The sequence below is a fragment of the Hypanus sabinus genome, chromosome 23 (assembly GCF_030144855.1).
Source record: "Hypanus sabinus isolate sHypSab1 chromosome 23, sHypSab1.hap1, whole genome shotgun sequence".
Classification (NCBI taxonomy): Eukaryota; Metazoa; Chordata; class Chondrichthyes; order Myliobatiformes; family Dasyatidae; genus Hypanus; species Hypanus sabinus.
In genome coordinates, this window is record NC_082728.1 from 20,540,816 (window position 1) to 20,802,022 (window position 261,207).

At 41.3% G+C, this 261,207-nt stretch overlaps 3 protein-coding genes across 4 annotated transcripts; 2 read left to right on the forward strand and 1 right to left on the reverse strand.

The window, feature by feature from the left end:
• Positions 1-9,550: 9,550 nt before the first annotated feature.
• On the reverse strand, positions 9,551-96,773 carry LOC132380018 (transcription factor MafG). Of its 2 annotated transcripts, none has more exons than XM_059948477.1 (3): positions 96,654-96,773; positions 41,169-41,232; positions 9,551-16,155 (listed from the first exon to the last, which is right to left on the reverse strand). In XM_059948477.1, exons 2-3 carry the CDS (start codon positions 41,202-41,204, stop codon positions 15,703-15,705), a joined length of 489 nt encoding a protein of 162 aa, XP_059804460.1. In that variant the 5' UTR covers positions 41,205-41,232; positions 96,654-96,773; the 3' UTR covers positions 9,551-15,702. The 2 variants fall into 2 exon arrangements, with proteins under 2 accessions (XP_059804460.1, XP_059804459.1); XM_059948476.1 differs by lacking the exon at positions 96,654-96,773 and adding an exon at positions 75,771-75,904.
• Positions 96,774-97,020: 247 nt separating this feature from the next.
• sirt7 (sirtuin 7) lies at positions 97,021-134,446 on the forward strand. Its single transcript, XM_059948478.1, has 10 exons — positions 97,021-97,178; positions 104,331-104,468; positions 107,560-107,664; positions 110,184-110,254; positions 111,058-111,130; positions 115,089-115,187; positions 118,019-118,255; positions 119,458-119,538; positions 121,251-121,357; positions 131,349-134,446. The coding sequence occupies exons 1-10, from the start codon at positions 97,089-97,091 to the stop codon at positions 131,515-131,517; spliced, it is 1,170 nt and encodes a 389-aa protein (XP_059804461.1). The 5' UTR covers positions 97,021-97,088; the 3' UTR covers positions 131,518-134,446.
• An 88,282-nt stretch (positions 134,447-222,728) lies between these two features.
• Positions 222,729-228,269, forward strand: pde6gb (phosphodiesterase 6G, cGMP-specific, rod, gamma, paralog b). Its single transcript, XM_059949062.1, has 3 exons — positions 222,729-224,219; positions 225,368-225,408; positions 227,588-228,269. The coding sequence occupies exons 1-3, from the start codon at positions 224,014-224,016 to the stop codon at positions 227,662-227,664; spliced, it is 324 nt and encodes a 107-aa protein (XP_059805045.1). The 5' UTR covers positions 222,729-224,013; the 3' UTR covers positions 227,665-228,269.
• Positions 228,270-261,207: the final 32,938 nt, after the last annotated feature.

The window sequence follows — 261,207 nt, forward strand, 5'->3', positions numbered from 1 at the left end:
ACTGCCTTTTACAGTTTAAGATTGTTCATAGAGTCCATATGTCTAAATCTAAACTATCTCGATTCTACCCTAGCGTTAGTCCGCTCTGTGATAAATGCAAGAGGGGTGTGGCCTCTCTCATCCATATGTACTGGTTCTGTCCTAGCTTGGAGAAATTCTGGAAAGATGTCTTCACTACGTTATCGTGTATTCTGAATCAGCACCTAGAACCAAACCCCTTAATTGCTCTGTTCGGTTTTTGGGACGAGACAGATTTATGTCTGGGTCCGACCAAATGCCGAATATTATCCTTTGCCTCTCTTCTGGCTAAACGCTTGATCCTCCTCAGATGGAGAGATGCTGCCCCTCCCACTCATGCTCAATGGCTTAACGACATCATGGCCTGTTTGGACCTCGAAAAAATTCATTATCCAGTTCTCAATTTGGATCTAAAGTTCCCTAAGGTCTGGGGACCTTTTATCGAGTACTTTCATAACCTTCCTCTTGACTAGGGTTTTTTTTTCTTTTTGGTCCCGTGCTTTCAGCTCCTTTTTTTTTCTGGTAGAAGACATTATTATCCTCTGTTGCTGAGTGTATTCACAGTCTGGGAGCTTGGCTGTCCTGACCTATACTCTCTATATTGTGTTGTGGTTGGTCTGGAGTTGTTGTTGTTTTTTCTTGTGTTGTGGGGCTTGGGGAGGACACTAAGCTTACTTGTCTTTAATTTAGGTGCTTTTTCTTTTGCTAAATTCTCTTCCTTTGTAATATATTGTTACTGTATGCTTAATTTTGCCCTGTTTTAATGTTCCTCATTGGGATTTGGGGTTTTTAATTTGTAAAATGTTTTGAAAAACTGATTTAAAAAAATTTTAAAAAAATCTACTCCTACAAACCTTGAGGCTATGTCCCCTAGTTCTAGTCTCTCCTGTCAGTGGAAACAACTTTCCTGCTTCTACCTTATCTACCCCTTTCGTAATTTTATATGTTTCTATAAATCACCTCTCATTCTTCTGAATTCCAGCAAATACAGTCCCAGGCAACTCAATCTCTCCTCATAGTCTAACCCCCTCATCTCTGGAATCAACCTGGTGAACCTCCTCTGCACTGCCTCCAAAGCCAGTATATCCTTCTGCAAGTAAGGAGACCAGAACTGCACACAGTACTCCAGGTGTGACCTCACCAGTACCCGGTACAGTTGCAGCATGACCTCGCTGCTCTTAAATTCAATCCTTCTAACAATGAAGGCCAACACTCCATTTGTTTTCTAGATAGCCTGTTGCACCTGCAAGCCACCCTTTTGTGATTCATGCACAAGCACTCCCAAGTCCCTCTGCACAGCAGCATGCTGTAATGTTTTACCATCTAAATAATAATCTGCTCTTCCATTTTTCCTTCCAAAGCAGATGACCTTGGATTTACCAACATTGTACTCCATCTGGCAGATCTTCGCCCAGTCACTTAACCTATCTATATCTCTCTGCAAACTCTCCGTATCTTCTGCACAGTTTGCTTTTCCACTCAATTTAGTATCATCAGCAAACTTAGATACAATTACACTCAGTCCCCTCTTCCAGATTGTTAATGTATATTGTGAACAGTTGCAGGCCCAGCAACAACCCCTGTGGCATATTGCTCACCGACTGTCAACCAGAGTAACACCCTTATATCCCAACTCTCTGCTATTAGTTAACCAATCCTCCACCCATGCTAATACATCACCCCCAATTCTATGCAACCCATCTTATGGATAAGTCTTTTATGTGGCACCTTATCGAACGCCTTTCTGGAAATCCAAGTAAATAACAACCATCTGTTCACCTCTATCCCCTGCACTCATTATATCCTCAAAGAACTCCAGTAAGTTTGTCAAACAGGACCTGACTTTGCTGAATTCATGCTGCCTCTGCCTGAAGGATCTATTTATTTCCAGATGCCTCGTTATTTCTTCTTTAATGACAGCTTCAAGCATTTTCACAACTACAGATCTTAACTAACTAGCCTATTGTTATCTGCTTTTTCCCTACATCCTTTTTTGAACAGTGGTGTGACATTCACCATCTTCCGATCTGCCCGGACCTGCCCAGAGTCCAGAGAATTTTGGTAAATTATCACCAAAAAGTTAAGTTAAAGTCTGTCCCGAGCCTTATAGGCTCATCAGGCTGGTGCTTATGCTGGTTTCCATGGCGTGAAGCGACTGAGAGTGCAAGACTACCCCCCCCCCCCACAAGATAGGACGCCAATCTATCACGAGGTTAACCCCTGGCATTTTGCCAGAACCCATTTTCAGCTGGGTGAACCGGAGCAATGTGTGGTTAAATGCCTTGCTCAAGGACACAACACGCTGCCTCAGCTGGGGCTTGAACTCATGACCTTCAGATCGCTAGTCCAATGCATTAACCACTTGGCCACACACCACACCAAATTATCACCAAAGCCTCTACAATAACTTTTGCCATTTCTTCCAGTACCCTGGGATGCATTCCATCAGGACCAGGGGACTTATCCATCTTCAGGCCCACAAGTCTGCTCAGCGCTACCCTTTTGGTGATAGATATTGTTTCAAGGTCCTCACCTCCCATCGCATCCATAACGTCTCTCTTTGGTATGTTGGACGTGTCCTTCACCATGAAGACCAACACATAATAGTCATTCAAAGCCTCTGTCATGTCCTCATTACCCAATATCAATTCCCCCTTCTCATCCCCTAAGGTACCTACATTCACTTTAGCCACCCTTTTACACTTTATATAATCATAAAAAACTTTTACTATCCAATTTTATACTTTGTGCTAGATTTTTTTTTTATTGCTCACTTAGTGGTTCTTTGTTGCTTTTTAAAATTGTACCAATCTTCCAGTTTCCCACTACAACTGGTGACTTTGTATGCATGAGCTTTTAATTTGACGCCTTTTATTTCCTTAGTTTTCCAAGGTTGGCTCTCCCCATCCTGACTATCTTTGCTTTTAACTGGAATATACTTTTGTTGAGCACCATGAACAATCCCTTTGCAGGTCTTCCACAGTTCTGCCACGTAGCCTGTGTTTCCAGTCTACAGTAGCCATTGCCCTCATCCCATTGCCGTCTCCATTGCTTAGGCATAATACACTGGTTTAGATTGAACTATTGCACCCTCCATTTATATGAGAAACTCAATCATACTGTGATCACTCTTTCCAAGAGGATCACTAACTACAAGATCACTAATTTTATCTTGTTTCATTGCACAGGACCATATCTAAGATGGCACGTTCCCTTGTAGGTTCAGTAATATGCTGTACAAAAAAGCCATCACGGATGCATTCTGTGAAGTGATCAAGACTGTCTCAACCAACTTGATTCACCCAATCTATGTGCGTTAAAGTTCCCCATGATGACTACGGTTCCATTCTTACATGCCTCAAATATGTCTGTTTATTGCCTGTGTCACTGTACTACTTGGTGGCCAATAGACAACTCCCACCAGTGATTTTTTTTCCCTTATCTTTCCTAATCTCTACCCAGATGGATTCAACATCCTGCTCCTTAGATCTTATATCATCTCTCACTATTACCCTGATCTCATCTTTAATTAAGAGCATTACCTTACCTTCCTGCCTAGCCTTCCATATTACTTGATATCCTTAGATATTTAATTCCCAGTCCTCTCCACCCTGCAACCACGTCTCTGCAATGGCCACTAAATCATACCCCTTTGCAGTGATTTGTGCCGCAAGTTCATTGACCTTGCCATTGGAATTAGAATCTCCTTGGAAATCATCATAAATGCATGCCCTCTGGTATTAAGACATCTCACCCCTGGGCTAATGATACCGTCTGCCTACTGTATCTATGACTCTCAATCTCCTCTCAGCCTTTGCTGCAGCAGAGAAAACATCCCAAGTTTGTCCAACCTCTTGTTTTAGAACATGCCCTCTAACTCAGGCAGTATCCTATTAAACCTCTCCCACACCCTCTCCAAAACCTCAACATCCTTCCTATAATGAGGCTGACCAAACTGTTTGCAGTACTCTAGAAGCAGTCGTGTTTTTTTTAAAACTACAACACAACTTCCTGACTTTTGAAGTCAATGCCTTGACTAATAAAGGCAAAAAGGCATATAGCATGTTCAACCACCCCACCAACCTGTGCAGCCACTTTCAGGGAACTATCAACTTGGACCCCAAGATCCCTCAGCTCGTTGCATAAGGATTTAACCAAAGGTTAAGTTTTAGAAGAATTTTCCAACAAAGTAAATTTAGTAAAAAAAAATCACAAAATTCTAATAAGTCCTAGCTACTAAATAAAATTCTAACAATTTTTAGTAGTATCCACCATCTTTAAACTGTGGTTTTGAATGTTAAAAAAAACTACAAAGCCAGTTGAAGCTTTTGAAACTCGTGGCTATAAATGTGGTTTCACTTCCCTGAAAGTGAGTCCACACCCTGCCCTGGAGGGGTTAAACCTGACTCAAGTTAAGCAAGGCTTAATTTGAGCCTGAAGATGTAGGCAAATGCTGAAAAAAAGAGAGAGAAAAAATATCAGCCTTTGTGAATCCACAAAGAGAAGTCAGGATGCAAGAGCAACTGACTGGAACCATGTCGTTAGTCGTCAGTGAGGGCTGTTAACAGGGCACCCAGTGTCATGTCAGTATTTTGCCACTGATAAACTCCTACCAAGATGCACTCCAGATATTTTACCTACATGAAATAGCATACTCATTTTGTTTCTGATTAATTTTATCTGAAACCTATTCCAAGATGCAATGGAGCATTTTAAACAAAGGGCATCTTGTTCTGTGAATACTGATGTTAACTGAACTGCCTGTCAGCATTGTAATTCACTAGTTAATCATTAGTCAATAAACCCTTCACTAACGAGAAACCCATTTAATGCTTGTGATGAAGTCAAATGTAATTGATTACATGTATAATCAAGGTTAGCTCCCCAACCTTAAAAAGGACGTGTGGAGTAAAAAGGACATCATGGAGTTCTCTGTTTATAAGAGTCAATTTAAGCTGACATTTTAGTCTGCACTTCCAATGTTTTATTAATTCTACCAGATCACGCAGTTCCCTTCTTAAATTGTTCTGGTGTTAACTCCCATGAGATCTATCCCACATCAGTGGCACCGTACACTCAGAGGCCACTTTGTTAGTTGCACCTGCACATTAATGCAAGTACCTAATCAGCCAATCATGTGGCAGCAATTCAATGCACAAAAGCATGCAGACATGGTCAAGAAGTTCAGTTGTTGTTCAGACCAAATATCAGAATGGGGAAGAAATGTGATCTAAGTGACCTTGACCTCTGGGTGATTGTTGGTGCCAGACAGGATAGTTTTAGCACTTGAGAAACTGCTGAATTCTCACCCTCAAGTGTCTGGAGTTTACAGACAATGGTGTGGGGAGAAGTAAAGCACCCAGTGAGCAGCAGTTCTGTGGGTGAAGATGCCTCATTAAATGGGAGGTCAGCGGAGAATGGTGAGACTGGTTCAAACTGAGGACAGTAACTCCAATAACCACATGTTACAACAGTGACCTGCAGAAGATTCTCTGAACGCTCAACACATCGAACCTCGAAGTGGATTGGCTACAGCAGCGGAAAACCACGAACATACACTCAGTGAGTATTATTCGGTGCTGGAGGTACCTAATAAAGTGGCCACTGAAAATACTTCAGACACAAAGACCGCTGTGCCTCTTATGTCACAAGGAAATAACTTAAATTTCAAGTTTAACATGTTGGCTTTGCCTATGGCCTCCAGATGGCCCTGCTGAGCAGAGAAGACACGGCTGTTCACTCAGTCCTCCAGCTAAAATGGCAAATCCAGCCCCGATAACACTTCATCAGCATGTGCTGAAGGGGATTCTGCCAGCCAAGAGGTTCTTCCTTCCTACAATATAAAATTGGTGTTGGGCAGAGAAACAAGGGGGAGAAAATGGCAGTGACGACAATCAGACCCCATTTCAAAAAAATAAATCTATGAATTTAATGAAAAATATACACTAGGAACATGTGCAAGATGTTAGCTAAAAATTGTATTTAGCAAAAATTACACTTCAAAAAAAATGGATAACTTAGAAATCAAGTAAAGGGCAGCCAAATCAGCAGATCTATTACTGGATCCAAATGTGTCAAAGTGCCATACTTGAAATTCTGTAGTTTTGGATGATAATGAAAAGGGGCATTTGACCCGCCACAACATTACTGAATGACTCTAAAGACTGAAAGGCACACTTCCAGAGGTTAGCATCTTCTGGACGATGTTGATTTTGGGGAGAATCCACTGTCAAATCAAATTTAATTTCCTTGGGATGTCTGGCATCTCATCATAAACACTGATGCTAAAGAAGTAATTCCACTTATTTCCTTACTTCAACTGCAAGATTGCAGTCTGGATTTCCAAGACCTCCATGTAACACCAACCCATTTCTTTTGGAAGTGATGGTGATTTTATTATCTTGTTTTACAGTCGCTTTGGACAACTGTTTGTGACTGGTGATCTCTTGCTAGGACCTTCTTAAGCTTCACCCTCCTCTATTGTTGGGGCTTTTAAGTATGTTGCGCCTTATAAACTGATCCCTTGAAGAACTCCCAATAATCCATTTTTTATTATTGCTCATTAATGGATTACCGATTTCACCATTGACAAAATGTCTCAACGTAGAAACCAGGCCTTCCCAAATTTTGATTCTAGTATCTCTTCATTTCCCCCTCATTAACAATATTATTTAACATGGAAATATGATTGATACCATTTTCAAGGGCTTTAGGTTGACAGTTACATGTGGTTCATTATCCTCTGGTAAATCCAATATGGGCATTGCATGAAAATCTAAAAGAAATCTGTTTATCCCAAATCATAAGAAAATTAACTGTTTCATTGAAACCTTTACACTATAGTTGAACCACAGTACACACACATTCCACCATTTCCTGTTTGCCACTGCAGTGCCCAAATACAACTCATACCAGTCTTAAATTCTTGTTTCTTAAATCTGTCTAGTCTTTAATTCTTGCTTTGAGGGAGGCCCTCAGAATTTTCCACTTTACTTCCGAGGTCAGAGGCCAATGAGTGATGAGACTCCTCTTTCCACTGTTTTTCACTTCATCATGGAAGCAATCTCATCAAAGTAACACCTCTCCTCCTTACTATTTTCCCCAATTTACTTCATCCCAGATTTGTCACAGTAATAGCTTCTATTGCCATCACTTCCAAGTTGAATGTATGCCTTCAAGTCATTAAAATGTTATTCTTTTACTTTGTACAACGTATATTTATTTGACACAAACACTTCAGTATTTCTTGCCACAATGTTGTATTGTTCCCACAACAAATTTCCAGCAGATCTGAAGCTAATCTTCAAAACTGAAGAGAGAGTGCATGCCAAAACCAAGGCCGACTAGCCCCTGTAGTTGAGCTGTAGAACGCAAGCCTGTTGACAAAGGGCAAGTACCAGTTGATCATCAGAACCTTCAGTAAAGCATACCTTGCGCTGAACATCTGGCAACACGACACCCGCTAGCAAACCACCCCTGCTGCACAACATTGCCCTCCAAATAATTGGTGGAACAGCCCCAGAAAATGCAGACCATTTTCCATACCTCAGGAGCTGCCTTTCAGTGATGACAAATATGGATGATAAAATTCACTCACCTTCAAAGCACCAGGGACTTTTAAGGAAAATCTTACTTAAATAAAAGATCCCTTCCCTCCAGTTGACTTCTGAGATCTTTAGTGACACACTGTTTGAGTAAGCATTGTTTGTTTAAATTCATTATGAGTTATATGTAAAAGTACGTGAATGGCATACGTCATCACACCACCACGTCGTATTTGCACACCTCTCTAAAGTAAAACTAAACATACATGAGTTATCCTGGGATCCTGTGTTTTCCTTTCATTTAGTCTTATGTTTTTGAGTTAAAAACGTAAGATATGAACTACCTAGAGCAGGAAACGCAAAGCTCTTGAAAGAAAATGTCACTGCTTTCACAAAAAGCTCCAAATTCCCTGGGAGAATAAATAAATTCATGTCAGTATCTTCTCCGAGAGCAACATTCCCAGTATTGAAGTCCTAGTATCAGTTGGCTCTATTGGACAGGCCACTTTCTTCATCTGTACAACACCGGCCCCCTGAATAATTTTGTCTCAGGGTTATATACATTTCTGAATAGCCATTCCTTTTTACTTGGGTTTCCAACACTCTTCAGTGTCAGTTGACTTGAAAATAAAAGCATTACTTACATTTTGCATTAACAGCTTACATGTATGTTGATTTTGATCGCCAAAGTTTGGGATTTTAGCTTCTACCGCAAAAAAAAAATCATCTGGTGGAACAGGTAACCAGCTGATCCTCAAAATTCAAGGAGAAAACTGCTTGACAGTGCATGACTACTGAAAAAAGGTTTAACACTCGATTTTGCTAACCGTGCTATGATTTTATAGCATCAATATAGTTTTATGGCAGAGAAAGTGTTCGCCATACCCCCTGGAGTTTGATGGCAAAACTGGATGGAGAGCCAAGGAGGAATCAGAATGGGAAATGTAAAGATTCAGAAAGCATTCAAAGAAATAGCACAAATTGTTGTCATGAATCCCATAACCACTGGTGTACCGACTGGATTGTCTAACGGAGAGAAGACTTCACAAAAAAAATGGATTATTTGGGGATAGGAAGGTGCACCTTTGGGCAAAACTATTTACTATCTAGACCAATAACTTGCATCAGGAAATTGAGTGAAAAATCAGTTTGGTGATTATTCAAAAGTGGTAAGGTAAGCATTAAAGTCAATCTAGAGGAAACCAAACATATAGACTATTTAAACGATTGGGCAAAATGAGCATGGAGTAAATATTCACCCATAGGAAGGGCATTTTCTTTAACGATAAATGATAGATACAATTAGTGAGTTGGGATGTAATCAAGACCATAAAAGACCAATGTGCAGGTTCAGCAAACACATGCTATGTTAGCAATTATCACAAGTGTACACAATGATTCCTCTAGTTATATGGGCCAGTGGCAGGGTCACATCCACAGTATAAATTGAGTCCCTGCAGCATGGCAAACTTCAAAATTCACAAGATAGGCTCTGCCATAAGGAGAGAAAGGGCTACATTTTCTGAGTTCAGAACAACTCTAACATTCTGAGGTACAGTTGACATGAAAGATGCTTTGAAGCAATTTGCCCTAACAAGAGTCTCCAGAGCCTATGATTTGGCCATTTTGTGTTGAAATAGAGAGATTTCTTTACTCGGGGGATCGCGCAATAATGGATGTTAAGTTGTGAAGTGACTTCAAGACTGAGATCCATAGATATTTTAGAGATGAGGTAATCAAAGGACACGACAAGGTGCCAGGAAAGCAAAGTTGATGTACAGTTCAACCATGATCTTATTAAAGCTAAATCGGCTTAAGGGAACTGTGGCCTTCTCTTGGTCCCAATGTTCTTCAGCTCACCAACTGGCTTCACTTGTTAATGCATTTAATAAGGACATTAAACTGCTCTGTGTTGACATCTTCACATATTTCTACTCCAGTAAAGTCTACATAGATGAAAGACAGAACTTCCATTAGACTAGATTGGATCACTTTAAAAGGTGTTTATTGGTCATATACAAAATAAAGTAAGCTGTATCTCAACAAACATACAGTATATACAGAAATAAATTAATGATGCATCCAATGGAAACTGATACAGTTAATTTTCATGGCAGTTATGAATACATACTTATCTACAGATCATAAAGTACAATAATTTAGGTAATAAATACTTATTAAATGGACTCTTTATACAAAGTACGACAACAGAGTGATTCATTACACCCTTTGGGCCAGAATTTGATACAGGCAGCAAAGTCATCAGAAGAGCTATAACCTAGTTTACCTGATACTGCACAATCTCCCGTCACTCCATGTGGTTGCATGTAAATCTCCTCACAACATTCAATCTTCAGTGTGACTACAATCCCTCTGGGAAGTAAAAACCACTCTTTCCCCCCCCCCCCCCCCTTTACATGGATCCTTTAACAAATTTGATCAGCTAGGTACTTTTGCTAACAACCCATTCTTTGATACTGATGTGCATGTTCTATAGCTAACACATTTACACTTCTGAAATTTGAGATATGTAGGCTCCAAAAGATTGAGATGGATCTTGTGGAGGGGCAGTAAATTTGAAGCAGCTTTAAAATCAATCCAGGAGCCAGCATTAAGTATGAACGTTTCAAAGATTCAGAGATGAGTAGAACGGGCAGCCACAAAGAAATTTGTCCAAAAAAAAACTATAATATTACAGCTAGACTAGCCCCACGTAAAAGCAAAATCTACAGCAGCATTTTCTTCTCAAATATGTCCAGAGAAAGGGCTTCATTTCAAATAATCAAAGGAGCAAAACTTCGAGGTTCCACATTCCTGATTCTTACAGTATCTCCTTATGTTTAACTTCCCAGTGACATGCAATCACCAAATATTGTGCCCACAATGGCTGGTAATGCATTCTAAAGTTTTCCAGCATCTGGTCAAAGGGCTGTAACAAATATAAAGCTGAATGCAGCACTCTGCCAATGAGTACAATAGCAAAACAAAATACCTGCCCAACCAAATCCAAAACGTGAGCACTTCTCTGCAAGGTGTTGGATATGCATCCCGGAGTGCCGATCATCAAATAAGGAAAATGAGGATATTTTACCTCTTGTCCAGTCGCATTGTTGCATTAACCAACAAGACATTTAGCAAGCAAAGAGGAGAACCGCTTGCAAAGTTGGGAAGCACACCCAAATAATTGAGTAATTGTGTGGAAATTATCAGGTAATCACCCAAAGATTCATAGCTTGATTTTTTTTGCTTTCATAATTTATGATCAAGTCTAATATCATCATAAGGTTACGCTTTTGCAAGAAATAAAACATTCCTCATTAGCATGTGCGAAATATAACATTTCACATGGGATCCAAACCAAAGGGTTTAAATGCAATAGTCATGTCTCTTCGTAATCTGTGCTAATATATTAACAAAACTGACCTTTAGCCTGTTTTATTCCAGTCTATAACTTTGAAAACTATAAAACACAGACACACATACACACACACACACACACACACACATACACTCACACTCCTGTAATACAAATTCTTTAGCCCTTATATCGATACATTATTTGTACAATGAGTAGTCACCTAGCTATCTGTAGGGCACTATTCCAGCACTGTTGTGCTAGAAACAAATTGCTGATTGCATATTTGAAGAGCCTCACTTTAACTACAATCACCAAGCCGTACGCACGTACGTCACACACCTCACGTACAAAAGCACTTGCTAAAACAAGCACTTACACTATTCACAGAATAAACGTCACAGACCAAGAGCATTAACAATGAAAAACAAATCACTTCAGCATCTGAATGGGAATCAGAACAAGGCTTCAGTTACATTTGTGTCCCTTCAGGGAAGTGTCAGGGAGAAGTGATTCTTTTACCTACCGGTGTCACACTGATTAGCTCGTTTACAAAATGTCTTTAAAAATATATTTCTTTTAAACAATGTAATACTCCACATCTATTAACTCCCATAGCGTTGGACGCATCATCATGAACGCCTGGTTCTCCTGATAATCAACAGTTTCTCTTTCAAAATGTCGAACTGATGCATTCTAAAAGCCCTTTGAGAAAGTAATCTTCAGCCCATACAGTAATTCTAGTGCAATTTCCTCTTTTCTGGTATAAGACCTCTGCTTCAAATATAGATAAATGTTGCTTTAGGATTATCGTTCATGTCCCTAAAAAAATATTCCCCAACTTGTAATTCCCTCTTGTGGGGAACTACATAATTCTTAGTTAATCCTTGCTGGTTAGGCACAGTCAAATATTACAATTTACGTCATAATTCTACTTCCCAAAATGGCCTTGAAATAGGTTTGCCCAATTGAAAATTAAACAGGTAGTCTACATATTTAGATAAAACTTCCATTTTAATCTCTGGAGGCGGTGGGGGGGGGGGGGGTGTAATGTTGGAAGCTTGGAAGATATACAAATGTACCATTTGTTTCAAATTCAACTTTCAAAACTGCTCTGTGATTGAATAGCATCCATTTTAAGAATGGTAGCTTCGCTTAAGTTTAAAAGGCTTCTAGAATCAGATAGTTTTGATCAATTTCAGAGTTAGTGTTAAAAGAAACTCAAACCAAATGCATTTATGCATTTGTTGTCACTTAACACCTGTCCGTATGATTCCACACTCAACGGCATGCTCAGGAGATGCGACTCAAATTTAAATTCTAGCAGTAAGTTGCTGTGTAGTCGGGTGATGAAGTAATTACAACACAGCTGATGCATTTTTCCAAAACATTTACACATGGCACTAAAAGCTGGCCGAAGGCAGGCATGATCTCAGCACCAGCCACTCAACATCTCAAATGGACATCCATAGAGCATGGGCTAAATGTGGATGCAATGTTTTAGAACTACTGTGTGGAGATTTGGAGCTATTTTAATCAACATTGTCATGAACTATAAAAATTTAAAAATAAGATGCATATGTATTATTGCATTCCAAAAATTCTCATTTCAACAAAATTAACAGATGTATTCAGTACAAGCTATATGATTTAATTGTGATACTAACCAAAAGCCGGCCGGTGGAATAGCGGTATCCGCACTGGACTTCAAGGTGAGTGGTCCTAGCTCCTTGCACGCTTTTCACCAGCGCTGGGTTGAGTGCCGAGCTAGCAACTTGGCTCCGTAAAAATCAGACAAATGCTAAAGAAACTTTAAGGTTGCCGCCCATTGCGCTCACGGTCAACTATTATGATCAGGGATTCAGTCCTTCAAAGATTAGTCAGAGTTGAGATGAGATGCTGAGAATACTTTGCACAGTCCTTCATGGCACAGGTACAAATTGTTTTTGACAATTAAAAAATAATTCTTTCATACTTAAACTATTGCGATAAGAACAGCGATTTTACAATTACAATATCACAAATAGATTGTGGTGTGTGAGAAACCGAAGTCATATGTAGTTTAGCCAAATAGATTTGTATTTCCAATCAAACATTAGGCTAGCCATTCAACAACAAACACTGAGCAACTCCAATAACAACTCAACAACTGAACAGCACCTTTGATTTCACAATCAACATAAAATTACATGAGACACTGAATACATTTTGCATTTCCAAATCTTTGTAATATACATTCTACTTCACTACAACCAAAGAAGAAATCCTTTAGTCTGTGTTGGTAGTAAGTATGCACAAATTAATGCAAAGTTCAGAAAATACAAAGGGAGTACCTTTTGCAGACCACTGCAGTGTACAAGCCAACAAAAAACAAACTCTCAAAGAATTCAAGATTAATCACAAATTAACCCTCACATTTTAAAGAAAACTGCAGAATGAATTCAGGTTTTAAATGTTTAACAATAGATGCTGTGCCAAGTTTGATATTTCTGGTAGGGTTAAAATGGGGCAAAGAATATTTCAGAAGCCAAGACTGCTGACTGAACCAGACTCGAGGTTCGCGTACGCCCTTAAAGTCGGTCGAATTCTTTTGTAAATTCACACGTGCAGCAGGTGAAGTGGAGGAAATACAGAAAGAAAACACACACAACACAAACCCCATTGTGCTCACACACAAATAAATACAGAACTAAACTGTAAAATAACACTAACCTGCATATTAACACATCACAGATACATCACCCCGAATTCACTTAACACGCTGCTTCACTAGAAAGCTATTGATTTCAATAAGCCACTCTAGAAACATCTGTAAAAGCTATTAAACAATTTTTTTTGAATTTTTTGTATATAAATATCGTATGATAATCTGTGTACTTATAAAAATTAAACTCGAATACCCTTACATGTTGACAAAGATACTTTGTATACATACACTAAAGAGGAACTTTTACTATCAAAGATTCTCTGAATATATTTTCATTCATATGGTTAATCAGTCCCTTCTACTCACACTTGCTCTTTAAAAGCAGTTTCAGCAAAAAGGTTCGACACAGCGGTCATTTTCAAGGGTTGAAAGGCCGAACAGCAACTGATTGTAGTCAGCAGAATAAACAATGAGTCACATTTCAGAGGACAAAACCCTCTTAAGTGCTAAAGAACAGGTAATAGTGTTTTCCTTTCTGGTGCTTGGACTACTGCTTTTCTATTACCACTTCAGCTAAAGTTTTTGGAGGCAACATAAAACACTTTGGTACTATGACAATGGGACTGGGTCAAGCAAATGAGGTCACTTCAAGTTAGTGGTAATCCGTTCATCCACTTGCTATGTATATGCATTCGTTAGACAACTAAACATCTCCTTGTTGAGATCAGCAATGCATTAAAATTACAAACTTCAGCTGACGTTCAATTTCTGCCTCCAAGGTGGTCATCAACTGTACATTGTGATTTAACAGCTTACAAATGTTAAGGTTAAAGTTACCAGAAGCTGTCTGTTTGAAATATCCAAAGCAAGAGCTCCTAATGAAACTGTACTTTCGAAATGATTGAGAAACTCATCGTACAGATGACCATTTCACCTTCTTGGATTGTGGCAGACAGATGCAAGGCTGCTGGAGCAGCTCAGTTACAAAAGGACATAACTCTGCCTTCTCCCACTTGAAGATTTTAAATACTGTGCATATTAAATTGTTTTTAAAAATATAAATTAAAATCCAAAATTTCTAATTTATGCTCTAAATTAGTCAAGATAAAAATGGTAACATATGAATAGAAAGGAATACTTAACCATATGAACAGGTCATTTGAACTACCTTACTCCATGGTGATACGGTACACCGTGTTCAGATGTGCATGAATATGAGAAGCTGTTGACTGGTCAATGCACAAAAATTAGCCACAAGGTTTCGATGTGAAATAACAACACCAATAAATATGCACCCCTCTGGATTAACAGACTGTCACAAACCTAATTGGTCGACTATTACTGATACTACACAACTTTGGGGTTTATTTAAACATTTAATGAGGTCACTTTTAAAATGCACCAATAAAAAAAGGGTTTCTGTTTTGCCAACTTTATTCAAATTAGTGATGAAAAGCATTAATGAATCTGTGGGGTTGATCTATATGATGGTATGGTGGCGTAGTGTTAAGCGTAACACTATTACAGCGCTAGCAACCCAGGTTCAATTCTGCTGGTGCTGCAAGGAGTTTGTACATTCACCCCCATGACCGCATAGGCTTCCTCCGACATTCCAAAGACACACAGGTTCGTAGGTTAATTGGTCACATGGCTGTAATTGGGTGATGCAGCCTTGTTAGGCTGGAAGGGCCTTTTGCTGTGGTACATTTCTATATAAATCAAGAAAAATAAACTTGTGTCAAGTGGCAAGACATTCGAAGTAAACGAAGCTCTCTCCACTTACTCACACAAAAAGGTAGAGCACTCATTTGGGTACCACAACACACTTCAATTATTTGTCCTCATGATGTTCAGTTAGAATTGGAGGCCTGTGCAGATATGTGTGCATAATAAAGACCTCAACTTTATGCTGCCAAGCCAAAGGTTTAGGTTGCTATGACGATCTGGGTTGGCTATTTTAACTAACACTTTGCTTGTACACTTGTCACCAACCTGTGTACTCTTGTAGAATAATACAATTCAAATGATTGTTTTGGTAGGTGGTGGAGAAAGCATTAAAACCTTGTGTTTAATTCCATGAATTAACCAGTTTTACTACAGACTAGTTTGGCTCTGGATAATGTCTAGAGCAGTATATACTAAGATCTTGCATCAGTTTTGGATTTGACTATTGTGATGACACTTGTGGTAGCCACTTTGCCTGGCATAATGGGGCCAATGGCAGAGGTGATGGGACCTCTAACTGGCATGACGGGTCCTCTGGCCACGGTCCTGGCGAAACTCTGCAAGGCCTCATACTTGGATCGCAGGGCGTCTAGCTCCAATTTCATGCTGGCATTCTCGGATGCCAGCTTCTCCACCTCTTGCTGAAGTTCGGCTTTCTGCTTCTCCAATTCCTCTTTCTGAGTCACCCGCTTGACCCGGCAGCTGGCTGCGTAGCCGCGGTTTTTGAGTGTTCTGCGACGTTGCTTCAGCCGGATGATCTCCTCTTTGGTTAGGCCCCTCAGATGTTGGTTCAGCTCTCGAACAGACATCGAGACAAGCTCCTGATCTGTGAGACTGGCTCCATTTTCACCTGGCTCCCGCTTCACCTGCAAGGGTGGGGGAGAAAAAAAAATTATGAGAAAAGTCTGCAGAAGACTGGCACAGAATAACCAAAATACAGAACCAACCCAAAAATAAAGCATCTAGAAATAATGACTCACCAGTTGGGACTTTTTGTCCCACAAGTTAACCACATTTAAACATTTAAATGGTTCAATACACCTTTACTTAATGAGTTAGCTGTTTTTAATCAATTAGCGCAGGTATTAAATCAATTAAGAACTAGCTTACAGTCCACCATAAAAATAGCAAACAATGGAAGCATTACTGCTGATTTCACAAGTTATTTATATTATAATGATTTTCAGATCAAGGTCATCTAACACCAGAAATTGTTTTCACTCTTAAAACCCATGGAATTCATCCATTGCTGATACACTAAAGACAGGTACTCAGGGACAGTAGCCACTCACATTAAAGTACTGATACACCTTTCAATTATGTCATCTTTCAAACCACAGGAGATGAAAAAGTGAAAATATTAAAAGCAAAATGAGTTTATGGAGGGGTGTTTTAACTGGGAAATAAATCGGCTTCTTCACTCAAAAAGAAAACAGAAGCAAGATAGGGGGTGGACCTTAAAGCCTGGTTATCTCAGGGGAAGCAAGATTGACAGGATCACTGATCACAATAGTGATTACTAATGTTTCATTCAAAACGCCATTTATATATCAAGACAGAGGAGGTTCCTAATATGTCCATTATGGAAACAATTTTTTTTTGTCACACTGGCTCTGAAAAGCAGACTAGCACTTAAAAATGTTGAATATTTGCCATGCATAGTCTGTGCCAGTGGTGTAGTGGCATCCACACCAGACTTCGGAGAGGTCCCAGGTTCGAATCCGGCTGGCTCGTTGCATAGTTCTACTCGTGTCGGGTTGAAAGTCAAGATAGCAACGTGGCCTTGTAAAACAGACAAATGCTAAACAAAAATGGCAAGGTTGCTGCCCGATCTCCACATTGGTGCAGGGCGGAACTTACTTACAATACTTAAGTTTGGAACAATTTGGGATTTAAATTTAAATGCAAAATTATTGTAGATACATGACATTAACTCTGAATATTTAATTCAGTCATGTACTATTTTATTAATTCAATGCCAAGTTTATTTTATCAAACTTGCAAACAACTGCTTATTTAAAAAACTGAGATTCTGCCGACACCGGAAATCCAGAGTAACACACAAAATGCTGGTGTAACTCAGCAGGTCAGGCAGGATCAAAGGAAAGGAATTGACAATCGATGTTTTGGGCCAACACCCTTCATCAGGACTCAGTTTTATTCATGTTCATAACACAATTGCAACACAGCTATTAGAATGTTTTAACACTTGATAATTACTTGTCAATGTAACTGTAGATTTCCTAGTGCACATTAAAGATTAGGCATCACAATCACAAAATGACTCAAACCATGGTTTTGACCAGCTCCAATAATCAAAATTTCTACTTAAAGAAGCAAAATGCTGCTTATGCATAGTAGAACTGTCTCTCTTTTTCGGGAAGCTGCAGTACTGACACAGGTAACACTAGTGAGTTCAAAACAATACAAGAGCTGCCTGCAAGATTTACTGGCCTTTGTATTAAGAACTATTTAAACTCCCTAACTAGCATAGCTATTTTTCAGTTTTTCAGAAGGAGAACATAAACGTTCGTGCACTGGGAAAATATGATTTTTCTTTTATAAGATTGAGTTCTTATTTTTATGATGAACTATTAACATTTTGGGTCTGAGAGTCTTCATTAAGTTCTTCCTCCACAGATGACGCCTGACCCACTGAATATTCTTAACTTTTTCTGTTTTTATTTAACATTAAACAGCAGCAGTTTTTTTGATCTAGATTTATTATTAAGCGATTAACAACAAAATGACACAAAACAATTACCACAGAAAGCAACAGGTGGAAAAATAACATGAACAACATGGTTAGCTTGTCTTATTTGAACCCAATGATGGAGGCAGGAGCTGTGACAACAGAAGTTAAAAAAACTTTCAAGAAAACACAGATGAGGCCCAGTCAGATGGCTCTGTAGATTGGCACAGGTGTCATAGATCAAATGACCTTTGAAATAAGGTTATTAAAAAGCAGGATGGTATTGAGTTTGCTGACTGCCAAGTTCTAATCTCAAATGATCTTAAGCCTTATCCAATATAAATAGCTATGAGTATCCTCACTAAAAGGGAGGTTATACTGTAGCCACCTACTCTTCAAAGGCCATCTATACTTTCCTGTTTATCCTTCACTGTGAGTTTAGCTGCCAATTCCCACTACTTGAGCAGTAGGTCCTCCATTCCCTACCAAAGAGGAGATACTTCCAGCTAACAAACTAGTTTAAACACAGTTCATCCATTTTTCATGATACATGTTGAAATCCAGACAAAATTCTTAACACATGTAAAACTCAGAGGCTTTCCATCTTATAAAAGATTTTCAAATTACAAATGACTTTTAAAAACTCAAAAGGATTTCCAGAACGACAGTATATTTCCTATATATACACCAAAGAATTGCAGACGAACAAGTCATCTGTCGCAGAAATTGAAGGCAGAAGAATGGATTATAGTCACCTCATCTACTGTGTTTCTGCAACTTGAGTGACATAAAACATGTGATTTTTTTTCCAGATACCTTTTCAGACAGTTTGCCTACAAGCTTCTGGTGACAAGAGTTCCCGAAGTTAATGCTGCAAATATGGATCCTTTGAGTACAGAAACCTAACTATTGATAGATCAACTATCTGATGTGCTAGGTAATTATATCAGTCTGGTCTGCAAACTTCCTTAAACTAAATAACTTAGCCAGTGTTGTCTTGTTTGATACAGGCCCAAATAACACAACCCCATTGTCTTACAATTCATCTCTTAAGCAATCGGCCTCGTGCTGTGGGCCATCGGTTTGTATTCTGTAGACAATGCTGTTTGTTTGCAAAGCTGTCCTTAACTTCAGACTGGTTATTGCTTGGTATTTACATTAGTAACTGAAGACTGGTGCCCATTTATGACAAGAAGCTGAACAAAGAATATTGGTTGGAAGTTTAACTTGCAAAAACAACTCTGATCTCTGGAAGTGTTAGCTGCTATGTCAGAAAGCTGAGCTTGGCCAATAAAAAAATCCCCCTGGACAATGAATATCCATCACAAAAGGCAAAGAAGAACAAGTTTAAATCTGCATCAAGGAACACTAGATAGCATTTTACCAGATTTGAGACAAACAGCAATAATTATGTGCTTATCAAGATGGATAATTTGATAAACAGGAAGGTAAATTTGAAAATAAAAAGCCATTAAAATTCAATGTATTACCAACACAACATGTCAAATTCAGAATTTGTATCAATAAACCAAAACAAAAATGTTTTCTTTTATTAACCATTTGTTCCTTTATGAGAAAACATCAGAGTGATGGAACAGGAATACATTTTTCAGAGGAAGATCCCAACAAAAAAATGGGGCAGCTCAATAATTAAGTTTGCTCTATTGTACAAAAATCTTTTGATACTGCCTCCAGATAGATATGGAATTGTCAGGCAAAAAGTTCATGAATGAGCCTGCACTGCCATTCAATAAGGTAATAGTTGATCTGATCTGGATGCCAGAACCATTCCCCTGCCCATTGCCCTTGACTCTCGACTCCCAGAGAGATTAAATAAAATAGTCCTTCTCAGCTTTACACAGGTTCAGTAATTCAGTCTTCACAATTCTCACTGGCAATATTGTAAAAGGCTCATCATCCTCTGATAAAAAGATGTTCTCATTTCCATCTCAGACAGGAAATCGATGCTCCCTTATTCTAGATTCCCATCAGAGGAAATTCTCTCAGCGTCTTCCTCATCAGATCTCACCTTCTCATTCTTGCAAAAGATTGCAAGCAATAAACATGAGCCCAATGTGCTAAACATTCTCTAATGAGTTGTATTGTTTCCCTCAAGAAGTAACAGTTAGCCTTCTTTGAAATTACTCCAATGTAAATATATTCCTTTAAATAATAAGGATAAAGTTGCATGTAGAAGTCCAAAAAATGGATTTGCCAAATTCCCTGGGCAGCAGGACGTGCCATAAACAAAATATTAAAAGCTTGCAACCCGAATGTGAACCAATTCCTTATCACTATCATTAATTCCTGGGGAAATAGTTCTTTCCTTATAAAATATTTATCTTCACTCTAGAGATATGCATAAAATATTAACTGCACAGAAAATGCTTTAAACCATATTTCATAACCTTTATGGAAAGATCCTGAAGGATCTTGCTGAGCAGAAAATTGTCACTCCAAGAGCAGTAAATGCTAACCAAATACTGCATAACACATTCTTGATGATAAACGGGGCTCCTGTTACCCCAGTTATTCTTTCCACAATATCGTTGTATTGGGGAGAACACAAGTAATATGATTTAACTGGCTTCCAAACTTTGCTTGATCATCTCACTTTGGAAAGGTTGGCTTTGAATAGTCCATTAATGCCCTAGGTTCTCCGAGTGGCAGAGAAAAATAAGCTTAAGTTTAGTCACTCATAACATTGCTTCGAAGAAAAGGAACGGGCATCCACAAAGTCCATGTAATTTTCCCATCTGTCAATGAACAGGCATTCTCTTCCAAAAGATCTCCATCACATTCAGCTCTTGTTGGGGTGGGGGGAAGAGAAATCAACTTCAAGGTGTTTATCACCCCTCACGTCATCTGCACTTGCAGCCTACTCCACATAACATTTTATGCAGTTTGCACACTACTTGAAATGCTCAAACCAGCCACGTCAACACTTTCATAAAATCCATCTTTGCAGATCTGACATAAAACAATAATGTTTTTTGTAGATCGTGATCAAATTCAGAGGCACCTGCCATTTATTCTCATCTCGAAACACATTTAACCCCTCTTCCACCCTATTTATATAAAAGATCTCTACCCTCCCCAGTATGTAATACACATTTTGGTACTGGACTTTTGAGCATTGTCTTTTTATTTTGGCCACTTTAATAACTGTCTGCACTGTTGATGCTGAAGATTTAATGTCAACCAAACATTCACCTTTTACCAGTTTTGTAATAAAAAGTTACAGGGTGCGATGAAGTCATTTTATAGAACACAGAACACCACAGTACAGGCCCTTCAGCCCACAATGTTGTGCTGGCCTTTTAACCTAATCTGAGATCAATTCAACCCGTCCCTCCTTCACAGTCCTCCATTTTTCTATCGTCCATGTACTTAAGAGTTACATTTTTCCTGTAAATGCCAGCAAATGAATGTTACAGTAGTATATGCTAACATACATATACATCGATTTTAACTAAGAGACACTAACAGCTTCCTAACTGCCTCTACTTTACCTGCCTCTACCACTACCCCTGGCAGGGCATTCAGAACAATAAATTCTGATGAATCCCAACAAAACACAACAAGCACTTAAAGTCAAGTGGCATAACAGAGTGCACAAAATGTATTAGGGGTACAAATCGACATACTTTCATTTACCATTACTCGACTGATTCTATGAGCTACAGACTCAATTTCAAAGACTTTATAACTTGTGTTCTCAGAATTATTTTTTTATTTGCACTGTTCATCTTCTTTTGCACATTGGTTGTTTGTCAGTCTTACTGTTTAGTTTTTTTTATAAAATTCTAACATATTTTTCCTGTACACCCCCAGCAAGTAAATGAATCTTAAAGTACTATATGGCAACATATACACACATTGATAAACAAGTTAGTTTGAACTGCCTCACTGTACCCAAAATCACCTACCCCAAGTAGTTAATATTTTTCACAAAAATTCGAAAGTTAATCATGCATAATATATAAAAAACACAAATTGCTGGCAGAACTCAGCAGGCCAGACTGCATCTATGGGAGGAGGTAATAACGACGTTTCGGGCTAAAACCCTTCATCAGGAGTGAAGTAACATGGGATGGTCGAGGGGGGATAAGAAGTAGGGGGAGGGATAAAGTAGAGAGCTGGGAAGTGATAGGCTGGAGGGAAATGGGCTGGGGGGAAGGTGGAGAATTATGGGAAATAAAAGAGAAAGAAAGGTAGGCTACTTCAGCCAAATTACTATGCAGTAATTTTGCCAATGACACAAAATTACTTTTATTTTAATATCCATTAATTTAACCTAGACTTCAAATGTCACAAGGTCCCACATACTCCTCTGACCTGCAAGGACGACATTCGCCTTGGTAACCACAGCCCATCCAAACCCTCTGGAGATAGCCATGTCATCCAACCCAATAGAAGTTTATCATTGCAGTTGAGTATTTGCCAATACCATACACCAAAAAAAAAACGCACAAAACCGCTTGGCAGCCAGAAATCTAAAAGTTAGGTATCTACAACAAATGTCTGTTTTGTCTAATCATCTATCACCCAGTGGAGATCGACATTCCAGACAAACCCCATTTCGATCATGCACATTAAAATAACCTGTAGTTGTCATTCACTGGGGGAAAAAAGACACTACATATTCTCGTGTAATACTTTTGCTAGTCAGCAAAAAGGAAAAGCAGGAACAACAAACGTGACTGTGGAATGATTTCCTTAATTTCCCAGAATAATAAACAAATAATTCATTTTGATGCTCAGTTTAGAGGATAACTTTAAGACTATAAATATTTTTGGCAACCGTTTTGTGGGTGGGTGAGGCTCATTCCATAGTGAGGTTTTATGGGTGATACAGAACTGAGGCAAGTATTAAATCTACAAAAGGAAAATTAATACTGTCCCCCCACCCCCCCATGTCACTGACTATGTGCAGCTTGCTACTTTCGTTAGTCTTCAGAGGGCTGGGCCAATTTTCGCTTACATTGTCCTCCAAACATCACCACAATGGTAAAGATTTGTATTTGTAGCTATCTACATGAATGATTATTGCAGAGAAATGGGAATGTTCCACTCCATTTCTTGGGGATATATGAAATAGCAGGTAATACATTACTTTCCCCTCACTAACTGTTGCTGTCCAAGACCTTTATCCCAACTGGTCCCTCGATATCCTCATTTCCCAATCAATTTCCCAAAGAAGCTGCAAACCCTGTGCAATCTCAAGTCATGCAGAAACAGGTTTGAGATGGCATCCTAAAATCTTGGATATTAAAGCCATTTACAGGCACAGGGCAGGAAGTATCTTTCACCCAACCAGGCTGACAGTCATATTCTGCACAACACTTCTCCAAAACTGTCGCACCAAAAATATCCTAGATACTTCCTCCTTGATTCATTGATTTTCATAATTTTTTTGTGTTAGGCCCATCCGTTGAAAGCTTCTTTTGATCAGATGTATAGTACAGGAAGTATAATCATTCCAGACAATAATGTAGATAGGCACCTAGACAATCCAACAGCTGCCTGATCAAAAGTTTAAAGTAAATTTATTATCAAAGTACATTCATGTCACCATATACTACCTTGAGATTCATTTGCTTGCAGACACTCACAGTAGATACTAAGAAATACAAAAGAATAAATGAAAACTACAAAGACTGACAGAAGACAAACTGAATAAAAATATACTGAGAATATAATTGACAACATAGGTAATGCAGGCTAATTCTCTTCCAAACGTCATTCAGACATTGAATTAGACTGTAGGAAGTGTATATCCTGATCCTATTCTCTCCCTTTGATACTCCAATCCATCAGAACTGTCATTTCCATCGTCAAATTTAGCAATACAATTATCTGGGAGAGTAGACAGAAAAGAGCTCCACATTAAAGAAACAAGAGGACATGAGCTGTGAGTTAGGGGGCAAAAGCTTAGGGGTAACAAGGGGGGAACTACTTTACTCAGAGAGTGGTAGCTGTGTGGAATGAGCTTCCAGTAGAAGTAGAAGTGGTAGAGGCAGGTTTGATATTGTCATTTTTTAAAAATTGGATAGGTATATGGACAGGAAAGGAACAGAGGGTTATAGGCTGAATGCAGGTTGCTGGGACTAGGTGAGAGTAAGCGTTCAACATGGACTAGAAGGGCCGAGATGGCTTGTTTCTTGTTATATGGTTATAAAGGGTAGTGTCCCTTTTTTTTTAAAAAAAGGATTAAATACCCTTGTTTTGGAATTTCCCCATGCAGAGGATACAGTTCTTGCCTCTCAACCCAAAAGATCCCTCGGCAATCTAAAGTAAATTAAATGAATACAAACCAAATTTTAAAGCAAACTCGAGGCCTTCCACTGGTTGGTGTCAACCATGGATGTTGTGTCGCAGTTGTCTATGTGATATGCAGGCCAGGGTAGTACGATATGCAGAGCAAGTCTTTGCCCACATAGTAGGCCTCCCTCTCCATGCAGCTGGTGAATCCATAAGGAATCACAAGACCAATACAGTTTGTCCGCAGTGACAGCGCAGGAATTGCCGGTCAGCATGGAACTCAATGTAGGGACTGCATTAGGGACTCCGGTTCCAGATTTTTCCCTCTGGGTTTACTCCTGAGGCCTTTCCCGTGAGTGGGTTTAGCCACAAAGCAGAGGAAGTTTGAGATCAGAGCTTTCCTTCTAGATGGTTGCCAACCACAGATGATGAGCTCCATCTGCTCAAAACAGTTGGTTTTAAGGTGCCAGTATTTAACACCAGTCAGTTCCTTAAGGTTGTTATATCCAGGTGTGGTAGTGGGGATAAGCTCCCCCTATTAAATGGTCCCAATAGCATGCATTTCAAACAGCCTCCGACAACTGAGTTCAGATCCCGGCCTTCACATATGGCTTAACTACCAAGCCCAACGGAACAGCCTCTACTGACAGAAGGGGCAAAAGTGGGTTACTGGTGCCTCGTTGTAATTTTATGAAGATATTGATCCATGTAAAATCATGAGCGTCAATGATTTTAATATTCGGTTTGTACTGTGTAGTTACTTTAGACTGTCAAGGGAGCATTTGGATTGAGAGGCTAGAGCTGTGACCCTCCAGTGCCAACTGACGTTTCCTTAAGTCTGGTAGTCAAAACTGAATGTAGAAAATCTAGCCTCCATATTGAGCAACTGAGCTGTCAGCCCTTACTCCTGAAATCCAATGTTCTTTTCTTTTGCATTGAGCATTGTTGATATCATTGCAATGAGTCTTCAAAATCACTTTGTTCCTCAGTAGCTCTTGGTCCCTTAAAATATATTACAGTGTCCTTCGAATGTAGATTACCTCATGTTCAAATACTGTCAATCGCACTCAACCCAAGAAATCTGTCAGTGCCAGTTATAGCAACACACACAAAATGCTGGAGGAACTCAGCAGGCCAGGCAGCATCTATGGAAAAAAGTACAGTTGACGTTTTAGGCCGAAACCTTCAGCAGGACTCAGGCCCGAAACGTCGACTGTACTTTTTTTATTTCCCCTTTGATGCTGCCTGGCCTGCTGAGTTCCTCCAGCATTTTGTGTGTGTTGCTTGGATTTCCAGCATCTGCAGATTTTCTCATTTGTAATGCCAGTTACATAAAGAATACAAATCTAACTTGCTTACATGTCTGACTACATGCAACTTCAGACTACAGTTTTGTGGCTGACACTTGCCTCTCCTTTGAAATGGCCTTGGAAGCCACCTTGTCGCATTAAAACTGCTACAGCAATGAACCTAACTACCAAGTTCATGCAAAGCAGAGATATCTCCAGTTCAGTCAGTTTGGTGAATTCCTCTAGGACTGCTTCTGAAGTAGAAGAGCTGTCCTACAAATTAAGTGAAGCAAAATAATTGAATATAATTGCACTCAGAAGTGTACGTTACTGATAACATCCATAAAATGCTGGAGGAACTCAGGAGGTCAGGCAGCATCCATGGAAATGAACAAAGAGTTGATGTTTCGGGAAGGGCCTCGGCTCGAAACATCAACTGTTTGTTCATTTCTATGGAGTCTGCCTGACCTGCCAAGTTCCTCCAGCATTTCGTGTGTGGTGCCTTGGATATCCAGCATCCGCAGAATTTCTAATGTGTTAGAGATAATACACCAGATTCCTCCAACACAAAGCCTCAGTACATCCCAGCAGAGATGGTTATACAGGTCTTCAACATAGACTCGTCAAAACTGGACAGGAAAACCTCCCATTTATCAGCTTCCATCAGCTGATCGATCAGTGGTCATCGCAGCCGAGCAACTATTGGAATAAATGCCAGAGATACCAGAGCACAAGGTGTACCCAGGGTGGAGACTTCAATACAAATAACCAGATGTGGCTTCATAATACCACCACCATTGACTGTGCTGACTGGGTCTGAAGCAAACAGTTGTTACCAGACTAGTTATGTAGTAGGTACCGAACAAACTACCATCACTAAAGGTCAAAAGCAGATGTCATTTCAGTGGCTCTTCACTCAACCTTCCAACATCCGGACAGCAAAGATGCATAACCATGAAGCTCTTGATTGATTACAGATCCGCATTCGGTACTATCATCCCCCTCAAAACTAATCTATACCCTCAATACCTCCGTGTGGAATTGGATTCTCAGTTTCTCACTTGCAGACCCCAGTCCGTTTGGGTTGGTAACATCTCCTGCACAATCTCCATCAGCACAAATGCACCACAATGCTCTATGCTTAGCCCCCTGCTGCACTTGTGACCGAGCACAGCTCCAAAGCCATATTCAAGTTTGCTGATGACACCACTCTCGTTGGCCGAATCAAAGGTGCTGATGAATCAGCATATTGGAGAGAGACTGGAAATCTGGCTAAGTGGTGCCACAACAACAGGTCAAGGAGATAATTAATGACTTCAGGCTGAGGAAACTGGAGATCCATGAGCCTGTCCTCATTAGATCAGAGTAAGAGAAGGTCAATAACTTTAAATTCCTTGGTGTTATCATTTCAAAGGAAATAATAATGGTCCAACACCATTATTATTCGGTATGTCATCCAAAACTTCGACAAACTTCTATAGATGTGTGGTGGAGAGTATACTGACTGGGTGCTTCATGGCCTGGTGTGGAATACCAATGCCCTTGAACGAAAAAGCATACAGAAGGTAGCTGATAGAGCCTCGTCCATCAGGGTAATGCCCTCCCCACTATTATGCACACCTACATGGAACGGTAGTGCAGGAAAGCAGCATCCATCTTCAAGGACAGCTCCCCCCCACCCCCAGGCCAGGCTCACTTCTCACTGCTGCAATCAGGAAGGTGGCACAGGGGCCTCAGGACCCGCTCCATCAGGTTCAGGAACAGTTATCAACCATCAGCCTCTTGATCCGGTGGAGATTACGTCACTTGCCCTATTACTGAACTGTACACACAACCTACGGACTCACTTTCAATGACTCATCTCATTTCCTGAATATTTATTGCTTATTTTGTTTATGATTATTATTTTCTTCTTTCTTTGTTGTCTGTCTTACTGGGGGCAGTTTTGCATTGATACTATTGTGTTTTCTGTGAATGCCCTCAAGCAAACGAATCTCAGGGTTGTACATGGTGAGATTTGTATTTTGATAAAATACATTTACTTTGAATTTTCACAATGTACAGGACTGGTCAGAATGACCACTACTTTATACAGACTGGAACAGTATGGCACGTTACAGGCCTTTGAGCCCACAGATTGGACTGACATGTTAACCTACTCTAAGCCTTCACTCCTACATAATCCTCTTTTTCTATCATCCACGTGCTTATCTAAGAATCTCTTCAATACCTCTAGTACATCCACCTCTACCAGCACCCCGGCAACGAGTTCCACACACGTGTCAAAAAAACACACCAATCACCCCTGACATCCCACATCTTCCAAACACCTTAACATTATGTCCCCTTGCATATGCCATTCCTGCCCTGGGAAAAGGTCTCTGGCTGTCCTCTCTATGCTTCATCATCTTGCACACCTTTATCAAGACACCCCTTATCCTCCTTTGCTGCAAAAGGGAAAACCCTAGCTCACTCAGTCTATCCTCATAAGACACGTTCATTAATCTAGGCAGCATCCTGGTAAATCTCCGTACCTCTGAAGCTTTCACATCCTTCCTATAATGAGGTGACTAGGTTTTGCCTTCTCAACAAGGACTTCCAGATTTTGTGGCATTACCATAGTGCAATTTTTATAGGTGCACCGTAGAAAGCATTCTTCTAGGGTGCATCACAACCTGGTACGGAAGTTGTCCTGTCCAAGACCGGAAGAAGCTGCAGAAGATTGTGAACATAGCCCAGCACATCACACAAACCAATCTTCTATCCTTGCACTCACTTTACACCGCACGCTGTCGGAGCAGTGCTGCCAGGATAATCAAGGACACGACCCACCCAGCCAACACACTTTTTGGCCCTCTTCCCTCTGGGAGAAGGCTCAGGAGCTTGAAGAATCATACAGCCAGATTTGGGGACAGCTCTTTCCAACTGTGATAAGACTGCTGAACGGATCCGGGCCATACCTTCCAAATATCCAGACCTGACTTGCACAACCATACTCTCCCTTTTCTAATTATGCTTTATAATTTAAATTATTATATTTAATTTGATTTGTACTTCAGGGGGCGCGAAGTGCAGAAACAAATACCACTGTGATGATTGTATGCTCTGGTATCAATTGTTTGGTGACAATAAAGTGCCAAAGAAGCTGGACACAGCAGGCTCAGCATTTCAGAACTGAAAACCAGGTATCTGTTGTAGACTAATCAACAGGGATATGTTCCTTTACAGTCTGTAATCTCATTGATGTAATATAAATTTTTTTAATCATTAGAAACAAATCAAGGGATCAACTGTGGTTTAATGAGGAGTGTGAATCACCAGGCAGGGAAATGAAGCCACAAGGAACACTAGTGGTAGTTGAGAATGGAAGATACCCACCTGAAGCAGCTCATCACCTGCTTACTTAAGAGCATGTAATGAACACAGCTCAGCAGCACCCACAACTAATGGATTAGATTGAACTCTGCAGTTTTGCAACAGCTTGTCTGTTTTCAGCAGACAAGAGACTGCAGAATTTGGGAGTGCAGAGAAAACACGAGCACTGTCGGTCAGGCAGAAGTTATGTAAGGATATGGACAGTCAAAAATTCAGGTTGAAACCCCTTTACCTGGACCGGAAAATCTTTATCTGGAGAATCATTCTTGAGATAGCCTGTATAAAAATGGGGTGGAGCAAGAGCTGGTGTGGGCAGGTGAAAAAGATGAGCTGGCTCCAAGATTATCACCACCTAAAGCCACGGCATTTAAGCACCAAGAACAAGCTGACAAACATAATTGACCAGTGGTGAGGAGTTGTGAATGCCAAGTTGGATATTCACACAGTAGGAGTCACAAGGGGCAGTGACTAAATCCCTCCTACCCCCAGACCACTGGGATCGTAGATCTGGTCAAGTCCAGAAGTCGAGGTCCAAAAATCTCCACAGTCAGAAGTCAGTGATCTGGAGGTCAGGTCGATCAAAGCCCGAAGGTCAACCTCTGACCTGGAAGTTCTGGGGTCAAAACTGCAAACATCAAATCAAGGGATTGATACCCGAAGTCCCAGGGGCAAAGCTGAAGTCCAGAGCTCAACGAGTCCCAATGTCGAAAGCCCAAAAAGGTCAAAATTAGAATCAAAGAGTTGGAAATAGAGGCCCGTAGGCTGAGCCTGCGAGGCCACGCCAGGGACTGGAGGTTGAAGGCCTGATATCTGTGAGTATCAAAGTCCCGCGGGTAAGGACCGGAAGCATCCTGTCCTGGAGTTGGATGCCTACCTGTGTGTATGAAGGGACGGGGTGGGGGGGTTGTTTTGCTGTCCCGGTGTCTGGCATCTTCCCCCTTCCTTTTCAGTCCCGAAGAAGAGCTTCAACCCAAAACAGAGTGCTTGGTCATTTCCATGGAGGCTGCCTGATCTGCTGAATGCGTCCAGCATTTTGTGCGCTTTGTTTTGCTGGTGCCCGGTTTCATTCTGTTGTTGCTCTGCTGAATACCAGGGTCATGCCATGTTGGAACCTGAATCTGTGGCGACACCTGTGGGCTACCTCCAATGCATCCTTGCTTGGTTTTTAAGAAACATTTCACTGTATGTTTTAACATATGTGATAAATAAATCCAACTTTAAGTCCTGACAACTCCACTTGACATCCCTACCACCAGAAGCCCATCCTCACTCAGTTTGAGTACAAATCCAGTTATGCTCAAATTGAAACCAGAGCTATTTGGCTCTAGACCCAAGTCAGATGCCTGAGGAGATTTGAGAATGACCATCCAGGCAGCATTCTAATGAAATACAGCATCCAAGACCCCCAGTGAGAGTGAGGTCAATGAACATCAAATGGACAAATAAAAAATACTCAGAAAACAAAAGGAAGAAATGTTTCCACTATCAATGGACTCTTCACCTCATGTTCTCAAAACTTATTGCTTATTTATTTATATTATTATTTCTTCTTTTTGTATTTGCATAGTTTGTTGTCTTCTGCACTCTGGTTGAATGCCCTAGTTGGGCAGTCTTCCACTGTTATAGTTACTATTCTATAGATTAGTTGAATATGACCACAAGAACTTAAATCTCAGGGTTGAATACGGTGACATACATGTACTTTGATAATAAAATTTACTTTGAACTTTGGTTGCGGTTGTCAGAGGTACGATATCCCAGCCTGAAGGCACCGCTGTTAACTTGCTCCCAGGTCTAAACAGCTTCAGTTGTGTTATCGATGGCATTAATTTTAAAGTTATTGAAAAACAATGATCAGAAATGGAAGCACAAGTAGATCCCTCAATCATTTGTGCCTCCTTCTGCTATTCAAAAAGATTACAACCAACCTCAGCATCACTTTCCTGCAATAATCCCTCACTTTATAACCAAAGTACTCAATGGCCAAGCCACCACCAATATTGGTTATGTAGTAGGATGAAGAATTTCAAAAGACTATTCACCCCGGGCCAAATAATTACTTCCAATTTTTCCCAAACTATTCTCACACTACAAAAGTGGGATGTAATGACCATCTCCACTTACCTATCCTTGACATTCAATGGCACTACTATCATTGAGTTGTCATGGGTGCAAGGGTGGGGGGGGAGGTGGAATTTGAGTGTCTCTGTTCACCAGAACTTGAGCTGAAACAACCATAGAGTGATACAAGAACAAGTTAAAGGTTGACTTCACTCATCCACAAGGCACCAGTTCCGAGTCTGATAAACTACTCTCCACTTGCCTGGTTGTGCACATTCTCAAGAACTCCCAAGAACTTTCAGACAATTTGGTGCTAGGTGGCCTACTTGACTCCTATCTAGTCCACTACCCTAGGTACTCAGACCATCAACCAACAGTGCAAAGTGGATGAGTAGCGATCAAAGTTTACTCTGCAGTTTTTTTTTGCCTAGGTTGTTCCAGGAATGCCTTCCCAACTCATTGCCTCTATCTAAGGCGATCAAGGGCAACAACAAGATACAAACACCTACACCTGCAGGCTCCCCTCAAGCCACACGCAACCTTGACTAGGAAAATTTGAGGGTCCTTCATCATCACCAACACCCCACCTTACCACGAACTTTGCCTAAACAAGAGCAGTGTGGGAGCATCTTCACAAATCAAGCAAGCTATGGCTTAATCTCATGCAATCTAGAATTGCTTCTTTTTGGCATAAATGGCTTTAGCTTTGTATATAACAGACAATGAAACAGTTGCCATTAATTCCCAAAATGCTTTATGGTTTATGTCAATGCACAATTTGGTTGGCTGAGTCATTTATTTTTCTGCTGAGGTGCAGGATGTACTAATTCATACCATTTGACCAAACTTTGTCAAAGGACAATGAAATTATAGCCTTGAGACAGCATGTGTACAATGGAACCGGGATGATTGGTAGATGGTTACTGGTAAATAAGGCTGGCCATCTGGATTTCATGAAGAACTACCTCGTTATGATGGGGGGGGGCACATCTTTACAATAAACCAACGTGGCATGATTCGTCACAAACAAGAGAGAATCTGCAGATGCTGGAAATCCAGGGAGCTTGCTGGTAAATGTCCGAAGTTCCACATCAAACTACTAGCATTTACCCATCCTGAGGGGCAACGTTTGAGCCTCCCACTTTAATGTAGAAATGCTGAGCCTGCCAATCACCAGGATACACTTTAACAATGTGCTTAACAAACACGCCATATTAACTTAATATTTGTACTGGGGAATCTACCCCTGTGCACACAAAGCAATTTATATCTACTATAAACACAAGAAAGTCTGCAGAGTGCTGGAAATCCAAAGCAACACATACAAAATGCTGGAGGAACTTAGCAGGTCAGGCAGCATTATGCAAATGAATAGATAGTCAACCTTTCAGGCAGAGACCCTTCTTCAGGACTGGAAAGGAATTTATATCCACTGAAGAGACAGCAACTCCATTCATTTCAGTAAAAGAGGTAAACAGGCAGGTTAAAAAAATGTAGTTTTGGGTTTTAATAAATTTGAGTTTGCATTAATTCTTCAAGTTGCTTAAACACCTTTTGCACTTTGATGTTTTTTTTAAATTTTCAATTGCATTCATTAATTTTAATCATTTCCAAAAATCACTATCAATCTAGGACTATGCTTTTCCAAGTGGTTGAGCAGCTTTCAGCCACTTAGAAGGTTATTCTAGTCTCTTCATGTTACAGGTTTGCATATCCTCACTGTTGAGGGGGGCACGGCGAGAAATGACAACAAGCAAACCTGTATTTAATACAGCAGCTAGTTCTGCCCCAATATTAGCGGGACAGAAATACTTTTTCTCAGCATAACCTAAATTGCAACATTCATTTAGCAATGAAACAATCTGCATCAATCAACATGCACAGTCATTTCACAACTGCAAGGGAACTATTGCTTGTCCACATCTGGAACTTTGCACACATCTTTACAAGAAAAATTCAGCTACCAAAACCTACATTCAAAAAAGCACCCACCCAGGAAAACCCTCAGATTTTATCTGTGAGTCAATTCCTTTTTAGTTACATCTTGCAGTCTATTCAGATTTTCTAAAGAATTGGTTCACATAGCCCACAGAAGAAAGTTAGCTACTTAAGATTCTGGAACTGGCCTATCGAGAAAGCTGGGAGAGCAGAAAGGAGTCAGGATGATGGGCAAGTACATTAAATAGCCAGATGTGACTGGCAATGCCCCTCAAAGGTCCAATGGCATTTTGACATTTTGGCAATCTGACACAAATTAGCTTTCTGTCCCATCATTTGAACAGAGGTGGGCAAAGTTGTTAATCTTTTTGTCTTGCAGTACTTACAAAATGACATAAACAAACAGAGCAAATGGGACGGGGACACACACACACACACACACACACACACACTTATTTAAAGTAGACTGCTAAAATCTGTCTGCAAGTCAAAGTTGTGGAATTCTGAAAATAATGAAAGCAAATTGATTTAAAAAAAGAACAGCAATTAAAGAACAACCCTTTAACAGAGCTCAAGGTACAAGGGACACACACTAAATGCTGGAGGAACTCAGCAGACCAGGCAAAAAAAAGTGTACAGTCGATGTTTCGGGCAGAGACCCTTCAGCAGGACTGATGACGAGTCTCATTCCGAAACGCTGACTGTATTCTTTTCCATGGATGCTGGCTGGCCTGCTGAGTCCCTCCAGCATTTTGTGTGTTGCTTGGATTACCAGTGTCTGCAGATATTCTCCTGTTTGTCGAGAAACAAGGGAACAGCAACAGAACTAGACCCTGGGAAAGACAATGATAATGGGTGGAACCTCACTTACAATTTATTACAATGTTACCCAAGCTCAAATGGTTAATTCGGCAGGAGTGACACAAACTTCGGTTTTATCCCTTGGAAATGGCTTAAAGTACAAATTAAATGAAATTTTTACAGGAAAATTCAAATGTCCAATTCTGTTTAGGCAATGACCCTTTTCAGAGACTCAATACCCAATTGTTATACACGGTTTTAAAAGGCCTAACACAAGTAAAACTAGAAAATACTTGTATATTGTAAAAGAGATGGAACTTTGTGCGATTTTCCAACCACTAGTCTGGTTTTTAAATTTTCAATACTGATGGACAGATTTCTTTTTTTGGAAATCAAATAGATCACAACAGGGTTCCATTTCTGTGAACCGTTCATTACCTGAACAGTTCACAAGTTGGAAATATGGCTGCAAATAGAGCACTCACATGGGAGAAGATGTCAGTAGCCCCACAGCAGCTAGCAAACCCATTCGCTCCAAACACTTGCTCATCTGCACAGGCTGTACTTTACAGTGCCTTGAAAAAAAAGTGTTCAACTCCCAACCCTCTGCTCGCATAAATGAGTATTACAACCAGGGGTTTTCATCAATGTAACAGAGTTTTAATTTGCTAATCACATTGCTCCCCCCCCCCCAACACAGCAGAACCCAAATAATGGGGAAATTGTAAAGCATGAAAAAAATTAAAAAATCAAAAACTGAAATGTCAACAGTTCAAAAGTATTCATCCCCCTTTGCTCAGTGCTTAGCTGAACCACCTCTCACAGCTATTACAACTAGTAGTCTTTTTGGTTAAGTCTCTATTAGCTTTGCACAACATGATGGAACAAGACTTGCTCATTCCTCCTTGCAAAAAAATCGCTCAAACTGTGCCAGGTTGGGGAGTAGTGGTGGACAGTAATCTCTAGGTCTTGCCAGAGATGTTTGATCACATTTAAGATCAGGACCCTGACTGGGCCACTCAAGGATGTCGAATTTCTTCATTTGCCACTCCATGCTTGCTCTGGCAGTGCACTTTGGGTTGTTGTCCTGCTGAAAGACGTATTTCCTCCCCAGTTTAAGCTTTCTGGCTGAGGCCAACAGGTTTTTGTCCAGGATCTCTCTGTATTCAGCAGATTCATCTTCCCATCAATCCCTGCTAGTCCCTGCTGCTGAAAAACATCCCCAGAGCATGGTGCTAACTCCACCATACTTTACAGTTGGGTTAGCATTACCTGGCTGATGCACAACATTAGATTTACACCACCCGTACTGCTCAGTGTCAAGGGCAAGAAATTCTGCTTTAGTCTCATCCGACCTCAAGACCTTCTTCTATATCTCTAAAGTATCTTCTAAGTGATGCTTTCCAAAGTCTTCTCGGGCACGGATATGCTCCTTTTTAGCACTGTGTGTGGCATTACTCTAATACTGTGCGTTAGTGTGGAAAAAAGGAGCATGTGGTTCACAAATAAAAATTCTCAGTTACATTAGTCAAAATCCCTGGTTTCTGCGAACAACAGGTTAGGGGTTGACTGCTTTTTCAAGGCACTGAAAGCTAGGTGTTTACAATATGGGTAGGTCCTGTAATGCAGAGCACAGGCATTTACGTGGAGCAAGGTCACAGATCTGTCATGAACATAGCAAATGGCAGGATCACTGGGATCCAAGTCACCCCAATCATAAACTGTTCCAGCCGCTACCCGTCCAGGATACGGTACAGCAGCACAAAATGTCTTTCTCTGATCATCTTTCAGCATTGAAATTCATAATAATTTGGGTATTATACCAAAGTTTTAGTACTCAAATGAAAATTCCAGTACATTCATTCACAAGAGTGGTGCCAGGGCAACTCCTGATTGATCAAAGTCCCAGAAATAACACAAAACCACACAGAAATGGTTATCATCACATGGAAGGTTTCAAGTGAACTACATAAAAAATAAAAACTATTATACAACTGAATTGCTCAGCAGAAGTCTGTTCAAGATGGCCTGGTGGTGACATAAAGGCACTTAATATCTGGTTCAATTGCAGAGGGTGGGGGCAATTTGCAGGTTTGTCAAGTGGTTGTCAGTTTGCAGCTGTAAGTCAGGTTGTGAACCACACTTGCCAATAGCAAACTTTTGTATGGCCAGCAACTGAAAAAAGAACACAAACGTGCTTTAACTGGGCTCAAGTTTCTACAGATCTTTACATCCCACACCTCTACCAAGTCTTCCCCCTTGGTAATTAATCAAATTTTCTTTCACGATCCAACCTGTGCAAAACCCCAACGAAACAAAACATTCCACATACTTGCTATCCTTTGTAAAAGTGTTAAAATTCACTCTCCTAGTCCACAATCATCGCAGAAACCACAGCTATGAGAATTCTATCAAGTTAGTTTCAGAAATGCAACAATTTAAAAAAAAATTAAAAACATGATTGTGATATCCCAAAATTGGGTTCTCCACGTAAAATGATGGAAGTGCTGTCAAGATTCGGGAGTGATTATTGCCTTTTATGGGTTGATCGTTGGAGCAGTTTTGAACCACTGACGATCAAGAAAAGTTTAAAAATAGTTTCCTTTAAGGTGAAAGTTTCCAGTAGTAAAGCACCATCAATAAACTTTGCACTGGGTGTGTTAGCCTGCGATACAATGGAGCTCCGTCTACACAAACCTCTAGCCCAGATTTTAATCAGACAATTCCTCCCGACTCTCTGCTGTTGCATTCCGATACTGAATCAACTTCCTCCACAGATTGCCACAAAAACCATTTTCTGTCTATTACTCAGCTCAGGCCGTAGCTGACCAATAAAGAGGATGACTAATTGCAGCAGTTCATAAAAACAGGAGCGATGAGTAATTTTTGTGAAAATGCTATGAAGTTTCACTTTATGATTAAGCCGAGCAATGTTCCACCAAATGTACTTTGTGTAAAAAAAAAGAGTGGAAATTGCCGTTGGTGTGATTAGCAAACAAATCATTGAACTTTATTTGGAGTTCTTTTGATTGATATTTAAAGCAGGTATCATTTATTTGAAATATTCCAACAAAATAACAGATGGAAAATGACGTTACTGTATTACAACATGAAAACCTGAACCAGCACCTTCAGTTATACTATAGTATTTTAGTATTGCTCAAAAATAATTGTTTCGTTGCTTGCTACACTAAACTCAAAACATCCCACAATATGCCAGCGAATGAATCAAATCAATGCTAAATAGATTATCCACAAAATCCTGGTAACTCGATGATAGATCTTAGAGCAGCGGTTCCCAACCTGGGGTCCACGAACCCCTCAGTTAATGGTAGTGGTCCATAGTATAAAGAAAGGTTGGGAACCCTCGTCTTAAGAAGAAAAAGATGGAGTGACAAAGAATTTTAAGAGAAATTCAGAGCTTATGGCCTTAACAAAGCAGTTTAAGTCACTGGTGTCATAGTGAAGTAATTAACTTTCAGAATGAGCGAGAGGCCAAAGTTAGTGCAATGGTTGCAGGGATGGATGAGATTACAAAAGGAAAGAGAAGGGCAAGGCAATTGGAGCGATTTGAAGGACAAGAATTTTTTCAGAACAGAGGAAAGCTTTATTATATATCAAAAAGCTGATTAATAAATTGACCTTGCTGGGAGTTAACAGCCTCACAGCCGAGCTCTGGGTGGCCTTTGCAAGCCTGAAATATCTGCACTTCATAATGAAACAAGTTATCCAGAAGTACACTGGAATAGTCAAGTCTGAAAGATAGCAATGGCAGGACGAGGGCCTTGCCAATGAATAAGTAGGATGGAATATGAATTAGAAATGAGGGGTTTTAGTGATGACATGATCCCACAGCTCAAAGTTCAAAGTAAATTTATTATCGAAGAACAGATATGTCACCATATACAACCCTGAGATTAATTTTCTTGTGGGCATACTTAAATCTGTAGAATGATAACAACCGTAACAGAATCAATGAAAGACCTCAACAACTTCTGTGTTCAGCCATGTGCAAAAGACAATCTGAGCAAAAAGAATAATTGATAATCAATAAATATCAAGAACATGAGGAAAAAGCCCTTGGAAGTGGCTCTATAGGTTGTGGGAACAGTTCAGTGATGAGGCAAGTGAAGTTGGTTCAGGGCCTGATGTTTGAGGAGCAATAACTTCCTGAACCTGTTGGTCTGGGTCCTGAGGCTCCAGTACCTTCTTCCTGATGACAACAGTGAGAAGAGAATATGTCCTGGGTGGTGGAGGTCCTTTATGATGGATACTACTTTCCTGTGACAGCATTTTGTGTAGATGTGCCCAGTGGTGGGGAAAGCTTTGCCAGTGATGAACTGGGCTGTAGGACTTTTCCATCGAAGGGGATTGGTGTTTCTATACCAGGCTGTGATACAGCCAGTCAATATGCTCTCCACTATTGTAGCTCAGTATTGGAGTTCAAGGTAACAAATGGCCTGACTCAGTTTCGAAGAGTCGATGGCTGGAGAAGACTTATTTAACTGAAAGATTCTGCTGATCTAGAGCTGCATGCTAGCCAAGCAACTTAGAATGGAACATTGGTTAAGGAGATCAGAAGATACTGTAGATTGAACAATAGCCAGTTTACTTACAAGTTACAGCCAAGAGCAATAACTTCAAGGATCACCATGTCCAGAGTCTTGAGATACAAAGGTGATAGTGAAACCCAAGGACAAGAACCCATTGTTGGCAATAAATTGAACTAGCTATGAATGATCCCAACCAGCTACAGGATTCCAAAATAATTCAAAAGCTCAGTATATTGTATTCTAGCACAAGATCATATTTATTACTCCTTAAATGTCATTGTTCTGTTATCACAGAACCCCCCCCCCCCCCCCAGGACAGGGAAGTCAAAATTTAGAGCACATTGGTTGAAGGAGAGAGGAGGAAGTTTTTTTTAAAAAAAAGGTGGGGGTGGGTGCTGATGAACAAATATTTTGCAGCATCAGAAACAGTGCTGGGTTATGGAATGAGCAGCCAAAGGAATGCTAGAAGTGTATAATTACATTGTGTAAAAGATATTTAGACAGGTTCTTGGATAGGAAAGTTTCAGAGAAATGTAGAGAAATGGTGGTAAATGGGACTAGTGCTAATAGGCTCTCTGGTCAGTACAGACAAGCTGAGCAAAGGAGCATGTTTCTGTACTACGTTTTATTATCCAGGGTTCCGTGGAGAGAATGTGATACAAGTTACTTTTTACGGGCATGGTTGTCACAGCCAAATGCAAGTCCCCAGGCCAACCATCCAAAGGCTACTTAGAACATAGAACAATGCAGTACAGTACAGGCCCTTCAGCCCACAATGTCATGCTGACCCTTACACCCTGCCTCCATATAACCCGCCACCTTAAATTCCTCCATATACCTTCCTTAAATCTCTGCAGTACACATAGTAGAAAGGTTCTCCTTCAGAACAGTTGGATAGGGAAATTCAGAATTGGACCTGCCGTTAATGAAGTAACAGTATATTTCCTAGCCAACTTGATACATGTCTTGCCTAACCATTAACCCTTACAGGTGGTAGAAATTGCAAGCTTGGATCCCTCTTTCTGGATTTATTGGCAACTTTGACCACATTGGTGTTAGTTTATTAAGTCAGGCATCACTACTCACCACTGGCAAAATTTAGTACTCAGATTACCTCGTAAACAAATACCTACCCACAGATTTTCAAACCACAGGGTATTCACACCAGGATACTTAAATACACTGCAGCATCAGGACGTGTGGCCACAAGAAAAAAAACTACTTCAGTTTTTAAAATGTCACTGCAATATTGTACATACGAAAAGTTAACTCTTCACAACATTTAGTTCATGAGGGAAAAGGAACTCAAGTTTCAGCTAGCAGCATAAGAAAGTGAAAACTGCTTCTATCTTGACTGTAGTATTTCCTGTAATTATATTTCATGTTAAAACTCTTGCACGAAGTTTGGCTATTTAGATGAGGAATTAACTGATAGCGGAGACCTTAAAACCACATTCTGAGAGACAAAATCCATTAAAGAGGGTGTGAACATGGGCAACTCAACTTGAAAACAAGAAGAGTAGTGTTTTTTCCCCCCTTCCCAAAGCCTACTCAATAAGATTATGGCTAATCTTTTGCCTCTGCTCAATCTTCCTGGATTATTTCCATATGCGGCGATTCCCCTAACATCCAAATATCGATATTGTTGTTACTGAATGACAGAGTCCCACACAACTTAGAAGAGAATTGTAAAGATTTGCTATTCTCTGCATGAAGTTTCTTCTGATCTCAGTCCTGAATGATTAAACCTTTAGTTTGATACAGTGACCCCTGGTTTCAAACATGCTCGGTGGAGAAAAGAGCACTGTTAAATCTATTCTGCCAATCCCTGAAAGAATTTGACAGTTAAATTAAAAAATCAAGAGTATATGTCTTTTACTTAACTCTTCAATAGGAGAAACCGCTTCACCCTTCCACTAATTTACACAATGTATCTAAGTATACCCTTCTTTCGATAGGGAGATCAGACCTTTACACAATATTTCAGATGCCATCTCACCTAAATGAGAGGCATAGCAGGGTAAATGCAAACAGGTTGGGTGAGACTACAACTAGACATTGTGGGTTTAAGGGAAAAAGCTGAAATATTTAAGGGAAAATTGAAGCGAACTTCTTCACTCAGAGGGTGGTGAGAGTGTGGAACAAACTGCCAGTAGAAGTGGAGGATTCAGGTTGAGTTTCAACATTTAATATGAAATTGGATAGGTCCATCGATGGGAGGGTATGGAGGGCTATGGTCCAGGCACAGGCCCATGGGTCTATGCAGATTAATAGTTCAGCATGGACCAGATGGACTGAAGGGCCTGTTTATGTGCTGCAGTGCACCATGACTATATTTTTAAAAAAAGACATTTATCTGCATTAATATACTCAAATCCTCTTGCGTGGGTTACCCTTGTAAATGTTTGCTAGACAACCATATTAACTTTTAATGCTTTGTATACAAGGACACACACGTCTCCCTAAACAACACATTTCAGTCTTTTTTTTCTACCCTTGCTCAAGAAGGCGGCAACTTTATTTTTAATGTTCTATTTCATCTGCCATGTCCTTGTCCATTCATTTAGCTTTGTCTACATCAACCAAAGCTTCACTGCATCTCCTTTCCAACACACATTACCATCCAGATTTGTACCTGGAAAAAGACATGATGAAAAGAAAAGCTTGAAGAGAAGTTGAATAGACCTTAAAACTAAAACATAGTTAAGTCATGTCATGCTTCAATATCACTTATAATTCAAGGATGAAATTTTAAAAAATCTAGAAAGCAACTATTTGATAACAGGTTACAAAAAGTGATAAATTCAATGTGGAAAAGTTGGCAAGATCAACATTCCATATTTGAAGGTTATCCATTTGTACACAGAGCCTTGCGTATAAAATATTTAAAGGGATGTCTGATGTACCTTTAAGGCCTTGTTTCCCTTGTTAGTAGTCGTCATACCACGGCACACTTTCAATCACGTAAACCTGTGGGAAAGCAAAATGTACACTTACTTTGAGAACTTTTATTTATATAGAAAGCAAAAAGAATCAAATAACTCCTTTGCTAAAACAGATTCCATTTGGCGGCAATAAATACAATTATTATTTAAAGAACATATTCATTGAGAAGGTAAAGCAGACTTAAGGCTAGACTGTTGATCTGTGCCAAGTAGTGAGGATGGTACAACTGACATGCATTCCAAACAAGGATGAAAGACAATGACACCCACGTCCTGAGAACATTAACCAAGGTCAATAGCGACGAATAAAACCACTATTTGGTCATGTAATCAAGGGTTTGACCAGATGCATCAAGCCACACATGGGAGGGGTTCTGAGGGATATGGTCACGAGAGTAGGCAGAAAAATCAGGTCAGCACGGACGAGATGGCTGATGCACCTGTTTCTGTGCCATAGTACTCCATCTATATAAAATGGATGAAAACAACTGCAGGAGAAAAGAGCTGGGGAGAAGTGCATTAGGAAGGAAAACCACTTACCTATATAAAAAAAAGATGAGAAATGGAAGCAGCACATGAACTTTTTTTTAAACTTGAAAATCATGCACTTATGGTTAGCATTGCATTTTCTTGTTACACTTGTATTGCGGTTTTCCGTAGAGTGCGTAAAGCTTAGAGATAATGGAGAGGAAATTCAGTCACTCAAACTAAACATGCAGACTATTGAAGTACTCCTCCAAAGTCAAGTGACTTTCATTAAGTGGAGCATAATGTGCAAACTACACAGTGTGTTTATTCTGAGTTCGAAGATTCAACCCCAATGACATTATACTTCCATATACATAAAAATATCCAGGATTTCACTTGGGAAATTTAATTGTCCTTAACTCCAAGACAATTCAAGAAAAAAAACATCTTACTTACAGATAGCTTAACAGAAGCAATCTCTGAGAATTTATTCAGAATATCCAACACGGCAGCCCACTCTCGACAAAACTCACAAGTAGAATTTAGCACAATACTCAAGCAGCTGGAACTTCCTGTTAGCTTGATCATCATAGCAGAATCAAATGCTGACCAGTGGCGAGCTGCAAATTCAGGATTCATGATGAGTCAGCATTTTCCGTGCACGCTGACAAGGTGACTACACCTCCCAACCACAACAGATTTACAGGGCAAGCCACTATGGCCTCATCAAGCACTCCTGGAAAAAATGACCTTCAAACAACTCCCCCAAAATGGCTGGATGCACATTTCATGCAACCACTGGAGTTTGTATTTATGTATCCCAAAATCCACAGCACCTTCATCTTTCCAACATGAAAGCATTTTGTTTTTCATTATTAACAATGATGACTCATTTAGGATCAGCTCCAATGAAGTGTCATTGTATCTTCAGAAGCACTGCCAACAGCACAAGTTATTGATTAATAAATGAGGCTGAAAGCTAGAACCTAACTATTCCTTGGACCCAATGGGAAAAGGCAAAGCTAGTGCAGTGCAAGGAAAAACAGAAGCTTTCAGTTTGGATCCTGCCCATACTGAATTAGCCCATTTCTTTCAGACAGTAATTGAGCTTCCAAAAGACACTCCAGAGCCAAAAAGATGGGAAACGATACATATTCCAATACTCCGAGGCTCTCTAGTCGAGAATCAGTGCATCATTAAACGAAGGCTCAACTCAACTCTCACTCTGCCTTATCAGCTAGCAAGCTGTCTCCCAAAGCCTCACCTCACAAAACATTAGTGGCTCTTTAGGAGAGAAACAGCTAACGTCTTGTGGACTAGATCACACTGACATTTTCCATGCATTTTTGACCAGAACCCACAGCATTTAGCCACTGAAACTAAAAATTGGTCGCGGAATCCTGGACCCAGGACTGCTCAGCCTTCATCTTTCAACTACCCTACCCAAACCCTGGACCAAACAAGGTCCAGTATTGGTCAAAATCACTTGTTACATCTAAAAATCTCTTTTGAGTTAAATGGATATTGTTGAGCATTGATTGAGGGCAAGAGAGGAAGACAGTTCTTTTGAAAAGATTTTAGAACATAGAATAGTACAGCACATTACAGGCCCTTCGGCCCACAATGTTGTGCCGACCTTCAAACCCTGCCTCCCATATAACCCCCCACCTTAAATTCCTTCATATACCTGTCTAGTAGTCTCTTAAACTTCACTAGTGTATATGCCTCCACCACTGACTCAAGCAGTGCATTCCGCACACCAACCACTCTGAGTAAAAAACCTTCCTCTAATATCCCCATTGAACTTCCCTCCCCTTACCTTAAAGCCATGTCCTCTTGTACTGAGCAGTGGTGCCCTGGGGAAGAGACGTTGGTGTCCACACTATTCCTCTTAATAACTTGTATACCTCTATCATGTCTCCTCTCATCCTCCTTCTCTCTTCTTCTAGAGAGAAGCCCTAGGTCCCTTAATCTCTGATCATAATCCATACTCTCTAAACCAGGTAAATCTCCTCTGTACCCTTTCCAATGCTTCCACATCCTTCCTATAGTGAGGTGACATTTTGTAATTCATTTTAAAACTTTCTAAAAATCTGAATGGCATACACTTATAAGATTTTTTTTTGTCTAAGTAGCAATACATGTCAAAAGTCAGGCCTCTTGGCTGCACTCCCAAGGCCTAGTCTGTAGATCAAGCCACTGGGTCAGGGATTATGCAAGGCCAGAGGGAGAGAGAAGTTTATGCACCTAGCCCAAGTTATTCTAGGTGACCCCCCCCCCAAGAACTTAATCCAGTACATTTTATTTTGCTTAATCTATTTCCACATTCCAGGATGGAGCCCATTTCCCCCAAGGTGTCATTGACAATGTGGTGTAATACTCCTAGAATAATCAGGCAACCAAATGCTTGCCTGAAGCTGACTGCAAATTTAGGCCTCTATAAATTCGAGCAGTGTGCAGAATGGTCACGCAAGGTTAAGGACCACAACATTTACCATTAACCACATTCCAATGCATGTGCCCTTGAGGTGGGAGTCCCTTTGACTCAAGTGCCAGAATTCCAGCACTGAAGATTCAGCACAACTGCTGGGACAATAGAAGAAATCATCACTGGTCGCTTTGGGCTTTGAATGGAATTAAACAGCAAGACAGCAATTTGACAGACACATTTTAAGAATAATATAATCATCACAGAATAATCCATACATTTAAGCAATAGAAATATTTTTACTTGAAAAAAAGTTGGATGCCAGAAAACAAAACAAAAAATCAGAAAACAGTGAGCAAATGAAGCATCATCTGAGGAAGAGAAATGTTTCTCACCACACACGCTGCTGGCTAGGTCAGTCTGACACCCAAAATATTTTTCCCTGAATAAATCAAGATTTCCTGGATGCTGTTTGTCTGTTGACAGCCCTCATATCCCATCAATACTCCCCTTGAAGGCGTAGCAACTCTCGAGCTTTTCTTGTACCCTTCCTTGTTGCCAGGTTGAAAGTTTACTTTTTAAATTCCATGGACTGAATTTACCCAAGACCTTGTTTTTAAGACCAATGGCCACTTCAATCAATTAATAATACAGAATTGCTTTAGCATCAAGAACTTGAGGCAGTCGCAGCAGTGTGTACTATCGACAAGACACACTGCAACAACACACCAAAGTTCCCAAGGCAGCACCTTCCAGACTCACGACAACTACCATCCAGAAGGATACCTGGGAACACCGTCACTTGGAAATCCCCCTCCAGGTCAGTCACTAGCCTGACTTGGAAACATCTCACCGTTCCTTCACTGCTGATGGACCAAAATCATGGAATACCCTTCCTAACAGCACTGTGGGTGTACCTACACCTCAGGGACTTCAGCAGTTCAAGAAGGCAGCTCATCACCACCTTCTCAAAGGCAATAAATGCTGGCTTAGCTGGCAACACTGGTCTACTTCTGCACCTATTGTCTATAACACTCACATTCCATAAATGAATAAATTTTAAAAATATACAATCTTCAGAGCACAATATTCCTGCTCATCACAACATTAAATATAATTTCTTTATTCAAATACATAACTTTGCTGCCTGCTCACAAACCTGTTCAGAACACAAATCAGTATTGCAACAGATAAAAAATTAAGGACCTTGGAAGGAGTACTGTTGTAAAAATAATATTCCTGGTCACTCAATGGTACTTTAATATTCCAAACCTCTCATTCCCTTGGGCAAGACTGTGGTAAAATCTGCTTGTTGCAGATATTCACCATTCATCCCTACCTTTTCCATATAATCACAGACCAAGCAAGCTGATCTTTATCCACCAGGAAACTAGGCCCACCATGCATTTTGGCGTGATCCCACACCCAGAATTCCTTGCTTCTCACCATCACAATGGCTATTAATTTTTTTAACGTGTCTAACAATTGAATTATTCAATATTTCTTTGTAATTATTTTATTCTAATTTAAAATACAATGAAGGTTGAAATAACTCAAAACTTAGATGCAGTTACCTTTCTCAGCTGTGTTAGGGACAGCCAGATGTAATATAACAAGAATGTAGAGGTTGCTGTATGTACCCCAGCCATCTTATCATAAAGATGAGGACCTGAATTCCAAACACATCAAGATCTTTCATTAAGCAAGCCACTGGTCCACCACTGGGTTCGATGGCAAATCCAGTGTCACAGCAAGAATTGTATGCTCACTCGTTTCACCACCAGCTTGTATAGAACTTCTGCATTTGGCTGGGCCTGCACTGGATCTCAAGAGCAGAGGTGGGAACAGCCAGCGAGCAGATAGTCCATCAGAACTGATGGATATTAGTAAATTCGATTCAGGCTTATATATCCCTCCCCTGGGACAGACATACCTGCAGAATTTCAGTTTTATTTAAAAAACTTAATGACATTTCAAACTTAATGACAAAGGAGTAATAACTAGCATGTCCTAGACGGACAATACATCGCTATTGAACATTAAACTCGGCCTGTGAAATTCTAGTCACTTCAGAGCCAACAATGTACAAGGCTACGTATCAGGTGCCTCAAGTAGAGGAGAGATTTCTGAACATACGACTATTTACATTGCTCGAGCCTCTGCCAAGAGTAAAGGGTGAATTTCATTTTCACCAATTGAGTTTGAATAAGAGCTTCTGGCTCTGGTTCTATGATTAGCACGAGCTGCCAGCCTCCTATTCAGTTGCCCTGTGTTACAGAGATCCTGTGATCTCTGGGCGATGGAGTCCTTCCCATGACATCAGCAGCTACCAGCTCCAAGCAGTCCTGGGACCCAGCCACAGTGCAATCATTAATTGAGTTGCACAGAATAAGTCTCACAAAGTAGAAAAGGGCATAAACGAGAACAAGTCAGATCCTTAAATATCATAATCCTGAATCAAACCACTCACAAGAATAAAATTTTGACAGAATGTTAGAAAGCAACCAGCTAGGCATTTGCTTATTTTAGTATAATTTTAATCCCATAAAGCTTTGCTAATTGCTTTGACTGGCTTTTAAAACCTCATGCAATAAAGTATACCTTTTTTGAATCATGAATAATTTAAAATACCCAAAATCCTTGTTACTTGGCTGATTTGTGGAGGTTATTGTGGAGCACATCCTGGAAGCAATGATTCATTCGGAGCAACTTTGGGATTTCACCAATAACAGCAGAACCACACTCTAGATGACATCACACATGAAATATGGGCATTCCTCAAGGCAGCTCCCATCCAGGAAAACATTAAGCATGTTACCCATTAGTTTCAATGTAATGGGTCTAGTTGCTTGCTCAGACTCAAGAATTCACGTTCAAATCCCTTGTAAACCTAAAAAAGCTTCAATGCAAATGCCTGAATTGAAATGTCACTTTAGTGACAAATTAAATCCTAAAGTTGTACCGTAAACATTATTTATCCTTTCACCAAGTAAAACATACAAGACAGAGGGTCTTGACATTCCAGAATCTTGTCTTGTGGGACAACCTGAAACTTCATTGCCAGAGGGCATGGCTGCTTGAGTAGGTGATAAAGTGATGACTTCTCTCAGAAGGGTCATGTCTTTGAAATTTCTTTAAAACTGATGGAGGCATTCTCCCCACTTTATATCCTTGCCAATTCATTCTGCACTCCTCAAAGCCATGAAACCTCTGTACCTAGCTCATAGTAAAGCCTCGATATATTACACTTGATCGCCTCATCCAAACTACTGAAACTGATTGTGAACAACTGGGACATTGGTCCCTACTGCATCTCATTCTTCACAGCCTCCCGAAAATGATTTGCACCAGATCCAACCCCAGCATATTGCTGGTCTTTTTGATTCCACATTGATTTGAGAACTTCAGGAAGGGGATGCTGAGGGTAGACTCCACCAGCCCTCATCGAGTGATCAGCATTGGAAAGGGTGTGCAGTTTCAAATTCCCGGGCATTAACAGCTCTGAAGCTTTATGCTGGGCCCAACATAATGATACAACCACATGAAGCATGACAGAGGCTGTATCAAACTCCTCAATACCCAGATTGACACCAACTTACTGCCCTCTACTATGCCTATTGTCCTGTTTATTATTTATTGTAATGCCTGCACTGCTTTGTGCACTTTATGCACTCCTAGGTAGGTCAGTAGTCTAATGTAGCTTCTTGTGTTCTTTTACATAGTTCAGTGTAGTTTTTGTATTGTTTCATGTAATACCATGGTTCTGAAAAATGTCTCGTTTTTACCATGCACTGTACCAGCAGTTATGGTTGAAATGACTATAAAAAGTGACTTGAATTTGGATATTTCATTAGGAGTCTGAGGACATTTGCTATGTCACCAAACACACTTGCAAACTTCTACAGATGTACTGTGGAGAGCATTCTGCATCACTGTCTGGCTTGGGGGGAGCCACTACACAGGATTGGAAAAAGCTGCAGAAGGCTACAAACACTGCCAACTCCATCATTAGCACCAGTGTCCCCAGCAGAGGTCATCTTTAAAAGGCAATACCTCAAAGAAAGGTCTTGGCCTGAAACATCAGCTGTTTATTGATTTCCATGGATGCTGCCTGACCTGCCAAATTCCTCCACTATTTTGTGTGTGAATACCTCAAAAAGGCGGAATCCACCATTAAGGACCCCCACCGCCCAGGACGGGTGGTCTTCTCAACACTACCATCTGGGAGGTACAGGGACCTGAAGACACAATGCAGGGTTAATGAGATAGCTTCCTTCCCTCCACATCAGATTTCTGAACGGACACTGAACCAACCCACAAACACTACCTCACTTTTTTGCTCTCTTTTTGCATGAGCTATTTATATTTTTTTATTTTGTAATTTATAGTCTTTAATGCATTGCGATGTACTGCTGCTGCAAAACAAATTTCTCCACATATGTCAGTGATGCTAAACCAGATTCTGATTTTGTTTGGCAACTAATTGGCGGCCTTCTGAAGATCAGTACACCACATCCACTTTCACACCGATCTGTTTGGTTGATTACAATCTCCAAACATTTTAACAGATTTGTCGAACATGATTTCCCTTTCACAAATCAGCGAGGTTCTGCCCAATTCTGTTGCTGGTTTCTTAGTGTGCCATTACTTTGAATAACAGAGTCTAGAACTTGCCCACTGTTTGCTAATTAGTAGCTGGCTCATTTTCTCCACAAGCTTCCAAGCCTCCCCCACCCCCAGAGCAGAATGCTGATAACCTGATTACTAATCCCCTCCACACTTTAATTACACACTTACAAAAATAATAGAAATAAGTCACCTGATTCTGCTATACAATAACGTTATATTTGCATAACTTATCAGCCAGCTGATTTCCACAGCGGTTCAAAACAAGAATTATGTTAAACTTGCATAAAATTTTGGACTACATTTTAACTACTAACACCTTGTCTCCAGTTAATAGACCTATACAACAAGTTACACAAATCAGCAAAGCTTGATCAGAAAAGTGTCTGGATTGAGAAATCAGATGTAAAAAGGATTTGCAAAATGCGAGAGGGCCATTTCTGCTTGTAGAACAATGCGCCACAATCACAAATACATCCATAAACTAATCAGGACGAACTCTTTACTCTAAGCACAGCAAGAATGCCAAACGTACACAGTTATCACTTTATCAGGTACCTCCTGTACCTAATAAAGTGGCCACTGAGTGTACGTTTGCAGTCTCCTGCTGCCAGAGCCCATCCACTTCAAGGTTTGACATGTCTCACTAATAGGAAGGATGTGGAAACTATAGAAAGGGTGCAGAGTAGATTTACAAGGATGTTGCCTGGATTGGGGAGCATGCCTTATGAGAATAGGTTGAGTGAACTCGACCTTTTCTCCTCGGAGCGACGGAGGACGAATGGTTACCTGATGAGGTGTACAAGATGATGAGAGGCATTGATCTTGTGGATAGTCAGAGGCTTTTTCCCAGGGCTGAAATGGCTAGCATGAGAGGGCACAGTTTTAAGGTACTTAGAAGCAGGTACAGAGGAGATGTCAGGGGTAAGTTTTTTTTATACACAGAGTGGTGAGTGCGTGGAATGGGCTGCTGGCGACGGTGGTGGAGGTGGATATGATAGGGTCTTTTAAGAGACTCCTGGACAGGTATATGGAGTTCAGAAAAATAGAGGGCTATGGGTAACCCAAGGTAATTTCTCACGTAAGGACATGTTTAGCACAGCTTTGTGGGCTGAAGGACCTGTATGGTGCCGTAGGTTTTCTGTTTCTATGGTGTGCGTGCAATGAGGTTCTTCTGCACGCCACTATTGTACCGTGATTATTTAAGTTACTGCCACCTTCCTGTTGGCTTCAAACAGTCTGACCTCTCTCATTAACGAGACGGTTTCGGCCACAGATCTGCCGCTCATTGGATGTCTTTGTTTCCCCATCACCATTCTCTGTAAGCTCTGGAGACTGTTGCGTGTGAAAATCCCAGGAGATCAGCAGTTTCTGAGATACTGCTGATGTGGCACCAACAATTAATACACGGTCAAAGCCACTTGGATCACATTTCCACCCCATTCTGATGTTTGGTTTGAACAAAAAAGTGCACCTCTTCACCATGTCTGTATGCTTTTATGTGCATTGAGTTGCTGCCACACCGTTGGCTGATTACACATTTGCGTGAACGAGCGGGTGTACCTAATAAAGTGGCCACTGTGTACTCACACTTGGTAACAGCGATAACGCGAGTGGCTTAAAGAGGGTGCAGAGTAGCAAGTCTTTGGAAGAAAGAAACAAGAGGCCAATCAGCGAGTTAAAATGTTAAACAATGACAGAAGACACACATGGAACACACACCAGAGTGAACCTAGTTCTGTTTCTGTGCAAGGGAAACCCAGTGATAAAATAGAAAATAGAACAAGCACTGGAATAGGCCCCTTGGCTCAGTGTCTGTGCTGACCAGGACACTAACTCAATTGGTCTACCCTCCATTGCCTGCATGTTCATGTGCCTGTTGAAACACATCTGAAATATTACTGTTCAATCAGTTTCCACCACTTCGCAAGGCAGCACATTCCAGACACATACCACTCTTTAAAAAAAATTCCCCACCCCTTACCTTAAAGCCTCGCCCTTAAATACTTGGCATTTCAAACCCATGAGAAAGACTATCTACCCTACCAGTGCCTCTCTGTGTCGTATACTTGTATCAGATTACCCCTCAGCTTTTGATGTTCCAGTGAAAACAATTCCAAGTTTATTCAACCTTTCCTCACAGCTAATCCTTTCTAATCCAAGCAGCATTGTGTTTAACCTCTTGAACTCTCACCAAAGCCCCTCCACCTCCCCAAATCCTGTAATGCAACAACCAGAACTGCATGCAAAACTCTGTGGCCTAACCAAAGTTTTGTACAGCTACAACATGTCTTCTCAACTTTTGTACTCAGCATTCTGATTGACAAAGGCAAGTACGCTGTCTTTTTATCACCTTATCCACATCTTCTGCCTGCTCCAGGAAGTTATGAATTTGCATTGCAAGTTCCTCTTTACAGCAATGCTCCTAAAGGTCCTGCCATTTACTAGATATTTTCCTCTTACCCCTGACCCTCCCAAAATACATCTTATACTTGCCATGATTGAACTACTTCAGCCATTTCTCTGCCCCCATTCCCAAATGGTTTATAGCCTGTGGGACCTTTTGGAAAAAAAACCCTCCCTGACAATGCACAACTCTAACAACTTTTCATGTGCCTGATGAAACACATCTGAAATATTACTGTTCAGACCACCTACCTTTTTATCCAAATCATTTATGTGCATTGACCTTTGCTGAACGCCTCTGATCACAGACACCCCCACCCACTCCGCCCCAACAGACAGAATAACAGCCTTCTATTAATACTGTCTTCTATGGCCAAGCCAACCAATGTTGAATTCAGTTTACCAAATCTCCATGGATCCCATGTGCCTTAATCTTCTGGAACACCTTTCCATAAGGAGTCAAGTGCTTTAGTAACATTTATGAATACAACATCCATTGCCCTGCCCAGAATCATCTTTATTACTTCTTAGAAAAACTCAGGTTTGTATAACAATGATCTCCTCTGCAGAAAGCCATGCTGACTATCTCCAATTCAAGTATACCCTATTCCAAAGAATCTTTTTCAATCATTTCCCTATCACTGCTGGATCACGGATGTATACACATTCCCAAACTTAAGCTGCATGTCAATTTTAAATGGTCCTGTGTATGACAAAGTACTCAATTGTGTTTGTTTATGCTAGTGCAATAAGCATCTCATTTCATGTGGAAAAAAATTTTCATTCTGTTTGCCTCTTCACACTTTAGCTCAGTCATTGGCGAAGGACACAAGTACTCACAAATGTCTGTCAAAGTTTATTCCGAACATCAAGTGCACACGGGCAAAGGGAAGGGATCCCTTTAGCCAGAAGGTGGTGCGTCTGTGGAATTTATTGCCACAGGTGGCTGCAGAGGCTGTCACTGGGTACATTCAAGCAGAGGTTAATAGGTCCTTGATCAGTAAGGACTTCAATGGTTATGGGGTGAGGGCAGGAGAACAGGATTGTGGGGGAAAATGGTCAAATGGGAGAGCAGATACGATGGACCAAATGGCCTTAATACCTTTCCTAATGGAAGAAGTTCTTGTTTCCTTGAGAACCTGGTGCACAGCTCACAAAAGGAATGTTCTGGGAGGGCCACAGGAAATTAATGCATTTTAAAAATAGCTGGCAGTAACACAGGCTCATTGTGACAGAATGGTGGTGGTGGTGGGAGGGGGTACTTTACAATGGAGCACATACATGAACAATATTCATATTGCTTCTGAGCTACATAGGTTGCTCATTTTTGAATTCTACAGAGACATAGCAACATTCCATTAACACTACATCAATAGTATTTCAGAAGTACAACTTCATAGGTCCCCCTCTTGAGGTTGCAAAATTGAACATTTTGACGCCCCCCAAAAGCCTGTCCCTTGCTTAGATTTGTAATGCAAGGCACATCTCGTCATCTATTTAAAAAAGCTTTCAGGGTATTAAAGCATTGAACCAGCTGACACATTGTTCTCCTATGTCACATTGATCAGTTGTCAGTTTCTTTCCAACTAAACAAACCCAACCATGTACTTTAAACCCAAAGTAAGAAGCCCCCTTTCGTTCAGCATCCTGCAAACTTGTACACCAGTTCTTTTTTAAAACTTTGGAAAAAAAGACAAGGGTCACTGATTTGTACAGCTTAGAAAAAGGGTCTTCCAGCCACTTGGTCTGTGCCTATCATAATGCCTGTTTATCTGTAATGATCTCACTTAACCGGAATTAATCCCATAGCTCTCCGTACTTCACTTTTTCATGTACCTGTCTAGGTGCCTTTTAAGTGTTATTCCTTCTCCTGCCTCCATGACCTCCTTTTGCAGCATTTTCCAGATACCAACTACTTTGTATGAAAAATTAACCCCTTAGATCCCCTTTAAATTGCCTCTGTCTTACTTGGGACCTGTGCCATCTAGACTTAGGCACCCCTACCATGGGATATTCACTCTGGCTCTCTACCCTATTTAGACCTCTCATAATTTTATACAGCTCTATCACGTCAGCCTCTTCAACACGTTTCATCTTGACCCGATACAAAAAAAAGGGCTGCAAAATTAATGGAACAGCCTTTGTTGCCATTCAAGCAAGAATCCCATCGTGCAGAGATTGATATTTGATTCAAGATCGGCCTGGCTCGGTTTTCCAAATGACAAGAATCATTGTTACCAAACTCAACAAAATATTGTTTACCATTGTGTTCAGTGATGAATGTTTGCCATGTATTTAAGCAGTTGCAATAAATATTGTCAATGAAACAAACAGGGAGCTTAGCATTGGCTCAGGCAAGAACTTTTAAAAAAAAACTCCCAAGGACAGTTTAAGTTCAGGGCAGTAAACTTGTATCTGTGGTTGAAAGCTGGTTGGTGGTTATGCAGATTATATAAACTGTGCACACTACCACATCACAGTATTAATCACTTTTAAACCAAGGTATCCCAGTTTAAAAGAAGTGTTCAGAATAACTGAGTTATCACCCGACTCTCCACTTGCAGGAGTCAATATTGCATCCTCATTATTCAAGGGAAAAAAATTAAGTTTTAAATGTCACATTTTCTATCAATGAAGCATATTAGATCTTTAGTTTCTGGTAAGTAGTTCAGCACTACAGCCATGAAAGTAATTAACATCAGACATCTATAAAAGTTAAATGGCTCAATTTACAGTGAAGCAAGGAAAAGATGTAGCCCTGTCACAAATTTAGCAAAGCCTTTGCAATTAATTTCTTTCTTCTTCTCATCTGCAACAACATTTTACACACAAAATGGAATCTGTGCTACAGGACTAACTGGTTTTTGCCGATTAAATACATTCTCACTAAATTATAGCACTAAACACCTCCACCCATTAACCCACCCTCCACACCACTACTTCATTTCTTGTCAGAGTCACCCTATGTACAGACACCCCTGTGCCTGGCATCACTTTGTGGACACACAATCAACGTATACAAGCCATCTTATGTATTTATATTTATCGTTTTTATTATTGTGTTCTTTGTGTGCTGCATCAGATCTGGAATAACAAATTATTTTATTCTCCTTTACACTTGTGTAATGGAAATGACATTGAACAATCTTCTTGAGTACCTTTCCTCAAAATGATTTCCTACGCTGTATCTCTACGTCTGAAACAGATTGGTTCTATCTGGGCCAAGGGAGATTTAACTAGGACAATTGCTTCCCTTTGATTCATACAAATGCATGTTGTTGAGAAACTTAGCAAAGCCTTTTCTTTTCAGTATTTACATTAGAGTTAAGCACAATTATTTTTTTTTAAAGTCTGGCAAAATACAAGGAGGAATGAAGAATTCTTAAATGCCTTCTTGCAAACATCTCCCCAAAACAAAAATGCACCCACAGCTTACAAAGGGTTCTCACATAATTTCCACCCAAAAAAACTGCCAAATGGAAACTTTAGTTTGCTCAAACTGTTTACAGCTCCTGCTGAACCAAGGACATTTTAATAAATTGCATTAAAATGTAAAAATTCTTTATAGCAAAAATCCTGTTCTTTCAAAAACTTATTCTGGGTTATGCAGCTGGTTGCTCAGTGGGGGAAAGAAAAAGAGAAGTTTGAAACTAAAAGGAAGCAGCAATGATTTTTATACTTAACGGAATCATTCAAGAAAGGTAAAATGTGGGTCTGCCAAGTGCACAGACGGATAATCTGATGAGTTCAGAGGACAACTGATGCTAAGTTCCATACACCCCTGAGAACGACCAATAGTTGCTTCAAGTTGGGTCATCAAACTTCAAAACTAAAATGAACAAGAAAGCTCAGATAAACAATTGTTTTCACTTTATTCTCAAGAGCTGAGGGAGATTTTTCTTAAAAATCTGTTTTCTTCAACAATCTAGATTGGGGGTTTCTGCTGAGCGATGTACTTTGCTCTCAGGTCACGTAGTGTGAACCTTACAGTTGTCTGCCAGAGACCACCCAGACACTCTTCAAACATATCAAAGCCAGAGCCATGGCACAAAGGGTTAATGCTGTTCTCTCTGAACAGAACATCTTTATGTAAGGATGTGTATGTACAGGATTTGTTTCAACCTCAAAAAGATTTAACTTATTTTTTTAAAGACTCATGGCTTGTGCATCTGCAATGCAGATGGTGAAATACAAAATGAATGGTTAAAGTTGTTAAATCTCAGAATGCTTGGGTGTTTAACACGTAGAGTTTAGCCCACCGTGCAGATTAGCAGCTGCTTTAAGTACGGGATGCATCATTTGTGCATATTGACTATTTTATCACCACATTATAAAACAGAATAATTATGATTGTTTAGTTAAGGGGATAGAAGAATGAATTTATGATGATTATTTATGTGGTTACCATGACCACTTATTTCCATACCTGCTTCAGTAGCCTCCAGGGGAAAATCTCTCCAACTAGGAACTGTATTTTCAAAATCCTTATTTTCCAAACTTGGGCCCTTCAGTCATTATGTTATTTCTGTATCTGCCAAATCTCTCTCCTTCGATCCAATTAAACCACTTGATCTTACCTCGGCCCTTTCCTCTGTACAACCCTCAGCTCAGTTCTCTCAAGACCAAGGCTAAGACCTGAAGAAATGGCAGCCATTTCCCCCCCCCCCCCCCCATCAGATTTGGCTGGAACACAAAGAAAGCAGTAATGGATCCTGCCCTTGTCTGCCAAGATCACTGATTTTGGATCATCCTGGAATGAAAAACTAATTCCTGGCTTCTTTCCTCTACTGAAAACCTTTAAGTCCCCATTCTCTGCCTCTTCTTCCCTCATCAACAATTACAAGGAGCTTATGGATTTCTTACACATGGAAACAAGTGGCTTAATGGCCATTATTGCTCTCCCTTACCCCACACTCTGGTAAAATTATATAGAATGATCCACTGCACTCACACCCAAGTCCCCCTGTTCCCCCTTCTCGCTTCACATCAACCTGTCCATCAGACACACTTCTTACTTCTCCTGCAACAATCGCAGTGAACCAACACCCAACATCCCCTTCTGGCGAAGCTAACCAGTATGAATATTCTTATAGAGTCACAGACTAATGATAACCTTACAGAGTTGTAGCACAGAAACAGGCCCTTTGGATCAACCGGTCTGTGTCGAATACAGCATTCGCCATTAGTCCCAGCTACCTGTGCACAGCCCCCATCCCTCCAAATGAAGTACTTATCCAAAGGCTTGTTAATAAATGTTGCTATTGTACCCACCTCAACCCTTCCTCTGGCAGCTCATTCCAGGTACCTACCTCACTGTGTAAAGTAGTTACCTCTCAGGTCTCTTCGATCTCTCCCCTGTTTTCTTACAGCTTTAGACTCCCCAACCCTGGAAGAAAGGACCATAATCATGCATCTTCTCCATACCCTGCATGATTTTATAATCTTTTGAGGCTCTCCTTTCATTCTCCTATGTTCAAAGGAATAAAGATCCAGAGTGGCCAAACCCTACCAGGCCCTCTCGTCCAGGCAGCATCCTTGTAAACCTCTTTTGCACCCTCTCCAGCTTGCCAAAATCTTTCCTATAACAGGGTTATTAAGTGCAAACTTACCAACAACTTGTATAACTGCAACAACATGTTCCGACTCCCAAACTTAATGCCGTGACTGATGAAAGCTAGCATACTAAATGCCTTCTTCAACACTGTCTACTTGCAGTGAATTCCCAAATTTACTCTAATCCACAACATTCGACAGTACCTTGCCATTCACTGTACTAGCCCTACCCAGCTTTGGATGTCCCAAATGCATCATCTCTCACTAACAAATCCAGTTGCCATTCCTCACATACTTCTCTTCAGCTGAGGATTTTGAAAAGGTCAAAGCCGTTTTCACTGGAACCTTACACAATATGTGCTCCACACCATCAGCTTCATCCCCAACCCTGGCAAATGGGAGATAGAACCATCTTCTGTACAAGTATGCACAGATCCCAAGAGAAGTCCCTACCCACATATCAGCACTAGCACTAGGGGTCAACCTTCACCTTCACAGCATTGTCTTACCATCTTGCCCTCTGCTGAGCTGCTGGTAAAACCTCCATCCAAGCTTTGACTATTCCACCATGGAAACTGAATGATACACTGTGGAAACAGACTCTTGGGCAAAAGTCCATCATGGCTGATCTTCTTCCATAAATATGAGTGCAAACAAGACAGCTTCCTGTAGCCCATATCAAATTTCCTTAAGCCAACACTCCTTTCATGATCTACAATACCTCAATTTTAAAACCTCTCCATTCCTCATTTGAACAGTTTACAGGGGCAGCGATTGGGGTTCGATTCCCAGCACTGCCCACAAGGAGTTCTCCCTGTGACCACGTGGGTTTCCATCGGGTGCTTCAGTTTTCATCCACATTCCAAAGACGGTCAGTCAGGTTAGTATGTTGTAGGCATGCCATGTCACAGTGACTCTAGCGCCAACACTTGCGGAATGCCCCCAGTAAGTACATCCTCCGACTGTGTTGGCTGTTGATGCAGATGACATTTTTCCCCCCCCATTGTTTTTCGACATACATGTGAGAAATAAAACAAATCTAACTCTTTCCAAATCCCAGGTACCTGCAATCCTTCAATTTTGATGGATTTGCAATACACATACTGTACCATTTCATACACCGTGCCTTCAACTCTCAAGGTTCTAAGATCTCGACTGGGGGTTCCCAACCTGGGGTCCATGGACTCCCCCAGTTAATGGTAAGGGTCCTGCTCTAGATTGCTCTTCCAAACACGCTTTGCCTGTGTCACTTTCTCCTGTGAACACTTAAAGCTCTTCAATACTTATTCCTGTCCTCAAATCCTGTTTTGGATGTTGGCGCCACATTTTCTGTTCGAAAGGTCCAGTTATGGACCTGGGGATGGCAGGGCAGATTGACAGATTACCCAACTCCTCAGAATGGCCAGGTCGTTGGGTGTATTTAAGGCAGCGATTGATCGGTTCTTGATTGGACACGGCATCAAAGGTTCCGGGGAGAAGACTGGGGAGTGGGGCTGGTGGGGGAAAGGATCAGCCAGAATTGAATGGCAGAGCAGATTCAATGGGCCAAATGGCCTAATTCTGCTCCTATGCCTTATGGTACAATCAGCCTATAAAGAATTATTCTGGATCAGTGTGCAAAATTTACATCCACTAAAAGAAAGCAGAGGCCAAAATGCAGCTCAAACTCAAAATCCAAATAGAACACTGGATCCACAAGGAAAAGATGGCATCAGTTACTAAGAATAGCCTAGTATACTCTACTGGGAATGTTACTAGCACCACGCTACATGATATCCACAAGTTAAAATTGCCAAAATGTGCTTAAGAATATAATACCAGCACTGACAGTATTACATGTTTAAAAACTATACAATATTGATTGAAGGCGAACTGGATGCCTAGCAGGACATCTAAGCTACTATTAAAATAGGACATTGCAGTTTTGAGAAGTGGGTCAAGGTGCTTTTAATTTTGAATTCAAAGAGCACAAGCAGATCCCAAATGAGCTTTTAAGGAAACACCAAATGAAGTGCACTTGCATGAATGCAGAGCAAAAATGTTCACATTACAGATTCTAACATTAATTTGCAGCGACTCGGGCTGTAAAATTTACATGCACACAGATCCTGTTAAATAAATGAATGAACTTCAAATTAAACCAGGACAATAATCCCCACAGGAAACACACTGAACTGGAGGATTAACAACAAAAAAAAGTGTGTGGGCATTTGCCCAGCATATCAACAAAATTTGGAAACGTAATCTAAAATGCACACCCAAGTCAAATCATTGAGAAAATTCCAACTTTATCAATACCTTCAAAATAAAAATGCAGACTTTATTTTCATGCTTTAGCAAAAAGACCAGATTTTTTTTTGAAAAAGCATTAGGTTCACTTGATCTAGAAGCAGTAGAAGACTCAAAAGATTCAAGGGGAGGAAGTAATTGGAACAGCAGGGGAAGGGGGAAAATGGGAAAAATCAACCCCCTTTCAACTGTAGGTTTCCATAAACAACATGATTAAATAAAATCACCATATTACTAGAAGCTTAGAATGGATATATCATCCATCAATGGAACATTTATGTGCCTCCACTTTGGCATCTTGTATAATAAGCCTTGAAAGATTTTAGTAGCCGAAACATTACAGCACAGAAACAGCCCAGCAGATCAACAACCCTAAGTGGGGTTGTGTTTTTGCACACGTGTCTTTTCCTACAGTACTCTTTGTCAAATGAAACTGAAACTTTGCTTCGGAGATCACTTGAGCAGCAAATCCAGGCCTCTGGTGCAAAATTGTGCCAAATTTTAAAAGAAACAATTTTAAACAGGGAAGTCCACCTGTTCATTAACTGATCTGACAAATATTATTAATGTCCACATGTCTAAATTGGCTAAGGCTACCTACACAAGCTCACTTTAAAAAGGTACTGTAGATAACACCAAGCATCTGTTTGAAAGCAACAGTCTCAATTACAAAAGCAACACAAGGTGGTGGTGGAGGTGGGGGGGGGAGGGGGGGGGGGGTTGCAGCTTGTAGCAAATCTCCGTTTAAACATAAAAGATCTGAAACAATTTCCCAGCTGCACAAATCAACCGAGGTTAATAAACTGCTCAAGGCAAAATGACCAAAAAATCTAGATCAGTGTCAACTCTTCTCAATTTCAACTGGCGAAAGAAATATTTCTTTACATAGACTTTAAAACAGTTCAAAGAATCAGGATCTTCAAATATTTGTGGGGTCCTGGGGAGCTTAAATTGTAACTTAGCTGACAGTGAGTCCTGTTTGTATTAGTTAACACTTTCAAAGAGCCATACTGTATCTTCTCAACAGCTCGTCAAACAAAACTGACCAGAAACAAGTGGCTTGTGATTATATTGATAAGTAATAGTACTGTCTTCATTATGAATCAAGCAACAATGATATTAATACAGCATTACTTATTAATGATGAATTAACAGAGGGCCTTATTTATTAAACATGCAAATACTCGAGCATTATGGCCACAGGGTGGCAGAGACAAGCACATGCCCAGTGTGGGTTACCAATACAGTGGAACAGCATTGCATATTACCGTCACCGCTTTATCTCATGCCCTCATATTCACACATACACAGGTTATCACTTTCTTTAGCCCTTTTCTCCTCCAACCGGAGACTTTCACAGCAAAAATCAAAATAATTTCATCAGTTAACCAACTTTTAATAATGATGAGAATGTGTGCAATTTTAATGAAGTAATTACAGGTCCTGCCCAGCCTACAGATGTCTAACTTGCATTCAGCCTGTTGTTCCTCTGGTGGTGGTAATGGGGTCAAGCTCCCACTACCTATTAAATGCTCCCAGTCGCATGCACCTCAAATAGCCTCCGACAAGCAAGTCCAGCTCCTGGCCTTCACATGGAGCTTAGCTACTATGCCTGGCAGTACCCTCTCCACTGACAGGAGAAAGGGCAACGGTGGGTTACTGGCGGCTTAAAACCAGTCGCTTCGGGAAGATGGGGCTTGGCAGCCATGGTCAGCAGCTCGTCTGGAAGGAAAACTCTGATCTCAAACCTCTGATGTCTTGTGGCTACATCCACTCACGGGCAATGCTTCAGGAGTAAACCCTAGCTAGGGTGCAACATGCATGGTCAACTCTGACCAATGGATGCCTTCACCTCACATTCAGCCTACGCATTGGGGAGACTGGCCGAATAGGTTTGCCAGCTGCCAAGGGTCTATAGGCATCTTCTGCCATGTGGGAATTCAGCTCGTGGTCTTGCTTCCAACTTGAGAAAGAATCAGATTTTGAATGGATCTCAGGAACAGAGCCTCGAGGAGGACTCACATCAAAGGTACTTATGTTAACCTTGGGATTTGGTAAAATGGAATAGAGATGTAGGGCACTCAGTACTTTGTGCTGAAGGGAAATGTGGCAGCCAAGTCTGACAAAAGACTCTGTTATTTGAGGGATATCTGTCGGTCCAGTTAAGTGTGTGTTACTCTGTGAACAAACCAATTAATAACACAACTCTCGTATTCTACTCATGAGTTTAACAGTCTCTGCCACTTACACCTGATCATATTCTTTTGAAAAACTAATCTAACCAATTTGCTGTGGAGAATGTGCTGAGGAGATTCACAAAGATGTTGCTGAGATTGGAGAGCGCGCCTGATGAGAGTAAGTAGAGGGAACTTTGCTTGAAGTGACGGAGGATGAGAGGTGACCTGATAGCGATGTACAAGATGATGAGAGGCATTGACTGTGTACACAGCCAGAGGCATTCTCCCCAGGGCTGAATTGGCAAAAATGAGGGAGCGTAGTTTTAAGGTGCTTGGAAGAGACTCTTAGATAGGTACATGGAGCTTAGAAAAATAGAGGGCTATGCAGCAGGAACATTCTAGGCAGCTTCTAGAGTAGGTTACATGGTCAGCACAACATTGTAGGCCAAAGGGCATGTAATGAGCAGTAGATTTTCTGTTTCTATGTTTCTAATTACTTAACCATCATCTTACTAAACCAGAATTTGATCTTATATTAGGAGAACTTCCTAAGCACAAATTTGTCTTTTATTTTACATTTAAGAATTGCAAAGTAAATTTTCCAAAAGCTCTCCATGTGACCTGAATTTCTTTTCATTTCTTGTGGGACCATTCAGAAAAGCAGAACTTATGTCCACTTGACTGAGCAGACAGAGCCTCGGTTTAACATGTCCAAACTGCCTGGGTATTGAAGGGTCAGCTCGGATTATGGCCCCAAATCCTGGCCTGTGTCTTAAACCACAATCTGCTGACTCACAGGCTTGGCTGAGCAACTGCATTTTTACTCGAAGCTGAAATTTGAATTCAGAAATAAATGCCACACAACAATTAGAACACACTTTTAAGGCTACGTTATGACAAAATGCAAACCTGCCAACCAAGGGACACTCCCTGCACCAAATCTAAGTAAATAACACAAGTAAAACCACGAGTTCAAATGCTCCACAGCAACGGCAATACCTTACCTCTTGCACACAATCATCACAAGTCATTCAATAATTTTCAAATCAAACATTTCCTTCAAGGGATTCAGAAAAAGAAGTTGTATTACATACAAAAGAGTAGGCCAGATCTGAACATCCAACCTGCTTCACCATTCAGTAATATCACAGCAGATGAACTTAACTCCACTATTGAGCATAGCTTAGTCTTAAAACCACTGAGACTGAGCAACACTTTCGCTTGAAAATAAGCGCACAAGAATCTGAGGTAAACATTTAAACTTTAACCAAATGTTTGTGGAAAAAAAAGGAGTCACGTTGCACCCAATAGTTTACATGAAAGCCAGCGACATGCATCACAGGAAGCCAATTTCCTGCAAAGCCTAAAACCACTACTTCAATATGCCTTACATGAGCTCACCCTTAAAATGAAGACTTCCTTTGCCTGCTTATTCGTCGTTCAACCTCAATCCGTATCAGCAATCTCACCCACCATTAACAAATGACAGAATGGTACTTGCCCTCAAGTCCAGAAGATTGGAAAGGAGGTTTTGTAGTCGCGTCGACAAAGAATGATGGGGCAAGATGGACCCTGCAGTGAAGCTGGGGAGGGTCAAGAGGCTCCAACAGACTCTACATAAATGAACACCATCACATTCCAAACACTGTGCAATCTTTCAGTGTAGATTGAATGGGTGGAGTGTTGGATGGCATTTGCTGAATTGTGCAATCCAAATGAATCAGCAACTCCACCTAAATATTCTATTTCGCATTTACTATTCCATTAACACACAAACATAACCTATTCTCTCCAATACACCTTAGATGCAGAGTCAAGATCAAAGGGCAAGAAGAATGTTAGAATATTCTCAAATGAAAAGATTGTCCTTTCTTCCACTTCAAGGAAGGAAGCTGATCCCTTTAACTATAATAGAAACACTAGCTCATTAACAGAAAATGATTCAGAGTCCTTCGCTATGGGGTAATATTGTATCCATGTCCCATCCTCAATTGTGCTTTGGAGGCAATCCCCGCAAATATAGTACAATGGTATGCCAACACTTGACAAGAAAATATAAAAGATAAAATACCTTGTAAATGTCTAAGATTTAGAGATAAATATTTAGAGATTATATATCTCTAAACATATATATAGTGCCCAAGACTTTTGCACAGTACAATATTTGTCAATGTGGAGCAGATAGCAAGTTCATAAATCTGGCGGGGGCAAAGGTTGCTGGAAATGGCAAGGGTGGAGCGCCACAGAAGGGGTGAGGGACAGGTGGCAGGGGCAGACGATGGTTTGGGTTACAGACTCATCTAGCCCCGAGACACCTGGCAAGGTCATTTTTTGATTCCAAACAGTTGGTTTATTGACTGTTACAGGATCTCACTCTGGCGCTTACACTCTCTCCCCTCCCCTTTTCCCATCCGTGATCCCCCTTTCCCGCTCAGTCCACAACAGAAACCCGTATCAGAATCAGGTTTATAGGTCATGAAATTTTTCTTTCGTGGCAGAAATACTGTGCAATACATTAATTACCACAGTACTGTGCAAATGTCTTGTATACCTTAGATATATGTATGTGCCCAAGACTTTTGCACAGTACTGTATTTTTGTGATGCTCCTCAAATTATTTTTGCTCAAAACAACATGATGCAGCAAAAGACAATGACATCTAAATCACTAGAATATTATTACAGACTTTTAAAATCTCTTTCATGCCCCTTCCCAGTTCCTACAACACCAATACTGGGCTTTTCCAACAGACTACATTACATTTTCTCACGATGCACCAATTACCAAATTTGATACCAGACATAGCAAAGTTCGAGCAGTGAAATGACTTAGCTGGATCAGTCATAAAATGAGAGTAGCTTCAATAAGCCAGTCAAGTGATTTCAAAAAAATCCATCAAGTGTTGCTCGAGTCAGAAAACCGCAGCCACGTCTCACTGCAAGGGGAAAGCAGTGGTAATGGGGGGAGAAAATAATAGATTTTTCACTGGCATATAAATACACAAGAAACAGGAGGCGAAGTGAAAATAGTGCACAGGTATTTCATTCTCCTGTCTCAGCCGTACAGATGAGATGAAGTTGAAATAGTACAGCAACTATGACAAGAATGTACTTTAGTTTGCATTAGCACAAGAGATTCTACAGATGCTGGAAATCTACAGCAACACGCACAGAATGCTGAAGGATCTCTGCACGTCAGGCAATAAACAAGTGAAGGGCCTTGGGTTGAAATATCAATTGTTTATTCCCATAGATGTTGCTGAGTTCCTTCAGCATTCTGTATCTGTTATTTGCGCGAGTGATTAACTTTTCAGGTTTCCCATTGAATTTTCAGAATTAAAACAAACTTGCACTAAACTTTAGATAAGTCAATATTATCTAATAAGTAAAATACACATGTTTTATAATTACGCTCTCTGGTGTGAGAACATTGAAAGCATGATATATGGATTGCACAGATATTTTTTGGAGATCCTGAACACCTCATCTACATTTCAAATAAATGCAAGATAAGCATGCCAGCATCTTATAAAAACTTGAAATAATAGGAAGCAGGACAGTAAGGGGATAAAAAAGTACTAGAATCCAGAATCTTACTACCCTCTCTGAACTCAAACTGAAAATGGGGCCCCAACGATAGCACATCTAGTTTCTGTAGCTCAATATGCAAAACCTCCAAACAGAAACTGCTATCTGTTGCTGTTCAGGAAGGAAGGAAGGACAGACAAAGGCAGTTATCAACTGCACACATGCAAAATTTAATGTTCGCTCCATGAATACCAGTGTTTTTGCAGTGAATTTACATATACCACATACTGTATAGAAACTTCAACCAATCACCTCTAACCTGCAGGAAGCAAACAAAATGCAAAAAGCGTGCAAGTCGTTGGATATGAAAGGCTGGAAACACTCTGAAGGTCAGACAGCACTACTGCAGATTTCAGGTTTCTGACACACACCGGTCCCCATTTAGAGGTCAGTGGTGGGAAGTATGAGCAGCTTCACGTTCCTGGGTGGCAACATTTCAGAGGATCCATCCTCGGCATAACACAGCGATGCAATCATGAAGAATGCACACCAGGAGCATTCGTTAGGAGTTCATGGAGATTTGGTATGTCCCCGAAGACTTAAGCAAGTTTCTAAAATGACCCATTAAGAGCTTTCTGACTGGTTGCATCACCACCTGGTAGAGACTCTAATGAGGCCACAGAGAGTTGCAGGCTCAGCCAGTTCTATCAAGGGCACAACCCCACCCCCCCAAACACATACACATTCAACTGTAACTTCAAGGAGGTGCTGCCTCAAGAAGCAAGCATCCATCATTAAGGAATCTCAACATCCAGGACCTACCCTCTTCTCAGTACTACCATCAGGGTGAAGGTACAGGAGCGTGAAAACCTTATGCTCAATATTTTAATAACAGCTTCTTACCCTCTACCACCAGATTCCTGTATGATCCATTAATAGTAATTCACTATTCCTCTTTTTGCACTACTTAGTTATTTCAGCTTGGCGATTTTTTTTTACTTGCTCTGTACTACTGCCAGAAAACAACAAATCGCACAACATATGTCAATGATAATAAACCTGATTCTGAGGTGAGACTATCTGGTTCCTTATCACCTATCTTCTGGCTTTTCTCATTAATCAAACTTCCAAAAATTGATTTTTCCTTTCACATGGATTTAAAAAAATCACAGAAAATGCACAAGCTCTGCATATGTGGCCATCAATTCTTCACTTGTAGGATATAGCACCTTCAGTCTGCAAACCTTCTCCAAATCAAAGATCTCTCCAAAACAAAACTCAGAGCAAAACCAGATCTACAAAAGCCAATTTTGTAATCTAGTTCACGGAATTTAAACTGATAAACATTTACACACCTTAGATTTTACATTCTTAAACAGAATAGTAAATTTCAACAAACTTCCATCCCTGTCTGGTGGACAGCATATTGACTGGCTGCATCACACTCAGATATGGAAACACCAATGCCTTTGAATGGTCCTACAAAAGGTAGTGGATTTAGCTCAGTCCATCAGGGATAAAGCCCTCCCAGCCACTAAGCACATCTACATGAAACACTGTCAGAGGAAAGCAGTATCTGTCATCCGAGATCCCACCACAGCCGCCACCAGGTAGAAGGTACAAGAGCCTAAGGACCCACACCACCCTGATCAAAAACAACCATCAGGCTCTTGAATAAAAGGGGATAATTACACTCACTTGCCCTATCATTGAAATGTTCCCCCAACCAATGATCTCACCTTAAGCACTCTTTATCTCATGTCCTCATTAATTATTGCAAATACAAATAAATTGCAAAGTTGATTGACTTCTGTACTCTGATCCTGTTACAGTTACTAACCTATAGATTTGCTGAGTATGCCCACAGGAAAATGAATTTCAGGGTTGCATATGGTGATATATATATGTACTTTGACCTTTACTTTCAACTTTGAAAACACTACCAAACTAGTTCATCTTCAAAGTTGCACATTCAGGATATCCTGCCGTTTTATTTAAAGCCTATATAGATTTTCAGTGCTTCTCGAATGAAGATAATTAAGTAATCTCCTTAATGAAAACTTGCTGGACGTAAAGCTGTGAATGGCAGCGATACAATCAGTGACCACTTTATTAGTTACATCCTGTTACCAAGAAAGGGCCCACTGAGTGCATGTTCGAGGTCTTTTGTTGCTGTCATCCATCCACCTCAAAGATCGACATGTTGTGCGTTCAGAGATGCTCTTCTGCACACCACTGTTGTAACGCGTGGTCAATTGAGTTATTGTCACGTTCCTGTCAGCTTGAACCAGTCTGGCCATTCTCCTCTGATCTCTCTCATTAACAAGGCATTTTGTTCACAGAACAACCACTCACTTGGTGTTTTATTGTTTTCACACACAACTCTCTGCAAATTCTAAAAACGTGCATGAAAAATTCAAGAGATCAGCAGCTTCTGAGCTACTTAAACCACCCATCCAGCACCAATCGTTCCACAGTCAAAATCACTTAGATTGCATTTCTTCTCCATTCTGATATTTATTCAAAAAAGCTACTGAACATCTTGACCATGTCTGCATGCTTTCATGCATTTGCATTAACAAGCAGCTGTACAGGTGTTGGAAAATAAAATGGAAAATAATCTAGCTTTTTAAAAACATCAGAAATTGAAGCAGCAACAACCATTCCATGCCTCAAGCCTATACCATCATTCAGCAAATCTTGGTAGATTTTCTAACTTGACACTATCTTCTTAGTATTCCCCATGTTCCTTAATTCCTCCAACAATCTAACAATGATTGAGGCTCTGCAAATCTCTGGGGTAAAGGATTAGCAACATTACCTCCTATCCCCATCCCAGTCAAGAAATTTCTTCCCGCAATCATAAATGGCCTACACACAGAGTCTTTGACCCACCTTCTCAAGAGTCAGATTTAATTGATTCTATTGTGTTTCATATATTTACTGTGATTGCCTGCAAGAAAATGAATTACAAGGTTGTAAATCAATACACGTGTACTTTGATAATAAATTTACTTTGAACTTTGATGTTCTGAGATACAATAAAACACTCGTCGTGCATATTGCTCATGCAGATCAGATCATTACACAGTACTGAGGTTGAACAAGGTAAAACAAGAACAATTCAGAATAGAGTGCAACAGCCAGAGAAAGTGCAGTGCAGGTGAACAATAAGGTAGATTGTAAGGACAAGAATCCATCTTATCGTACTAGGAAGCCATTTAATATTCTTACAACAGCATGATAGAAACCGTCCTTGAAGCTGTTGGTACATGCTTTTAAGAATGCACATGCATGCCATCGAGCCCTCCAAGAATTCAGTACATTTCAGTGAGGTCAGCTCTCCCGAAGTGAGAATTTATGGTGCAATTTAATATCAGTGAATGCATACAACCTTACTCTTTGCAGACATTCACGAAGCAGAAAAGATAATTCCAGAGAACCCGTTCTATTCCTTCTCATGTGACAGACCTGCCATCCCAGAAACCAATCCTGGACCTTCTCTGCATGCCTTCTTGTACACATCTTTCCTTAGACAATGAGACGAAGACTATACACAGTACTTCAGATACCGTCGCAATTCGGCAATGTATTGTTATAGCTTTACCCCTGCATTCAAAACTTCATGCAGTAAAGCGTCACATGACACTTGCCTTCATAAATGTTTGCTGTGTTTGCACACTAACTTTCAATGACACCTTAATCCCTTTGAACATCAACATTGACCAATCTCTTACCAATTAAGTATATTGACCATTTCCCCTTCCAAAGTGAACATCTCCTTTTTCTGCATTACACTTCATTCATCAGGCTGCTGCCCATTCATTTAGTCTGTGTGTATTCCCTTGAAGAATCTTTGTATCTTCATCGGGACTCAAATTCTCACAGTTTAATGTTATCAAAATTGTACATGCTATATTCAGTGTGAACGATTGGGATCCAAGCACCAAACCTTGCAACAGCCTATCAATATGGATAATTTTTACCAACTCTTGTCAGATCATTACCACCAGTTCCACATGTGTTAACCTTGCTCACCAATCTCCTAATCGAGGCCTTATCGAAAACCTTTCTAAATCCAAACATACCATATAGACCTGTCCCCCATTATCAACTCTACTAAATATAAAGAACATAGAACAGTACAGTGGAGGAACAAGGCTCTTCGGCCGACAATGTTGTACTGAACCAGATAAATCAGTAATCACATTGCCAACTAATCTCTTATGCTTACATGATGTCCATAACCTTCCATTTCCTCACATTCACATGCCTATCTAAAAAAAAGTCTAATGCATCTGCCCCTACCACCACCCTAGGCAACATATTCCAGGCACCCACCACTCTGTGTATAAAATTTGCTGCTCACATATCCTTTAAATATCCCCCTCCCCACCTTAAATGATGCCCTCTAGTATTAGACATTTCAACCTTTGGAAAAAGATACTAAAAGATTTTACCTATGTCTCATACTCTTATAAACCTCTGCCAGATCTCCTCTCAGTCTCTTCCACTCCACAGAAGTCAGCCCAAGTTTGTTTAAGCTCTCGTTATAACCTTCTAATCTACATAGTGTCCTGGCAAACCTCTTCTGCACCCTCCCCAAAGCCTTTGCATCCTTCTTATAATGGGGGGGGGGGGGGGAGAAGGAGGAAAGAACTGTATACTGTACTCCAGATGCACCCTAACTGCAACACTGACTTTTGTACTCAATGCCTCAACTAATAAAGGCAAGCATGCCCTCAGCCTTCTTAACCACTACTAACTTATGCAGCTTCTTCCTAGGAGCTATGAACTTAGACCCCAAGTCCCCCTGCTTATCGCCTTTAAGGGTCTTGCCCTTAATGTACCATCTTTTTACACTTGACCTACCAAAGTGCAACACTTCACATTTGGCCGGGTTAAACTCCACTTGCCATTTCTCAACTCATATCTGCAACTGATTTATATCCCACTATATTCTTTGCCAGCCATTTACACTATCCTCAACACCACCAAACTTTGTATCATCTGAAAACCTATTGTATAGGTAAGTGTATGGGTATGAAAATTGGAAGGCAGGGAAATGGTTAACAATTAGGAATTTGTGGGCCTGTTAGGTTGTTGGGCAGATTAACCCTTGATACTAGACAAGGGGAGAACAATATGTGACTCTGGTCTACCGGATAACATGCCTGAGAGAAAGCTAAAAGTGCTGATTTGTGTAAAAGTAATTAATCACCTTGTCTCTAAAGAATGGTTTTTTTACATTGTTTGGTTGTAAGATTAATAGGACGCATTGTCCCTGAGAGGGCAAAGGCCGGTTTTTAACAGATCACTCGACCAAGCGTTGGATTGGATGCCTAGCCCCTTCCAGCTGGACTGGGAGGTGACAATAGTGCTATAAAGGTGGGAAAGTTCTTTCTTGGGCAGACCACTCGCCTGGGTCCCACCTTCAGGCCGAGCAGCTGAACCGACGTCAAGGACCACCACCCTAGCCAGTCCAAGATCAATCACCTGCTTCAGGACCACACAGACATTGCTAAGTATATTCAGCGGTGTAAACTACTAAGGGTTGCTTAAGTTAGCCCTACTTATTAGTGGTGTAGGTAGTGTACAATATAAAGCATTTCTCGCAACTCTCCATCTTCTGCTCTGTATTAACAATAAAGTGTGTTTTGAAGGAACTACCGAGTCTGGGTCCATTTGTTCAAACGAAACCAAATAGACTCAGCATCCACCCGTCACGGTTATCCTTATTGGATATTAGTTTTGTGGAACACCTATCTTATCTTTTCAGCTGGTCATTTATATATATCACAAATAACAAAGGTGCCAGCACAGATCCCTGCAGGACACTATTAGTCACAGACCTCCAGCTAGAATAAGTCCGTTTGACCACCACCACCCTCTGTTGTCCATGGGAATGCCAGTCCTGAATCCAAACAGCCAATGCACCACTGATCCCAAGAATCTTAGTCTTTTAGACAAGCCTCCTACGAGGGACTTTCTCAAACACCTTACTAAAATCCACGGAGACAACATCCACAGCTCTACCTTCATCAATTATTCTCATCACATCAAAAAACCTCAATTTAGTAAGACAGGACTTGCCCCACATAAAGCCATGCTGACTCTCCCTAATTAGGCCATGATTTTCCAAATGCTCATAAATCCTACCCCCAAGAATTCTTTCCATTAACCTCCCCACCACTAACATGAGACTGGCATGTCTATTGTTTCCAGAATTATCCCTGGTTTCCGTCTTGAACAATGGAATAACATCAGCTACTCGACAGTCCTTCGGTACCTCGCCTATGGCTGGAGAGGACTCAAAGATATTGGTCAAGGCTCCAGAAATCTCATCACTTGCCTCTCTCAGTAACCTGGGGTATATCCCAACAGGCCCTGGGGACTTATCCACCTTAATGCACTTTAAGAGACCCAACAGTACCTTCACCTTAGCTTTAAATTCCCCAGGATATTTACAGTTGCAGCACTGATCTCCTTATCCTCCATGTCCTTCTTTGTAAATAATGACGTATACATTAAGGGCATCACTCACGTGCTTCGCATCAAAGCAAATGTTCGGCCCCCCCCCCTCCCCCCGCCGTTCTACTTGAGCAGTCCTACCCTCTCCCTTGTTATCCTCTTGCTTTGGATGCATGTCTTGGGATTCTCTTTAATCTTATTTGCCAAGGACTTTCAGTGGCCCCCTCCTGGCTTTCCCAATTCCATTCTTAAGTTCTTTTGTGACTTCTTTATAATCCTCCTGGACTCTGTTTGATTCTAGCTTCCTAAATTTTACATACTTTTCCTTCTTGACAAAATTCATCACCCCATTCCACATAAGGTTCTCTTAGCTTGCCGTCCTTGTCCTTCATACTGACAGGAACATACCTGTTCCGTATTCCAAGCAGCTGGCCTTTCAACACCATCCGCATCTGATGAGAATTTGCCCAAAAACAGTTATTCCCAAATAACTCTCCCTAGTTCCTGCTTAATGCTATTGTAATTTGCCCTGCTCTAGTTTAAAACTCCCCTGCAAAGTCCATGCTTATCCTTATCTATAGCTGTCTTCAGATTAGTAACACGAGATTCTGCTCATGTAAATCTCATGTTTGATTTGTTGCTCCACTCCAAAGTCTCTTCGAGGCATGCCTATCCCCCCCAAAATTTAAATCTTCTCTTCAATGGGAGTTCAGTAAGACCTCTATCACTGCTTCTCCAATGATCTCTGACTAAACATTTCTCTAACTTCTAGTAATTTCTTCTTTTTCAATTTTGGTTCCCCTCTTATCCCTCCTCAGTAGCAGCCCATCTCCTCTCTTTGGTGCCCCTCTCGTTCCTTCCTCCCATGGTCCTCTCTCCTATCAGATTCCTTCTTCCACCTATCACCTCCCAGCTTCTCACTTCTGCCCTCCCCTTCACCTGGTTTCACTCATCACCTACCAACTGGTATTCCTTCCTAGTCTGAAAAAGGATTTCTGCTCAATTTACTGCTTGTTCCTCTCCAAAGATGCTGCCTGACCTGCTGAGTTCCTCCAGTAATTTGTGTGGCAACAGATTAGTGAAATACGATTTCCTTTTCAAAAATACCCATGCTGGCTCAGCTCAATCATCTTTGACTATAATGTTATCACATCCTTTACAATAGGCTCTAACGTATGCCCAACCACATGCATCAGGCTAACACAGGGGGTTTCCAACCTTTCTTGTGTCATGGACCCCTACCATTAACCGAGTGCTCTGTGGACCCCAGGTCAGGAACCCCTGGGCCAACAGGTCAGTAGCTCCCAATTTGGCTTACCCTTCAGTGAGTTGCATTTGCTAGTGTCCAATCTACAGGAGTTACTCTACAATCTGTAGAATCTTAAATTATTTTAACCAGTGCATTTATAATCTCTATCAAAACTTTAGAACAGGGGTTGCCAACCTTTCTTATGCCATGGAGCCATACCATTAACCGAGGGGTCCTTGGACACCAGGTTGGGGACCTCTGCTCTAGATTACTGGATTCTGAAATTCAGTTTTATCGACACCATCAACAACTTTTTCAACAACTATTGACTTTTACTTCCTTATTTACACTAGATTCCCCAATTGTCCATTAATTCAAGGTCTTTGTACTTTCTGCAAAGACAAAAGGCAACTGTTTAATTTCTCTGCAACTTCCTTATTCCACTGTAGATGCTGACATTTGTCAGGGAAATGTTACCAGGGTTATTATATCCTCCAATCCTTTTGCTGAACATCAACACCCTGTTGGCTGGGATTCAGGTATTCCGACTCAACCCCAAACTTAATGGTTGCAATGAATAACTACTGTTTTAGTTCTTGCTCAGTTACCTCATCTATGTTTACATAAAGGGTGACAATTAATTGCCTTTTATTGTATTTCAGTTTCTCAATAGCTTCATTTCAATATTATCCTCCTTCACATGGGCAAAGTCCAAACTTTACATTCAGAAACACACCCTAGTCCATTAGCCAAATGGATTATGTGAGAACAACAGAGGGTTGCAAAACTCTCACCAGGCCCAAAATGAAACCCTGTCTACATCCTATTTATTCCCCCATCTTTTCTCACTAAGAATTCAAAATACAATTGTCAAATATAGTTGGGATACCACTGCTACTATTCAGCCAGTTAAGAGTTTTCCTTCACTTACTACCAACATTTCAGTCACAAGATCTTTTCCCTCCCAGTGCAATTCTGAGTGGCACTCCTGGGAATTTTCCTTCCTTGCCCATTTAACTTATTCCTCCACTTCATCATCACATAGGCTTCTTCACCAACCGCATAACCAGAATTATAGTGCATTACAGAATTACAGGCTGACCAAGATATAGGTGGACAAGAAGACCAAGTACAATGCCAAGAGGAACAAGGACAGGAGGCTCTCGGGAGCACCGTGACCTGCAGGCTGCTCTCCAAACTGAACAGCTGCCAGACTTCACCCAGTTACTGAGTCCAAATCCTGTAACTTACCAATGCCATCATCAGAATGCCATCACTCCAAGGCCAGCAACGATAGTGGTTCTTCAATGGCAGTTCAGCACATTCAAGGGCTGGACAACTACAGCTGGCCATGTCAGTGACAGCCACGCCCCAAACAGAAATTTTTAAAAAGGTATGAAGGCAAATTAAGAAGCTCCATGCTACACTTTAAATCTAAATGTGCTTGCTTCCATGTCAAAATGTAAATGCCTAATTTGGGGTACAGATCATTTCTAGTTAAAGCTATAATAATGTTAAGAACAAATTATAAATATGTTATCAATTTCATGTGCAATAAGTACAGCTAACATTAATTTTGAAAACAATTTATACAATTCTAAGATATGAAATCAGAAAGAGCGTCAATTGTCAATATGAAGCTGCACAGCATTATGGCTCTGTACAGATGATATTTGATATATTGCCGGCCATAACCAATTTTTTCCCCCTTTGCCTGAATTTACTAAGTTTTGCTATTGTTCAGACCAATCAGTTTCCTCACCATCATTTTCAAAAAGCAGATGCTTTGGAAATTTTATAAGGCTGTAATTCACTCAGTGGAAAGGATTATATCAAACTGATCAAGTGAAACACATGTAATTTACCAGTGTCAGCAAAATCTGCAGATCTAATTACAGCAATTAGCTCCCTCACCATTATAGTTCGATTTTGAAAAAATATATTATGTATACTTTTACAAATCCATAATAGAATCTCTTAAGACTTCCCAAAACTACCGATGCATACCAATGGAACACGTGCTACACAAAAAAAAGGCATCGAGTTTAATAGCTGCCAACATGTGGCACACTTAAGAATTAAAATGTTGGGAGTACCTTTTATGAAAAGGCAACTTCAAAATACACACAGAAGTGTAAAATTGTAACATGCATCAATTAAGAGAATTCATTACACACAAACGTTATTGAACTGGTACAAGCTTTACCTGTTCACTGATTACAACAAAGCTTGTGATTAAGTAAGAGTATAGTGAAAATTTAGTGAGAATCAATTCTTGTAGCTACCAAAAAGTGCATTTGAAGTATTGACACAAATAATTAATCATTTTCACTTTGGCACTATAAAATGCCAGACTGAAGTCACAATAATAATTGAACTGAGACATGCACTGGGTCACATTGTAATACCAATTACAGCATTTTATCACAAGACCCAGCAGACAAGTTACATTTCCCCATCCAATATCCACCCTCATATTTGTGTCATTGTCACAAATCTAGAACTATCTAACTGAATCCATTACTCAGTGAACTGGTGTACCTTCACTAATCAGTGCTGAGTCAGCTGGTGTATTTTGCTCACATAAAATCCCCCATTGAGACATAACCCATTGATCAGTTTTACACCAGAAAGTAGTGTGTTTTTCCCAATAAAGGAATGATTTTGTTTTCCCTAAAAGAACTCCATATTCTCAAAAATTAACTATTCCGTGCAGTTACTTCAAAAATCACCTGACAGATAAAGAATCCAGTCAGATGCACATCAGTTACCGGAATGATCATATCCCCTTTTAATCCCGAATAGGACAACAGTCTGCTGCCAGAGTCGGTACCCTGAGTCAGCAGCTCTCCTGTGAACGTTATGTATTTTCAGGCAAATGCTATCAGATTACACATTGTCTCTGCCCTACTCTCTCTCCACTGAAGATCGGGAATGGTAACTGGTTTCAGTGTGTAGGGAACTCGGGAGTCAGGCAGCAGCCTCTCGTCCAACGTGTGTGTTCCAGAGTGAGCAGAGGCATGAGAGAGAGAGAGAGAGAGAGAGAGAGAGAGGAAGGGAGAGGAAGGGAGAGACAGGAGAAGGAAGAGAGAGCGGGAAGGGGAAGAAACGAGAGAGGAGGGTACGGGGTGGTGAAGAGTAGCCCCTCTGTGTGAAGCAGTCTCAATCCCCGCTCTGCGTCCATTGCAAAACCCAGTGGCCAGGCTGCCTGACTCAGGCTGCTGTGATCCGCTGATGAGTCAGCAGCTCTCTCCCTCCCTCCCTCCCTATCATACACACACACACACTCATTGCGTTTGCACACTCAGCAAAACACCGCGCCTTTTCTGTCCCCTTAATCCCACCAAACCCCACCTTTCGCTTACTCACCGACTCCTGAGAAGCTCCTCGACCCTTCGGAGTGGGTTTGAAGCAGACCTGGACAGCCAAAAGGCCTGTTTTTCCCCCTTTTGCAATTGAAGGAATTTCCCCCCACTCGTTGTTTGCGCTTGTGCCGAGGCCAGACGTCAGATGATGTTTTGTCATGTGGCTTCATTCATGAAGCTCTACGCAACGGGCAAACTTTTAAAGGCACAGGCACTGTAACAAGCATCTGCCTTTGACACTGTATCCGCAACCCTTCAACACTCTGTGAAACTCCTGCCAGTGGACCTTCCTCCTTTCAGAAGCTTGGGAGGGGTCCATAAAGAGAAGGATTAAAGGGGAGTTCTAGGGGCGGTGGAATCTCACTGCGACTAAGGGTAATAATGGAGATAGAAAAAATCATCCTACTAAAAAATAACCCCGATGAACACATCATGGACACTAACCAACTCCCTCGTCAAAGACCTTGCACTTCATTTGTTTACCTGCCCTGCACTTTCTCCGTTACTGCAACGTCATATTGCAGCCAGTTATTGTTATTACCCTTTGAACTGCCTCGAGGTACTAAGGTTTGGAATGTTGCCCCTTCACTATATCTCGTTACATCTGACAACGAGACGCCAATTACCAATAAAAAATCTGGCAACTACAAAGTAGGTTTAGTCCGAATAGCTTTATCAGTTAATATGATGGACAGAATAGGCTCTTTGCACGTCATTAATTTCTATGATTTTATGAAATCTGCTTCTCTGAAGCTTCTCTTCTCCTGTTGAATGTCTTTATTAAAGCTCACATTAACATTTCCAGCTCCATAAAGAACAAGCTTAGCCTCTCCAGTCTCCACATAACTGAGTTCCCCATCAAAAAAAGGAAACAAAGGAGATAAAGAAAATTCCACGTCTATCTCACATAAAAATTCCTCCAGCATGCCAATAAGCACATTTCCCAGACAAACGCAATTCAATAAAAAACTACAGATTTTATAAAGATAGTTTAAATGTGCATAGTTAAGTGCATTTTTTTAAATTGCACGTGAGATTAAACTCCAGATTGCTTCCCATATATTAATTTTATGCACTATGAAACATAAATGGGAAATCTATAGTTGTTATCTATATAGGACAACGCTGAGCTGGTGATGGAGTCATTCATTCCAGCTGCCTATCATTTTCCTTACATATGTGCTTGGGTGTCCTTGGAGAGGAAGCATGTGGTGTCCATCAGCCTGTTCAAAGGCTTCTGTAACTAGTGGGCAACTGAGGGTCTGGAGCATATTGTCAAACCTCCAGGGCAACATTCTGATTCAATTTAAACTTCCCTTTTTTTCTTCGAAACAGTTGCTTTTACAAATTACAGTCCAGGGCTTAAAAAAAACAGAGGAATGGCTCAGACAAAAAGATGCAGCAGTAATCATCAAGAGGAATGCAAATGCTAACTTTTTCAGTGCAAAAGTCAAGAAACTTTTTTTTCTGTGTCTAGGAATTTAACCCTGGATTTAAAAAGGGGGAAAAAAACAAAAGGGGGAATTTACAACATGAAAATCATAAAGAGCAGACAGAAAAGGATGATGTGTTCACAGATTTCATAATTAATAATCGTGCTCGCTATCTTGGGCAAAGCAGCTTACTTAACTGACACCCCATCAACTACCCTAGTTATTAATTTGCTGCACTACAAACACACAGTGTGTACCATGTACAAAATGCACCGGCAGGCGAGTTCGACAATAATTCCCAAACCCATACTATCTCTGCCACAGACAGGCACATAAATATGCAGATAATGGAAGAATGTGGATATTGTGTAGGCAAAAAGAATTAGTTTAGATAGGTGTTCCATTAGTTCAGCACAGCATCACAGCCCAAAGGATGTGTTCCTGTGCTGTACTGTTTGATGTATGGACAGAAGCAGCAAACACATAGACATACCACTAACGCAGATTCCACTCCAAGTCACCTGCCCTTGGCCTAGTCCTAAAATTCCTGACCTAACAGCATTCTGGACCGTCTTTCACCCCTGCAGCAGTTCAAGAAGACAGCTCAACACTACTTTCTCTGGAGCATTTAGGAGTAGACAGTAAATGTCAGCAGTGCTCAAATCCTGAAAAATGAATGTGAATAAAGGAAAACCTATCGAGACCGTTCTACCACTAATAATAAATAATATGCCATAAACCTTTGAATCAAATTTTGTCGCAGGTTAATGACTTTCTTATGCATTACACTGCCAACAATGTGCTTTTTCTCAACTATTGCAATAAATTATGTCCAACAGAAAATAAAATCCCCTTTTCAGAATGGTTCAACTATAAAGGAAGTAAAATCATAAAACAGGAAACTTGGAAACGTAAATAATTTTGTTATTGCTAATATCCACAGATTCAATTTTAGCATCGTCTACCCATTCAGTGGTACAGGCAAACCCTGCTTGCTCCTTCTCCGGGGCCATCTGTACGCAAACAAGATTGCAAGAAAGAGTGGGCAGCCATCATAGGTGACCTGCATCTGGTGCGGGGTTTCTCGGTAAAACTTGGGGCCAGTGCATAATTAGTCCTCCAAGGAGATCAACCTGCTCCTCTAGGTAATTTTAGGTCAGAAACGTCAGACCAAAGTGGAAACTCAAATTATGGAGCAACTCAGTTAAATTGCAGATCAAAGTCTGTGACCCTCAAATTCTTAGCAATCCAATAACTCTCAGGGGATATCCCTATATTTATTGTAATTGAGACTTCCAGTTTTTGACAAAGAATAGTATGGGTATTCACGAGAGCATAAAATGCAACATAAAAGAGGACTAAATGTCCCCTGTAATATTCTTTTGCCAGCATTTTTATTTCATTTTATTTTACCCATTTCTAAGTGTCTTTCAGCGAGCTGTTGTATTTTGTTCCCTGATCCCTCTGGGAAATTCCAGCAGTAAACCAAACTTTAAAATGAATTCCCAGTTATGTCTGCTCAAAGGGAAGTTTATTAACTTGTATATTCCAAGTATGTAATACATAAATAAAATGCCTGTTTTGCGTTTGGTGGCTGTACTGCATGTCAGCTAATACACAGACTTCTCAATTTCATCCTGTGCATATTGCTGAAGTGAGAAACCAAACGAAAGTCAAGTTCTTCCCTCTGCGCGCCAACTGCCCTTCTCTCCCCACCTCCACTCCCCCCCAAAGCAACAGCCATGATCAAAGGAAAGAAACAGCTGAAGCCACTCAGGCATAGTTCCTGTCAGCCAGGAACAAGGTATCACTGTCAGGTCAGATATGGGTGAATGGCGTTTGGAATCTCACACGGGAATAGCAACTGCCGAAAAGAGGACAAGTAGTTTCAAAATTGTTGATGGAATATGGAAAGCATTACCACAAGTGATCACAGCTTAAGAACAGCATTTAAGGCAGAATTAGAGAAATGCTCAAAGAAGTAATAATAAATTTGGGAAAATAGAGTAATAGTTAAATTGTCTTGATGGGATCACAGAACTCATAAAAATATGATGGACTAATTGGGCTGCTCTTGAGCTAATATGTTAAGGATTCATTGCCTATCACATTGAAATCAGTTGTGAACGTACTTAGCAATCCATCCAAAATGCTGATCAGCAAATTAAAATCTAGAAATCATTTGTGAATATTGTTAACACGTAAATGGCTTTTAAGTTGCTCTAGGCACATTCGCCATAGCCTGCTTAGCATTTTCCTGGAGTTAGATGCACACCTGATAATATCTTAGGTCACTTGGCTCAAGCTTCCTCTAATGCCACCACAATTTGGAAATTTAAGGGGCAATTTACCAAATTCCTTGATCACTCATAGGAAAACTTGCTGCATATTTTGCAAAGATCACACTTCGAGTGTTGTGTTCAGTTTTGGGCTCCTTATTTTAGGGGGGATGTGCTGACATTGGAGAGGGTTCAGAGGGAATTTGCGGGGGGTGGTTTGGGAATGGGGGGGTTACCATGTGGGGAATATCTGGCAGCTCTTGGGCTGTGTTCCCTGGAGTTCGGGAGAATGAAGGGGGATCTCATAGAAACATTTCAAATATTAAAGGTCCTGAATAGATTAGATATGGCAAAGTTTCTTCCCATGGTGGGGGGGGGGGGTCTAGAAGAGGGCACAGTTTCAGGTTTGAGGGGCATGCATTTGGACTGGCGGTGCAGAGGAATTGTTTCAGTCAGGTGGTGGTGAATCTGTGGAATTTGTTGTCGCGGGCGGCTGTGGAGGCTAGGTCATTGGGTGCATTTAAGACAGAGATAGATAGGTTCTTGATTAGCCATGGCATCAAAGGGTATGGGGTGAAGGCAGAGGAGTGGAGATAACTGGAAGAATTGATAATGAATGACAAGGCAATGAAAGGGTTTGCAATGTGGTATCAATATCTTGTGAATAGCAGATACCAGTCTGCTTTCAGAAGTCAAGATTATGGAGACCATGTGGGTGGGTATCCCAGTGGTGTTTGTAATTGCATCCACACCGGACTTCGAGGTGAATGGTCCCAGGTTCACATCTGGCCGGTTCCTTGCACACTTACCATCCATGCTGGGTTGAGCATGGAGCTAGCAACTCAGTCTCATTAAAACAGACAAATGGTAAAGAGACAGCCAGGTTGCTGCCTGATACATTTCAAATCGGGTAGGGTGAGATATGAGAATGGGTGGCAGGCACCGAGCCACAGTAAATAGAAATCGATTGTCCTTCCACGTTTTCACACACACCTAAAGCAAGCGCTTCATGCTGCACTACTGTGTGCTTTACGGAGATTATCTTTAAAATCTGATTATCTTCCCAGAGATCAAGAGGTTAATAACACACCATAGCACTGTCATTAATAAGCTTTTGTCATGTTTCACAGATTTCTGCAGAGAATCCAAGTGCGCATTGGTAGATGGCAGGTGATAAGTGAAGCCAGGTGAGGAGAGAAGCTGGGGTAAAGAAGCTGAGCAGGGGTATGCGGACGAGGTAAAGGGCTGGAGAAAAAGGAGTTGATAGGAGAGGATAGTGGACCATAGAAGAAAGGGAAGAAAAGGAACTAGAGAGAGGTGATGGGTAGGTGAGGAGAAGTGAAGGGGTGAGAGGGTAACCAGAATAGGGAACTACTAACTTCTCCAACTCCCATTCAATTCCTATTGGCCAGATCATCTTGCTTACAACTTTTTCAAGACAAGTTGAGTTTATTGTCATATGCCCAAATAACGTGAGGCACAGATACAATGAAAACCTTGCTTAGAGTGGTATCACATGTATGTAGATACAGACAACACACCAAAATAAATCTTACTAGGTTCCCACCACCTACAGTTTACAGTTTACAGGAGGAAATCTGCAGATGCTGGAAATTCAAACAACACACACAAAATGCTGGTGGAACACAGCAGGCCAGGCAGCATCTGTAGGGAGAAGCACTGTCGACGTTTCAGGCCGAGACCCTTCGTCAAGAAGAGTTACTCCCCTTCAACATTCAAGCTCTTAAAAAAAGGGCGTAACTACACTCACTTGACCATCTATTGAGATATTCACTCAACTAATGAACTCACTTTAAGGCCCCTTTATCTTGTTATCTCTCATTATTTATTACTATTTACTTATATTTGCATTTGTGCAATATGTTGCCTTCTGCACCCTATTTGACCTTTCATTGATCCTGTTATAGTTACTATTCTATAGATATGCTGAGTATGCCCCCAGGAAAATGAATCTCAGGGCTGTATATGGCGATATATTTGTACAAAGTACTTTGATAATAACATTTCTACTGGCTGGTGGTGTAGTGGCATCAGTGCTGGACTTCGGGGCAAAAGGTCCCGAGTTTGAATCTGGCCGGCTCCCTTGCACGCTCTATTCGTGCCTGGGTTGAGTGTTGAGCTAGCAACTCAACCTCGTAAAAAAAAACCTGGAGAGGGATGGGCTCTGCCAGGTTTCAGATGCCCAAGACACGCCGTACAATGAGCAATCACCAAAAAGCCTGTCATGACAGCGCCCCGACGACTCCACTAGGAGTTAATGGCAGACACACACAATAACATTAACTTTGAACTATTTATTTATTGAGCTACAGCCTGGAATAGGCCCTGCTGGCCCTTCAAGCTGCACTGATTTAACTCTAGCCTAATCACAGGACAAGTTACAGTGACCAATCAACCTATATCTGGTCCATCTTTGGACTGTGGGAGGAAACCAAAGCACCTGGAGGAAACCCATGTGGTCACAGGGAGAACGGACAACTTTCTTACAGGTAGTGGCAGGAAATGAACCCAGTTCACCTGGACTGTAAAGTATTGTGCTAACCACTATGCTTCTGTGCCATAAAGATGGAGAGTCTAACCTTCCATTTTGCAGAACTCATTGGGTAAGCTTAGAGAATTCTCTGTGAACGTTTAAAAAAAATACATCTAAGTGTAAATCAATCAAGATTTATTTGTATCATTATGAGAGATATACCATATCTTTGTTAATTAATTAGCTTTTATGTTGGAATTGGTTTATTATTATGAAATGCATTGAGATACAGTGAAAAGCTTTTGATTTGCATGTTATCCAGACAGATCATACCATACATGAAGAAAGAATACAGAATGTAGGCAACACACACAAAATGCTAGTGGAACACAGCAGGCCAGGCAGCATCTATAGGAAGAAGCACTGTCGATGTTTCGGGCCGAGACCCTTCGTCAGGACAGAATGTAGAGATGTATTTGTAGTGAAACTGCAGTGCAGTTAGAGAGATTAAGTGAAGGAGCATGAAGAAATGCAAGAAGCATGACAAGGTAGACTGGGAGATCAAGAGTTCAAGATTTTATCATTTACAAAGTGAGAGGTCCATTTAAGAGTTCGGTAACAGTAGGCTCAAAGCTGGCCTTGAGTCAGGTGGTTCATTCTCTCAGGATTTTGTATCATCTACCTGATGGGAAACTTGTTGGGGGTAAAGAGAATTACTGGGGCAGGAGAGGTCATTATTATATTAGCTGATTTCCCAAGGGAGCAGGCAGTGTAGGCAGACTCAACACACAATTCACTGCATATTCTTGCAGTCTTTGTTCCTTAAGGTTGTTGCAGCCAGTGATGTTAGTAGGGATAAGCTCCCACTACCTACTAAATGCTCCCAATTGCGTGCACCTCAAAATAGCCTCTGACAACCAAGTCCAGCTCCTGGCCTTCACATGTGACCTAGCTACTAAACCCAGTGGAACTGTTCTTACTGACAGGAGAGGGGGCAAAGGCAAGTTACTAGCACCTTAAAGCCAGTTGCTGCAGGTAGATAGGGCTTGCCAGCCTTGGTTGGAAAATCAACCATCATGTGGATATCGTGTGGATAGTCAGAGGCTTTTTCCCAGGGCTGAAATGGTCGCCACAAGAGGACACAGGTTTAAGGTGCTGGGGAGTAGGTACAGCAGAGATGTCAGGGGTAAGTTTTTTACTCAGAGAGTGGTGAGTGCGTGGAATGGGCTGCCAGCAACAGTGGAGGAGGCGGATACGATAGGGTCTTTTAAGCTGCTTTTAGATAGGTACATGGAGCTTAGTAAAATAGAGGGCTATAGGTAAGCCTAGTAATTTCTAAGGTAGGGACATGTTCGGCACAACTTTGTGGGCCAAAGGGCCTGTATTGTGTGGTAGGTTTTCTATGTTTCTATGTTTCATTTAGGATAAGGAATTTGCTCTGATTTTAAACCTCTGCTGCCTTGCGGCTGTACCTACTCATGGGAGTAAACCCTGAGGGAAAAATCCGGAGCTGGAGTTCTAAGACAGTCCTATGTTGAGTTCAATGCTGACTGGCAACTCCTGTGATTTTGCTGGTGTCAAACGGTATCAGTCTCTGCCGTTCTTTTGGGTTCATCAGATGCGTGGAGGAGGGCACTTGCTGCATTCTTTCCTTATTGCACTGCCCTGGCTTGTATATCTAGCTACCTAGGATACAACATCCATGGTCAACCTGACCAAGAGAGACCTCTTGCAGCCTTGGGTTGAGCAGTTGCCATACCAAACTGTGACTGTTCCAATCAAGATCACAAAAACTTGTGAGCACAGGCCAGTTCACCACTTAAACCAACCTTCCCTTATAAATTTAGGGCATAAAATATTCTTGTAATTTTAAAATGGTTTTTAGCATCTTATTAACTGTTAATTTGGAGAGAATTTTTATAAAATACCACAAGGCTTTTTCCAAAATCATCTCGATTTTAACTTATAGGTCAATGAGTTACCTAAATGCTGATTTTCAGACTGGAAGAGGGTGGCAGAATAACAGATCCCTTATCAAAATGTTAAATGTTATCAACCAAAAGCAAGTAGAATAAAAACAGCCTCTATTTCCTGGTAATTAATTACCAGAGATAATATAAAATTAAAAGCCCTATGATGCCAAACAATGCATTCCTTATAATGTAATCTTAACCTCTAGTTTACATAAAAGATCATTTAGATCAGTCCACAGGAAAGGGTTTGTTCTCGGACGGTCTGTCCAGAGATACAACTCAGCAGTTTACTTAAAAGTCTGAATCCAACTCGAGCAACTCACATTGTTGTTTATTTAAACACAAGAAATTCTGCAGATGCTGGAAATCCAGAGCAACACACAAAAAATTCTGGATGAACTCAGCAGGGCAGGCAGCGCCCATGGAAATGAGCCAACAGTTGATGTTTCGGGCTGAGACCCTTCCTCAGGACCAGAAAGGAAGGGGGAAGATGTCAGAATAAAAAGGTGGGGATTGGGGAAGAGGTTAGATAGGGGTTAGATAGAAGGGGTTAGATAGTTGCTTGAAGGTCAAGTTCAAAGTAAATTTATTATCAAAATGCAGATATGCCACCATATAGAAATCTGAAAATCATTTCTTGTGGGCATACTCAATAAATCCATAATAGAGTAACAATCATAAGTTGAATCAGTGAAGCTTTGGTGTTCAACCGATGTGCAAAAAACAACAAACTCTGCAAATACAAAAATAAATAAATAATGGTAATAAATAAATAAGCAATAAATATTGAGAACATGAGATGAAGAATCGTTGAAAGTGAGTCCATTGGTTGTGGGAACATTTCAGTGATGGGGTGAGAGAAGTCCAGTGAAGTTATCCCCTTTAGTTTAAGAGCATGACCTGGTGGTGTGGGAACTTGATAATGGATGCTACTTCCCTGCAATAGCAGTGTGGATGTACTGAATGGTGGGTAAGGCTTTACCTGTGATGGACTGGGCCATATCCACTGCATTTTGTAGATTTTCCATTCAAAGGCATTGATGTTTCCATAGCTGTCTGTGATGCAGTCAACCACTATACTCCCCACCACACATCTCTAGAAGTTTGTCAAAGTTTTAGATGTCATGCTGAATTTTCGCAAACTTTGAAGGAAGTAGAGGCGCAGCTGTGGCCACCTTTGTAATTGCCTTTACGGACCAGGCCCAGGAGAGATCCTCTCAAACATTAACACTGACACAAAGTTGCTGACCCTCTGCACCTCTGATCCTCTGATGAGGATTGGATCATGGACCTCTGGTTCCTCCTCCTGAAGTCAATAATCATCCCCTTGGTCTCGCTCACATTGAAGGAGAGGTTGTTGTCTTGGCACCACTCAGCAGATTTTTATTCTCCCTCCTATAGGTGGCTCATCACCCTATAGGTGGCTCATCACCACCTTTGATTCAACCGACAAAGTAGTGTTGTCAGCAAACTTGAATATGGCTTTGGGGCTGTGCTCACAGTCATAAGTATAAGTTAACTGCAGCAAGGGGCCAAGCACGCAGCCTTGTGGTGTACCTGTGCTGAGGGAAGAGATGTTGTTGCCAAAATGAAACTGATTGGGGTCTGCGAGTGAGGAAGTCAAGGATCCAATTGGACAAGGAGTTCAAGATCTTGAAGCTTATTGATTAATTTTGAGGGGATGAGGTATTGAATGTCAAGTTGTAGTCAATAAAGAGTTTGCTGATGTCGTCTGCAGCTTTGCTGTCTGGATGTTCCAGGATTAAGTGAAGAGCCAATGTGATGGCATCTGCTGTGGACCTGTTGATCTGGTAGGCAAATTGGAGCAGATCGAAGTTGCTTCTCAGGCAGGAGCTGATATGTTTCATCACCAAACTCTCAAAATAGGTCATCACGGTGGATGCAATTGCAATTGGGTGAAAGACATTGAGACAGGTTACTACATTCTTCTGAGGCAGCAGGATAAGTGAAGTGTGTTTGAAGCAGTGAGTACCTCGGACTGCCAGAGTGAGAGGTTAATCATGTCAGTGAACACTCCAGCCTGTTATTCAGCACGGTCTTCAGTACTTGGCCAGGTATCCCATCAGGGCTTTATGCTTTAAGTGGGTTCACCCTCCTGAAGGCTGCTTGCACATCACCATCAGAGACTGAAATCACAGAATCATTGGGGGATCTGGGAGCTCGTGATGGATCTTCCATGTTTTCAAGTCGAATCAACTTTTATTGTCATTTCGACCATAACTGCTGGTACAGTGCATAGTAAAAATGAGGCAACGTTTTTCAGGACCATGGTTTACATTGAGTTTATCAAGAAGCGAAACCCTGTTGTTGCCTTTTGCTTGATTTAACTTTATAAGAGGCGATGGCATTCAAACCCTGCCAGAACTGTTGAACATCCTTCATTGATTCAAGTTTAGTTTGGAATTGCCACTTTGCCTGTGAGATGGCTTTGCAGAGATTGTACTGGGGCCTCTTGTAATTTTCTTGGTCACTAGACTTGAATGTTTCCAATCTGGCCCTCAGCAGATTTTGGATCTCATGGTTCATCCAGGACTTCTGGTTGGAGAAGACTCTGAATGATTTTGTGGGTTCACACTCCTCTACAACTGTTTTAATAAAGTTCATGACAACTATAGTGTATTCATTCAGATCCACAGATGAGTCCTTGAACATGGCCCCATTCAGTGACCTGAAGCAATTTTGTAGCCAGTCCTCTGTCTCTCGCAATCTCCTCTTTGATGTCCCTATCTCTAGAGTTTTACTCTTCAGCTTCTGCCAGTATGCAGGTAGAAAGACAGCAAAATGGTCAAATTTCCTGGAATGCAGTCTGGACATGGAACAATCGGCATTCTTTATCTGTTTCTTGACCAATCTCTCATTTCATCAGAGATAAATGGGAGGTCTTTGTTATTCAGGTTCAGGAAGTTTACGAGCCAAGGACGATTTGAAAACACCTAGCATTAAAGTACCAACATTTCAGTGAAAACTGCTCATTTTAAGAGCAGTCTAATGACTACCAATTGCAAACATTACTATCAGTTGGGTTTGTTCAGTCACATAAGTTTATTTAATAATATGACGCACTGGTTGCTGAAGAAATTACATTCCGAACAACCCCTTTCTATTTTGTATTATTTTCTGACTGGGAACCGGTCTGTGATCCCTCTTAGCAAGAGAGTCCACCTAATTTTCAATCATTATGCTCTGTCTTTCAGCTGTAAGAAATTATCACTGCCAAATTTGCCACCCAGCTGCAAACACCCACTGTTCTGCTAGCTGCACTTCACAAAATATCACAGTAAAACATTTGTGAATAGTAAGCTAGTCATTAACTCTGTATTTAGAATGTTTTTTTTTCTTTTTATAAGCACATGTAGTTTCTGAAGTGATGTGATAACAACAACACGATGTTCACAGGATTGCATTTATACTACAAAAGAGTTCTACAGGCCATAACAAATTAAATCAAGTGCACATAGCACAATCTACAAAGCAAATGCCCAACAGGCGAAACAAGAAAAAAAACTTTGGTACATTTATAACTTATTAAACGTCCCTCCTGCTCTTCTGCAATGTTCAGCCTCCCTTCCACTGTTCATTGTTCCCCTGATCATTTTCCCTCACATGCCAAATCTGTGGTCTCTGATGAAATATTAGAAATACACAGAGTAAGCTTGGTTTGCTGTCCTTTAACCATGAATGAGCGGTAAATCCAGCCCAAAGTGTCGGCAACTTAAAGAGACAATAAGTAACCAAACCAGAAATCACACATTTGAAAGTCTGGTTGTATGCCAGTTGCAGGAAAATGAAAATATATCATGCTAGGATAGTGGCTGGAACTCTTCTGAAATTGCTCCATCATTATCCTCTGACGTACATTCGTCCCTGCTGATAACGGACAGTTAAAGTAAAAATATGTTTCAACACCATCTCTCACCTCAATTAACTCACACTTCGCATGAAAAAAGATAGCAAATGTCACCAAACTAGATCATCAGAACATTAATATTACAATTTTGACGGCTTATCACTCAGTGGAGAACTCTTTGCAAGCGGAAGAGTTCAAAGAGGGCACTAGACAGAAAATAAGATCTGTCATTTACCATCTATTAGTTAATGCCCTACCAGAAAAGTCTTATTCCTTCTGCACCTTTTTGAGGTGAACCTGAATGAGTGCATTCAAGATTTTGTGATGTGTTATATATATTAAATTCCATACCTCAAATGCTTTTTACTAGTGTGTTGACGACAGTACCTGGTCCAACTTTGGTGAGGAATGATATTCAGTCCCTTGCGAGGGGGGACATAGAATCAGGGGATGTAGAGTCAGTATGGATAGAACTGAGAAATTCTAAGGGTAGAAAGACCCTAATGGGAGTTATCTACAGGCCCCCAAACAGCAGTCTGGATGTAGGGTGTAAGTTGAATGAAGAGTTAAAATTGGCATGTCGCAAAGGTAATGATACTGTTGTCATGGGGGATTTCAACATGCAGGTAGACTGGGAGAATCAGAATGGTACTGGACCCCAAGAAAGGGAGTTTGTGGAGTGCCTCCGAGATGGATTCTTAGAACAGCTTGTACTGGAGCCTACCAGGGAGAAGGCAATTTTAGATTTAGTTTTGTGCAATGAACCGGATTTGATCAGAGACCTCAAGGTAAAGGAACCATTAGGAGGTAGTGACCATAATATGATATGTTTTAACCTACAATTTGAGAAGGAGAAGGGAAAATCGGATGTGTCAGTATTGCAGTTGAACAAAGGGAACTATGGAGCTATGAGGGAGGAGCTGGCCAAAGTTCAATGGAACAATACCCTAGCAGGGAAGACAGTGGAACAAGAATGGCAGGTATTTCTGGGAATAATGCCCAAGGTGCAGGATCGGTTCATTCCAAAGAGGAAGAAAGATCCTAAGGGGAGTAAGGGGCGGCTGTGGCTGACGAGGGAAGTAAAGGGCAGTATAAAAATAAAAGAGAAGCAGTACAAAAATAGCAAAGATGAGCAGGAAACCGGAGGACTGGGAAGCTTTTAGAGAGCAACAGAAGATAACAAAAAAGGCAATATGCCAAGAAAAAATGAGGTACAAAGGTAAACTATCCAAGAATATAAAGGAGGATAGTAAAAGCTTCTTTAGGTATGTGAATAGCAAAAAATAAATGACCAAAATTGGGCCATTGAAGATAGAAACGGGTGAATTTATTATGGGGAACAAGGAAATGGCAGATGAGTTGAACAGATACTTTGGATCTGTCTTCACTAGGGAAGACACAAACAATCTCCCAGATGTAATAGTGGCCAAAGGAACTAGGATAAAGGATGAACTGAAGGAAATTTATATTAGGCAGGAAATGGTGTTGGATAGACTGTTGAGTCTGAAGGCTGATAAATCCCCTGGACCTGATGGTCTGCATCACAGGGTACTTAAAGAGGTGGCTCTAGAAATCGTGGACGCATTGGTAATCATTTTCCAATGTTCTTTAGATTCAGGAACAGTTCCTGCTGATTGAAGGGTGGCTAATGTTGTCCCATTTTTCAAGAAAGGAGGGAGAGAGAAAACAGAGAATTATAGACCGGTTAGTCTGATGTCAGTGGTGGGAAAGTTACTGGAGTCAATTATAAAAGAGGAAATTACAACACATTTGGATAGCAGTAGAAGGATCAGTCCGAGTCAGCATGGATTTATGAAGGGAAAATCATGCTTGACTAATCTTCTGGAGTTTTTTGAGGATGCAACTATGAAAATGGACAAGGGAGAGCCAGTGAATGTAGTGTACCTGGACTACCAGAAAGCTTTTGATAAAGTCCCACATAGGAGATTAGTGGGCAAAATTAGGGCACATGGTATTGGGGGCAGAGTACTGACATGGATTGAAAATTTGCTGGCTGACAGGAAACAAAAAGTTGTGATTAATGGGTCCTTTTCGGGATGGCAGGCTGTGACCAGTGGGATACCGCAAGGTTCAGTGCTGGGAACACAGCTGTTTACAATATACATTAATGATTTAGATGAAGAGATTAAAAGTAGCATTAGCAAATTTGATGATGACACAAAGCTGGGTGGCAGTGTGAAATGTCAGGAGGATGTTATGAGAATGCAGGGTGACTTGGACAGGTTGGGTGAGTGGGCAAATGTATGGCAGATGCAGCTTAATGTGGATAAATGTGAGGTTATCCACTTTGGTGGCAAGAACAGGAAGGCAGATTACTATCTAAATGGAGTCGTTAGGAAAAGCGGAAGTACAACGAGATCTATGTATTCTTGTACATCAGTCAATGAAAGCAAGCATGCAGGTACAGCAGGCAGTGAAGAAAGCTAATGGCATGCTGGCTTTTATAACAAGAGGAATTGAGTATAGGAGTAAAGAGGTCCTTCTGCAGCTGTACAGGGCCCTGGTGAGACCCCACCAGGAGCATTGTGTGCAGTTTTGGTCTCCAAATTTGAGGAAGGACATTCTTGCTATTGAGGGAGTGCAGTGTAGGTTCACAAGGCAGGAAGCATGTTCCCGCTGATGGGTGAGTCCAGAACTAGAGGCCACAGTTTAAGAATAAGGGGTAGGCCATTTAGAACAGAGATGCGGAAAAACTTTTTCACCCAGAGAGTGGTGGATATGTGGAATGCTCTGCCCCAGAAGGTAGTGGAGGCCAAGACTCTGGATGCATTCAAGAGAGAGTTAGATAGAGCTCTTATAGATAGCGGGTCAAGGGATATGGGGAGAGGGCAGGAACGGGGTACTGATTGTGTATGATCAGCCATGATCACAGTGAATAGTGGTGCTGGCTAGAAGGGCCGAATGGCCTACTCCTGCACCTACTGTCTATTGTCTGTTAACATGTTGCACAAGACCTATGGTCAAGATTGTGTAATTATCCCTAGTGCGAAATTGTCCACAAGAAAAAAAAGTTCTGCAGAGTGAATTATTATGTTGATTCTGTGTATTGATGTATTCTAACCAACTGACTGCTTAAAAATTGCATTCATGCACCAACTTTCTCAAAGTTTTTGTAAAAAGATGATAATTTTATTTTCTCAGATAACAAGGTACAAATAATTAAGGTAGGGCTCCCAAGACAATATGTATGATATATAAACATTAAATATTGATTTCCAATTCCATTTTAGAACATGATATAACATTTTTGATGTGAAGAAACAGAATAATGACATCCTAATATGTTCAGTAGTATTGCCAAATAGATAACATTTTAGTATCAAAGTCAGAAGCAGGTTTATTATCACTGACATGGGTCGGGAAATTTGTTGTTTTGTGACGGCCGTAAAGTGCAAGATAGAAAAAAATTACTGTGAGACAAAATAAAAAAATAGTTCGAAAAAGGAAACGTGACATAGTGTACATGGACCTTTCACAAATCTGATGGTAGAGTGGAATAAGCTATTCCAAAAACATTCAATGTGCACTTTCAGCCTCCTCCACTCCTCCTTGATGGTAGTAATGAAAAGAGGACATGTCCTGGATGGTAACGCCTCATTAAGCCCACTTGACAGTGCTGTAAGTTTTAGCTTGTCCCTAAACAGAACACTGCACCATGATGTAGTATCATATTTGGCTGACACAGCCTGCCATTAGCTGGAAATTTTCACCAGAGCCGAAATCGCAATTTTTTAGCAACCTTCTTACTACAAGGGTTGTGGTTAACTTTTTTCTTCTTTTCTCTCTTTAGGTAGTTCCTTGGGTAACCAGATGACTTTCTTCCATTCTAGATCAGTGGGCTGTAGGCCTCAAAGTGCCCGATAGTCAAGCAGGATCTGCAGATGTGGTGGGTGGTCTTTAAAGGCATATTTCTGTGCAGCCTGTTTGAAAAATTGCAGCTCCGCTCACTGCTTGTACTTGACCTTTATGTTTTCCCATCATGACTCAGCCCTTTCTGCACTTCAAATGGTCTTGGGCCTGGGGGTTACGTTATCTCAAGCAGGCTTTGAAAACACCCTTCCAACATTTTCTGTTGGAAATTGTATTTTTGGATCCAACCAGCCAAAAAGTAAACCTTTTGTGATGATTAGGTTTAAGAAACGTTAAACCACAGGATGTAATAAATTACATGCAAAATAGGACATCAGGATTGTCATCTCCTGTTCCGTTGTTCCAAACCAAGGAGTTGTGAAACACTTTTAACAAGTAATGAATTTTAATTATGCTTGCAAGGGTTTGAAAAGTTAGAGAGTCTCATTTCACGTTATTGTTTGCTCAGCTGCAATAGGCACTCCAAAACTGTGGGCCTGCAGTCACTGGAATTTAGAAGAATGAGGGGGGGATTACATTGAAACTCATCAAATGTGGAAAAGCCCAGATAGAGTGAATGTGGAGAGAATGTTTCCTATAGTGGGGGGAGTTTAGAACCAGAGAGCACAACCTTTGAATAGAAGAACATCCATTTAGAATGCCTATGAGGAGGAATTTCTTTCGCCAGAAGGTGGTGAATCTCCATAGGCTCATTGAGTGAGTTTAAGACAGAAGTTGATAGATTCTTGATATGTTAGGGTGAGAAAGATTATGGAGAGAAGGCAAGGGAATGGGGTTGAGAGGGAAATGGATCAGCAACGATCAAATGGCGAAGCAGACTCAATGGGCCGAATGGCCTAATTCTTCTCCAGTGTCTTATGGTCTTAAATTATTTTTCTGATTGTTAGTACACATAGTGGCTTGGTAATTATTGTGAAAATTATTACATGCTAACCTAATGGCAATCAAGAATGTAGCCTGATTGGAGGCTTTCTATTCAAACCTTATAGGCAATCCATTTTGAAACAAGAGAAAAAAAGCTTTAATTCATTCTGTGCCATTCACAACCTCAACAGGTTTCACTTGATTTTCAGTAAACTAAGCACCTTCAAGGAACATTTACTGTTGTAATGTGGAAATCCAGTGAAAGTGCGTGCTTAACAAGGCCCTGTAATGTGCTAACATTCAAATAATCTGTTGATTGAGGGTAAGTATTAAGCAGAACTCTCAGAAGAATTGGCCTTTTGCTCATTGAATGGCGCCATGTTTATTCTGTGTCGAATAAGTCATCAGTTCCGACAGTTTAGTACTCACTTAGTCTTGTAATGAAGCTCGAGCCCAGATCTGTACTCAAACTTCTGACAAATGCAGGGCAGCAATTAGCGTGACGCTGTTGCAGTTTGGAGTGCTCCGGAGTTCAGAGTATAATTCCGGTGCCATTCCGTACGTCCGCCACGTGGAATGCATGGGTTTTCTCCGGGTCCTTCAGTTTCCTCCCACAGTCCAAGGATGTACCGGGTAGGTTAACTGGTCATTGTAAATTGTCCTGCGGTTAGGTTAAGGTTAATCAGGTTTGTCAGGGGTTGCTGGCGCTGTATGGCTAGAAGGACCCAAGGGACCTACTCTGACTATATCGCAAAATAAATAGATACGTAAGTGACAGAAGTGTAACTAATTTGTCAATCTTAATGGTTTGTACCTACCACCGTCTAGTTACAATATGTTTTAAAACTACGTAAACTGGGAATTCTTAAGTAAGTTGCTTGTTTATTATACAATCCATTTTTTCACTGCAACTCATGCTTTCTTTATATTAGGTTGAAAAAAATCAAAATGCATCAAAGTCAAAGTAAATTTATTATTAACGTGGGCATATGTCACCATATACTACCCAGAGATTCAATTTTCTTGTGAGTATTTACAGGAAAATAAATAAATATTACAAAAATTATTAAAACTATAAATAAAGGCTGGCAACTGATCAATGTGCAAAAGAAGACAAATTGTGCAATAAATAAATAATACTGAGAACGTGTGTTGTGGAGTGAGTCTGTAGTTTGTGGAATCTGTTCAGAGTTGAGATGAGTGAAGTTTTCCCCGCTGATGATCGTAGGGTAGTAACTGTGTCTGAACCTGGTGCCCTTGGAGCTAAGGCTCCCGTATCTCCTGCCCAATGGTAGTAGGAAGAAGAGTGCATGGTCTCGATGGTGGGGGTCCTTGATAATGAGTGCTGCGTTCTTGTGGCAGTGGTGGGGAGGGTTTTGCCTCTGATACCCTGGGCAGTATCCACCATATATACATTATGTAACCATGTATGAATAATACAGCAGTTTTTTATTTTTTATGTATATAGGAGGTCAACAGACTAACTGAGCTGCAGAATGGTGTGAAGATCAAAGACTCACCTTGGCCACTAAAGAAGTACAGAGGTATATCCATAGTCGAAGCCCAACGGTTAACAGCTCCGGTTACCAGACTACAGAGGTACACTAAGGATGCAGAGGCCATGTGAATAAATGCACTCTTCTCCAAAGAACCTGGAAAAGTATTCACACAGTTCCAGAGTAACAACATACCAGTACCTGAACCAACCAAGACAGCAACTGAGGAGCACTAGGCAAGTACATGGGAGACAAGAGCATCACATAACACCAGTGCCCAGTGGCTGACAGATCTACAAGCAAGCCTCTATAATCTCCCAGAGGAAGAGCCAGTCACCATCACAGCAATAGATGCCCAGCAATGGGTAGCAAGTATGAAGATGTGCATATCACCAAGACCTGACATGATCCACGCCTATTGGTTGAAGAAACTAACAGCATTACGTACACAGCAGGAAACCCAAATGAACCAACTGCTTGAAACAGACTCCCAGCCTGACCAGCTAACTCAAGGAAGGACAGTACTCATAATGAAGGAGCAGCACCATCAAACTACCTGCCTATAACCTGCCTGTCAACAACATGGAATCTGCTGTCAGGCACCATTGCCTCCAAGCTGAAGAATGTGTGTGTAAATTCCTGAGACCTGCTCAGAAGGAGGTTGGTAATGGAACCAGAGGTTCCAAATACCAACTACTGGTAGATGAAACAGTCATGCGATACTCCAAGACCAGGCAAACCAACCCAAGCACATCCTGGATTGACCACCAGAAAACATCTGACTCTGTGCCCCACACATGGATCCTGGAGTACCTGTCTCTGTACAAGACCAACAAGACACTAAGGACCTTCATCAACAACTCAATGGGCCATTGGAGGAATCCTAGTTAACTCAAAGCCAATAACACAAGTGAGCATCAGATGTGGAATATACCAGAGTGATGCACTATCCCCACTGCTGTCCTGCATAGGCTTGAACCCCCTCAGCCAGATCATCTCAAAGTGGACATGGGTGCAGGCTCAAGAGTGGAGTGACCATCAGCCATCTCCTGCACATGAATGACATCAAGCTGATGCCAGAAATGATTCATCGATCCACCTGACAAGAGTGTACAGCAAAGACATCAAGATGTCATTTGGACTGGAAAAGTGCAGCCAATGGGAGTGAAAAGAGGCAAACTCATCAAGACTGAAGGAGTCGAGTTCCCTGAAGGCCACATCCCAGATATGCAGGACAGCTACAAATACCTGGGGATCCTGCAGGCACATGGAAGCCACAATGAGGACACAAGGAAGGCTGCAACATCCAAGTACCTCCAAAGAGCGAGACAGGTCCTAAAAAGCCAGCTGAATAGGAAGAATAAGATCAGAACCATCAACACATTCGTCCTATCAGTCATCAGATACCCAGTCGCAATAGTGTGCTGGCCAAGGAATGAACTAGAAGCTGCTGACATTTAGACCCAGAAACTCCTACCAGTACATGGAGGATTCCACCCAAAGTCCAACATTAAGTGGCTGGTTTAAAGGAGGTCGGAGATTTGGAAATGTCAAGGCCACTGTCGTGGAAGAAATGTGAAACATCCATGAGTATGTCAGGAAGATGGTCCCTAAGGAAGATCTGCGAGAATACCTCAGACTGCAGGCAGGGGATATGGAAATTAAAGTAGGTGAAGCAGAACCAGAGGACCAGAGGCCATGGCAGAACAAGCCACTGCATGGGAGGTACCATCACCAGATATTGGAGGTGACTGACATAAGAAAGTCCTACCAATGGCAGGGCTGAGGGGCAGCACAAGAACAGGCGCTGAGCACAAGAGCAATAGAAGCAGGGATCTATCACACCAGACAAGACCCACGATGTAGATAGACTGTGCAAGGAATTCACTGAAACCATTCAGCACATAGTAGCAGGGTGCAAGATGCAGGCAGGGACAGCATACATTGAACAGCACAACCAAGTTGCAGGAATTGTTTATTGGAATAACTATGCTGAATATGGATTGGACACTCCCAAGTCCAAAATGGGAAACACCCGATAAGGCAGTGAAGAATTACTGAGCTAAGATCCTGTGGGACTTCCAAATGCAGACTGATAAGCAGCCAGCCAACCAGTCATATTAATACTGGACAAGGAACAGAAGAAAGCAATAGCAATTGATGTCGCAATCCCAAATGACAATAGCTTCAGGAAGAAAGATTATGAGAAGCTGAAACAATAGCAGGGTTTGAAAGAGCAGATAGAAAGGATGTGAAAGCCTGGTGGTGATAGGAGCACTTTGAGTTGTGACACCTGGACTAGGAAAGTGGTTTTAACAAATTCCAGTAACAACATCTGAGATCTCAGTCCAGAAGAGCACATTATTAGGAACAGCAAGGATACAGTGCCAAACCCTCAAGCTCCCAGGCCTCTGGTGGAGGACCCGAGACTGAGGGAAAATTACACATACACACCACCCATAAAGGGAGAGAAAAATATCTAGAATATAGTAGATCACCCATCAGATATTTTCTTCTCCGGTCTGTTATCTTTCCAATCCATTTGAATTCACCTATCAACTTCTCGCTATACTACTTCCCCTCCCTCACCTTTTTATTTTGGCGTCTTCCGCCTTCCTTTTCAGTCCTGAAGAGGGGTCTCGGCTTGAAACGTCGACTGCTTATTAATTTCCACAGATGCTGCCTGACCTGCTGAGTTCTTCCAGCATTTTCCGTGTGCTGCTTTGGATTTCCAGCATCTGCAGACTTTATTGTGTTTACAGTAGCTTTATGTTCTTTAAAGCAGTAACCTAGCGTTAAGTGAAGAAGATTGCAAATTAATAATGTCATGAACAGTTACCGACAAATATTTCGAAGGAGCTCTGGAGCCCTGGGAGGCAGCGGGCAGGAGTTGACTCCGACCGCCAGGGGCCGCTGTGCCGCGGGAGCGCTCTCGGACACGGCCCGGCTCTTGGGGCTTCTCTGTCCGCCGCGCTCTCTCGCCGTTTAAAGGGCCCTGACTGTGCGGCCGCCCCTTGGCCGGCGATGGCCGGTGTGTCTCAGAGGGAGGTTCGGAAAGCAGCGGATCGCAGGCAGAAGCGAGCAGCGGAGGAGCAGAGGGCCCGGATCAAACTGGTTAGGTTCCGGCGTTTCCCTTTGGCCGGTGTCGGCTGTGGGTTGACTGGGGAAGGAGGGCCGCGGATCGCCGGGCCGCACCGGTTGAGTAGACCCGACCCGACCCGACCCTCTGTCCTCAGTGCCTCCCCTCCCTCAGTGTTCAGTGTCAGCAATGGGTGGGGAGGAGCTGGCCATCTAAGGCCTCCTGTCATTCAGACCGGTTCCCCGGCCTCCCAACTTCCATCGGCATCCCTGGTCACATCCCCAGGTAGTCGGGGACTGGGAGGGGGTACTGAGAGGCTGCATCAATTCTGTAGAGAAGTGGGGAGCTGATAAATTTTGTTGGCCGGGCTCTCTGCATGAATGTTTTCATTTCCTCTCTGGGGTGGAGCAACTTCGCTGTCGCCTCAACTGCCGGTTAACGCATGTGTACCCCGAAAAATTAGTCCATTGAGCTGTTGCTGCATCCATTGTGGAGGAGATTACCTCCTGTTCATTTATGAACAAAATATAAAAGGGAATTTACATTTTTATGAGGGGAAGAGAAGCAACGAATGTGGGCAATGCTCACAAACAATACCAATGTTTATTGCTCCGAGCAATATTAAATCACATTGAACTGCTGGAGTTACAGTATAAGGATATTTTCCTGATGCTGTTATTTTAGGCAGGTAAAATAGAGAAAGGGATTGCTATATATATTTCCAAGTGTGAATACTAATTGATTTGGAGGAAGCCTGCAAGTGATCCTGGGTGTTTCCATGTTACTCCTTGCCCCTATCGATGATAAAGAGACCTGTGGTAGGGGAAGTGGTGTTGATTTGGCTTTAAGTGTTAAACTGCAGTGTACTTTGTCGATTACACACCAACTGATGTGTGTGTTTGAAGGGAGTCATTGTCTAGATGTGCTGATGGTTGCTAATCAGAAATGCAGTGTGGGGATGGACTTCTTTTCCTCTTGATAGCATTGAGTTGGTGTAGTTTGTTGAATCCGCATTCGTCCAGCAGGACTGATTATTCCTGTTTGCGGGTGATACAAAAACTTTATGTTCAAGCATGAGTCTCTATCTCTGCTGGATGTCCAGCTCTGACTTAACCTTAGCTACCATATTTATGTCACCTTTCGAGTTTAGTTTCTGGTCATTGATGCCCAATGACTGTGGAGTTGCAAAGCCACTGAGCACGGAAACAGCCCTCTTGGCCACCTGGATGGACCCTGCTGACAACCAAACCCCAATTTGCACTACTCTCACCACATTCTCATTACATCAGCTCTCAAATCCTACTATCATTTATGCATGTAGGCCAATTTGCAGAGGCCAATGGATCTACCTACCAGCACATCTTTTGAGATTTGAGAGGAAACTAGAGCCCTGGTTTGGGAAGGGGAGAGGGAGAAAGAGAGGAGAGTGTAGCCAAAATACCACAGTCACTGGTAGAATATGCAGACTCCACAAGCAGGGTGGAACAGCTCTACTACTTGTACCATCTAAGCGGCACCCCTAAGGTTTCAGAAGGTGTTGCAACCCACTTTGATTTGTACTCCAGCACAGTGCTTTCAGAAGATGAGAGGGAAGTGTAAATTTTGTGTGTCTTGTTAGTAGTGGTGTACCCAAAGGGCAATGGAGAGTGAAACTTGATTTGCCACGAGATAGCATGCCGAGAAAAGATGCTGCCTGATGGCATCTTGCTGTTCTGCGAGTTGTGCCCTCTTGGTGGTGGTACTTTTAAGCAAAGATGTATGGATGGATTGGATATGGTAATGGCCTGATTTGTCAGTTTGGATTGGCAACATCTGCATGATCTCCATCAGCACAAGGCTGTGCACTCAACCCCCTGCTCTCCTTGCTTTGTATTTATAACTGTGAGGCTAAGTACAGCTCAAAAGCCATATTTACGTTTGCTGATGACACTGGTTGAATCAAAGGTGGTCAATCAGCATATTGGGGAGATTTAAAATCTGGCTGAGTGGTGCCACAGCAACCTCTCACTCACTGTCAGCTAGACCAAAGAGCTGATTATTGATTTCTGGAGGAGGAAACCAAAGCTCCATGAGCCAGTCTTCATCGGAGGATCAGAGGTGGAGAAACAATTTTAAATGCTTCAGTGTTACAATTTCGGAGGACCTGTCTTGGTCCCAGCATGTAAGTGCAAGTACAAAGAAAGCACAGCAGCACCCCTCTTCCTGAGGAGTTTGTGAAGATTTGACATGACATCTAAAACTTTGATAAAGTTCTATAGATGTGGTGGCAAATGTATTGACTGGCTGCATCATGGCCTGGTTTGGCAGTGCCAATGACCTTGAATGGAAAATCCTGCATAAAGCAGTGGATATGGCCCAGTTGACCATGGGTAAAGTCCTCCCCACCTTTGATCATATTGACATGAAACACTGTCGCAGGAAAGCAGCATCCATCATCAGGGACTCCCCTACCATTCAGGTCATGCTCTCTTCTCACTGCTTCTGTCAGGAAGGTGGTACAGGAGCTTCAGGGCTCTCGGCACCAGGTTCAAGAATGGTTATTACCCCTCAACCATCAAGCTCTTGAACCTGTGGGGATAACTTCACTCAACTTGATTGTCATTGAAATGTTCGTACAATCTATGGACTCACTTGCAAGGAGTCTTCATTTCATGTTCTCTCGCTTATTTAATTATTATTATTGCTTCTTTTATTGTATTTGCACAGTTTGTTGTCTTTTGACACTGATTGAACGCCCAAGCTTGTGGGGTCTTTCATTGACTCTTATTATTCTATAAATTTATTGAGTATGCTTGCAAGAAAACAAATCTCAGGGTTGTATATGGTGACACATTTATACTTTGATAATAAATTAATTTTGAACTTTGTTGTGAATGTTATTTGTGAGATGGTCACAGAATGATGCTAAATAGACCTCCCATCGGGTAATGCAATCATTAGTGAATGTGGAGTCACAGAATTTTCACACCAAGTCCCTACTGATAATCAGCTACTCTTTTATACTAATTCTATATGAGCTCTATTATATATACTGACATCATCAACTTCTCCACATTCTACACTCCTCTCTGCCCTAGGGCCAATTCGCATTGGACAATTAACCTTCCAATCTGTATGTCAGGATAGGGGAGGAAGCCCACGAATTCTAGGGCAATATGCAAACTGCACTGGCAGTGCCCAAAGTCAAAGTAAATTTATTAACAGAATTTGTACATGTCATCATATACTGCTTTAACCAGGCATTTACAGGAACATACAATAGAAACTATTATTACAATAGAAATACACAAGAAATTAGTGGAAAACTAACAAACAACATACAAAAGAAGAAAAAATTGCATAAATTTTTAAAAACTTGAGGACATGAGTTGAAGAGTCTGTTGGTTGTGGAGAGTAAAGTTATCCACACCAGTTCAAGAGGTTGTTGGTTGTAATGTGATAACTGTTCCTGAACCATATGGTGTGGGACCTAAGGCTTCTGTAGCTCCTGCCTGATGAGAGTAGTGAGAACAGAGTATAGTTTGGTGGGGGTTTGTAATGATGACCACTGCTTTTTTGTGGCAACATCTCTTGTAAATATGTTTAATGGTGTGGAGGGCTTTGCCTGTGATGGACTGAACTGTATCCACCACCTTCAGTTATCTTTTCAATTCCTGGGCATTGTTTTCATACCAGGCAGTGATGTAACCAGTTAGGATGCTCACCACTGTGCATTTATAAGAGTTTGTCAAAGTTTCAGATGACATGCAGGATCTACAAAAACTACAGAGGTCAGTATTGAATCTGGGTCTCTCAAGCTATAAGGCAGCATTTTGTATGATCTGTGCTGCCCAAGATGTCCCTGCACCTGACCATGTGATGCAAGGGAGTTCATTCATGAAGTGGTTCAAGATGGTACTGTCCTGAAGAAATCCATTTACAAAAGTCCATTCATCAAGTTGCATTTTACTATGTATTTCTGAATTATTTATGTACATGTAAAAGGTGATAAGTCTTTGTCATTAAACATTTATTAAAAAAGCACCAAAATTGTATGTGTAGAATATATTGTTCTTGTACACAGAAAAATTGCATTTGGTCTTTTATTTGTGGTGCACACACATGACACTCATTCCAGGTCAATTAATAATGTTTTGCTTAAAACTCGTCTGTGGCAGTGGTATTGATTACATACTACGTAAATGACTTTCTGAGTAGGCAAGTTTGAACCATCTCTGTGGGTGTAAGTAATGCAAGTAGCTTTGAACTGCATGAGAGCCAGTGACAAGGGATTCTCAGAATCACTTTTGGTCAGTTTGGGAGGACTTAAGGATAAGAATTGGTTGTGCACGTGATATTCTCTTGTATTAATGATAGGATCTTTGGCAAGGCTTTGACAGAGACATCGAAACCAGTCTGATTTGTGCTCCAGCACAATGCTTTCAAGGGATAATGAGAAAGAGTGTAAATGTAAGTGTAGTTTATTAGTGTCACATTTAAAATTTCCAAGGTAAAAATAGTTCTGGTCAAAGGGCTGTGGAGCGTGAAATGAATGCTATGAAGCCCTACGAGAATTATAAATAGTCATTGCTAGACCTCCCAATTTTGCTAAAAGTACTTATTTTGGAAACAAAATACCATTTTCTAAGTTGGTAAATTGCATTTTTTTGATATTAGCATGTGTTTTATTAATTCTTCGATCTGAAGCTTGATTATAATGTAAAATTGTTATAGTCTGCCCAGCCCAATGGGCTTGTATCTCTTAAGAGTTAAATTCAACGGAACACATTTATAATTAGGATGGAGAGAATTCTAAATGCCTGAGGGGGAAAATATTATGCATCGATGATTCAATTATATCATTGTTTATACTGGAAATATTTTTTAATCCTTCAGTGCATGATTAACACTTAAAAATAACTGTCATGTTGTCCTTTAATTAGAGACATTTCTCCCAGCTCTTTCCGAGTATTGAAACATCAAGTGCCTGGAGAACTGTCAATACCACATGGTGGCAGTGCTGTTGCACAATAAATTACTTGCTATTCTCTACTACTGACTATTTGTAATAGTGAGTTGTAAAGCAAACGGGTCTTTTAGCCCAGCTGACGCATACCAACTAACATGACAACCTGAGCTAGTCCCATTTACTTGCATTTGACCCTTATCAGTCCAAGCCTTTCCTATCCATCCACCAATCTAAATGTCTTTTAAACGTTGTGGTTGTATCCATGTCTGTCACTTCCTTTGGCAACTTGTTCCACACACTGAACCACCCTCTGTTTTACCCCTCTGGTTTCCTTAAATCTTTTCCCTTCACACCGTAAATCTATGACTTTGTTACCCTGGGAAAAAGACTGAGACCATACACCTTATCTATACCCCTTATTATTTATACACTTGTCTGTGGTCACCCTTTATCTTACTATGCTCTTGGGTGGGGTGGGGGGGGGGGAGCCTAGGCCTATCCAGTCTGTAAAGCCATCCAGACCCAGTAATAACCGGTTCAATGCCCTTTCCATCTTAATGACATCCTTCCTAGAGCTGGCTGACTAGACCTGCACACAGTATACAAATGTATCATTTCATCCCAGCTCTGGTTCTCAATCCACTGAGCAATGAAAGCAAATTTTCTGAGATGGCCTTTTTCACCACCCTGTCTGGCTGTGTCTCTACTTTCAGGGAACTATGTACTTCTATATCTTGCTCTTTTTTTTTAACAACATTCTCTCAGCCTCTAACTAATTTCACCTCCTACCCTGGTGTAGTTGTCATAAAACTGGCCAACACATTGCACTTTCATCTACTTATTTATGATTATATATGGAAGGATTCCTGACATAATCTGTAGACAGGCCAACTAGAGGAGAGGCCATACTGGGTCTAGTACCTGGCAATGAATCTTGTTAGCCTGCAGAAATCTCGGTGGGTGGGCAGCTCGGAGACAGTAATGGGTGTGTAGGATATGCTCCAAGGGGTGGTGGTAGTGGTGGGTACTTTAGAGACATTTCAGAGACACGTGGATGAAAGAAAAATGGAGGGCTTTGCAGGAGGGTAGCATTAGAGTGATCTTGTAGGTTGCACAAAATCATGGGCTGAAGTGCTGAGATGTTCTATGTTCTGTTTAGTACAGTGCAAACATCTTGGGCATATCGATAGAGACAGGGTGCCCAAGACTTTTGCACGGTAATGTATGTTAGTTAAAATAAGAATGTGGTTGGGAAACAGAAATGAGAGTACTTAGATTTGTATTAGCTCAGTAGTATTGAGTGTTACTTGATAACTGGAAAGACATAATATATAATGCTGCCCAAATGGTACCCTAGCTATATATGTGCCGAAGACACAGTACTGTGTATATTGCATAATTATATTTTCAAATTGTATTATAATCACTTGTGAAATGTAGAACTTCTTGGCTTCAATATAAAGAACCTATGTATTAAATATTACTTCATTCTACATAGGTACAGAATAACAGTGAAGATAGAAAGGATTCTAAACTGCACTGTCGTCAATAAGATTTTAATTGTGGATTATGATATTTGAAAGATGAAAAGAACTCAGCAGTCTAAATGTTTCTTGACATTCATTAGCTTTGATGGATGTGAAAGTTTGTAAACTTTCATGATTCATTGTAAAAATTGCTCAAGGGAAGACACAGTGACTTGTGATCTTGGAATTTTCCTTGAGGGTACATTAAATTGTTTAACTTGCGTAGATATAATACTTGTGGGAGAAACTTGACGTGACCTATGATGAATGGTGAACAAGAATTACAGTGACCCAGTGATAAAGTGAACTGACTCATCCAACATGCCCTTTAATAGTTCTGTATTACAAGGGTTGAGTTTTCTAGATATGTATTTGATAGAATAAAGTATTCTTCACATTAGGGATTTTCAAACTTTTCTTTGCATTTCAAATGGTATACATTTTAACCATGGCCATAAAGGACTATCGCTTGCTGCATTATTAATTTTAAATTTATGAAGGATATTCTCAGTCAATCACTCAGTAAGGAGTAATGTAATTATAGACCATACTGCACCTTTTTTCAATGGACTTGTTTATACAGCTCTTACAAATTTTTCATCATTGGGTTTTTAACTAGTGTGATTGAATCAGTGTCAACAGTAACTGGTGATTATGTGTTACTCGTTCTAATGCTCTCTTTTTAAAAACATCCCTAATTTATTCCCTTGCAGGTGTCGGCAATTCTTCAAAAACCAGAAGAGCTACGGACAAAGGATGACCTTGCCCTGCTTTCAGCCTGTGTTGACACTGTGCAGGAGTTGGAAAAGCGAAAGCAGAAGACTGAGGCACGGAAGAGGAAACTGGAAGAAGTGGGTAATTTGTACAATATTGGGGAAAGAACTAGAAATGCATTAGTGGCCATTGACTTGAAATATTAACCATACCATTGCTGCATGACTAGTCGGATATTTCCAGCTCTATCTGCTTTTATTTTCAGAGATCCTTCAATCTTTAGAGCAATACATGAAGGATAAATGTCAACAGTCTTATTTTCCTACATAAATGCTTGACCCACTGAGTTTTTGTGCGTTGCTCAGATTCCAGCATTCCCTTGTGTCTTTTATTCATCCCCTTGGTCTTTATTCATTCATTTCCCCAAACCTGCTATTGCCTGAAGTCACTGCTTTGCCTGGCAGACTTGATCTTTACCCAGAACCCATTTATATTAGAACTATTGATACACAGCTTTTGTCTGGGAAGACCAAATGAATCTGCTCTCGTGAACCTTGATATGTTGACTGTTATTAGAACGATAGTATATGTAAAGAAACAAATGTTAATTCATTTCTAACATCATAACAATGCCCAATGGTCAATTAATGATGTTCGTACCCTGTGGTAGCACTCTCTTCTGTGATTCATGTTACAAATTTGCCCTCATTCAAATGAGGAATCATTTTAGATGACATTTTGAGGTTAAACAAGATATTATAGGCCTTTTTAAAGTAGATATCAAGATCTTCCCACATTATTTGGAGAGCAAGAGGATTCTCCAAGAGTCTTAACTAATATTTATTTTTCAACCCACATTATCAAAAACGTTAGCTGATTCTTTATTTCTTGGTACTTTGTGACTATGATGTGCAGTTATCTTGTACCTCAACTTTGATTGACTGAGCCCATGAAATGTACCATAACCATTTGTAGATGCACAACCTTTCTTTGCTAGGTGTTCAAACTAAAGAATTCTAGAATGGATTATGATTGGCTCATTGAGATGATGCATTTCAATCACCAAACTCCTGTGCTGACAACAGGACCTGTAAAAGTTACAATACACAATCAATGGCCATTTTATTAGGTACAGGATTGGAACATGGTGTGGTCTTCTGCTGCTGTAGCCCATCGACTTTAAGGGTTGTTGTGTTGTGTGTTCAGAGGTGCTCTTCTGCACACCACTGTTGTAAAGCATGTTTTTTTTTGAGTTACTGTCACTTTTCTGGAAATTCTCCCCTGACTTCTGTCAAAGCATTTTCTTCCACAGAACTGCTGCGCACTGTATTTTTTACACCATTCTGTATAAACTTTGGAGACATTAAAATCCCAGAATTCTAGGAGATCAGCAATTTCTGAGATATGCAAACCACCCCATCTGGCACCAACAATCATTTCACAATAAGGTTACATAAGTCACATTTCCATTCAAGGGCATTGATGTTTCCATACCAGGTTGTGATGCAACCAGTCAATATAGTCTCCACCACATCTATAGAAGCTTGTCAAAGTTTTAGATGTTAGTCAAATCTTCATGAACTCCTAAGGAAGTAGAGGCACTGCCATGTTTACGGGTCCAAGACAGGTCCTCTGAAATGTTAACACTAAGGAAGTTATAGTTGCTGACCCTCTCCACCTCTGATCCTCATGGCTCAGAGGATCTGGCTAATGGACCTCTGGTTCCCTCCTCCTTGAAGTCGATAATCAGCTCTTGGTCTTGCTGACATTGAATGAGAGGTTGTTGTTATGGCACCCCTCAGCCAGATTTTCAATCTCTCTCCTATACACTGATTCATCACTTCATTTAATTTGCCTATGATACTGGTGTCATCAGCAAACTTGAAAATGGCATTGGAACCATGCTTAGCTACACAGTCATAAGTGTAAAGTGAAGCCTTGCGGTGCATCTGTGCTGATGCAAATCGTGGAGAAGATGTTATGGCAAATCCAAACTGAGTGGGGTCTGCACTCCAGGATCCAATTGCACAAGAAGGTATTGAGACCAAGGTCTTGAAGCTTATTGATTAGTTCTGAGGGATAATGGCATAATGGCTCAGCTGTAGTCAATAGCAACATCCTGATGTGTGCATCTTTGCTGTTGCAATGTTCTAGTGTTAAGTATAGAACTAATGAGATGGCATCTGCTGTGGGTCTGTTGCTCTGGTAGGCAAAATGGAGCAGCTGCAAATCGCTTCTCGGGCAGAAGTTGATATGTTTCTACCCTGCTGATATAAGACTTAAATAGTTCCCTAGTAAGTTGGACTCTTGTTCTCACAAGCTACTTCATTGTGATCTTGCATCTTTTGTTTACCTCCACTGCTCTTTCTCTGTAGCTGTTACATTTTATTCTGCATTGTTACTGTTTTACAGTACCTTGTTCTACTTCATTGCACTGTGTAATGATCTGATCTGTATGAACAGTATACAAGACTGTGTCTCAGTATTATTGTGACAATAATAAACGAATTTGAATTCTATTTCATAATGAAATATTAAGGCAAGCCCTCTGTGTGCCAATTGCATGAATTATTAAGCACAAGTAAGAGTTCTCTTGCTTGTAAAAATACATCCTCTATCAACACTAATAAAACTAATTATACTAATTAAACTAATCAACACTAATAAATCTAGAACAAGAGGGCGCAGCCTCAGGATAGAGGGGCGCCCTTTCAAAACAGAGATGCGGAGAAATTTCTTTAGTGGTGAATTTGTTACCAGGTGCAGTGGAGACTAGGTCATTGGGCGTATTTAAGGCAGAGATTGATAGTTTCTTGATTGGACACTGCATCAAAGGTAACGGGGAGAAGATCAAGAGTTGGGGTTGAGGAGGAGAAAAACAAAAGAGTCAGCCATGATTGAATGGTGGAACAGACTCTATGGGCCAGGTGGCCTAATTCTGCTCCTATGTCTTATGGTCTAATTAGTCATTTTTCTCATCTGATGTGTTTTCTGATTTGAAATAGTCTTGTGGGTTTACCTAAATTATTGAGTTAACTAGATTTCTGCAGTGTTTTGGTGACATTCAAAGCCATTGGAGTTGTTAATATTGGACTTTCAAGTCGTCAGAACAAGTTACTTTACGTGACTTTAAGCAATATGTGAAGTGCTATTACGTAAGATACTAGTCCAGAGAAGACATGTTAATTCATTATATGTTGAGGGATTTTCCATTATTTTTCTACTTAGGTCATTGATGAACCCGAAGAATTGAAGAGAAAAATTAACCTGCTGGCAGCAGCTATTCAGGCAGCGCAATATTTAGTGATCTATTCTGGCGCTGGAATCAGCACGGTAAGGCAGCAACATGACCAAGCCTGGGGGAGAAAAAGAACTTTTATTTGGAGCTCATGTGTATTGACTATCAAAGCAATGTAATACTGTATTAGCATGGAAAAGAAAATATCCATTCCTTGTGTGGTCCATTTGCTATCTGAAGAAACCACCAGAGGGCAGTAAAGTACACCTTTCCCCTCAGATGAATGTGACTGATTTGAAGGCTTCCATTAGTTCAAATAGTATTGAGTATCCATGTAATAACAATACTCAGAGAGGTGTATTTTTCTTTATGATTTGTATAGATATGGAATAATGAAATGTAGGAAATGAGAGCATGACATTTTGTACAAGAAAACAGTTTATTTTGTTTCGTAGTTCTTTGAACAAACTTCAAATCCCTTGACACTATTCTTATTTCTTCCACAAATTCTTTTCCAATTGCCCTTAAATGCACCATGCTGTTCAAATCAACAGTTTGTGGAAGTATGTTTTATTTAATCAGGAAGTTTTATTTAATGACTAACTTTCATGGCTTCTATTTTAGGTTTTCTCCACAGATACAGACTTTGACATATCAACTCCATCAAAGCCTTTCTTAAGTTTAATGATGGGTTACTGGATTGAAAGGTGCCAAAAGCTGCAACTTTTCCAGTTTTCTTGCAGTTGTACTTTTCAGTCATGGAGCAATGCTGCACAAAAATAGGCCCAACAGTCTGTGCCAACTATTAACGTTGTTCACCATCCATCAGATACATTAATCTTGTATCAATCCTATTTTTTTCACTCTGTCCACTTTCTTATCAACTCAATCCACTTCTATCACTTGCTTTCACACTGGAGGCAATTTACTGTGGCCAATTAGCCTACCAACTTATTTGTCTTTGGGATGTGGGAGGAAACTGGACCCGCAGGGAAAATGTGCAAACACTACACAAACAACACTGGAGCTCAGGTGACAATGTTATGTCTGTACACCAGCCTGTGATCTAGGAGATTGATCTACCAATCTTTGTCTATATTTTCCTGCTTGGGGATTGGAGGGGAAGGTGAATAGGTCTTTCCTAAGCAGCAGGTAACTGCTGGTCAAGACTTTGTGTATCTATGCATCTCATTTGTAATCCTCAGTTTTGAACAGAGAACATTATAGCACAGTACAGACCCCAGCCCATGATGTAGTGCTGACCTTGTAACTTGCTCTAAAATCCATCTAACCATTTCCTCTTACATTTCCCACTGTTTTTCTATTCAGTATGAAAGTTACTAAAGAGGGCATTAGTATTCAGAGATGAGTAAAAGGAAATTAAATTGCTTATTTAATCAATTTAATCCAGGGCATCAAAGGGTATGGGTTGAAGGCAGGGGAGTGGGGATAACTGGAAGAATTGGATCAGCCCATGATCGAATTGTGGAGCAGACTCGATGAGCCAAGTGGCCTACTTCTGGTCTTATTCTCAATCACACACTTTGATGTTTCAATGAATGCTAAAAGGCGAGGCCAGTTTACTTGTACCACTTTTCAAGCACAAGGCAGTTCTAATTGCTTTACATAAAAGAAGATAAAAAAAAATCAAATATCAAATTACAGGCAATATAAAGAATAAAATCACACATAAAAATAAAGAAATAGAAGTTACAGGGCAGGAGATTCTAATTAAAAGCTACACTGAAAAGCTTTAAGTCTCGATTTAAAAAAAGTTGGGCAGACTTTAGATCTTCTGAAAGGTTATTCTAGATACATGGAGCATGGTAACTAAAAGCTGCTTCACCAAGGTTAGTCTTGACCCTGGGGGCGGTAAGCAGACCCACCCGAGACGACCTGAGAGCTCAGGAAAGTTCATAATGCAGTAAGATATCAGAGATGTGTTTTGGCCCTAGACCATGCAGTATAAACTAGTAGAAATATTTTAAAGTCATTCCTCTGCTGGACAGAAAGCCAGTGTAGTGATCTGAGAACTGGAGTGATGTGTTCTACTTTCAAAAAATAGTTTTGTTTCTACGTGAAACTTTTGTTAATTTTTGTTTAAAAATAATCCAAGCCTAAAATGTGGTGTATATGATCTAGGTTATGCTTAGGAGTATGATTTGCATTTGACTTCCAATCTGGTCTTTTAGTTTGAGCAATAAATTTCACTGTCTAATTTCTACCTTAATGTGTTGGTGAATGTCATTCAACCCAAGTGTTAATGATTCAGACTCAATTCTTGGTCTCTCCATTTACCTTGCCATTGATCTTGCATCTCCCTGCACTTTCTCTCTAACTATATATATTTGGCACTTTTTTTCCTTTTTCCTTTTTATACTACCTCGATGTATGGAATAATCTTTCAGGTTCTATTAAGGGAGCTTCCATGCTCCATCTTCAGGAATTCCATCTCCTCCTCTGTTATCTATGCTTAAGTTCCTCCAAAGTTGTCTTTTTAAGCAAGTTTTTGACTGCACAATTTCTTGTGAAAATAATTAAGTTTTATTTAATGCTCAAGTACTTGGAAAATATTTCTTTCTTGTAATAATGATATTGCATTGTTTTTGCATAGGCTGCTTCCATCCCAGATTATAGGGGCCCCAATGGAGTATGGACTTTATTGCAGAGTGGTAGGACAGTGAGGTAAGAAATTTTTTTTTAATGCAAGTATATATTTAATGTCAAATAGCACAGATCAAGTAATAAAGTATATGATGTGTAGAATATTAGGATGAAAACCTGTATTATCTAGTGTTATTAATATTGTAATTTATTCTGTTTAATGTTAAACATGTCATATTTTGGAAGTATTGGCCAAAAGAAGAATTGGACAATAATTTAGACCATTCAAAGTAAAAATATTCTCAACCTTACGGTTTATTCAAGGCTTTGGGGTATTTCTTCCAGCATATTTGATACCAGCAGGTGTTATGGTTTAATTTGTGGTAAATTACCAAATCTAATTCCAGTTCTCTTAACAAGATCTATCTGAACTTTTTCAGATGTGACCTTTCTTTTATTGCCTCTTTAAATCAGTATAAACGTAATGTGGGTTGGCTCCAACATTGCTTGAAGTAAGACAAGTGAGAATTGAGTTTCCAAAGAGTAGTTTTTTTCCTTGTTTTGAGAAGTTGAATATCTGAAGCCACATTCCAATCTATCTGTTAGTTATAATCTGATAAAATCTTCATGATTGTTAACAGTTCGAAGCGATTGAATGCATCCCGATAATGTGTTTGTACCAATAGGTTATTTGTGTAGCCGATGCTACATCGTCATTAAGTCAGATGCTATTTGCCAATATACACTTAGTCTGAGGATTACTATAATATCTAGTGTCTACCCAGCAGCATAATCAAAATATTGTATTGGTCTAAACAAAAAGCAACAAAATGTAATTGCTTATTATTTTGTTGTTCTGAATCTTTTTTGTCTTTGTTATAAAGCACAGGAGACCTCAGTGAGGCAGAGCCCACACTGACGCACATGAGTATTGCAAAACTTTACAAAGAAAAGCTGGTAAGAGCTATAATTTTTTCTTCCATTCCAGCATCTGCTCTTTGTTCACTTCAGTGCGTTTTAATAACATTGAAGGAGAATTTTTCACCTTATAGAAGACAATTGAAATAGAAATTTCAGTATTATGGTCACATAGGTAATTTTTAAACCTCATTGGCATAACAAGGATCATAACTGAATTCTAAAAGTGATTTATTTTAAATGAAAGAGGAATACAATTTAAATTTTCATATCACGTATGGTAGATTTCAGAATCCCTGCACTGCTTTCATGCGGGATTAGAATAAGCACCAAATTCACTAAACTAGTGAAAAAACAGCTAAGGAAATGAAGCGTTAATGCATTTTAGCTAAGAGATGGTCACTACTGAAACATTGAAACCACACTGCAATAACTGCAAATCTGTAGTATTGGCGCCCTTCTGGATCTTGGACAACACAACTGCAATTTGCAATAAACTTTGCTTCTAAAAATAACCTCCATGAATCTGAGGACAGGTCCGAAGACATTCAATGTTTGACACCATCCAGGGCTAAGCAACTTTCATGATTGGTAATCTATCTGCCGCCCTAAGCATTTACCTCACCACAATGCCACAGTGACTGTGGTGTGTAGCATCTAGAAAATGCATTAGTTTTTCATGAGTAATTTAGCATATTCCCATCCTGTGACCTTTGCCATCTAGAGGGGCAACGGCAGTATACTCATCTGCAAGTTTTTTTTGAGGTTGCACAACATCTGCACTTTAACTATTTTTGAGTCCAATTATGTTATGTTTGGTGCATCAACTTGAATATTACCTACTGCACCCACTCATCCATATGTTATAACTGGAGGTAGAGGATCAATCTTATTAACCATTCATGTCATTTACCTTGAAGGTGGCTGGAACCTTGCAGTAGAAACCAAAGCAAGGAGGTGGAGCACATAATCTACTGTTAAACTCTGTAAATGTCCTCGACTGATGCAGACTTGAAAATGTGCCTGGGATTTTCACAAATCCAAGCAGAAATTAAAAATATTGAAAAATTATAATTATAAGCACATTAAGTGACATGGCAATAGTTAAACCCTGTAATTAGTCCTTTACCTCTTGATCTGTAGACCATCAATTCCCTTTGATAAGAATGGGGCTTCCAATCATTCTCCAGGTCTCCCTATTAGACTGAAGAGGTGATTTCCCCCCCCCCCACCTTTTCCTTTTTTATAATGCTGGGCAATCCTACCCAGAGACTGCTTATGGAATCCACTAAATACAGTAATAAGAACAGTGGTATCTGTCACCTAATGGGTCTTCGCTCTGTAGTGGGTTAGTGCAAGTTCAGGATTTCCAACGGAGTGACCGAATAACAGTGTTTCCCTTTGGAATTTCAGGCCATAACCAAGAAGATTCACTTGGTGTTTTTCTTTGTCATTGTGTCTTCCAAACCAGCAATACTATCAGGTTATCCTCAACACCAGTTTTGGGAAATGTATCCTAGAAATGAATTCAGACTTTTCCTCACCTCTCCATTTAACTGGGAAATTATCATTCCTGGTGCCTGTTAACTAATTTCCACTGTGTCTTCATTAGTCATTCTTGCATTATGATAACCAGAATTGGCCACACAACTTTAGATACTGCCTACCTGCTTCATAGATGTTTCATTACCTTTCAATCTTTCATTTTGCACTCTGCCACAACCAATGACTTTGTATGCCTTTTAACATTTTTTGTTATTTTACCTGTCAACTACAAAACTGTTTTTACGGATTTTTGTTTAAACACCCACATTTTAATAGTTGCATTTGTTTTGTTACTTATGAGTATTTGAGTGAAATCAAACATTGGCTTTTAGCAGTGTTAAACATTATCAACCACATATCATCCCACTTCCAACAATCTGTTCCATTATGAAATTTGTTACTATCATCCTTCGCCCTAGATGTGGCATTGAACAATTTGAAATTGTTCCCTGTGCATCCTAGTTCTGATGTCAATATGTATTTAAAATCTGTTCCTGTGTTAATTCTGGAAGGCTAGAAAATGCTTATTTAGTTTGGTTTCCTGGTGAATTCTATACCCTTGTTGTTTATTTATGTCAGATATTAATCAAGTCTGTGGGCACAATAAAGCCAAAATGCTTTAATTGTTAACTCAATCAAGTTAAGCAGACTCTGATTTTATTCAGCCTTATTTTTTCTCAGGGCAGGCTCCCAACTCTACCCAAGGTTCATATGAAACCCCAAAGCTCTGACAGTCCAGGTTTTCTGCAAGCCCTGTCAGGAAAATTCACGTTTTCTTTTATTACTTCACTCTGTTGAGAATTTTGTGGACCTAGAGCTTTGGAAAAGTGTTTAACTTTTTTGTCCCAAATTGGGGAAAAAATTAATACTGGCAAGTTGAGAATATATGCCAATTATATGCAGAAGTCCATGAAAATTGATAGCAGGGCCCAAATGCTCTACATTAAGGCCCAGTTGTTATAATAGTGACCTTCGTTCCATTAGAAGTGGGAATGTTTGGTCATGATTACTCAATGTTACTTCTGTTCTCGGCTCCTCAGAAATTGAAACAGCCCAACGTTCCAAAAGTTTTGCCTCACTCTGTTTAAAACAGCCCAGGAAATTGGGATCGCATACCTAAGCTGAGGAATGTGACTGCACACTATCGTAAATGTAATTATGGATGAGCAATTAGTGCTGGTCTTACGAGCAATATCCACATACCAAAATAATTTGTACTTATAAAAATGAGTAATTTTGGTTTTGCTTCCTATTTCATGGAAAACTGGGATACACAGAAAATTAATGTGCCTGTTATAAAATGTGACATTTTATTAACCTTGAAAGTCCTTTAACATGACAAATGATCTTAATGCAACTCTTAACAATCTGTCAAGTCAAAGGATTTTAAAAAAATAATAAAAATTTTCAGTACTTATTGAGCAACTCGCTTTAGAACTGTTTCAGTTTTGAAATCTTATCTGAGGCAAGTAGTGTCATTTGCAATTCAAATGGCTCCAGAGTTGGTGCTGAAACGACCTAAATTAACTGAATGGAAATGCAGCTGTGCTAAAATTACTCTTTAAATTATTTTTAAAATACAAAATAACGGATGAGTGTGCGCTAGCTGAGGTTAAGAACAAAAAACCTGAATAAGAAGGTTTAAGAATATAAACTGGACCCTAAAACATATGGGATAAGTCTTTTTAATTGCTGTCAAATGATTGTAACTCCCTGGTTATTGTTGACAGATGCAGTTGTTCAATGAATGAACTCTTGATGGATGCAACTGAAACTATCCATCAGAATTTAAGAATTTTAGCCCATTTTTTTGGTATAGACTTAATGCAGATATCTAGTGTCCTTGCTGACATTTCTCTTAACGTACTTTCTTTTAATTCACTGAAAACCAGCTGATTGTAAATTAATTCATTTTCAAGATGCAGTACAGCCATGTCCTGTGAACATGGTTCTCTCTTCCTCCTAGATAAGATCTTCCAATTGGCAAATTCACAAAGTAATCTGTATTGTATATTTTTGACAGTTTTTAGCTATTTTATATTTTAGTCATTTGTTGCTGGTTAATCTTTCTTGGATGAGCATTTTTGGAAAACAGTTGGAGATGCCATAAAATGTTAGATTACATTACTTAACTTGTAATTGAAGTAACGGAAATGCATTCTTAAACTAATGACCTCTTGGTTGAGAATATCCAACCAGCATCCCAGCCCTCCCCCCACCCATACTGAAAACATCCTGGGACAGTCGAGAGTGATTGTGGCTTGAGCCGGTTTCATTCACTGTAAATTGATGTTTTGGCGTCTGCCTTTAGTAAAAGTTGAACAGTTCATAAATCAATCTTTCAGAACAATATCAGGTTGACATTTGAATACCTTTTGTGTGCTTTTCCTAACCAAACCAGAATTCGTGATTGTTAACAGTTTATGTATTTCTGTTGCCTATTTCCCTTCAGGTGCAACATGTGGTGTCTCAGAATTGTGATGGGCTACATTTACGAAGCAGTTTACCTAGAAAAGCACTTTCAGAACTGCATGGAAATATGTACATAGAGGTAAGGTAATAGAGGATACAGAGAGCATATTCTTTACAATTTGTAATGTATATTAGATATAAATGATCTTTTGTTTATTCTCTTAAGATTAGTTACAATGATCAGTTTATCATTGTTCTGAGCTTTTGCCTGGCCTTTACCACAGCAAGAAATCAATTACTGCAGTTGAAAATTTAATTGATTTTTTTTTTGAAAATCCACCGTCTTCAATGTTCACCAACTTCCATTGGTATAATCTTCAGATAGTCATCTGGTTTGTGTATTCATTGTAAATCTTGAAACTGGAACCAGTTTTTATCCTGTTATTGCTTCAATTGAGATTAATTAACTTTGATTATGTGGAGGGAGAAGACGATTGGTGTTGAGGGGAAGGCTTGTTAGAGTCGTAGAGTACTGCAGTACAGTAACAGGCCCTTCATTTTGTCTATTCTGAACTATTATTCATTAACATCCCACCAACCTACACCTCAGCCTCAGCCTTCCTTACCCCTTTCATCTGTGTACATGTCCAAATTTCTCTTAAATGCTGAAATCGAATTCACATCCACCTCTTCTGTTGGAAGCAGGTTTCACAGGTCTCACCATCCTCTAAATGAAGAAGTTCCCCTTCAGGTTCCCTTAAATATTTCACCTTTAACTTTAACTTATGACCTCTAGTTCTAGTCTCTCACAAACTCAATGAGAAAAGCCTGCTTGCATTTACTCTAACTATGCCCCTCATAATTTTGTATGAATCTTTCTAAATTTTACACAGCAAGAATATAAAATATTTTATTTTTTCAGAAAGGATAAAATTGAGTAAAAATGTCAAAAGTGCAACTGAAGCAGAAATAACAATAACAATCTAATCCTTGGCGATAGAATGCGTTACTTTTGAACAATCTAGAAATTACTATTAAATTGTTTGCACTCTTGGTAGTTCTCTCACAGTTCCAGTGATCCAAGGTTGATTCTAAGCTCCTATGTTGTCTATTATTCCTATGTTGTATATTCTTCCTGTGAGCATGTATTATCCCAGGTGTATACATTTCCTCCCATGCACCAAAGATGTGCTTGTTTGGGTGGTTGGCTGATATAATTTACCTCTTAACATGTATGGGTTGTGGAAGAATTGGTCAGGGCACTGTGGGGTTGGGGGGGGGGTGGTGCATCTCATATTTTCACAAAATGATGGATTTGGTCAATTAGATGTGCAAGGTTCAGAAGTTGCCAACAATAAATAACTGAAATAACTGGGCCCAGAACACATTTACTCTTACGACTGGAGTCTTTTTAAAAAATTTATTTATTGTCCTACACCATGGAATAGGCCCTTCCGGGCCTTCGAGCCATGCAATCCCCCAATTTAATCCTAACCTAATCATAGAACAATTTACAACGACCAATTAACCGACCAGCCGGTACATATTTGGACTGTGGGAGGAGACTGGAGTACCCAGAGGAAACCCATCCAGTCACAGGGAGAACATACAAACACCTTACAGACTGTGGCGGGAATTGACCCCAAGTAGCTGGTACTGTAAAACGTTTGCTAGCCACAATGTTACCATGCCACCCACGGTATGCAAGTGGACTGGTTTTGCCCTGATCTAAACTGAAACAGCTGGAGCAACATACTCACATGTTTCATTTTACTTGTGCACAAAGAGAGGAGCATTATCCCTGTCACCCTCACTGTTCTGGTCAAAACAGAAAACTGCTATTTTTATACAGAATTGGCTTATCAATTACAGATATTGACCATTTCTATATGTTTAACTTCCTTACTTGTAAGATCAATTGCCATTCATAATAGAGGTGTTAAAAGTTAATCAAAACTTCAAGCTGACAACTGATGAAATTTTGAAGTTAGTAAAGCAATTATCTCTTAGTTGTTACATGTGTTTCACATCCTTCCATTATTCATACCTCGCCTGTCTCTGGCACACTCTATTAAGTAAAGGGAAGCAATGTTCTAGGTTGATTGCATACTGCCATTGTCATTCTCACCGTATCTGTCTGCAATAGCCAAGATTGTCTCCAGTGGTGTCACTTCAAAGGGCTCACTTGACCACAACTGCCAGAGGCTGTGCTTGCCTGGATGCTGTCTTTAACCCTTACCTTACTGCAACTTCCTCAGATCAACAGGGAGTAGCTGAAAAAATTGTTTTCCTCCCATTTGAGATTTAAAGGCATTACCTCAGGATAATTTCAGATTATCGAGCACTGAAACAGGTCCCTCAACCCAACTCATCCATGCTAACCAAGTGGCCTCCCTAAGCTTGTCTCGTTTGTCTGCGTTTGATCCATATCCTTCTAAAGCTTTCCTATCCATGCACAGTGCCTGTCAATTGAGGGGTGCTTTGCCAACACCTTGCTGTTTCTTATGTGCCCATCAGTTCCATCACCCACATAGTATTTCAAAGTTCAAAGTAAATTTGTTATTAAGGTGTGTGTGTGTGTGTGTGTGTGTGTGTGTGTGTGTGTGTATCACCATATACTACCCTGAAACTCATTTTCGTGTAGGCATTCATGGTAGAACAAAGAAATAGAATCAATGAAACACTACACACAAAGACTGACAATCAATGTGCAAAAGAAGGCAACCTGTGCTAAACAAACAAACAAATAAATAAATAAATAAATAATGCTGCAAACATGAAATCTTCCCCAGGCAATTTCCACAAAATTTAAAAAGTTGTCTTGTAAAATATTGTCTTTTTATATTTTATGTGCTTCCTGTGTTAAGGAGACTCTAAAACTTCAATGTTTATGGACTTTTTCTTTCTCTTAGCAGAGGTATTGGCAAATGTTTCAGTATGTTACTTCCTTTCATGGTGTGGTTTTTGCAGGTTTGCACATACTGCTCCCCTAACCGAGAATACATTCGTCTGTTTGATGTGACTGAACGCACATCACTACACAGGCACAATACTGGAAGAAAGTGTCACAAATGCGATAGTGAGCTGCGAGACACAATTGTGCACTTTGGTGAAAAGGGAACACTGGAGCAGCCACTGAACTGGAAGGGAGCAGCTGAGGCAGCCAAGAAAGCTGATGTCATCATTTGCCTTGGATCCAGTTTAAAGGTTAGGCATTGTTTTCCAGAAATTTCCTTTGTCATTTCAGATGCTGAATGAACTTTAATTGCTTTTGAACTTTTCATGCCACACCCCATTGTATATTTTATACAAATAATTAGTACATATCTGGTTATGAATAAGGAGCTATCCCATCAAGTCTCTACACAATTAAAATTAAATTTTAAGGATTGTAAAATTGTTTAACAAGAATATGTGCCCATATCTGCACAATCTTGAATTGAGTCAGAGGAAACTGAATCAATCGGAGCCTTCAATAGTGAATTAATTAACAGAATTTTCAGAGCTGCTCAAAAATAGACAATGGGATTATTGAAATTACTCTGTAGGAAGCCAGAGTAAATTCTATGTGGCAAATGGTCACTACTTGTGTTGTTACAATTCTAATTAACCTCTGAAAATTCTGGTTCTTTTAGCTAAAGGCTCAGAATCAGTATTCTATAATGTTGTGGTTTGCAATGCAGAGTAAAAGGAGTATTGTAAGCTTGTCTAAATGACAATCATATTGCCATTTTGATTTGGACAGGACAGTTAATCAACCATCTTGATAGTGGGTCACTTCTAATCAGATGTGATCATTTTGCATTCTTAGTAAGAGATGTTGTTACTAAAGCATACAAATTTTGCCAGTTGTACTAGTTTTGGCCACAACGATTGCTAGTTTATGGTAGCTGCAGACTGAATTTTTATTTTCTTTTGATATGAATGGCAATTCAGCCTTTCATTTTTTAGATAGATAGATACTTTATTCATCCCCAAGGGGAAATTCAACATTTTTCCAGTGTCCCATACACTTATTGTAACATAAAGCACTATGACTAAAAACAAACAAAAAAAAATTATCAAGTTCTTGGGAGCAACTAGAAAAGGCTGCCGCTCAGGTCGGCGCCAGGGATAGAACATATGTGATCTTGCGATCTGTGCTACCCTCTTGAGCTCTTGAAAGTTGCCTTTAATTCAGAAAACTTTTAGGTCTTGGTCACAAATACTTGTTGGGTTTGTTTTTCATCTGGCAATTCAAGTTTGTGAAGAACGATTATTTTGGATGTGTATTGAGTGTTTTGGCCCAAATGATCGTAATGTTTTTCCTTCAGTTAAAGATTGAACTTCCATTCTGTAAACAATTAAAATTTAAAATGAGCCAAGTGCATCAAGCTACTTTAGTTCATACTAATATTTCTTTGTTTCAGATTCTTAAAAAGTATTCATGTCTTTGGTGTATGAGCCGAGTTCCTCATAAAAGACCGAAACTTTATATAGTAAACCTGCAGGTAAGAACTAAACTTTTTGTGTGAAGTAGATGTCAGGTTACTTGGAGCCATAAAGCTGCATAAGCTAAACTGGCTAAAGATATCTGATTTCTTCTTTAAAAGATGTGTTTTGTAACATTTTACTGATAACTAGTGTTTGTATTCCATTAACAGGTTTAAGTTTAAATTTTAGTTTTATAGTTTGAGCACATAGTCTTACTGTCATAATCCAGAATTTTACACTGTCTAGCTAAACATAACAATTATAGTGCCATACTGTTATTTACTTTATTTCTTTAATTTGCTTTTGGTTAAAGTTGACCATCACATAACTTCAGTTTTCCAACAGTGTTGTCGTGGATTGTGTTTTTTTTGTGTGGAGTTGATTGTGTGTCTGAAGTGGCTAAAATTGTAAAATGCCTTGGGAATGGTATATATGTGATATATAATGAAGCCAATCTGGGGGAATCCTTGAAATGGATTCTGAGTTTTTTTTGGTCATCAGGTAACTGGAAGTGAACATTTACTTGCTGTTGGGGAAGAAGCAACCTTTGATATTGACCACCCTCTTATTATTGAACACAGTATACATTTGCATTCAATTCCAAGGCAATTTTTAAAAATAATCCCTTAATGTTGGCAACCATATTTGAATACTGATTGCCACTTGCATATTGGTGAACACAGCAGTGTTAATTTCACTGCAATTAAAAATATTCTTCAGTGTTTTATCTTTGCTGTGCTTCACCTACTGCTTGGCCTTTGGACATGCATCGCATTATCGAAAAATCACGATTCAACATCAGTAGGACTTGAAACAATATTGGGCAAGCCCAACCATGAACATAGAGTTCTTGTCCTAATTCCATCTCCAACATTCTGAGAACTCAGTCAGGTTAAATCAAATGATGTGTGAAGTGGTGATGTGCTGGACACTGAAATGAGTTTAATACCACTTTCCCTCTTACCAGTGCAGTACCATTATTACATTTGACCCTGTCATCAGCCCTCTCAATGTTCAAGGTGCATTTATTAACAAAGAATGTATGCAGTGTACAGCTCTGAGATTTGTCTTCTCCAGACAACCACAAACCAAGCACTAATGTATAGAAAGCTTTCAAAGAAAAACATCATGCCCTCATGCACAAAAAAATCACATAAACAGCAACAAGCACATCAAACCCCCCCCACCCACAAAAAAAAACAAATCATGCAAATGGCAACAAGAACATCAAACCACCCCCACCCTGAGCCTGATCTTGCATCAACATCCCTTATTTAGACGTCAAAACCTTATATCTCTTAATAAAGTGCTTATTCTCATTATCTTAACACATCACTTTAGAAAATAGCCTGAGAAAAAGTAGACAATACAGCTGTTCAAGTCTGACTGTAGAGCCAAGGCTTATCCCCTAGTTTACATCCCAGCATCCCTAAATTCTCTGACTTTCCTTAATGTTCAATATTCTCTGAATGACTTTACCTTCAAAATTCTATTACCAGCAGTGGACTTAATTTCAAAAGCTTTACATTTGCTTTAATGCAGTTTAACATACATAAGAAATAGTAGAGTGGATTGTTGACTTGGTTCATTTATCCCCAGTTAACTTAATTTACCCCTGACAGGCTCCTCCTCATTCAGGTCCAAGACATAACTGTGAAGTACCTTCTTGCTTTATATTTTAAAACACTTTGCAGGCTGTAATTTGGTACTTCTCTCTTTTTTTTTACAGTGGACACCAAAAGATGATGTAGCTACACTCAAGATTCATGCAAAATGTGATGATGTTATGCAGCTGCTGTTGGAAGAACTCTGTCTTGAAATTCCACGCTATGATAGGTATTTCTTCCTGCACTTGAACCACCTTTTGCACTTTCATTATTTCCAGACTATTTTTATGACGTTTAACTTGAATACACCATCTTTCATATCCTGTATATCCACTGACTCATTCTTAGATCAAAAAATCTCAGACCGCTTCCTGTTATTCCTTACGTTCCACAATTTATTCCACCATTTCATACGAGGAGTGATTGATAAGTTCGTGGCCTGGGGTAGAACGAGATGAATTATTAATTTAAAACTTTCTGCATTATCACTCAAAGAGTTGAACTGCATGTGCATGTAACGAGGGCGTCTTTGACCTCCAGGTGGTTCACAGCAGGGATGATTGATAAGTTCGTGGCTTAAGGTAGAAGGAGATGAGTTATACAGCTCTCGTTACATACACGTGCAGTTCAACGCCAACAAACAGATCCTGGAAACATTTAATACCCAATCTATCCCATTCTTTAAAAACTACATTGACCATAGAAGGGTTTTAAAAAAATTAAGAAAAAAGGGGCTAGAAGGAGAAAATCTCGAGAAACCGAAGTATTTTCTAAATTGTAACCAGATCCTCTAAAGTATACTTAACTACCAAATTATCAGTTAGTTTATTTAAAGATAAAGAAAGTGAGGATCCTAGAAGAGAAATAATAAAAATTTTTTTAACAGAGTTAGCTTCTAAAGAGACCCATACTGGACAGTCCTTACAATTAATGTAATATGACCAAAATGTAAGATTTTGTATATTGACTGCCCAGTAATAAAACCTAAAATTTGCTAAAGCTAAACCTCCATTGGATGGTGTGTTGCCTTCCTGGTGCTAGGATCCAGGACATCATGGACCGATTGCAGGGAATCCTCAAGGGTGAAGGTGAACAGATGGTAGTGGTAGTGCATGTCGGCACAAATGACATTGGGAGGAAGAAGAAGGACATTCTGCAGCAAGATTTCAGAGAACTCAGAAGAAGGCTGAAAAGCAGTACTTCCAGGGTGGTTATCTCTGGTTTGCTTCCAGTTCCTCGTGCTGGAGAGGGCAGGAACAGGGAGATAATGGATCTGAATGTGTGGCTGAGGAACTGGTGCAGGAAGCAAGGATTTACATTCTTGGACCACTGGGATCTGTTTTGGGGTAGGGATGAATTGTACAAAAGGGACAGGTTGCACCTTAATAGGCGGGGGACCAGCATTCTGGCAGACAGGTTTGCCACAGCAGCACGGATGTGTTTAAACTAAGTAGTGGGGGGGAGGGGAAGAACTGGAAATATAAGGATGGAATTAAAGGGAAAGTGAAAATAAGAAAAGTTAAGAAGGACAACAGAATCAATGGAGTAGAAAGCTCAAGAAGAGATCATACAGTATGGCCAAGTGAAATAGGAATTGGATATAAAAGGAGAGGGAGTAACGAATTAAAAGTATATATGAATGCACGAAGTATAAGGAATAAAGTCGATGAGCTTGAGGCTGAGTTGGAAATTGGCAAGTACGATGTTGTGGGAATAACAGAGACATGGCTTCAAGCGGACAGGGCCTGGGAAGTGAATATTCAAGGACATACATCTTGTCGAAAGGACAGACTAACTGCAGAGGGGGTGGGGTGGCTCTGTTGGTGAGGAATGATATTCAGTCCCTTGCGAGGGGGAACATAGAATCAGGGGATGCAGAGTCAGTATGGATAGAACTGAGAAATTCTAAGGGTAGAAAGACCCTAATGGGAGTTATCTACAGGCCCCCAAACAGCAGTCTAGATGTAGAGTGTAAGTTGAATGAAGAGTTAAAATTGGCATGTCGCAAAGGTAATGATACAGTTGTCATGGGGGATTTCAACATGCAGGTAGACTGGGAGAATCAGAATGGTACTGGACCCCAAGGAAGGGAGTTTGTGGAGTGCCTCCGAGATGGATTCTTAGAACAGCTTGTACTGGAGCCTACCAGGGAGAAGGCAAGTGTAGATTTAGTGTTGTGCAATGAACCAGATTTGATCAGGGACCTCGAGGTAAAGGAACCATTAGGAGGTAGTGACCGTAATATGATATGTTTTAACCTACAATTTGAGAAAGAGAAAGAAAAATTGGATGTGTCAATATTACAGTTGAGCAAAGGGAACTATGGAGCTATGAGGGATTTGCTGGCCAAAGTTCAATGGAACATTACCCTAGCAGGGAAGACAGTGGAACAAGAATGGCAGGTATTTCTGGGAATAATGCAGAAGATGCAGGATGGGTTCATTCCAAAGAGGAAGAAAGATCCTAAGGGGAGTAAGGGGCAGCTGTGGCTGACGAGGGAAGTAAAGGGCAGTATAAAAATAAAGGAGAAGTATAACATAGCAAAGATGAGCAGGAAACCGGAGGACCGGGAAGCTTTTAAAGAGCAACAGAAGATAACTAAAAAGGCAATACACCAAGAAAAAATGAGGTACAAAGGTAAACTAGCCAAGAATATAAAGGAGGATAGTAAAAGCTTCTTTAGGTATGTGAATAGCAAAAAAAAAATGACCAAAATTGGGCCATTGAAGATAGAAACGGGTGAATTTATTATGGGGAACAAGGAAATGGCAGATGAGTTGAACAGATACTTTGGATCTGTCTTCACTAGGGAAGACACAAACAATCTCCCAGATGTAATAGTGGCCAAAGGAACTAGGGTAAAGGATGAACTAAAGGAAATTTATATTAGGCAAGAAACGGTGTTGGATAGGCTGTTGAGTCTGAAGGCTGATAAGTCTCCGGGACCTTAATGTCTGCATCCCAGGGTACTTAAAGAGGTGGCTCTAGAAATCGTGGACGCATTGGTAATCATTTTCCAATGTTCTTTAGATTCAGGAACAGTTCCTGCTGATTGGAGGGCGGCTAATGTTTGTCCCATTTTTCAAGAAAGGAGGGAGAGAGAAAACAGAGAATTATAGACCGGTTAGTCTGACGTCAGTGGTGGGAAAGTTACTGGAGTCAATTATAAAAGAGGAAATTACAACACATTTGGATAGCAGTAGAAGGATCAGTCCGAGTCAGCATGGATTTATGAAGGGAAAATCATGCTTGACTAATCTTCTGGAGTTTTTTGAGGATGCAACTATGAAAATGGACAAGGGAGAGCCAGTGAATGTAGTGTACCTGGACTACCAGAAAGCTTTTGATAAAGTCCCACATAGGAGATTAGTGGGCAAAATTAGGGCACATGGTATTGGGGGCAGAGTACTGACATGGATTGAAAATTTGCTGGCTGACAGGAAACAAAGAGTTGCGATTAACGGGTCCCTTTCGGAATGGCAGGCTGTGACCAGTGGGGTACCGCAAGGTTCGGTGCTGGGAACACAGCTGTTTACAATATACATTAATGATTTAGATGTAGGGATTAAAAGTAACTAGCAAATTTGCTGATGACACAAAGCTGGGTGGCAGTGTGAAATGTCAGGAGGATGTTATGAGAATGCAGGGTGACTTGGACAGGTTGGGTGAGTGGGCAAATGTATGGCAGATGCAGTTTAATGTGGATAAATGTGAGGTTATCCACTTTGGTGGCAAGAACAGGAAGGCAGATTACTATCTAAATGGAGTCAAGTTAGGAAAAGGGGAAGTACAACGAGATCTAGGTGTTCTTGTACATGAAAGTCAATGAAAGCAAGCATACAGGTACAGCAGGCAGTGAAGAAAGCTAATGGCATGCTGGCCTTTATAACAAGAGGAATTGAATATAGGAGTAAAGAGGTCCTTCTGCAGCTGTACAGGGCCCTGGTGAGACCCCACCTGGAGTATTGTGTGCAGTTTTGGTCTCCAAATTTGAGGAAGGACATTCTTGCTATTGAGGGAGTGCAGGGTTCACAAGGTTAATTCCCGGAATGGTGGGACTGTCATATGTTAAAAGATTGGAGTGACTGGGCTTGTATACACTGGAATTTAGAAGGATGTGAGGGGATCTGATTGAAACATATAAGATTATTAAGGGATTGGACAAACTGGAGGCAGGAAGCATGTTCCCGCTGATGGGTGAGTCCAGAACTAGAGGCCACAGTTTAGGAATTATGGGTAGGCTATTTAGAACAGCGATGCGGAAAAACTTATTCACCCAGAGAGTGGTGTATATGTGGAATGCTCTGCCCCAGAAGGCAGTGGAGGCCAAGTCTCTGGATGCATTCAAGAGAGATAGAGCTCTTATAGATAGCGGGGTCAAGGGATATGGGGAGAGGGCAGGAACGGGGTACTGATTGTGTATGATCAGCCATGATCACAGTGAATGGTGGTGCTGGCTAGAAGGGCCGAATGGCCTACTCCTGCACCTACTGTCTATTGTCCATTCTTTTTAACTTTTTGAAAGTGAACCTTATTTAATCGAGAATGTTTGTTTTTCCATATATACGAAGATAGAATTGAATCAAGAGAATCAAAAAAATACTTAGAAATAAAAATGGGTAAGGCCTGAAAAAGGTATATAAATTTAGCAGGATATTAATTTTAATAGAGTTAATACGACCAATCAATGATAGAGAGAGGGGAGACCAGTTTGAAAGTGCCCTTTTCACATAATTCAATAGTGTAAGAAAATTTTCTTTAAGTAGGTGTTTGTAATTCTTAGTAATTATTACACCCAAATAGGTAAATTGATTTCTTAAAATTTTAAAAGGAAAGTTAGTATTAATTGATACCAGATTATTCAAGGGGAAAAGTTCACTCTTATGTAAATTCAATAAATATCCTGAAAACTGGCTAAAACAGGAGAGTAAAGAAAGCATAGGAGGTAACGAGGTCTCAACGTTAGAAATAAAAAGCAATAGACCATCAGCATAGAGCGAAACTTTGTGGGTAGTACCTCTCCTTAAAATACCAGTGATATCACTAGATTCTCGAAAAACAATAGCTAAGGGTTCTAAAGCCAGATCAAAGAGCAAAGGGCTCAAAGGACATCCTTGGAGGACTTCCACATTGGAGTTTAAAAGGTTTAGAGTTCTGAAAATTAGTAAGAACTCGAACAGAAGGAGATAAATAAAGTAATTTAATCCATTGAATGAAATTTGGCCCAATGTTAAATTTTTCTAAGGTTTTAAATAAATAATTCAACCCAATCAAAACCTAATCAGCGTCTAGAGGTATCACACATTCCAACGTCTCCTTAAAAGGAGAATACATAACATTCAGTAAATGACGAATATTAAAATAGGAATAGCGATTTTTAATAAATCCAGTTTGAACATCTGATATGATAGATGGTAAAATATTTTCAAGTTTACAAACCAAAACTTTATATAGAATTTTAGTATCAACATTAAGTAAAGAAATTGGTCTATATGAAGAGCATTCAGTTGGGTTCTTATTTTTTTAAGAATAAGCAAAATGGAAGCTTCATGAAAAGATTGTGGCAGTCTACCCAACTTAAAGGAATCTGAAAAGACAGAACATAAATGAGGTATAAGCAATGTGGAAGAACCCTTGTAAAATTCTCCAGAAAATCCATCAGGACCTGGGGTCTTCCCGAAGTGCAATGAACATACACCCTTGGCAATTTCCTCATAAGAAATGGGTTGATCTACTGCTTTCAATTATCAACAGAAAGTACAGGGATGTTTAATTAGTCTAAAAAATATTCATTTCAGTATTATTTTCAGGAGAGTCAGAACTATAAAGTTTAGAATAAAATTCTCTAAAGGTATCATTTATTTCTAAATGATCAGTTGTCCTATCACCATTAGCTTTACAAATTTCTTTAATTTGCCATTTAGCTATGAGGGTTTTTAATTGGTTAGCCAATAATTTACCTGTTTTGTCTCTGTGAATATAGAATTGACTTTTATCTTTTAGGAGTTAACTTTCAATTGGATATGTTAAAAGAAGGTCATATTTAGTTTTAATTTCAATACGTATTTTATATAAAGCAGGATCTGGAGCCAAAGCATATTTTTGGTCTAATTGTTTCAACTGATTAGCTAAATCAATTCTCTCTTTATTAGCTTTTTTCTTAACACTTGCAATATAAGAAATAATTTGTCCTCTAATATAGGCCTTAAAAGCATCCCATATAATAAGACTAGAAGTCTTTTCTAGCATATTCTCTTTAAAAAAAAGAATAAGTTGTTTCTCCAGAAACTTAAAAAAATCCTTATCAGATAACAAAGTTAGATTAAAATGCCAAAATCTGTTTGTTTGAGGGAGACCAGGAAGGTTTAAAGATAAAAGCACAGCAGCATGATTTGAAACAGCAATCTCTTTATATACACAGGATCAAACTAATGGAATCATTTGACTATCAATAAAAAACATAATCGATCCTGGAATACGTATGGTGAACATGGAAAAATAATGAGTACTCGCTATCTTCTGGATGTAAAAAATGCCAAATATCAACAATACTGCATTTCATTAGGAAAGATTGAATAAATAAAGCTGATTTGTTAAGGGTAGCTGGTTTGGAAGATGACCGATCTAAAACTGAATCTAACCAGCAATTAAAGTCTCCTCCCAAAACTAATGAATAAAGACTCAAATCTAGCAGGAGTGGGAAAAAAAAGTGTAAAGAATCCTGGGTCATCTGTATTCGGGGCATACAGATTAGCGAATACCATTAATTTATTATCTAATTTTCCTGATAGTATAACAAAACGCCCATTAATATCAGACACTACTTTATGTTGAACAAAAGGAACAGTATTATCTATAAAGATTGAACCCCCCCCCCCTCCAGATTTAGCTCAAAAAAAGGAATGAAAATGTAGCCCTTTCCATCTGCTAAAAAGGAATGGATTGTCACATTTATGTACATGAGTTTCTTGTAAAAAGATAATTGGGACCTTAAGTTTTTAATACAAGCAAAAATCTTATTCTGTTTCACAGGATGATTTAACCCTTTCACGTTAAAACTAAGTAAATTAATAGTTTGATCCATTTTTAATACTATTTAAAAGGAAGGTTAAGATAATGACCGTGCTGGAATGTATATTAAAACCAGACATCGAACCTTGAAATAAGGTAAACAAGCAACAGATTTGGCTGAGAACCCAATACAGCTTCCAGAAAAAAAGCCCTTCCTCCTTCCCTCCTCCCAAAGCCAGAAAGCTGACCAGAAAGTCAGCAGCTACTACTAATAACGTCACCCCCCCCAAAAAAAAAATATCCTGCTGATTTAGCTCCAATCTATATCAAGGTTAGCTGCTGTCCAGCCTAGACAAAACAACAGAGAGAAAAAACTTTAAACCTCATACCAAAAACACACAGAGATTGATTATTGCAATTAATAAATACCCATACTAAGCCTTATTAATAGAGAAAAACCTCAAAAAATATGTATAATTTAAAATATGAAAAAAATCAAAATACATGAACACTCAAAGTATTAGCTCATTAAAACCTTATTCTCTTAGTAAAACACTAAAAGGTTCAAAAAAAAAGAGAGTTAGCTGCAAAGGGTTACCAAGAGTAAGAGAGGCAGATATTCATACAGAAAGATACTAAGCAATTAATCTTCTGATTCCAAGAATTCTTGAGCATCTTGAATTCTTTCCCGTGCGGGATAATGAAAAGAAGTCTTGAAATCTTTGTTAAAAAGTTCCGACGTAACCTTTTTTAAACTTAGCACGATCATTCATGACCTCAGGTGAAAAATCCTCAATAATTCTAATCTTTTGGCCTTTATAATCAATCATTCCTCTTCAATGGGATTCACGGATTAAAAGTTCCTTAGTTTGAAATTCATGTAAACAGACCATGACCGATCTGGGCCTTTCTCCTGAAGCGGGCTAAGGAACCTACAGTCTATGCCCGCGATCAACCATAGGCAAAGACGATAAAATTTCAGGAAATAATTGTGCCAAAAAACTTACAAAGAATTTTGTAGGCTGAACACCTTCAGTTAACTTTTCAAAGCCCAGAATTCATAGATTGTTTCTTCTGCTTATTTACAAGTCAATAATCTTATGCATTTATTTTTCATTAGCCTTTGACTGCTTTTTACAAAACTTTTGTAAGTCATCAATTTTTGCGTCCAAAATCATCAGAGTTGCTTCATTATCTTCAATTCATTTATCATGTTCAACTAAGGTTTTTTGCAAAGAATCCAATTTTGCATCCACCTGTTTAATTTCTGATCTGAGCTGCTGAAATTGTTGCTGGAACTCCTCTGAGGATCCTTTTCTATGTCTTCGAAGCAAATCCATAATGGATTCCAAAAATGCAGGAGGATCCTCTTCTTTTCTAGTACCTTTGGCACTCCTTGTAGTCATAGTGAAGCAATATCAAGTTTAAGAATAAGGTTTCAAATCAGGTTAGAAACTGTAAAGTAAGTAAAATAGGAGCAGCTTCAGAAAGCTGCTACTCCATCAACGACCAGCAGGAAGTCTCCGTTCTTCCAATTTGTGTTTGGCTTCTCTGTAGCAGTGGAAAAGGCTGAAGATGGGCCGGTTGGTGTGGGAGTGGGAAGTAGAGTGAAAGTGACATGCTACCACAATTTCCAAATGCAGTCAAAATGCAGACTCTTCACAAGAAGTCCCTACATGATTTTGCCATTATACAGGAGGCCACATTGCGAGCTCAGAATGCAGTAGATCGGGTGTGCCTCAACTGGAAGAATTGTTTTCTGTCTCTTTTGTGTTCAAACTACCCTCAAGACTTTTGTCTTTACATATTAGTTCCTCTTCACCAAACCTTCTTTTCTTTGATGCTTTACCTCTAAAATCCTGAACTACCTTTTCTGTAATTGTTGAACTAAACACTCACATGAATATGCAGACTTTGATACAACCAACCACAATCCTTTCCTTTGTTATGCAGCTCGATGAAACTATCCTCAATTTGTTGCACTGTCAAATATCCAGTTACAAACCACATTATCAATGCCAATTACCTCCTCATATGCATGAGGATACATTTTTGACTTGCTTCTGGGACGTGTCACCTTAATCAGCACGTTCAACTTCTGTACTTTGGCCGGAATCTAAATGTATAACCCTCAGTTAAGCTTTAAACTTTTGATCCTCTCTATCACAGGGATAGCTCACTTCTACCATTATTGCCCATCATGCATCTTCCTACAGCTGATCTGTGACAAAAGTCCTTACTTGAATACACAGCTGACGAAGTACCAATATTTCTGCAGTCATCCTGCTGCATTGCAGCCACAAATTACTTCAACTCATGTGGAACTCTGTCTATATCCTGTTAAGTCATCGCCACAGCTTGTTACTCACATTGGCTTCCAAGGGTGGTATGACTCAATTTAAAACAATATCTCTGTGTTTAAATCCATTTATTGCATTGCCTCTCCTGACTTGTTACCCACTTCAGTTTTCCAGCAAGCTTGATTTCTTGTGTACCGTCCTCTTTTATCCCAGTAACAGCAGTGACTGCTTCTGCTTTCAAGGTTCTGACTATGGAAGTGCCTTTCTCTCTCACCCCTTTGAGCTATTGATCATACCACCTTTGGATTTGTGATCATTATTTGCACAAACTGAATTGTTCCATATTGATTTAAAATAAGAATTTAAGGGCCATTGTAGGGCAACTAAATGATTAAAGGATTTGCTATTTTTAATAGTGGCATTATATATCTCTTATCAGCTTCTTTGCCTTTATTGCCATTGAAGCCTTCCCTTCATTACTCCCCCACCCCTCACAAGTGAGGCATCTGAATCCAAATGCAGCAGATACACCTCTGGTTTCTTGTTCTAATGGCCACTCTGTTGAGAGTGACTGTTAACCCTGGGATGGAGAGAACTTTTTACAACTATTATTGTCACTAGACATGCACGCCTTCAGTAGGCAACTTGAGAACACACTCAGCAGCGGAAACCTTGGCCTGCTTTTCCTTCTGTACCCTGAGATTGTGAGCAAATGTTGTGGCATCACTGAGGCTGGCTACAGTGCAAAGAGGAGACTCACTTGGACCATTCTAATTAACTTACTAGCTGTGAAACTGATGGATTGATTTGATTTTTTGTGCATTATACTTAGAATGATTAAAACTGTGAGATGGTTGCCTATTGATATCTGTAAATGACTTTCATTCTTGATCTCTGTTTCTCCTCAAGGTCAAAAGATCCGATTTTCAGTCTAGCTACACAGCTGAGGCCTGGAGAGGAAAGCAGTCATAGTCGTAAACTACTAACCAAGGACAGCCCAGGAAGTGTGGGCTCCACTGTCTCAGGTGGCTGGTATGGCAAAGGTTGTGCAAAAGGCAGAAAAAAGAAGAGAGTCTAATCAGGGAATCATGATGATCAATGTTTACATCTTGAATCTTTTTCCCCTCTTTCCCCATATGAACATCTTTGGAAGGAACAGAATCAATAGCAGATTTCTGCAAATCCTGATGCCAGTACTGCAGTCAGGAGACTCTGCTGATAAGAACGTCATTTTCACATGTCCCATTGGTTCAGAATACCATCGCTACCTCTTGACATGGGTACCAGTCAGTTACAGATGATCAGGCTGTTACCAGTGCAGTTGGACCATTAACTTTCAAACCAGTGGGATATAATTTTAACATTGTGATATGTAGTTACTGACTTTTCAGTGTGATGTGGAATAAAATGTTCCCAAGAAATATCTTTCATATCTTGCATAGGAAAGTATTATAGGATTGTGCATCACTTTTAACTTCAGACAAAGTATTGACAATACACCATTTTTGATTATTGTCCCCTTACTATCAATGAGAATGCTTCTTCCTGTGCAGCCTGAACTAAAAGCAATATTGTAAAAAATTCAACAACACAGTGGCTTGGAACAATTAATCTTCCACTGACTATCAGAGAGAACTTTGCACAATTATTTTCAAGCCATGTCCTCTAGGTATGTAGCATACATCCACTCTTCTTTTTTTCCTGCAGTAAAAACACAAGGTCTAGATGAAGAAGGTGCATGCTCTATCAGTTCTGCACCCACTTAAAAAATAAAAATATCTCCAATTACTGTTCTTCATTATTTGTGAAGAACTAATGTGTAAGAACTGAGAAAGAACCAAGTGATGTTCTAAAATATTTCAATGCAGTCAGTTTATTTATTGTGCTCAAGGACCAGAATGATCTGAGCAGAAAATCTAGATCTATTATGGTAAAATTGTTTTTTTTAAAAAACATACAAAGTAGTGTAATAATGTCTCTCACCAAACTTAATTAGAGACTTCCTGATATATCAGCCTGTTTTTTTTATTGGAAACTAAAAACTTGGTCCAACCAACTTAAACTTAAAAAGCACTGAAATTATAGCTGAGTGCCAAAGTAGCTTTTTTAAATATAATAACTTGTGTCAGAAGGCATTACTTGTACAATTACAGTTTTATCTGCAGAACACAAACTTTCAACCACTTTCCATCAGTCATGGCATCAGAGCAGGTGAAGCAGAAAACCTGTTTTATAGCTATTATGGTGCTCTGAAAGATTAGTTTTAAAATTTAGAAAATAAAAAAGATAAATCTTGAGTATATTTGCACTAAAATATATTTCAATTTACAATGCCAGTTGTATGTCTTTGTTTACTTTTATTACACATTTGGACTACTTTGTGAATTTTCGGTCACCACTTTTACACAGGGATTTTTCTAATGATTGCTCGCTTTTCTAGTCTTACTAATATTTTTCATTGTTAGAAATCTCTGGTATGTTTCTTTATGGCTTACTGTGACGTTTCAAGCTAAGCTATTGATGGATTGATCGATTAACAGCAACTTATCATCCTCTCCTAATGCAATCCTTGATTTTTATTTCAGCAGATAACTGATACTAAACCATTATCTGTAACTATATTATAGGGATTGTTGTATGTATTTCATCAGGTTAAGCAAGGCACTTGCTAATGAAAGCAAACTTTAAAGTAATACAATAATAAAGCTAATTTGCAATGGGAGGCAAGGGTATCCTTGTAGAAATGTTCTGTTAATAAGTATGAATACTGGAACATGGGAACTTTTGGATAACGTTTTTGTTTGAGATCCCTAATTCTTAAGTTGTGTTGAATGCTTCTGTATAATTAGCCAAATCCTCGGGTCCAACAGTATGATTGTCTGGAGCATAATAATTCGCCTTAATCATACTTTCTCTTTACAGTATGCTTTTTTTCAAAGAATCTTTGTTGCTCAGCTCTCAATTGTCCTTTTTCTTGTTCCAAATTGCAATGGAAAAATTGCTGTTTTGGGATCAATTTCTTAGCCATGAGACAACATGGAATGTTGTTTCTTATTTTTTAATACAATTTAAATCGTATTTTACACTTAAACTATATGTGTAAAACGGGTATCTTTTTTGAGCTGTAAAATGGATTGAGTGTTGCTATCCTGGCAGTTAAGGAACAAATTGAGAGTCAATATATCTAAAGTGATTTAATAGATTAAATGGTAAATAAAAAACAAAATGCTGAAAATGCTCATCTTCTGAAATAGAAACATTAAATGCTTAAATCTCAACAGCGAGTGTATTAGATATCAATATTCTGGAAATAAGTGAACGGATAAGTATAATTCGTTGACTGTAGGCACTGCATTGACTGCAAGTATCCTGCCAGTAATCAACTGGGAAAATTTGTATAGTATTAAAAGTTGCTGCTGTTTTTGTCTGATTCTCTGGGTCATTTTTAAACACTTCCTGGTGGGTTAACTGATTCCGGCAAAACCTCAGTGTCTTCATGCATCTGATAATGCTGAGTGAATTAACTTTATAGGTTAAAAATGATCAGAAAGAGCTTTTGGCAAGGTTGGCAGGATGAGTTGTAGGCTGATAAAGAGTTTGATAGAATCCTGGCCTCTGTCTTAATGCGTTTCTGGGTTTGGTTTAAAAATGTTCGGCTTCCCAGCATTATCAATATATGCTTTAAAATATGCAAAAACAAAAGTAAGGTTCAAAATGAATTATAAATATGACAACTGAATTGCTCTACTGCTGTATCATTGGTAATGGGTTTGTCTTTCATGTTTGTCAAGTGAAAAGGGTAAATATTTTCAAACGTGTGCCTACAGAATCCCTAACATAATGTGTATGATGGGATTTCATTCTCCAGAAGCACGAAAACTGAGATTGCTGGGAAATGAACATACAATTAATGACTTGCTGGTAGCCCAATTGTGGTTGCACTTTATTTAATACAAGTTGTCAATCATATTGCAACTGTAAATATCATTTTTAAATAAACTAGAGAGCCTGCACTTTTTTTGTCCAGTGTAAATTATTTCTGTTTTCAGCTAGTGTAATCTGCATAATTTTTTAGTTAACTACTTAAGCTGATAGCACATTCCATGTAGTGAGTTGTCGCCTAGTTTGACATTGAAGGTTGGCAGGATTCCTACTGGGAGTGTTTGATTCCTCTCCTAATTAATTAGCCTCAGATGACCTTGTAATTACAAACATGTGTGCAGCCACAGATCTCTAGATCAGTTTGCTTTCTGTTACTGTTACTGTTTTATTCAAAATTAGCTGGGATGACCGTAAACTGACTGGTGGTGTAGTGCCTAATGATCCCAAGTTCAAATCTGGCCAACTCCTTGCACACTTTCCATCCATGCTGGCTTCGTAAAAAAAAGTCAAATGCTATGGAAACAGCAAATAAAAGCCACCCGATGCACCACGAGGTGCAAAAAGGAACAACAATCACCATTGATGCTACTTTATGGCTCTGACTGATTCAAATCTGACCTCGGCTACTGGCTGCATTGGAACTTTCCCACTGGGTTTTCCCATCATTCTTACATGGTAAAGAAATGCAGAGTGGGGGGGGGGGGGGTGTTGATTGCCCTTGGTAAATAGAAGGAAAAAGGAGTGCTACAAGATGATGTAGATGGATGCCTGATGTTGGGTAGACATGGTGTACTAAAAGACTTGTGCCATGTTGTAGCAATGCAGTGCGGAGTGGACCACCTGGCCCTTGGGAGCTTTAACCCCGCAACTCCGACTTTACCCTAACCTATTCACGGGACAAATTGCAATGAGTAATTAACCTACCTGGTACGTCTTTGGAGTGTGGGAGGAAACCAACACATTCCATAGGGAGGATGTACAGGGACCTTACAGACGGCACTGGAATTGAACTCCAGACTCCAGAATGCCCTGAGCTGTATTAGCGTATGACTAACCGCTATGCTAAGACAAGGCCTTTTTAGGAATTGGCCACTAACGTTTTTCAACAGTTTTCTGCGGTAAAAGTAGAGGAGAAAAGCTGATGAAGAAAGTCCATTCAGTGCCACGTGCTAGTCAGAGTAGAAATTGGAGGATATTTCAGATGAATACGTGGCTTGAAAAATAGTGCAAGGGGGAGGGATTCAAATTTCTGGGACATTGGAACCAGTTCTGGGGGAGGTGGGACCGGTATAAACAGGACTGTCTGTGCCTGGGCTGGACTGGCACCAATGTCCTAGGGGGAGCGTTTGCTACTGCTGTTCAGGAGGCTTTAAACTAATGTGGCAGGGGGATGGGAACAAGTGCAGAGAGACAGAGGGGTGTAAAATGAGGGTAGAAACAAAACGTAGTAAGGTGAAAAGTAAAAGTGGCAAGCAGGCAAATCCAAGGCAAAAAGCAATAAGAGCCACTTTTCAACATAATTGTATAAGGACAAAGAGTGTTGTAAAAACAAGCCTGAAGGCTTTGTGTGTCAATGCGAGGAGCATTTGTAACAAGGTGGATGAATTGAATGTGCAGATAATTATTAATGAATATGATATAGTTGGGATCACAGAGACATGGCTCCAGGGTGACCAAGGATGGGAGCTCAACATCCAGGGATATTCAATTTAAGGAGGGATAGACAGGAAAGAAAAGGAGGTGGGGTAGCATAGCTGGTGAGAGAGGAGATTAATGCAATAGAAAGAAAGGACATTAGCCTGGAGGATGTGGAATCGATATGAGTAGAGCTGCATAACACTAAAGGGCAGAAAACGCTGGTGGGAGTTGTGTACAGGTCACCTAACAATAGTAGTGAGGTTGGGGATGGTATTAAACAGGAAATTAGAATGCGTGCAATAAAGGAACAGTAGTTATAATGGGTGACTTCAATCTGCATATAGATTGGGTGAACCAAATTGGTAAGGGTGCTGAGGAAGAGGATTTCTTGGTATGTATGCGGGATGGTTTTCTGAACCAACATGTCGAGAAACCAACTAGAGAGCAGGCCATTCTAGATTGGGTATTGAGCAATGAGGAAGGGTTAGTTAGCAATCTTGTGGTGCGAGGCACCTTGGGTAAGAGTGACCATAATATGGTGGAATTCTTCATTAAGATGGAGAGTGACATAGTTAATTCAGAAACAAAGGTTCTGACCTTAAAGAAGGGTAACTTTGAAGGTATGAGACATGAATTAGCTAAGATAGACTGGCAAATGATACTTAAAGGGTTGACAGTGGATATGCAATTTCAAGCATTTAAAGATCGCATGGATGAACTACAGCAATTGTTCATCCCAGTTTGGCAAAAGAATAAACCAGGGAAGGTAGTGCACCCGTGGCTGTCAAGGAAAATTAGGGATAGTATCAAGTCCAAAGAAGAAACATATAAATTAGCAAAAAAAAGCAGCACACCTGAGGACTGGGAGAAATTCAGAGACCAGCAGAGGAGGACAAAGGGCTTAATTAGGAAAGGAAAAAAAGATTATGAGAGAAAGCTGGCAGGGAACAAAAAGCTGACTGTAAAAGCTTTGTGAAATGTGAAAAGAAAAAGATTGGTCAAGACAAATGTAGGTCCTTTACAGTCAGAAACAGGTGAATTGATCATAGGGAACAAAGACATGGCAGACCAAATGAATAACTACTTTGGTTCTGTCTTCACTAAGGAGGACATAAATAATCTTAAGAAAATAGTAAGGGACCGAGGGTCTAGTGAGATGGAGGAACTGAGGGAAATGCATGTTAGTAGGGAAGTGGTGTTAGGTAAATTGAAGGGATTAAAGGCAGATAAATCCCCAGGGCCAGATGGTCTGCATCCCAGAGCACTTAAGGAAGTAGCCCAAGAAATAGTGGATGCATTAGTGATAATTTTTCAAAACTCCTTAGATTCGGGATTAGTTCCTGAGGATTGGAGGGTGGCTAATGTAACCCCACTTTTTTAAAAAAGGAGGGAGAGAGAAACCGGGGAATTATAGAATGGTTAGTCTGACATCGGTGGTGGGGAAAATGCTAGAGTCAGTTATCAAAGATGCGATAACAGCACATTTGGAAAGAGGTGAAATCATCGGACAAAGTCAGCATGGATTTGTGAAGGGAAAATCATGTCTGACGAATCTTATAGAATTTTTTGAAGATGTAACTAGTAGAGTGGATAGGGGAGAGCCAGTGGATGTGGTATATTTAGATTTTCAAAAGGCTTTTGACAAGATCCCACACAGGAGATTAGAGTGCAAACTTAAAGCACACGGTATTGGGGGTATGGTATTGATGTGGATAGAGAATTGGTTGGCAGACAGGAAGTGAAGAGTGGGAGTAAACGGGACCTTTTCAGAATGGCAGGCAGTGACTAGTGGGGTACCGCAAGGCTCAGTGCTGGGACCCCAGTTGTTTACAATATATATTAATGATTTAGACGAAGGAATTAAATGCAGCATCTCCAAGTTTGCGGATGACACGAAGCTGGGCGGTGGTGTTAGCTGTGAGGAGGATGCAAAGAGGATGCAGGGTGACGTGGATAGGTTAGGTGAGTGGGCAAATTCATGGCAGATGCAATTTAATGTGGATAAATGTGAGGTTATCCACTTTGGTTGCAAGAAAAGGAAAACATTATTATCTGAACGGTGGCCAATTAGGAAAAGAGGAGATGCAATGAGACCTGGGTGTCATTGTCCACCAGTCATTGAAGGTGGGCATGCAGGTACAGCAGGCGGTGAAAAAGGCAAATGGTATGTTGGCATTCATAGCAAAAGGATTTGAGTACAGGAGCAGGGAGGTTCTACTGCAGTTGTACAAGGCCTTGGTGAGACCGCACCTAGAATATTGTGTGCAGTTTTGATCCCCTAATCTGAGGAAAGACATTCTTGTCATAGAGGGAGTAGAGAGAAGGTACACCAGATTGATTCCTGGGATGGCAGGACTTCCATATGAAGAAAGACTGGATTGACTAGGCTTATACTCACTGCAATTTAGAAGATTGAGGGGGGATCTTATTGAAATGTATAAAATTCTAAAGGGATTGAACAGGCTAGATGCAGGAAGATTGTTTCTGATGTTGGGGAAGTCCAGAACGAGGGGTCACAGTTTAAGAATAAAGGGGAAACCTTTTAGGACCAAGATGAAGAAAAACTTCTTCACACAGAGAGTGGTGAATCTGTGGAATTCTCTGCCACAGGAAACAGTTGCGGCCGGTTCATTGGCTATACTTAAGAGGAAGTTAGATATGGCCCTTGTGGCTACAGGGATCAGGGGGTATGGAGAGAAAGCAGGTACAGGGTTCTGAGTTGGATGATCAGCCATGATCATACTGAATGGCGGTGCAGGCTCGAAGGGCTGAATAGCCTACTCCTGCACCTATTTTCTATGTTTCTATTCCATTAAATGTATTGCTTTACAGCATATTCTTTCTGCTGTAATACTCATGATGCTCTCTATTTAAAAGGAGAAAAAGTTCTTTTGTTGCAATGTTCAATCTTCACCAGCACAAAATATATGAGCAAAATACTTCTGCCCCCATATTTAGACCTATTTGTCCTGCCACCTGCTATTCTCTTTTGCAGCAATATACAAAAGTTGGAGGAACTCAGTGGGTCAGGCAGTGTCTATGGATGAAAATGGACAGCTGACAGTTTGGGTTAAGACCATCAAGATTAGTGGGGGTAAAGAAGGGAGTTTTCCTGTATAAGAAGGTAGGGTGTGGGGAGGGGCTGTAGTGGAGCACGAGGTGATGTGGGGGGAGGAGCTGGAAAGAGAAAGGTGCAAGAAACTGAATGGTGATAGGTGGAATTGACAAAAGGCTGAAGATGTAATATGATAGGAAAGAACGGTGGGTCATGGTGACATTAAGGGAAGGAGATTAGGGGAATTGGAAGGATTATAGAGATGATGGGCAGGGAGGGGAGAGAAGATTAGGTGATGGGGCTGGTGGGTTAAGGGGGAAGAAGGAGGTCGGGGGAGTAGTTACTGGAAGTTAGACAAATCAATGTTTCTTGGAGAATACCACAGTGGAACATGAAGCTCAGTACATCTAATCTGCCTATGCTGTCAACTTGGCAACAGTGGAGGCTGTGGACAGACATGTTGATGTGGGAATGAGAGGTGGAATTAAAATAGCTGTCCAGTAGGAGAGCCCATTTGGTATGGCAACTGGAACAAAGGTGATCAACAAAGCGATTTTCCCCATCTCAATGCTGTAGATACAGCAGTAGCAGGAGAACCATTTGCAATACATGACATTGATGGGTTTGTGTGTAAAAGACTGTTCATGGCCTTGAATTGTAGTGCTGTACCGAGGCAGGTGTGACCCTTAGTGTAGTTGAAGGGATTTGTACCTGTGGAGGTGGGAGGGGGATTGGTAACACACAAAAAAGGGAGTTATAGAGAGGAGGGGCAGATGTACCTTGTCATGGGATCCCATTGGAGGTGGTGGAAGGTGCAGAGAATGAAATGTTGGATATGCAGTCCCGTGTGATGGGTGAGGAAATAAATGGCATGCAGGTAAGGCATCGAATGAAAAAGGAGGACATATCTGATGTCATGACTAGTTGGGAGAAAAACTGCATCCTTGCAGGTGACAGGGTGGGATGATCTGTTTTCCAAGATGGAGACAGAAATCAAGAGAGGTGATATAGGTGGAACAGGTGAGTTTGAGAGCAGGGTTGAAGCTGGCAGCAAAGTTAATGAAATTGGCGCACTCAACACGTGTCTGAAGCAGCACCAATGACATCAATCTGATGAATTGATGAGCTTCAAGAGTCTCTCTCTGCCATTTTGTTTCCCTTTTACTTCCCACCCAAGTTTAATTTTCCATATTACTAAGTTGTCTTCTGCTCTCCTTTGAGGCAGCCTTACAGTATAATTGCGGGAGCAGAAAAAAAATCTCCAAACCAACCAACACACACAAAATGCTGGAGGAACTTAGCAGACCAGGCAGCATCTATGGAAAGAGGTACAGTTGACATTTCAGGCCGAAACCCTTCAGCAGGACTGGTGAAGGGTCTCGGCCTGAAACATCATCTGTACTTTTTTTCCAAAGGTGCTTCCTGGCCTGCTGAGTTCCTCCAGCATTTTGTGTCTGTTGCTTGGATTTCCAGCATCTGCAGACTTTCACATGCCATGAGCTGGTTGGGAACATAAACTGAAGGTTATCATCAAATCCTCATTGATCTTTCAAGTGACTGAGCAAACTTCTTGACCGCTCAATCCTGATTCATATCCACCTAGATCTAGTTATTTGATATTAACACCTTCCCACATACATGTGGTGTATATCAGAGATCAGTTCTGCTGTGAACCCATTAGTCAATATTAGTTCTCACATGTGATGTTTTTCTTCCATAGCATTTATAAAATTCATATTCAATTCCAAACTTCTATATTGGTAATATGTACCCACAGTGACCACTTTATTAGGTACACCTGTGCATCTCCTTGTTAATGCAAACATCTATCAGCCAATCACGTGGCGGCAACTCAATGCATAAAAGCATGCTGATGTGGTCAAGAGGTTCAGCTGTTGCTCAGACGAAATGTCAGGATGGGGAAGAAATGTGATCTAAGGAATGATTGTCAGAGGCAGACTTGGGTGGGTTGAGTATCTGAGAAACTGCTGATCTCCTGGTATTTTCACACAGAATAGTCTTTAGAGTCTGGGGTTTATAGAGAATGGCGCAAGAAACAAAAAGCATCCAGCGAGCAGCAGTACTGTGGGCAAAAATGGGTTATTAATGAGGGAGTTCAGAGAAGAACAGCCAGACCAGTTCAAGCTGACATGAAATTGACAGTAACTCAAGTAACCATGTGTTGGAACAATGGCATGCAGAAGAACATCTTCGAATGCACAAAACATCAAACCTTGAAGTGGATGGTCCACAGCAGCAGAAAGCCACCAACGTACCCGCAGTGGCCACTTTGTGAGGTAGAGGAGGTATTTGTGTCCATTTTTATTTTAACATTGATCAAAGCATCAGCTGCTTTTACAGGAATTATTTTATTCCTAGAACTTAATTTGAACCTTTGTCAACCAGCTTCTCTTTGGGCCTTTTGATCATCAACTGGGTATAGTTATCTGGATCCTATTCATTCTTCTCCTAAAGGACAGGATAATTTTTCTTTCTAATGTGTCCCTTTGGTTATTTTCTGAGAATTTATATCTGCAGCTGTCTTATTTAACAGCCTGAGACCTGTTATATATCCAGAGAGCTCTGCAAAACTTCTGTCTGCACAGCCATGGCTTTGTCTCAGTACAACAGGAAAAGTAATTAGACTGATTGATGCCCTATAAAAGTTCTGCTGTCCCAAAGAGGTAAATTAAAATTGCATTCTGTATTAGCAAAAATTCATGTAGACTGCTCAAGTGTTCACCCTGTGAAATATACAAGAGGAATTTGAAGCACAAAATTGTAATGTCATCTCCTTAGAACTGGGGATGAGAAGTTAAATGTCACAGCTTTGGGATTCTGGAAGTCTGTGTGTTTTTGCAAAGAAGGGTGGAGGAAATTGTTAAATGCATGCGAGCCATGGTTTTATAAATGGAAAGAAAAAGAACAAACACAAACATACACATTAATCTTTAAATCTGCACTGCCTCGTCTGGATTATTTGTCCAGCTCTTGAGCATGTTGAGGCCTAAAATGAAGTACAGAGAAGGTTTACAATATGATACCAAGGATAAATGAATTAAAAGATGGCTAGTTTAGAGTAATTTGGAGTTCAATATTGAGTGCGCTGATCAATTGCATTGAAAGGAAACTGGCATTGGTTATCAGCCAATTCAGATATAATTAGCAAGTGACCGGAAGAGAAATATTGATAGGAAATCCATGAAGTGTTTTAGATTTTGTAGTATTGTATTAAAAAAATTTAGAATCCCATTGGCTTCTTTTGAAAGCTGAGGTATTTCAGGCACTTACATTTTAAGGCATCAAAAACACAGTTGTGTGGCAAAGTGGCATTTGTAAAGAGAGCACTGTAAATGCATTATTTCCAGATCTTCAATTTCGTTTTCAGAGTAATCACTTAATCACCTTCCATCAGATTGCCTCAAAGCAGATAAAGCCGTAAACCCAGTCGGCAGCTCTGGTGCTGTGCGTGGTTATCCCAAATTTAACAAAGCAAAACAAGATTAAGTCTCAAGTATATTTGCACTTGCATGCATATAAATTTTCATTGCTATTTGTAGGTTCTTGTTCTACTTTACCACAGATTTGGATTGCATGAATTTTCAAACCCACAATTTTTTTACAAAGGTATTTTATAGCCAATGGTTGCAATACTAGTTTTCCAACTTGTTCATTGTTAGAGCACTGTTATGTTTATTTATGATGTGCTAAGATTAACATTAGAAGGATTGATCATTTAATAGCAATTCTCCCCACCTTAATGCAATCCCTCTTCTTCTCCATTCAGCAATTCCCCGAGAAACCCAATGTATATTATGCAGCAGCAAACAAGAATTATATATGTATTTCATTTGATGGAGAGCTTCATTTGCTGATCAACAGGACCCTTAAAGTAATATTTCTTCAAACAATTTGTCTGGTCAAGTACTCAGTTATGGACTTTGATATTAGAACATGGTAGGTTTTAAAAGTGGGAAGGTTTTTTTCATTTAGTTAATTTGCCCTGGAAGAGAGCTGCCTGTCATTTGCTGAGTACATAGAGCCATGAAAATGCAGCTAAATGTCAGGGTCCACTGGAGTGATTGTCCAGAAGCCAAGAGTTCTCTGAAGTCGCTCTGCATGTTTACAGGATTCTGTTGACCTCGACTTTGCTTCTTGTCTGAAATCACAGCGGGGGAGGGGGGCGGAGTGTTGTTTTGGATCGTTCCACGAATAACGTGGAATGCTGCAGCTCGCTTCTTACTCAATTCATATCAGTTCTTACATGTAGTGTATAAAAGAATTTTTTAGTGGTAATGTAAATTGAGCATTGCTGTGGCAGTTTAATAAGAATCAGTGAATCAAAACCTGATGAATGGACTAAATGAACATAAAAGCAAAGTATTGTCAGTGCTGAAAGTGGTTAATTTGTGATGGTAAACGGGTGGATTGGATGTCAGTATTCTGTAAGAGAATGAGTGAATGAGTGCTCCATTGATGATGACTGAATAACAGCATGCTGGATGAAAGCATCTGAAACATCATACCAGTGTATGAGGGGGAGAACATTGTGTTCTATTAAAGGATTATGCTGTTTATGTCCAAATTCTTGGGATGCTTTTTATTCAAACTTTTCTGCTTGTTTATGATCTTGCCTATGACCATAAAGAGTAGAATCGGGCCACTTGGCCCATTCAGTCTGCTCTACCATTCAATTATGGCTGATTTACTGTCAACCCCATTCTCCTGCCTTCTCCCTCTAACTTTTGATACACTTACTAATCACAAACTTATCAAATCATGCTTTAAGTATACCCAATGTCTTTGTCTCCACAGTTTGTCTGTGGCAATGAATGCCACAGATTCACCACCCTCTGTCTAAACAAATTCCTCTTCATATCTGTTCTAAAGGGATGCCTTCAATTCTGCGATTGCACTCTTTGTTCCTAAACCCTCCCTTTCCGTGTCCACTCTATCCAGGCCTTTCAATATTTAAAAGGTTTTAATGAGATCTCCTCTTATTCTTCTAAACTCCAGGGGGTTCCAACCCAGAGCCATTCAGTGCTCCTCATATGTTAACCCTTTCTTCTCAGGGATCCTGTAAACCTCCTCTGGACCATCTCTAATACCAGCACATCCTTCCTTAGATATGGGGCCCAAAACTACTCACAACTCTATAAATGTGGCCTCACTGAAGCCTCAGTGTTCTTTTATACTCTAGTCCTTTCAAATGAATCCTGCAGCAGGACCCCTAAATCCTTTTGCCCTCTGATTTCTGAATCCTCTCCCCATTTAGAAAGTAGTCTATGCCTTTATTCCTTCTCCTAAAGTGCAAAGCCATCATTTCTCTATGCTGTATTCCATCTGCCACTTCTTTGGCTATTCTCCCAACCTATGCAAGTCCTTCTGCCTATCCTCTGCTTCCTCAACACTAAATGCCACTCCATCTAATTTTGTATCATCCGCAAACTCAGCTACAAGGCCATCAATTCCATCAACCAGATCATTAACATATAACATTAAAAGCAGTGGACCCAGTACCAGCCCCTGGAGAACAGCATTTGTCACTGGCGGCCAATCAGAAAAGACCGCCTTTATCTCCACTCTTTGCCTTGACCATAAGACATGGGAGCAAAATTAGGCCATTCAGCCCATCTCTTACCAACAGAGCCTTCCTGCCTGTCTTTTTGATACAACGTATAAGCTTTGATGTTAAACTCCCAACTATGGCCTCCTCAGCCATGACACAGTCATGCCCACAACATCATACCCTCTAACTGCGCCGCGAGTTTGTCCACCTTATTCTGTATTCTCTCATTGGTTCATCCATCGTCATTGATGAAGACGTCAACACCATTAAAGACGATGATGGTGTCGAGACTAGCGCTTGATCTGGATTTAAATGAGGGAGAGTTGCGCAGCGTCAGCCTCACTCTCTCTTCCCAATTCCCATCTGGATCTAGTGGCAAGATGAGAGTCGTAATGGCTGGAGATGGGACTAGGCACAGTGGACGACCAGGACATCATCTGTGTCTATGTCATGCTCTAAGTGTTCCACGACGCTTGCAGAGACCGCCTTCTTGACCATTGGAGCTTCCATTGGTCTCGTCCGCTCAATCTGCCGGAGTTTAATATAACATACATTAAAACCTTTTTTAGGCAATTTCTACCTTAACAGTAAGTTTTCAGTTCATTAATAAAATATAATAGCATTATAGCATCCACTACTTTGGAGGTCTGTGTCCAGTTCTGGTCACCTCATTATAGGAAGGATGTGGGAGCATTGGAAAGGGTACAGAGGTTTACCAGGATGCTGCCTGGTTTAGAGAGTATGCATTATGATCAGAGATTAAGGGAGCTAGGGCTTTACTCTCTGGAGATAAGGAGGATGAGAGGAGACATGATAGAGGTATACAAGTTATTAAGAGGAATAGTGTGGACACCAACGTCTCTTCCCCAGTGCACCACTGCTCAGTACAAGAGGACATGGCTTTAAGGTAAGGGGTGGGAAGTTCAAGGGGGATATTAGAGGAAGGTTTTTCACTCAGAGAGTGGTTGGTGTGTGGAATGCACTGCCTGTGTCAGTGGTGGAGGCAGATGCACTGGTGAAATTTAAGAGACTACTAGACAGGTATATGGAGGAATTTAAGGTGGGGGGTTATATGGGAAGCAGGGTTTAAGTGTCAGCACATAATTGTGGGCTGAAGGGCCTGTACTGTGCTGTACTGTTCTATAATTTTTCTGAATTGGCATGGATGACCAAATAGGATATTATTTTTCATTAGGCACGCTTATTGCTATTGTCTAAGAATGCAGCTTTTAAACATGCAAGTGTAAGGCAGCCATAGCCTCTTACTTGAACTGAAAGTTTGCTCCCTGTTGCTAGAGAGGAATCGTAAAGAACAATCTCTTCCCAGGGTTCAACAGTTAGCTTCAAAAATGAACAAGATTGTGACCTAAAAGGAAGACGTACTTTGCCGTATCCTTTCATTCAAGTCTGCTTTTAAAATTACAATCATGCTGAAAAGGAACACTGTGGAGTTGGTAGCAACCAATTAGAAGGCAGGATGTCCTTGGCCTTCCTCACTCCATTTTATTATCAGACTTGCACAGCGATCACAGCCCTGACTATGTGCTAGCAATCCCAGTGACGGGTGTGGATCCCGCAACTAACTGCCAGCACATGAGAGAAAAAGATCTATTCCATTGTCTCTGCTGTGTCGGACAAAAGACAGACGAAGTAATTTGACTTGGCTCTCTACCTTTCGTTCATTAGCAACAAAAAAAAGAAAATGAGCGTCTTTTTCCAGCTACAATTCCTGCTCGGTGAGTTGGTTTTGCAGTTGCTATTGTCCGGTGAACAGAGAAATAATTCTGTACAGAGATAATTATTTCATTCTTTATAAAGCTCTGTATTAAGTTATGAAATGTTACAGGAAGTGAACATTGAAAAAATGAGGAATCATAAAACTATATTTTCCATTTTAACTTAACTTTTGTAGAAGTGATACCAGTTGCTGAACTTCATACAGAAATGTGATCCCTGATGGGTGCTTCGTCCTTAGTATTGAAATTCACTTTGAGGGTACGATAGATACTGAATTATGAAGTGTGAAAAGGTTCTTATAAATCTCCTTTACACTTAAAAACATTTACGCTTACTCGAACTTTAATGCATTTAGTTTAGAAGAAGTTTAATGTCAACACATCAGTTATGAGTGGAAAGAAAAATCAACCTTTATCTGCAGAATCGTTCAGTACAAATTATTTTGTCAGCTGGTTGAGGTTGCACTGAACAGATACACACAATTACAGATGGATTTTTCTTGATTGTGCGTCTAAGTATTTAATGCAATTAATTGAATACCAATTTATTCGAGGTAAAAGTTAAACATGGTCATAATTGAAACTTTGAGTGTAACCACTTGAACAATTTTGGAAGAAATAAATATATATTCCAAGTAACAGCATCTATTAGCAGTAATCCTTACAAAACAATGTTGGAATGAAATTGACGGTAGAATCAGCCACGTACATAGACATTATCTAAAGTCACTTTCGTTGTGTGCGCTGTATATTACTGTGCATTAAGATGAATCGTCAGCATTAATTATATATAAGGAGCATATTCAGCCCATCATGCATATTTCTCACTTATAAAACCATATTTGATCTTTTATCTCAATGCCACTTTCCAGCATTTAACCAATATCCTGATCCCCCTAATATATAAAAATCTGTCAGTTTGAGTCTTAAGATATATTTCACGACCAGTCTTGCACCGTCATCTTAAATGCAGGATTCACTATACTCTCACTGAAGAAATGCTGTCTCATCTCTGTCTTGAAATGTCAACATTTTAACTTCAGATTGTGGCTCCTGGTTCCAGACTCCCAAGCCAGAGAAACACAAACTCCTCATCTACTTTGTCAAATCCCTCAAGAATTTTGCTGAGATCTCCTCATTCTTCATATTTGTGATAATGTGGTCCTTGTCTGTTTAATCTCTTATAACTGAACATCAAACTCACTATTCCAGGCATCAATCTGCTGAACCTTGGCTGCACTCTCCCTATTGCGAATATATCTTTTGTTCGAAGGGAAATCAGCATGCACACAATATTTCAGACGTGGTTTCACCAGACCATTGTGGAATTGAATTAAGGTGTCTCTGCTCAGTACTCAAATCCTCTTGAGTAAAGGCCAATACACTGTTTACCTTTCTAATTGCTTATTGTGTCTTTGAGCGACTCATATACAAGGAGACACAGGTCTCTCTGGACACTGAATCCTTTCACCATTTAAAAAATATTATACCTTTCAACTGTAACCATAAAAGGAAAATTACTTCACATTTTCCCACTTTATTTTCTATTTGCTAAGTCCTCAGCTATAAACTAAACACATTTATATATTTATGAAGTCTCTCCATTCCTCTCACAAAGCCTGCTGGTGCTGTATTGTCAGCAAACTTGGGGGCATTATCCATCCAAATCATTAAACCAAATTTTAGATCAGTTGGGGTACCAACAATGATTCCTGTACAGTATTCTCATTATGTATAGACTCATAACACAAAGTGATATTATTCCTACTCTGTTGTTTATCTGTTAACAAGTTTCCAATCCATGCCAGTATATTACCTACAATTACAATACACCATGTTTAATTATCATTTGTGTGATTTTTATTGAAAACTTGAAAATCAACAATTCTTTTATCAACAACACACACAAAATACTGGTAGAACACAGCAGGCCAGGCAGCATCTAAAGGGAGGAGTGCTGTCGACGTTTCGGACCGAGACCCTTCGTCAGGACTAACCGAAAGGAAAGATAGTATATCTTTCCTTTCGGTTAGTCCTGACGAAGGGTCTTGGCCCGAAACGTCGACAGCGCTTCTCCCTATAGATGCTGCCTGGCCTGCTGCGTTCCTCCAGCATTTTGTGTGTGTTGTTGTTTGAATTTCCAGCATCTACAGATTTCCTTGTGTTAATTCTTTTATCATATGCTTTTATACCTTCCCTCTGCTAGTTATAACAAACAAAACTAATCAAACATGGTTTTCCTGTCATGAGTCCATGCTGATTCTGCTCAATCCTCTCATTTTTCAATTGCCCTGTTCTAAATCCATAATAGATTCCAACTCTTTCCCAGTAATACATGTCAAGCTTCTTGGCTTATCATTCCTGATTTTGTTTTTTTCTTTCTCTTAAGTACTTGGACTATATTTGTTACAAAGGAAACTGTCCCAGTCACTACGGAATTTCAGGAATTGCATCCACAAGGCATTTTCCGAGTTTGATTTCAGTCCCATTCATTTCCCTATTTTCTTAACATAGTATTACTGCCCATTTCCTTTCAGTTTTTCACTAACTCTACACTAATGGTTTTTGAGTATTGCCAAGATCTTTCTGACTTTTATCCCTCGAAATAATTCCTGCCGTTTCATTCTAAAAGACTCACAATAACTTGAACACTTCATTTTACAAATATCTACAGCAGCTTTTACAATCTGTTTTTATGTTTCTTGCTAAAGCACTTCTGCCTTCTACTTAGTATTACAGAAGTTATTTCAGAAGAACTGATCTCTCTTGGATTAAAGCTTAGATTTGGAATTTGTTGCTGTTAGAATTCTATAAACATGCATGGAAATGAACTTGCTATATTACAGGGGCAAAACTGAAGTGCATATCAATGTTCTCTTCTTACAGTGTTGGCTCCATTTGCTGCCTGCCAGCTCCAGAAAGGTGAGTACTGCATATCATCTCACAGCTTTTAAAATCGCTCTTATTTCTTTCCTGACCCTTTGATAAATACTTGCAGCTTCAGTAGTTAATGAGACCAAATGTAAGTTGTCTCATGAACTTGACATCTGTGTTACAGTTGAGTCACATGACCTGAAAGTTTGGGGATCTTAGTTCTCATTGAAGCTTTGACTTGGACTCAGGAATAAGGGCATGAAAGATGCAGAACTACATTTTAGGTATCATTAAGGACAAAGGCTAATCTTTCAGAAAGAAGCGTTGCTTATTGATAGGTTGTACGTCAGAAAAGATATTTACTTTAATGGGAGGATCTAGAATGACGAGACACTGTTTAATATATAAGGGGGTGCCCAGTTAATAGATTGATGAGACAAAGTACCTCGTCGTGAGTAACACGCAGAAACTGATGGAGGAACTCAGCAGGTCAGGCAGCGTTTATAGAGAGGAATAAACAGTGGCAATTTCAGTCTGAGACCCATCATCGGGGCCTTTTCCAGAGTCTTTCTTTAGTGACTTTATTTCTTATATCCTTCACATAAGTGAGGAGTAAAAATCTTTACATTACGTCTCTGTCTAAATGTGCAATCATAGCAATTTATAATAATTTATAATGAATAGAACAGTCAATGTAACATAGAAATACACTCAGATCAGCGTGAATTAATCAGTCTGATGGCCTGGTGGAAGAAGCTGTCCCGGAGCCTGTTGGGCCTGGCTTTTATGCTGTGGTACCATTTCCGGGATGGTAGCAGCTGGAATAGACCATGTTTGGGGTGGCTCGGGTCCCCAATGACCTTTTGGGCCCTTTGTTCACACCTGTCTTTGCAGACCCTTTCCTCAGAGGATGACAGGAGCAGAGCTAAGAATATTTTTACAGTGGCGGCAGAGAAACAAGAGAGTGACAGGGAAAGGCAGGATCATGGAAGACCAGAGGGCTCAAAAGGCTCAGTGGCCTATTGCTGCTCATGACTTGCCTGTGATCGTATGTAATTTCATTTTCTGAGTAAGTTATACACGACTGTGCTAGAACTGCAGTTTAGGTTCAGTTTAGATCTGCTGGATAAAGAGGGAGCCAACGTAATGAAGTCACCATTGACGTCATCAAAGTGATTAGACTTGTTGTTGAACTAGATAAGAGAAAAATATTGTATATCTTCTTATTACCAGTACCCTTTCACCAGCCACAAGGGCTGTACTACGTGACATGTACATGCATCAGGATCTTATTAATGCCTAGCTCAATATTATGTCTGAGCAATGTATACTATTGTATCCCTTGGAGAAATTGTCAATTGTTGCATTGAGAATGTATGTAGAAGACAAGAGAAATTTGGGAACTGATAAGGCATCATAATGAAACTGACAATATGTACAACAGTTAAAAATAACTTACACGGGAAGGAAAATGCACAAAAGGAAAATTTACATTCATCATATCTTCCTGTTTGTTTTTCTGGTAGACGGCAGGAACATGTGCTGGAAAACTCCACAATCATTTTGATGCTTTGAAAGTAACGGAGTAACGGGCTGAGTTCCCCTGCATCAGGGGTTGTCTGTAGCTTAGGAATGCTACAAAGCTGAAGTAAGATAGACTGTCTAAATGAAAATGCTGTAGCCCGTTCATTTCAAAGCTCGACATGGTGTGCGTTAAGTGACGTTCTTCTGCACACCACCACTATAACGCATGGTGATTTGAGTTACTGTCAGCTTGAGCCGGTCTGGCCACTCTCCTCTCTTATTAACGAGCCATTTTCGCCCACAGAGCTGCCCTCACTAGATGTTTTTAGTTGGTTTTTTTGCATCATTCCCTGTATAAATGCTGCGCAAAGAAAATCCCAGGAGATCAGCAGTTTTTGAGATACTCACAAAAAAAACCCCAGTCTGACACCAACAATCATTCCATGGTCAAAGTCACTTAGACCCTTTCTGACGTCCGGTCTGAAAAACAACTGAACCTCCTCACCCTGTGTGTTGCTTTTATGCACTGAGTTGCTGCCACGTGGTGGGCTGATTAGATATTTGCATTAACAAGCAGGTGGACAGGTGTAACTAATAAAGTGGCTTCTGCATGCATGTATTAACAATATAACAGTTTGGGATTAAATATGAATGTTCTAAATGCTTTGAAGTAAAATGTCACATTGTGGGAACTAATATTGAATAATGGGTTCACCAGCAGAACTGTCTCAATAAAAAGCAAATGTCAGGCAAGCCTGCATCATTCCCCAAACCTTCTCAATCTCTCGCGCTGCATTATTGCCTTATGCAAATTTCCCTGCTGCTTATTTGCAACACTAAGCCACTTAATTGGGGCAGGAAACTGTTGCTGAAGAGGTTTGAACTAGTGTCAGTCGTGTGCACTTGTGTGGCCACTAGATGCTTCACAGCTCTTAGAGCGAACAGTTTTTAAATAGTGTCAGTCACGTGTGTTTGTGTTCATAAAGCAGTGATTTTTGTCACTGATAGTTCACGAGAGATAAGCAGTGAGGCAATTTGGAATTGTTTTGCACACTGCAGCTTCAAGCATTCAGGCTTGGAGATGCCAGAAATGGCCAAGAGTGAAAATTAAACGATTCCACTACTTCAACAAGTTAGGAACGACAAAGGTATCGAGAATCATCGTGAATGTTACAATAAAAATGAGGATTTGGAGGATGCAATCATTGATAGCATTGTATGAAGGCAGTCCATTGTCTGCACCAGGTGTCTGCGCTGATCTTGTTCATTGTGTACACTGGATGAATTCCTCCATCAGTAAATAATAGAAGCTAATACACAGTTTTATTGCACTGTAGTATTCTAATTTGTTCTGTATTTCATTTAAATGTATAGTTTGTTACTCAGTTTGGCTCTTTATACTTTTTAACTTCCACTAATTGAGACGGCTGCTTAACTGGGCCAAAAGGTACTGCTCCCAATGTGTCCCAATGAACTGGAATCCACTGTATTAACATGTTAAAATGTCATATCTTATTTACAGCTGAGCATTCCAAATCTGAGCTTGACTTATTTTAGCACAATGCAGCTTGAAGTTATTTAGATAACTTTTCTAGGCAACTTTGATGCAAACTTTTTTCATCAAGAATCTCACCTAACATGTAGAGTAGAGCATTGTTAGCAGCTTCCTGGCCATTGAAAATAGCTCTGTTAAGATAAATTCCAGTTTCCTGGACACTGGTTCATTTCTATGTGTTGCACTCTGTCCTTAGGTGGTGAAATAGTGAAAAAGATTTGGATTGTATTGCTGAATGTAGAGAAGGCCTCCTCTCTCTGATTGTTATTCAGGAAGGATACAAGCTGATAAAACCTATTAGTGCTGGATAGTTGATATTTTTGTTCTCTGTGGTCACTGTCCCATTTAAACATTGAGACCATCCTATTCAGTGGAAAGAAAAGATTCAATTTCCTCTGTTTTGAGTATCTCTGATTCCAGGAATCATTCGGAGAAACACATATTTTTGGGATTTGTAGATGAGCAATAATTGCATGTTTAAAGAAGGGAAGTGGTAACAGGAATAACAATTGTCCTGCATTTTTGAACAGGATGTGCCTAAACGAGTTTCCACATTATTGGATAAAGGACCAGTAGTGTAATTGTACTGGAATAGCAGGGGCAGAGCAGAGGCTGGTTCTGGAGTGCTAAAACTAGAATTTTGTCCGGTCCTGTGGTCTTTGTAATGTGAAGTGCTCGTCACCATTTCTAGACATCATATTGAGTGAATCGAATGAATTGGAAGTTAGCTGCTGCCCAGGAGGAAGCTAAGCTGAATCAGATCTTCATTGCTTCTTGCCAATAGTTCAGCCTTGTGTTTAGCAATCGCCTTGCTGAGTTTCTTCCACAAAACTGTTTCAAAGTTCAAAGTAAATTTATCATCAAAAGGCATAGATATGTTACCATTTACTATCCTGAGATTCATTTTCCATAAGACATAGGAGTAGAATTAGGACATCTGGCCCATCGAGTCTGCTCTGCCATTCAATCGTGGCTGATCATTTTTTCTTCACCTCCTCAACCCCAGTTCCCTGCCTTCTCCCCGTAACCTTTGATGCCATGTCCAATCAAGAACCTATCAATCTCTGCCTTAAATAGGCCCAACAACCTGGCCTCCACAGCTGCATGTGGCAACAAATTCCACAAATTCACCATCCTTTGGCTAAAGAAATTTCTCTGCATCTCTGTTTTGAAAGGGCACCCCTCTATCCTGAGGCTGTGCCCTCTTGTCCTAGACTCTCCCACCATGGGAAACATCCTTTTCACATCTACTCTGTCTAGGCCTTTCAAGATTTGAAAGGTTTCAATGAGAATCAACCCCCCCGCCCCACCCCATCCTTCTGAATCCCAGCGAGTTCCTCGTGTGATAACCCTTTCATTCCTGGAATCATCCTTGTGAACCTCCTCTGGACCCTCTCCAATGCCAGCATATCTTTTCTGAAATAAGGGGTCCAAAGCTGTTCACAATACTCAAGATGAGGCCTCGCCAGTGCCTTATAAAGCCTCAGCATCACATCCTTGCTCTTGTATTCTAAATTCATGTGGGCGTTCACTGTAGAACAAAGAAATACAATAGAATCAATGAAAAACTACCACAAAGACTGACAAGCAACCAAAGTGCAAAAGAGAACAAACTTTGCAAATACAAGAAAGGATAAATAAATTACTTGCTCATCACCATTTATGAGTAGATGTAGTAGTTCAGTGTAGCTCCTTTTCTTATCTCCTTAATCTGCCTCCATCGATGTCTGTGCTGAAGCTTTTGCCGAACTCTCCTAATCATTCCTTATTTTGTTTGATCTCTATTTCTGCAATCATCTTAGAATACTGATCTACATTATACGTGGGCTTCATATACATAAATACTGTAATACTGTTATCAGAGTGAATCAATATATGGCTTCCTGATTGAATTCAATTGACTTTATTTCTTATATCCTTCACCTACATGAGGAGTAAAAATCTTTGTTACATCTCCATTCAAGTGTGCCCTGTGCAATCACAGTGATTTAAAATAATTTATAATAAATAGAACAGTCAATGTAACATAGAATACACTCAAATCAGCGTGAGTTCATCATTCTGATGGCCTGGTGGAAGAAGCTGTCCCAGAACCTGTTGGTCCTGGCTTTTATGCTGTGGTACCGCTTCCTGGATGGTAGCAGCTGGAACAAATTGTGGTTGGGATGACTCAGGTCCCCAATGATCCTTCGGGCCCTTTTTACACACCTGTCCTTGTAAATGTCCTGAATCATGGGAAGTTCACAACTACAGATGCGCCAGGCTGTCCGTACCACTCTCTGCAGAGTCCTGCGATTAAGGGAGGTGCAGTTCCCATACCAGGCAGTAATGCAACAATATGTAGAACCCCTTGGTGTAAAGGCAAAAATCTGACTTCTAATCATTTTATTTTGTAGCTCTATGACTGGAAGTTATGTTTAAGTTCAATACATGTTACTTCTGATTTGAAAATGCATACAAATACATAATACATATAAAAATACTTGTTTATCAGGATTCTGATGGTGGTTTAATACACAGCAAAAAAAATGGAACTAAAAAAAATACATCTCCTTCAATCAAAATAAATAAATCCAGTCTGATTATTGATAACCTCAGTCAATGACACTGGTGGTTATTGCAGTGAAACAAAGTGTGAATTAAATTTATTATCAAAGTACTGTACATATATGTCACCGTATACAACCCTGAGATTCATTTTCCTGTGGACATTCACAATGGATACAAAGTAATAGAGTGGAATCAATGGAAAACTACCCACAAAGTGTGACCAATGTGCAAAAGAAGACAAACTTGGCAAATGCAAAAGTACTAAAATCTAATAACAATAAATAAATAATAAATAACTTCGAGAACATGAGTTGCAGAGTCCTTGAAAGTGAGTGCACAGGTTGTGGAGACAGTTCAGTTTTGCGGTGAGTGGTTATCCATATTGGTCCGGGAGCCTGATGGGTGAAGGGCAATAACTGTTCCTGAACCTAGTGGGACCTAAGACACCTCTACTTCCTTCGGGATGGCAGCAGATGGATGAGTATATAGCACTCGGTGCTCTTTGTAGATGTGCTCAATGGTAAGGAGGGCTTTTCCTGTGGTGGACAAAAGATTCAAAGTGTAACTATTTAACAATTCCAAAGAAAAATCTGTTATAAAGTAAAGCTCTTATAGCTTTATCTCGTGTTTGATAAGAGCATGAAAACGTGCCATTAGCGAAATGCAAGTGCTTTCCAGTTCCAAGTGAGTGAGTGATCTGATGAGAAATAAGAAGAGCCAATGATAACAAGTAGAAGAAAGGAGAATAATGGATGACTCAATGGTTGGAATCTACAAAGGGGAAATTATTTTAGAAATAGTACTTGGAAAGTCTGGTAGATCCTAACTTTCAGTGCCAAGGTGCAAAACCCTTGGATCTATTGATGTTATTTGTTCACAGAATTCCAGTAATGTTAGCAAGGACAGTTTTAAAATTATGCTCCTCCAAAAGTGGTAAACACAAGACATCCTACAAAGGCTGTGAATTTGTAGAATTCATTGCTACAGATGTCTGTGAAGGCCAAGTAATTGGGTACATTTAAAGCAGAAGTTGATAGGTTCTTGATTAGTAATGTTGTTAAAGGAGTAGGCAGGAGAACAGGGTTGAGAGGGACAATAAATCGACCATGATGCAATGACAGGACAGACTCAATGGGCTGAATGGCCCAATTCTGCTCCTATGTCTTATAACCCATTGTTGGAATTCCAAAGCTACACATGAAATGCTGGAGGAACTCAGTAGATCAGGCAGCATTTGTGAGGCCCTCCATTAGTTGGAGTCTTCGCTGTCCGGGTGATATGCATCCAGAGCAGTATGACACGGAGAGGCAGCTTTTTGCCCGTGCAGCAGATCGAAAAGAACAGCAGAGACCAAAAGAGTTTGGCACCAGCGGTGTCACTGGTGTTGCCATTCAGCATTGAACCCCTGTAGGACTGCTCCATATTTCCCCTTGGGGTTTACTGCCCAGTGAGCAAGTATAACCACAAGGCAGTGGAGGTTTGTGATCAGAATTTTCCTTCTCCTAGATGAGCTGCCAATCATGGCTATCGACCCCATTTGCCCAGCACAATGGGTTTTAAGGTGCCAGTAAGCCGAACTTGTCACTTCTTCTGTCAGTAGAAACAGTTCTGCGAAGGCCAGGAGCTGGACTTGGTTGTCAGAAGCTACTTGAGATACATGCCATCGGGAGCATTTAATAGGTAGCAGGCAGCATCCATGGAGGGGAATATACAGTAGACATTTCAGGCCCCACTCCAAAATTGAGCCGATTTATGTGAGAAGTATCAGGAACAAGAGTGATAAACTCTGAGCATGAATCAGCACATGGAACGATGACCTAGCAGCCATTACAGAGACTTAGTTGTCACAAGGGGTAGGAAAGGCTGCTGGATGTTCTGGGGTTTAGATGTTTTGAAAGGAACAGGGAGGGAAGTAAGAGATGGGAGAGTGGTGTTGCTATTCAGGGATTCAGCTATTGCTATTCAGCTGCAGGAAGGGAGGACATTGAGGAAAGATTGTTTACCTCTTGGTGAATGGGTGTCAGAGACAGGAAGGAAGTATTCATTCTCCCTTGGGTGTAAAATACAGACCCCCTCCCCAGAGACACCAAAAAGCAGATCAGAGGGCAGATTTTCAAAAGGAGCAAAAATAAGTGTTGTGTCATGTGACTTCAACCTCCTTGGAATCTCCTTGGTGCCAAAGGTTTAGATGGGGCAAATTTCGTTAGGTGTATGGAGGAAGGATTCCTGACACAATACGTAGACTGGCCAACTAGTGGAGAGGCCATACTGCATCTGGTCCTTAGCAATGAGCCTGGTCAGGTGACAGATCTCACAGTGAGTGAACATTTTGGAGACCGTGACCATAGGTCCCTGGGGTGAAGAACCATTGTTGACAAGAGATCTGGAGCATCGAGGTGAGAGAAGGAAGGAAGCATACTTAAAATTTAGGGAGCAAGTATCAGACAGGGCTCTTGAGAGTTATATGAAGAAGGGAATTAGGAGAGCGAGAAAGTACATGAGTAGGCCTCAAAGAAAAAAAACCCAAGACACTCTACACGTATGTACATGAAGAACAAAAGGATGACTAGAGTGAGGGTGGGAGAGATCAGGGATAAAACATACCTAGAGTTGGAGGAGGTAGGGAATGTCCTTACGGAATACTTTGTTCAGTATTCTTTGTGAGAGGGGCCTTGACAAAAATGAGGGCAGAAAATAGGCTACCATGCTGGAACATGTTGTCAGAAATATGCTGGAACTTTTGAAAGACATTCAGACGGATAAGTCCCTGAGGTTATACCACAGTTTACTTCAGGAAGTGAGGGAAGAAATTGCTGCACCTTTGCTGATGATCTCACTGGCTAGGAATAGTACCCGAAGACTGGAGGGTGGCAAATGTTATCTCTTTGTTCCAGAAAGGTAATAAGGATAACCCTGGGAATTATAGACCAGTGACTTTTATGTCAGTAGTGGGCAACCTTTCTTATAGCATTTGGAGAAGAATAGTGTGATTGGAATAGTCAGTATGGATTCGTGGGGGATAGGTCGTGTCTGATGAGACTGATTGAATTCTTTGATGAAGAGTCAAAACAAACTGATGATGTCCTCTGGTACTGGCCATTGTCTCCCCCACCCCACCCCGCCCTGGGTAAAGGGCATTGAATCTGTGCCTCTTCTCACCTCTATCACCTCTTATCATCCTTCACTGCAAAGAGGAAAGCTCAAGCTTGTTCAACTTACCCTCATTTGACATGCTCTCCAATCCAGGCAGCATCCTGGTAAACCTCCTCCACGTCCTCCCTTGAAATTCTCCACATTCTTCCTAAAACGGGGCAACCAGAACTGAATACAATGTGGTCTAGCCAGCATTTTATGGAGAGGCAACATGACCTAACAACTCTTGAATTTGGGCTGATAATCCAAATGGACAACTTAAAATCTCCTTCCAGCAGCTGAGGGGAGAACTTAACTGAATTACTGTATGAGGGATACAGTGTCTCAAATACAAAAAATAGCACGGGATACTGGATAAACGTGCACTTGACCTACTGCTGCTTTGAGATGAAAGTTCTGAAAAAGCCTAAGTCTTGCAGCACATGAGATTTAATCACTTCTTACTAATGATTATTAACAATAGACTGGGCTGGGGGCCAAAAAAAATCTCTTATACCACAGTTGTGCTATTTCGCGGTCAAAATGCTCAGGAGGTCCATTCATGGGTTGTGAATATTGCTGGTGAAGCCTGCACTTATAACCCAAAAAACTGGGACACAGCCATGCATCTTTTCTTAGACTCCATTGTTTGTGTTGGACTGAATAAGTTATTAAGATCTGGGAAAAGTCTCCCTGTGACTCCATTTTGATTCCTATGAAATATTGAATGTGCTTTGGGACGCCAAAAGATTACTCAATAAACACTGATCTTGGCACCACCCGTCACTGGGTCATTTGCATCTTGTGAGGGTGTAGTTTTTAAAAGGAAGATAAACATGTTCTTTTAAATTGTTACTTACATTTTCCACTTGTTTAAGTTCCAGTGTCCAATCCTGTGATTTCTGCAAAAATCGACCATAAGTCCAAAGAAATAGTGTTCACAACTATTTGCTGTTTGTCAACTGAAGGAACCTTACCAATACATTACACATTATATAAAAGCCAAGATAAGCTGAAAAGCCACCAGGCAGAGGTCCGGAGGACGGCAGAGTTCATTGTGCAACTATCTAACAGTGAGTTACAGGAAACCCTCAAGTGCAAAGCTGAGAATGGATTTGAACCGAAGTACAGCAGAGGGTTGGTTATAGGTATGAAAATATCAATTTCATGATTATTTTTGTTATTTTTCATGTCATTCTTTCATTTTCTAGCGGGTGTTTATTATGCAAATTGTTAAAGGTAACAGAGTCAAAGTACACTTACAATTGCATACCAAATACAGTAAAAACTGATAATCAGGATCAGGACTCTGCTACCCCATAGGCAAATTTCCTAGATGATCGCATATTACTTACAAGTCAAGTCAAATGTCAAAGTCAAGTTTACTGTCATATGCTCAAGTACATGTCTGCACAGGTGCAAAGAAAAACTTACTTGCAGAAATATTACAGGCATATAGCATTGTATAAGCAGTATTCAGAAGAAAAATATAAATTATGTATAATTTAAACTCAGCTTTTTTCAAGTCATAATTAAAATGAAAAATAATCAATTTTAGTACTAAAATAATCAAAGTGCCCATAGTGTTGCTAAACTCTAGTAATTAGGTTGTGCTCCTCAAATCCACAGCTCCACTGGCTCTAAGGCCTAAATATCTCCTTGTACAACAGTAGTGATAGAGTCCCTCTCGTTCTTAAATACCACCCTATCAGCCTCTGCATCCAACTCATTATCCTCCATCTCCAAAGGGACCCTACCATTAAGCATATTTTAACCTCCAACCCTCCCCACCTGCCACTTCCTGCAGGGATTGCTCCCTCCTGGATTCCCTCCCCACTAATCTCCCTCCAGGCACTTATCCATGCCGCTGGCGACCCTACAGCTCTACCTGTCAAAGGACCAGGCAGAATTTGTACCCACCCTGCAAGTTGCCGTTTCCAAAAGCTCCCTTCTGAAAAGTGCTACAGGGTTATTAAAACGAAAACTTCATGCCACCTTCAAAGGTTCACTCCCTAAGCAGTTAATCAGATCAACCATTTTGGTTTTGATCTCCACCCAGCCCTATCTATGACCTCAGTCACCACATTGCACTGAAAGCACTTTAATCTACTTTTTATAATGTTTACATTGTAAAGTTTGTATTTATGCACATTTTATTCAATTTCTGTACTTTAACCTCTGACTTTTTTATACAATTTGTTATTCTTTATAATTGTTGAAAGTTGCTGTTTTATGTTGCATGTCATACCAACGCAATACAGAAAACTCCCAGCAGTCCTGACGAAGGGTCTTGGTCTGAAATGTCAGTTGTTTCCTCTTTTCTGTAGATGCTGCCTGGCTGGCTGATTCAGTAGTTAGGAAGATGTTGGAGTCATTTGTTAAGGATGAGGTGATGGAGTACTTGGTGACACAGGTCAAGATAGTATCAAGTCAGCATGGTTTCCTTCAGGGAAAGTCCTGCCTGACAAACCTACTGGAATTCTTTAAGGTGATTACAAGTAGGATAGGTAAAGGAGATGCAATGGATGTTGTATATCTGGATTTTCAGAAAGCTTTTCAAAAGATGCCACACATGAGGCTGCTTACCAAGTTAAGAGCCCATGGTATTACAGGAAAGTTACTAACATGGTTAGAGCATTGGCTGATTGGTAAGAGGCAGCGAGTGGGAATAAAAGGATCCTTTTCTGGTTGGCTGCCAGTGACTAGTGGTGTTCTGCGGGGATGGTGTTGGGACCACTTCTTTTTATGCTGAAAATCAATGATTTAGATGATGAAATGGATGGCTTTGTTCAAAGTTTGCAGATGGTGGAGGGGCAGGTAGTGTTGAGGAAACAGGTAGGATGCAGAAGGACTTTGAGATTAGGAGAATGGGCAAGAAAGTGGCAAATGAAATATAATGTCGGAAAATACATGTTCGATAACTTTGGTAGTAGAAATAAATGTGCAGACTATATTCTAAATAGGGAAAAAATCCAAAAATTTGAGATGCAAAGGGACTTGGGAGTCATTGTGCAGAAAACCCTAAAGGTAAACTTGCAGGTTGAGTCGTTGGTGAGGAAGTCAAATGCCATGTTAGTATTCTGATCAAGAGGTCTAGAATACAAGAGCAAGGATGTGATGCTAAGGCTTTATAAGGCACTGGTGAGGCCTCACCTTGAGTATTGTGAACAGTTTTGGGCCCCTCATCTTAGAAGAGATGTGCTGGCATTGGAGAGGGTCCAGAGGAGGTTCACAAGGATGATTCCAGGAATGAAATCTGGAACCATTAGCTCAATACATCAGACAAAATGAAAATATCAGGGGAATTGCTATTAAAGGGACAGAGCGTAAATTGGCTTGTTATGCGGATGACATTTTGATCTATCTAGGGCAACCAACATACTCTTTACCTAAATTAATGCAATCCTTTGAACAATATGGTCAATCATCAGGATACAAGATCAACATAGATAAAACCCAATTACTTTCATATTACTATAACCCACCTAGAGAAATTGAAAGTCGATACCCCTGGGCATGGCACACAGAGTCTTTCAAATATTTGGGCATCATTATACCAAAAGATTTGGCAAAATTATCAGAATGTAATTATCAGCCTTTATATAAAAAAAATTAAAGAGGATGTGGCAAGATGGAGCCTGATTCCTTTTTTCAATCTCAGTTCAAGGACTGAGTCTATTAAAATGAATATACTGCCCAGACTGTTATACCTCTTTCAGACCCTACCAATAGAGATTAATCAAAATCAATTCAATGAATGGAACAAGATGCTATTAAGGTATATTTGGCAGGGTAAAAGGCCTAGAGTTCATCTCAAAACTTTGCAATTAGCCAAGGAAAAGTGGGGATGGGGCTTGCCTTCTTTTAGAGATTATTATTTTGCAGCACAGTTGAGAGCTGTGATATGTTGGTGCAACCCATCATATGACGCTCATTGGAAAAACATTGAGGAGCGGGTACTTCCCATCCCCCATACAAGCAATTTTGACTGATAACAAACTGCAAAGGTACATAATACAATTGATAACCCATGTGTGAAATTGACTCTTAAAATATGGAAAACTACTATAAACGAATATAATCTAGAGGGAGATATTGCAATCCTTAAATGATTTTACACCAAATAAATTGGATGCTAGATTTAAGGACTGGACAACTAAAGGAATAACAGTTCTTTGCAACATAATGAAAGAAGGAACACTGTTCAGTTTTGAAATGCTTAAAGAGAAACACTTATTAGAAAAACAAGATTTTTATCGGTATTTACAGATGCAACAATATGTTAATAAAATGCTTAGAAATGTAACCAAGGCAAATACATGCTTGATAGAGCTCTTTAGAAAAGCATATAATTCAGATAATGGTAGTAGAATCATTTCAAGCATGTATAAGGGGTTGTCAAATCTTAAAACACATTCGACTTCATACATTAAAACAAAATGGGAGAAGGAAGGAGGGATAATTATATCTGAGGATGAATGGACAACAATATGGAGATATCAATGGAAGTGTACCAATTCACAGAAATGGAGGGAGTTTGGATGGAAAAGCTTGATAAGGTATTTTATTACACCCTCTCAGAAATCCCATTATGATAGTAACCTCCCTGTATGCTGGAGAAATTGTGGAAATCAAAATGCAAATCATTATCATAATTTTTGGGACTGCCCTGTTATCAAAAACTATTGGAGGGGGATGCACAATGCCCTACAAGACACCTTTAAATGTGAAATACCCTTGGAGAGTAAGAACATATATTTTGGATATATACCTCAAGAATGGTTGAAAAGAGATAAATATTTAATGAATATGCTGTTGGTGGCTGGTAAAAAGACTCTTACTAGGAAATGGTTATCACAGGACAGCCCAACTTTAAATACATGGATGGAAATTACAATGGACATTTACAAAATGGAGAAGATAACAGCATCTGTTAATCATAAGCTGGAACAATTTGATTCATACTGGGAAAAATGGTTTAACTACATAATGCCTCATAGGCCTGATTTTATTCTCACAAATCAATGAATCTGTTGTAAAAAAAAAAGAGATCACTCCCTACTTGTACATAGGGAGTATGTATATCCTTTTGCTTGTTTTTTTCTTTCCACTCTTTTCTATAAGTATATACCCCAGATAAATACTTTGTGGAGATTTGTGATATATATGATTATATGATGTATATGTACAATGTCTGAAATACATCTTATAGAAATGTTTGTTTGATGAACTTCAATAAAAAATAAATTGCAAAAAAAAAGAAAGGGTTATCATGCGAGGAACATTTGGTGGCTCTCGGTCTGCATTCACTGGAACTCAGAAGGATGAGGGGGATCTCACTGAAAGCTTTCAAATGTTGTAAGGCCCAGACAGCGCAGTTGTAGAAAGGATGTTTCCCATGGTGGGAGAGTCTCGGACAAGAGGGCTCAGCCTCAGGATAGGGGGGCACCCTTTCAAAACAAAGATGCAGAGAAATTTCTTTAGCCAAAGGATGATGAATTTGTGGAACTTGTTGCCACATGCAGCTGTGGAAGCGGTTGTTGGGCGTATTTAAGGCAGAGATTGATAGGTTCTTGATTGGGCATGGCATCAAAGGTTACAGGGAGAAGGCTGGAAATTGGGGTTGAGGAGAAGAAAAAAGGGTCAGGCATGATTGAATGGTGGAACAGACTCGATGGGCCAAATGGCCTAATTCTGCTCCTACATCTTATTGTCTTATGGTCTTATTACTATTCAGTATACGATTTATTAACAATGGGGTTGAAAAACTAGTCAAGGCACATTTTTGGAATGGATCAATCATTCAGTTAATTCATAGATTTTTTGACAAAACAGATTTAAAACTTTTTGACTATTTATAAAGATATGGGATTAATAATACCAGGAAATTAAACACATTATTTTCTTGTAATTAGCCATTCACAAATCAGATGTAACAATTTAGAGAGCATAGGATTCTCAGTGCTAATGCATTGTCTTATTGTCTTACATAAAACTATTTCTTTTTACAATAATTTCACTGTAATAAAACTTTTGTCCTGAATTTCTTTTTAGATTGGTCTGTTAGGCTGACCTCCTATCCAGATCCACCTATTCTGGGCCAACAGCTTACACTCAACTGCACTGTGACTTACGAAACTAAAGCAAAGTACAAATGGTATTTTGTGTATCCGTCCGAGAATATGACTAAAGATACAGAGCAGAACCAAATACTTATTGAAGCTGCAAAGTCAGGGATATATTACTGCTCGATGCATGATCAGATTAGCAACGAGATTGAAGTACCAGTACAAGGTAAAGTCATGAACTATTTAAATCTGAATTTCTTTTGTTGGAAAAAGTGTTGTATTTGTAAAGGAGTAAGCAACGCTCTGTCACTAGGTTCAGATATGGCCCAAGAGCAAAGTGAGAGAATTGAAGCCGGTCGATAGTTCACGGACTTCAATGCAATCAGCGGTAAAGGGAATAGAAAACAATAAACACCCAAACAGGGCCATTAACTAAAACTCTCAAATGGAAAACAAAGTCTACACTGCAGCTGAAAAGAATGGCTAAGAAGAAAACGAATATCACTAGTCTTCAACGTCAGTTGGCTCGACAGTCCAATTTCTCAGACAAGGCGGAATGCAGGCAGCAAAGCTTTGCTCTGTCCAAGTCTTGACAAGCACTACGACGACAAATATGCAGTTAAATACTATCACAATCAAATAATAATTAGCCAACACGTGAATATTCATGAGCGCAATTGCCGTATCTGTTGCACTGCCGAATCTGTTGTAGGTTTCAACTGTTTGCATGATTTGTATTTTTTTTCTTTCTCTTGCGCATCAAGTGTTTGTCTTTTACTTGTATTTTAATTCTTCTTTTCCCTTAATTGGGTTCTTTCAGGGTTTCTTGCTTTGTGTCTACCTGTGAGCAAGATTGCATAATTTATATGTAATGCCCTGGTCCATAAGTTTCATATTTTTTCTCTGTTATGCTGTTCTGTGTACGCTGCTTGTTTGGGTTACCGTTGAAGATGAGAGGTAGGAGAATTGTGTGCCATCCAATTAGGATGGCCGGATGAAGGGGAGGTTTCTCTGTAAAGAGACACTAAGGTTGGGCTTGGGGCTTTTGTTAGAGAGGGAGGGAGAAGAGAAAACGTTGTAGGACTCAACCCAGAATGGGGCCATGAATCGACGAAGCCCGGGGAAATCAAGGGAGGATCGGCCAAGGGGAAACCGTGAGCTCCAACTTGTGCACGTTGGTCTGTTTCATTAAAATGGGACCTTTTCGTTTTTTTTTGCTTTTTCTTTACTAACCCTTTAGCCAAAGTAGGAATTATAAAGCTAAATCATTTAATTGTATGCAATGTATTTTCATGGTACTTTGCAACAGGGTAACGAATCGCACAGCATCCACACAAACAGGAGGCTTGGGGTCGGGGGGCTTGCGCTTCAATCTCACATGTTTGGTGAAGCTGGGGATTATCTTCCCTAACCTTACACCGCCGACGGGACCAGAGTGTTTCAATTGTGGGGGCTCATCTGGGATCGATTTCATTGGATTCTGTGCGATTGCCCTGAGCATTGATCCAGTGGGTTGTGTGTTTCAGTCTGCACTAACTATTGTCGGTAAAGTGATTACGATACGTGGTTATGTATGCTGCCAGGGTTGATTGGTGGTGTGAATCCACCGGGTTACTGATACCGAATGCATACGTGTTGCGTGGAGTAGACTTTTGTATCCCTGATGAATTGATAATTCGATCTTTAAGTACTGTTAAAGTTGTAGGAAAAGCTACAATTGTGGGGTGGATTTAATAAAATGGTGGGCAGAGACTTCGTTTTAGCCCAGACTAACGCTGACATAACAGCAGTGGAACTGCCTGGTACAACTGGCGCCCCGGGAAGGGGGTGCCGAGGGCTGTCCATACTTTCCAGGAAGAGGAGGGTGTAGGGGAGCCAGCTGAATCACAAATCGAGTCTCCTGCAGCCGGGGACAGAAACTTCAAAGGTAGGGTGCTCTTGTTTCTGCGGAGCGAGGGGTAGGAGTGGTCTGACATAGAAGGTCTAATGAGTTCTCCCGCAAGGGCTGAGCATTCTGAGTTGGTAGTGGCCCTGGTAAAATGCCCAGGTTCGAAGTCCCAGTTATGGTAGGCTCTGCCTGTTCTCAGGAACGAAGCCCACCCCCAGAGGGGTGACTTGGCGGAGCAGACAGTTGTTAGATGGGTGGCAGTGCTCTGATGACGTAAAACGACAGCGATCAGTTGAGAGTTTGAGCGGGCAGGCTGCTGACATAGTGACAGCTGTAAAGGTACAAGAACCCCTTTTCCCCTTCTGTGGCCTACATGCAAGCAACAAAAAAAAGGTGTCTGGCGTGACGGGAAGCCCATTGGAGCTGATGATGGGGTTCCAGAACATGTGACAGGAGAAGGGGGAGAGACTTTCTGCCTAGATTTTTTTTGGCTGGACAGACAGCTAAATTGCTTGCGGTGCAGACGGCTGAGGTGGATCAGTTAAGAATGGACCAAAGAGGGAAAGGAGCCCAGTCCCAGAACTTGATTGTTTGGGATCTCCGACTGTCTTGTAAGACGTGCCCCCCCCCCCATCAGAGAAGTACAGGAGGAGGACAACACATTGGAGGTGCTCAGGGGGTGGGGGTAGAGGTGGGGTCCATCAGCAGGGTACAGTCCTCAGTAGTAGCCCCTTGCATTGAAATGACCAAGGATAGCCCACCTCAGGGAGTGGCAAAGGAGACCGTGGCAGAGTTGAGAACTGAGATGTCTCGGTTGCCACCCCCCCCCCCCCCCCGCCCACCCGCCATTTGATGGAGCTGATAGGGAGGTGAAACCTCTCAGGGGACAGACTACGGAGAAGGCTGCTAGCAGCCCAGGTCCCGCGAGAAGGAGAGCGGCTGGTATTGTCTGTGATAGCGGCGGTGAGGAGGGACACTTAACGGTGGGAGTGTGAACGACGGGGATCACCTCAGAGAGTGAGCCCCTACCTAAGCAGAGAGAGACGTCGGGAAAACTTAGAAGAGACCCAGTGAGGGGAGGGGGGAACGCACTCCCAGCACTATATTGAGGAACACCCTGAAGCAAAAAACCCTATTCCTTAAGTCTTAGTGAAGCCAAGCTCCAGTGTAGAGGGTATTTATGCCAGAGCCATACTTGACATAGGGTCTCAGGTCACTTTGCTCTACCCTTTGTTTTACAACCAGTATTTGACCTATTTACCATTGACATCACTTAGTGCACTAGAGATCTAGGGTCTTATTGCGAGTGACTCCAGTTTTTGGAGACCGATGTGAGAGTGGCTGAGGTCCTTGATACCTTAGCCCTGGCTTGGCCGGACCCTGTTGAAAAGGGTGGAGTTTCAACTCTTGTGAAAGGATTCTTCAGTTCCTATTGTGAGGAGGCTAATGGAGGCCTGCAAGGAGAGGGCTGGAGAGAGCTCTCTGAAGACATTGTCTGTTTACCCGTTGTTTCGAGCTGCTTTCAAGGAAGTGCATAGTCCCACTGGGCTGGGTAATGAGCTTAGATGAGGAACAGTGCAATTCACCCTGTCAAAGCCAATCGTGTTATGGCCTGGGGAAGTAGAGAAAGTGATGGGAAACCCCAGATTTCCTGGTATGCCATGGATGCTCTGTCTGGAAGACCACAAAGAGGAGTCGGGATTTCCTGCTGGGCTACTGGTGAGTCCCGAACTGCAGAAGCCCTCGGTTGTACAGGCAAGCAGGATGGCAGTGATCGTCAGGAGCACCATGAAGAGGGAGGTCACCTTCAAGCAGGGGTTCCCCTTGGCGCCTCACTTCCCGGTGACGGCAATGTCTAGTGTCCCGGTGAGACAAGCTGGGGAGAAACTAACCGCGAAAAGGGGGGAAGTTTGCACCGCAAGTCATTCGACTGCAAGGACTTCTCAGTACCTGCAGGTTGGAAGAGGAGATTGATAGAGAAGGTGTTGAAACTGGAAGATGTCTTTCCTACTGACAAGTTTGATGTGAGTTGTTCCAAGAGCACTCACCACACTATCTGGGTGACCAGAAAAAAAGAATGGGAAGGGACAGATGTGTGGGGACTATAAGACTCTGAACAGGCGCCCTGTCCCTGACCAGTCTACAGTCCCAGGGACTGAAGACGCACTGACCTGCCTGAGAGGTGCGTAGTGGTTCAGTGTGCTGGACTTGAGGAGTGGATATTACTAGATCCCCATGAATGAGGCTGACAAAGAGAAGACAGCATTTATATATCCACTGGGATTCTTCCAGTTCAAAAGGATGCCCCAGGGCATATCGGGAGCCCTTGTGACCTTCAGGTGTGTCATGGAGAAGACGGGGTGAGGGATATGAAGTTGCTTGAGGTGTCGGTGTATCTGGATGACCTCATAGTGTTTGGATCCACCTTGGAAGAACATAAAGCGAGGCTACTGAAGGTGCTGGGATGCCTGAAAGCTGAAGGGTTAAAACTTCCCCTGGACAATTGCCATTTCTGCAAAACATCTGTTAACTTTGTTGGGCACATAGCCTCATGGGGTGAAATAGCTACAGATCTGTCTAAGATGGAGGCGGTGACCACATGGCCAAGGCTCCAAACTGTGAGGGCTTTGTGCTCATTCCTTGGGGTCCGTGGGTTACAATTGGAGGTTCGTGAAGGGCTATGCAAAAGTGAGTCACCCTTTAAATCAGCTTCTGTGTGGTTACCCTCCCTTGGGGAAGAAGGGGAAGAGGACAAAAGGACAGGAGGGTGGAGAGAATCTTAGCCCATCGGAGCCCTTTGGACAGAGGTGGGATGTAAAATGTGAGGAGGCCTTTCAATCGCTGAAGGAGCTGCTGACAAAAGCGCCTGTGCTGGCTCATGCAGACCGCCAGTTGCTGTATGTACTGCATATGGATGCCAGCAGAGAGGGCTTAGGGGGTGTCCTGTATCAGGATCAGGGCACCGGGTTGAGACCTGTTGCATTTGTCAGCCCAAGTCTGTCACTCTCTGAGAAAAGTTATCCCACGCACAAACTGGAGTTCCTGGCATTGAAATGGGCTGTGGTGGATAAGTTGAGTGACTACCTCTATGGTGCCAAGTTTGAGGTGAGGACGGACAACAATCCCCTAACTTACATCCTGACCTTGGTGAGATTGGATGCCACAGGCCATCGTGGGCTGGCGGCATTTTCTGCCTATGATTTCAGCCTGAAGTAGGAACATTGATGCTGATGATTTGTCCTGACGTGCGCATGAAGGGCTGGACAGGGACAAAGAATGGGAGAGCATTCTTGCCCCGGGAGTGAAAGCCATGTGCCAATTTTCCATCACAGTGAAGAGGGAGGGAAGGCAAGGGTAGGAACCTGCAGAAGATCAAATGGCAGCTTCTGATGGCGCCATTCCACAAGCTTACTGTAGCCTGACTCCTTTCAAGACAAACCAGTTGCCGGAATTGAGTCCTGGGGAAGCAGCAGCTGCTCAGCGAGATGACCCGGGCATCGGTACCATTTGGTCAGCGGTCGAAAAGGGAGACGTGGCCCAAGTGGACAAGATGAAACAGGCTGTGGTGCCTCCATTACTGAGAGAATGGCCCAGATTGGAGTTGAGGAAACAGATCCTATAACGGGTAACATCGCCTCCGGACCGATCTCGGCGTTCCCAGCTGGTTCTGCCTGAGAAGTATCGGAGGATTGCGTTGAACTCACTTCACGATGGTTCTGACCATCTGGGGGTTGAAAAGACCTATGGATTGTTCAGAGGAATCTTCCTTTGTTCTACTGTCCCCAAAGGAAGCTGCAGGTCAAGAGTACTGCAAGTCGTGCACTTGATACATATGGAGGAAGATGTTGCTTACGAGGACTGCTCCATTGTCCAACTTGCAGAGTGCAGGGCCCCTTGACCTGGTGTGATTGGATTTTCTGTCAATAGAGCCAGATGCTTTTGTCGTGGTTCCTTGAAGACACAGAAGATTCTTCGAGAAGTTTAAGCCTTTATTTGCAACCAAAAGCTGAGACAATTAATGAGTGTGTCACTAATTGTCCGCCGAACCCTAGTTCACAGTATTCTTTACAGTAATTTCTTATCTTAGTCGCATTAGCATACCCCGTCTCCTATCTCAGTTACATTAGCATACCCCCGTCTCCTATCTCAGTTACATTAGCATACACCCCGTCTCCTATCTCAATTGCATTAGCATACCCTATCCACTTGCAAAGCTTATCACCAGCACATTAGCTTCTCCGTTCGCCACCAATATTTCTGCTCAGTAGCCCATACGCACTCTAGTCTACTCCTTGGAACACGTGTTCCTCTTCCCGGCTCTGACTGGTCCGCATACCATCACACAACTCCACGATCCATCCCGTCTACCACCGTTATCTCTACATTGCTTACTTTCACTGTTAGCTGCATTCTCAAGACATTGATGTGTTCAATAGTACAGAGACAATACAGAGATTTCATTCTGGCTAATAAGTTGGACTCATAGTAAATATAAGGCTGGTTTCTCACTGTTAGCTACTTTCTTAAGTCACTGATGTGTTCAATAGTACAGAGATAATACAGAGATTTCATTCTCCTTCTAAATTGGAGACATACATAGCAAATAGCAAATACAAGGCTGGTTACATAGTTTTGGTTACACAGCAAACAATTTGCTTTATTCTCCAATAATGCCAGCATCATGGCGAATGTCTTAGTCATCATGGATCGCTACACCAGGTATGCGCAGACTTTCCCTTCCAAGGACCAGAGGGCGTCCACGGTGGGCAAAGTGTTATGGGAGGAGTATTTCACTTACTATGGCCTCACCAGGCAAATACATAGTGATCGGGGACGGGATTTCGAGAGCAGGCTCATACCTGAGTTACTGAGCAGGCTTGGAGACGAGAAGTCGAGGACTTATGCCTTATCACCTGCAGGGTGATCTCTAGCCCGAGAAGTTTAATCAGACCTTGCTAGACATGCTCGGAACCTTGGAAATTAGCAAGAAGAACAAGTGGATTTGATGCATTGGACTGCTACAACTGTACAGAAATGAAGCTACTGGGTACTCCCATATCGTACACACCAGCTGTGTGGTGAAAAAGGCACAACAGCATCTCTTTCACCTCAGACGGTTGGGGAAGTTTGAGGAAATTCTAAAAACTTTCTACAGGGGCACAATTGAGAGCATCCTGACTGGCTGCATCACTGCCTGGTATGGGAACTGTACCTCTACAGAGAGTGGTCCAGACAGCCCAGCACATCTGTAGTTGTGAACTTCCCATGATTAAGGACATTTACAAGGACAGGTGTGTTAAAAGGGCCTGTAGGATCACTGGGGACCTGAGTCAGCCCAACCACAAACTGTTCCAGCTGCTACCATCCAGGAAATAGTACTGCAGTGTAAAAGCCAGGACCCACGGGCTCCAGGGCACTTTCTTCCACCAGGTCATCAGACTGATGAACTCATGCTGATTTGAGTGTACTCTCTATTACATTGACTGTTCTATTTTTTATAAATTACTATGATTGCATATTGCACATTTAGACAGAGACATAACGTAAGGATTTTTACTCCTCATGTATGTGAAAGATGTAAGAAATAAAGTCAATTCAATTCAATATTATCTGATGTGTGGGTGCGAGGCGAGGTTGCCCATCGACCTTTGTTTTGGGCCTGTGAGGAAGACCTGCCACCAAAGACTTATCTGAAGTATGTGTCTGATATGAGAAGGGAGCTGAACAAGGCTTATGATTTAGCTGGAGTGACGGCTGCCAAGCAGAATCAAGGAAATAAGAGGAGGTATGATCAAAAGGTTAGGTTCTCCCAACACATGCCGGGAAACCGAGTCCTCATAAGGAATCTGGGGCTACCTGGGAAGCATAAGTTGGCTAACCACTGGGCGGTTACGTCCTTTGAAGTGGAGAGTCAGATGCCAAATGTACTAGTTTTCTGGATGAAACCAGAGGATAGGAATGGGACTGTCAAGATCCTCCATCGGAACCACCTTCTGCCTCTGGGACAAGAGGTACAGGTTGACCCAGAGCCCGACCTGGAGCCTACACCTAGTAAGAAGACTCTATGGCGACGCAGAGCGACTGACAGACCAACAGCAATAGAGATTAGACCGGCCCCTGCCCCCGAAGGGGATTTGGACTCAGAGGAGGAGGAAATGGGGTTGTGGGATATGCTGTATTTCGCTAACTCCCACTGAGATTCCCAACCCTTCTCATGCTGAGGCAGGTGAAATCAGGGGGGAGTATCTGTGAACAGACTGGGTTTCAGCAGGATCATGAAGAGGATGGTTATTTGTTATAATTGTTGTAAGTTGTTGTTTTATGTTGCATGTCACACCAACACAATATAGCAAATTCATGGCAGTCCTGATGAAGGGTCTTGGGCTGAAATGTTGACTGTTTCCTCTTTTCTATAGATACCGCCTGGAAGGCCCAGTTTCCCCAGCATTTTGTGTGTGTTATCCTAGTATTACCATTCAGTAAATGATATATTAGCAATGGGCTTGAAAAACTAGGCAAGGCCTATTTTTGGAATGGTTCAATCAGTTGGTTAATTCATAGACTATTTGACAAAACAGATTTAAGACTTTTTTGACTATCTATAGAGATATGGGATTAATAATAACAGGAAATTAAACAGCAAACACGAGGAAATCTGTAGATGCTGGAAATTTAAACAACACACACAAAATGCTGGTGGAACACAGCAGGCCAGGCAGCATCTATAAGGAGAAGCACTGTCGACGTTTCGGGCCGAGACCCTTCGTCAGGAAATTAAACATGTTATTTTCTTGTAATTAGGCATTCACAGATCAGATATAACAACTTAGAGAGCATAGGATTCTCAGTGCTAACGCATTGTCTTATTGTCTTAAATAAAACTTTTTTTGCAGTAATTTCACTGTAATAAAATTTCTGTCCTGAATTTCTTTTTAGAGTGGTCTGTTAAGCTGACCTCCTATCCAGATCCACCTATTCCAGGCCAACAGCTTACACTCAACTGCACTGTGACTTACAAAACTAAAGAAAAATACAGTTGGTATTTTGTGTATCCGTTCGAGAATAAGACCGAAGTCACACAGCGGAACCAAATAATTATGGAAGCTGCAAAGTCAGGGATATATTACTGCTCGATGCATGATCAGATTAGCAACAAGATTGAAGTACCAGTACAAGGTAAAGTCATGAACTATTTAAATTTATAGGCAGCATCTATAGGGAGGAGCGTTGTCATCCTGACAAAGGGTCTCGGCTCGAAACGTCGACAGTGCTTCTCCCTACAGATGCTGCCTGGCCTGCTGTGTTCCACCAGCATTTTGTGTGTGTTCTTGTTTGAATTTCCAGCATCTGCAGATTTCCTCGTGTTTGCTCTTTAAATTCACTACTGCGAAGCCTCTGCCAGTGATGCCTACACTGAAGAAGTTTAAATCTTCTCTTCGACGGGAGTCCAGTGAAACCCTCTCTCGCTGCTCCCCATCTATAATTCCTTCGGCCCTTCAACTTTTCGATCATATTTTGACCCAGACCCGCTATTACAGCCATATATCCTTCCTTGGAACGTGTCTCCGCTGCCAACTGACTCCAGTTGGCTTCAGGATCCGTTTTTGAGCTTCTCAATTTGGACCTTCTGAGGATCCCAAATCAGTCCTGATGAAGAGTCTCGGCCCAAAACGTCGACAGCGCTTCTCCCTACAGATGCTGCCTGGCCTGCTGTGTTCCACCAGCATTTTGTGTGTGTTGCTGTTTAAATCTGAATTTCTTTTGTTTGGAAAGATTTGGTATTTGTAATGGAGTACAAATACGCTGAGAAAGTAAATATCTGTTGTTCGCTTCAATCGTTGCATGATTTGTATTTTTTTCTTCCTCTTGCACATCAAGTGTTGGTCTTATTTTTATTTTAATTCTTTTTTTCCTTAATTGGGTTCTTTCGGGTTTCTTGCTTTGTGCCTACCTGTGAGCAAGGTTGCATAATTTATACATTCTTTGATAGTAAATGTACTTGAATCTTGAATTTCTCAGCAGTTGTCAGTTGGGAACAATAAGCCAAATGCATCTTCAGCAAAGCCGCCAATAAGATCCACTTCCGTGTTAACTGTCAATCTTGGGACAGGATTTGCAAATTAACAACTTTAGCATGCCTCATCCGGCAATACAGCTAAGGGCCCTGATCGACACATGCAAAATGCTGGAGGAACTCAGCAGGTCAGGCAGCATCTATGGAAATAAATAAACAATCGACATTTGGAGCCGAAACCCTTCTTCAGGACTGAGAAGGAAGGGGGAAGATGCCAGAATAAAAAGGTGGTGGGAGGGTAAAGAGGCCAGCTGGAAGGTGATAGGTGAAGCAAGGTGGGTGGGAAAGGTCAAGGGCAGGAGAAGAAGGAATTTGATTGGAGAAGAGAGTGGACCATAGGGGAAAGAGAAGGAGGAGAGGACACAGGGGAAAATGATAGGTAGGTGAGAAGAGATAAGTCAAGTCAAGTCAACATTTATTGTCACTTCGACCATAACTGCTGGTCCAGTGCATGGTAAAAATGAGTGCATGGTAACAACATTTTTCAGGTCCATAGTGTTACATGACACAGTACAAAAAACTAGACTGAACTACATAATTAAAAAAAACACAGAGAAAGCTACACTAGACTACAGACCTACACAGGACTGCATAAAGTGCACAAAAACAGTGCAGGCATTACAATAAATAATAAACAGGACAGTAAGGCAAGGTGTCAGTCCAGGCTTCGGGTATTGAGGAGTCTGATGGCTTGGGGGAAGAAACTGTTGCATAGTCTGGTCGTGAGAGCCCGAATGCTTCGGAGCCTTTTCCCAGACGGCAGGAGGGAGAAGAGTTTGTATGAGGGGTGTGTGGGGTCCTTCATAATGCTGTTTCCTTTGCGGATGCAGCATGTAGTGTAAATGTCCGTGATGGCAGGAAGAGAGACCCCGATGATCTTCTCAGCTGACCTCACTATCTGCTGCAGGGGCTTGCGATCCTAGATGGTGCAATTTCCAAACCAGGCAGTGATGCAGCTGCTCAGGATGCTCTCAATACAACCCCTGTAGAATGGGATGAGGATGGGGGAGTGGGAGATGGACTTTCCTCAGCCTTCGCAAAAAGTGGAGACACTGCTGGGCTTTCTTTGCTAGGGAGCTGGTGTTGAGGGACCAGGTGAGGTTCTGGTGATAAGAGACCAAAGTGGGGAGTAGAGGACGTGTGGGGGGGGGGGTAAAATTTGTTTACTGGAAAGAGAAATCAATATTCATGCCTTCAGGTTGGAGTGTCCCCAGATGGAATACAAAGTGTTGCTCCTACACCCTGAGGGTGGCCTCATCTCGGCACAAGAGGATGCCATGGATCAACAAGCTAGAACAGGAATGGGAATCAGAATCACAATGTTTGGCTACTAGGAGGTCCTGCTTCTAGTGGGTGGTGTGGAGGTGCTCGGCAAAGTGGTTCCCCATTTTACGATGGGTCTCACCGATGTAGAGGAGGCCACATCTGGAGCACCAGACGCAATATTTGATCCCAGAGATGAAGTGTTGCCTCACTTGGAAGGACTGTTTGGGGTGAGGGAGGAGGTGAATGGGCAGGTGTAGCACTTCGGCCGTTGCAGGGATAAGTGCCTGGAGGGAGGTTAGTGGGGAGGGATGAATGGACAAGGGAGGTTGCGGAGGGGGCAGAAAGAGGAGGCAAGGAGGAGGGAATAAAGATCTGCTAGTTGGCAGGATCCCTTTGGACACGGTGGAAGTTGGGGAGTATAATGTGTTGAGGGTGGATGCCGATGGGCTGGTAGTTAGGGACAGGATGAACTCTATTACTATTACAAAGATGGGAAGATGAGGTGAGTGCAGATGTACAGGAAATAGAGAAGGTGCGGGCAAGGGCAGCATCAACAGTAGAGGGAGGGAACCCACATCTCTGAAAGCTGGATCCTGTGAACAGATGTGGTAGAGGCAAAGAACTGGAACAGAAAGCCACATTCTTCCTGTATTCTTGGATCCATTCTAATTACTCTTTCCTGCGCCCTCCCCCAGGTTTCACAGACACTCAGTGGCCAATTTATTAGGTACACCTGTACTCCTGCTCGTTAATTCAAATATCTAATCAGCCGATCAAACAGCAGCAACTCAGTGCATAAGAGCATACAAACATGGTCAGGAGGTTCAGTTATTGTTTAGACCAAATGGTGGGGAAGAAATGTGACCTAAGTTATTTTGACCGTGGAATGATTGTGGTACTAGACAAGTGGTTTGATACTAGAGTACTGGTCTCTTGGTATTTTCATGCATAACAGTCTCTAGAATTCTTAAAAAATAGCAAAAAAAATCCAGTGGGCCACAGTTCTGTGGGGGGAAATGCCTTGTTAATGAGAGAGGTCAGAGGAGAATGGCCAGACTGGTTCAAGCTGACAGGAAGGTGACAGTATCTCAAAGAACCACGCATTACAACAGGGGTGTGCAGAGGAGCATCTCTGAACATACAGCACATCAAACTATAGAACTTTAAAGTGGATGGACCACAGCAGCAGAAGACAATTAGCATATACTCAGTGGTTGCTTTATTAAGTACAAAGGGAACTAAATAAAGTGCCACTGAGTCCGTTTCACAAACGTGTGGTGATCAGGACTAGACAAAATAATCTTACCTTCCTATCTTCCTTCCTGCCTGTATTCATGACCATGTTCTCAAAATGTATGTAGTCATTCATGTGATATAGAAAATCATTGTAATGCCGGAAGTGATTGTCATTAATAATTACCAAGGCAGCAGATTTAAGTGACCATATGTCAGCAGATTTCCTTCCCTGAAATCCCAGACGGGATTTTTTATGATATCCAATAGTTTCACAGCCACTATAACTGAGACAGCTTATTTAAAATTCCAGTTTTTTCATTATTTCAATTACCATGGTGAGATTCAAACTCATGTTTCATGATCAACGATGTACAATTGCTAGTTCACAGTCATTCGTATTAACATAACACTACAGCCAGGTCCCTCTGCTCCGGAGAGTGCGACCAAGTTGTTGTTGGCTTTCCTTCTCTCTACCAGAGTTTCTCACTTCACACACATCTGCCCTTAATTTCATCTGTTCATTCACCCCTTATCTACTCGTGGTTGATTAAAATTTTTGTTTATAAGCTTTGTCTCATTTACAAATTTTTGCCTGAACACTCATGTAATAAAGGACAGTAACCACAGAAGCTTGAATTCCGAAACAGAAGCAGAAATGCTGGAAGAGCTCAGCCAGTCACATAGCATGTCAAAAGGGAAACCAGTAAATATTTTGGTTGAAGGAAGTTTCCTCTCTGTGGTCCATCAAATTAGTCACAGAGGATCTGCCCTTGACAAAGTCATGTTGGCTGTCTCTAATTAATCCCAGCTCTTCCTAGTGACCATTATTCTCTCCCTCAAAATGTTTTTCCAGTATATTCCCCATATTTATGGTAATTTATAGTTTTTTTTTATGTCTTGCTTTGTACTCTGGCACAAAACAACAAATTTCAGTGAGAATAAACCTGATACTGATTATAAGTCAGAGTGATGAAGTTTGTCTTTAAAAAGTACTTATTGGTTGTCTTTAATCACTTATCCAAGTGCCTACACTTTCCCTGATTATTGCTTTTAAAACTTTCCCCACAGGAGAGGTTAGACTGACTGGCTGTACAGCAGTGTGCGTTGTAGGAAATGGAAAGCAAGACAGAACCTTATACTTGTTTAGCCTTGTCCTGCTTAATATTCCTTTATTCACTGCACACTTCCCAGCAACTGGAAAATTTTTGACAATTATCGGAATTTTATACCCAACAGATTAAGCAACATCTATGAAGACAGCTCACTTTTCAGGTCAATGGCCTTTCATGAGAAAGCTACCTCCTTGTTAATTAACCTGTATCATTGACTTCTTAAGAAATCAGACAAAGAAATTGACTGTAAATATTTGAAGTGTTCATTTGCTAGTTGCTACGACATGCATTTTCAAAGCTATCAAAACAAAATGTGCAACTGAGTACATTTAATGGTGTTTGCAGAACATAGCATAAAAATCTGGAGCACCAGGAGCACCTTGCCCCTGCTACACGACCTAACAAGGACATAGCTGTTCTGAATTTGGCTGCACTTCCAATTTCCTGTCTTAGTTCCACCACAGGTCAAACCTCTATCTCAGACTTTCAGGTGTTCAATAACTCTTCTATAACAGCAAACAACAAACTACGTCTGTGGTTTCTACTTTCCAGATTTCAGTCTCCAGCCGGTGGTGATGGGTGTCAGTATAGCAGTCATTCTGGTCCTCGTTTTGATTGTGGGATTAATTTGTTATTGCAATGTGAATAAAGGTACGTAATTAGAAACACAATGTTCACCGATTTCCATTGCTTTTGATTTTGTATCCACCTGATCAAAGTTCAAAGTAAATTTATTATCAAAGTACATAGACGTCACCATTTACAACCCGAGGTTCGTTCTCCTGCCAGCATACTCCACAAATCCATAATTGAATATTGACCATAATCAAATCAATGAAATACCACACCAACTTAAGTGTTCTACCAGTGTGCAAAAGACAAACTGTGCAGATTGATGCACCATCAATAACTCACACTGAGACGTAGGCGAGATATCGGCTTTTATTGACTGGAAGAAGGAACCAGGAGTGAGTGTCTATCATACAAGGTCCTGGAGACTGAGGCCGATCTTCAGGCCGCAGGTCTCCTTTATACAGGGACCTGTGGGAGGAGCCACAGGAGCAGTCAGCAGGGGCGTGTCCCGACAGGCACATAGTTCACCACATTCACCCCCCCTTCGTTTGAAAAAGTCCTCATGTAGCGAAGGTTCTTACAAGTCAAGCCGATCAGGCGGTCGAATCTGTCGCTGCGATCTACGTAGCACCGGCTGTGACCGCATAGGTGCCGGCAACATTGGCGATTGCACAGGGGACGGGGGTTGCGCGTGTTCTTGCCCACTAGGCGCCGGTGATCCCTCATGCATGTGCGAGGCGCCTGGTATAAATGCGTACGAAACGCCCGGTATACAAGTGTCGTGAGGAGTCTGTGTAGGGCCTGGTGAGTACGGTGTCACCTCTGGTGCAGGGTTCACAGTTACCGGAGAGCCTTCAGGGTAGTGGTCTGCTGCACCTGCGGGTGCCAGGTCGCGGATGGAGACCGTGTCCTCCCGCCCATCAGGTAAGACCACGTAAGCATACTGGGGGTTCGCATGGAGAAGGTGAACCCTCTCCACCAGCGGGGAGTATTTATTGCTCCTCACATGTTTCCGGAGCAGCACTGGCCCCGGGGACGTCAGCCAAACTGGTAGGGTGGTCCCAGTGACAGACTTCCTGGGAAAAGAGAATAGGCGTTCGTGAGGGGTGGCATTGGTGGACGTACATAACAGAGAGCGGATAGAGTGCAGTGCCTCAGGGAGGACCTCCTGCCATCGAGAGACCGGCAACCCTTTGGACTTAAGGGCTAAAAGTGTGGCCTTCCACACTGTGGCATTCTCCCGCTCTACCTGGCCATTACCCCGGGGATTATAACTCGTGGTCCGACTGGTAGCAATGCCCCTAGCTAGCAAGTACTGGCGCAGCTCCTCACTCATAAAGGAGGACCCTCTATCACTGTGGATATAGCAGGGATACCCGAACAGAGTGAAGAGCTGGCGCAGGGCTTTTATGACGGACGTGGCAGTGGTGTCGGGGCAGGGGATGGCAAAGGGGAACCGTGAGAACTCGTCAATAACACTGAGAAAATAGACATTGCGGTCAGTGGAGGGAAGGGGGCCCTTAAAGTCAACACTCAGGCGTTCAAAAGGGCGGGTGGCCTTGACAAGTTGTGCCGTGTCAGGACAGTAGAAGTGCGGTTTGCACTCGGCACAAATTTGGCAGTCCCTGGTCATCGTCCTGATGTCCTCCAGGGAGTACGGCAGGTTCCGAGCTTTCACAAAATGGTAAAATCGGGTGACCCCCGGATGGCAAAGTTGTGCATGAAGGGCGTACAGCTGGTCGAGCTGTGTGCTAGCACATGTTCCCCGGGATAGGGCATCAGGGGGCTCATTGAGTCTGCCAGGCCGGTACAGGATATCATAGGTGTAGGTGGAGAGTTCTATCCTCCACCGCAAAATCTTATCATTTTTGATCTTGCCCCGCTGTTGGTTGCTGAACAGGAACGCAACCGAGCGCTGGTCGGTCAGCACAGTGAATCTTTTGCCAGCAAGATAGTGCCTCCAGTGCCTAACAGCCTCCACTATGGCCTGGGCTTCTTTCTCCACCGCGGAGTGCCGAATTTCAGAGCCTTGGAGGGTGCGAGAAAAGAATGCTACTGGTCTGCCTTCCTGATTAAGGGTAGCAGCCAGAGCGAAATCGGAGGCATCACACTCCACTTGGAAGGGAGCGGTCTCGTCCACTGCATGCATCGTAGCTTTGGCAATGTCCGCTTTAATGCAGTTGAAGGCCGCGCAGGCCTCAGCAGAGAGGGGAAACGAGGTAGACTTGACCAGGGGGCGAGCCTTGTCTGCGTAATGGGGGACCCATTGGGCGTAATAGGAAAAAAACCCCAGGCACCGTCTGAGGGCCTTGAGAGTGGTGGGAAGAGGGAGCTCTAACAGGGGGCGCATACGTTCGGGATCAGGCCCAATAACCCCGTCTTCCACGACATACCCAAGTATAGCAAGGCGGGTGGTACCAAAAACACACTTGTCCCTGTTATAAGTAAGGTTCAGAGCTGCGGCCACTTGGAGAAACCGTTGGAGGTTGGCGTCGTGATCTGGCCTGTCATGACCACAGATGGTGATGTTATCCAGATAGGGAAATGTGGCCTGCAGTTGGTACTGGTCCACCATCCGGTCCATTTCCCTCTGGAAGACAGAGACACCATTCGTGACACCGAAAGGGACGCGCAGGAAGTGATAGAGCCGGCCGCCCGCCTCGAAGGCGGTGTAGGGGCGGTCCTCTGGGCAGATGGGGAGCTGGTGATAAGCGGATTTCAGATCTATTGTCGAGTACACCTTATACTGAGCAATCTGGTTGACCATATCCGCGATGCGGGGTAGGGGGTATGCGTCAAGCTGCGTAAACCTATTGATGGTTTGACTATAGTCCACCACCATCCTATTTTTCTGCCCAGTCCGAACAACAACCACCTGGGCCCTCCAAGGGCTTGTGCTCGGCTCAATGATCCCCTCCCTGAGCAGCCGCCGCACCTCCGACTGAATGAAGGCCCGGTCCCCCGCGCTGTACCTCCTGCTTTTGGTTGCCACAGGTTTACAGTCGGGGGTCAGGTTGGCGAACAGCGGTGGGGGAGGGATCTTGAGAGTGGAGAGGCTGCAAGTGTCGGTAGCGCAGCTGTTGGCTTGGTTCTGGATGGGATGTGTGTGTCCGTGTGTGTGTGTGGTCAGTAGCGGGGTATGTGAAGAAGTCCCACAAAACTGAGGATTCTTGATAGTGAGTGGTGGGAGGGGCCCGTCGTATACCATAGTCACACTTTCGAGATGGCTCTGGAAGTCCAGCCCCAATAGCACAGGTGCACACAGATTAGGCATGACCAGCAGTTCAAAGTCCCGATATACTGTGCCTTGCACCACCAAAGTTGCTACACAACCCGCCCGGATGTCTGCGGACTGCGACCCAGAGGCCAAATGGAACCTCCGACTGACCGGCCGCGTTGCGAGTCCGCAGCGTTGCACTGTGTCCGGGTGAATAAAACTCTCAGTGCTGCCCGTGTCAAACAGGCATCCAGTCCAATGCCCCTCCACCTGGATGTCCATCATGGATCTTGCAAGCTGGTGTGGGGCGCTTTGGTCGAGAGTCACAGTGGCCAGAGTTGGATCGCCGTCGGGGTACCCGGTCAGCATCGGAGGGTCGGGGGCGGGGCATGCTGACGTCGACAAAGATGGCCGCTCACATCCGGGGTACCCGGTCAGCACCCGAGGATCGGGGGCGGGGCGTGCTGACGTCGACAAAGATGGCCGCCCACATCCCGGCATGCAAGATGGCAGCCCCCACGTTTCACCCGCAGCGCTGCACCCCGCTCGAGGTTGAGACTTACAGACCTTGGCGAAGTGGCCCCGCTTTCCGCAGCTGGAGCAGGTCGCTTCTCGCGCTGGACAGCGTTGTCGAGGATGTTTCTTTTGGCCACAGAAATAACAAGGCACGAGTTTCTTACGGGCCACAGCCGTGGTCTGGGTCGGGGAGCTCGTGGAATGGCGACTGGCGGCGGCGTTGGCGAATTCGCTCCCGGGAGCCGGCGGTGGCAAGGTCTGAGGCGTCCACGAAACCGGCGGGGAATCGCGCGACTGGACAGCGTCGGCGTTATGCCGCGCAGCTTCTAGAGCGTTGGCCTTCTCTATCGCCGAGCTTAAGGTAAGATCCGAGTTCTCCAGCAGCCGCTGGCGCATGTACACTGACCTCAGTCCCGTCACAAAGGCGTCTCGCACCAGCAGCTCCGCATGCTGTTCTGCCGTGAGCGTCTTGCAGTCACAAGCTCGGACGAGTGTCTGTAGTGCTCGGAGAAACTCAGCGCACGATTCGCCAGGCCGCTGTTGCCGGGTAGCTAAGCGATGTCTTGCGTAGACGGTGTTCACCGGCCGCAGGTACTGTCGTTTGAGGGCGTCCAGTGCCCCTTCGTAGGTCGGCAGGTCCCGGATAAAGGAGTAAACTTTGGAGGAGACCCTCGAGAGTAGGATTCTGTGCATAACGGCGGGTTCAGTCGCACGAAGCTCCGCCAAGTACGATTGGAAGCATGCAAGCCAGTGTTCAAAAGCGAGAGCTGCGTCAGGGTCTTGAGGGTCCAAATCCAACCGGTCCGGACGCAAAACGGGTTCCATGTTTTAAAACTTCCAGTCAATAAAATTGATGCACCATCAATAACTCACACTGAGACGTAGGCGAGATATCGGCTTTTATTGACTGGAAGAAGGAACCAGGAGTGAGTGTCCATCATACAAGGTCCTGGAGACTGAGGCCGATCTTCAGGCCGCAGGTCTCCTTTATACAGGGGCCTGTGGGAGGAGCCACAGGAGCAGTCAGCAGGGGCGTGTCCCGACAGGCACATAGTTCACCACACAGATATAAAAAGAAATAAATAATGCTAGTAAATAAATAAGCAATAAATATTGAGGACATGAGATGAAGAGTCCTTGAAAGTGAGCCCATAGGTTGTGGGAACATTTCAATGAAAGGGTGAATGAAGTTATCCCCCTTGGTTAAAGAGCCTGATGGTTGAGGGGGTTGTCATAAATGGATTTGGCTATAATATTAATTGCAATATTTTATAAATAATGATTATCTTCAGAAAGTCCAGCTTCCCAAGCTAATCACTTTGCAGTCAGATTCTTCCAGAACTTTACTCTCTTATATTTCCAGCCCCTCTGAGAAAAGAGCACCTTCTTTTCATGAAGTATGAGTTAAGAAGAGTATGCGGGTCCCTGAACTGTTGAACTGGCTGTGTTTTATAGTACCTGGCTCACTGCCATAGCACCTGCATTAATCTGATTTGGATACAGGGGAGCGGCTGAGCTAGCCCTCTCGTCTCCAGAGTCGGCCTGCAAGATGGAGCAGACTCATAGAGAGCAAGGATTTTTAATAATCAGGCATTTAAAAGCCATACAATATATAACTAAAAATAACGAGTTTAATGAAAAGAAACCCAAGTTTCAGGAAGTAAGTCAAAAATAATCGCTTCATTATAAAGAAGAATAGATCAGTCACTTACCTGCACCTGTGTTTTTAACACAAGGTTTGCACTCTCATTTGTGTGAATGTTTCTTTCACCATACAGTGCACAGGCTGAGTATTAAGTGCATCTAGTCCCTCAGCTCAATACACCAGACGTGAGCCCGCCTGGAGAGCAGAAGGTCAGGTAGGACAGCCTTTGATGTCTGGCCATCCCGTTCAATATGAGACTAGCTAAACTGCAAGGAGGTGAGTGTTGATGGTTCACCTTGGAACCACCAGCTAGAGGTGAGCACAATCCAGCCCTATAGCTGCTCAAAACCTTAACATAAAAAATTTCTAGACAAACCAGCGTATTTTCACAAAAAAAAAGAGAGGAAAAGTAATTTTTAGATGCTAAAACTAAATATCTTGTTTGGATGCAGCTGGGTTGAGTTCATTTAACTTGATGCTTAGATTGTTGGAATTATTCTGGGTCACAGATGAATGACCTATCATAGAGACTCTTATTGGTGAGTGCTAATTTGGTGGATAGAGTGCTCCAGCCCTTATTCCATAAAACTAATACCCCAAGCAGTCCTGATGAGGGGTCTCAGCCCGAAATGCTGGCTCTTTATGCCTCTCCATAGGTGCTGCCTGACCTGTTGAGTTCCACCAGCACTCTGTGTGTGTGTTACTCAGTGATGCAGCATTTTCAGAATCTCTTGTATTTACCCCAAGGCAATATTAGATAAACTTCACCAATAAAGTTAAACACCCATCTCATAATAATGGTATAAACTTATTAAAAGTGCACCTTCCAAGAGCATTCTGACAGGCTGCATCACTGTCTGGTATGGGGGGGGGGCTACTGCACAGGACCGAAAGAAGCTGCCGAGGGTCATAAACTTAGTCGGCTCCATCTTGGGTACTAGCCTACAAAGTACCCAGGACATCTTCAAGGAATCTCAGCAAGGCAGCGTCCATTATTAAGGACCTCCAGCACCCAGGCCATGCCCTTTTCTCACTGTTACCATCAGGTAGGAGGTACAGAAGCCTGAAGACACACACTCAGCGATTCAGGACCAGCTTCTTCCCCTCGACCATCCGATTCCTAAATGGACATTGAACCCTTGAACACTACCTCCCTTTTTTAATCTATATTATCTCTGGTTTTTGCATGATTTTTAATCTATTAATTATACATATAATTGTAATTGATTGATATATTTATTATTTTTTTCCTTCTATATTATGTATTTCATTGAACTGCTGCTGCTAAGTTAACAAATTTCAGGACACATGCCAGTGATAATAAACATGATTCTGATTCTGCTAATCAGATGGATCTGCTGTTGCTGGCCTCTGTTTTTGGTCGAGCTGAAGTGCTAGTATGGGTAGCTCTCTTCGGCTGCAGGGAAACCTACCACTCACCTGCACTATTTGGGTTCCAAATGCCACAAGCGGCTCCCGATGCCCCATTAACAAAGCAAACAAAGACCCTTGTAGACCATGTGGCCCACTTTTCCCCATCTGACCCAGGACATCTGGTGCCATGCAGGCTCCTTAGGTAAAAAGTTGGAGATCCAAGAGGAAAATAAGTCCTAAAAAGGACACCTTTATTATTACTACGTAGTAAGGAAGCTAAAAGATTGTTTATTTTTGCATTCATTGTTTAGACCTTGTTATGTAACATTCCCTGCTGTAAGAATTCCACAAAGGCTGCTCCACTTCCTGCAGGACAGGGTGTGTCGCTGTTGGATTCTTCAGCTGGGATGTTTAAACTATGAATAGGAACTTGTGGCAAGGTTAGCAGATGCAGCTAGGGAAACGCTTGCAATAGTAGGTTCTTCTCTTTCTCAATGCACCAAGAGTGGTTTGGCCTGGAGTGTTCACTTAAACGCATGCAAAATAGTACACCATTTTAAAAAGTATAAATACTTCCCCTGAAGAGCATTCTGAAGAACAAAATCAACTTAACCCAGATATTAATCTCTCACATTGTCCTGAAAAAATGTACTTCATTGATGTTAATTTCTATAAAAATATGGATTTAAGAAAACGGAGTCTTAAAATCTACTTCCATAATGTCCTTAGTTGGGATTCAACCCCTCCACTCTTCCCCCTTCCCCCACTGCCAGAATGCATTTTTATTGTTGCTTATCAATTTAATTTTGTTTGGGTATTAAAGAGATTCATAGTCTAGTATTCCAGTGCTCCGTGCTCCAAAAATGCCTGTAAAAACAAGCCTTCTAGAAATTGGGTTGCATGTTTCTCATGCAAGCCTGCCAACCAATTAATGTGTGCTAGATCTTTACTAGGTGAAGAGGTGTTTACAATCCCTTCACAAGGTTACTCGTTGATATTGGGATTAGTTTTCAACGTAGTTCAAGTGTTTCTCCAGCTTTCTTATGGACCCATGAGATTCCTACAACAATGTAATGAAGGGCACGTTGCAGTAGATGTTGATATATACACATTCCCTGTCACTTACCACTTTAAATAATGCTCTCATGTTCTCCACCTTCCATTTCTACTTTGCCGCTGTGAAGCTCAGAAAGTTTCCATAAGAGCATTAGACATAGGAGCGGTATTAGACCATTTGGCCCATCAGGTTTTCCCTATCATCTTACATAAACATACTCTTCACACTTTATGTCAGCCTGTGAATCCTCAGGCCGTGTCACTCAGGGACTTGTGCTAATATTATCCTGTGACTGTATGTGCTGATTTATAACTACATATGCTGTGTTTAACCATATGTACTGTGTTTTGCCCTTTAGAGAAACAATATTTCCATAGACCATAAGATTTAGGCATAGAATTAGGCCATTTGGCCCATTGAGTCTGCTCCACCATTTTCTGATCCAATTTTCTTCTCAACCACAATCTCCTGCCTTCTCCCCGTATCCTGTCATGCCCTGATCAATCAAGAGTCTATCGACTTCTGCCTTAAATATGCATAAGGACTTGACCTCCAGAGCTGCTTGTGGTAAAGAATTCCACAGATTCACCACCCTCTGGCTAAAGAAATTCCTCCTCATCTCTGTTCTAAAAGGACGCCCCTCTAATCTAAGGCGGTGCCCTCTGGTCTTAGACTCTCCCACCATAGGAGACATCCTCTCCACATCCACTCTGTCAAGGCCTTTCACCATTAGATAGGTTTCAATGAAGTCATCCCTCATTCTTTTAAGTTCTAGTGAATACAGGCATCAAACACTCTTCATATGACAAGCCATTCAATCTTGGAATCATTTTCATGAACCTTCTTTGAACCATCTCCAGTTTCAAAAATGACAGGCCCAAAAAAGCCAACAATACTCCAGGTAGAGGCCTCACCAGTGCTTTATAAAATCTCAATATTACATCCTTGCTTTTATATTCTAGTCCTCTCGAAATGAATGCTAACATTGCATTTGCCTTCCTCACCACAGACTCAATCTGCAAATTAACCTTCAGGGAATCCTGCTCAAGGACTCCCAAGTCCCCTTGTGCCTCCGTTTTTTTTGTATTTTTTCTCCAGTTAGAAAATAGTCAACCCTTTCATTTCTTCTACCAAAGTGCATGACCATACACTTTCTGACATTGTTTTGTTTAGTTGTATATATGTGTATTGTTGAATGTCAAAAATCTTGAGCTTTATTCTCCCTTTCAACTCATTGTCCTGCCTCCTCCACAAAACTTTTAACACGCTTACTAATTTTTGGTTCTCTGAACCAAGCATTGACCTCACTCACCTTAGATTATATGCATCTTCTGTTGTCCAGCTTTGCCAATTTAATTGTAAACCTAAATGTACAGCATGGAGTCACAAGGGATGGCCGATGCTAATATTTAGGGCAACAAACAAAATGCTGAAGGAATTCAACAGTTCAGGCAGCATTCGTGGAACGAAATGGTCAATTGTGGTCAATTTTGGGTCAAAATTCTTCATCTGGACTTGACTACGTTTGTTTGTTGCCCTAAAGTAACAGCAATACTCATGTAAAAAATCCACAGCATGTATCAATATTATACTCAATATATATCAATATATATTAATATATTGATAATATATATATCAATATATTATCAATATATCAATACATTACAAAAACCTCATGTTTTGCAAACTTGAGTCTTAAACATTCAGAATTGTAAATAATCTTTTTGATTATTTTCGTAATGAGTTCCAGCCTTAAAATAATCCTGAAATTAGTAGTTATGGCTTGTGTATCAATCATGTCTTTGCAAAGATATTTTCTTAAAAAGATCTCTTTCAGCCCACAGGTTCAATACTACATAAGTTATGTGAGGTGTACCTGCCAACAAAGTTCGACTTTGTTATCTTCAATGACAGAACAGTTTCATCCAGGAAATTCTATACAACCATCATGATAATGCCTCATTGTTATTGACAAACAATACAGGTTATGTTAGAGCAGCTCACCGGCCTCTGATAAATCTCTCTTTCCTCACTGATGAGTCAGTCTGCTACTTTATGCCCTTCTGTGGAGCCTGATTGAAATGGAAGTGGAATCCATTCCAACTATCAATCGTGACTGGGGAGTGACTCACAAAATACAATACAATGGGAGTGAATCCTGCAAGACTGAAGACTGAGAAACTGGACAAGTTGGATTAACTTATCAGATGAGTAAGACTGCGGTTTCAGATTTTGAACTGATGCAGATATTACAGGAGATCGCCATTTGTTTCCTGCTGTCTCTTTACCAGCTGTAAAGAGATATCAAGGTATCGCACTCCACTTGCAATTATGGATGCTCTTCCATAGATATAAATCATGTTAAATGCAGGAGATTAGTTAAAGAAATCAATCCATTGTCCCCAGCACTCCAAATCAACAGGGTTGGCAGGGTAGTGTAGTGGTTAGCACCACTCTTTACACAGTACAGGTAACCCACATTCAATTCCCGCTGCTGCCTGTAAGGAGTTTGTACGTTCTCCCCGTGACCGTGTGGGTTTCCTCCCACAGCTCAGAGATGTACTGGTTAGCAGGTTAATTGATCATTGTAAATTGTCCCGTAATTAGGGCAGGTTTTAATCGGGGGATTGCCGGGCAGCATGGCCCAAAGGCCCAGAAGGGCCTTTTCCGCACTGGATCTCAACAAACAAATAAATTTGCAAAATGACTGGGACCAGTGTAAACCTATTTCTGAAATTGTGTGGATGATGCAAGGACTTCCACTGTGATGCAGGCCAAACAAAAACTTCCACTTCAATACACCAGTTAATGTTTCCCAAGTTCTCTTTTGGGAGGCATGATGACCTGAAAGACTCCTCTTTGTATTTTATCATTTTATGGTTAAGAAATACACATTCATTTTCTTTGGTCCTGAAAAGTAAAGCTTGTTGAAGCAATGTAAATATTGGCAGAGACATTCTGTTTATTAAAGAGCTCTAGTAACCCTGAACACACATAAGGATGAAGATGGGAGTTAATTCTGGTTTTACATTTATATTTCAGGTTATTCAGAGTTCAATTGCAAGATGATGGTACCCAGCAAAATGAAGCAGATTACTACACACGCTTCCCACAGTTTTATTTGTAGTTATGTAAACCCTGTTGTCATGTTCATTTTCATAAGCTTTGCCATATGTTTTCCGGGTCACCATAAGATACAGGAGCAGAAAAGGGCCATTTGGCCCATCGAGTCTGCTCTGCCGTACCATCATGGCTCGTCCAGTTTTCCTCTCAGCCCCAATCTCCTGCTTTCTCCCCGTATCCCTTCATGCCCTGACCAATCAAGAATCTATCAACCTCTGCCTTAAATATACATAAAGACCAAACCGCCACAGCTGCCTATGGCAAAGAATTCCGAAGAATTACTTGGGTGAATTACACAGACTCTCATCACAATCTTGTTTTTCTTATTACTAGACAGTTGGGGGGGGATGAGAAGGTGCATATCTTTTAAGAAAGACACCCTTTACACTGCCCAACTCATGCTAATGGTACCCCCCCTCAACTATGCACATATTAGATTGCAAGGGATTAGGTATTTGCCATTAAACTCTAGTTTAACAAGAGAATGTTATGTTACAAAAGTTGTATATATTTTTTAACCTGTAGAGGAAAAAATCTCAACTTTGTCTCCAGCCGCAAATGGCAGGAGCTTACCTCAATCGTTATGGTAGTCCAGATTTATTTATCTTTGCATGACAGTCATATAAATGTTTAAATAGAAATCCCTCTAAAGCTTTCCAGACTGGTCACTCTCAAATCCACAGTTTTATACCAATGATATTAGACTCCATACAAGTCACTTACTATCCCCTTTCTGTGTTTACAACGCCCTATCTATTATCCTTTAGATGGATGTGTCAGCAAGATCGAGAGAAGCATGCAGGACTGCCTAGGATGTTACCATAGTGATCACCTTTCATTTAACATAGCAGCAAAATGGAATTTTGCCATCATCTTTGCAATATATATGTATGTGAAGAGTTGCAAATGTACTTTACTGATGCTAACATCAGAAATTGGCAGGAATACAGATGTTAAAGGACTGATACATATATATTCTGCACACCATTGTTCCTTTAATAGGCTATTTCGTTTTGGCTACTCTTTTATATCGAACCATTAATGTTGTATCTCAAAATGTAGACATTCTGTGCATATGAAAGATTTATTTTAGTCAAGTATGTATTGGATTAAAGGTATTTCATAAATACAGTAGACTGTGCAGTTGCTCTGTTTTCCATATTGACTCTTGTAAATTAAGCACCTACTTGCTACAAATTGAGTTGCAGTCCCATTATAACCAGCAAGACCAGAGTATCTGATTCAAAAGCTGTCTTATCAATGGTTTACGCAGTTCTGATATCTAAAGTCCAACAGTTTTGCACACACAAGTGAAAGATCTTCACTCAGATCTGCTGAAATTGACTTTATGCAGAACGTGGTCATTTAATATAGTGGTTGTTTGCTTCCAGTTTACTGTTACTTAATATCTTTTGCTGCTTTACCCAGTCAGAGAACAGATTCCAGATTTCCTAACAGAATATTTTGGGTGAGAAATTCTGTTCACTACCTGCAGGCCAGGCAGCATCTACGGAACGGAGTAAAGAGTCAATGTTTCTACCCTTCATCAGGACAGGATGAAGGGTCTTGGCCCGAAACGTCAGATGTTTACTCGTTTCCATATGTGTTACCTGGCCTGCTGAGTTCCTTCAGCATTTTGTGTGTATTACTTTGATTTCCAGTACCTGCAGGTTTTCTTTATTCCTTCTGTTAATTACCTCGAGTTTCCTACCCGTTAGAGTTTGGCATCTAAAATCTTGAACCACTGACAATTTTTACAGTCCATACACTGGTGGGCACAGTAGTGGCAACGGTGCTGTTGTCAATTCATATTTCTGTTGCTGAACACCCACCATTGGCTGAATTGAGCACATAATTCAACCTAGGGAAATATCAAACCATTGAACAAGTTCCACGAAGAAGGAAAGAGCGCAGGAACAGGATGAAATGATACAGCTCATCAAAGCTGTTCTGCTCCCCACTTAGGTTAAAAATATTAACTCCAATAATTTGCCTTTAATCTTTAAAATGCAACAATCACAGTTTTGGACCTTTCTGTTGACCTTGCCTCAACACAGAGTTTTGGGGACAGAATTCCAACTTTGCCTCTGTCACTAGTGGGAAGAATTGCTTTTGGATGTAATATTGGAGTGAATTACTTCCCAGAGAAGTTTCTCAATGATCAAATCTCCCTGACACATTGCAGAACAAGATGTACACACTGTGGTTAAAGCAGTGATTAAAGACTGGAAGAAGGATAGCTTTAAATGCGGAGGATATCGAGGAATCTATTGACCTGGTCAGCTATTTCAGAAGTTGGATAGTCCTGGAAAGAGGGGATGGGGTGGGGGTGGTGGAGGGGGTTGCATAATGTCCTTTTGTAAAGCTTGTTTTGTCTTGATGTGTTTTGTAAGTAGAACTTTCCTTATGCATTCACCTGATTAAGGTGATTCAACCCAACAACATAAAACCTTTATATCTAACTATTTTGATGACATTTATAGTGTGCAATATATTAAGCTATTGGGGCTAGAATGGTGATTGCCAGAAGCTGATAAAGGGCTGGTAGATGACCTTCTTTTCTTCACATAAATTTTTCAGAATCAGATTTCTGGTTTAGTATAACTTTAGACGTTGTGAAATTTGTTGTTTTGCGGCAGCAGTATAGTACAATGCATAAAAATTATAAATTGTAATAAGAAATATATATGAAATTAAATAAGTGCTGCAAAAAGAGAGCAAAAAGTAGTGAAGTAGTGTTCATAGATTGGTTCATTGTCCATTCAGAAACCTGATTGTGGAGGGGAAGGAGCTGTACCTAAAATGTTTTTGTTATTTAGGGCAAGTATTACACTCAAAATGCAATTGCATTGTGTGTTTGGGGATTTGCTCTTTTGCCTATATTCTTTAGGTTGTTATTTCAATAGTTCTAATTTTCATTTGATTGACTTTTATTGGTGATAATAAATAAAGGTTAACTATATTGATTTCTGTCAAGTGATACTTTGTCAATCGATCCTTGCCAATCACTAGTATTTCTAATCACACTCCGCAATTTCTCCATAATCTCAAGTTCAAGTTGATTTTATTGTCATTCAGCTGGACACAATATATAAAGCTTTGGCAAAATGAGAAGCTACATTCTCCTGTAAGCTGCCTCGTGTCCGATAATTCGGGTTTCTCAGTGATTGTGACAACAAAAATGTGAAAACCTCACAGTGCATTCATTTGGTAAGTTTAGAGGATAAAAAACAATTTCAGTGGCCTTACTTTTAGCCAGCCAGCATGGAATGTTATGGTCAGCAGAGGGCAACATAAATCCCATCATTGATCTGTTCTGCTGTCCTTTGCCCTGTTTATGCAGAGCGTGTGTTCCCGTCAAGGCAGAGTGACCAGCTGCCTTTTTCGGGTCAGTGGCAGATTCCAACCACAATGCTGATACCAGTATTTGTGGCTCTGGGCTGCGTCCAAGGCTAGACTCAGCACAGAGTTATCAGCTGAGCATCAATGACTCATCATTTGCAGCAGAACAACTGTGGTCATTGAGAAGTGGGGAAAAGGTTGCCGGGAGCAGCAACAGACTCAGTGGCCATTTTATTAGGTACACCCGTACACCTTCTCATTAATGCCAATATCTAATCGGCCAATCATGTGGCAGCAACTCAATGCATAAAAGCATGCCAGACATGGTCAAGTGGTTCAGATGTTGCTCAGACCAAATATCAGATTGAGGAACATAAGGAATAGGAGCAGGAGTAGGACATCTGGCCCATCAAGCCTGTTCCACCATTCAATAAGATCATGGCTGATCTGGCCATGGACTCATCTCCACTTATCTGCCTTTTCCCCATGATCCTTAATTCCCCTACTATACAAAAATCCATCTAGTCTTGTCTTAAATATATTTACTGAGGTAGCCTCCACTGCTTCATTGGGCAGAGAATTCCACAACTCTGTCATAGAACACTCCCCCAGACCTTGAGGCTATGTCACCTAGTTCTAGTCTCACCTATCAGTGGAATCAACTTTCCTGCCTCCATCTTATCTATCCCTTTCATAATTTTATATGTTTCTATAAGGTCTCCTCTCATTCTGAATTCCAGCTAGTACAGTCCTAGGCAACTCAATCTCTCCTCATAGCTTAACCCCTTCATCTCTGAAATCAACCTGGTGAACCTCCTCTGCACTGCTTCCAAAGCCAGTATATCCTTCCTCAAGTACAGAGACCAGAACAGCACACAATACTCCAGGTGCGGCCTCACCAGTTCCCTGTACAACTGCAGCATAACCTCCCTGCTCTTAAATTCAATCCTTCTAACAATGAAGGCCAACACTCCATTTGTTTTCTAGATAGCCTGCTGCACCTGCAAGCCAACCTTTTGTGATTCATGTAGAAGCACTCCCCAGTCCCTCTGTACAGCAGCATGCTGCAATGTTTTACCATTTAAATAATAATCTGCTCTTCCATTTTTCTTTCCAAAGTAGATGACTTCACATTTACCAACATTGTACTCCATCTGGCAGACCTTTTCCCACTCACATAACCTATATATCTCTGCAGACTCTCCACATCTTCTGCATAATTTGCTTTTCCACTCTATTGTCAGGAAACTTAAATACACTACATTTGGTCCCCTCTTCCAGATCATTAATGTATATTGTGAACAGTTGCGGGCCGAGCACCGACCCCTGTGGCACACCACGCACCACTGATCGCCAACCAGTGTAATACCCATGTATCCCAAACTTCTGCTTTCTATTAACCAATCTCCTATTCATGCTAATACATAACCCCCAACTTTATACATCCTTATCTTATGGATAAGTCTTTTGTGTGGCACTTTATTGAATGCTTTCTGGAAATCCAAGTAAATAATATCCATGTGCTCCCCTCTATCCACTGCACTCATTATATCCTCAAAGAACTCCAGTAAGTTTATCAAACAGGACCTGCTTTTGCTGAATCCATGCTGCGTCTGCCTGATGGATCCATTTCTTTTCAGATGCCTCACTAATGGTGGCATCCGTCGGTCTCGAGAGACCATGGATCTGCGGCTGGAGTTTCCAGGGCGCAGGCCTGGGCAGGGTTGTATGGGAGACCAGCAGTTGCCCAAGCTGCAGGCCTTCCCCTCTCCACGCCACCGATGTTGTCCAAGGGAAGGGCACTAGGACCCATGCAGCTTGGCACTGGTGTCATCGCAGAGCAATGTGTTGTTAAGTGCCTTGCTCAAGGACACAAACACGCTGCCTCAGCTGAGGCTCGAACCAGTGACCTTCAGGTTACTAGTCTGATGCCTTGCCCATTAGGCCACACGCCAACACGTGATGCCTCACTATTTCTTCTTTAATTATAGCTTGAAGCATTTTCCCAACTACAGATTTTAAACTAACTGGCCTATAGTTTACCTGCCTTTTGCCTACATCATTTTATGAACAGTGGTGTGACATTCGCCGTCTTTCAGTCCGCTGGGACCTACCCAGAGTCCAGAAAATTTTGGTAATTTATTACGAAATCCTTCACTATAACCTCTACCATTTCTTTCAGTACCCTGGGAGGTATTCCATCAGGACCAGGGGACTTATCTATCTTCAAGCCCCCAAGTTTCATCAGCACTACCTCTTTAATACTAGCTAATGTATCGAGGTCCTCACCTCACCCCATCACATCCATAACATCTCTCTTTGGCATGTTAGACATGTCCTCCACCATGAAGACCAACGCAAAATAGTCATTCAACGTCTTTGCCATTTCCTCAGTACCCAATATCAATTCCCCGTTCTCATCCTCCAAAGGATCTAAGTTCATTTTAGATACCCCTTTCTGTTTTATATAATTATAAAAACTTTTACTATCCATTTTTATATTTTGTGCTGGTCTATTTTCAAAACCTATCTTCTCTTTCTTTATTGCTCACTTTGTGGTTCTTCGTTGCTTTTTAAAGTCTTCCCAATCTTCCAGTTTCCCACTACTCTTGGTGTCTTTGTACACACGCGCTTTTAGTTTGATGCCTTCTTTTATTTCCTTAGTTATCCAAGGCTGGCTCTCCCCACCCTTACTGTCCTTGTTTTTAACTAGAATATACTTTTGTTGAGCACCGTGAAAAATCTTCTTGAAAATCTTCCACTGCTTCTCAACCATCCCACTATGTAGCCTATGTTCCCAGTCTACACTAGACAAATCCTTCCTCATCCCACTGTAGTCTCCATTATTATTGCACTCTCCATTTGTATGAGAAACTCAGTCACACTGTGGTCACTCTTTCCAAGAGGATCCCTAACTACAAGATCACTAATTTTACCTGTCTCATTGCTCAGGACCAGATGTAGGATAGCACGTTCCCTCGTAGGTTCAGTAAAATGCTGTTCAAGAAAGCCATCACGGATGCATTCTGTGAGGTCCTCCTCAAGACTGCCTTGACCAACTTCATTCACTCAATTTATGTGCAAGTTAAAGTTCCCCATGATAACTGCTGTTCCATTCTTACATGCCTCAGATATTTCTCTGTTTATTGCCTGTGCCACTGTAATGATATGATTCAGTAGCCAATAGACAACTCCCACCGGAGACTTTTTTCCTTTACTATTCCTAATCTCTACCCAGATGGATTCAATATTCTGCTCCTTAGATCTTATATCATCTCTCACTATCACCCCGATTTCATCCTGATTTAAGAGTGCTACCCCGCCTCCCTTACCTTCTTACCTATCCTTCTGTGTTACTTGATATCCTTGGGTATTTAATTCCCATTCCTCTCCACCCTGCAATCATTTTTCTGTAACGGTAACTAAATCATACCCCTTTGTACTGAATTGTGTCACAAGTTCACTGACCTTATTTCAAATCCTACGGACATTCAGATAAAATGCCCTTACACTCATCGTACTTTTAAAACCTTGTAATCTTTTTCTCTTTTGCACTTGACTTTTCTGTATTCCACTCTTACTTTTCCCTTTTTTCTAGAAATGTGATCAAAGTGACTTTGACCATGGGCATGATTGTTGGTGCCAGACAGGGTGGTTTGAGTATCTCAGAAGCCGCTGACCTCCTGGGATTTCCATGCACAACAGTCTCTGGAGCTTACAAAGAATGGTGTGAATAACAAAGATCACCCAGTGAGTGACAGTTTTGTTGGAGAAAACACCTTGTTAATGAGAGGTCCGAGGAGAATAAGCACGCTGGCGCAAGCTGACAGGAAGGTGACAGTAACTCACATGACCTCGTGTTCCAACAATGGTGAGCAGCAGAGCATCTCTGAACCTCGACGTGGACGGGGTACAGCAGCAGAAGACCATGAACATACACTCAGTGACCACTTCACTAGGTACAAGTGGTGGAAGGGAGTGGTCACACAAACCATGGATCAGATCCTGGCTCTGCATTCCTGTCATATTCAGTTGTTAAAGAAGGTGGACTATCAATTAGGAGGCTCAAAGAACGATACTGTCCTGAAATAGAGCAATTTAGAATCAGTAGCGAAGGCCGAAGAAGTTAATAAAGGAAAGCAAGATCAGTTATGAGTATAGACCATTGAGAATGTAAAGACTGGCTGTGAAAGTCACAGGGATATACAACACACAGAGTGGCATTGCAGCTGACAAAATATTCAAACACTAGCGACACATGTTCAATTTTGCCACTGTCTATAAGAAGTTCATACATTCTTCCCATGACTGTACGGGTTTCCTCCGGGTGCTCCAGCTTTCTCCCGCATGCCAAAGCCCTATGGGTTAGTAGGTTAATTGGTCACGTGGATATAATTGGGTTGTGTGGTCTTGGCACGGAAGTGTGAATCTCCCCTGCACTCTCTCTATAGTATCCACATCCTTCCTGTAGTGGGTTACCAGAACTGAACACAGTATTCCAAGAGGGGTTGGACCAAGGTCTTGTATAGCTGTAACTTTACCTCATGGCTCTTGAATTCATTAATACTGCAGCAAAATCCTGGAACTTCCTACCTAGAAGGGCTGTATGGGGTGGCGGGGGGGGAACTGGGGACAAATTAGCAAATATGTATGGCAAGGATGGATTCTAAGGAAGTCACAAATGAACTGAGGACTTTGCAGCAGCCTTGGTTTTCAACCTCTCCTCTTCCAGAGCCTTGAAGTATTTTATATTGCACTCCCTATTCCCCAGAGCAGCATTTTGTTTCAATTGAGGATTGAAGATCATGCTTATTAACTCAATCGTTTATGTAAAACAATTCTAAAACCTTACATTAATTTTGCATGCCTAACCCACTAATTCCTCTAACTTTTGGGGTGCTGATATGCAATAACTAACAATATATTTAAAAAGCTCAGCAGGCTTGATTTTAAGTCAATAAATTTCAACTATCTAAAAGCTGTGCTGCAATTAAAAGTTTCAAGGGAAATAAATGCCTCATTTGTTTTTGCTTTATTTGGAAGTTGATTTATATAGTTTGCACAATTCAGTCTTTGAAGCTTCCTCCAGATCTACCTTTGCTGGAGTTCTGAAAAGCTTTTAGAATTTCAACCACTAATCCAAACTGAAAAGCCAATGGAAAAATTCCAATTAGAAACTTGAGTCGTATCTGCTCGTCAGCCTGGGAAGGCAGCCCATCTAAGAGAGGGAAAACTCTGATTTCAAACCTCCGCTGCCTTGCGGCCATACCCACTCATGGGAAAGGCTTCGGGAGTAAACCCTGAGGACAAATCCGGAGCTGGAGTCCCTGAGGCAGTCCGATGTTGCCTTCAACCTTGCTCTGGCAACTCCTGCGACGTCACTGGTGCCAAGCTGTATCGGCCCTTGCCCTTCCCTTGGACAACATCGGTGTCGTGGAGAGGGGAGACTTGCTGCTTGGGCAACTGCCGATCTTCCATACAACCTTGCCCAGGCCTGTGCCCTGGTGTTCCAGGCGCAGATCCATGGTCCCGCGAGACAAACAGATGCCATCACATCTGCCAGAAGGTTTTTTCCACCCATTCCATGTAACCTGGTTTTGTTACTGGACCATAACATTGAATGTCACTGATTTCACAGACAGAATTTATTTTAGTCTTGAGTTCGGGTAAACAAGTGTCACTGTGATGACCATCTTTCTTAATAAGATGCTTAGGTCTTTTAAAATGAATGATATACAAGTGGAAGAGATTTCCCACAGTTATGTGGCTGTGATGCATATATAAGCAGGCATGCACAAAGGAGATTAAACAGGAAAAAGCCACTGATGCAAAAATGAGACAAAAGTGGACTGTTATTGATTTATTATTGTTGCATGTACCAAGATACAGCGATTAGCTTGTGTTGCAATCAGTTCATACAAAATAACTCAGTGTGTTGAAACAGAATAAGGTGAAACAATAATGATGTAGAATAAAGTGAAAAAGCGACTGAAAATGTGGAGTCCTGGTAAACGATAAGGTAGACTGTGTGGCTAAGAGTCCATCTTATCATACAGGGGATCTGTTAAAGAGTCTGACATAGGACCTTCAGTATACTGTGCTCATATTAACCATCAAGTACCCATTTATACTAACTCCATTTCATTCTCTACACATTCCCATTAACTCTGCCCAGATTTACCACTCAGGTGATCACGAGGGGAAACTTAGAGTGGCCAGTCGACCCAAAAACAGTTCGTCCTTGGGGCGTGAGAGGAAACTAGAATATAAAACACAGGCCAATACAGCACAGGAACAAACACTTCGGCCTCAGCTGTTGTGCCAACTATGGCGTCGAACCCAAACTAACCCCATCTGCCTGCACGTGGTCTGAGGAGGAAACCCACATGGTCACAGGGAGATCATGCAAATCCAGCACTAACATCACTGGAGGTCGGGTCTGAGCTCAGTAGCTAGAACCATGAGAAAGCAGCTCCACCAACCTCCCCTCTATTCCACTCTCTGTTAGAGATTTGTAGAGTCACTGTTTTCCCTAAATTGCATATAACATTCAGATCAATGGATTCATACATTTCTCAGGAATTGTTTAAGAAAATGCCAAGAGTCCCATCCAACTGGCCAATACTTACTGATGAACCAAAACACCTAAGCTAGAATACCTGACTATTTAACTCCGTGCTGCTCTTGAGGTGTAATGGGCCAGAAAGTTTCTCATGTGTGTAACTGGGGTTGTACTTTAATAAAGATTTACTGGCTGTAAAGCACTGCAGGCTGTTCTGGAGATGTGAAGCGTATGGAGTCTTGGTCATCGGAAGAATGTATGAGGAAATGGAAGATATGTTCCCCAGTAGCACCCACACCCCAGATCCCTGAGCTGTTTCAGGAGGATGTGGAAGCTAAGGCAGAGAGCAGGTGGTGGGGAAAAGACATCTTCCTCCAAGTGATGGGTTGTGAATAAAAAGCAAGTTTAGGCAAAGAATTCATATGGTGGTTAACAATGATGAAAACTCTGATAGAGCCACACTTCAATAAAAATGTTTAGTGAGTGGAAAACGAAAGTAAAAAATGCACATAATATAAAATTTTAATCCTTGTTAGTGGTGTGAAATAGATGTGGTCTTGCCAGAACCAGCTACATAATTGCAGCATATGTGGCCTACGTTATGTGAGTGTGCAACCCTTCAAGAAATGTAGCATGTGAATACATTGCTCCAACTGTTTCACTTGTGTACTAAGGCCAACACAGTAACGTAGTAGTTACCACAGAGCTTTACAGTACCGGTGACCCAGGTTCTGCTGTCTGTAAGGAGTGTGTTTACGTCCTCCCCATGGGCTTCCTCTGGCGGCTCCAGCTTCCTGCCGCAGTTCAAAGATGTACCAGTTGGTAGGTTGAATGGTCATTGTAAATTGTCCCATGATTAGGCTAGAATTAAATCAGGCGATTGCTGGGTGGTGTGACTCAAAGGGCCAGAAGGGCTTATTCCACACTGTATCTCAATAAATAAATAAATAAATAGATAAAGTGCATATTTGTTAGTTTGCTTAATAGAGCATTTTGTTAATTTAACTTACTGCTATCCCTCAATTACTTAATGAACAAATGAGGTAATGGTAAACAAAAATTATTGCATAGATTATTCTTCTTTGCTTTCTTTCCTCTCTTTGTTTTAAAGGTAGTTAGCATTCCAATGACAACCAGGAATCCTGTGGTAGCTCTGCCTTCGTACCTCAACAGCTGGGAAATGGGACCATGTCAGGTGACTTCTTCTTGCCCATGGGCAGAAGGTAACGTGTGGCAGAAGGCGTAATTTTGGAGTTGCATGACCATGATCATTTTCAGACAAATGTTGATATTCTAGCAGTGACCCCCGCCAAATCCAAACCATTGATGTGGAATCTTTGAAATTCCATAGTTAAGCAATATCTCATCTGGTGGTCCACCCTCTGAATAATGTAAGTGTTGAAATACAAATCCGAAGATTTATCTTTCTCAAAGAGGAGGATAACTGGCTTTCAATATTTTACTCTGTTAATTAATCATAGGTTTCAGCAGCAACTAAGCATTGTGCTATTATTTCCCATCTCAGTTGGCTGTTTGTATTTGATATTCCCCGATTATGTAATCCCATTAGAACCATTTGCGTTTAACACAGCTGTATTACCATGCATTGCGTTAACAAGAGCTGATTAAAATGAGGTTAAGCACACACTGGCGTAATGGACACTAATAACACCATTGATGGTCTGACCTCTGTTGTGCATTAACTATTTAATTGCTTAACGAGTGAGAAGCAAGAACTACTTTATATATATATAAACCTGTTCAAGTGTTGCTGATGACTAATCAGGTTCTATTTATTAACACTAAATGTGGTCTCCATAACAATGTGTTTCATGTGATGGCTTAATTGGTATTGAATCTAAGCAAGCTTCAGCACTGTATATTCTAGATAATTCTATGTTTCAATAGCAGTAACCAAAACAATCCATTCCAGCATTGTGTTAAGAAGGGAAAGCAAGATTATTCCGCTGCTTTAAAGAAATAAGTACTGTAATTAAATTGTTAAGCAAAATCTGCAGATGCTGGAAGTCTGAAATAAAAACAGAAACTGGTGGGAATACCTGGGAGATCAGGCAGCATTTATGGAAATTAATAAATCAAATTTATCACAAGGGAGGAATAACTAAATATTTTATTATCTATGTTTTGACCCTGATTGTCTGTGGAGGAGTCAAGATGCATACTTGAGTCTCTGCTGTGTCTATCTTTAGATTAGCAAGGAATAGACTTGTAGGTCTGGAAAAGGAAGAACTTCAGGCTGAGAGGCTGGGACCTGATCAATGAATGGGAACCCAGTGACTACTGGACCCACTGCAATACCAGAGTAGATGCCATTGTAATACTATTGATCTACAGATTCACTGCTTACGATTAATTACTTTGATTTCAAATGCATTCTTCCTTTCTTGGAACATTTTGAGCTTTGAGGCACGTCTCTCTCTCTACAAGTGTACAGCATCATAACTTTCTGTTTACTTATTGGTCCATAGAACGTGGATATAACTATCAACAACAGCATTTATTGTCCCTCAATACCAGACAGGTAAGAGTGGGTCTGGAATCATACATCTGATAAGGATGGCAGTTTGGATTCCCTGGAGGGTACTAGTGAACACAATGGGCTGTATCACAATCCAGTATTTCCACAGTCACCATTCATGCTTCTGTCAGTTTAATTCCAGATCCATTTAATTAATTGAATTTAAATTCTGCAGGGGCTCTCAAGTGATTTGAACCTACTTTTCTGGATCAATGAGCCAGGTCTCCAGATGTAATCCAATCATGATGTTGTTATGGTATGAGAAATCGTAATTCCACCCTGTGTCTCAGTATCTCTTTTGTCAAGTTATTGGAAAATATACTCAGTGGCCACTTTATTAGGTACACTTGCACACCTACTTGTTAATGCAAATATCTAATCATCCAATCAGTGCCTCATGTGGCATCCGTTAGTCTTGTAGAACCATGGATCTGTGCCTGGAAAGTCTTAGAGTGCCCTCTCTAGGGTGCAGGCCTGGGCAAGCCTGTATGGGAGACCAGCAGTTGCCCATGCAGCAAGTCTCCCTTCTCCACGACACCGATGTTGTCCAAGGGGAGGGCAAGGGCCGATACGGCTTGGCACCAGTGACGTCGCAGGAATTGCCAGAACGAGGTTGAAGGCAACGTCGGACTGCCTCAGGGACTCCAGCTCCGGATTTGTCCTCAGGGTTTACTCCCGAAGCCTTTCCCATGAGTGGGTATGGCCGCAAGGCAGCGGAGGTTTGAAATCAGAGTTTTCCCTCTCTTAGATGAGACTGCCTTCCCAGGCTGATGAGCTCCATTTACGCGAAGCACTGGTTTTAAGGCACCAGGACCTGCCTTTGCCCCTTCTCCTGTCAGTAGAAACAGTTCTGCCGGGCTTAGAGGCTAAGCCACACGAGAAGGCCAGGAGTTGGACTTGGCTGTCAGAGGCTATTTGAGGTTCATGCCGTGAGGAACACTTTTTGGTAGTGGGAGCTTGTCCCCACTACCACTCCTCGGCTTGACAACCTTGAAACCTCAGTGGCTCCAACTCAATATATAAAAGCATATGGACACAGTTAAGAGGTTCAGTTGATGTTCAGACCAAACATCAGAATGGGGAAGAAATGTGATCTAAGTGACTTTGACTGTGGAATGATTGTTGGTGCCAGATGGGGTGGTTTGAGTATCTTAGAAACTGATGATCTCCTGGGATTTTCACACACAATGGAGAATGGTGCAAGAAACAGAAAACATCCATTGAGTGGCAGTTTTTGCGGGTGAAAATGCTTTGTTAATGAGAGAGGTCGAACGAAAATGGCCAGACTGGTTCAAGCTGGCAGGAAGGTGACAGTAACTCAAGTGACCACACACTACAACAGTGGTGTGCATCACTGAACGCACAGCACATCGAACCTTGAAGTGGGTGGGCTACATCAGCAGAAGACCATGACCACTTCATTTAAGTACAGGAGGAAGACTATCTAAGCTTGCAGTGGAATTTCAACCTCTGGAAAAATGGGCTGAAAATGGCAGATGGAATTTAATGCAGATAAGTGTGATGTGTGGCACTTTGGAATGACAAACCAGGGTAGGTCCTTCATATGAGTAGAAGGGCACTGAGGAGTGCAGTACAACAGAGGGTTCTGGGAATACAGATCCATTAATTTATGGAAAGTGGCATCACAGGTAGATAGGGTCATAAAGAAAACTTCTATTTCATAAGACTTCAAAAATCTAAGTACTGAGTACAAGAGTTGGGATGTTATGTTGAAGTTTTACAAGATGTTGGTGAGGCCTAATTTGGAGTACCGTGTGTAGTTTTGGTCATCTACCTATAGGAAAGATGGAAATAAGACTAGAAGAGTACAGTGACAATTTACAAGGATGTTGCTGGGATTTGAGGACCTGAGTTATAGGAAAGGTTGAAATAGTTTAAACTTTATTCCCTAGAAAGTAGAAGACCGAGGGGAGATTTGGTCGAGTTATACAAAATAATGAGGGGGATAGGTAGAATAAATGTAAGCAGGCTCCTTCCACAGAGGTTGGGTGAAACTACAACTAGAGGTCATGGGTTAAGGATGAAAAGTGAAATGTTTAAAAGGAACATGAGGGAACTTCTTCACTCAGAGGGTGATGAGTGTGGAACAAACGTAAGGCAGATACAGGTTTGATCTCAACATTTAAGAGAAATTTGGATAGGTACATGGATGGGAAGGGTATGGTGGTCTATAGTGCAGGTGTAGGTCGATGGGACTAAACAGATTCATGGTTCGGCACAGACTAGATGGGCTGAAGTTGCTATTTTTGTGTAGTAGTGTTCTGTGACAGCTGCAGCCAGAGCAGAGGGTCACATTATACAAGTAGCGAGGTCCTTACCAATAGGTGTTAACGTTACTGGATAGTTCCTCTCTCCATTTGGAATTGGAACTAGAAGTTGATTATTACTGTCACATATAATGAGGTACAGTGAAAAGCTTGTCTTGCACACTGAACATGACTGTGCACTGAGGTAGAGCAAAGCAAAACAATAACAGAGTGAGGAATCTATGGAGGAGAAAAAACAGTGGATGTTTTAGGCTGAGACCCTTCATTGACCTGATGAAAGGTTTTAGCCCAAAACTTTGTTTATTCTCCTCCATAGATGCTGCGTGACCTGCTGAGTTCCTCCAGCATTGCGTGTGTGTGTGTGTGTGTGTGTGTGTGTGTGTGTGTGTGTGTGTGTGTGTGTTTGTGTTTTCCTCTGGATTTCCAGCATCTGCAGAATCTCTTGTGTTTATAGCATGCAGAATAGTGTGTGTAACAGCAGCAGAGGAAGTGCAGGGCAGCTAAACAATAAGGTGCTAGATAATAACAAGGTAGATTTTGTCCCAAATTTATCAGTAATCAACTAGCAGCTTCTTTGAGGAAAAGAAACCAGATGATGCATAAAACGTAACTGAAGAGAACAAGATGATATCTGGAAAGAAACAACAGTGTGCCTAATACATTTCTATTCACAAAACAGCGATTACATGCAAACACTAATGCACAACAGAACCGTAACATTAAATTGGTTTAGTCAATGACAGAGTGGATTTATGCAATACATCATTTTAAATTAATTCCAATTATCAAGAACTACAGTTTCAATCAGGCTTCGCCATGCTTAATTACCTGGCTGAAAGCAGATTAGCTGGACTTAAGCACAACAGCCACTTGCACTGCTTCAGGCCCACAGATTGATAATGAACTCCAAGGTACCTGAACTATGACAAACAGCAAATAGGTTAGGGGCTTGGGGTATATATAAATAATCCCAATGATATTTGCTGCTCTTGGAGAGTGAAGGTATTTCCAATGCAATTTTCCATCTGCAACATACAATCTCATTCTATATGCAAATCGTCACCAACATGATGTTTGATATTTTGAACTGACGCTCTTGTGCAGAACGATAGGCGGCCTGCTGAGGGGATGGCAGAAGGAAAAATACCACGTCTATGGTACTCAAAGGAGAAGATGATGATGTACCTTGGATGATAGCTTTGGCCTGGAGATCAGCAGGGTGGATTCAGTACACACAAACGAAGCAGGCCCAAATTGGTTATCCTTCCAATCCACTTTTTCTTACTTTCTTCACAGGACATGTGTGCCATTGGCAAGGTAATCCCTACCTCTCCTTGTCCCTGAACTCTGTATGTTGATGCACCATTTCACTGAGCAGTTAGGAGTCAACCAGCCATAGGTTTGGAGAACTGGTCCAGAAATTCTGACTAATAAAAATAGGTTCCCTTTCCTGAAGCATTTAATGAGCCTCATGAATTTAAATCTGCAGTATAACACAATGGTTATGCATTATGAACGTTGATACAATAATTTTAATCCAGATTATTTAATTAACCAAATTTACCATCTAAAGTGAGAGGGATAAAGGTGAGAGTGGTTAAGTTCAAAGGAGAAGTGCAGGGCAAGTTTTTTTACACGGAGACTCGTGGGTGCCAGGAATGCTCAGCCTGGAGTGCCGCAAAGGCAAACAGAATAGAGGTGTTCAAGAGGCTCTTGTGTAGGATGTAAAAGTACAGGAAGAGGAAGGAAATGGAGACTGTGTAGGTTGAAGCGATTAGCTTAGTTTGGACATTTGGGTACCAATGTTTTCACAAGCGGCTGTGGAAGCCAAGCCATTGGGTATGTTTGAGGCAGAGATTGATTGACTCTGGGTTATTTAGGGCATGAGGGGACATGTGAAGAATACAGGAGATTGGGGCTGAGGGGGAAAATAGATCAGCCATGATGAAATGGTGGAGGAGACTCGATGGGCCAAATGGCCTAATTCTGCTCCTATATCTTATGGCCTTATGGCTATTAGTTTGCCACAACTTTGTGGCTGAAATTGTTGCCACTAGAGGACACAGGTTTAAGGTGCTGGGGAGTAGGTAGAGAGGAGATGTCAGGGGTAAGTTTTTTACTCAGAGTGGTGAGTGCGTGGAATGGGCTGCTGGCAACGGTGGTAGAGGCAGATACAATGAGGTCTTTTAAGAGACTTTAGATAGGTACATGGAGCTTAGAAAAATAGAGGGCTATAGGTAAGCCAAGTAATTTCTAAGGTAGGGACATGTTCAACACAAACTTGTGGGTCGAAGGGCCTGTTTTATGCTGTAGGTTTTCTATGTTTTTCTATGTAACTTTGTGGGTCGAAGGGCCTGTTCATATGTTCTATATTCACCAGCTACTCGGGTGAGATTTGACCTCATGTCAATAGATTATTAGCCCAGGGATTTGAACTGCTGGTCTAGCAAAAAAGCTCTGTGTTTCTGCCAGCCAGCCAATCCATGGGCAAACAACCTCCTCTGACTGGGGAAGTTTAGATGATCTGGTCAGTGCCAGGTTAGGCTGACAATTTCTTGCTGCCAACGTTAACACTTCCGAAAGGGGAATTCTTTCCATGAGCATTCCCTCAGATTTGGGGATGACTAACTTCCACTCTTTGTGGGTTTTGGGTTGGCTTAAATGTGGGAGCAGCAGACCTGTCCACAGTTAGGACAGTGGTAAGCAGCTGGATAGGTGGTGGGGAGTATTTGAGGGTGTTCACTCTTTCTGTCACTCGTGGTCTTGAATTCCAGGTTCCTGATGCCATCCCAATTATGCCTTCTCCACTCTGGTGGGGTGGGGGGGAGGTTATGAGCTACAGATCCCCAATATCGAAGGGGATATTGCATTTCTTCAATTAATCTTTGAGCACGTTCTTGAGTATTTTCTGTCCACCTGATAATCTCTTCCCATGACACGAACTAGAGTTTGGCATCAGATATGTAAATGTCTGGCACAAAATGGAAGGGAATAAACAGAGTTAGCTATGGATGTTGACTGCTACCGTAATAGCCCGGCTGGTGGCGCAGTGACATCAGCACCGGACTCTGGAACGGATCCAGTCAGGCCGTTCCCGAGTCGGGTTGAGTGTTGAGCTCGCAACTGGACCTCATACTGCGAAATGTCTTTGTGAGGAGTGCCACACAGTCTTTCATTCCGCGCCTTGTAAGGCATGAAAATGCCCGAAGCTGGCCTCCCGGGCCTGAGTCCACATCGTCATCATCACCGTAGTGGTTAGTGCGACACTATTACAGCCTGACAAGTTGGAGTTTGGAGTTCAATTCTGGCGTCCTCTGAAAGAAAGATTGTACTTGCTTACAGAACACACGAGTCACCCAGATCACAATGGGTTTGGAGAACAGAAAACCATGTGCGTGCGGGTTTCTTCAGAGTGCTCTGGTTTCCTCCCACAATCCAAAGGCATACCAGTTAATAGGTTAGTTGGTCACTGTAAATTCCCCCTGGGTGCTGGAGTGGACATACGTCTCTACCAAAGGAGGAGTGAGGTGCTCCTTCCCTTCACTAGTCTGCTGGTCACCCTTGCTGATCCCCTCCGATCAGGGTCATGTGAAGCCAATGGCAGCAGGTAGTGGATGGCTGTATGAGCATATCACAAGTCCTGGTTATGTGACCACTGACGCCAGGTAGACAGTCTCTGAAGAGTATTGACGATGGCCGGGGTCACCCGTCTTGTAAAGACACTGCCCAGAAGAAGGCAACAGCAAACCACTTCTGTAGAAAAGTTTGCCTAGAATAACCGTGGTCCCCCACGTCATACGACGCAGCACGTAATGTTAATGATGAAATTGCCCCATGGGCAGGCTAAGGTTAAATCGGTAGGCTGCTGGGGGTACATATCGCAGGGCCAGTAGGGCCTGTTCCACGTTGCTTCTCAAAATAAATAAACAAATAACTGATGTGGCCTGTGTAACTTAGCTAAACGCGCATTACTAGGGGCTCAGTGCCTGGAATCTTGTTCTGACGATAAGTTAGGACAAGCGATAGCAATGTGGTTTCCAATTAAATCAATTTTGGTGGTGCATATTCATTCTTTGGTTTATAGGATGCCTGTATTAAAAAAATCTAAATGCATTGGAACTGTCTTAAGTCTTTGGTATGTTGCCATCAAGAAGTTTAAAACATAACAGATTAATCAACACACATCACTGATACCAAATTTCCCGAAGAATATTTGAACCAAGGGAAAGGTTTTCTGGTCCGGACAATGCACACATCATCATAAACTGACTTAAGAAAGGCAGTTTATGATTTTGATATTGTACTGGTTTATTATTGTCATGTGTACTAAGATACAGTGAAAAGCTTGTCTTACTGTTTATAGAGTGCAAATTGTTACATGGCGCATTGTGCTGTGTGTGTGTGTGTGTGTGTGTGTGTGTGTGTGTGTGTGTGTGTGTGTGTGTGTGTGTGTGTGTGTGTGTGTGTGTGCGCCCTTAACTCCTGGTGGAGTTGTTGGGGCATCGTCATGACAAGTTTTTTGCACCGATCTTTTTGGTGATTGCTTATCGTACGGCATGTCTTGGGCATCTGAAATCCAGCGTAAGCCCATCCCGCTCCAGAATGTGCAATGTGGTAGCACAAGGTAAAACAGTAACAATGCTGAATAAAATGTAAAAAGCTGCAGAGAAAGAGCTGTGCAGATAAGCAATAAACTGCAAGATCACAGTGAGTTAGATTGTGAGGCCAAGAGTCTACCTTGTCATAGAAGAGGTCCATTGAAGTGTCTGATAACAGTGGGATAGAAGCTGACTTTGAGCATGGCTTTGTGTGTTAAAGCATGGAAAGCACGGTATGGCTTTCAGGCTACTGTATTTTTCACAATGGGAGAATGGAGAAGAGAGAATGTCCAGAGTGGGTGGGGACTTACTGCAGCAGTGAGAAGCATAAACAGAGTACACAGATGGGAGGCTGGTTCCTGTGTGTGCTGCGTTGTATCCACAACTCAGTAGTTTCTTGCGATCCTGTGCAGAGCAGTTCCCATACCAAGCCATTAAGGATCCATACAGAATGATTTCTATGATGCATCGATAAAAATTGGTAGGAGTCCATGGGGAAATGCTGAATTTCTTTAGCCTCTTGAGGAAGTCGAAGCACTGGTGAGCTCTCTTGGCTGGGACTTTAACGTGGTTGGAACAGGACAGACTTTGGTGAAGTTCACACCTCTAAGAACCTTTAATGCAAGAATCGGGTAGAGAAAGTTCTCCCACTTCCTTTTGTTTCAATATATTGTATAAGTTCTTCAAGAGAGCTTAAAATCTTTAATAAAGAAATATAACCTAACAAACCAAGACTCAGTTTCTCCAGAAACTACTGTTTAAGGTTTCTGCCTGCCGTTCTTCACTATTCGGAACACACAAAAAATGCTGGAGGAACTCAGCAGGTCCGGCAGCATCTGTGGAGCAGAATTAACCAATTGGTATTTTGGACTGAGATTTGATCTTGTCCCAAATGTTCTTGGGCCAAGATGTCAACTGTTTGTTCCCCTCCATTGATGCTGCCTGACCTGTTGAGCTCTTCTAACATGATGAGTGCGTCGCTCAGGATTTCCAGCATCTGCGGAATCTCTTGTGTTCTTCACTCTGATCTTGCTGCTCACTCTGGTTCATCGTGGAAAAGAATGTGCAGAGCAATACGCTACGCAGTAATAATTTCTCAGAAGTGCAAATCACATGGTGGAGGGTAAAATAATGTAAATGTTGATGCAACACACACACAATGCTGGACTGACGAAGGGTCTCGTCCCGAAATATTGACTGAACTTCTCCCTATAGATGCTGCCTGGCCTGCTGCGTTCCACCAGCATTTTGTGTGTGTTGCTTGAATTTCCAGCATCTGCAGATTTCCTCGTGTTTGCGTAAGTAAATATTGATGGGGTTATTACAGTTTTGGTCTTGTTTTCAACCCTGAAATCATTGCTACTTCTGTAGTTGATCCATGGTGCATCTTTCAATGAACAAGATTTATGGATATTTATCTCTCAGTTATCTGAATATGACTACTTTAACTATCTCCAAAAATTGCCAGGAAATTAAATAGAGGATCTGACATTCAATCAAAGGAGTCAAAGATGGTGGCACGCTTGGACACAGTTAAAGGTGTAGTTGTTCATCCTGTACATCTTTTTTATGATCACAAGTCATTCCTGGATACTGAGAACATCAAGTACTGCAGGACTATCCCATCAGTAAGTTTCTCAATAGCATCGGAGCTGAACTTATTGTATACCGCTGTTGCCTTGTCTTCTGGACTTGTATACCATTGTGCCAAACGATTGCCTCGGATGATTTTAGTGGGATCTCAAGACCCTGTTAGATATTAGTGATGTAGTTTTCTGCAAGTCCAGTTCACCTCGTTCATTGCCGAGACTGAATGCATTGCTCCAGATGTGAGAAGGAATGGGCCCAAGGGGCGAGCCACCAAGGCGGTGTGGGAGAGTCTCTGTGGGACCTGCTGGAACCAATACTGAGTTCAGGCCTGCTCCTCCCATCAGAGTGGCTTTCCGGTGTTTGCTCAGTGTTGCCCCCTGGTGTTCGCTTGGTACTGCTCACTCAGTGGAAGATCAAACCGGACCCAGGACTCCAGTCATGCCACTTGGGGATTTGGCCAACATTACTTCTTTCATTGTGACTGTACGTGATATTTGTGCTAGGTGCTATGTGCTGTTGATAAAGTGTATTGCACCTTGGCCCCAGATTGATGCTGTTACGTTTGGCTCTATTGAATGGTAGTTAAACTTGAACTTGAACTTGATTGTAGCACAAAATCAGAACCTGGAAATAACATTTTGCAATTATTTTTATTCAAAGCCCTGCCATCTGACAGCTACAGAAACAGAAAATGTATAATTATCTAGTCGTGTTTGACCTTTGGGTTGCATTTATCTGGATTCAAATGACTATTCAGACTTGACACTCGTCTTCCCACACAGCCACCCACACATTCCCCAATGGGATATGTAGGCCCTATTAAACTGGCCAGCCGAACTCTGAAAGAACCCAGTCGGATGTAGCGAGGCAAAACAGTGTCTTTCATCCAGCCTCCTGCTGAGGCCCTGCCCCGAGAGAAAGGTGATAGCCTTTGATTGGTAGAAGAGCTGAGAGGCTTTGTTTTTTCTAATAGAGCTCCAGTTTTCCTAACAGACTATTAAAGTTGTTGCAAATAATTTTAAGATAAATGTCATTTATAAGGATTAAAATCATTTAAATAATTCATCGTCATTATGTCATATGACGTGGGCAATCGTGGTCCTGACCGTGATTGTTCTTGGCAAATTTCTCTACAGAAGTTGTTTGCCAATGCCTTCTTCCGGGCAGTGTCTTTACATGACGGGCGACCCCGGCCATTACTCTTCAGAGATTGTCTGCCTGGCGACGGTGGTCACACAACCAGGACTTGTGATAAGCACTAGCTGCTCCCATGGCCTCATGTTACCCTGATCGAGGGGTCTAGGCAGATGCTACACCTTGCCCAAGGGTGACCTGCAGGCTAGGAGAAGGAAGGAGAGCATTACCCCTCCTTTTGTAGTGATGTATCTCTACCCTGCCATCTATTAAACTATTAAAAATAGACTATTAAGATTTTGGTTAGATTCTGGGCTCCCTAACATTTCTGGGTGACTACTTGCATCCTCTTTTGTGACAGAAGAAGTGAAACAAATTAAATGCGGGGACTGCAGCAAAGATTAAATCGGACAAACCGGGGGAAAACCATCCACAAGTGTCCATGGACATCAGCTGGCTGTAAAGCAGGTTGACCAACTCTCCCTAGTCACTACCCACGAAGATCGAGAGGGGCACAAATTCGACTGGGCATTAGTGAAAGTCATGGCACAAGTGAACACGCAGCATGCAAGAGAATTCCTAGAAGGGTGGTTTCCCGCAAACGATTCTGTAAAAACAAAAATTAGACCTCAATCCTATTTAAGAGCTGATGCAGGTAAAATTCCAAACCACAACACACATAATTTGCCACACAACCAATCAGCAAGGAGCTTTCCTCCACACATCAGAAGTGAGTTTCTAAAATGACGTTGAATCAGCTGATTGAAAAGTATATAAAGGCCAAGCATTCGGAGGACACTCCACAATTGACAGTGCACTGACGATGTCTCCGCACATGGTGATGAAATGTTTGCAAGTAAACTGCCATGTTCGGAGTATAACTCGACCCAACCATCAACCACCCGAGCTACACATCTTCTTAATTATATCTAACCAAAGCAGTTGTTTAATAGTTCAGCAATTTTCCTGTTCTCATCATGAATTCCCCTGTTTATCACTACAGATGACTCCATTAACACAATTAATCTATTCTTCATGGATATTGTTAGAAGCTTTCAAGGTGAACTTTTACTTTTAGTTTTCGTTATATTTTTCTTGAAGGGTTACTTACATTTTCTGTTTTGCTCTTTTAATTGATATCTTTATCCTGATGAAATTAAAGTGCATTTGGAATAGCAGTTCAATTACAGTGCTATAGTGGGTGATGGTCCGTCATTCAAATGTATAACGTCAATAGTACTTGGACTGCAATGGATTTGACTTAACATTCTGTGGCTACAAATTACAACGGTAGATGAAAATGCACGTCAGAAGGGCAAAGTTAAAACACATATAGGGGATTCCAGTATGCAGGCAGATTGGGAAAATCAGTTTGGTGCTGATTTTGGATCCAAAGAGAGGGAGTTTGTGGAACACCTACTAGCTGGCTTTACAGAGCAGCTTGAGGTTAAGCCCAATAGGGGATCAGCTGTTTTGGATTGGGTATTGTGTAATAAACTAGATTTGATTAGGGAGCTTAAGGTCAAGGAACCCTTATGAGACAGTGATTGTAATATGATAGAATTCATCCTGTATCTTGAGATGGAGAAGCAAAGGTCAAATATGTCAGTATTACCATGGAGTAAAGGGAATTACAGAGGCATGAGAGAAGAGCTGATCAAAGTTGGTTGGAAAGGGACACGAGCAAGGATAACCAGAGTGCAGCAGCAATTTGGAAGGCACAGGATAGATACATCCCCAAGAAAAAGTATTCTAAAGGCAGGATGACCCAAACATGGTTGATAAAGGTCAACAAAGACAGCATAAAACCAAAAGAGAGGGCAAGTAATACAGCAAAAATTAGTGGGAAGCTAGAGGACTAGAAAGCTCTTAAAAACAAACAGAAGGCAACTAAAAAAGCTATAAGTAGAAAAAAGATTAAATGTGAAGGGAACTTAGCCAAAAATATCAAAGAGGATACCAAAGGTTTTTTTTTAGGTATATGAAGAGTAAAGCAGAGGCAAGAGTAGATATTGGACAACTGGAAAATTACACTGGAGAGATAGTAATGGGAACAAGGAAATGGCAGACAAACTGAATAAGTATTTTGCATCAGTCTTCACTGTGGAAGACACTAGCAGTATGCCAGAATTCAAGAATGGCAGGGGACAGAAGTAAGCGCAGATGCTATTACTAGAGAGAAGCAGCTTAGGAAACTGAAGGGTTCGAAGGTAGTTAAGTCACCTGAACCAGATGGACCACACCCCAGGGTTCTGAAGGAGGCAGCTAAAGATATTGTGGAGGCATTAGTAATGATCTTTCAAGAATCACTAGATTCTGGCATGGTTCCAGAGGACGGGTAAGTTGCAAACGTCACTCTGCTCTTCAGGGAGGGAGGCAGGCAGAAGAAGAGACAGTTAGCCTTACCTCAGTGCTTGGGAAGAATTTCGAATCAATTGTTAAGAATGAAGTTTCAGGGTATTTGGAAACATAGAAACATAGAAAATAGGTGCAGGAGTAGGCCATTCGGCCCTTCGAGCCTGCACTGCCATTCAGTATGATCATGGCTGATCATCCAACTCAGAACCCTGTACCTGCTTTCTCTCCATACCCCCTGATCCCTTTAGCCACAAAGGCCATATCTAACATCCTCTTAAATATAACCAATGAACCGGCCTCAACTGTTTCCTGTGGCAGAGAATTCTACAGATTCACCTCTCTCTGTGTGAAGAAGTTTTTCCTCATCTCAGTCTTAAAAGGCTTCCCCTTTATCCTTAAACTGTGACCCCTCGTTCTGGACTCCCCCAACATTGGAAACAATCTTCCTGCATCTAGTCCGTCCAATCCCTTTAGAATTTTATACATTTCAATAAGATCCCCCCTCAATCTTCTAAATTCCAGCGAGTATAAGCCTAGTCAATCCAGTTTTTCTTCATATGAAAGTCCTGCCATCCCAGGAATCAATCTGGTGAACCTTCTCTGTACTCCCTCTATGGCAAGAATGTCTTTCCTCAGATTAGGGGATTTATCCACATTAAATTGCATCTGCCATGAATTTGCCCACTCACCTAACCTATCCAAGTCACCCCGCATCCTCTTAGCATCCTCCTCACAGCTAACACCACCGCCCAGCTTCGTGTCATCCGCAAACTTGGAGATGCTGCATTTAATTCCCTCGTCTAAATCATTAATATATATTGTAAACAACTGAAGTCCCAGCACTGAGCCTTGCGGTACCCCACTAGTCACCACCTGCTAATCTGAAAAGGTCCCGTTTATTCCCACTCTTTGCTTCCTGTTTGCCAACCAATTCTCTATCCACATCAATACCATACCCCCAATACCATGTGCTTTAAGTTTGCACACTAATCTCCTATGTGGGACCTTGTCAAAAGCCTTTTGAAAATCCAAATATACCACATCTACTGGCTCTCCCCATCCACTCTACTAGTTACATCCTCAAAATATTCTATAAGATTCATCAGACATGATTTTCCTTTCACAAATCCTTGCTGACTTTGTCGGATGATTTCACGTCTTTCCAAATGTACTGTTATCTCATCTTTGATAACCGACTCAAGCATTTTCCCCACCACCGATGTCAGGCTAACTGGTCTATAATACCCTGGTTTCTCTCTCCCTCCTTTTTTAAAAAGTGGGGTTACATTAGCCACCCTCCAATCCTCAGGAACTAATCCCGAATCTAAGGAGTTTTGAAAAATTATCACTAATGCATCCACTATTTCTTGGGCTACTTCCTTAAGCACTCTGAGATACAGACCATCTGGCCCTGGGGATTTATCTGCCTTTAATCCCTTCAATTTACCTAACACCACTTCCCTACTAACATGTATTTCCCTCAGTTCCTCCATCTCACTAGACCCTCGGTCTCTTACTATTTCCGGAAGATTATTTATGTCCTCCTTAGTGAAGACAGAACCAAAGTAGTTATTCAATTGGTCTGCCATGTCCTTGTTCCCCATGATCAATTCACCTGTTTTTGACTGTAAGGGACCTGCATTTGTCTTAACCAATCTTTTTCTTTTCACATATCTATAAAAGCTTTTCCAGTCAGTTTTTATGTTCCCTGCCAGCTTTCTCTCATAATCTTTTTTCCCTTTCCTAATTAAGCCCTTTGTCCTCCTCTGCTGGACTCTGAATTTCTCCCAGTCCTCAGGTGTGCTGCTTTTTCTGGCTAATTTGTATGTTTCTTCCTTGGAATTGATACTATCCCTAATTTCCCTTGTCAGCCATGGGTGCACTAACTTCCCTGGTTTATTCTTTTGCCAAACTGGGATGAACACTTGTTGTAGTTCATCCGTGCGATCTTTAAATGCTTGCCATTGCATATCCACCATCAATCCTTTAAGTATCATTTGCCAGTCTATCTTAGCTAATTCACATCTCATACCTTCAAAGTTACCCTTCTTTAAGTTCAGAACCTTTGTTTCTGAATTAACTATGTCACTCTCCATCTTAATGAAGAATTCCACCATATTATGGTCACTCTTACCCAAGGGGCCTCGCACCACAAGATTGCTAACTAACCCTTCCTCATTGCTCAATACCCAATCTAGAATGGCCTGCTCTCTAGTTGGTTCCTCAACATGTTGGTTCAGAAAACCATCCCGCATACATTCCAAGAAATCCTCTTCCTCAGCACCCTTACCAATTTGGTTCACCCAATCTATATGTAGATTGAAGTCACCCATTATAACTAATGTTCCTTTATTGCACGCATTTCTAATTTCCTGTTTAATGCCATCCCCAACCTCACTACTACTATTAGGTGGCCTGTACACAACTCCCACCAGCGTTTTCTGCCCCTTAATGTTATGTAGCTCTACCCATATCAATTCCACATCCTCCAGGCTAATGTCCTTCCTTTCTATTGCGTTAATCTCCTCTCTAACCAGCAATGCTACCCCAACTCCCTTTCTTTCCTGTTTATCCCTCTTGAATATTGAATATCCCTGGATGTTGAGCTCCCATCCTTGGTCACCCTGGAGCCATGTCTCTGTGATCCCAACTATATCATATTAATAACTATCTGCACATTCAATTCATCCACCTTGTTACGAATGCTCCTCACATTGACACACAAAGCCTTCAGGCTTGTTTTTACAACACTCTTAGCCTTATACAATTATGTTGAAAAGTGGTCCTTTTTGATTTTTGCCCTGGATTTGCCTGCCTGCTGCTTTTACTTTCCACCTTACTACTTTTTGCTTCTACCCTCATTTTACACCCCTCTGTCTCTCTGCACTTGTTCCCATCCCCCTGCCACGTTAGTTTAAATCCTCCTGAATAGCAGTAGCAAACGCTCCTCCTAGGACATTGGTTCCAGTCCAGCCCAGGAGCAGACCGTCCTGTTTGTACCACTCCCACCTCCCCCAGAACTGGTTCCAATGCCCCAGAAATTTGAATCCCTTCCCCTTGCACCATTTTTCAAGCCACATATTCATCTGAAATATCCTCCTATTTCTACTCTGACTAGCATGTGGCACTGGTAGTAATCCAGAGATTATTACCTTTATGGTCCTACTTTTTAGTTTATCTCCTAACTCCCTAAATTCACCTTGTAGGATCTCATCCCATTTTTTACCTATATCGTTGGTACCTATGTGCACCACGACCACTGGCTGTTCACCCTCCCATTCCAGAATGTCCTGCAGCCGCTCAGAGACATTCTTGACCCTTGCGCCAGGGAGGCAACATACCATCCTGGAGTCTCATTTGCGGCCGCAGAAACACCTATCTATTCTCCTTACAATCGAATCCCCTATCACTTTAGCTCTCCCACTCCTTTTCCTTCCCTCCTGTGCCACAGAGCCACCCATGGTGCCATGAACTTGGCTGCTGCTGCCTTCCCCTGATGAGACATCTCCCCCAACAGTATCCAAAACAGTATATCTGTTTAGGAGGGAGATGACGTCAGGGGACTCCTGCACTACCTGCCTACTGCTACGCTGTCTAGTGGCCACCCATTCCCTTTCTGCCTGTGTAGCCTTTACCTGCGGTGTGGCCAACTCACTGAATGTGCACATGATAAAATAGGTTAAAGTCACTTTTAACATTTAAGAAAAATTTGGACAGGTACATGGCTGAGAGGGGTATGGAGGGATGTGGTCTAGGTGCAGGTCAGTGGGACTAGGCAGAAAAATAGTTCAGCACAGCCAAGAAGGGCCAAAAGGCCTGTTTCTGTGCTGTAATGTTCAATGGTTCTATGGTCAGCATAGTTTCCTTATGGGAAAACCTTGCCTGACAAAACTGTTAGAATTCTTTGAGGAAATAATAAGCTGGATAGGCCAAGGAGAATCGGCAAATGTTCTGTACTTAGATTTTCAGAAATTCGTTGACAAGGTGCTGCACATGAGGCTGCTTAGCAATGTAAAGGGGGTTTCTTCTTTTTTCTTTGTACTGTTGGGAAAGGGTTTCTTCTTTTTTGTTAACTAGCAGGAATGATAATTTACTGATAACGAGAATGGTATTCCTTTGTAAACCAAATGGGGATTAATGTTCTTTCTTCTGAGTCTGTAAACTTTTGTTGACGGGCTTTTGGGCAGATCAGCGTGAGGGGGTCGAGAGAGAGGACGCAATGCTGTAAGCTGGGCGAGGATCGGACCCCAAAAGTGGGTCCGAGGCCGGGAAGTACTCCGAGGAGGGGAGATGAAGCTAGATGTGCTTGGTTGACCACTCGGAGGGTCCTGAGCTGCGAGTCGGGGAGTTCAGAGGGGATCGAATGGTGGCCAGAAGACTTCAGAAACTGAGCTCCAACGGTTGTGGTTTGGACTTTGATAAGTTTGGCGCCTTTTCTTTATTTTGCTCTTCATATATACTGTATCATTATTAATCACTTAGTTATAGTAACCTTTATAAATTGTACTCATTTAATCGCATATGGTGTACTGTCTGTTTTTGGGCGAGGCGGGGACATCACACAGCATCCACACCAGCTGATTACCCAGTTTGGCGGGGCCGAAGGCTGCTCCCCCTAGACGAAACGAGCTGAGCGAGCCTGAGGCGACCCACGGGGTTACAGCAAGATAACAGACCATGGTGTTACAGGAAAGAGCACTAGCACGGGGAGAGTATTGGCTGGTGGGCAAGAAGCGAAGAGTGGGAATAAAGGGACCCTTTCTGCCGATGACTATTGTTTCACAGGGGGTTGGTGTCGGCTCCGCTTCCTTTTACATTCTATGTCAATGATTTGTATGACAGAATTGATGGTTTTGTGGACGATACAAATAATGGTGGATGGGCAGGTTATGTTGAGGTAGCAGGGAGGTTATAGAAGGAGTTAGTTAGACAGATTAGAAGAATGGGCAAAGAAATGGCAGATGGAATACAGTGTCAGGAAGTGTATGGTCATGCACTTTGGTAGAAAGAACACAAGCATAGACTATTTTCTAAACAGGGAGAAAATTCAAAAGTCCAAGGTGCAAAGGGATTTGGGAGTCCTCATGCAGGATCCCCTAAAGGTTAACTTGCAAGTTGAGTCAGTGGTGAGGAAGGCAAATACAGTGTTAGGGTTCATTTTGAGAGGACTGGGATATAAAAACGAGGATGTAATCCTGAGGCTTTCTAAGGCACTGGTGAGGCCTCACTGGGAGTATCATCACCAGCTTGGAACCCTTATCTAAGACAGGATGCGCTGACATCACAGAGGGTTGAAAGGAAGTTCACAAAAATGATTCCGAGAATGAAAGGCTTATTACATGAGGACTGTTTGCTGGCTCTGAGCCTATACTTGCTGGAATTTAGAAGAATAAGGGGGGAATCTTTTTGATACCTAACAAATATTGAAAGGCTTAGATAGAGTGAATGTGCAGAGGATGTTTCCAGTGGTGGGGGTCTAAAACCAGAGGACACATCCTCAGAACGGAAGGATGCTCATTTCGAACAGAGATGAGTTTATTTACCAGTGGGTGGTAAATCTGTGGAATTTTTTGCCACGGGTGGCTTTGGAGGCCAGGTCACTGGGTGTATTTAAGGCAGAGGTTGATAAATTATTGATAAGTCGGGGCATGAGGGAAAGGCAGGAGAATGGGGTTGAGAAGGAAATGGGTCAGCCATGATGAAATAGCAGAGTAGACTCAATGGGCCAAATGGCCTAATTGTGCCCCTATGTATTATAGACTAATGGATTTGAGTTTGTATCTGCCAAGCAAATACAGCAAATTGACAACTTTCTAGCCACTTCAATGGCAAGGGAGTCAGTGAGATTCTGTTTTCACATCCTAGGAAGATATAACCCTGACGTCACTCTTTAGATGTCTGCGTGCATCATGCAATTCATTTATTTATTTATCTATTTATTTGTTTGTTTGTTTGTTTATTGAGATACAGCACAGAATAAGCCATTCCGACCCTTCAAGCCCTGCTACCCAGCAACTCCCGATTTAACCCCAGCCTAGTCACGTTGCAGTTTACAATGGCTGATTAACCTACCGACCGGCTCACCTTTAGACTATGGGAGGAAACCCACGCAGTTACAGGGAGAACGTGCTAACTCCTCAGAGGCAGTGGTGGGAAAAGAACCCAGTTGCTAGTACTGTAAGGCATTGTGCTAACCACTACACTACCATGCATTTACACAAGGTTCTTGATTAGAAAGGGTGTCAAAGGTTTACGGGGAGTATGATGGACAGTGGGATTGAGAGGAATAATAAATGAGCCATGATCAAATGATGGAGAAGACTCAATGGGCAGAGTGGCCTAATTCTGTTCTTGTGTCTTATCGTTTTCCAGTTTTGTCTTCTTGGCTCCCCCACAATGCAATTTTAATATGTTATCCTCTGAAGAGGATGGCAGTTAGATTATACATGAAATACCAAAATAAAATACTTTAATGCATTTAGCATTGTTCACTTAAGAAGCTGGAGAAAATCATTTTGTTCGGCAATAACAAACCCGAAAGGTGACATCTCCATTGAGCCTCGGCTTATCTTCATATCAGCTTTCTCTTTGAATAGTGACATCACCAGATTAAAAGGGAGACACTTCTGGCGTCAATATCCTATTATGCCCTTCCCTAATAAAAGCTGGTTTCTATCTCAGTGGATCTAGAACTGCGTAGTTAGAAGTACAGAAATTCCTACGAGAGCTAGTTAGAGCTCTCGCCTTCCATTGGCAAATGTTCGTCTTTGTCTCCGCACAGTGGTAAGTAGTACCTGGTCTTTTAATTCTCAACAAAACAGGGCCAAATTATAATAAATTTCACACAGCTAGGTTTACTATGAGATTTCGAACATGAGGAAGTACAAAGCACAAATTAAATTGAATATTGACTTATAAAGTTGAAAAATAAAATTTAATATTCAATGATATATATTCTGAACAAGCCAATAAATGAGGAAATGTTAAAAGTAAACCTTGAATTAAGTAAAATCAATAAAAATATAATAGAGGAATGTTATTTGTCTTTGAAAAATTTTAATATATTGAGAAATGACTTTAACTGGTTAATGCAGATCAGATCTTGGAATCAAATTTTATAAGAATCCATTACATTTACTTAAAGATGGTTTGAGTATTTGGCTGCGTTCTACATACCATAAAGCTGTGTTCATGCCTTGGTTTTCCTGTTTGGAATTTTGCATGAAGTTCAGAATGTTAAAAAATTAAAACTATTTTTACATTACAAAGCAGCGGCAATGATTTAGTCTGTGGAGGAAGGTCTGTGGACAGCAGAGAGGAACATGAAATAATGGCATTAGCATGTGGACATTTTTGTGACCTTTGACATTCAATTTGTACTACTTTATAATAAATTGCTCTAATATAAGGGGAAAGGCTTCACTTAAGCATTTACTCCATATTAGTTTAACTAATAAAATTAATTAAAACACTGCCTATGAAGAGAGAAAATACATTAATATTTAGGATTTCAATGCAAGTATTTTAGTATAATTTCTATAAAATCACTAAATGATGTCACGTTAATTCTATCTTACTATAATAATCTTCACAATCAGAATTAGGAGGCTAATCTTAAATCACGGCAGATTTCCGCACAGTAAAATGCATAAATTAAATACAAAGAACCTAATCAACCTTGTATCAACAATGTTTCAATCAGCATGGATCGGTTTTCATTGCAATTTTATCATCTCGTCCAACAGCAATCTATCATGAGGCAGCAACCTTGCATTCTTTTCATATTAAACACTGATAATTCTGCTACAGCAGAACATTTGTCAATGATGCTTGGTAATTTGTTAATAACATTATGGCTGCCTGGTTCCTGAATTATTGCATTTGAATGTAGTATTCATTAAGTTGAACAAATACTTTATCAAGATATTTGAAAAATACCTTTCTGGCAATACTCTAGCATGGGTAATGGAATATTCTCTTAACAGAACAGCTTTGTTTGACAATAATTGAAGTTGCTAGTAAGGACGCCAAAGGTTATGTAGGTGAAGGCTGAAGAGTAGGGTTGAGAGGGAAAATAAATGAGCCAGGATCAAATGGTGGAGCAAACAAGATGGGCTGAATGGCCTAATTTGCTCCTATGTCTTCTGTCTTATTGTCTTAATGTTCAACCAATGAAACGCAAACATTGGGAGAATCTGACACCAGGAGAACGTTTTTCCCATGGATGATGTAAGCTTAATTTAATATTTTATATGAAAGATAGCACCTCTTGCACTGCTGAACTCCACAGCATCACATTGAAGTGTGTCTAATTTCTGGGGCAGGCCAAGGTTCTTCCATTAGAGAAGTCCGGTTCCAAAGCCTGGCTGACTCCTTTGCATAAGAGACAGCTCTCATAAAGCAGATTGTGACTTTAATTGGATTTGGTAAAGCACACCAAAAGAATAATGTTCTTAAACTGCTCGTTGTTCTACCATCTGTCATTAATTATATTGAAACTGAAAATATAACACATTTCCTAATTAGCCACCCTGAGGGAAAATGTTATAACCAAAAAAAACTATAATTATTGGGAAAGGGATCATGATCCAAATTCAACATGTACAAGAGGAGTTAAATATTCATAAGCATGCATGCCCAAAGTGAAATGAAGTGTTAAATAAGGTTAATGAGGACCTTTAAGGAAGGTGAGTGAGACTATGGCATCTGTCTTTATTTGAAATGTCACTTGAGCAGTTCGGTGACTGTAGAAAGGGTAGCTAAGTGTCAGGGATTTGTGTGAATAAGCCTCTTACTGATCTGTATTTTGCATCAGCAAAAACTCAACTCAACTAATTAATGAAAATGCATTGTTAGTATTTCAGGGATGATTTGACCTTGAAACCCAGTTTCAGAGCTTTCTAAAGATTATCGCTAGCTTTAGTTGCAGCACTCTTCGGAATGAGAATATTACAGCCGCACAAATAAAACCAATTTTATTTAATTAGTTTGCTTTTCCAGAGCTTATCTGCAATTCATTGACATCAATTTATAGGAACTAAAACAGCTGTATCTGACAATAATTCAAGTTGATAATCTAGCAATAGATTTTATTACAAACCTAGAAAAATGTATGTTGATTTTATAAATGCATTTATAAAAAAGATAATTCTCCAACGGGGAAAGTTTACCCTTGGAGAATTTTTTAAAATGTTTTGTAAAGGCTTCAAGTATTTTCACAAAATCACAAACAATGATGGTTTAATCTTCATGCAGACTTTCAAATTTGTAGTAGAAGGAGGAATTAAACATTTGGAGGATAAAAATAAAGAGTGCGACGAAAGGAACTGTAAACGGGGTGTCAATGACCAGTCTTCCTAATCTGTAAATGAAATTGAACAATTTACTTCGGAACAGTAACTTTGAATTTTTGATAAACAGTCTGTATCAGTTCATTTGCTGACAGAGCCCACTGTTTACAGAATACCATTATAAATATCACTGAATATATACTTGATTTGATAAAGACCACACTATTTGCTCACTATGAATGGAGAAAGCTATTCAGCTCATCAGATTCATGAAATAAAGCAATCCTCTCTGTCCCATTCTCCTGATTTTCCTATATCCCTGCAAATTATTCTCTTTCACATCCCATCAACTCCCTTCGATTTTAATGTCACCTCATCAAAAGGATAACTTACAGCAGGCAATTAACCAATGTCCACATCCTTGGGATGCGAAATGAATCTGCAGTATCTAGTGGAAACCCATGTGGTTACAGGGAGATTGGGTGGAGCTCCACATTGGTAGTCCCAAGGTCAGGATCAAACCCAGATCCATTAGCTAGCAGCCAGAATTGCTGTGACACAGTGCCGGTAAACTGAAATATTTGACTTTACCACACTGAACGAAAGCTGCAGCTTCCTCTTCTGGGAGAACATCATAGTGACTCTGTACTCTTTTGAATTATTTGCAGAACGTTTTCACCAAATCACAATTAGGCAATTCAGACTATCATGCCTGTCCTGGTCTCTTGAAAATGTGGAAGTGTTTTGTATCACTTAATTTATACATTTCATACTTATATTAAAATGCAAAATGTAACAGCAACAAATGAAGAGGCAATGTGATTCTAAAACGCTTTGTAATAGTACGTTGTGTGAGATATCATCTCAATCACATCTTTGCAATAAAAACTCATTCCTCAAAGTCCATCTATAGGCAAACATAGAACATCAGGGGTTAATTCTCTAACAAATTCTTTTCCGAGCCACCGCTCTTCTTAAAACACTTCAGTTTTCAAAATCCTATTACAAGCAAACTACTGAAAATAATCCCATTGGTCCTGTCCTTGTTTCTTGCACCAGGGATTAGGATTAGTCCGAGACAGGTTGCATTGATTGTTTGATAATCTTGGAGATACAAAATGACATCGCTATATTATTAATTGGTTGAGGTTTTGGTTTCTTTTGAGACATAGTACCCTAGTGAAGCGTGGCCGTAGAGGAACATAAATCATGGCAGCCAACCCTTTGGAAATTCAACCAAACCTGAAAGCACAAGAGATGGCTCTGACCCTAGAACCACCGAAACCTGCGGGAGAAATTAAATCAGCAACACGAGTAACTGGAGGACCAGCAACTCCTAGGAAAGGACCACCAAAGTTCAAACAGAGGCAAACAAGACAGTTTAAGAGCAAGCCACCAAAGAAAGGAGTACAAGGGTAAGAGAGAAAGAAGTGTTTGAAAGGATTTAAGAAGATGTGACATCAGTAAATATTATATTGCTATATACTGGTAGACCAAGTTAAGAATTATATGTCATCAAGAACATAAATAATCAAAGTAAATTTCTTATCAAAATATGCATATGTCACCCAGAGATTATTTTTCATGCAGGCATTCACTGGAAAATAAAGAAACAGAATAGAATTTTTTGAAGAATTATGAAGTATTGCAAAACAGTATTTTTACATTTTCACTTATCCTTGGATAATTTTGACTAATATAACGTTCTTGACTCAAAACTAAACAGTAGCAGCTTTCCAGTAAGCATGATAAATGTGTATTCACCCTCCAACAAACAGGCTTTCGTGGAAGTGCAAGGATAGGTTATTTTGCATACGTAGCTGGGTTTCATTTTAAAAAAACCTTTAGTGGGAGAAAGGAGGTGATTAAAGCAAAATGCCAACAATATAGTTTGGATATGAGTAACATACACAAAATGCTTGAGGGAATCAGCAGGTCAGGCAGATCTACGGAGGGGAATAAACAATTGATATTTTGGGCTGATACCCTTCAGATCCTGATGAAGGGCCTCTGGCCGAGACGTCAACTGTTTATTCCCCTCCATAGATGCTGAGTTACTCAAGCATTTTGTGTATGTTACTCTAGATTTCCAGAATCTGTTGCGTTTATTGTTTTAATATGAACAAAATCTCATCCAGAGATATTTTATGTACAGATATTACCTGCAGTTTTACACTGCAAGGCTATATACAGAACATTACAGAGTGGGAGGACACAAATTTCAGCCTCAATAAATTTAGTTGAACCTTAGAAGTGGAGCAAATGAGAAACGCTCCACCTGTACATCTGATCCCCAGACTCTACCTGAATCATCACTGGGACAACATTTTGCCAACACAGTTTATGTCTGGGTAACTGCACTAGGGACAGGGAAATATCAGATGCTTTCCCATCCTGCTGAAAAATGTGCTTGGAATTAGGTTCGACTGAAATGCTTCCCACATTCAATGACACGTTGAGTGGTGCAGTTAATGTTTCATCTATGAAGACTGACATGTCAAATATTTACCCACAATGTTTTTTTTTTAATGGCTTGTTAAACATTGTTTCTTCTCTGCCACAGATTTGGTGATGACATACCTGGAATGGAAGGTTTAGGCACAGGTATAGTGACATTATTTGTTAAAACTATATTATTCATTATTTGCGATTGTGCTGTGGATTAATCTTGAAAAGCCCATTATTTCATACAATACTTACATCTGATGTTAATATAGACTGGCAATTGCAGATGTACTGTGGTACCAAAGTACAAATAACCCACATTTCAAAATAGAAAACACGTAATATTAACGTATAGTCAACCCCTCAGTAATTCTATCTGTGGTAATAAGACCATAAGACATAGGAGCAGAATTAGGGTATTTGACTCATCTAGTCTGCTCTGCTATTTCATCGTGGCTAACCAGTTCTCCCTCAATTCCAATCTCCTGTTTTCTCCATGTAACCTTTCATGCCCTGACTAATCAAGAACCTATCAATCTCCACCTTAAATACACCCAATGACCCGGCCTCCACAGCCGCCTGTGGCAACGAATTCCCCAGATTCACTGCTGGCTAAAGAAATTTCTCCTCATCTCCATTTTAAATGGACATCTCTCTATTCTGAGAGTCAGCTTTCTAGTCATAGACTCCTCCACCACAGGAAACATCCTCTTCACATCCACTCTATCTAGGCCTTTCAACATTCCATAGGTTTCAATGAGATTCCCGCACCCCCCCCCCCCCAATCATGTCAGCTCATCATTCTTAAATAGGGGGCTAAAACTGCTCACAATATTCCAAGTGAAGCCTCACCAGTGCCTTATAAAGCCTCAATATTATACGTTAACATTGCATTTGCATTCCCCACAACTGACTCAGCCTCTAAATTAACCTTGAGGGAATTCAGCATGTTTAAGAAAAAGTCTATGCTTTTATTCCTTCTACCAATGTGCATGGCCATACACTTTCCAACATTGTATTCCATCATCCACTTCTTTGTCCATTCTCCTAATCTGTTTGTCCTACTGCAGCCTCCCTACTTTCTTAACACTACTTGCCCCTCCAGTTATCTACATATATTCTGCAAACATGGTCTCAAAGCCATCAACTCTGTCTTTTGTCATACAAGATAAAAAGAAGCAGTCCCAACACTGACCCCTGTGGAACACTGGCAGCCAACCAGAAAAGGCCCCCTTTATCTCACTCTTTGCCTCCTGCCGGTCAGCCATTGCTCTATCCATGCTAGTATCTTTCCTGTAATAGCATGGGCTCTTATCTTGTCCATCAGCCTTATGCGCAGCACCTTATCGAAGGCCTTCTGAAAATCCAAGTACACAACATCCACCAATTCTTCTTTGTTTGTCCTGCTTGTTATTTCCTTACAGAATTCCAACAGATTTGTCAGACAAGATTTTCCCTTAATGTAACCATGCTGACCTTAGCCTATTCTATCATGTGCGTCCAAGTACCCTGAAGCCACATCCTTAACAATCAACTCCAACATCTTCCCAACCACTGAGGTCAGGCTAATTGGTCTATAGTTTCCTTCTTCTGCTTCCCTCCCTTCTCGAAGAGTGGAGAGACACTTGCAATTTTCCAGTCCCCCAGAACCATGCCAGAGTCTATTGATTTGGTAAGATCATTACTAATGTCTCCACAATCTCTTCAGCCACCTCCTTCAGAACCCTATGGTGCAGTCCATCTGGTCCAGGTGACTTATCTACCAGCTTCCCAAGCACCTTGTGCCTAGTAATAGAACTACTGTCCCCTAACACTCTTCTCATATCTAGCATACTGCTAGTGTCTTCCATGGTAAATCTGTAACCCTGACCTCTGCAACAGTTTCTCACATGGTACAATCAGCAATCGAGAGACTGCTACTCTCTGCTTATTATCTCTATATCTCTTTGTATTAGTGCTTATCACTGAGACGTTAATATGCTTCAGGGCAAAATTTGTTCAATAACAATTTTTCCCTGCAAACTAATCAAATGTTGTTTTGTATTAATCATTGTAATGACTCTATGCATACAACATTGACAATTAACCAAATGAAATAGAACAACTTTTTTCATGTTAACTAAATGGAGTAAAATTCAATCTACTTGAATTATTCATGGTAGAGCATTTGAAAATATTCACCACAAGAGCTTTATGAATGTGCCTTATAAGAACGGTAGCAAAGCTTTTGGCTCTAGCTTTTATCTTTGTTGGAACATTGATTAACTGGGGAAAATATTAAACACCTCGATGAAAGTATTAGCACAGCTCAGGTAACTTGTCTTTTCTTGGTTTGCAGATATCACTGTCATCTGCCCCTGGGAGGCCTTCAGTCACCTGGAACTACACGAACTTGCACAATATGGCATCATCTGAAAACGGCAATTGTCCCAAAATTCCATGTGCATTGCTACTCTGGTCAGTGGAGTTCCAGAAGTTCCCTGCCCTTCCCCCTTCGTTTCACCAGTGGCTTCAGAAACACAAGTGGGGCCAGGCCTCACAATTGCGGACATGACTGTAAATAATAGTACAATAAACTTTCCTATTTAAACTCACAGTTCCTTTTACCATTTTAACAAACAAAAGCAACTATCTCAAATTGACGTTTCAACGGCATTGGCTCTCATCTTCAACAAAGCTGAGCACTAGCTTTCTAAGATGCAATACCCAGAAGAGTGCGCGGTGAGCATTTTGTATCAATGGCCATATTTGAATACGTACTATTATGCTTCCTCTAAATGCATCTCCTCCAAAACAATAAGATGGTACATATACAAATTTATTCTGATCACGGTCGATTTTTTTTAAGCGTTGAACTTTGTAGGAGAACTATGTTGTCTGGGATATTGTGAATGTGCAAGGTGGAATTGAAAAATCTGAACTGTTCCTTATTTGTGCGTCCTTCTGAATAAGAGCATCAGCATACACAATCCACCTCTACTGTGAATATTGAGCAAAGTCGTTTTTATCTAATCTTTTGATCTAACCAGTTTCTTGTTGGTCAAAGTTTTGAGGTTTTTTTTCCTGTCTCAAAATGAACTACTCAGGGATGCTTAGAAATTGTAGTTTGCTGAGAGTTGCTCGTACAAGAGTTTGGTGGTGATTTGTATGTTGTGTGGGTGAATGATTTTAGCATTAACTTGTTATCCCTTATCCAAGTTCCCCATAGAATTTCACTGTCATACAGTCCTTTCAATTCATTCATCTGCCTCTGTTTTCCTTCATTCATTTGTAATTAAGCTTTATCATTTTATCCTCACTGATTGTATTTCCCCATTCCATTTTCCCTGCTTTTTCAACAGTCCACTTTATCAACAATATATTTCACTTCTTGTGGGCTTACGTTCTTTTTGCCCTGTCACATCATTTCAAGAGCCAACATCTAACTGATTCCATTCCACTATCTGTCCACTGTCATACTTTATATCCAATAGAGCCTCATGATTGCTATGTCAATTCTATCTCTTGGGGCAGTCAACATCATATCCAGCTGTTGTTTTATTTTCCATCTCTTCCTTCGACCATCAGTTTTACATTTCCTGTTTATTTTAATATCTTGTCTCATATCTTTCCGCCTGTCCTCCCAGCCTTCAATTGGTTGCACTCCAATAAACTCGGAACCCCCTCAACATTTAAACTTCCTCCGATCTCATTTTGAACACTTATTTTTCTGAATAAGTCTATTATTCTTTGTAAACTTTACTTAACAAGTGCTAAACTGTGGAAAGTGAATGCTCCAATTTGCATTATGTTTTCAGAGCTTTTGTGTTGGATGTTTCTATTTGATACTTCTCTCCTGTTAATGAGCTAATTTTCAATCCTATTATATTTCTATTCCTAACTGTTGTTATACTCTGGATTCTGGATTATTTTTGCAATTGTGGATTATTTTTGCAATTCTCTTGGAGTACATAATTGTATCAAACCCATTAGCTTTACCTTTGAAATTTTACCCTCACTTTTTAGGTTAACATTTTGAAAATATTGCAAATCAATATACCTCATTAAATCTTCCTTCTCTTTGATTCATTTCTAACTGATTTGGGTCATTCTGTTCATATAATTCTGTGGAAAAAGCCAACAGAAGGAAGCACATTTGGGGGGAAATGCAAAGCATTGTGGGGAATATGATGGAAGTGCTTGATGGTTTGTAATATCTTTAAACCAAAACTTTGTCATCTGGAGATGAGATTGTTCTCTCTACAATGTGTATTTAATAAAGCTAAAAAAAAAAGTAATCAACGTGCAACTTGGTTTGCTTTTGGGGTTTGTACTGAGTCTATGAACTAAATTCCATACCTTTTTTATTATTCTAAGCCAGCAATCCTTGCAGTGTAATTCTAGTACAGGTACTATCAGCCCTTCTGTTTAGTTGAGAAATGGCCTCATCTCTTATGGAAAGGTAGAAGGAAGATCTCAGCTCTCTTCCCCAAACAACTTAAGTCAAGGGAATTAGAAACCTAGAATCTACTATACCTCATGGAAATAATCCTTTCAGCCTTCTGAGTCCACACCAACCATCAACCACCCGGATAAATCAGCAGCACAAGCAAACCTCCTCATGAAGACCCCTTCTGGACCAGGTGCAACCCAACCAACTTGTACAGATCGCATCTTCCCCTGAAAGAATCACAAGACCCCCCTCTTACTCTATCCTTTACTGTACCTTCCTTTGACTTATCCTCCTATTCCTATAACCCTCAGCACAAGCAGTAATCCAGAGTTTATTGTCTTAGAGGCTGTGGTGTTTAATCTGCCACCCAGCTCCCTAAATTCATGTTGGAGGACTTCATCTCTCTTTTTACCAAAGTCATTAGACCTCTGGCAATTTGCTCTCCCAGTTCAAACTGTCCTGCCACTGTTCTGTTCTGTAACAGCCTTGATCCTGGTCCTGGGAAGGCAACATGCCATTCTAGATTCATATTGCCTGTCTGTTCCCCACATTCCTGAGTCTCCCACCACTACTGCCATTGGTTTCATGTTGCAGCTGGGATCCCAAGCTGCCAGGGTCTTGGCTCTGGCTGGATTTGTTGGAAATACATACACTGCTGACATTTTCCAACATGGCGAAATGGTTTTGGAATGAGTTACACTCTGAGGTTTCTCCTGCCTCCTTTCCTTTTCCTGGTGGTTACCCATTCTTTCACTGACTGCCTTTCCTTAAGCTATCGGTTGACTGCCTCTAGAAATGTGCTATTCACTAGGAACAGAGCTTATGCTGGCCAGACTGGAGACACATCTCAACAAGGCAGGCATTCAGATCACAAGGAACTTAAACTTCCCACATGCTGTACACTGTACAATACAAGAAACTGGTCTCACCTTCGATACTTTGAATTTAGAAAGGGCCTTGATCTCTGTCCTCACACTGTATTAAAAAAAGTTAAAAAGTAAAACACAATTGATCAATACCTATCTAACTGGCACCCATGTAACACTGGTTGAACAAAGGCCAGTGTTGAGAAGATCGATTTGTGCCTGCCTTTTATAGGTTTGAATCTAGTCACAATAAATGAACTATGAATGAAGTTCTATAAAGGGACTCTTTCAAAGTTAGGAAATGGTTCAAAGCACTGTTAATGTTGGAAACCTGGAACTCAAACAGCAATTAGTCACAGGTCAGTGGTTAGTTTTAAATCTGAAATACATAGATTTTTGTTAACCAAAGATTTTAAAGAATATGGCAAAAAAAGTGTATTGAGCCTAGCCATGATCCCATTGGATAGCAGAACAGGGTGGAGAGCAAAATTCCTTCCTCCTGTTCCCTTGTGATAGCATTAAGAGCTACTGAATTGTGGTGGAAGGATAAGAACAAGGAATATAACCGACCGCTTTGAACAAAATGTACAGTATTCCTACTACTGCATGTAGGCTTATCCTTAAGAGCTGAAGTTATCAACAAAAATCCTGACAAGAAAAGTGGACAGCTTTAAACCACGTAAACTTTATTTGCGCATGCAATGGCTAAATGAGGCACATCGTCGAGAAGGCAGCTCTATCTATCATCAAGAAACCCCACCATCTGAGTAATGCCCTCTGCAAGCTGCTTCTCATGGTGCAAAACCCTAAAGTCTCATACCACCAGATTCAGAGACCATCGGGTTCTCAAAATGACCTGCACAGCTCTACCCTTACTTCAGCAATGGAACACAACAATGCACTTGTGTTGTTTGCATTAATGCATTGATTTGCGCTGTCTTTTCACTGTTTTGTGTAACTTACATATAATTTGTGGTTTGTGTGTTGTCTGACCTACATGCTTGTGATGCTGCTCCAAGTTTTTTTTAAAATCTACCTATTACTCACTGTACTTTTGTTTTCTGTATGACGATAAACTTGACTTAGCGTAAATGACAAACGCCATCAGATACGGTAAATAAGATGAAAACAACTGAGAATTGCATAAATATTTTAGAACGTGACCCGAATCTGTGAAGGTCAAGAGGCTGCTGAATCACAACAACATGTTTAGTCTAGAGGAAGAGGAATTCAAAGTAACAGAAGGAAGAGGAAGCACAAATCAAACAGATTAATCAGCCACAAAGGGTTTGCAGGAGAACATGCCGGAGGAAGGACGCTTCATATCTTTGAGGAGCCAAAGCTTCCTAGGAATATTATTGGTGAACGCTTGTCTTTCAGACTGAAAGGAAGCGTGCGTCAGTGTGTGCTTAAGGCCTGAGGTGGAACAACTGCCTTGTTGATTTACATTATTGATGTGGACTTGGGTGTATAAGGCAATATTTCAAGGCTTGCAGATGATATGAAGTTTAGAAGTTCAATTTAATAAAGAGTGAGGACAGTGAAAGCAAACTGTTAAAAAAAAGGCAGACATGCACAGGATGACATTAAGTACAAGCAAACTGTTAATTTAGGTGGGATGAAGGTTGATATTTAAATGGTGTTTATAGCGCCAAGAACAGAGACAACAAAGAATTATTTATTCTCTCTGTATTATTTATTTCCATAGACATAAGAGCAGAATTAGGCCATTCAGCCCATCAAGTTTGCTCTGCCATTCCATCATGATTGATTTATTATCCCCCCTCAATCCCATTCTCCTGACTTCTCCCCATTAACTTTGACACCATCACTAACAAGAACGTATCACCCTCCACATTAAATATACTCAATGACTTGGGAATGAATTCCACAGATTTGCCCCTCTCTGGTAAAAGAAATACCTCATAATCTCTATGTGTCTTTTTTAGGTATTTGCACAGTTTATCTTCTGTTGCATATCAAGTCAAGTTTATTGTCATTTCGACCATGAATTGCTGGTACAGTACACAGTAAAAATGAAACAACATTCCTCCAGGACCCTGGTGCTACATGAAACAACACAAAACTACACTAGACTATGTGAGACAGCACAAGGCTACACTAGATTACGTAAAACAACATAAAAATAGCACTAAACTACAGACCTGCACAGGACTACATAAAGTGCACAAAACAGTGCAGGGCAGTACAATAATTAATAAACAAGACAACAGGCACAGTAGAGGACAAATTACACTATAATAATAAATGATGTAGATGTCAGTCTAGACTCTGAGTTTTGAGGAGTCTGATGGCTTGGGGGATGAAACTGTTGCACAGTCTGGTCGTAAGAACCCGAATGCTTCAGTACCTTTTGCCAGATGGCAGGAGGGAGAAGAGTTTGTGTGAGGGGTGCGTGGGATCCTTCACAATACTGTTAGCTTTGCAGGTGCAGCGTGTGGTGTAAATGTCTGTAATAGTGGGAAGAGAGACCCTGATGATCTTCTCAGCTGACCTCACTATCTGCTGCAGTGTCTTGCGATACGAGACTGTGCAATTCCTGAACCAGGCAGTGATGCAGCTGCTCAGGATGCTCTCAATACAACCCCTGTAGAATGTGATGAGGATGGGGGGTGGGAGATGGACTTTCCTCAGCCTTCGCAGAAAGTAGAGATGCTGCTGGGCTTTCTTGGCTATGGAGCTGGTGTTGAGGGACCAGGTGAGATTCTCCACCAGGTGAACACCAAGAAATTTGGTGCTCTTAACGATCTCTACCGAGAAGCCGTCGATGTTCAGGGGGGAGTGGTTGCTCCGTGCCCTCCTGAAGTCAACAACCATCTCTTTTGTTTTGTTCGCGTTCAGAGACAGGTTGCTGGCTCTGCACCAGTCCGTTAGCCGCTGTACCTCCTCTCTGTATGCTGACTCGTTGTCAGCAGAGTGAACAGCAGTGGACTGAGCACACAGCCCTGGGGAGCCCCCGTGCTCAGTGTGATGGTGTTGGAGATGCTGCTCCCGATCCGGACTGACTGAGGTCTCCCAATCGGGAAGTCTAGGATCCAGTTGCAGAGGGAGGGGTCCAGCGGTTTCAGCTTTCCAGTCAGGTGCTGAGGAATGATTGTGTTGAATGCTGAACTGAAGTCTACGAACAGCATTCCAACGTATGTCTTTTTTGTCCAGGTGGGCAAGGGCCAGGTGGAGGGTGGTGGTGATGGCGTCGTCTGTTGAGCGGTTGGGATGATATGCGAACTGCAGGGTAGTCTCCATCTCCCTCTGGTGCTCCCCTCCCCCTTTCTTTCTCCCTAGGCCTCCTGACCCATGATCCTTTCCCTTCTCCAGCTGTGTATCCCTTTTGCCAATCAACTTTCCAGCTCGTAGCTTCATCCCTCCCTCTCCTGTCTTCTTCTATCATTTAGGATCTCCCCCTCCCCCTCCCACTTTCAAATCTCTTACTATCTCTTCTTTCATTTAGTCCTGATGAAGGGCCTCAGCCTGAAACGTCAACTGTACCTCTTCCTATTGACGCTGCCTGGCCTGCTGTGTTCCACCAGCATTTTGTGTGTGTTGCTTGAATTTCCAGCACCTGCAGATTTCCTCGTGTTTACGTTTCTATTTTATTTCTTTGTTCTACTATGAATGGCTGCAAAAAAATTAATCCCAGGGTGATAGTTGGTGATGTATAAGCACATACTTTAAAAAGACGTTTACTTGGAACTTGGAAACTTTGAAAAAATCGAGCTGTACCTGGTGTGAAAGGAACTGTTGACAGATTTGGGTCAAAGCAGGGTTTTGACCCAAAACAATATTGATTCCCTCCTCCCCACAGATGCTGCTTGACCTGCTAAGTTCCTCCTGAAGATTGTTGCTCCAGATTCCAGCATCTGCACTTGCAGTGACTGCAGGAACAGAGACACCTGCTGGTGTGTGTCTCCGAACTGGGAAGAGAATTTGCTGTCCTTGTTTTTAATTAATCAAGGCAAGGGAAGCATTTAAGCACACAGAACTGTAAGCTGAGTCTGAGTGAGATGTTAAAAACTTTAAAGATGGACCTTAACTACAACCATCCAAAAAATCATCCAGTTCATTAATGTCCTGTGAGGGAGAAAATCTGCCCGGTTTAAATAAATGTGACTCCATATCCACAGAAAAGTGGGTAATCACCAATAAGAAGTTACCTTCACTTGCAAAATGCTTAGTGTTGCCCCCCACAAGATGAGTTTTTTTGGGTTCTTGGCCCTTCAGTCCACTCACCTTGTTGGTCTATCTGCACTGCACTTTGTCTGTAACTGTAACAGTTCACTCAGTGGGCACTTTATTAGCTTCCTCCTGTACCTGTTCGTGGTCTTCTGCTGCTGTAACCCATCCACCTCAAGGCTTGACATGTTGTGCTTTCAGAGATGCTCTTCTGCACACCACTGTCGCGACACATGATTATCTGAGTTACTGTCGCCTTCCTGTCAGATTGAACCACTCTGGCCATTCTCCTCTGACCTCTCTCATCAACAAGGCATTTTCACCAACAGAACTGCAGCTCACTGGATGCTTTCTTTCACATCATTATCTGTAAACTCTATAGACTGATATGCGTGAAAATCCCAGAAGATCAGCAGTGTCTGAGATACTCAAGCCACCCTGTCTGGCACCAGCAATCATTTCACAGTCAAAGTCACTCAGATCACATTCCTTCCCCAAGCGGATATTTGGTCTGAACAACAACTGAACCTCTTGACCATGTCTGCGTGCTTTAATGCATTGAGTTGCTACCATATGATTGGCTGATTAGATATTTGCATTAACGAGTTGGTGTGCAGGTGTGTCTAATAAAGTGGCCACTGAGTTTATATTCTACATTCTCTTTTCCTTTATGTATGGAATGGCCTGCCTGAACGGCAGACAAACAAAAGGTTTTCACCGTATCTTGGTACATCAGACAATAGTAAACCAATTCCAGGTCACAAGTATCATTAAAGGCTCCTCACACCCTCTCCATGAACAGTTTGTTCTTCTGCCATCAGGTAAACATTACAGGAGCATCAAAACTAAAACCACAAGGCTGCTAAACAGCTTCCTCCCACAGGCAGTCAGACTGCTAAATAGCTGCTCTACCTGACACTGCTTTGGACACTTTCAACTTGCCCTGGACACTTATAACTTGTTTTTAACTGACATGTGGCTGTTGTGTTTTACTATTTATTGTTATGTTATTATTTAGTGTTGCGTTTGTTATGTTATGATTGCACTGCTCCTGGGAAACATTATCTCGTTCTGCCCTGCAGAGCTGATGTACGGTTAGAATGACAATAAAGATTTTGAATCTTGAATCTTGAATCATGCTCTCTCTACATTAAAAAAAAGTCTTCCCCTGGGGAGAGTGGTGTGATCATCCACTCCTGCCGCAATGAGACACTAATTTCATTACTTGTGACTGAACCACCATGCAAGGTCTGACAGGTACCTGTGAACACTTATGTAGGACAGGACAGGGGTTCGGTGCAGCTTCCTAAAACGAATGTCTGAGAAAATCACCAACTGCACCGACAGCTACAAGACAAAACTGTGAGAGTTAAATAGCGCGAGAAGGCCGTCACAGATGCTTACAAAGGATCGCATGAGTAACAGCGAAAGACACGCCGAATTTAAAGTGAAGATAACATGGCGATGGCTTCAGTCGGGAAAATTGACAACTTTGATAGCATTAATGAAGGCTGGGAGTCATATATGGAGAGGGCTGAACTGTATTGTAACGCAAGCAAAAGAAAGCCCCTGCACTTCTTAACTTAATGGGCTCAAGAACGTACAGTCTCTTATGCAATCTAGTAACCCCTGAAAAGCCAGAAAACAAGATGTTCGACAAAATTGTTACAATTCTACAAAATCACGAGCCCTAAGCCACTGGTAATAGCTGAGAAGAAGAGATTTTACAAAAGGAACCAGTCAAAAGATGAAAACGTTTCTGAATACATTGCACTATGCAAACTTTCCCAGTATGGTGACTTCAGAGGTGGACTTTCTGATGCATTAAAGGACAGGGTTGGATGTGGCATGCATATTCAAAGCACTCAAACTAGACTACTGGCAGAAAGAGACCTAACCTGAGAATGGGCATTGACCAGTCCAATACCGTTAGAGTCTGAAGGCAAGTATGTGGCAGAACCACGGAAAAGGATGTTAGAATGGGAAATGCATAAATTGTCCTTGAATAGTACAAAAAGCTAAAAATGTTATCGATGTGGTATATCCGCTGATGCACCATCAATAACTCTCGGAGACGGGAGGCAAACGATAGGCTTTTATTATCTGCAAGAGACCACGATTAGCAGCAAGAGACCAGCACAGAACATCCTGGAGACTGAGGGAGGAGCAGTGCCTCCAATTGCCTTTATACAGGGGTCTGTGGGAGGAGCCACAGGAGCAGTCAGCAGAGGGGCGTGTCCAGACAGGTATATGTAGTTCACCACATCCTCCCATAATGCAAATGACTCCAAAAAAATGTCTGCAGGACATGTCGCGGAGAAGGTCACATAGAGAGAGTGTCCAAGGTAAACAAAAAGCACAACCGAGCGAAAAGTTTCAAACACAAAACTAAGCAAGTGCATAAAGTTACTGAACGTAAATCAGAATCCGACAACATAAAGTCCGACAAAGGTGAACTGCCACGCCCAGAACTGCACAGTATTACCGAAGCAGATCACAATAGAATAGATGAGTCTGTTGTAAAACTGAAAATGAAGTGGATACAGAGTCAGCTTTGTCTATAATTCCAGAGGACGACTACAACAAGCTGCTTTCTAAGATGCCATTTGTCAAGTCAAGTCACTTTTTATTGTCATTTCAAAGCTCTCAGTGATACTAAAGACCTACACAGGTGAAGAAGTGTCCTCAAAGGCAAGCTGAAAGTGAAGGTGACGTACGAAAGCCAAACACAGCAGTTAGAGCTTGAAAAGTGGAGGGCAGCAGTTTTCTCAGTTACATAAAGAGTAAAAGGGAGGTGAGAGTTGATATTGAACCACGAGAAAATGATGCTGGAGAGGTAGTAATGGGGGACAAAGAAATTGCAGATGCACTTAATGGGTACTTTGCGTCAGTCTTCACTGTGGAAGACACTAGCAGTGTGCCAGAGGTCTGTGAGTGTCAGGGAGCAGGAGTGAGTGCCATTGCTATTACAAAGGAAAAAGTGTCAGGCAAACTCAAAGGTCATAAGGTGGATAAGTCATCTGGGCCAGACAGACTACATCCTAGAGTCTTGAGAGAGGTTGCTTAAGAGGTAACAGATGCATTGGTCATGATCGTTCAAGAATCACTTGATTCTGGCATGGGTTTGCAGGACTGGAAGATTGCAAATGTCATTCCACTCTATAAGAAGGGAGGAAGGCAAAAGAAAGGAAGTTATGGGCCAGTTAGCCGAACCTCAGTGGTTGAGGAAATGCTGGAGTCTATTATTAAGGATGAGGTTTATAGGTACTTGGAGACTAATGACAAAGTAAGTCAAAGTCAGCATGATCTCTGTGAAGGGAAGTCTTGCCTGACAAACCTGCTAGAGTTCCTCGAGGAAGTAACAAGCAGGGTGGACAAAGGAGAGGCAGTGGATGTCATTTACTTGGATTATCAGAAGCCATTTGATAAGACGCCACACATGAGGCTGCTTAACAAGATAAAATCCTATGGTGTTACAGGAAGGATACTGGCATGGATAGAGGAATGGTTGACAAGCAGGAGGCAGTGAGTGGGAATAAAAGGGGCCTTTTCTTGTTGGCTGCCAGTGACTAGTGTTGTTCCTCAGGGGTCAATATTGGGACTGCTATTTTTCACATTGTTTGTCAATGATATAGATAATGTGATTGTTGGCTTTGTGGCAAAGTTTGCAGATAATACGAAGATAGGTGGAGGGGTAGGTAGTGCTGAGGAAACAATGTGATTGCAGCAGGACTTAGACAAATTAGAAGAATGTCCAAAAAAATGGCAGATGGAATACAGTGTTGGGAAATGTATGATAATGCATTTTGATACAAGGGACAATAATGAAGACTATTATCTAAACGGGGTGAAGGTTCAAACATCAGATGTGCAGGTGGACTTAGGAGTCCTCGTGCAAGACTCCCAGAAGGTTAATTTACAGATTGTAATGTATGGCTCTATTTCTTTTAGAGCAATGATGGCCCTTTAGCACTACGTACTGATCTGTTGTCTACATGTGCACATTGTTCTCTCTCTCCGCAATGTGAATACATCAGTTAAAGCTATCTCCCACGTCCGTGCTTTTATTTTAATATATATGTAGCTGTGCACAGACGCAGCAAACCCTTCCCTCCTAAGTGGCCTTCCTTTTTTCTATTATTTATCTAAGAGTTTCTTAAATGCCCCTGATGTATCTGCCTCTACCACCATCTCTGGCTGGGTGTTCCATGTACCCACCACTCTCTGTGTAAAGAAAATACCCTTGACATCCCCCCTATAATTTCCTCCAATCACCTTTTCCAGCCATTTCTGTCCTGGGAAAAAGTCTCTGGCTATCCACTGAATCCAAGGTTCTTATCATCTTGCACACCTTAGTGCTAATCCATCACTTCTTCTTCTTCCTGGGCCCTTATCTCCTAGTGGAGCATAGTCCAATGTTGACCTTCCGCCTCCATCGTCCAAAGTCAATGGTACGGCTGGAGTTCATCAATGTTTCTGTAATCCTTTGTATCCACTGTACTTGGGAATAGGCCTATACAGTTTCACATGTTGTCTGGCCTTACTCATTTCCACCTCTCTCAAAGAGGACTGAGAGAGGCAGTGCTGATCCCCGGGACTGGGGAAGCAGAGCAGCTTCTCGTTGTTGAGAACATGGGGTACAGTATCACACCTTGGCTGAACAGTGGGTGTGGGGTTTACTGAGAATTAGCTGCTCCTCAGACCTCCTGTTGCATCTGTTGGAAGCTGCATTCTTCTCTGTATGATTGGATGCACATCTGTCCCCAGTCCAGGGCTTTGGTAACACAGGTAAATCTTGTCAATCTTGCTACTAATGTAAAATCCTACAATATAATCAGACAATCAACTCTGATGTACTGTAGAGCTGCCCAGCTTACAATCAATTAAATTATCAGAATCAGGTTTAGTGTCACTGGCATACGTCATGAAATTTGTTGCTTTGTGGCAGCAGTACAGTGCAATACACAGCTAAGGTAAACTACAAAATTATAAATTACAATAAAATTAAATTGAGTCATACAAAAATAGTGAGGTTCATTGTCCATTCAGAAATCTAATGGCAGAGTGGAAGAAGCTGTTCCGAAAACATTGTGTGTCTTCAGGCTCCCATACCTCCTCCTTGATGGCAGCAATGAGAAGAGGGGATGTTCTCATTGATGGCTATCCTTAAGTTCAAGGTTAATTGTCATTCAACCATACACGAACATCCATGAATACAGCATACCTCCAGGCCCAAGGTGAAAAATGTAGTACCAACCGTTACACACGGCATGAGGCATATAGCACATATAAGACAGCAGTAAGTATACAGCTGCACAACACAGTCTGGCCCGAGTCCCTGCGACCATGGCTGTTGTCAGCAAGAACAAGCCTGCAGCAATCTACAGATGAACACAAGATCACAAGACAAAGTTGCAGAAGTAGACCATTCAGCCCATCGAGCCTGCTTCGCCACTCCACCATGAGCTAAACTGTTCTCCCATCTAGTTCCAATTTCCAGCTTTCTCCCCATATCCCTTGATACCCTGACTAATTAGATACCTATCAATCTCCTGCTTAAACACCCTCAATGACTGAGCCTCCACAGCTGTATGTGGCAACAAATTCCATAAATCCACGACCCTCTGGCTAAAAAAATTTCTCCTCACCTCTGTTTTAAATGGGTATCCTCTAATTCTAAGACTGTGACCTCTTGTCCTGGACTCACCCACCAAGGGAAACAGCCTTTCCACATCTACTCTGTCCAACCCTTTCAACACGATCCAGCTTGCCTTCCACTGAGCGAACACTGGAGAGCAACACTGACGGGAACATGGACCATCGCCTCTGACGTCATTCCTCCTGGGCAGCATGATGGATGCTGCATTTTTGAGGACGTCCTCAGTTGCTGGGGAAGCCAGTGCTCCTGATGGAGCTGGTGGAGTTGGCAGCTTTTTGCAGGTTTTTCCAATTCTGACCAGTAACTTCAATACCAGACACTGGTGTGACTAGTTAGAATGCTCTCCAAGGTACATCTGCAGAAACTTGCTGGAGTCTTTGGTCACATACCAAGTCTCTTCAAACTCCAAATGAAATATAGCCATGGTCATGCCTTCTTTGTAATTGTATCAATATGTTGGGCTCAAGATACTGTAGATCTTCAGAGTTATTGATACTAGGAACTTGAAACTGCTCACCTATTCCACTGCTGATCCCTCAGAGAGACAGCAACTTAGTGAACAGATAGATCCAATAGCCCAAAGGCATTTTACCTTTCTACTGTAGAAGCTATGGGTGCTTTCCTTTTCTGTGTGTCTGAATCTCCTAGGCTTATTATTTGGTAGTATTCCTGCCCCTGAAGAAGATGGCCATGGGATGAAGATTCATTTAAGAGACAAATTCAAAATCAAGATTGAGAATTTAGAACAATGTTGTAGGAGTGCTGGGGTTGCCATAATTTTGACACTAATGTTAAAAATGCCAAAGGAATAAGTTGCTAGAGGAAGTCAGCATCTGTCGAGGGAAATGTTTCAGATCTGGACTCCAGGTGAAAGCTACCAACCCGAAACATCGACTTCCCATTTCCCTCCATAGATGCAGCCTGACGGGTCCAGTTCCTCCAACAGCTCATGTTTTTACTCCGGATTCCAGCATCTGCAGTCCCTTGTGTCTATTAAGCTGAGGGTTCTCCATCTTCACAGCTGGATACAAGGATCTCACGAGAGACTCTTGTATCTTCTAAAGAAGTAAAGCAACTTTGATTCCTCAGGCAATACCTTAAATGACCAGTTTGTTTGTTTATTTATTTGCTGTTTGTGGAAGATAATTACCATTGAGTCTGCTCTGCCTTTTCATCATGGCTGATCCATTTTTCCTCTCTGTCCCAATCTCCTGTCTTCTCCTAGTATCCTTTCCTGCCCTGACTAATCAAGAATCTATCAACCTCTGCCTTAAATATACCTAAAGACTTGGCAATGAATCAGTGGCAACAAGTTTCACAGACTCAGCATTCTCTGGATAAAGAAATTCCTCCTCATCTCCGTTCTAAATGGTCACTCCTCAATTTTGAAGCTGCATCCTCTGGTCTTAGACTCTGTCACCATAGGAGACATCCACTCCATCAAGACCTTTCAACATTTGAAAGGTTTCAATGAGGTTACCCATCATCCTTCTGAATTCCAGTGAGTACAAGCCCAGAGTCAACAAATGCTCCTCATATGACAAGTCTTTTAATCCCAGAATTATTTTCATGAACCTCCTTTGAACTCTCTCTAATCTCAGAACATCCTTTCTTAGATAAGGGGCTCAAGCTTGCTCACAATACTCCAAGTGAGGCCTCACCAGTTCTTTACAAAGAATCAACATTCCGTCCTTGCTTTTATATTCTAGTCCTCTCAAAATGAATGCTTACATCGCATTTGCCTTCCTCACCACTGACTCAAGCTACAAATTAACTTCCGGGTAATCATGCACGAGACATCCCAAGTCCCTTTGTGCCTCAAATTCTTGAATTTGAATTTTCTCCCCAGTTAGAAAATATTCTATCCTTTTATTTCCTCTACCAAAATGTGTGACATACACTTCCTGACACTGTACTTCATCTGCTGCTTCTTTGTCCATGCTCCTAATCTGTCTCAGTAGCTCAATTCCTCAAAATTACCTGTCCCTCCACTTACCTTTGTATTTTTTGCAAACTTGACAACAAAGCCATTAATTCTGTCATCTGAGTCATTGACATATAACGTAAAGAAGCAGTCCCGACACAGACCCCTGTGGAACACCACTAGTCGCCAGCAGCCAATCAGAAAAGGCTCTCTTTATTCCCACTCTTTGCCTCCTGCAATCAACCAATGGTCTATTCATGCTAGTATCTTTCCTGTAAGACCATGGGCTCTTAACTTGCTATGCAGCCTCATGTGCAGCAACTTGTCAAAGGCCTTCTGAAAATCCAAGTACACAACATCCATCGATTTTCCTTTGTCTATCTTGTTTAATTCTTCAAAGAATTCCAAAAGGTTTATCAAGCAAGATTTTCCCTTAAGGAAACCATGCTGACTAGGGTCTATTTTATCATGTGCCTCCAAGTACTCCAAAACCACATCCTTAACAAACAACTCCAACATTTTCCCAACCACTAGGGTCAGACTAACTGGCCTATAATTTAATTTCTTCTGCCTCTCTCCCTTCTTGAAGAGTACAGTGACATTTGCAATTTTCCATTCATCGGAAACCATGCCAGAATCAATTGATTCTTGAAAAATCAATAGTAATGGCTCCACAATCTCTTCAGTTACCTCTTTCAGAACTCTGGGGAGTCTACAATCTTGTCCAGGTTACTTATCTACCTTCAGACCTTTCACTTTCCCAAGAACCTTCTCCCTGGTAATGGCAACTTCACACATTCGAACTTCTGACATACTGCTAGTTCCTTCCACAATGAAGACAGATACACGATACTTATCCAGTTCATCCACCATTTCCTTGGCCCCCATAACTACATCTCCAGCATCATCTTCCAGCAGTCCAATATCTACTCTCACCTGTCTTTTACACTCTATGTATCTGAAGAAACTTTTGGTATCTTCTTTAATATTATTGGCAAGCTTACTTTCAGATTCCATCTTTTCCTTCTTTATAGCTTTTTTAGTTAGATTCATAGAGAAGTACAGCACAGAAACTGGCCATTCAGTCCATCTAGTCCATGCCAAAAACCTTTAAACTGCCTACTTCCATCAACATGCACCAGGGCATTGCCTTTTAGGTATGCCTTTTGTATCTCCCAGGGTAATTTGTTGTCCACATATTTACTACTGTTTGGGGGTCTGTATATAACTCCCATCAGGGTCTTTTCACTCTTGCAGTTCCTTACCTCTACCCACAACAATTCAACACCTTCTGACCCTATGTTGCCTCTTTGTAATGATTTAACTTCATTTTTTACCAGCAGTGCCATGCCATCCTCTCTGTCCACCTACATGTCCCTTTGATGTAATGTGTATCCTTGGACGTTAAGCTCCCGGCTATAACCTTCTTTCAGCAATCAGAGGTTTCCACAATGTCATGCCTACCAATCTGTAACTCTGCTGCAAGTTCATCTACCTTATTCCATATTCTGCACACATTCAAATATAGCACCTGTATTCGCCTTGTTCAGTCTTGTCTGCCTTTTACATTGCAACTTATTCTGTTGACTGCAATTTTGCCCTATCGTCAGCCTCACCACACACTGCCATTGTTTGTAAACCAACTATCCCATCTTCACTACTATCACTCTGGTTCCCATTGCCCTGCAAAATTAGTTTAAACCCTCCAGAACAGCTCTAGCAAACCTGCCCGCAAGGATGTTGGTCCCCATTGGGTTCCCCAGAAGAGATCCCAATGATCCCTAGATATGAACCCCTGCCCCTTGTAGCAGTTCCCCAGCCACACATTCATCTACCAAACCATCTTATCCTTACCCTCTCTGGTGCATGGCACAGGTAACAATACAGAGATTGCTACCCTGAAGGTCCTTATTTTCAACTATCTACCTAGCTCCCTAAAATCTCTTTTCAGGACCTTCTCACCATTCCTGCCTATGTCATTGGTTCCTATATGCACCAAGACCTCTGACTGCTCCCCCTCTCCCTTGGCAATACCGTGTACCTGATCAGAGTCATTCTAGACCCTGGCACCTCAGAAGTAACATACCATCTGGAAGTCTCTATCACGGCACAGAATCTCGTCTCTCTTCCTCCAACTATGGTTACCTGGATGTTGACAGTTCATTTATTACAAATATTGCAATCACAAATTTGGCTTTCATGCACTGGTTTATAGGTCCAACTACTTGACCTGTACGTTGTTGAAGATGATACAGTTAATGCTACCTTCCTCTAGAGCAGGTCTTCTCTCAAAGTTGTAGACAGCCCTCTTGATAAGAAGAGTTGCCCTCTTCCCATTGCTACCTTCAAGGAGGAGGTTCAGCAGCCTGAACACACATGCTCAATATTGAGGAACAGTTCTTTCCCCTCTGTCATCAGATTTCTGAATGGGCAATGAACCCATGTACACAACCTCATTATTTTTGGCTCTCTTTTTACACTGCTAATTTAATTATACATATATTTATTATTGTAATTTATGGTTTCTTATTATCCATTGCACTGTACAGCTGCCGCGAAATAGCTAATTTCACAGCATATGCCAGTGATATTAAACACAATTTTGATTCAGATTCAGATTCTGAGCTTCCTTTTACAAAACACAACCATCTGGACCTACCTGTTGGATCCTTTCTGAATAGTCTGAGTCTCACACTTAATGAACCCTGGACAGTGTGATGTGAATAAGGCCGTCGTTAACTCTTTGTGTGCTGCTCGCTTGCCAAGGGGCTCTGGAAAAGTATCAAAGGGTGCTTGAGGGGGTTTGTCCTGATTAGCAGCATTAACAGAAGTCTTTCTGGTCTACAGGCTGTTCCACGGAGCACGTGGTGAGACAAGCTTCAAGTTCTGCTGGAAGATTGTCAGATTGGTGAAAGATGCACTTTGCTTAGCCCGGAAGTTGTTGGTCTTCCAACCCTATGACAGGAGCAGTCAGTTGGGGGGGGGGGGGGGGGCGTGTCCAGACAGGTATATGTAGTTCACCACACAATCTCTCTCAAAAACCTAAATTCCTTTAACCTGTTATCCTAGTCTATTATTCTGACAGGCACAAACAAGCTTTGTACTCTCAAAATTTCACTTTTGAAGGTCTCCTTACTATGTTACTTTGCCAGAAAACAGTCTGTCCCATTCCACATTTGCCAAATCTTTTCTGATTTGTGTTACAATCAAAATTGGCCTTTCTCCAACTTAGAATCTTAACCTGAAGGCCTCGCATATCCTTTTCCTTAATTACCTTGAAACTAATGGCATTTTGATCACTGGATGCAAAGTGATCCCCTGCACAAACTTCTGTCACCTGCCCTGACTCATTCCCAAAAACGGAGATCAAGATTTGCAGTCTCTCATTGAGACATCTGTGTATCAATTTTCCTGAACATATTTGACAAACTCTGCCCCATCTATTCATTTTACAGTAGGAGGTTCCAGTCAATGTGTGGGAAGTTAAAATCACCTACCTTGTGCTTCTTGCAACAGTCTGCAATTTCTACAAATTTATTCCTCTAAAATCCCCCAGACTATAATACAATATATATGTCATAGCCCCATTAACATGGTCATACCTTTCTCATTCTTCACTGGACTAATTCTCAAGTCTGTCGTGACTGAGCACTGCCATGACATTTTCCCTGTCTAGTAATGCCACCCCTCCTCCTTTAATCCCTCCCACTCTATCACGTCGAAGACAACTGAACCCTGGAATATCGAGCTACCAGTCCTGCCTTTCCTGCAACCGAGTCTCACTAATGGCTACAATATTATAATTCCATGTGCTGATCCATGCCGTGACCTCATGTGCCTTCCCTACAATACTTCTCGCATTGAAATAAACGCAGCTCAGAAGATTAGTTCACCCTGCTCAACCTTTTGGTTGCTGACTTTGTCTGAGGTCTGAACAGCATGTCCACCCTCAGTTCTGGCACTCTGGTTCCCATCCCCCTGCAACACTAGCAAACATCCAGCTAGGGTATTTGTCGGCGTTGGAACCCTTGGTGCCTAGGTGGCACATGGGGCCCGCTAGGATATTAGTCCTAGTTTATTCTGAATGAAGTATAAGTTTAAAATAAAAAATAATAGAGGGTTAAGCTGGAGGTTCGAATGGAAAAGTTTGCAGGACAGACCTGTTTGAGAGGGAGTTAAAGGAAGAGATGATTTGTGGGAACAAGCTAGAGAGTGATTGGAAGGAGAATGTTTATTATAATATTGTGACTTTCAAGGTGGTTTTTTCTGTGATCCTTTTGATGGTCATTTCTTCCATCTTTATATGAAGGCTAATAATATCATCAGGAATATCTGTCACTAAGCATTCCCTTTTAGACCATTAGACCATGGAAACATAGGAGCAGAATTAGGCCACTCGGCCCTTTGAACCTGTTCCACCATTCTATCATGGTTGATTTATCATCCCTCTTAACCACATTCTCCTGCTTTCACCCTGTAACCTTTGACACCCTGACTAACCAAGAACCTATCAACTTCTACTTTAACTACATCCAATGACTTGGCTTCCACAGTCATCCCTGGCAATGAATTCCAGATTCACCACCTTCTGGCTAAAGAAATTCATTCTCATCTGTGATCTAATTGGACATCTCTCTATCCTGAGGCTGCGCCTTCTGCGCCTAGACTCACCCACTATAGGAAACATCCTCTCCACATTCACTCTATCTGTGTCCTCTGGTCCTAGACTCCCCCACTATAGGAAACATCCTCTCCACATTCACTCTATCTGTGTCCTCTGGTCCTAGACTCACCCACTACAGGAAACATCCTCTCCACATTCACTCTATCTGTGTCCTCTGGTCCTAGACTCACCCACTACAGGAAACATCCTCTCCACATTCACTCTATCTGTGTCCTCTGGTCCTAGACTCCCCCACTATAGGAAACATCCTCTCCACATTCACTCTATCTGTGTCCTCTGGTCCTAGACTCACCCACTATAGGAAACATCCTCTCCACATTCACTCTATCTGTGTCCTCTGGTCCTAGACTCACCCACTATAGGAAACATCCTCTCCACATTCACTCTGTCTAGGCCTTTTAATATTCAGTAGGTTCCAATAAGATCCCCTTATTATTCTAATCTTCAGTGAGTACAGGCCCAGAGCTGTCAAATACTCCTCATATTTTCACCCTTTCACCCCTGAAATAACTCTTGTGAACCTCCTCTGGACCTGCTCCAATGCCAGCGTATCTTTTGTTACGTAAGGGGCCCAAAACTGCTCACAATACTCCGAGTGCCATCTGACCAATACCTTATAAAGCTTCAGCATCACATCCTTGCTTTTATATTCTCGTCCTCTCAAAATGAATGCCAACATTCTATTTGCCTTCCTTACCACCTGCTTAACCTGTAAGTAAACCTTCAGGGAATCCTACACAAGGATTCTCAAGTTCCTTTACACCTCTGATTTTTGAATTTTCTCCCCATTTGAAAAATAGTCTATGCCTTTATTCCATCTACTAAGGTGCATGACCATGACCGTGCACTTTCCTACACTATGTTCCATCTGCCATTTCTTTGCCCATTCTCATAATCTGTCCAAGCCCTTCTGCAGACTCCCTGCTTCCCCAAAACTACCTACCCCTCCACCTATCTTTGTATCATCTCTTTTCTACCTTCTGGGATAAGATACGAGAGTTTGTAAACCCAGGTGACCAGCTTCTTCACCACTGCTAAAGGACTTCTAACCTATTCGCTACTTTCACATCCCCTTCCCAGTGGTGCTCGAACTCTTAACTCTACCTCTCATTGTTACTCTATTATTGACGCTTCAGCATTTCCTTTGGCACTGCCTCAGACCGAACTATCATCCTCTCTCATTTCATTTGTACTTCGCACCATTCTGCTGTTGCTGTATTATTAGTTACCATGTTCTCTGAGCTTCATGCGAGCAAGGTATTTCATTGCACCCTGGTGTACATGGCAAAAATCCAATCTAAGTCTGACCAGTCTTTGCAGAACCTAGATTGGAAATCCCTTGACAGCATCACCTCGAATTTTCTTCTCATTTATTGAAATGATACAAAATCAGGGTGCGGGGGGTGGGGGGGGGGTGAATTCCTGACCTATATCACCCCTCAGTCCGTCCACAACTTCCTGCAGGTGCTTTTCTCCACCAAGCAGGGGCCAGTCCTTCTCCTCTTCGGGGATATTTGCCATGAGTGAGCTCCACCTCCTGGCCTCAGTAAGTAATCTTTACAAAGACTCCTCACACATTAAGAGCAATGACTTGGCATCTTTTTCCTGTGGTTCAGAGTTTACTTTTGAAAAGGTGCCTTTTGATAGCATTTGGGGCGTTTATGTCAGGGACTTTATTGCCATTGATAAAGTCAAAAATCACATGTTCTGCTCAAGGCCGGACTAAGCTAGTGCAGAGCCTGTAGCATATGTTATAAAGGGGCCCTAAATGTGAAAAATGCCCATAAGTATTAAAACATAAATTATTTACTTGGATAGTAAAGTAATTAATTTTTTTTTCATTTGCTATACAGCCAGATAATATGACAAATGTCTGACACTTCAGTATTACTTACATGTAGGTATCAATTTCAAATGTCAAAAGCAACAAAACTACAATTTAAGAGTTGCATTTTCTAGATTCAGCATGAGCAAATTTGTTGATGATACTGGAAATGTCTATTTCACGCAGAAGTTCATGTTCAATGCTCATTAGAGTGAGATTGTTCGATCTGTTTTGACCCATGGTGCTCCTTAGTTCATTTTTAATCCTTTCACTTTTGAAAATGAGCGTTCTCCACTGCAGCTGGTAACCATGAGTGACAAATAGTTGTGCAAAGCATTATCTACATTTGGAAAACATGACTGTAAAGAATTGCCAGTTATCAAATGGTTCAACTGTAACTCCGCAAGGAGTTACCCAGGTGTCTCTATCCTATTCCCAGAATCTCCTGTATTCTCCTCAAACTATGGAATCCCCTATCACTGCCTTCCTCCCTCCTTCCCTTCTGTGCCACAGAGACAAATTCAGAGACCCGATCACTGGGGCTTCCCCCTAGTAAGTAATCAACATGTCCTCCACCCCCACCCCACAATGGTATCCAAACCATTATACTTATTATTGAGGGGAACAGCCACAAGGGCATTCTGTACTGGCTACCTATTCCCTTTCCCTCTCCTGATAGTCACCCAGATATCTTTCACCTGAAACTTAGAGGTAACCAACTGTAGCTCCTATTTATCACCTCCTCATTCTCCCATACGAACGGAAGGTCATCCAGCTGCAGCTCCAGTTCCTTAACAGTCTCGAAGGATCTGCAGCTCAGTGGACTTCATGCAGATGTAGTTAACAGGGAAACTAAGTCTCCCAGAGTTCTTAAATTACCCACCGATGGAGGTGGTGATGGGGTTGGGGGTGGGGTCACTTCCCAGTGTTCCTTTGGGTTTTCTGGCTTCGGTCTGATTAACCATGACTTTTAAAGCCGCATTGGAAAAAGATCACAAAATCTATCCATTGTGCTGAGTCCTCTGGCAAACAGCCACAATGTGTTGAAGAGTTTCCAATATTTGCACCTTTAAGAGGCATGGTCCCCATAGTGACACAGTACTGGATCCACAGTAAGCTGGTGTTGGCTGATTATTGAAATCATGATAAATAGTTTGCAGCCTTTTCCTGGTTCAATGATCAAACATACTTTTAGTGCTATCCAATGTAATATCACTGCTCCCCCATCCCAATTACTGCTGTACTTCACTGTTGACTTGTGTCAAAGATATGCAATTTATATTTTTTGTTGTCATTTTCAAATCGCACTGTAGTTTCATCTACCTTGTCCATGTGACCTGTGTTCATGTCTCAGCAATGCATTTTCATTTTCAATTGTGGACCCTGGACAACACCTCAGTCCTCCTATTGCAGAGTCTCAGTTGCTTTGACCGTACTCTCTGGAAACCTCCTCGAAAATCTCCAGCCTTTCTCACGCTCTCCACACCTCCTTAAATACCTATAACATATATTCATATATGTTAAATTGATGATATTTATATATATGTTAAATACATATTTCTTGTCTTTGCTTTGAAATAACTTCAGAAACGTTTACTATATTTAATGACATCCTGTATAGGGTCCTCTTCATAATCCATTGATTATAATTTTATTGATATTCACTGCTCCCTGTAAGAATGTTGTACATTTTCTCCATGACTGCATGGGTTTCCTCTGAGTGCTCCAGCTTCCTTCCACGTTTCAAAGATGTATGGTTTGACTGGTTAATTTGTCACATGTGCTCGTTGTGCTGTATCCCTAACTAAAGAAATAAATAATCAAATTTCTATTTTGCTTAGTCTTTATATGGCCCATTCCAAATTGCAGGACATTCTAATATTTTCAGCATAAAGCTGTAATTGAAGTTATTAGTGGATGAGTCCTTAATTTAATATAGCAGATGTGAACTGTTGATATGCAATGGGGCTGTTATCATTCTATTACAGAATTGGTAGGACACTAGGAGAGGCTCAGTTGACCAAACACCCTCCTGACACAAAGCCAAGCATAGTAATTGGTTGATTAACAAGATGTTTATTCAATTTGGAAAGTGCAAGCTGTGACTCTTTAGATTACTGCATACAGTTTTCACCACTAAAAGCTGCCTTCTTCTTCTTCTTAATCAATTGGGATTGAGTATGATCTGTTCCACTGGTCTGGTAGGGTTTTGAGGTGACTGATGAGGCCAATGTGAAAATCATGGACTCCCCAATGAATGATGTGCCTGGCATAGTTTATGATGTGATATGGTCCTGCACACTTATTGCAGGGTTCCTGCATACTCCCAAAGCATGCACTCCAGGTTCTTAATACCATTCAGGATACACCTTCATTTTAAGTGGACATGGACCTAAGACTCTCTAGAGTTAGTAAAGAGGCTGCATTTTATCCAGGGAAGCTTTGTACATTTGCTGAACTATTTTCCTCAGTCTTCTTCCCATGACACAGCCCAGAAGAAGGTGTTTCAGGAATCTGATGCAACACACACAAAATGCCGGAGTAACTCAGCAAGTCAGGCAATGTCTTTGGAGGAGAATAAGTCGAGGTTTCGGGCGAGACCTTCATCTAGATTGGTTGCTCGTGATTTCCAGCATCTGCAGAATACTTGCATTTGGGAGTCTGATGTTAGGCATGTGAACAACGTGGATGCCAGACAGAGCTGATCAAGTGTACTTAGGGCCTTAGTGATGTAAAGGCTCACAATTTTAACTTTCACAATTAAATACTTCAGTAATCACACTTTTTCTGACTTCCCTGTCAGAGTTGAGCTTTTGAACCGTCTGTATGACCTGGCATTTTTGCAGTGGGAACTGAGGTCTCAAAGGTGCAGGATGGCTGTGGCATGGTGTGTACAGCCTGAATTAAGGTGATGGGGTCCAGGCCAGCGAGAGGGGAATAGGCCAATGTTTGACCATTCCTGGAGTGACCTTGGGGGCAATTCAATTCAGTGGAACTGAGGCTAGACGAGTGGAGGCAACGCAGAGTCAAGGTGGCAGGGCCCGGACCCGTGCCTGAGAGCGAGGAAAGATCAAAGGTTTGATCGACTTAAGCACCGAACCGAATTGGAAAAGTTTGGCATGGGTCAAGTTTAGGTGGCATATCGAAGTGGCAGGGACAGGGTCTGACAGCAAGGTCTGGGTGATTTAAGCACTCGGTCAGATTGAAAAGAACAAGGTGTTGGGGCTGAAGGCGAGGCATGGGCCACGAGGTTTACTCGTCACCGTACTGAACTTCAACTCGTTACTCCGCGAGGTTTGCTCATCTCTGCACCGAACTGTGGCAGTGGCCTGCAACTAGCACAGTGCAAACTCACTTTTGTGAACTCCAATTCTGAATGCTATTTGCTTAGTTTTATTGTTCGCACGTTTTTTTTCCTCTTTACGTTGAGTGTTTGACGGTCCTCTTTTGTTTTAGTGGGTTCTATTTGGTTTGTTTGTTTAGTAGCTGCCTGTAGATAGATGAATATCAGGGGTGTATAAAGTATGCATACTTTGATAATAAATATACTTTGACTTTTCCTTACTTATCCGATTCCCCCTTGAAAGTCTCAATGGAACCTGCCTGCATATCTCTTTGCAGTTCTTTCCATATTTCAATCATACCCTATATGTAAAGAAGGTTTTCCTCATATCGCGTTTAATTCCATTACCCTTTATTTTGTATAGTAACATGGATACAGTACAGAAACAGGGTGTTTTGGCCAACCTCATTCATCCGAGTCACAATTCTTGTCTGTGCTAATTCCCGTGACCTCCAAACCTTGACCCCTCTAACAATGGGACAGCTTCCATTATCGACCTTATCCAGATCCTTCATCATTGTATACACTTAGTAAATTACTTCTAAAAGCCAGAAACACTACCTCCACTGGCCCTGTAATTCTCCTAGGCTCCAAGTTACATAAACCTCTGCTGAACTGTTAATTACTTCCATGAATACCCAGTCATTTATGATTTTCAAAGCATACTGGTTCTAGATCCTTAATACTGGATTCCATCATTTTGCTGACTACTGATGTCAGACCAAGTGGCCCATTATTCCTAGTTTAGTCTCCCTATACTTTATGTAAATGTTTTACTTGCAGCCTTTCAATCCATTGAACTAGTCCAGGGTCCAGGAATTTTGTAAGATTGTTACTAAGCAATTCACTTAGCAAACACAAGGAAATCTGCAGATGCTGGAAATTCAAGAAACACACACAAAATGCTGATTGAACGCAGCAGGCCAAGCAGCATCTATAGGAAGAAGCACTGTCGACATTTTGGGCCGAGACCCTTCGTCAGGACTAACTGAAAGAAAAGATAGTAAGAGATTTGAAAGTAGGAGGGGGAGGGGGAAATCTGAAATGATAGGAGAAGACAGGAGGGGGTGGGGTGAAGCTAAGAGCTGGAAAGGTGATAGGCAAAAGGGATACAGAGCTGGAAAAGGGAAAGGATCATGGGACGGGAGACCTAGGGAGAAAGAAAGGGGGAGGGGAGCACCAGAAGGAGATGGAGAACAGACCGAGTGATGGGCAGAGAGGGAGAAAAAAAAGGAGGGAGGAGAAACTAAATAAATCAGGGATGTAGTAAGAAGGGGAGGGGGGGTATTAATGGAAGTTAGAGAAGTCAATGTTCATGCCATCAGGTTGGAGGCTACCCAGATGGAATATAAGGTGTTGTTCCTCCAACCTGAGTGTGGCTTCATCTTGACAGTAGAGGAGGCCATGGATAGACATATCAGAATGGGAATGGGACGTGGAATTAAAATGTGTGGCTACTGGGAGATCCTGCTTTCTCTGGCGGACAGAGTTTAGGTGTTCAGAGAAACGGTCTCCCAGTCTGCGTCGGGTCTCACCAATATATAAAAGGCCACATTGGGAGCAGTGGACACAGTATACCACACCAGCCGACTCACAGGTGAAGTGTCTCCTCACCTGGAAGGACTGTCTGGGGCCCTGAATGGTGGTGAGGGATGAAGTGTAAGGACAGGTGTAGCACTTGTTCTGCTTACAAGGATAAGTGTCAGGAGGGAGATCAGTGGGAAGGGATGGGGGTGACAAATGGACAAGGGAGTCGCATAGGGAGCGATCCCTGCGGAAAGCAGAAAGGGGGGGAGAGGGAAAGATGTGCTTGGTAGTGGGATCCCGTTGGAGGTGGCGGAAGTTACGGAGAATTACACGTTGGACCTGGAGGCTGGTGGTAGGTGAGGACAAGGGGAACCCTATCCCGAGTGGGGTGGCGGGCGGATGGGGTGAGGTCAGATGTGCAGGAAATGGGTGAAATGCGTTTGAGAACAGAGTTGATGGTGGAAGAAGGGAAGCCCCTTTGTTTAAAAAAGGAAGACATCTCCTTCGTCCTGGAATGAAAAGCCTCATCCTGAGAGCAGATGCAGCTGAGATGGAGGAATTGCAAGAAGGGAATGGCATTTTTGCAAGAGACAGGGTGGGAAGAGGAATTTACTTTCTCTGTAGTCCCCTTCTTTACAAAGAGAGTGTCTCCTTCACATGAGTTTTGTCATTTTTCATCCACTTATTTTTTCCCAATATCTTTACTGCAGTAATATTTACGTACTTCAAGCTCCTCTCTGTAACTAACCCCTTAGTTCACCAAGATTTCTGCCAAATTTTTTGAATCTTTTATGGTGTAAAAACTTTTAAAAGAAAATTGTCTAATCTATGCTTATGATCTATTGAAAGAATTGAAATTGCAGGGTAACTAAAATAATTCCCAGACAATAAAAAATATTCAATCTACAGCTGATTCCTGCTCCAGCAACATGTTCAGGCAGGAAATTAGATATCTAATCATCTGCATCAGACAGTGTGGGGCCTTACTTTGGTACATAGGCTAGCATTCCACTTGCTAATCATGCACAGAAATCAGCAGTCTCAGCTATTTCCCACTGCAGAGAGGGAACGCCTTGTAGAGTTCTCCTCTCTCTCTCTCTCTCCTTTCTGTCCCTCAATACTTATCTGCCAACTATCCCATTCTTAACAGAGTAGTACCGAGGAACAGACAAAGGTAAATCATGACACAATCCTTCAGAGAGTTCTGTCCTTTAACTTCTCTTACAGGGCCTTAGAATTCAGACATCTGCTTTCCAAACATTCTTGGGTACAAATTGGTGGGCTCCCTCAAGGCAGCAGGAATACTATCTCCAGAAGACTATGCATCCCTGATGACCTTCCTAATCAAAGAATACTTTGGTTCTATATTGAAAGGGGAAGTGGAAAGACTGCCCTAGCTGAGCCATACTCAAAACAGAAGCATCCTAACATTGTGCACTGCAGATTCATGACTATTTTCAGATGATGCAATGTTCTTAAGAAAATAATTAAAGGGAGCAATATGTTTCCTTATAATGGAGAAACTACTTTATTTCAAACCCTAAGTTTACTTAAGACGAATATGGCTTTTAGGTGCTTAGATATATCAAATATATAGCAATTTATAGTTGATAACTTACATCTATTTAAAGCAAAAAAATGCAATATAAATCATTTACCTCGCTAAGTAAGTATGTACAGTCAGGTTCACACTTTTAATTACTGGGAAGAACTTGGTGATATGATATTTGTGAGGATTCCTAATGTTAATATTTTTTAAACATTATAATATTACCTAATCTAGATTTTATTGCAGTAATTGATACTCCAAATTATACTTTTGTTACAAATATAAATGTTAAAAAATCATCTTCTTTTGGGAATCATTCCCTTTCACTATACAACATCAAACTTACCTGAGAGCTAGCCAGCACTTACAACTCCAGTTACATCTTCGGCTAACTTTTCTTCTCCAATGCCTTGAATAGCACTTGCTTTCCAGCTCAACATTTATCTCTCTCAAATTCATTCTGATTTCCATTGTACTATAATAGGTTTTGCCAGAATTATGAATGTCATTCTCCTATCAGTAAGACCATGGCGCATTACCTCTCCTTACTTTCTCTACCACATTTAGACTCTTTGACAATGCAATCCTATGCATTTTATCTCTTTAGCTGTTGAGACAATCCTCGGGTTGCATACCCAGCTGTCTAACCTCTGGACATACATTTCTTGAACTGAATACCCCTTTCACTACTTGTTGTAATTCATATAATCACAGATGTGTGCTGCTTTGCACAGCAGTAGACAGGGCCAAGGATGGAGCAGTTGGTATACAACTAGATGCAGTGTGTATTGAGATGTGAGGAAGGATAGGCAAATGATGGGGCAAAATTGCAGTCGGTGGGATGGGTTAAAGTTTAACAGCAAAATCAAAATCAAAAAGGGTGATGAAAACAGGACTGAAGGCATTATAATTGAATCCATGCAGTATACGGAATAAGGTAGACTATCTTGTGGTGTAGTTAGAGATTGACAGATATGATGTGGGCATCTCTGAGTCATGGCTGAAAGATCAGAATTAGGAAATTAACATCCAAGGATACACATCGTATTGAAAGGACAGAGATATGTGGGGTGGCTGGTAGTGTTGAAGGAGCAGGGTGTGTGCAAAAGGACTTAGACAGATTGGCAGAATGGGAAAAGAAGTGGCAGCTGGAATTTAATGTAGGTAAGTACATGGTCATGTACTTTGGCAGAAGAAATAAAGGGGTGGACTATTTTCTAAATAGGGAGAATATTCAAAAATCAGAGGTGCAAAGGGATAAGATTAACTTGCATGCTGAGTCAGTGGTGAGGAAGGCTATTGCAATGTTAGCATTCATATAAAAGCAAGGATGTAATGCTGAGGCTTTATAAGACACGGACAAGGCCTCATTTGGAGTATTGTGAGCAATTTTAGGGCCCTTATTTTAGAAAGGATGTGCTGACAGTGGACGGTGTTCACAGGAGGTTCACAAGAATGATTCCAGCAATGAAACGGCTCTGGGCCTTTACTTGCTAGAATTTAGAAGAATCGGTGGGGGTGGGGGGGGGAACCTCATTGAAACCTGTTGAATGCCTAGATAGAGTGGATGTGGAGAGGATATTTCCTATGGCGGGAGTGTCTAGGATCAGAAGTCACAGCCTCAGAATAGGATGTCCGTTTAAAATGGAGATGAGGAGGAATATCTTCAGCCCGATGACTATGAATCTGTGGAATTTGTTGTCACAGGTGGCTGTGTAGGACAGGTCATTGGATATATTTAAGGCAGAGCTTGATAGAGTCTTGATTAGTCAAGGCATAAAAGATTAGGGGGAGAAGGCAAGAAAATGGGGCTGAGGGGAAATGGATCAGCCATGATGAAATGGTGGAGCAGACCCAAACGGCAAATTAGCCTAATTCTGCCCCTATGTTTTATGGTCTTATGGACTTACAGATTCTTCCACAACCAGAGGCCCTAGGTGTACTGGGAGATTCATAATCTGTCAAGGACTACCTCAGATATGACCTCTGGAAAGTCAATATGAGCACGAAGAGGCAATTTCAGACTAACTTGGAATCACAGATTGACGCTCAATGGGGCTTGTACAATATTACTCCCTAGAGGCAAGATCAATTAGCATTAGTGGCTATGGTCCATCATTTCTGGATGTGCTCAATGTTTTTTCTGCATGCTTTGATAGGGAGAACTATGACACACCCACACAAGCTCCCGAATCTCCAGATAACTCTGTTATCTCTCTCTTTCTGAAGCTGAAATCAGGGTATCCTTCAAGAGGGCAAATCCTCAAAAACGGTCTGGTTCAGAGGCATACATAGTCAATTATTAAAGATCTGGCTGGAATATTTATCGACATATTCAACCATTCATTTCTGCAGTTTGAGGTTCCCATCTGGTTCAAAAAGGCATGTATTGTACCAGTACCTAGAAGAATGTGGGAAGCAGCCACGATGATGAGCATCTGGTAGTTCTTCCATCAACTATAAGGAAGTGCTTTGAGTGGTTGGTTATGGCAGAAATGAACTCCTGCCTCAGAAATTATCTGATATTGCCTACTGTTATGAATTCTCGTAACGGGATCACTTACCAGCAAAGATAGAGAGGTCCGTTGAAGTCTGATGGTACTATTTTTAAAAGTCTTTATTTATGAAAGGGGCACAAACATGAGATTAATACAAACACTCAAATATACGTAGTCACTACTTAATCTAAAAGCGCGGGTCTAATAATAACCATCAATAAGAAACAGCTCAATCGTTTGTCAAGGGGATAATATAAAGCCCGATGGAAATATAAGTCACTCAAATTCCTGCAGGCTTCTGGTTTTCGGGGGGGGGGGGCACTGGGTTTTCACTTGTTGGAGAGAGAGAGAGATTGGTGAGAAAAGAAAAACTTGCCCTGGTCTTTATGAAGCAAATCCGTTGAATCAGGGGAGCGGGCTTCCCCGTTGTTAGTTAAAAGCGGTTTTCCGTGATTCCAGCCACAGACTCCAGGCCCGGAATCTAACGCACGTGGCTTCCTTCAAAATGGCTTCCCGCTACGACGTGATCGCTATCGTGTCTTCTTGGTGCGTCTGAAGGGGTTGTCCCCCCCAGACCCTCCTTTATACTTCCTCACGGGGTCGCAGGTGTCAATCAGGTTGGGATAATGCAATCTCTCTCTCAACCAGCCCACTTTGCCCGAGGGCTTTACACGTGGTCTCCATGAGACAATAGTCAATGTCGCCTTATTTTGCATCCCGGTGGAACATGGTATTCGGCACGTCTCTCTCTCTCCCACTTCCTGGGTCTACTGACACCCCCCCTCAACTAGTGCTCTTGCGATTCTCACAATGGAGGGGGCTGTGGACATAACACCTCCCCTCTTAAACGGTTTTACCAGCAGTAAAAGAAAAACGGATTCGTACAGAGTCGTACAGGATTTTTGAATCTAACACAATACACAAGCTTTTCTTTTCACAGAGTACTACCGTTATACATTCAAGTCAGTATCTAAACAGTTAACGATCATAGTGTCCCTTTCTTTAATATCTTAACATTGCGTACCATACTAAAGTCTTGTAGCATCAGACTTCAATTTAATAACCACCTATTTTTTTCTTTCCTTCAGCAACAAAACTAAGGAGGTGTGATCTTAGCTTAGGTGCATCTACAAAAGTTTATGCGAATACTAATCATTTCGGTCCTTTTACTGAACAGGCAGGTCTCCAAAGGGGCTGTCTTTATTATTCACAGGCTTTGGCGCAATCCCGTACAACCTGCTTTGCTGTTTAAAATGGCATCCCCATTAACCATCGCCTCTTTTCCGATGAGTTCCCCCCACCCCCCGTGGGGAACTTGAGTAATTTGGCGTGGTGAACTCCCGCCCGCCTCGTTCATCGGGGTTATTTTATCTACACCAAGTCCCAAACTTAGATCATTTCCACCCAATTCTTTAATTTTACCCAGGTGGCTAGCCCTTTTGTCAGGACCCTTCAGGCTATTGGTTTTTAATTCAAACTCTTCAAGTAGCATTTTGAATGCGGCCTCTTCACACCCCATCCTGGCATAACAATAGAATGCCCCCCCCCCCCCCCCCCGCTATCTCAGGTTTAAGATTTCTTCATTCGATTTGGGAACTACAGACTTTCCGTTTCCTTCAATAATAATCCTCATCCCCCCCATTCTTAAATTCTGCATTAACTTTGAACCCACCTTCGAGTACAAACAACGGGGAACTCACACGTCCCACGGTTACCAAGGTTAACCCTTTTCCCTCTGAACCAAGTCTATCTGACCCACAAGGACGGCCATCCCGTTCCACTGAATCTAATACCTCAGACTTCTTCTGAGCTCCATTACTAGGTTCAGTACCAGGTGCATCCCCATCTTGGTCACATTCAAACGGGACATTGGCCTCTTCCAGGCGTTCAATACCCGTACCCTTTTTAAATCCTAAGTTCCCCCGTTTCTCCCAGGTACTCTCTGGGCAACTCCCTTCTGGGGTAAACTCAACCCCGCAGGCTGAAACAACCTCAACTGCAAACCCAGCAGACGTCTTCGAAGTAAGGGCACCCTTTTCGTCTAGGGCTGCCCTCATTTCACTATTGGGAACACCTTTAGAAGTTTCAACTTCCTCAAACAGTTCTGCCAACCCAGACAGATCATCTATGTCCAACCCAGGACCTTTTAACTGCTCTATCGGTTCCGCATCTTTATTTACTGCCTTTAGGACCTTTCTCCTCACTAAAGGCAGATCTACCTCCACTCCCTCCTCCTCTTTCACTTTACTACTCTTCGTTTTACCACCCTCTAAACCCTCGTGGTAACGGGTCGGTAGAAACGTCTCGGCCAAATCAAAACTGGCCCGATTTAAACTGTTCTCATTCTCAGCTACCTTTCTCGACAGGCTACAAGTGACCGCGCATGCGGGATAGATCTGGGACTCTAGGGGCAGGGCCACCGCACTCGCCGGTCAGCGGGTCGGCATCATGGCTGCCCAAACCTTACCTCCTGCTAAATCGTTACCGAGAAGAACATCCGCATCAGTTCTCGGGAACTCGGATGGCACCCCTATTTCAACGGGTCCAGACACCAACTCACAATCCATAATGACTTCATGTAAAGCCACCATTTCTATTCTTTTGCTGATCCCCTCTACCTTTACCATGCCCATTTTTCGACCAAATTCTAGTACCTTACTGCTGATCAACGACAGCTCAGCCCCCGTGTCTCTCCAGATTCGTACGGGAACTGGTGTGTCTCCCTCCCTCACAGACACGGTTCCGTGTGACAGACAAGTCTCAGATCCTTCTCGTACTCTGTCTACCCTGGGCTCTCTGGTCGATTTACTGATTACCAAGGCACACCCAATAGGGACTGCGGCTTTCCCTCTTTCTGGCTCCTTTCTCGGAGCGGGGCATTTAGATGCAATATGTCCCACCTTTCCACAATTAAAACAGGTCAAACCAGGAAATCTCCAGGTTTCTGGCCTGTTATCCTCACTTTTTCTGCTAGCTCCCGGCTGAGTTTCTCCCTTAGCCGGCGGGCTTTCCCTACCGTTCCCATGGTCTCTCGGGTAACTTTTATTCGAGGAAAACTTTGTCTTGTGGGTTAGGGCATATTCATCTGCGAACCTAGCAAATTCTGAGATGGACTTATTCGGCTTCTCATTCAAATACATCCGGATCTCCTCCGGAACACAACCCTTAAATTCCTCAATCAAAATTAACTCCCTGAGACGCCCATGATCCTCACCCACTGTTTCTGCGGTGCACCAACGGTCCAAGAGCACCCCCTTCTCATGGGCAAACTCAGTATACGTCTGATTCCACCCTTTTCGTAAAATTCTGAACCTTTGTCTATATGCTTCAGGTACCAATTTGTAAATCCAGAGAATGGCCTCCTTTACTTCGGCATAATTCTCCGCTTCTCCCTCCTCCATGGACAACGCCGCATATGCTCGTTGTGCCTTCCCCTTTAACACACTTTGTAACAACGCCA

What these genes read in the sequence shown, in the direction of transcription:
- sirt7 (XM_059948478.1), top strand. Translation starts at nt 97,089, where the DNA reads ATGGCCGGTGTGTCTCAGAGGGAGGTTCGGAAAGCAGCGGATCGCAGG. An exon ending in CTGGCGCTGGAATCAGCACG is followed by an intron (nt 107,665 to 110,183) that starts GTAAGGCAGCAA and finishes GTTTTTGCATAG; the next exon opens with GCTGCTTCCATCCCAGATTA. An exon ending in TTTATATAGTAAACCTGCAG is followed by an intron (nt 119,539 to 121,250) that starts GTAAGAACTAAA and finishes TTTTTTTTACAG; the next exon opens with TGGACACCAAAAGATGATGT.
- pde6gb (XM_059949062.1), top strand. Translation starts at nt 224,014, where the DNA reads ATGGCAGCCAACCCTTTGGAAATTCAACCAAACCTGAAAGCACAAGAG. An exon ending in CCAAAGAAAGGAGTACAAGG is followed by an intron (nt 224,220 to 225,367) that starts GTAAGAGAGAAA and finishes TCTCTGCCACAG; the next exon opens with ATTTGGTGATGACATACCTG. An exon ending in AATGGAAGGTTTAGGCACAG is followed by an intron (nt 225,409 to 227,587) that starts GTATAGTGACAT and finishes CTTGGTTTGCAG; the next exon opens with ATATCACTGTCATCTGCCCC.
- LOC132380018 (XM_059948477.1), bottom strand. Translation starts at nt 41,204, where the DNA reads ATGACGACTACTAACAAGGGAAACAAGGCCTTAAAG. An exon ending in AGGGAAACAAGGCCTTAAAG is followed by an intron (nt 16,156 to 41,168) that starts GTACATCAGACA and finishes CCACCCTTGCAG; the next exon opens with GTGAAGCGGGAGCCAGGTGA.